The sequence below is a fragment of the Lynx canadensis genome, chromosome D4 (genome assembly GCF_007474595.2).
Source record: "Lynx canadensis isolate LIC74 chromosome D4, mLynCan4.pri.v2, whole genome shotgun sequence".
Classification (NCBI taxonomy): Eukaryota; Metazoa; Chordata; class Mammalia; order Carnivora; family Felidae; genus Lynx; species Lynx canadensis.
The window spans coordinates 61,030,847-61,319,204 of NC_044315.2; the positions used below are offsets into that span (position 1 = coordinate 61,030,847).

A 288,358-nucleotide genomic window follows, 5' to 3' on the forward strand; every position below is an offset into this window, starting at 1 on the left:
GCTCATGGGCTGAAATTGAGGATCTGTCGGGGCTGCTGTCTTTTCTGAGGCCTGGAGTCTTCTTCTAAGCCCACTATTTGTGGGCAGAATTTGGATCTTTGTGCTTATAAGACTGACAGCCTCAGCTCCTAGAGGTCACCTGCTGAGAGAAATTCTCTAGCTGTCTTTGAAGAAGTCCGCTGCCGTGTTGTGATGAGGCCAAGCGGCTAGAACCTGAGGATGGCCGCTGGGAGCTCAGAGTGGCCGAGTTCATGTTGAATTTCTGGAAACATACCCACCAGTGTGGTCATTACTTTAACAACAATGCAGACAGTGCAGGCGCATTTGAAAATCAAGTTCAGGGACGCCATGTTTGTCATCGGATGCCTGCTTATACCATTCAAGAAGGGTCCTTTTTGAAAACTTGTAAACATTCCCAAGAAACGAAATCTTCATCACATGATGAACCCCTTAGACATCATTTGGGAAGGATTTATTTTATGTATGTGAGTCAATTCCAGATTTCTTTAAGGGTTGAGTATGTGTTCAACTTAAATTGCCTGCACTAACTAGCTTCCTTCTTTCTGCCTGTGAAAACAGTGCTTCTCACACTTGCATGTGCACAGGATCACCTGGAAGCTTGGTAAAAGGTAGATTCATGTTGAGTAGGTCCGGGTTGGGCCTGGACATTGTACATTTCTTACGAGCTCCGGGATGATGCCAAGGCTGCTGGTCTGTGGGCCATATTTGGAGTGGCCAGATGTTCAAGCGAGAAAAAGAAAGAGGGCAGAAAGCTCCAGGTTGGCCAGTCACTAGTGTCTTACCCTCACACACACGCCAGATGGTGGTGTCAGTTCAGGAAACATACCACAGCTTTACTTGAGGCCGAGTCTATTGGTCTAAAAATCCTCCAACTCATGGGTCCACAGGATGCAGACCTGGAAGGCGCCCAGAGGTCACTCCGTGCCCAAGGTAGCCAATGGCAGAACTGAGGCCAGGCAGGGAAAGGGTTTTGCCTGAGGTCACACAGCAAGTTAGGGACGGCACTTTCTTTGCCATTCCGTCATTCCATCCGGTCCCCTGTGTTCTAAATTTGGTCTGGGTGTGTTTTTCTTAAAGTGTTAAACTGGTATTCTATTAAAAAAAGTCGTATCTTCAAACATTGGCTTTAATATGTTAAATTATAAAATAAAATTAGTTACCAATCTTGATAAAAAGTTCTAAAGACCTTGCTACGTGGCTGGTTGTACCATAGCTACAATGTTTATTTAACAAGCAGGGTGGGAAATACTGGCGTCTTCAGTCTCCTAATGTTTGTGAGGTTTAATGCACTACACACTAGATTTCTCATACTTATACACAACTTTAGAGTTCTGTTTTCAAGGGCATTATTTTTTTTTAGTGTTTGTTTATTTTTGAGAGAGTGAGAGCACAAGTAGGGGCAGGGCAGAGAGAGAGGGAGACAGAGGATCTGAAGCAGACTCCATAGTGACAGCAGGGAGCCCAATGTGGGCTAGAACTCAGGGACCTCGAGATCATGACCTGAGCCAAAGTCGCTCAACCAACTGAGCCACCCAGGTGCCCCTCAAGGGTATTATTTTGTTTGATCCTACAAAGTCATCTGGGTAAGGATTGCTGTCTCCTGTTTGCTGCTGCTGCTGCTGCTAATAATAATAATACTACTACTACTAATAATAATAATTCTTCTTATTATTATTCCATGAGGTGGGCTGTGCTCTAAACAGTTCTTGTAAATGATCTAATTTAATTCTCAAAACACCCAGTGAGGTAGGTGTTAGTCCTCCCCTCCCTGTGCCCCTTTTAAATGTGAGGACACCGAGACTCACAGAGAGTAGGGAATTCATCTAAGGCTACACAGCTGATAGGTGGCAGTGCTGGGATCTGAGCTCAGCTATCTGAGCTCTGTCCTCTGCCTCCCCCAGAGGAGGGATGACCCACCCAACAGCCCCTGCCCGCAGGGCCCCCTTCACTCCTGGTCCAGTTACGCCACACTGCCAGTTACTTATGGCGTGAGAATTACTGAGTCTGTCCTGCTTGGAAAGTTCAGGAGGTCACGGTGGACTCCTTTCTCTGGGCAAGCTCATTTCTTTTGAAGGTGCCAAGTCCGGGAACAAACCCGGGGACGCAGTCCCAAGCGCAGAGTGGCCGAAGGTTCCGACCGGTTCCTTCACGGCCAGCTGTCCGGGTGCAAGCCCTTTTGTCCATACAGCCTGCCCCCTCTCTCTTTCAAAGGCAGCAAAACTGGGTTTGGGGGTACTTCTGCAGTCTCTGCCATGAGATTCTTGCTGCAGAGCCGGGGAGGCCCACAGCCTATGGGCAGGGCAGCTGCAATCACTCCATCCAGCATGTTTCTGTCTTCAGAGTGCTTGAAACCCATGGGGCGGAGAGTTTTGTCACATCTGCTATGTCATGATTCCTCTGTGAGTCATCTTGAACCTTCTTTTACAAGGCAAGGGTCAGTGGAAGTGATTGCTCATTAGAATTAAGACAGTCATTTCAGTATCCCAAAAAGAAATTGCCAGAAGGGTGTGTCTATTGGGCAGCTCTGGTTATTAACTCAAGAGTGATTACAACTCAGCCCCGGAGTCTAATTGCCAACTGTTACAAAAGGAAGCAAACTACTGGGTTATGGAATTTGAAGGGACTGTAGAAGTCCTATGTTCAACTCACTGCTGATGCAGGACTCGCTCCTCGTCCCCAGTCTGTGGTCAGAGACACTGGCTTGTCCACAGCCCCTGGGAGGGATGCTCCTCCCTTTTCAGGCCATTCTTTTCTCAAATGGCTTATGAAGCTGAAATTGTCTCCCTGACGGTTCCCTTATTGTTCTGGATCTCCCTGGGAGGCCACCCAGTGTGTCTGCCTCTCAGAGATTCAAGGAGAGAGGATATATGTCCAAGTCTTCTCTGTTCCAGGCCAGCCAGCCTCATTTCTTCAAACCATTCTGATGGGATGTGGCTTCCACTGGAGTCCTGGGAGTAGGGAAGATAAACGTTTGCATTACATCTGCTCCATTTAACCAAAGGTCAAGACTCTGTTCACCATTGCTGCAGAGAGGTCTAGGCGAGCTTAGGCTGTCCCAGATGCTCTGAGGGCAATAAAATCACATCAGGGGCTGTGGGGCAGGGTGGAGCTGTGCATGCGTGTCTGTGTGTATGGCAGCAAGACTGGGAGAAATGGTGTAAGGCAACCTTCATTTTCCATAACAGGAAGTCAATAATAATGATCTAAAACAGAAAAATCACGAGAAAGTAGGGCTGCTATGTTATCTGAAATACGGAGGCAAATACTGGAAGAAATAGCTTGAAATGTTGAGCCTGGGAGCCAGATCTGGATGGGGTGGGGGTGGGGAGGGGCAGGGGACTGCTGATTTTATTATAAACCTTGAGTACTATTCAGCTTTTTAAGCAAAGTACTTCTGCTAACTAAGTACATTTGGGAAAGATTATCTTTAAAAATTCTCCCACATGAATTCTCAGTCCAAACTCCTGTTAGCAGGAAAACAAATAGGGACCTAGATTTGGCTTTATTTGGCTGGCTAGATTTAAAAGAGGTTGGAATTTGTAGAAGGACAGACCCGGATATAAATTCTGATTGGTCACTTGCTAGCTCTGTGACTTTGGGCAAGTAACCTAACCCCTCTGAACCACAAGTCCTCCTCTGTAAAATAGAGGCAGTGCCAGTACCTAACTCTCAGGGGGTCGTGGGCATTAAACGAGATGAGGTGGGCAAAGCTGGGAGCATAAAGCATCCAGCTGAACAGGTGCTCGGGGACCATTTGCTGACCAAACATTGAGAGTTGCTTGTACTAAGACATGCTGGGTACCAGGCCAGCCGTCAGAAACAAGGAGTATCTCAGACCTCCGCCCAAGAATAACAGTTGCTCTTCGTAAAAGTCCTGGATTCTGTGCTGTTTGCTGCCTTGTGGCTGAATGAATGAGCAAAAGAAGTCCTCAGAGGCTCCCCAGTCTCCCTCCCCCTCCATCCATAGGGAAGTTAACTTTTCAACTCATCTCTTCTCATTATTCATCTGTGGGAAAACTTTGAACTCAAGAACTGCAGGAGGCTTGGGGGGTCATTTTAGTCCAGTCTTTTCACTGTACGGTGGGGGCACCGCATCCTAAGAGGGGCCAGGAAGCAGGCTCCCAGGCTGGTTCATCCTCTGCACCCACAGGTAGGGGAGGGGAGTGTGAGTCTGGGCTACTCTGCAAAACCCCAGCTGGCCATGGGGTTGGAAAGACCTGGGGAGCCTGTCCTGACATGGAATGGGCTTAGGAAACTCCTTTTGGAACCAGAAGCTGAAGGGAAATAAAACTGCCCTTTCTGGGTAAGATTCTGGACAGTTCTGGGAACTTGTCTGCAGAACAAATTGATTTATGGGGATCCAGCTGTGAAGAACTGTACAAAACAGGGAACAGAGGAGATACACTCCAGATGTGGCTTTATTAAAGGCAGGGGTAGAACAGTGGGGTTGAAAGACTTTCTGAGGTCCATTGGGCCATGGAGACTTTGAGAAAGTATGGCCGAGAGCCTATGGCTTTCAGCTGCCAATTCTGAGCTGGAAAACAGCTTAGAACCCATTGTGTCCGAGCCCTTGAAATTGTAGATGAGAACCCCGAGGTCCAGGGAGGGAAGGGGCTTACCCTGCATCACACAGAGAGGGGAGATGAGGCTGGGACCAGAACCCACATCAGCTGCTGCCCGTTCCAAGGTCTGTCTCATTACCCACCCTTGCTCTTCTTTTAGATTTAACTCAGGCTGTTTCCTTAATTTCAAGTTGAGGGAAGGCTCAACCCTGCCACACTCTGATGGTGAATGGATTTCAGTTTTTTTGAGGCCTGGAAATGAGACTCATATTTGGTAGAATCTCAAGTGGAGTCTAGACTCTCTTTCCTACCATCATATCTTTTTAAAAATTTTTTTAATGTTTATTTATTTTTGAGAGAGAGAAAGAGAGAGATGGAGAGTGAGCAGGGGAGGGGCAGAGAGAGAGAGACAGACAGACAGAATCTGAAGCAGGCTCCAGGCTCTGAGCTGTCAGCACAGAGCCTGATGTGGTGCTCAAACTCACAAACTGCGAGATCATGACCTGAGCCGAAGTCAGATGCTTAACCAACTGAGCCACCCAGGTGCCCCTCCTACTATCACATTCTTGACATAGATTGTCTCCCCCCTCCTCCCTAACACTTTACTTTTTCCAGATTATTAGGAAGATATATGCTTAGCTGAAAATTTAGAAACTATGCAAGAATATAAAGAAATCAGCTAACTTCTGGCTACCCAGAGATGGCACCATTTGGAAGTTTTTCCTTCCAGTCTTTCTTTGTCCCCACCATTCCATTTGTTTGGGTGGAATTGGCTCAAAATTAGCTTTTGCCATGTGAACCTGGTTCTGTCCTCTGGAGAAAAGCACAGCTAGTCTCCTTCCTCTTGCCTGTACCAAGGATTCAGATGTGTGAAGACAAGACGCATCTCCAGATTCTTCCCACTTCTGGGAGAAAACCTAAACTCCATTTTTGAATGCCAACGTTTATAATTACAGTTATGATCATTGCGCTTTATTAAAAAAAAAGTGTGCACTGCTTGCAAGACATTGCACCGGTTGCTTTTCATGCATGACTTTGTTTATTCTTCACAACAACCCTTCGAAGGAGATATTTTCTAGGTCTAATTTATAGGGGAAGAAACTGAGACTCAAGAGATTACAGGTCTCATTGGGACTGATAGGGATGGAATTCATCAAGATATCACCTCCCTTCATCTGGCCTCTTTGTCTTTATTAATATATCCAGAAGACACAGTAGCTTTCCTGACAACTTACTAAAACTGCCTGTTGAATGCCATACCTGCAAAAGAAGCCTTTACAGTTGTTCCTGATAAATTCATCTCCTTCATTCTGTCTCACGAAGACCTTTTTCCCCCTTATAACAATCACTCGGAGGCAACGTAACTCATGTAGAATTCCTGGCAACGATATTAAAAATGACAACAACAACATCAACATCAAAATCAAAACGACCAACCACCTAGCTCAGCTCCTGGCATGTAGCACTCACCCAGTACCTGGTTGCTATGTTTATTGTATGAGGTGAGCGACACTGTTTGGTTCCCTGGGTTTCCCTCTGTTCCTTACAAAACACAGCAGAACAATGTGCTAAAAGTAGCACTGTGCTAAGGAGGGGCCCATCCACTGTGGTTGGTCTCCGAGGTGGTTTCCAGAAGCATCCTTCCTCCCCAGCTATTGGCAGGAACAAGAAGCTGCTTCCTTGAATTTGTGTGCATCTGCCTCATGCCAGCCCCACCTCCCCCTGGGCTCTCATCATCCCACCCCTGTGCTGGTGGGACAGGCCTGTCCATCTCTGGTGAGAAGAACCCCCTCTCCCCAGCGACCTCCAAGCTGGTGACATCACAGCCTGCCGTGCTGTCACTTCTGCTGCTGAGCCCTCACCCACGTTGCTCAGAAGAGATGCTCCTTTTAGCGGGGTGGAGCTGTCAAAATGGATTTTAAATATGGATTGTGTTTTATTTTAATTTTTGGTGTTTTCTAAATTTGGTCACAATCGCATCTTCCCCTTCTAAAACAAGAGAAAGGATGCAGCTGCCCTCTGGAAAGTCTCCAGAGAGGAGAAGGGAAGAAAGCCCTTGCGCTTCTCTGCTGATTGCTCTGCTCCCTTCTGGAGCTCTCAGAAGCCAGCGATGTGGGAGTGGAAGGGACAGATGTGGACCTGAGGATGCTAGCATGTTCCCCTTGCCCTGGGAGCTTCATGGAAGGCGTACCGTCACCGGCCCAGGACAACTCGCCAAGGCCAAGGCTACTGGCCTCTACATGTGCCAGACAACCAGACACTGTCCCTACCCCAGTGAGCAAACCCTGCTTGGACTCGGGCAGTCATGTTTCAAGGTGGACACAGAGGGATGGGAGGAGCCTAAAAAAGGAAATGATCTTATCTTAATCATAGAAGGGTGCAACCTGTGCCATCTTGAAAGGCTGAGCAGGCCATCAATTGGGAGGGGAGGGTGGTCCAAGGAGGGGGCGGTGGGGCCAGGGACAGTGGGGAGCGGTGTTGCTGGAATGTGGGGGAGGGAGGCTGGGAAGGTGAGCCAGGTCCTGACTGGGTCCACATCTTGGTGGGGTTGGACGCCAGGCTGAAGAGTTTAGACTTCATCCTGGATGAAAGAGGGGAAATGGTCTTTGCAGTGAGGACAGGACAGCAGCTGGCCCAGGGGCCACTTCCTCCCATTGCATCATCCTTCCACGAGCGCCCCTCCCCCATGAGTGAGCTGCCCAAAGCCTGGGAGTCTATCACACTGTGTGGTTTGGCTTCTGTCCCCAACCCTGCACTGAACCTCTCCTGACAGGTCAAGGGCCTCTCATATACTAAATCCCTTGCAAAGTTTCTTCCCCGTGTCCCTGCATCTCACCACTACATTTGGCCTGCTCCGTCCCTGCCTCCTGTTGGAATTGTCTCCTCTTGTGGCTCTGGCCACTGCACCACATTTCTTAGCTCCCCATCCACTCCAGACTTCCTCTCCAACATCCTTGAGCCACATTTCCCGGGATCCCATGGGATCCTCTTGTGACCCTGCATGTTCTCCCTGGAAGACCTCAAACACAGGCCTGGCTTTAATGCTGACTGTTACCTGGGTCTATCCAGTTAGGACTTACTTGTATTCAGCTGCAAGTGTCAGAAACCCGAAAAACAGTGGCTTAATAAAATTCAAGGCTTTATTTTTCTTATGTGAGAGGATGCCTAGAATTAGGCATTTTGGGGTTGATAGGGAGGCTTCACGGTACTGTTAGTGGGGAAGGCTCATTCCGTCTTTCCACACGGCCATGCTTAGCACATCCCTGTCACACTGTGGTTGCAAGATGGCTGTCTCCCTACCCCCCCACCTCCCACTAAGTATTCCCTTTGTCTTCATTCAAGGAAGAGGAGAAAGGACAAGAGCAAAAGACCCACCAGCTGGAGAGAGGCAAGAGGGGAGGCGCCTGGGTGGCTCAGTCGGCTAAGCTTCCTACTTTGGCTCAGGTCATGATCTCACTGTTCATGAGTTCGAGCCCTGGATCGGGCTCTCTGGTGACAGCTCAGAGCCTGCTTCAGATCCTCTGTCTCCCTCTCTTTCTGCCCCTCCCCCACTCACCCTCTCTCTCCCAAATAAAAAAACATTTAAGAGAGAGAGAGAGAGAGAGAGAGAGAGAGAGAGAGAGAGAGAGGGGCAAGAGGAGTCACCAACATCGCCCCCCCTTTGGAGTTATTTGTCCCTCTGACTCCTAGTGAGGGGTCAGCCTGTGGTCCCCTGTGCACGCTCATCAGCCCCGAAGGACCCTGGCTGTCTCACATCATGGCCTGGCACCGAGGCCTGGCATGCATCTTGTTCCTTTGCAGCATCAGTGGCTCATGTCACCGTCAAACATATTCACGTCCTGATATCAACCAAGGGAGAGGAGGGTACAAAGCCACCTAGTGTAGTCAGATGGAGCTGGCGCAGGACAGCAGCCGCCGCTCTGCCGCCAAATCCCGAAGCGCGAAGGGACGGAGAGACCTTCGCGACAGGCCGGACTTGCTGTTCCTGAGGCAGGGGGTCCAGAATGGCTCCAAAGTCCACAGCGCTGCCTGCCCTCTGAGGCCTATCTCTCACCGCCTGCACTCTGGGTCTTCCCCCACCCTTCCGCCTGCTGAGCACTTCCCCGTGGTTGTGCCAATGCTGCCGCACAACTCATTCCAGCCCACACTCGGGTCTTTTCTTCCCCCAGCCTGCTCTTTCCGTGCTGTCCACAAAGCTGGAAGATGTGGTTTGTCTCCTTGGCACGTTTTCCTTCACTCTGGCAAGAGCCACCGTGTTTCTTTGGGATCTGCCCCTTCCCCTCTTAGTCTCTGTGGTCCACATAGTTCCAGGAGAGCTCACGCGTGAGGTCCAAGTCAGTGAGCACAACCACCGGCTCAAGGGTCAGCGTGTGATCTAAACCGGTCTGACCAGAGTGAATCTCAGAACTTTCGTGGAGATGCTCAGACACAAGCTCTTGTTTACTTCTATTTGATTTAAACCTAGAAGGATATAGCTCAGAGAGGTGTCGGCAGCCATCTTGTGACCATGAGGCTGCTGGCCATCCTGTGACAATGCAAGAGGAGTCATCAAGGACAGTCAGCACAGAGTACCTGAGCCAAGAGAAGGAGAGAGAATATACTGATGATGTGGTTTGAGGTCCTGGATCTTGCTGTGAATGAAGTGAGTGAGTGAACTCTACTCTCACACTGTTCAGTCTTATTAGCCAGTGTGCTCCCTTTTTCCTTTTGGTAAAGGTCAGTTTGATTGTAACCAAGGTCAGCCAGTTGGAACCAAGTGTCCTGCTACACCTCTCTCACTGAACAGCAGTACCATTTATTCAGCCACGTAAGCCAGAAAGCTGGGGTCACCTCCAGACTCACTCCTCACATCCAAGGGGTACTGAAAGGCTCTCAGTCCTACCCACCGTCTCCCAAGCCAGTCTTCTCCCTCCTTCCCATTTCTATTGTCTCAGTTCAACCCCCATAGCCTCTCTTCCCTGATCCATGGAATAGACCATTAAGTGGCCTCTTTGCAGACCTGCTATCTCAATTTCTCCTTCTCCCCACTTGGCAGCAAAGTCTTTCTAAAAGCAAATATGACCACGACAGTGTTCAACCACTCCCCAAGCTCTGTTGGTTAGTGGAAAGAATGACCTGGCCCTAACTGCTGCCGGTGGTCCCGGACAGAGCAGGTGTGAACTTGTGAGGTTTCCAGAGCTTGTCTTTGGGGCCGCCTTCCCCCTCCTTGGCACTGCCTCCCACCCCTGCACCATCAGCTGAGCGTGGCATGGGACCGCTCAGGTGGGCTGAACCCACAGACCCGGAGGAACTTTCAAGCCCAGGAAAGGTCAGGCCTCTCTTGCCCAACATGATAGAACCAGAGACTTCGGGGTATGAGGAGCCCACGAGGCCCTCACTACTCTTCCCTCCCCTGGTACCACACGGCCTGGCTGTAGCTAGATCTCCAGAGGCAGCCAAGCTAGAGGGTGAGGATGAGGGGGTGGGATGTGATGAAAAGAGGACTAGGGATGGGGTGGGGCTCGGGAGGCCTGAGCTTTAGACTGAGTTGAGCTTCTAACTCATTGTTGGACTGTCTCTGATCTGATCAGGCCAGCTTCTTGGGCATTTGACTTGTTCACTACCCACCCCCCCAACTGAAGGGCTCCACTTGGTTTAATGCTCTACTGTTACCATCATGAAACTCTTAATACCTTTTGAAAGAGGGAGCTGCAATTTTCATTTGGCACTGAGCCCCACAACTGATGTGGCTGGTCCTTGTGTCAGTCTCCCCACCTAGTGTGTGACAAATGTAGGATCACTGGATTCTTTGCAGTGGGGTGCTGGGCCACTCCAGCCTTAGGAGGGGGAGGAACGTCTGCTCCAAGCTTACCAAGTGAGGCTTGTATAGTCAGACTTCGTGGCATCTCCCAGGGGGCATACTCGTAGTGCCATCTTCAGTCCCAGAAACCCCCCCTTTCCTGAGGCCACTGAATTCTTCCTTATCCCTCCTCACTGGGGAGGTTTGTGCTCCTAGCTTGGGGCCAGGGGATCTTAGAGTGGCCAGGGGCCCTGGAGGTGCCCGGTGGTCCAGTCCACGGAATCCTGCTCGGGTCACGGACGCCTCTGAGAATCTCAAGGAAGCGATGGCCCCTGTACACAGGGAAGCACACACGTGCACACACATGCGGTTGCTGGGCACACACACACCGGACTGCACATGCCCTCAGGAGCTTCCAGGTAAACACTTCTGCCTTAGAAGAGTCCTCTCCTCAGCATCTCCATCCCTGCTTGAGAGCCCTCTGACAGCAAGGCCTCCCCACCTGCCACACCGGCCACACCTGCGTCATTACTCCACTCTCTTTACCTCCTTGTCTTTGCACTAGTGGCTCTGCCTTCCAGTGACTCACAACCACTGGCCCTTGTCCTGCTCCTCAGAGCCACCCAGATGAGATCTCTTAGCCCTCACTGTGACAGAGATGGGAAGATAAGGAGTTACATAACCCAGATTTTGCCCTTCTCCATGGTGTTTAGCTGTGATTCTTTCTTCACAGGACAGGGTGTCCAGACCCCAGCCTATCTCGCCTCCAGACGTCTTTCTGTTTATCTTGGTGTTCCTGTTAAGGGCTGGCTTCCAGAACACAGCATTCCGGGTACAGTTTGACCAGCTTGGGGGAGGATGACCACTCATCTATTTGTTCTGGACATTAGCCTCAATTAAGGTAGCTGTGGGGACAGACATATAATATCAGATACAGAGCTGGGGTTCACCTCAGATCCCCAGATCTTCTCCCTATAAAGAGCTGCCCAGTTATAGCTTCTTTCTCCTCTTTTTAGTATTTGAGAGGTTTTAAACTGAAACACCAACTTAGACCACATATTCAGGTTTTTGTTCCATTCCTTCACTCCTCATAGTGCCTTCACCCAAAGGTGTTTCCACCCCTGAGCCTCAATTTCTTCACAGGTTTGTTGAGATGGACAAATATATCATGAAAATACCGTGGCTTTGAAATATGTTTTTAAAAAGGAGGGGGGGGGGCGCTCTGGGATGGCTCAGTCGGTTAAGCATCTGACTTCGGCTCAGGTCATGATCTCGTGGTTTGTGACTTCGAGCCCTGAGTCGGGGTCTGTGCTGACAGCTCAGAGCCTGAAGCCTGCTTTGGATTTTGTGTCTCCCTCTCTCTCTCTCTCTCAAAAATGAATAAACTTAAAAAATAAATAAATAAATAAATAAATAAATAATAAAACCTTTGTCAATTGTTATTTTGGAAAGATTTCTGGTTGTTTCCAAAATCCATTTCCCCTCTCTTACACTAAAATGGAACTTTCACCCTGGCATACAGATGCTCAGCACTAAACCACAAATCCCAGCCTGCCTTGCACTAGGCATGGCCCTAGGCGGTGAGGGGACTGATGCACCCAAAATCCAGTCACGCCTTGCAAGGGAGGAGTGTACTTTCCCTTGCCCTTTGCCCCTCCCGTGACTGGGGATGTGGTGGTGCACCATCTTGGACCACCAGTATGCGTACAACATCCCTGGAATGGCAGAGCAATGGAACTGAGGAGCTTGGGCCTGTGATGACTTCGAAGAGCAGCCTCTCCATACTCAGTATGACTTTCATGTGAGAAATGATCTCCTATCTCCTTTACACCACTATTATTTGTGGTGCTCAGGTCAGTGTTATTCTAGCCTAATGGTGGAATTTTCTGGAGGCATGTTAATTCTGAGAGGCAGGTGTTGGCTCAAGTCAATCAGGAAGCATTAGGGGTTTGCAAATATCCTGAAGAAATCCGTATTTCCGCCTTTCTTCTTCCTACGTCTTTCCTTCCCTCCTTCCATTTCTCTCTCCCCACCCCATCTGTCCCCCAAGATTTACAGGGGTCTTCTGTACAGGCTGATTAGGTAGAGCACCTGCCAAAGGCTTGAAGGCTCGCAGGGGAGACAGATGTAACAACAAACTGCCTTCCAAGCCCACGGTAACAAGATCCCTGTGAAACTGTTTCCAGGGTGAAGGGTGAACCCAGAGGAGCAGCCACCACTGTGGCCTGGAAAGGTGGGAGGCAGGGAGCCCCGGTTGGCCCATGAGGGTTGGGAGGTTCTCTAGAAAGAGAAGGTAAGGAAGGGCATTGCGAACACAGGAACAGCCTGTGCAAGGGCTCAGGAGGGTGCAAGCACCAAGCGTGTGTAGGCCGGGCTCACCGCTGTGGGCACCCTGGCTGGCCGGGGTCCTGCTTTGTTGTCAAGTGCCTCTGCTGGAGGAGACCGTTCTTCTGACCAGCCCCGAGCCATAAAGGGACAACTGCTTTGCAAACAAATGCCTCATGTGTTTATTTCTTCAGTTTTCCTCCCATATCTCATCTCCTCCCCTGAGTGAGATGCCTCCTGGTTTTGCTGAATTTCCACAGGAAACTGGAAAGAGCAACATCTGTCCAAATTCCCCTAACTAGCTCCAGATTTCCAGGGTCAGAGTGTGGACCCTGGGAGACGTGGTCTCTGTGGGGTTAGAGGTACAGGCCCTGGACCTGGTGGACTTGCCGTGAGCCCCTCGTGGCAGCCCGCCCGGCGCCAGCTCTCTGTACGACAGAGTCGTTGGGCCAGAATTTTGCTGGGAGCATAATCAGTGGCTGCGGCGGCCCCTGGAGAGGGGAGCGCAGGACTGTTCCCACGGGCTCCTGCCCAACGCGCGTTCCTGAGTTTTATGTTCCTGGGAGAGGGGGTGGCAGGCAGCCACTCCAGCTCCCACACCAGCTGCTCGGGGCGGCAGCTCTCCTCCTCCCCTGGGGCCCTGCACTGCTCCCTACCACAGGGACACCGTTAGGGACACTGCTTTGTTCACAGCCACGTGATTATGGCCTTTCTTTAGGGACACGTTCTCTTCTGCCACCCCAAAAGGAGGCAGCTTGGAGCAGGGGAAGCAGCAGGGCCAGGCCTCTGGGGATCAGGTCCCAGCCCTTGAGTCTCCATTTCCTCACCTGCAAGACAGAGTGGGCTGGTCCAGGTGGCATCCCAAGGTGCCTCATGGACAAGGTGAGGGGCTTTGGAGCCAGGCAGACAAAGTTTCAGTTCTACCTGTGCCGCTTACTGGTCGCATGAGCCTGCCAGGGAGTCCCTACAGCTCGCCAGCCTCGGGTTCCTCATCTGTGCGTGGAAGAGGGGGACCAGGTCACCTCCGAGGGCTCTGAGGGCTTCGTAATGATACGAGCGCTTGCCCTCCACAAGGAAGCTGAAACAGTTTTATTACCTCGGCTATGGCAAAATATTTCTGATTCTATGCCTGCTGGAAATAAGCAGGGTCAGCATAAGCTACCCTTCTGCCCCCCCGACTCCCGGCCCACCCTGCCAAGTCTCCACGGATCATCAGAGTGTTTTTCCTGCAGCATGAGCTGCAGGCCTCCTCAGGGTGTCCCCCAAGGCCTTGTGGGAGCCGACCCTGCCTGACCCCCTCTGCCCATTGCTCTGCTCTCTCACTCACTCTGGCCCCTTGTAGACCCTGAAATGGTCCAGCTGTGGCCTCCTCTGGACCTGGCCCCAGGGGTGGTGTTCATGGGGGGCAGGGGGAGGCATGGGAAGGGCTTAGTTCCTCCAGAGTCTTCATCGGCTTCCCCAAGCCACTCCAAAACCTCCATCTAAGTAAAAGTAGGAGGCTGTTGGTAATGACAAGGCCTAGTCCCCCAGGTACCCCTTCCAAGATGCCACCCCCACCAGGCCCCAATAGGGGTGTGCTGTCTCCTCTGCCCAGTGAGCTCCCACCCTCTCTATCCTTTCTGCCAGCTCCTTCTCCTGTCATTGTCACTCTCTCCAAGTGGCATTTGCCCACATCCTGTCTGTCCCCCTTGTTCTCATCTCTCACAGCATCTGGTACTTTCATTCCGAGAACTCATCATGTTTGTATTTATACATGTATCTTGTACTTACCTGTTTAATGCCTGACTCTTCTACTGAATTATAAATGCTGGGAGAGCGGGGGTCATGCTGGTCTGGCTATACCCCCATCTCATCATCTGGTGCCTGGTAAAGAGTTGGCTGTTGACAAGTCATTGATGAATGAGTGAAGGACTGAATCACCTGGAGAATCTAGAATGTGGTGGCAAAATGATCCCAGCGGGAAGGCAAATCACCGAAAATGCTGACATGGTACCTGCAGCATTGAGGCCCAGGCTTTGGCACTAACATCATGGGTACAAATCCTGGCGTTGGCACTCAGGGCTCTGCGAGGGCAAAGTCATTTTCCCTCTCAGCCCTAGGGAAGAGAGTATCTCAAGAAAGAGAGATGGTCACCTATGGCGAAATGTTCCTGAGAAGAAGTCAAGGTAGGAAAAGGACTGGGACATGCCTGTTGATTCGACCACAGGAGGTGACGGTGACCTTGACAGGATCAGTTACAAAGGATAGGGGAGTCAGAAACTGCACGGCAGGGAGGGTGGCAGGAGTTGAAAAGGGGAGACCGTGAGTCTGAATGACTATTTCTAGACACTAGAACAGGAACGGGAGGAGAGAAGACATTAGCTATTTCTTACCACACAGGACCACGTCAAAATTAATTTGGAAAAGTTTCTGAATAATAAAAATGACTCATCTCCTGGATGGCTAGCAAAATAAGATGCTTCAACTCCCCGTCTTACTTTTCACAGAAAAGCAGGATGTCAGAGCCGCAGGCATCTCAAAGGCCAGAGGTTCCGGCACAACCTTCTCATTTGGTGGATGAGGTGCCCGAGTGACTTGTCTGAGTCGCACAACAGACGAGGGGCAGAGCCAGGCTTTGAACCCAGGTTTCTGTATGCCCAGACTCGGCTTTTTCACATTCCGTGTCTTTCTTTCCTCTATTCATTCCAAGCAGTCTTTATTGGCTCCAGGAAATGGGGAGGATGGTTATTTTTAGCTTATTCAAAACGAGTAAAATGGGTAATGTTTTTTTTCCCCCACATATCAGATCCAAAGCATATCTTACGTAAGAGCTAAATGAGATGAGCAATGGCTCCATGGCGAGAACAAAGATTCCTTTGGATATTAAAAGCTCCAGAGCGAACCCCAAACGAGCCCAAACGACTAGGACCAGTCCTACTTGCCTAGCTGAGAGCGAAGGGTAGGCAGGGCTGTGCGCACGTGCGTGACGTATGTGTGCGCGTGGGCGTGACGTGCAAGCGTGGGCGTGACGTGCGTGCACGGGCGTGACGTGCGTGCACGCGCATAACAGGAGTGTCGCGTGTGCGACGCGCGTCCGTGCATGGGCGTGACGCGCGTGCGTGGGCGTAACGCGCATGCGTGCGTGGGAAGGTCGTGCATGCGTGCGTGGTCTTGACGTGCGTGTGCGTGCGTGTGGAGTCCCTTTCTGGAATGATTGCTTGAGTACAGGGTAAGCGCTACAAACCATCTAGGTACCACTTTATTATTATTATTATTATTAAAAATACTTTTATTGGGGCGCCTGGGTGGCGCAGTCGGTTGGGCGTCCGACTTCAGCCAGGTCACGATCTCGCGGTCCGTGAGTTCGAGCCCCGCGTCGGGCTCTGGGCTGATGGCTCAGAGCCTGGAGCCTGTTTCCGATTCTGTGTCTCCCTCTCTCTCTGCCCCTCCCCCGTTCATGCTCTGTCTCTCTCTGTCCCAAAAATAAATAAACGTTGAAAAAAAAATTAAAAAAAAATACTTTTATTGTTTAGAGCAGTTTTAGATTCACAGCAAAATTGAGCAGAAGATAGAGAGTTCCCATAAACCTCCTGCCCCTGCACGGCCTCCCCCACCGTCTGGCACCAGAGTGCTACCTTTGTTACAACCGAGACACCTGCATGGGCACCTCATCACCAAAGTCAGTAGTTTACGTGAGGCTTTTCTCTTACTGTTGTACATTCTATGGGTTTGACAAATGTATAAGGATGTGACTTTGAACCTCCTCTACACGTTGTTATTATTATTATTATGGTAAAATAGGACGCAAAATTCACCATCCTAACCGTTTCTAAGTGCACAGCTCCAAGTATTAAGTACATCCACATTATTGGGCAACCATCACCATGATCCATCTCCAGACCGCTTTCCACCTTGCACAGCTGAAATTCTGTACCCATTAAACACTGACTCTCCATTATTCCATTCTCCCCCACTCTCCGTACCCCCCCACCCCCCATCCCTTCTCCAGTCCCCACCTCTCCCCCCACCTCTCCTCCAATCCCCGCCTCACCCCTGACAGTCACTCTTCTAACTTTCTGTCTCTATGAACCTGACTGCTCTAGGTGTGCCGGGTCAGAGGACTCCAGCATTTGTCCTTTGTGACCTGCTTACTGCGCTCTCAGTACCTCTGTGAGTATGCTGCCTGGACCCCAATCCCACCGTTCAGATTCCAGCCTCGGTCAGAGGATTTGCTTCTGTGCTGCGGGCGAGCTGGGTAAGCATCCTTGGGAAGATCCCGTGTCAGGTTTTCCTGGCGCTATCTCTTTAATGCCACTCAGTGGGTGGTACCTTGAGAGCAGGTTTTGGTGGGGTGGGGGTGCCCCTGGTTGAGTGACAGTGAGGAGAGAGAGAGACATTAATAACGGACAAAAAAAAATTCCTTGCCTGAAAACATATTGGGATGATTCCACGTAAATCTGTGTAATTAGCTTTATAATGTAGCCACCTCCTAGATTTATGTCTCTGGGTCTGTTGACATCGTGTCTTGTTCTGACTTGAGTCCTTGGGGTGTTACGGCTGAAGTGACCTCTAAAGACAGTGCTAGCCGTAATCTTAACACCACTCTTGTGTTTAGGTTGCATTCTACTATTTAGGACGTATTTTTATTTCTATTATTTTATTTGATCAAATGGTAGTCGTATGAGGTAGTTAGAATAGGATTTATCATCTCCATTTTTCAGGTGGGGAAACTGAGGCTCAGTGGGGTGAAGGGATCTTCTCAGGGTTATAGACTTGCGTGTTGGTGGAGCTGGATTGAGAACCCAAGTGTTTTCATCAGGGGGTCTGCCCATGCCCCACGTTTTGCTGGCATTTACTAAGTTAAAATATTGAGCGTAACATCTATTTTCAAATGCACGGTCCTCTCCCGCGTTACTCGATCACAGACCCTGTCCTTCTCCAAGAGTGATGTGTCACCATCCAGATGTTCAAATTAGAAACGTACGAGTCGTTCTTGACATTTCCCTCCCTCTTGTTCCATAGCCAATCTTCAATTTAAGTCCTGTGGTCTTTAATTCCTAAATATGCTTTCAACACACCCACTTCTCTGCAGAGAAGTGCTGGACTACGGTAGTCCAGGCCTCTGTCTCTCTATTGGAGTTCACCCTTTGTATTGTCATGCTATATCCCTTCTGTTCATCGATTTCTCTGTGATTTCTTGAGAATTGTGGGTCTGAGCAAAGTTACTCAGGTTTCCGTATTGTAGGATTTATCAGAGGCTTTGACATGCTTATCATGGTCCCAAGGGACCCAAGGTGGGGCATTGTGTGTTTTGCAGTCCCCAAACTCACCAGACCGTGCAGTTCTTCTCTGCCCTCTTCCCCTGTCCATTCTCCACACTGAAACCAAACTGATCTCTGCTAACTGCAAGGCTGATCGTGGTGCCCCCCCACCCTCGCCCCTCATGCCACACTGGACTTTCAGCTTCTCTGACGTGTGGGACACACCACAGGGCCGCACCCACATGCCCTTTGCCAGGCTCCTGCACCCACCCCAACTTGCGGCAGCATTGACTGCTGGCACTCACAGCTGCCTCTTCTGGGGAGCTACCTACCTGGGAGGCCACATTCCCCACCCTCCAGAAGCATCTCATAACCAGTGTCTGACTTGGTGGCAGGGTTCACAAAAGGCCACCCACCCCCACTTCAAGGAAGGAATCTCTGCTGTGAAGGTTATGCTTCCGAGCCAGCACGCCAGCAAGGACCAGGACAGAGAGAGACTTCACAGGAGAGCACATTCTCTTGCCAGTCCTTTCCCTTCCCTTTCTGCCTCCCTCACTCCCTGTAGGTGCCCCCTCACTCCCAGGAAGAGCACTCCCTGGATGCTTCCCTGTCTCAGCTTCTGCTTCTCAGGAGTTGTCCCTGAGACTCATGTCCTCAGTCATAACAGGGACATGCAAGGGCATGTCGTCTCTCAGTCCTTTGTCTTATTCTCTCATGAAGCAGGTTTGTCTCCCCCAAGGGGACCATGTCTGTTTCTGTCCACCTCTCCACCCCCCCATACTGGTAGGTGCTCAGGATTTGCCAAATGAATGAAAGTTAGCACCACAAATATCCAGAGTACAGATGAAAAGTGTACAATATGGCCGCAGCAAGTTGGCATCTAGAATATATGAAAAACTTTTCCCAGTGAGAGGAGACAAACATCATACAAAAATGGACGTGAGCATGCAATTTACATGTACAAATGGAGATGGTTGCTACCTATATGGGAAAGTATGTTAATCAAAAACTAGCAAATTCAACCAGTAATTGAAAGAACTCTTTTAGGCTGTCGGGTTATTCAAGGTTTACTCATAAACAGATCATCACGCTGGTGAGGGAATGAGCCAGGCATGCTCATAAATGGCTGGTGGGAAGCTACGTCGGTACCATCACTAGAATATAGCTCTGGAGGGCAAGAAGTTTGTCTCCCATTCACTGTGGTATCCCCAGTGCCCAGCACCACGCTTGGCATTTAGGCACGCAACAAATATTTGTTGAACACAATGGAAGGCCATTTGGCAGTATCTATCAAGAACCTTAGGTTTTTCATACCCCTTGGTTTAGTCATTCTACTTCCTAAAGAAACTCTTAGAAAGACAAAGACATTTGCATGAGAACATTTTACACATTGATTTATAAAATCAAAAGGCTGGGAACAACCCGGGTGTCCACAGGCTGGTAACTGGCTCAATTAATTATGGCACTTCCACAGTGAGCAATTTCATATATCTGATAAAAATGACATATTTGAAGAATACTCGGTGTATGGGATTATGCTACCTACAAATGAGAAATGAAAAAAACTTCAGATTTTATGACCTCAATTTTTGTTTAAAAAATAACTTAATAGTGGGTTGCAGCGATTGTTACTTTGTTTTTCTTTTTCTTTTCCAAAATTTCAACAATGAGTACCTCTTACTTTCATAGTCAGAAAAAAAAAGCTTTAAAAAAGAAAGCATGGTTAATAACAAAATTGTGGGCAGCCAGGAAAAGTAGGAATCATTTGTAATACTATTTTTTCCATTAATATTTCATAACACATCATTTTATGGTGGGTTAAGGAACACAGCCTCCTGATGGAATTAGCCTGGTTTTATTTAGACAACAATGAGAAGTAAATTTTATGCTGTTGGAGACAGTGAGTGTTGTTTTCATGTTCTTAGTGTATATTTTTCCATGACTTGGAGAATCTTAAAATATTGACTCCACTAAAAAAACAAAAACAAAAAAATTCACAACTCGTTTGACTGGAATTGATTTCTCCTGTGGCTCCTGGGGTCTGTAAAAGGCATCAGGATGCAACGTAGTGTTGACCTTTATTCTTTGCCTTGGCCAGAGAATTTCCCTATGGCTAGCTCAAGGTTTCCAAGAGGAAGGCAATTAAATGACCTAGCACAATTGTCTGGATTCTCGGTCTTGGGCTTATCTTGATTAGGAGGAAGTGAATATGTAGTTGTTCCAAATTTAGAGCATAGGAAGGAGCCAGATGTTTGAGACTATCACATGGAGAAAGCCTTAACCCATGATGGCTTTTGCCCTACTCACCACTTCTTGGATATCTGATTGTGCCACTTTGACACAGAGCAAAGGAGTTTGGGGTTCTATTTTCTTCTTCCCAGGAAATCTGTGCTGACTTCAGAGTCCATGGCAAGGCTCATGATAAGTACTGAAAGAACCAAGCATGTTTGTTGGCTTGTGTTGAACCTTCCACCATCTCTAAAGTCTAGTCCGGGACCCTCTGCCTAGCAGGCAAGGCTCTTTACAACCTGGCTCCTGCCTCCCTCTCCTACCATTCATCCCCACTACAGTGACAGAGCAGCATTTCAGAGAGCAAAGTGCAGGAACTAGACACAGCCTTGTCCCCTAGAGTAGCGGAGAGACAGACCCAAAACAGCAGAAGACATTCATCATCTGGCAGAAGGTGACCTGGGTCTGAAGATCAAATAGGCCTCTTTCCAGCTGTGTGAAGCTTCTGTGTCTTAGTCATCTCTTCTGTTAAAGGGGGATATTAACAATAGGAATAATAATACTACCATATCCATCAGGTTTATTTCATGTATCTAAAGCACTCATTACAACATCTGCCATGTAGTTAGTGCCTAATACATGTTAACTCTTCTCTTATCCATTTACTTGGAAAAAGGTTGCTGAGTGCTGACTAGGTGCTAAGCACCGTGCTAGGTGATGGAGATTCAGAATGGGCTAATGCACAGTCCCTAGCTGACGCCAGGAAACTCATATTTTAGTGATGGACACTCACTGAGGACAGGTCAACATAACACAGCTCAAGGTACCACATTCCAGAAACCCTGGTCTCCTCCCCTTTCCTGAACACACCGTGTTCCTCATGCTTTGTGCCTTTGCTCATCTGTTCTCTGTCATAAGAGTTTTACCCCCTCTGCCATTTGAAGACTTTGAAGACGCAGCTTAAATGCCATCAACATTGTGAAGCCTTCCTGACCCACAAGCCAGAATCAGGACCTCACCTGTGTCTCCATGGTCTTTTGCATAAACTCTCTGACTCTTACCTTTCCCTTCTGCTGGTGCTGGCCATATAGGAGCATCTCCCAATAGATTGGGAGCTCCTTAAAGGCAGGTTTATCTTGATCCATTTCCATGTTTCACTGTCCAGCACAGGGCCAGGCACACTGTAGATGTTCAGAAAGTGTTTGTTGGTTAAATGAATGAATGAATGAATGAATGAATATCTGGATCATAGGAGAAACTGCTGCATTGACAGAGGAGATGAAGAGGAAAAATGCTTCCTTTCTACTGCTGGATTTTATGAGACTGTCAGATTTGCTCTGCAGATACTTGGGTCCCTCCTACGAATTCCATCTGCAGCTATGAACAAGGATACGTTTATGGAGTCATTAGGAAACTTGGAGAAGGTGTATGTTCTCACAGTGTCTGCCTGAGCATGGCTTTCAAATTGCTATGTTGTCTGGAGCATTCTGAAAGAGGTAATACCCTTGTCTTGATGCTGGGACGGTGCCTTTCCTTTTGCTTTTCACTGTGTGGAAGACCATTTAATTGCAACTGGAGTTACTAAGGCTGATGTTGCAACAGAAGTAATTGGATATACAACCACATATGCTTTGGGAACTGGGACACAGAAATTTAACTTAATTCTAGTTTCCTCACTTATTTGTGGGATAATCTATGGATGGCTCCTTCTCCTTTCTGGACCTCATCCATTAAATGTGATTGTAGGAGGCGGGAATTAGGGTAGTCAGAGTGATTAACTTCTGAGTTGCCTTCCGGCTCTGATAAGCCCTGTCTGTAACTCACACGGTATCAGATGGACAAAAGGCCCACTGACAACAGAGTTGCGGGAAAGTGGTGTGGACAGGAGTTCTGGGAGAGGATCCCAATCCTCGTGAGTTCAAGGCCATGGTCTTGGAACCAAAAGCTCAGAAATGCTCTGAAACCACAGATGGCCAAATCCACCCACTGGAAGTCCAGACATACTTACTTAAATTTGTAAACTAAAAGCAGAGTTTTTTTGTGTTGTTTGGAGGATGCATGGCTAAATCTAACCTGGTTGTGGGTTTATGGATTGGCTGTGTGGAACCTGCATCATAAAGTAAGGAGGTATGTCCCCTGCTAGCCCACCCTGGCCATCAAGCCATAGAGATCCTTTCTGTGAGCCTTGCCCAGGCACCAAGTCTTAATGATACCCTAAGGGAATTCTTTTAACTCACTATGTTATAGAGGCAACAGGATCAGTTGAAAAGAACTGAATCCACGCTTGGTAGTGAATTGTAGCATACGCCTTTCTTTTTCTTTTTTTAAATTGAGATATGATTCACATACCATAAAATGTGCCTTTTTAAAGTGTACAATTCATAGTTTTTAGTATATTCACAAAGTTATGCAACTATCACTGTCTAATTCCAGAACATTTTCATCATCCCCAGAAGACATACTACATACATGAGTATCACATCCCATCTGCCTCTCCCCTTAGGTCCCTTTCTGTCTCTATGGATTTGCTTATTCTGGACTTTTCATTAAAAAAGAATCCTATGACATGTGGCGTGTCACGTCTGATTTTCATTTGGAATACTGTTTTCAAGTTTCACCCATGTTGACCATATACTTTTTGAAAGATTAAAAATTATATATGTGTAACACCTTTCCACTAGCATATGGACAAAACTATAGTGTCCATTTGGTGTGACCTACCAGCACTTCTTCATGGACCTGATGAAGAATTAGGCTAGTTAGCTAGGCCTGTTCCAGAGCCTTTTTACTTAATTATTCCAGTTCAATTTTGGCCTTTTACAAGAATCATACAGACCTTTAACATTAAGAATCAGGGCGCCTGGCTGACTCAGTTCGTGGAGGATACGATGCTTGATCTTGGGGTTGTGAGTTCGAGCCCTATGTTGGGTGTGGAGATTACTTAAAAATTAAATCTTAAAAAAAAAAAGAAAATTAAGAATCATGTTGATTGACATTTTCAGTTTTTGTTCCATCTTTGCTGGCAGATTTAAAAGTCATTTTCTGGGGCTCCTGGGTGGCTCAGTCGGTTGAGCTTCCGACTTTGGCTCAGGTCATGATCTTGCAGTTCATGAGTTTGAGCCCCGCGTCAGGCTTTGTGCTGACAGCTCAGAGCCTGGAGCTGCTTCGGATTCTGTGTCTCCCTCTCTCTCTGCCCCTCCCCCGTTCATGCTCTGTCTCTCTCTGTCTCTCTCTGTCTCTCTGTCTCAAAAATAAACATTAAAAAAATTTTTTTAAATAAAAAAAAATAAAAGTCATTTTCCAACCTAAGATTATTTAAAGACATACACAGATTTTCCTGTCATATTTTCATGGTTTCATTTTTACATTTATAGCTTTAATTCCTTTGGAATTTGTAAATGGTGTGAGGTAGGCATCTAATTTTATTTTTTTCCATGTAGTTAGCAAATTGTACCCCAATACATCTCTTTCTCATTGATTTGGAAACAATTGTCTTAGCATCTGCTATTTTCTATATATTGTCAGGACTATTTCTGACCTTTCTTTTCTGCATTGATCTCTCTTTTCAGCTGTTAGCACACTGTTGAATTTCTTGCCCTTTTACGATACAATTTAGTATTTGTTAGGATAAATTTATACTATCACTCATTTAAAAAATGCATAGTCATTATCATACGGTTATTATTTTTGTTTAGCTTTGTTAAGGTAATATAGTTATTTCATGTGATGTGCATTGCTATATTATTTAAAAATTTATGTTCTGCCTTAGAAACAATAGAAACAAGTAGCTGTGTGACACATTATAGATAAAGTAAACAAAGCATATGTGATCTGGAAAAACCAAGGGAGCGCTAAATATTCATGAGGTCTGAGACATCAGACATGCAGCCAGTTATAGCGGAGCTGCAGCAGGAGAGCCCCCTCCGTGCAGACTGAGCAGAGAACCAGAAAGGCCTGGGTCTCTGGACTCATGGGATGGCTGCTATGCCAGGCTGGTCTGCTCCCTGCAATTTAGGCAAGAGAAGAAGACACTTCTATTTTGTTCTAGCCGTGATTATGTGAAACTGAACATCACCCTCACTAACAGCACCCCTAATTTCAGTTTTGTATTTGGTTGTCTGGATTAGGATGTGCAGACCAGCGTTACTCACACTGATGGGCATGGATGTCTTTTTGGTTACTGATGGGAATGGGAATGGCTCTAGTAGTTCACCGTTAAGCATCTTGACTTGATTTACATAGAGTACATCCCACTTGACTTGATTTTACGTAGAGTATACTTGTCACTTTAAGAAAATATTCTTCTCTCTCCTGATGGCAATGAGGAGGAAGAGGAGGAGGCAGAGGAAGAAAATGATGATGGAATGTTGAATAGTCTCAAATGATTTGGTCATCTATCAAAATAATCATGTGGTATTTCTGCCCTGCTATAGTAATATGATGAATTAAGACTAATGAGTTTTTCTGCAGTTGAAGTATATGCGCAGCCTCCATTCTTTTTCTCTGTGTCCTCTCTTCTTATCTATATGTAGAAGCTCCATTGTAGCTCTTGATTCCCTCTTCAACCTTTCTTTCACCATGTGCATCTCTTTAACCACTTCCTTTGAGTTCTAGAATTGCTCAGAATTTGTCTTCTGACTTCTGGCTCTTCTAAGTGTGGTCCAGGGACCAACAGTAAGACCATCACCCAGGAGTTTGTTAGAAATGCAAATTCCTGGGTCCCATCCTAGACCTACTGAATCAGAATCTGCACTTTAACAAGATTCCCAGGTGATTCATGTGCCCATTAAAATTTGAGAAGTGCTGTAAAATTCTAGCCAGAGGGAACCCTTTCCAGGTTTTTGGTGGTGATGCAGGACTTTCCCCATTATTATAGGAGCTTGATTATTTTAGTGTAAATTTGGAAGAAGTTCAAGAAAAAGCTTTGGATCGCCATCTGGGACCAGAATCCACAGGCTCTTTGTGACAGGATATGGGGGAGGGCAGTCGGCTACTTTGTGTGAAGCCATGAAATGAAAATGACATTCCATAGGTCATCAAAGTCACCACCAGGCATCATTAGACCAGCAAGAAAGAATCCTTCTGTTGCATTTCTGAAAGGCAGTGTGTATCCCCCAGAGGGCTTTGCCCACACTCCTTTCTTTGACAAATTTATAAATGCCAACTGGTAACCACATGAAAGCCTCTGGTCCTGAGCTGATAGAGGGAATGAAGGGGATCCGGCAGACTGGTTTGGTGTCCGGGCACGCATTTCCCTCTTTTCTTGGTAAGCAGAAGAAACTTCTGAGGTCATTGAGGAAAGAGATGTTTTGCAGGGCCCCAGCCTGAGGGTTGCCTGGGTGGCAGGGTGGTATTCTGAGACGTGAATTATGTGAGTATTAGCACATGGGAAGACAAATTCTTTTAAAGAAAAAATTAATTGAATAATGCACAGTTCTCATCAGTCCTGGCAGAATAGGCAAGAAAAGCCTGGGGAAGGTACAGAAAGCTATTGAAACGATTCTAAAAAGAACAAGAAACTTTAGGACAAATTGGCTCATTCTTTATTGCTGTCAAACCCTTTATTCCCTGGAGACAGTTGAAACAATACCAGAGCATAACTCTCATTGTGGAATTGACAAACATCCTACCTCTCTTAATGGTTTCATGGAGTTGTTGTCTCAACAGGAAGTTCTGGTCATTGTCACACATTCTTCTTGTTTATTATTAGTAATCATAACTCTTTGCATCACAGTCAGGCTCTAAACCTTACAAGGCTTTTCCACACAAAGTAGGTCATTTGGTCTTTCCTGAGAATCCCCGTGGGACAGCAGAGCCAGTAGGTATTAATGTGTCCATTTCACGGAGGAGGGGACTGAGGGTAAGAGGAATCACAGGACTTCCTCAGGGGCAAACTTGCAGTAAACGGGCGCCACAGGCCTCAGACTCATATTCACTGGCCATGAGAAGTCTCCAAGACACATTTGGCCAAGTGTCTTTTTTTCTCTGATGTTTATTTATTTATTTTGAGAGAGAGAGGGAGGGAATGAGTGCGAGCGTGGGAGGGCAGAGTGAGAGGGAGAGAGAAAATCTCAAGCAGGCTCTGCACTGTTAGTGCAGAGCCCAACTTGGCCCTCAGTCTCATGAGCCGTGAGATCATGACCTGAGCCGAAATCGAGAGTTGGACACTTAACCGACAGAGCCACCCAGGGTCCCCAAGGCCAAGTGTCTTTAATCATTAAGTCTCCCAGTCCACCCAGCAATTATGCCTGTGCCCATACAGTAACAAGAAGGAGGGTCACCACCCTTGTGTAAAGGTCACTCTCCACAGTTCTATGCTAAAATGCACTGTGTAACTTTAGTGAGGTTACATTCTTCAGCTCAGGTTCACGTGGTCAGACATCTTTGATTCCATGTACGGTGTTTGTTTTCATGTCCCTGACTCTGACAGACCGTTGTTAAACTTCTGTCAAAGATCTAGTAAGTGAGGTATGGTTCATTATAAATCAATCAACAAAACTGTTTTTAAGTTATTTTCTGAATTTGATTCATTTCACTCGATGGGGAGGGTGATGGCATCTTCTTTCTACCTTTCCATGCTTCTATTCCTCAAGCTTCTACACTGAACTTCCCCGATTCCCCCCTATGTTCTATTTTTTTCTCCCTTGAGTATGTTCTCTTTGCCTTGAACATCCTTCCCTTCTTCACTTCTCCACCTTCTTCACTCTTCTTATCCTTAACGGAACTTGGCTTAAAAACAGTTCCTTTGTGAAGACTTTCAGACCCAAAGCTGGAAATAACCACACTCTTAAAAGCACTTCAGATGTATCTCTGCCATACCACGGACCTATCACAGTCTGAAATGTATTTCATTTACCTCTCTGTATACTGGGAATCAGACTGGGAACTACTCTGGAGCAGGAATGACCTCTTATAACTCTCTGTATTCTCTGAGCTTAGAACCTGACAGCTAACAGGAAATCACTAAATTCCTCCACCTGATGGCTTTAGTGCCTCAGGCATTCTTTTGGACCAGGTATCACTTTAGTGTCTGCAGTTTAGGTGATAGGAAGGTCCTAACCGGGGCTTCTCAAACAGAGCAAGAGTATCATGGCTTATCATTTTAAAGCAGGAAGTACACTAAACTTCTCTCATTGATTTGTCTTGGATTCGATTTTGTTATGTCTCCCAGATTAGTGCCATTTTAGGGGAGAGCTCCTTTATCAACATCCTTCATGACTTTGTCCCAAACTGGTTTTGCATTTTCTTTGGTACCAGGGCCTTTTTTTCCAGCTCCTTCACTTTAGGGAATTAATGGTCAATGTTCTCAACCTTGGCTGTTTGTTGTAATCACTAAAGGAACTTAAAAAAATGGTGATGTGAGGGGCGCTTGGGTGGCTGTCAGTCAAGTGTCTGACTTCAGCTCAGGTCACGATCTCATGGTTTGTGAGTTTGAAACCCTGTGTCGGGCTCTGTCCCGACAGCTCAGAACCTGGAGCCTGCTGTGGATTCTGTCTCCCTCTCTCTCTCTGCCTCTTGCCTGCTCATGCTTGCTCTCTCTCTCTCTCTCTCTGTCTCTCTATCTCAAAAACAAATAAACATTAAAAAAATACTGGTGTGAAATTTTCATGGATCCCCCTTAAGTCTTTTGCTGAGTAGTAAGCTGTACATGAACAGAGTTAGACTCTGAGAAACCTGGTGGGAAACAGCTACAGAGGGCTGTGAGGTGGACAGAGATTTTGGTAGTCTCGCAGTGCTGACAGATGCTGGATTTTGGACTAGCTGTACTAGAGAGCCCTCACCCAATGCCCTGGACAGTCAGTTGAGACCCCAGGAAGTCTCTGCCTTTCTATCTTTAGAATAAAGCTAACTGTCTGCCAGGAAGAATACAAAACAAAACAGAAAAAGACAAAACAAAAACATGACACTCCTTAAAGGAAGGTAACAATCCCGAGTGTCAACATAGTATCCACAATGTCTGTCAAACAAACAAAAATTACTGGAAACACAAAAAAGCAGGGAAATGTGCACCAAACTCAAAGGAAGAACAGTTAGTAAAAACAGGTCCAGAGATATAAAATGATGGAATTAGTAGATAAAAGCTTTAAATAGCTATTATCAAAATGTTCATCGATTTAATAGAAGACGAAGAGTTGGACATAATGAGTGGACAAATGGGAGAATCCAAACAGAGAAATGGAAATGACAAAAAAGAACCAAACAGAAACTCTAGAACTAAAAAACCTAATGTCTGATATTTTAAAAATTCACTGGATGGGGCGCCTGGGTGGCGCAGTCGGTTAAGCGTCCGACTTCAGCCAGGTCACGATCTCGCAGTCCGGGAGTTCGAGCCCCGCGTCAGGCTCTGGGCTGATGGCTCAGAGCCTGGAGCCTGTTTCCGATTCTGTGTCTCCCTCTCTCTCTGCCCCTCCCCCGTTCATGCTCTGTCTCTCTCTGTCCCAAAAATAAATAAACGTTGAAAAAAAAATTAAAAAAAAAAAAATTCACTGGATTAGGATAAAGCAGATTGGACACTGCAGAGGAATGAAGAGCATTGGGAAGGTAAATAACAATGTGGGCATGTTGAAGACTTTTTCTTGATACTTCATTCAGATGACTGAGGTCATCAACAGTCATAAGTTGTGGTAACTGTACTCTGGATGTGATGTGATGAGAATGGTACTTTACCTCTGTGGTCCTCCTTTCTAAAATCCTTAACTCCAGCATAATATTGAGGAAAACAACATACAAATCCCCACTGAGGACATCTTAGAAAATAACTAATACTTCTCAAAACTGCCAAGATCATCACAGCCAAGGGGAGCCTAAGAAGACATGTTGGCTAGATGTAATATAGTTTTTTGGGTAGGATCCTGGAATAGAAGAAAGACATTAGGTAACAACTAAAGAAATCTCAATAAATAATGGACTTCAGTTAATATAAAGGTGCCAACAATGGTTCATTCATTGTCGCAAATATACCATACTAACCTAAGATGTTAATAATAAGTGAAACTGGGTTCAGGTTACATCAGAACTCTCTTTTACTACCTTTGCAATTTTTCTGTAAATCTAAAACTGTTCTAAAATAAAAAGGTTACTAAAAACACTGACATAAGTGATAGCAAGGATGTGGGGCAATTGGAACTCTCTTCCATTGCTGGTAGGAGTGTAAAATGAAACACCTTGTACACCAGTCCGGAAGTTTCTTATAAAGTTAAACATACACTGCTGATATAACCCAGGAGTCCCACTCCTGAGTACTTAACCAAGAGAAAGAAAAACATATGTCCTCACAAAGACTTGTATGTGAATGTTTATGGAGGCTTTATTCAGAATCATCAACCATCATGCTGAATGGAGGAATGAATTGCATAAATCCACACAACGGAATAAAAGTAAGCAATGACAAAGGAATGCACTACTGATACATATAAAACATGGATGAATCTAAAAAGCATTATGCTAAGTAAAAGAAGCCAGACACAGAGGAGTACATACTGTATCACTCTTTCTTTCTATTTATTTATTTTAATGTTTATTTTTGAGAGAGAGAGCATGAGCAGGGAAGGAGCATAGAGAGAGGGAGACCCTAGAATCTGGAGCAGGTTCCAGGCTCCGAGCTGTCAGCACAGAGCACGACGTGGAGCTCAAACTCATGAATCGTGAGATCATGACCCGAGCTGAAGTCAGACACTTAACCAACTGAGCCACCCAGACACCCCTGTTTCATTCTATTTATATGCAATTCTGGAACAAGCAAAAACAATCTAAGGCAGGAAAATCAGAACAGTGGTAGCATCTTGAAGTCTGAGGATGGGGATTGATTAGGAAGGAACAGGAGGAAACTTTCTGATGTGATAGAAATGGTCCAAATCTTGATAGAGGCATAAGCTACATGGGTGTATGCATTGTTAAAACACATTAAGATATGTAGTTAAGACCTATACGTTTCAGAGGTATGTAAAGTATATCTCATTTTTTTAAAGGTAAAATGCTGATGTCTGTGTCCTACTCCCAGAGATTCTGATTTTAATGGTTTTAGATGTAGGGTATTAGGTTTTTAAAAGCTCCCACAGCCAAGGTTAAAAAAAAAAAAAAAACTACAGTTGTAGGTTATTTGGCTGGTGTGGGGATCCTTCATCGTTGTTTGCCCTGTAGATGCCTCTCTGACTTTGATGTATGGCCCCTGGAAGCTGGATGCATGGAGCAAGGAAATGGCTGTTTGATGGCCAAGTCTACCTGGGGTTGGCTTATCGACAAACACCAAGATGCCAAAAGGCCCAAGAAGAAGACAGGAGCAGGATGAACCCTGCCCTGCAAAGACCCACCCATCAAGCTCTTCACTTTCTGCCTCTCCTGAGAATGGCCCGCTTATTCAAGGAGTGGATTGTTATAGTAACAGGAGCACTGGAAGGGGACTCATTATGGGGCAGGGGGACCTCTTATTCCACATACCACTTTGGAAAACTCTCTTGTCAGTCTGCGGGTATCACACAGACCACAAACTCCCACTGGATTCTGCAAGCTGGCCTGGTGTCATCCTGATTTTGTCCTCTTGGTGACTTCGAAAAGGCTGTTAAAAGAGGAAGAGCAGGGTATGTCCATGTGTTGAGCACATGCCAGGGCCTGTGCTGGAACTTGGCTTCTTCTTTCCACTTCCAGGTTAGCACTCTTAACTACACAATTTTCCTGATAGCAGTTTTTCTTCTTTTGAAGCTGACAGGCAACCCATTAACATTTTTAGGACAAAAAAACTTTTCTTAAAACTCTATCCAACATTAATAAAACTGCATAATAAAAACTGAAATGATAAATCGTAACAGTTATTCCGTGGATGCTCTTGGTCTGATCTTTATTTCAGAACAGATGGCCAAGGTTTCCGAGAGGTCTCATTAATTACTGGAAATTTGGCTAACAATTTCATCTAGGATGCACCAATAAATGACAGCATAAACTTAGACGCCCCCAGCTGCTAGGAACTTTGCAGGTCATCTAGCCCAACCCCACTACAGTGCCCGAATAGTGACTGCATGGCCTGAGGTCTCTGCTTGCACACCTCCCAAACATGGAGCCTTATAAGACAACCCAGTATATCTACGAGCTGGTCTGACATAACTTTTCCTAGTATGATGCCACACTTGTTTCTCTTAGTCACAAAGAACATCAGATCCCTTTTCCTGTTTGCTGTCCACAAGCTTTTTCTGCCACAAGTTAAACATCTCTAATTGCTCAAAACATGCCTCTTAGGATTTGGGTTTGTTTGCACTCAACCAGCCTACTTTCTCTCTCCGTCATGAGTCCTGGTCCAATTCCATTCAAATCCAACACAATTCATTGGGACCCAGTCTACAGCCATACCATCCCCAAAGCTCCCAATCTGGTCTGAACCCATGTTACCAAAGCACCTTCTCAGGGCCAGGCACTAACTAGGCTGAGGGCTGTGGGGAGGAGCAAATCAGGATTGGCTTTGTGAAAGAGAGAAGCCTCGTCCCCAAAGGCCCAACAAGGTGGCGTGTGATACGGGGCAGGAGGGAAGGACAGTGTCCTATTTTCCCCCCTAATTTCCAGGCTCTCATCTTGCATTACAGCACACTGGCTAAAATATATGGCTGTGCAAGCTCAGGAGGGAATAGTTAGAAGAGGCGGCTTATCAAATTTTTGATGAATGTATGCCAGTTGGCTAGGTCTCTATAGTCTAAACTCCAGGGAGGGACAGTCTGATTGGCCCAGCTTAGGTTGGAACTCCATCAGCTGCCTGCAGAAGGGACCAGATCACCTCGTATAAAAGACCACGTTTTCTGGACTAGGAACAAGGAAAGTTCTATGAAACCACATGAGTGTGGTTGGGGAGGAAATGATAGGCATCTTAGAGATGTATTATGGATATAATTACCATGATATACAACGTTCATAGGTATGTATAAGCAAGCAATATATAATATCCATAAGCATCAATCCTGAAAGATGGGTGTTTTCTCCATTTCATAGCTGGGGGAATGGATTCTGAGAAGTGAAGTGAATTTCCCAAAGTTGCTACGTGTTGATGGCGAAGTCATGGTTTGAATTTAGGGCTGCCACGTTGCTTCTTGGCATTTCCTCAACGATTCTTCCTGGAACTCATTTAGTCATTCACTTATCTATTCATTTATTCATTCACTTATCTATTCATTTATTCATTCAGCTAGAATTTCTCCTGCAGTGACCATGGGTCTGGCATTATGTGAGGGCCTGGGAAACAGCAGTTAGCCACATAGACACACCCAGAGGGACAGCCATCAAGAGCAAGAGAGGCGGTTCCTGCCCCCTCACCCATACGGTTTTGCTAGAGAAATGACACATACGGACACCACAAGTTCAGGCATAGTTGTGTGAAATGATTCCTAGAGTGACCAATATGGTAAGGGCTACAGGATGTCAGAACAGACAGATCTCTGAGCACTGGAGTAGCTGAGAAAGCTTTCTGGAGGTGGAGCTCTGATGAGCGCCCAAGGATAGAGAAAGGAGAAAGAAAGAAGACACCACAGAGAGCCGGGAGTTGTGCAGATTCAACTTCTGGGGTATTGTTCATTGACACCTGCTTCTCTCAGTCCCGTCTGGGTGTTCCCCTGGTATGGCTCCGTGGCACCCCACCCACGGACACAGCCTAAGCCTCCCCAGCAGATATGTCCCCGCCGTGTCTTATTTTCCACCAATCCACTGTAAATTTAATTGAAAAAACACTTCAAACATACAAAAAAGTACAGCAAATAATGCAAGAAACACCAAGATACCCACTATTTTGATTCAACAGGTAACATTTCACCATATTTGTTTTACTTCTCTCTTTTACAGAAATAGAATATTAAAATCTCAGCAAAATTCCTACCCTATCCCTTAACACTCCCTCACAGAGTTAGTGTTATCCTAAGTTGATGGGATTTATTCCCATATGTTTTTCTACCTTTTTTACTGAGGATCCACAAACCATATGGTATTGGGTTCATGTTCTTTTGCGAGTTGCCTTATTTCTTCCACTGCACCTTATAGTTTCAGATTTGTCCTTGCTACATGGAGATCTAATTCATTCATTTAACCACGGTGTGGTATTCTGTTGTATGAATGAACTGTAGTTTACTGAGCTGCTCCCCTACAGCCTGGTGAGGTCATTTCTGTTTTTTCACTATTACAAATGGCTCTGTGGTGAATATCCTCACACATGTCTCCCAAGAAACAGCTGCTGGGTCAAGAGTAAACAGATCTTCAACTTGACTAGGTATTGCAAATAGTTCTTTAAATGGTGGGGCAGGTTATAGGTGCACCTCCTAGTGTATCTGAATATGGGAGTTCCAGTGGCTCCACATCCTGACAGACGGCTGCTATTGTTAATATATATATTTTTAAATCGGGTCCCCCTTTGCCCATGGCAAACAGATGGATCTTTTTAAAGTACACTCCTGACCATGTCCCTTTTCTATTTAAAATCTTTCCAATGGGCCCACTGCTCTTGGTATAATACTCAGAGTCTTGCTCTGCCTGAGTCAGTCCATGCCCACCTCTCCAGGCTCACCTCTTTATCCTCTCCTTCTCCAATGTACATGCACATGTACACACATGCACACACAGGCATGCATATACCCCCCATATACACATACATGCCCACATGCATACATATGCTCTATGGTCCAGCCAAATCAAATCACGTTCATGTCCCCTAACCTGCTCATCCTCTCTTGTCTTTGGGCCTTGGTGAAGCTGTTCGCTCTGTCTGGAATACTCGTCCTCTCCTTCAAAAAACTGATTGCTCCCAGGCCTCAGCTCCCAGCTTGATGTCTTCTCCTCTGGGAAGCCTCCACTGGCACCCCAAGCCTGAATTAGATGCCTTTCCTCCCTTTGCCTAAGCACCCTCGACTTCTGACATCATGGTTCTCAGGACATGGTCTTGTAATCACCTGTTTATTGTCTCCCTGCCCCACTAGACTGTGGACACCTTGCTAGAAGGGCCTGTATTCTCTGTGTCCAGGCTGTGTACTGAGTGAATGTGTTAGATAATCCGCAGGCAGGAGACAGGTCAGGATGGAGCAGAGGCCGCAAGATGGAAAGAGTTGGAATCAGACTAGAGAGAATGTGCTATCCCATAGACTCTATAGCGCCAGCTTCCATTAGGGAAACTGAGGTTCAGCTGGGTGGCTCATCCTATCTGGAGTCCTGCATTTGGTAAGTGGCAGGGCCGGATTCGATTCCGTCTCTGGACTCTGCGTCCGGGCTTTCTCTGCTGCACTTCAGCTGCAATGGGTGGAAAGGAGCCAGCAGAGAGGGAGAGAGGGGCTGCCAGGGAGGGGAGGCTGTGCAGGAGAGGGAGGCCCTGGGATCTAGGACACAGGTGGAGGGCTGACCCCAGCAGACATGACCCCAGATCCTCTGAGCCAGCGAGGAAGGAAGAACATTCGGCCAAGTTTCTAGAACAGACACTTGTTCAGGCTGCCCTGGGAGACTGGTAGGCCAGCCCTTCTCTGGGGAGGAGAAGACCTGTGGAAAGAAGTTCAGCATCTCCCTCAGCACCCAGCCCACCTGAGTGGCTTCTTCCTGCTGCACCAGGAGAATGATTTTTCAAGACTCCCCTCTGGTAGGAGGGAGACCAGAGCCAAGGACAGCTGGAAAGAAATATGGACCCAGTGCAAACAGGTGGGAGCGAGAGCCCCAGTGGAGAGCAGCACGCAGGTCAGGCTCATAGGTCCCAGGTCCTTGGGCATCTAGAGGAACCCTGTGGACTAGCTCATGTATGGCAGGGCAAGCGGACATCAGTAAAATGGGGACAGGAATACCTATACCTCATATGAGGGCATGGATTAAGTAAAATGAAATATGTAGAGGGCTTAGAGTAATGCTTGGCACGTAATATGAGTCAGTGAACTATTGTTACTTTCTCACAGGGCTGTTGGGAATGAACAGGACGACATGGCAGACAGACTCTGCAGAACTGTGTAAGTGTTGGTGAGCAGCCTTCTCTTGTTAGGTACTCAGTAAGCAGCGTGGATGGTGATGAGAAATCCAGCAGAGAGGAGGGGTGTGGAATTTGGTGACCAGTCACCCTCCTCTATTCCCTGAGTTTCCTCATAGGACATTTGCATCAGAGACCACAGGGGTCAGTTTGGGAAAGATGCTTAGAGATCTGCACAGTCCAGTTCTCCAGATACACACAAGGGACACCGAGGCCTGCAGGGTGGAAGTGACTTGTCTGGGGCCACACACAAGGCATCAGGGGTGAGCTTCCCAGACTCAGATCCAACGCTTCTCCTTCTGTCCCCTCAGTTCAGCCCAAGCGTAGGACAGGACTCTTGCAGCAGGTTCAGTGGTTGGTGTTTCTTCCTGCAGGTGTCCCCTCCCCCACCAGAGTCAGTGGGGCTCCCACCATCTCTGAGAGGCTCTGCCTCTGAGAGCTCCCTGCTTTGAATGCTCTCTTCCTGTTTTCCCATGGCCAGCCGTTGAAAAGTAATTGAAAGCCACTTCCAGCTCCGGTTTCCCCTCCAGAGCCAGGCCCCCCTGGGCCTCCCTTGGAGAGGTCGGGAGCAGGTCAGCAGCATGTACACACCTGCTACCTTCACCAAGGTTTCTTGAGCATTGGGTAAGCATGAGCGTCTCCTTCCCCTCAAACAAGCTCTCTCCTTCCTCCTTCCTTCTCTCCCTGCTTCCCTTCTGCTTTTTTTCTAAATGACACCCCCAACCTCCCATAATTGCCATTGGACTCACCCACCCATCTGTCAGAAGCTCATTCTGAGGGACCTTGGGTATGTATCCTTGCCATTCAGGTGGGATTTCTCTGCTGCAAAGCAGTTGCAGGAGAATGCAGATGCAAAATGCCAAGCCTGCTAAGAGTTTATTTATAAGGTGCATGTTGACCAGCAAACCCAGCAATTATAGGCATGCCAACAGAGCAAAATTAAGATTCAGGGTTTTTCTTGTAGCTCCTTCCATTTCTTGGAAAGCTGTTGGATCAGCCCATGGGAAGGTCTTGCTGCCATGATAAACTCTCCCATGGGCAGAGGGGTTTCCGATTCATGAAGTTGGCTCACACACATTATTTCATCTGAACTGTGCAACTGCCCTGGATGGAATTATTTTGTCTGCTTTTCTGATGAGGAAACTGAGGTTCAGAGTGGTCAGAGTCACTTCTAAAGATCAAGAGATGGAAGGCTTCAATCAAGGGTTTCTGATTCCACACCCAGGTCTCCCTTACTAACTGTTGTACTAAAGAAAATCCAGAGTTTTAAACTCAGGACAAGCTTCTGCCTTGAATTTGTAGTTGAGAGGTAAAATTAAGTGAATCAGGAGTAGACGGCCACAATGGGACAGATTATGGTAAAGATAGAAGTGACCATTGAATCAATGAGAAATTGGCTGTCCCACTCTGGTCTCCTGCTCTAGGGGAACAGGACTCCTAGCTGGACAGCACTGGCTCCCCAGAGCTTTCCCTGACCCCCTTCCCACACCTGGGGGTGGAGTGGATTCATCTCCTCTAGGACAACCTTCCCATGCTCTGCGTGCCTCTACTGCAGTTCTTACATTACACTGTCATTCGCTTGTTCCGATAACCATCTTGTCCTGTGTGCAGTGGGTTCCTCCTGTGCACAGGACCCCTCGGGCACCATAGCAGTGAGATGCTGCTTCAGGTGAGCTAGTGTGGGTCCGTTCAGCTGCACTGCACGGAGCTCCGTCTGGAGCTGGGCCAGAAGCAATAGTGTCTGGAGGTCCAGGGAAGGGCCTGCAGCTGCCAGAGCTGTAACCAGGGGCTGAGGAGGGGGCACTGTGGGAGTTTCTAGGAAAGTGGGTGGCTTCTGAGGTGGTCTGGGAGCCATAAGCCTGAGGTTTAGGGTCAGGATTCAAGTCTCTGGGTTAGGGACTCCAGTGGTCCTGAGGGAATGGGCTGCAGAGCTGGGACTGACACCAGGAAGGGGTCAAAAGCCCTTCCCTGCTGGATCAGCTGCCCAGGCCCACCGGAGCTGAGTCCTCTGAGCACCCTGGGGAAAGGCGGCACCATGGATCTGGGGCCACCTCAGCTGTGGGGAGCAGAGACGGTTGGGAGTGGGGAGCCAGGCAAGGCATTGTAGGGATACCCTGTTTCTCTCACTTCCTAAAGGCAGAAATGAGAAGCTCTGAGAAGTTAAGATACAAAGAATGAAAAATAATGTTTGATTTAGAAATTGCTGTAACCTTCTTAGGGAACCTTCTTCTTAGGTAAGGGGCTGCCAGACTTTCACACAGGGCTTGTGTGACTCCCGCAGGAGAGGAGACATGACCTTCCTCGTGCAGAACAACTGGTTTCTGCTCCCATCCAGCTGCCCGGGTCTATCTGTCTGACCCCATGGACAGGCTGACATCCAGAAGGCATGTTGAGTAACTGAGCTCACATCTTACCAAACCACTTGGATTTGACTTTCTGGGTAAAGAGTTATCACCCAGTTTCTTTGAAGACGTCAGCTATTCCTATCACCTCTGGGAGGAAAGCCCTCAGTCTCTGCATCCTGTCCCCACAGTGAGGAACCCCAGCTGTTTCACTTATCCTTGGAGCCAGTGGAGTGGAAAGGCCAATGTATCATATCCTTGAAGAAATGAGAGATGGGAACTCATAGTTTTTACTGAGAACCTGCTGTGCACGGACATGGTCTTAGGCCTTTTACATATGTCACTGTGTGTGTATGCATTTGCATACAACAGCCCAGAGACATAAAGCTTTACTGTCCCCAAGCCCCAGAAGAGGAAATGGAGGTTCAGCTGCCCTACAGCATGAATGACGGACCTCTCTGAGCTCTTTATATCCCACCTTTCTGGAGATGCCCAGAAAATGTTGGTGCTGCCTTTTCAGAACTGGGATGACAAAACCAAAGGCCACTGGAGCTGGTCTGGCCACCAGGGGCTTTCTGATCTTTCAGATGCTCCTTTTCCATGCCAGTCTCTACAGGTGACATCAGCTGGAACATCTGGAGGCCTGGCCCTGGTATCCAGAGGTGATGGCCCCATCCTGGCCCAGTGGCCACTCAGGGAAGAGCGAGGCTGCTCATTCCCTGTGAGGGAACCGTGAACCCAGCCGAGAGGACGTGCTGGCTGCACAGGTCTGCCCGTGAAGGGAGCCAACGCAGTTGGTTGTAGGGAATCTGATGAAAATAATCAGCTGCAAACTCCTAAAAAACAAACAGTCCGTGATCCAGAGGTTTGAATAACAGCCCCCTCAGCCAGATGGCCGCAGGAGGCATGCCAGGGAGAGAAAACGATCTCCCGCCCTGAATTTCCTCTTTGTTCTGGACGTCATTGGCCTCCACCCCTCTCGTGCGCCAGCCACCCAGACAGAGTCTTGTGTTCAGGGAGCTTAAGGAGGCTTTCCCCAGATTAGGATTTGGGGACAGGGAATCCAGGAAAAAAGCGGCTTTCTTGTCCCAGCATGAGTCACCAGAGGCGGCAGGAAGCACACAGCTGTCTGCATCTGGTCCTGGAATGCTGCTTCTTCCTCGGAGGACACTCCCAAGAAGCCTGGGACCCTTGTGGGTGCAGAGCAAGAGGTCATAAGCAGGGCTGCCTCTGGACACCTTGGTTCCCTGCAGTAGACCTTCCCATCTGAGCCGTTGGGAAGCTGAGCATAAGCTTGTTGCCTCGTTAAATTTCAACCGTGCCTGGAGTGAATGGTGGCCAGTGAGTCCTGCCAAACTCAGCCTCCCTATGGCTCCAATAAGAGCATCTGTGTAAGAGCACGGCCAACATGGGTTTGAATCCTTGCCCTGCCACTGTATGAACTTGACCACTTATTTGACCTCTCTGAGCCTCAGTTTCTACTTCATTGAGTTTTAGTGGGACCAATACGTAAAGAAATTATATTTTCACTGCACGTAACACAGTATCTGGCACACAGCAGGCATTCAGTAAACATACCTCCCTCCCAGCCCTCTTGTCCAGAACTTTTTGGTACTAATTTCTTCTATTATCCACTCCTAAATGTTTTCACTGATCCATGATACAATATTTCATTCCTGGCTTTTGGCAAATCTTCTAGGTACAATCCTCTCCTGTTTTCTCTGAATGGATTCCCATCTCTCCATTGTTATATTAGCTACTCTGTCTGCCAGTATGTATTTTGACTTGCTGAGCTGCTACAGATTCTGTTTGGAAGGAAACTGGGCAGTGCATAAGTGCCGTGATTTTGCACTAGGCTCATTTAACTTACAAAGTTACTTAGAACTTTCCTCCCAATATATAATGTAATGCCACTTAAAAAATATTTACGACGACAGACAAATCTATTTATATGTAGTAATGTTATGGAGCATAGTAGTCAGGATGAGCTGGGGCTTGCTGCAGTAACACACAACTCCCAAATATGAAAGGCTTAAAAGAGCCAGGGGTCATTTCTCACTCATGCTACATATCCATTGTAGGTTGTGGGGTTTCTGCTCTATACTGGCCTCTCTTGGATACTCAGAGTTCACCATTTGGAATGTTGTTGGTCACAGTAGCATAGGAAGGAGGAGATGAAGAATTGTTTCCAAGTATTTTAAAGCTTTGCCTGGTAGTAACGCACATCACTTCACATTTCATTGTCCCAAGCAGGTAATGTGGTCTCTCCTAAGTTCAAGAAAGCAGGGACATCCAATCCTATTGTGTTTGCAGGTGGAAAATAATCAGAAACATTGGTGGACAATGCTAATGTCTACCATATAGAAACTCAATGTTTTAAAAAGAATAGAGAGTTAGGCAAGAAGGAATTCTTGAATTCTCCACCCCCACCATTTACCACTAGAGATTTGCTAGTCACTTTAAAAGCAGAAAATGCCCAAACATTTGCATATAGAAGTTCCTTTTGTCCCTGCCTTCATTTTATTTCAGTGGTCCTCAATTTCTAGTTTGCATAAGAATTGTTATTTGACCTTGGGCAACATGGTATATGCAATCCTAGAGAGTTTCAAAGTGTTTTGAACATATGCAGTTTCCCTGTTTGTGCTGAATTTTGAACCTAACCTATTTTGGATGTGACTATAGTAATTAATTCATACTAATGCCTGAATTCATTGTTTTTTTTAAATTTTCTTTAATATTTATTTATTTTTGAGAGAGAGAGAGAAAGCGTGCATGCGCAAGTGGGGAAGGTGCAGAGAGAGAAGGAGACACAGAACCTGAAGCAGGCTCCAGGCTCTGAGCTGTCAGCAGATACCCTGAAATGGGGCTCGGACTCACAATCCGTGAGATCATGACTTAAGCCGAAGTCAGACGCTTAACCTACTGAGCCACCCAGGCAGGCACCCCTAAATTTATTATTTTTAAAACCACTTTATTGAGGTATGACTGACATACCATTTTGTATGTATGACATACGAAAAGCTGCCCATGTTTTAGTGTATACAATCTAATGAGTTTCAAGATAAGTATACACCCATGCAACTATCACCACCATCTATGCCATAACCATATCCTTCCCCTCCCAGACTTTCCTCCCACCCTCTTCAACTGCCTGAATTTAATTGTCCCAATGTTTTATCCCCTTTTTGCTCTTCTGTGCTACACTTGCAACCTGAGGGGCCACTCCATCCCTGAATCCAATTGCAGTTAGCATCTGTTTGATTTTGTGTCTGTTTACAGGTACTCATTCTTACCAAAACTCTAAAAAAGTTTTTCACATGCATATGTCATTTAACAGTTCTCACCATAACCCTGAGGTGCTGGTTTATTAAGGGAACACTTCCATTATACTGATGAGCTAATAGAGGCTAAGAGAGGTTAAGTGACTTTCCCAAAGACACACAGTACAGATGTGTTGAAGTCAGGTTCAGAGGCTCAGGTCCCACAGACTCCTCATGCCACTGCTATTCCTATAGCCAGGGCTTTGTGCTCAGTGGAAGCTTGGCTTCCGCAGGGATTACTACTCCGGGCACACAACATTTCTGGAGCTGGACGTCCAGGAATTCCTGTCAATTAGGCATTTGTTCACAGAATAAACATTTCCCTGAAGAGCTCACCACAGCTGGCCAATGTCGTGGCCCTGCCATGGTTCTGTCTCAGGCGGTGAGATGCCCATTAGTCGTGGAGGCACGACAGTGTGAGGTCCACGTTCACACATGAACTGTACTGTAAGCGTGTAATATGTGTTAAGTGTGCAAGCCGTGTTCTGTGGGGGATCGAAGTCTTTGTAGATCTTTTTCGATTTGTAGGGTCCCCCAGTACAATACAGAATATCCAGTTAAATTTGAATTTCAGATAAACAATTATATTTTAGCCTAAGTACGGTCCAGATACACTAACAAATGATTTGTTGTTCAGTTGGGCACCTTATGTTTTTATTGGCTAAATCTGACAACTACATCTGTGTGCATGTATGTCAGTGTAAATAGACTTGCTTGTTTACGGCCCAGGGCACATCTGAGTATGTGTGTGTGTGTCTGTATCTGTGTGTCTCTGTGTGTGTATGGGTTCTGTGTGCATGTGTATCCTGGCTGATAAGAAGTCAGAAGGGTGGTTGGGAATTAATGGCTTCACCACCCACAGCTCATTTCCTACTAGGGCAACCCTGCTGGATCAAGAGAGGCCAGGATGGGACTTGAATGCCAGGCCAGAGAGCGTGGACTTCCTCCTGAGGGCAATGAGGAGCCATGGAAGGCTCTAAGCTAAGGAGAGGGCAGATTTGGATGTGTGCTAGAGGTGTCCTTCTGGCTATTTGCAGAGAACTGGAGAGGGCCCCACAGGAGGGAGGCTGGGAGTCACTTTGATGAGACAGGTGAGGATCTGGGCTCAGGCCTTGGTAGGGGAGATGGAGGGAATGAAGCCGGCTGTGGAATATGCTCCTCATTCCTGCAGGGGTGAGCGATGGGGGAGTCGGAGGTGATGCTCAGGCTTCTAGCTTGGGCACCTGATGGACTGCAGGCTTCTTGAAGGTTTATCTTCGTTCCTCCCTCATCTTCAATGTGAGGCACCATGCCTGGCACATAACAGATGCTCTGTGGGTGTTTCTGCCCTGAATGCATGTGTGTTTGAATGAGAGGAATGGGGAACGCAGCAGGATGTGGGGGGGGGGGAGGAGGAAAGGTCTGGGAAAGAAGCTGACCTCAGTCGTTTGGGGAGACCTTGGGCTTGAGGTGGCAGCGGACCTCCCAGGGAGATGTCCAGGAGGTAGTTGGCCATAGGACCAGCTGAGGAGAGGGGTCCAGGCTGGAGAAACAAATTCAGGGGGTTGTGAGTAGGTAGGAAACCAGACCCCTGGAATCAACTCCCTACAGGACATGGTGAGGAATACGAAGGCAGCGGCTATGGAAGGAAGCTTGGGGGGAAGTGGCATTTAAGGAACTGGAAGGAGTATGAGAGGGTTCATGGTTCCCCCTCACAGGGCTGCTGGGGGCTACATGAAGTACCCACTGGGTGGGAGATCCACGAGAGCCAGGCAAAGGGTGGCAAACAGAACATTTAACAGACACTGGCCAAGCAGATCAGGCTGGGCCACCGATGGACGCCAGGTTTTCTGGGCTCCCGGTTGTGTTTGAGCCCACTCCTGAGTAGTTGGATCATAGGGATGTCGGGGGAAGGATGGGAAGAGGGCCTGGGGCAGCTGGGGCAGGGAATGGGCGCCCAGGGACTCAGGGCAGCTGTTCTGTACCAGCTAGAACAGAAACATGTAAATATTTTGATAAGTGGGACAGTTCTGTAGGGACATCCTGGCTGCATGTCAGCCCTGGGGACTGGCAGAATCTATTTCATTCATTCCTGGCTATGGCCCCACACTAGAATAGCACCCAGCCGTGAGTAAATGACAGTTTCCATCAGGTCCTAGCACACTGCCTGGCATGTAATAGGTGCTCAGTAAATGCACTTCTTAATCTTTTCAGGGAGTAAAGACGCCTCCATAGTTCTAGGGAATTTCCTTCCCTGAGCACAATTTTTCTATTTTAAGGAATCAAATTTCCTTTCACTTGCAAAGATCTGTCTTTTCTGCCACTGAAGTCCAGGGAATTTCAAAGGCACTGGCTGGCAAGCTTGCTGCGGATCGTGGGACAGTTGGAGCCCAAGTGAACAATGGCCCAGTCTCAAGGGACGGTTCCGGTCAGGGTCACCCCTCTCGTGGCCTCCCTTTCCTTCCGACAGCCCTGTCATCTGTCGGGAATTAGGGGCTTCTCCCGGGCCTGGCACACAGTCCATGCTGTGTAAGTGTTTGCTGTGATTATTTTTCTTATTACTGTCCCTGGGCCTGGTGTTTCCTCAAATTGAATCATTTCTGTGACTCTAAAGTTTAGTTTATTTTTTTTTATCCGAGCCTCAGACTAATATCTCAATGGCTTTGGATCCCCAAAGCCAGGCTGTCTTGCGAAGACTAATTCCAACACAATCCCTTTCCGGTGATTTTTAAACACTCACACCGCAGAGGAAGGTAAGCTTCCTTCAAGAGCTCACTTAGTTTAGATAAATACTTGGCCTGTGGATATACGAACGATCCTAAAATGTACCTTTGTCTAGGTGTTGGGTCTCAAAAGGAGTTTTCAGGATTCGGCGCATATTCATCAGTGATTGATTTGCCCACCTAGCCGTTGCTGCTAGAATGTCAATGAGGACAGAGCTTGAGGCCCGTTTTGTTCACTGTTGTAGACCCAGAGGCGGAACAGTGCCTGTCACATCATAGGTGCTCAGTGCATATTTGTTGGATGAATGAGTGAGTGAATGAGTTACTTCTCTGTGCCAGGACGCCTGGCATTGGAAAGCCAAGGTAGGACACAATCCCTGCTGTCCATGGGCCTGTGGTCTTGTGGAAGGACTCCCCATCCCCATGACATCTACCAAAAATACAAAGCAAGTCAGCATGGCTGCCCGTGAGGTACATTCACGCCTTGCAGTCTAGAGCCGGGTAGCGGTGGCATTGCTGTTGGGAATACCCAAAAGGGCGTTTGAGCTGGGTTTGATTTCAGCAGGAGTTGGTGGCAGGGAAGCAGAACGAGCCAAGGTCCAGAGTGGGAGATCTTGGTATAGGAGAGGAAGTTTCAGGAAGGCCACTGGTTGTGTGGGTCACAGGGTATCAGCTCCTGGAGGGCAGGGGCTGTGTCTGTCTGGTCCGTCTTCTATGACACAGAGTCTGGCGCGTAGTAGGCTCTTAGGAAATCATAGCACAAGAGAGGGAATGAATGACAGGAGATGGAAGGAAAAATGGGACCTGGAAATCTCTTTTGGAGGTTTGTTCAGCAACTTCAGTTGATTGTCTTCCAGACTGGAACTGTAGATGCTCGTGTCTGGGAGGAACCTTAGGTCCGACCCCTACCATGTCCTTAACACCCCACCGAGTGATCATGGAGTTTGGGCTGGGATGCCCCTCAGTGATGGAAAGCCCCCTCCTTCCCACACAGCTGGCCCTTTTATTTCTGTATAGATATGATGGTTAGAATAGCCATCCTTATGTTGACCACAGATGAGTGGCAGGGATATAGCCCTGAGCTTGGTTTGGCTCTTGGCCCTGCCACTGACTCCTATAGTTCTTTGGCAGGGCTGGTAGAGCCAGTGATTACAAATGTGGGCTCTGGTGTCTGACAGAACACAAGTTACTTGACATCTCTGTGCCTTCATTTCTTTACCTGTAATTGGCATTTAGTAATAATAATACCTACCTCGTAGGATTCTTGTAAGGATTAAATACATCCTAATGTATTGGCTAATACATGCAAAGTTCTTAGTGCCTATTGGCAAATTAGTAAGTGCTCAATAAAAGTTGGCTATGATTTGTATTGTTATTGCCTCCTTTCTGGCTCTCAGTTTCTTCCTCTTTGTAAAGGGAATAGAAGCCCTTCCCTGGCTGTCTTGTGGATTGTGTAAGTACCCAGAGAGAGAAGAGTGTGAAGGCATCGCAGAGGGGAGGCTTGTGTAGCTGTGGCATTTGCCTTGGAAGATCTCACCAGCATGGCTGGCCCCCTCAAATCACTGCCACCCCACCCAACTCCTGAGTTTTCTCTCCACCTTTAGGGGCTAGGTTTCTGTCCCTTGCCATCCTGTATCTTGACCTCTAAGATATATATTTAGAACAATCCCTCAAGGAGAGGAAGGGGGACATGAAGGGAAGGAAACAGGCAAAGTGCTCTCTTTCAGCAGTGCCTTGGGGGACTCGAGGCTCAGACTTTCTGACCCCTTTGCAAGGGGGGCTCACCCAGCCTTTGAAATAACCACTTCCTCTCTCCTGGCTTTTTCAGATCAGAGAGGTGGGAGGGGGTGTGGAGATTCAGTTCCTGGATGAGCTGAACAGGAGGCTGCAAACTTCCCTCTGATGTGTGACTCTTCTCGAGGGGCCCTGGCCCTGGAGACAGTACTCGGCTGTGGCGGCTCCTCTTGGAGTCTGCCTTGGACTCACCGCTGCCCAGCTGCCACTGACCACATGGATTGCTTTTAAGGGGTTTGGCTGACCTTCAACATAACTGAGATGCTGTCAGAGCTGGAAGAAGCTTTAAGACTCTTTCGGCCAGTAGTTCCCAGGTTAGGGGACCTGGGCACTGGGGGTCCTGAGACTATTTCCGGTTCTTTCACAAACCCCAAAGTCACAGCAGATGGCCCCTGTGTGTGCTCACAGGCTTCTAACAATATCAGGAATCTCTGTGTTTTCCTGAAATCAACTCAGAGTGGTACCTTGGTGTTACTAGATATAACAACAGCTTTTCATTGAGCTTATCCTCTGCCATTAGCTGGGCACAGCCCTTGACACACATCATCTCACTAATCCCCAACCCAGTAAAATGGGGATGTTGTATGATCTCTGTTTTACTTATGGAGAAAGGAAGGGTGCAAGATGCCTGAGGCCACATGCGCAGTAGCCAGGATTCCAACCCAGGCGGACTGATTCCCCAGCCCCAACCCTCAGCCACTAGGAAACAGTTTCCTGGAAGCTCACTCGTGTGCTTTTCAATATTGCAAAAGGGCAAACATACTTGTCCTTACTCAGGAAAGGCTATTGGTAGAGAAACTTTCAGATGTAAGTACGAGATGAAGGAGGCATAATCCGAGGCGTGGTGGGATAGGTGGGAACCAGCCACTTGTGTTGTCGAACGAAGGCCAGAGAAGTGAGGGTCTCACCCAGGGTCTTCTTGGGAACTGGCAGCTGGGACGAGAGTTTGTTTCACTCCAAGCGATAGGAGAACACCTTTGGCTAGTCAGCAACCAGGGCCACAGAGGGGTTCCCGCAGCTGATGGCTCCTGCCTGTGCTGGCATGTGCCTGTGGCTCTGCCTGGCAGGGTCTCTGAGCTCCCCCCTGCCCTGCAGGCCGCTCCCCAGCAAGGGTCAGACCACACACCCTGATAATTCTCCACCAGTCCCCACCTACCTCCCACCAGCTCCACAGTGCTTTGGCCTTGCCAGACCACAGGGCTGTTGCATGCTGGAGGGGCCGGCAGTATTTGTCTTCAGCAAACTCTTCCTTTGCCACTGCTGCAACTCCTAACTTCACACTTGTGCATGCACTTCACAGTTTGCAAAGTCCTTCCACATCTACCATTTTGTTTGAGACACAAGGCTGTTCTGGGAACTGGGCAGGGTAGGATAACACCTCCTTTTACAGAAAAGGAAAAGGAAGTTCTAAGAGGCAAGGTGCCTTGTTCAAGGTCATATGCTCAGCTAGGCGAGAGAGCCAGTAGGAGTCAGAAGGTGGAGCCGACTAAGCCTGGTCCACCTCACCAGACAGCTTCTCCCCTTTGAGGAGTGAGGACTCTTGGAGAGCAGTGAGTATGGTGCTAAGGCGGGTCCTGCAAAGAGCTTTATATATAACGATCTGCATCACTGTTAAGGGATAAATCTTTCTTCCTGTAAGGGATAAATACAGGTACCTTGATTAAAACAGTTAAAGCTGTGTCAACTGAGGTTTCAGGCCTGCACTCTGAGAACTCAGGATGTGACGAAAGACACAGATGTTCCAGTTGGAAGTGATTTATGTCTCAGATCCATGACTTTATCACTGTGACCCTGGAAAGACAGTTCACCATCTGGGCCTCCATTTGTATCCATGTACAATGAAGGTGACCACAATACCTACTTTGCTACTTATAAACAAGTAAGGCCATCATGCAAATTCCTCAGAGAGATTTTAAGAAGTGTTACACGATGATTACATGTGACAATGAATTTTCAGAAACAGGGAAGGCAAAGGAAATTCACATTTATAAGCTAATGATTATTAACTGCTTCCTAAGTAATTTACATAGATTGTTCCATTAGCATGAACAAGAACCTTGAAGAATCTGGTACCAGAATCATCATCACTGAATAGATGAGGGCACTGAGACCCAGAGATTTTAAGTAACTGGTGGCAAATGGCAGATGCAGGATATGAAATTTTGGTAATTTAGTGCCAGCGGATAAGCGCTTTAACTGCCGGGGGCATCAGAATCACCTGAAGGGCTGGATAAAACATGAATTGCTGGGCCTCATTCCAGAGTTTCTGACTCAATGGGTTTGGGGTAGGGCCTGAGAATTTGATTAGATTTGGGGTGGGGACTGAGAATTTGATTTCTTTAAAAAAAATTTTTTTTAATATTTTATTTATTTTTGATAGAGAGAGACAGAGCACAAGTGGGGAAGGGGCAGAGGGAGAAGGAGACACAGAATCCAAAGCAGGCTCCAGGCTCCGAGCCATCGGCACAGAGCCTGACGTGGGGCTCGAACTCACAAACCGCGAGATTATGACCTGAGCCGAAGTCGGACACTCAACTGACTGAGCCACCCAGGCGCCCTGAGAATTTGATTTCTAACAAGGTGCTTCTTTGATTTCTGTCTCAGGTGACACAGATGCTGCTGGACTGGGGGCCACACTGTGAGAACTCTGCGGTGCACAGAATTCTCCTAGTATTTCCCATTTCACCAATGGCCAAATCTGGGCCTTCTGAGCCTGTTTGCACAGCTTAGCTGGCCACCCATGTGCACTAGATTCTTGATTTATGTCACGTAGACGTATGTTATGCTAATGGATAGTGGCTGAGTGGCCTTACTCCCTCAGAAACCAAGTGAGAGATGTTGCTCTGTGCTCTATGGCCTTGCAGGTGCCCGAGTTCTTAGAGCTGTAGCTTCTCAGGCCCTTCCCCAGAGCCAGCCATCAGAGGGAGGGCCATTTGTCTCAGGAAGGCACAGAGAACAGATTCACAGGCTACCTCTTCTCTCCCATCAGTCTTTCCTTTTAAGCTGCTCACACTTGCGGTTTTGTGAAATAATCTATGAATGGGGAGATCAGGCTCAGTCTACAAAAAGAGAAAGCACAGACTGAGGAGACTTAAATTTAATTAAAGTTAATTAAATTTATGTTTTTGAAAAGAAGGAAATGACTTCTAGAAGAATAGATGCATTTAAGAAAATAAGGGTTGAGCCAAAAGCAGGGGTAATAGGAACAAGAAAGTGAAAACCAAGGGCATATGGTTATCTAATTTTTCTGCAACTCTATTTTTGAAAAGACTGTGCTTTTTCCACTGAACTACCTTTATATCGTTGTCAAAAACTACCTTTATGTCTTTGTCCAAATGTAGAACTGCCAAAACAATCTTGAAAAAGAGTAACGTCACAATTTCAAAACTTAGTACAAATCTACAGCAAACAAGATGGTGCAGTACTATTGTAAAGATAGACATCTATGCAGTGGAACAGAATTTGAGAGTCCAGAAAGAAGCCTTCACTTTTATGATCAATCGGTTTTCTGCAGTGGTGCCAAGACCATTCAATGGGGGAAAAACAGGGTCTTCAACAAATGGCATTGGGACAACAGGATATTCACATGAGAAAGAATGAAGTTGGACCCCTGCCTCAATGCCATATACAAAAACTAACTCAAAATGAATCAACGACCCAAATGTAAGAGTTGAGACTAGAAGACTGAGAAGAAAACAACAGGGGAAGTCTTCATGCCCTTGGATGAGGTCATGGGCTATCTCTCCACTGATTTAGGTCTTGCTTAATTTCCTTGGCAGTGCTCTATAGTTTGCAGTACAAGCCTTTCACCTCTTTTGCCAGATTTGTATAGCTATGCATTTTGTACCTTTTAGGCTGTTATAAATGACAGTGTTTTTAAATTTCAAGTACCAACTTTTTATTGCTGGTGTATAGAAATAAAATTGATTTTTGTGTGTTGATCTGATATCCTGCAACCTTGTTGATCACACTTCTTGGTTCTAGTAGCTTTAGAGAAGATTCCATCAGAATTTCTCTATAGACAATCATGATGGCATCTGTGCATAAAGGCAATTTTACTTCTTTCCCAATCTGGATGCCTTTCATTTCTTTTTCTAGCTTAAGGAACTAATGAGAACCTCTGGTATCTCACAGAGGAGCAGTGAGACATGCTCACTTTGTTCCTGATCCTTTGAGGAGAGGGACCAGTTTTGACCATTAAGGAAGATATTGGCAGTGGGTTCTATGGGTGCCCTTTGACAGATAGAAGAGCCCTCCTTCTATTCCCCTTCTATTCTTAATATGCTAAGACTTTCAATGAGGAATCGTTCTTGGATGTTGTCGGTATCTACTGATACAGAAAATACAGCGATCATGCATGGGAGAGTCCAAACTCAGCAGTCGCCTCTGCTTTTTCTCAGAAAGAAGGAGAAGAGAAGAAAGAGCCCCGCCCAGTGAAAGAAGGCTGTCTTGGGCAACTGAGCTTGCCCCTTTTCCGCTCTGCACCTCACTCCTTGACTGATATTCCTAGATATCAGTCTGATATTCAGACCCTTGCCTGTAGACTCCAAAGCTAATGCTCTTTCCTCTACACCAAACTGTTTAAAGACTTTGATTTTGGAACTCTGCCTGGCCAAGGCCCTGAAAATGGATAAAACCTCAGATTCCTCAATAATATAACAGTACCAACCATTTACTGAGCCCTTTTGGAATATCAAGAACCAGGGCTGGGACTAGGGTGAAGTGGGTGAATCCTCCATGGGTGCAGAATTTAAAGAGATACCTACAGGACTACAGATGCCTCACCTGCCTCACCCTCATCCAGGCCCTGCAAAGAACAGTGCTATATAGTCTGCTTGCATCTACTCCCTACATCCTCAAACAACCCTGCAGTGGTAAGTGCTAGTATTCTTAGTTTACAGAGGAGGAAACAGGATCAGAGAGGTGAAGTTACTTAACCAAGTAATAAGCTGGCATGTGAGACAAAAGCTGTTCATGCTCCGTCTGTGTGCTTAATCAGTGGTTCCCAACTCTAGTGGGTCGGAACTTCCTGGAAGGTTGGTTAAAACACTGATGGCTGGGCCCCATCCTACAATAACTGATTCAGTAGGTCTGCTGTGTGGGCAGGAGAGTTTGCATTTCTCACAAGTTCCCAGGTGGTGCTGATGCTGCTGGTCTAAGGACCACACTTCGAGAACCACTGCACTATATGTCATACTTTTTTTTCTCTGTAACCTTTGTTCATCAGATCCCAGGGGGCACAAAGATTCTAAGTAAAAAAAGAGAAATCTGAGAAAACACTGCCAGATCCTTCTGGTTTGTGAAAGGAAAGAAAGCATCAATTTCTCAGGACAGGACCAAGAGTTTCTATGTCATCCATGAGTGTGTTGGAGCCCCAACCCCATTCCAGAAGGCCTCGCACAAAATCAGCGAGCAGTTATGACTTGAATCGTAGGGTGAACTGACTGGTCGTGATGGGGCCTCTGTAGAGACTTATTCATCCTGAAAGAATGCCTGACATTTATTCTGAAAGGCGTCTTTCTATAGACCCTCAATCCTTGTAGCACAAAATGGCACTTTTTTCTAAATATATTTCAAATGTTTTCTAATTTATTCTTAGACATCTATATCAAGGGGACATGGTACATCACTTTTTCAAGTCTTTGAGTAAGAGCCATTGCAAAATAATAAGGGGAAGGGGGAATCAACACAGAGCTATTCACCATGTTATTAAAAAAAAAAAAGTAAACTTAAACCAGTTTTGGCAAAATCTCCAAACTCTGACCATGTGACAACATTCCAGAGTTGACCCTCGTGTCTGAGGAGTTAAATTTTTCTTTAAGCTCCCAAATCTTTGGACCCTAGAACCCTCTTCCAGCTGCATTTGGCCCAAAAGTGCAATAAGGAAAAAGCTGATTTTATTCATTTACTTGAATTTTATGGTGAGTATCACAAGCCCCCATGGCAGGAATTCACAGCCTTGGCAGCACACTGGAGTCACTTGGAGAGTTTCTAAGAATCCCTTCACCTCTGGCCATGCCTGAGACCAAGCACTTCAGGATCTCTGGGAGTGGGATTAGGCATGAGTGTTTTTGAAACCCTCCAGGTGAGGCTAGGGGCAGCCAGGACCAAGAAAGCCCGGCTTCAGGGAGAGCGAATTCTTAGTGCATCTCTACAGCCTTCCTCTGATTTTATACATTCTGTACATATGGACAAGGTCCCTTCCCAAAGCGTGGTACCAATTTGCACCATCACGATGAATATAGGCATAAACTCCACCTTGGTGCCTTTGCCTGCATTGCTTGCTCGCTGCAATCTCCCTCCCGATTTGATTCATGTATAACGTTGCTGTGATTGACTAGAGATGAACACAGATTCTTTTCTGTCTCTCCCATTGAGCGACAGACTCTAATTCCCTGCCCTTGAACCTGGACTGGACTTAGTGACGTTTTGACCAATAGTTTGTGACGGAGGAGATGTTCTGAAACTTCTGAGCTAAGTTGCTAGAAGTCTTGCAGCTTTTGGCTAGTTATCTCTGAAGGCTTGCTCTGGGAGATGCCACCTGCCAACATGAGTCAGCCAACCACTCCAGGGACACTGCCACACTAGCGAAGCCTAATGCAGGAGCAGTGGTCAACACAAGCAGCTGAGCCCATTCTACCAGCCTCCCCAGGCATCAGACATATGAAGGAACCCTTGGATCCTCTAGACTCATTTTCCAGCCAAATACCACTGAGTGCCCTGAGAGGCCATGAAAAGCAAAAGCATTTCTCAGCTGAGCCCTGCCAAAATTCTTGACCCATAAAATTGTGATCGTGAAATACAATAAAATGGTTTTTGTTTGAAGCTGCTAAATTTTAGGATATATTGTTGCACAACAATAGATAACTGGGATAGGTGCCTTTATGTTTCCTTTTTAAAAATTTTTTTAATGTTTATTTTTTATTTTCGAGAGAGAGAGTGTGTGTGTGCACACACATGCACGGGAGGAGCAGAGAGAAAGACAGAGAATCTGAAGCAGGCTCCAGGCTCTAAGCTGTCAGCACAGAACCCAACGCAGGGCTCAAACCCATGAGCTGTGAGATCATGACCTAAGCCAAAGTCAAGTGCTTAACTGACTAAGCTACCCAGGCGCCCCTGGGTTTCCTTTTTCTCTCTTTTTTTTTAATGGTGTTAAGAACTATGTTCTTTTGATTTCCATTTCCAGTTTGTATTTTCCTGGGTATTTGGATTTGGATTTGTGATTTGTCTTCACCTTTGCACACTAGCCTTGTCTTGTCCCCAGGTAGGACTTTGACTCCAGATTCACACTTCCATAGCAGGTCTGGGACCCTGCATGCCCAACTTTGCACTCACATTGCTGTGACATGTGTTCCTGCCAAGGAGATTTATACACGAATAACCTTGAATTCCTTTCAACTTTTCCATTATTCTAAGTGTTCTGGATGGTAGAGGGAGAAAATGAGGTTTGTTTTCTAAACCCAACACTCATATCCAGATGATCAGGTCATACTGAGTGCTACAGATGAAATAAAAATGTAGAGAGATATGAAGCATCATTTCAATGCTCCTTGATAAGAAGCCCCCTGTCAGTGGATCCATAACCACCCAAAAACACAGAAATCGGAGAACTTTTAAACCCTGAATGCTTTCTATAGTAATATAATTTGGGTTTTTTGTGTCTTGAACAAAACTGCCTTTTGCATATGTTATATATTTATTTCATAAAAAATTAAAGCATTCTAAAAACATGTAATAATTTGGGCAATAAGATGAGCAATTTCCCATCTTAATTACCCCTAGCCTCTACTAATGTTTCTTCCTACTTAAAACATGAACAGTGTCTATTATTCCCTTCCCTGCTTTTTTAGGGATTAAACTTTTTTTTTTTTAAGTAGAGATACAATAATAGAGAAATTTGAAAACAAGGTAAAAATTTATATGCCTACCACTTTGACATAGTGACAACTATATTTTTATGTTCCTTTCCTGTTTTTACAAATCATGTGTGTGCAAATTTTGTTCCAGACTTTCCTCACCCAATACTTTATCATAAGTATTTTCTGTGATCCTTCATAAACTCCATACCCATCATTTTTAATGGTTATAGAATATTTCTTCAAGGTTTATACCATAATTTACTTTACCAGCCTCTCTTTCCTTTTTTTGAATATTTGGGCTGCCTCCAGTTTTTCACTAAAGCAACTCTTTGATGAATATTTTTCTGCATATGGCTTTTTCCATATTTCAGGGTATTTTCTTAGGCCAGCTTCCCAGAAGGGGATTACTGAGTCAAAGTGTATGAACATTTTTATGGCTTCAAAGTAGCTTTTGAAGAAGGTAGGTGTTCCATTTCATGAGGTACACAAACATAAAAAAAGGAAATTCAGCTTCAAAAAAATCCCTTGTAACACATGTACATAAAAACTTGGGCTAGGAGCTGCTCTGATAATTTTCTAAGTCGTTAAAGGTTGCCCTTTTAAATTAAAAAAAATTAAAAAGTTACTTTTTGTTTTATTTGCTTTTGATGAGAGTCTTTTCTGAGATGTTTTACACTGCTGAGCTTTTCTAAAAAGAACCCACAAAGCACAGTTTAACCTTTTTCTTGATGACTCATGTGATCAGTATAGCCATCAGCCATTTTCTCTGGGCTTAATCCCCGAGTACTTCCAGGAATTTCTGCAGCGGAGAGGCCACTGGCTCCTTCACAAAACAGCCAAGGATTAGGGGCCCCTGTGGAGGTCTGCCCCTGAGTCTCGTTTCACGGCTCTGCCTCCCAGTGGTGGGCTTCCCTTAAGCATGCTGCTGCCTCCTCGGCACGGTGTCGTTGGCTGAAGATGCCAGCACCAGCTCTGATCCTTCCTCTTTACTCTCAGACCACAGGCAGCTCTTGGAATTGGGAGCCGATGCGCTGAGCAAGCAGCGAGGTCCCCCGCCCCCCCTGCCCCCGACGGCAACAGTCCACCTTGGCAAACACTATTTGTGAAGTGCAAATGTGGAGGTGGTGAAAAATGAGTGCTGGGATTTCCCTGGACTCACCTTGCTACAGGAACTTGCGTCGCTCACACTCACGGAAGTCCCCAACTCTTCTGCAACTTCTCCTCTGAAGGTGAAAATCTCTCAGCTGTCTTTCCGTGTGTCACCTGGATAGCTGGGTGGATGGCCGGAGTTTTGACTAAAGTCCTGGGGCCATACTGAGGCAGTGGAGTGAAGGGGGGATATGAGGCCAGAAGACCCAAGTTCAAATTTCAGCTCTGCCCTTTCTTTACCTGCTGGCCTTGAGAAAGTTAGCTGTTTGACCTCCAGTCTTCTCCTTTGTGGAAATGAGGGTAACAAGATGGCCCGCTCAGGCCAGCACAAGACATTGTTTTATTTTATCCGTAGTTTGGTGGGAAACCCTGCAATCTCACAGGTCATTCTTTTTTTTATTAATATGAAATTTACCGTCAAATTGGTTTCCATACAACACTGAGTGCTCATCCCAACAGGTGCCCTCCTCAACAGGAGCCCCGGAAGGGTTGGGCTCCCCAGGGCCTGGAGCAGCGTGGGGAGGCATGGAGGGGGCGACCAGACCTTGGTGGCACCAGGGTCCTGCAGCAAGAGTGTGTGGTGTTTTCCACAAGGGCTCTACATGTAAGAACACGGAGTCACTAACTCCAGGAAGTGGGAAAAGCATAAGCCAAGATAGGAAGGGACTGTCCACGGAGAGGCAGGCAGAGTCCACTTTTCAGCCATTTAATGGTGAAAATGGTGTCTTTTCAGCCATTTAAAGTAATATGTTGAGAGGCACCTGGGTGGCTCAGTTGGTTAAGCATCGGACTCTTGGTTTCGGCTCAGGTCATGATCTGGCAGTACGTGAGATTGAGCCCCACTTTGGGCTCTGCGCTGACAGCACAGCCTGCTTGGATTCTCTCTCTGCCCCTCCCCACCTGTCTCTCTCTCTCTCTCAAAATAAATAAATAAAAACATTAAAAAAATTTTTAAAGCAATATGTTGATATGATAGTAGTTAAGAATGTGGTAAGAATAGGAGTGCCTGGGGTGGCTCAGTCGGTTGAGCGTCTGACTTTGGCTCAGGTTATGATCTCACGGTCTGTGGGTTCAAGCCCTGCGTCGGGCTCTGTGCTGACAGCTCAGAGCCTGGACCCTGTTTCAGATTCTGTGTTTCCCTCTCTCTGCCCCTTCCCCACTCATGCTTTGTCTCTCTCTGTCTCTCAAAAATGAATAAACGTTAAAATTTTTTTTAAAGAATGTGGTAAGAATAAGTAGGAATAAGAATAAGAGGAAGCAGTCAGAGAAAGGGATCCAATTACTTAGGTTGTAATCCATGTTAGTGGTCAGGAGGGGTCAAAGTGTGGCTGGTGGTCCTACCAACCAGTGTCACAGGTTCTACCCCTTAAGCCTAGCCCTGCCCTTGGCCTTGTGGGTAACATCTATTCTTGTATTTCTTCCCACATATTAGAACCAGTCCTGCTTGCACAGAGTGGGCAGGGAAGGTGTTTTTTTGTTTTTGTTTCTTTAATGTTTATTTTTGAGAGAGAGAGACAGAGTGTGAGCAGGGGAGGGGCAGAGAGAGAGAGAGAGAGAGAGAGAGGGAATCTGAAGCAGGCTCCAGTCTCTGAGCTGTCAGCACAGAGCCCGACACAGGGCTCAAACTCGCGAACCGTGAGATCCTGACCTGAGCCGAAGTCGGGCACTCAAGTGACTGAGCTACCCAGGTGCCCCAGGAAGTTTGGAATCAAAGAACCAGGCTGCCTATCTGATGTAGGTGCCAAGCTGTGGTTCAGGAAGGTGAAAAATACTCCCTTAAGCCCTCTCAGCTTCAGAGTCCTCAGCCCCACTCCGCTCCCACTGTGGCTGGTTTCCATTGTCCACTGTGATATAAAACCTTTGAATGGCTAGTATCCATCTGTTCCCCACTGCCCCCCACCCCCCATGGGGATATGCAGGACACATGGGCTTCCAGCCTCAGAGCAGGGCCCTGTGAAAACCCCAGGCCTCAGCAATGGACAATTGTTTGTCTCTCTTTGGGCATCTGGTTTTGGGAGAAGGAGCAAGACTGGTTTAGCTCATCAGAAGTCACTGGGTCTTTCACTTGAGCCCTGAGATTTTGTAAGTCAAGTAGTGAGGGTGAGAGCAGATGACTAATGCTTGCAGAGCGATTCACTCCATATTTCCACTCACAGGTGATGATTACGAATTTTGAGGGGCACCTGGGTGGCTCAGTCAATTCTGCGTCCAACTCTTGATTTCAGCTCAGGTCATGATCTCACGGTGGAGATCTCTCTCTCTCTCTCTCTCTCTCTCTCTCTCTCTCTCAATAAATAAATAAATAAATAAACATAAAAAAAAAAGGATTTTGAAATGATCACACCCTAATATGGGTGGTGGCTCATTCATGGGTCATAAAATCTATTTAATAGTTTTTGATCAATCTTTTTTTTTTCAATCCAGTGGAACAGAACAGAGTAGAAAGTACCTAAGCTCATGACATGTAGTAAGGGCAAATGAAACTTTTGCTTCAGAAATGTGTGTTTATGGGATTGGGAGACCAAGGGTCCTGTTCCAAAAAATTTGAAAGCTGCAATCTGCTAGCATTTCTTCGTGGGGTGCAGTTGGCATTGTTGCTGGGATATTTCTTTGTTGTATAGACTGCCTCTTGCACTGCAGAATTTAGCAGCCCCGGCCCCTGCCTGTCAGATGCTGGGAACATCCCCATTCGTTGTGACAAAAGAAACTTCCCTGCCTGTACATTTCCAGCCACCTCCTAGGGTTGCCACTGACCAGACCCTGAACTACAGGACTAAGGAAAGAGGAAGCCGCAACCCGTCATTGATCTAACACCATCCCTGCTGCATTTCAGTTAAGCCCAGCAGAGCCAGGGCAGGGGTCTCGTGGCACATCAGGGGGGAGAGGACATGTTTTTCGTGAGCTGTTCTGGCCACTCACAGAAGCAAGGTGTGTTCCTGCCACATGGGGACATCAGTCCTTAATCGGTGATAAAGCTCCTATCACTCTGGAGGCGCCTGGGTGGCTCAGTCAGTTATGCAACCTATTCTTGGTTTGGGCTCAGGTCATGATCTCACTGTGAGTTCAAGCCCTGAGTCAGGCTCGGAGTTGGCAGCGGAGCTTGCTTGGGATCCTCTTTTCCCCTCTCTCTGCCCCTCCCCTGCATGCACTTTCTCTCTCTCCCCCCCCCCCCCCGCCCCGCCAAGATACATACATACATACATATTTAAAAAAAAGAGAAAGCGCCTGTCACTTTGGACAGGTTTCATGTCCTGCCCTCTCTAGCTTATCACAAGGACACATTTATCAATTCTCTTCCTCCTTGAGACAAAAATAGCTGTTAACCTTAATTCTTCTGTACCTGCTATCTTTTTATAGATATTAGGGACATGACAGGTATTATCTGATGTTTTGATGAGGGGTTTGGGGTGAGATGGAAGGCAGGCAGTCCATAGGTGTGGGGTTTGCCTAAATCCTCTTTGATAGACCTCCCCTCTCTAGTCAAACGGTATCCAAGGGATCCTCTTGCTGTCTTATTTCTCTAAATCTCCAAATTGGATTGGCCTTGGAATCAGGTGCAATGTCGCTTCTAGTTTTGAGCTGCTTTGTCTCCAAAATCTTGGATTCTAAAGGCCTTAACTCAACAGAACATATGATCTCTTGCTCTTTCAAAGGCGTGGTGAATGGGAAAGTCTGTCCAAGAGAGAGCTTGGCAGTATGTCAGAGCTAGAAATTGTAAATGATCATGGTGGGGGGTTATATTTCAACTGGAAAGTGTCCTAATACCCAAAATGCCAAGCTAAAGTTGAGGAACCAGGTGCTGTGAGAAATAGAGATGTTGAAACTTCGAAACTTCAGTGTACAGAAGATGCAACAGAGGAGCTTCATAAAATTCCAGTTCCCAGGTTCCACCTGCAGACATTCTGATTTGGTAGGTGTTGGGCAGAGACTCAGAATCTGCATTTTTAACATTCTTCCCCACAAAATAATTCTGATGCACATCACAGGTTAAAAACCACTGGTCTGGACCATGGTTCACTAATGCAGAGAGGCAGAGTGAAATGCTCTAGGACAGCAAAGCAGGCAGAGACTTTGGGGCATATTATGAGAATGAAACCTTCATTTCTTATTATCTTTCTGATCTGTAGTGGTCTTATTTCCAGGTGTATGGGGGAATTTGGCAGAAGCTCCACAAGGCAGAGAAAAGATCTGGACATGTGTTTGAACACTTGGCTCTGGCTTCGCCCTGGATTAGTTACAGCCCCGGGCAAGCCCCTTCCTCCTTCTGGACAGGAGTGGAGGCCGGCCTGACATTCTCTGGGCACTCTTCTAGAGCTGATATTCTATGACTATAAGTATGGTCTTTTTATTTATATTGAACAGACAAAGGCACTAAATAATAATAAAATAGAAAACTGCTTAGTGACTGCTATGTGCCCGAGCCCTTTAATTTGATGCATTCAACCACTCTGTATTACTATAACTACCTTTCAATTCATGACACATGAGCACAGAAACATTAAGTAACTTTCCTAAGGTCACACGGCCAGTAAGAGACAATCCATGAATTTAAACCCATACAGTCTGATTTTGGATACTCTCTGATGCTCATATGTCAGATGTTGGATGGAATCCTTCTGCTCCTTAAAAATGATCTTTGCCTCCCCCATTCTGTGCCTTTTGAAAGCCCAAAGTCATCTTCAGTATCTAAGCAAATTCTCAGAAAGCTAAAGTTCTTATGTTTACCTCTGATGCTGAGTTCCTGTTCCTAAATTCCAGTCATGTCTTGTCAAAGCATCCCGTGTGTGGAGCCTTTGTCCTGTTCTGTTGACCAAGGTATGGAATTCACCTCTCAGCTGGTGTCCACAGAACCCCATTTTCACGAGGCATTTTTGTATTTGGTAAACTTGATTGAAGGCTTCTGTTGTTGCTTCAGGAAGGGGACTTGCAGGAGGAATGAATGTCCATGCCGGAACATAAATGGCTACAAACTGTATGTTAGATTTATAGTTTCTCAAATGGCCTGGGCCACGCCACGCCTGCTAGAAATGTTTCACTGGCTGCTTCATCTACAGACTTTCTGGCCTCTGTCTTGATGGTGCTTATAAGCTCCTACTCTCCGTCTTAGCCTGGGTTGCAAGAAGCAGAGCCTGAGGCAAAGACTTCTATGTTACTTTCTTCCAGAGTACAATCCCAGCAATGAGGGAAGGGGGAATGAGGCAAAGAACAAGGAAGATAGGTAAGAGGCATCAAATGGACAGGATTTCTCCTCCTTTGGGATTTTCTTTTAAGAAACTGATTTTTAGGAAGGTTCATCTAAGAGAGGAAGGGAGAAATATCCATTCACTGATTTCTGTCTCCCGTTGTTCAAAAGTTTGCCACATATTATTTCCTCCGCATTTCCAAGTTGCTTATGTGTGGGCACTAAGTGAATCCTGCAGCACCTCATGTTTCAGGATGAATGGAGAAGTCCAAAAGCAGGAGGGTGGAACCCAGTGTGGGTGTAAGTTAAGGCTGCCAGGTTGTGCCCATGGTTGGCTGGAACCCATACAGAGGTGATCGCTGCAGCAACGGCCGTGGCTGGAACAAATGGTCACCTGGAGGTGATGCTGGGAGGATTTGAAATGGTGCATTAGAGATACCTAATCCAGTCCACCCCTGTGCCACTTAGGTTTGCACATGCCCTCCCAATAGATCCAGCTCCAGTACTAGGATATGGGGCCTCTGATGCTGTGAGAACAGGATGTTCTCACGCACAAGTCCAACCAGTCAGAGAATCCCTTTCAAGATCGAAGTCAACTGAAATCTCTGGTAAGATTTTAGGCAGGAGAATTAGTGAAACACGCTTCATACGGTCTCCCAGCTGTAGCCAGTGCCATTTCCCTCCTCTGTTGCCCATTCTAGATTTCCTTTATTTCCGATCCACACTTTGGATGGTCTGAGTTGCTCACCTAGTGAGGTGACCTGGACGTTTATCCTTTAAGAGTCTGATCTGTTAGTTGCCTTGATAGTTACATTCACCATCAGTGTGAAATATAGAGGTACCAAGAAATCCCCCATGAAATTACCTGAGTTCCTCTCTACCTTCATAAGGTAGTTGCTGTCACACTTCTCATGGAAATCAGGGTCCTTATTTCCACTAATGCAGCAACTCTTTGTCCACTGGCTCTCTGGCATGAGGAACTTAAGATGACCAAGTGGTCTCAGCTTCAAGTTTGGTGACCTTACTGTAGCCTCTGGAAGAACTTTTTCTCTGGAAACCGCACCCCCAGTCTAGAAGAGCCTACAGTTTCAGTGGACCACTGGGAGAGAAGATAAAAGGGCTCAATCTGACTCTCCTTTGGCTTCTAGATCCAAGTACTCTAGTTCCGGAGGACACAGCACCATATACTGACTGTGGGTTTCACACTCTGGAGGAGAGTGCCACAACCTTGCACTGTGTTGTCCCTAAGCTGGTGCCTTAGCTGAGCCTTCAACAGGCCCTTCCACCATTGTATTAAGCTAGCTTCTTCTGAGTGAAGTGGTACATGCTAAAACCAGTGGATCCTTTGGTCATTCACCCATTGTTGCACCTCTTTTGCAATAAAATGTGTCCCGTATCTGAGGTAATGTTGTATGGGCCACCATATTGATAAATGAAGCATCCTTGGTGCTGGCAAAGGTACTTGGTCAGGGAAAGCAAACCTGTATCCAGATAGGTGTTGATGCTCATAAAAGAAAGATCTCAGGAAAGGATCTGAAGAAACTGGCTTGTCACTAAGTGGCTGGCTGCTGTCTTTGAGAAATAGTGCCATATTAAGCGGTCACGGTCAATTTCTGTAGCTGGCAGGTTGGGCATGCCACAGTGTGCGTAGCTAGATCTGCTTTAGAGGGATGGGGCCCATGTTGTTGGGCCTTTGTTTAGCACTTACCCCTGCCATCATTGTCACTCCACCATGTCAACCCTGGGGTAGCCAAGGAGAGAACCTGGCTCATCCACAGAATGAGTCACTCTGTCCACATGGTTGTTGACTGTCTCCTCTGTGGTGGACATTCTCTGGTGAGCACTGTGAAATACAAAGGCCAACACATTTTGTGCCCACTCCCGTAGGTCAATACGTGATACACCTCCCTAGATCTCCTGGTCCCCGATAGTCCAATCTTATCTTTCAGGCCCCTGGCCAACATCCAAGACATTTCCACACTGCTCAGGCATCTCTGTATACGCGTAACTCAGACCACTTCTCCCTTCATCATAGTGGTCGACCAAGTCTACACTCACAGTTCTTTTTTTAATTTTTAAAATTTTTTTTAATGTTTTATTTATTTTTTGGAGAGAGAGAGACAGAGCATGAGCAGAGGAGGGACAGAGAGAGAGGGAGACACAGAATCCAAAGCAGGCTCCAGACCCTGAGCTGTCAGCACAGAGCCCGACATGGGGCTCAAACCCACAAACTGTGAGATCATGACCTGAGCCGAAGTCAAAACCTTAACCACTGAGCCAGCCAGGTGTCCCATCATAGTTCTACCCCCCTGGAAGAAATTCTTTTTGTGATTATCCTTTGGGGCCATCCTTGAAATGGCTGCAATACAGAGAGACTCCATTTTCAACTAGTGCCAACACATCATACTGAGTCATCTGTGAAGCAGCCTAAGTTCTTTCCTTCTCTGTTTATGGGTCGTAGAAAACCACCCATAAAGCCATAGGTGTGCATTGAAGGAGTTTTAGTGCAAAGTGGTAGGTGACATGGGGATCTGGGCTACCTGTTCACATATTTACCTGTGCCTTCTAGATCTGTTTAGGCCTCAAATATGTAATTGCGATAGATATACTTAGCTTCTGACAGAACACTTGTATTAAGCTATTTGACTTACGAAGATGGATGAGAAAGGTCAAGTGGAAGTCCTTAAAACCACCTCCCTTTTCCATCTTCAAGAGTAAGTAAGAAGCAATACCACCTCCCAGGAAGTATTGCAGGGATTAGACCCACTATTAAGGCTTAAATGGTACAGGGGTGGTGAGTCCCATTCTGTTTCTGCTAATTCGCTTTCATGGCCCTTGCAAAAGCCAAACAGATTATGGTGGATAATAGTGGATTGCCATAAACTTGGCCAGATGGTAGCCTCAATCGCAGCTGCTATACCAGATGTGGTATCTTTACTGGAATATATCAACACCACCTTCGGCACTTGGAAACGCACCGTGACCTGGCAAGGGCAGTCACAATCCCTATCAGTGGGGAAAATTGAAAGCAGTTTGTTTCCATATGGCAAGGAAAGTACTACGTGTTTACATTTTTGCCCCAGGACCGTGTTAATTCTCCTTTTCTCGGTTGTAATATAGTCCACAGGGACTCTGTCATCCTGACATGCCAGAGATCACAATGCTGGTTCCCTCCATTGAAAGCATAACACTGATTGGACCTGGTGAGACGGAAATGACAGCTGCTTAGAGACCCTGTGAAGATAACATGAGTGTGAGAGAGTGACAGGTAAACTCTGCCCCCGTCTTCCCCTGGGTTCTGAGGCAGAAGTTTTCGGTGCTTCTCTGGCATTAGGGAGTATAGTCCCAGGGAGAGGAAGTGAAGGAAAGGGGAGTGAGGAGGGGAAGGAGGAGGGGCCAATAAGATGCATTAAATGACAGATGTCTGTGTTGTGAGACCATGTTTTTCTTTTTTTTTTTTTAATGTCTATTTATTTTTGAGAGACAGAGAGAGACAGAGCCTGAGCAGGGGAGGGGCAGGGAGAGGGAGATCAAATCCGAAGCAGGCTCCAGGTTCTGAGCTGTCAGCACAGAACCTGACGTGGGGCTCGAACCCATGAACCGTGAGATCATGACCTGAGCCAAAGTCGGTCTCTCAACCGACTGAGCCACCCAGGTGCCCCTAAGACAATCTTCTGAGATGCCTTATAAATGACTTTCTCGGGACAGTGTATCTGGGAGAGGTAGGGAGAAACGTGTTTGTTGGCTTCCTCTGGCAACATGTTTGCTTCTCAGGGTGGTATTTCCACATCACTTGCAGGCTGCTTATGCTGAGTGGATCACGCCATGTGCCAGCACCAATAGGGAGCCCTGGGGCAGGAAGTGAGAGGTGCTCCACATGGGCATGGGGCACTGGACAGGGACCCTGGGTGCCTAAGGGTTCCCACCAAGTGGGAAAGGGAGCTGACATTTGTATTCACCAGTTCCTGCTGGTCACTGGTTAAGATTTTCTTGGTCGGCGTTAATTCCCCAGCACTTCAGGTCTGTGTGGGTAGGGCGGGCTCCAGTGGCCAGAGAAAGCACTCAGGTAAAGGGAAGCAGGTGCTGCCAGTGGTGGCCCTTGCCTGTAGTGCACCTGGATGACAAAGGCAAGAGGGGACAGGGACCCAGCACTGACAGTGGCCCCAAAGAGGGTCTGACACACTCTCCCTCCTCGTCCTCTTCCCTTTGGGACTGTCAGATTTTCAAATTCATCTCTTTCTCTTATGCAGCCCTTGGCTCTCCTTTGCACATCCAAACACATCAAGGTGTTCATCAGAACAAGGTTCCTCCCTGGAAAGCATTGGTGGGCTTAAACTGTCATTGTTTTCTCTTGATTACCCGAAAGGCAGCCCTCTTTAGTTACTCTAGTAAATTATTTTCTAGCCAGCTAGCTAAGTTTATTCCTCTTTTTCTGCTCATGGAATCAGATGAGGATGCAAGCTTTGGGTGCCTGTGTGCGTTCTGTCACACAGCTCCACAAGGAAGCCGCTCACTGAAGAGACAGGTTCAGGAAGACGTGTGCTATGTGCTTGGTAACTTCTTCCCAAACCAAAATTTGGGATGCTTCTCACTGATTTTTGTACCCCTTCCAGCTGCTGGAGACAGTCTGGAGAATGTTTTCGGAGACTGTGTTTTCTAGGACACTTGGGTGGATTATGGGAAAATGGAACAGCACGGTAATTTAGCTGAGTCCTGGAAGAGCTGGGACATAAGATCCCCACGTCTCCACATGTCCTAATCTCTCAGATTGTACTGAAGCTGTGGTAAACAATTTAAGACCTGCTTGGGTATGACATGAGGCTTCCTCTTGGCTATTTCTACCACCTCATATTGAATGGAAGGAAATTGCTGAAACCCTCAAAACACAGTCTGGCAGGAGGCAAAATGCCTTGTTTGGCATCCTGCCCCCACCCCTCCCACACCTGCAGCTGGGACCATTTGGATGCCCTGCACCCTCCCTGTCTTCCTTCAGCCTGAGCCCACAGTTCCCAGCTCTGGGCCCAACTCCAAAATGAGAGCCCTACTGCCTACGAACATGGGCCGCCTTTCCAGGTGAAGTAGGTACAAAACGAACAATATTTGGGGAGCCTGGGTGGCTCAGACGGGTAAGCATCCGTCTTCAGCTCAGGTCATGATCTCTCAGTTCGTGAGTTTGAGCCCCTCATTGGGCTCTATGCTGGCAGCTTAGAACCTGGAGCCTGCTTTGGGTTCTGTGTCTCCCTCTCTCTCTCTGACCCTCTCTCTCTCTCTCTCAAAAATAAATAAACATTAAAAATTAAAAAAAAAACAATATTAACATGCATCTGTTTCCAGTCATTTGTACAGAAAATGTGCTTTGGAGACCTTCATTTTTAGATTCCAGTGAATTGGAAAAAATAAAGATTCCAGTGAACTGGATATTATCCAATACACAGAACCAACAAAATATGAAATGTGCACACAGGATCTCCCTGCCAGAATAGTAAAGGAACCTGCTGCCTTATGCATACAGATCTTCCTCTACTCACAATGGGTCCTGATAAACCCATCGTAAGTTGAAAATATCCTAAGTCGAAAATGCATTTAATACATCTCACCTACAGAACATCGTAGCTTAGCCTAGCCCACCTTAAATGTGCTCAGAACACTTACGTTAGCCTACAGTCGGGCAAAATCATCTTAACACGGAGTCTGTTTTATAATGAAGCATTGAATATTTCATGTAACTTATTGAATACTGTCCTGAAAGTGAAAAACAGAGTGGTTGCATGGGTACAGCATGGTTGTCGCTGTATTGGCTCTTTTTGTTCGTTTGTTGTTTTTTGTTTTGTTTTGTTTTGTTTTGTTTTTTGCTGTATTGGCTCTTTACCCATGTGGTCGCTGGCTGGCTGGCAGCTGCAGCTTCTTGTTGCCGCCCAGGACCACAAGAGAGGATCAGAACATATATGCCCAGCCCAGGAAAAGATCAAAGTTCAAAATTTGAGGTACAGTTTGTACTGAATGCATATCACTTTCATACCATCACAGAGTCGAAAAATCAAACCATCATCAGTGTGAGACCACCTGTATGGAACCTGGACCATAAATGGGACCACAATTAAAGCTCACCACTCAAAACGGAGCCATGCCTTCATCCTTCCTATAACATACATACCTGAGGGAGACAAGGTTTGTTTCATAATAGCATCTTGGTTTTCATTTTTTTCAAGGTAGATATGCTTTATTTATACAGTAAAATGCAGAAATGTGTTCTTGCACATGTTTTTTGAAACCTGACTCCCTGTTTATCTATACACACCTTTTTTTTTTACCCATTTTTTAACAGAGACGTGAGCACACAATCTATTCCACTCTTCTCTTTTTTATAAGAAAGAAAAAGTGCATGTGATGGCAAATGATTCATATCCTTGGTGCTGAGGAACATAGGGAGTGGTGGGGACCAGGGCAAATGGCAGACCACTTTCTTAACTGAAAGTAGCAGCCCCTTTTCAATGCCAATCAACTGTTGGCACAGGGAATTCAGGCCCTGTGTTGACAGGTTTTCCAAAAATTTAAAAAGAAGCCAGAAATCTAGACTTTAATGTAAAATCACTTAATTATCAGGTGCCTGGGTGGCTCCGTCATTAAGCACTGACTTTGGCTCAGATCAGATCTCACCGTAAGTAAGCTCGAGTCTCACATAGGTGAGCTCAAGTCCCGCTTCCGGCAAGCTTGAGTCCTGCTTGGGTGATCCCTACTTCTCTCTATCTTTCTCTCCCTCTCTCTCTCTCTCTTCCCTTCCTGTGATTCTCTCTCTCTCCCTTGCTTACTTGTGCCCTTTCTCTCTATATATAAAAAAATAAAATAAATAAAATCACTTAATTATCAAACATTTCCAACTAATTTAATTTTGAGCTTGTCACCAGACAGGCCAAACAAAACCTGTGGGCCAAATTGAGCCAATGGCCACCAGTTCACAACTTCTGGTTTTAACAGTCAAATAGAACGAGCCATAGACCTATTACACAATTGTAGTTGATGTGGCTCTTTCTAAGCAATGTAGAAATATATTCTAAGTTTGAGGCCTAAGAAAGTCACTTATATTTCCAGTTGATGTGATACTTTATAAGCAATAGAGAAATATAGAACTAAGAGACCAAATTCCCTATGGTTAGTGATTCATACTAAAATAAGAATGGCTGCACGTGGGAGAGAATTCATATTCACAGAGAATACGAACCGATGAAGAAAGAAGACTGGAGCAGACAATTTTGTTGGCTCGTGAGTTAATTCCACGTGGGGCCATCCTAGCTCTATGGCTGCTTTGGCTGCTGGTGCCTCAGCCTCTTGAAGGCTGGGTTTGGGGTTTCGCCTCTCTTGCAGACATGCCCCTTGCCAGAATCTCGCCACCATCAATTATAGACGCTAACATTCAGTGAGCATTATCGTGCACCAGACACTGATAACTGCTTTGCATCCCAGGAACATCTTCATCCTTCCAAGAGCTGATAGGAAAAACTCATTGTCACCTTCGTCTTACAGATTTGCCCACATTTCATATAGCTCATAAAGAATGGAGCCAGGATTCGCCAGGCAGCATGATCCCAGAGTACCAGTTCATAATTCCTACCTTCTCAGGGACCTCTTGTTTGTTAAGAGGTCTATCTCTCTTGTGACAGGTAATTCACCACCTTTAAGGATCTTCTGCAACATTTCAAGACCTTACCCATTTTCTCCTTCTCTTATGTGTCTCTGCCCTTACCTCTGACTTGGTAAATTGCATGGCCTTTCTGAGCCTCAGTTTCTCCATCAATAAAATGGGGACAGGAGGGAGGTGGCTGGATCAGGTTTCGCAGGGCTCTGTCCATTGTAAATGTTCTGGGATTCCACAACGCTCAGGGAATACCCATGATTTCAAGTCCACATGCACACACCCATCAGCTGGCATGTCATTGAAGGTCTTGGCTCTGTAACACTTCCCTGCCCACCAGTACCCTCTGCAACCCAGGAAATTTTTATCCATTTATTGCTTGAGAGTGCATCTCTCTGAGTACTGCCTTCCCCTTCCTCCAATGTATCCCCCTCAAACTCTCCTCAGACCCAGAGCCAGGGTGAACTTCACTCTCCTCTTGAAGCCTCTCCAGCTTTCTCCAGGACGTGCTGCTCTCTTCCTGTTCTGAAGACTGTTCACATTAATCCCAGATCTGTAGATATGTGCAGCATTTACAAGCGACAGAGCACTGTGGTGTGCAAGTTGCATATCGAGAGACCCACAGCCCAAGTCAGGATCATCGTGTCTACTATACAGATGAAGAAATAAAAAAAAATCAGAAAATGTCAGGATTTGCCCAACTTTACTCTGTAGCCCAGACAAGAACTGGACTGGAAACAAGCTCCTGACCTCGGGCTGGAGCTCTTTCAGAGCCCTCACTGCCCATGCAGGCATTAACCCTGTCATGCCGGAGTGCTGCGCATCTCCAGTGGGTCTAACCCTCTGTTCTCGTGCAGGTAGGTGACTGAGTGGTGGAGAGCATGGGTATCGGCAACTGTCACGCATAGGTTGGGCATGTTTTAAGCCTCGGCTTCCTCATCCATGAAATGAGGATCATTGCAGTACTGCCTTTCCAGGGTTGTAGTGTGGATTAAATGAGGTAACACAGGTATAGGTATTTTCTGCTTTCCAAAAGTTCCCATTTCGCCACTTTGCTTTTACAAAAGACCTGCGGGAATACCTGTTCTCAGTAACTGAAAGAAATCTGAAGAGCAATTTCACTGTTGCAGAAAAAAGGAGCAAAGCGAAAATAGCGTTCAGTGTTTTGGGCAAGCTGTTAAAGATGTGGCAAGCACCCCAAGAGTGTGATGGGCCCCAGGAGACATCTCAGCATCAAGCCGCTGCAGCTTTCAGCTGTAGCTTTTGACTGTGTCTGTGAGCATCTGTGCTTTATCTCGAGTTATTTTGGGCATCATTAGCAAGATGTGTCCTAAGGTTTCAGAAAAACCTAAGAGGGGTAATTTTTGGGGGTCTGAGAATGCTAAAACTTTTTTCCGTATAAATTAATGGTAATTGCTTCTTCACTCTACACTGCTTTGGCTCATGAAAGATTTCATAGGCCCACTGTACTTTCTGATAGTGGGCGGAAACTGTAAAGCATTTAGCGCAGGGTCTGGGAAATAATCAGCACTCAATAAATGTTAGCTAGTATATCCATCCCCTCCTATCTCTGGGGGCCTAACTCGGATTACTAGAAATGAAAACCAGGAGCTGACAACAGAGCCATGGCCCACGGTGGCTCCTTGGTGCGTCAGGAAGAGCCATTGCTGGGGCTTGCTAGGCTTCAGAACTGTGCCTCCGTGGTGCCTCCTCCCACCCCAAAACCTTACTCTGTGGTGCCTGGTAATCATAATAAAGAGCCACCGTGTGGGGGGTTGGCCAGTGCCAGACCCTGTGCTAAGCCCTGTCCCCGTGGGATAGTCACACATACCAGGGATGGCTGAGACTGCTTTCCCTCTCCCACATCATCATCGTGCCTGGAGAGGTGTCTCACTCAGACTCTCACCTTCAGGCACCCAATGTTTATTTGCATTTCTACCACCAGGTATTGTTTTAGCCAGCTAACAAAACAAATGTATCTTCTTGCCCTCCTGAAACTTACATTCCCATGCTGGGAGTAGGGGGGTGGGGCAGGCAAGTTATACAGCGGAAAACCTTGGAAATATCAGATACGTTCAATTTTTTATTAGGGTTATCTTTGCGGCATGGATTTGTATATATCACGGGGCCATTACTGGGCATTCACGTGGGGTTCGTGTGTCAGGCGTGCAGGGTAGGCACAGCAGTTAGGAGCTCAGTCCTTCTGTGTGCCCTTGTATATTCTCCCGGCCTCTCTGAGCCTCAGTTTCTTCATTTGTCATTTAAGGAAATCACAGTGACTCCAGCCTCCCTGGGCTGTTGAGAGAATTCCATTGGTCCATGAAAGGAGAGTGCTTTGGCCGCGGGGCAGCTCAGACCCGGACAGACGTTAGGGCGGGAGGGAACGGAGTCCCGCCGACCCAGACGGGCGCGGGCACGGGGCTTTTCTCGAAGGTTACATAAGGCGGCCCGGGGTGGCGGCCGCGGCCGGGAGCGCGCGTCCGTCGAAGGGGGAAAGGGGCGTGGGGACGGCAGCGGCGGCCGGGACCCCCGGGGCGTGAGTGCGGCGCCGCCGGCCTAGGTGGGCGCGGCGCGGCGCGCGGGCGAGCGCAGGGCGCGGCGGAGTCGGGTTTCAGAGCGCGGGTGACTCAGGGCGCGGGCCGGGAGCCGGGAGCCGGGAGCCTGCCCGCCGCCGCCGCCGCCGCCGCTGCCCAGCGCCGCCTTTGTTCGCTGCAGGAAGGGCGAGCGGCGGCCAGCGCTCAGCCGGGCGCACAGTGCCTTCGGGGGACTCGGCGGGCCTGCGAGATGGCGCCAAGGTAGGACTCGCTTCCCAGCGCCCCGGGCCCTCGCCCCTCCCGCCCGCCTCACCTTCTCGCCCCCCACTTCTCGCAGGAGGAACGGACGGTGGTGGCCCCTGCTGTTGCTGCTTTCGGTCTCCGCGCTTCTCCCCTCTGTCACCCGGACCCGCTCCGCGACAGGTAAGCGACCCGGCCCGGGGGTGGCCCCGGCTGCCTCCGCGCGCCCCGGGGGTGGCCCCAGCTGCCTCCGCGCGCCCCGGGGAAGTTGGTTTTTGGCGGCGGGCGTGCCTGCGGTGCGCGCTCATTCCTGGACATAAAAGGGAGTCCTCGCCGCTCTGTGCGCACTGGCGCTCCCGGCGCCGCTTCCCCGGGCGGTGAAGGGGATGCGAGGGGCGAACCGGGGTCCCTGACCCGTCGGGCGGGTGGCGCGCGGTCTGGACGCTGTGCAGCTAGGGCGCGGCCCCTGCAGTCGTGGGCACAGAGGGACTTTGGAAGTACGGGGGCAGCGCCAGCGGCTCCGAGGGGACAGTTAGCTCTAGCTCACCCGGAGCCCGCGCGCAGGTCCTGCGTGCCGGCTGGCTCATTGTAAGGACAGGTCTGGTGCCCGCTCTGCACACAGGTGCGGCCGCGTGATCGCTAGCAGAGACACCTGGCGCCTTTGCCGCGCAAGAAATAACGGGACTGAATCGCCTCGATGCCTAACGTACCCCTGAGTTAGCTGAAGGAGTCCCATCCATGGTGGGCAGTGGCGCCCAGGGTGATGAGAAGAACTACCGGCGGGGAGCCAGGGGATCTGGTACCCTTCTGTTCCACAAGCCTCACTTTCCTCACTACGACCCAGAGCAGGGTGGATGACTAGTAGCGTCTGAGTTAAAACAGATTTTGGTTAAGTTGTGTTCAGGCTGCCTGGGCTTGAAGCGTGGCTGAGTTAGGTGACCTTGGGCAATGGATTTCACCTCTTCGTGCCTCAGTTTCCTCACCCCAAAAAACGGGAATAATTAGACCACCTTTCCTCATAGGGATGCTGTGAAGATTAAAAGAGGTATTAGAGGTAATACGCTTTCCACACTGTGGCACATACTAGGCACAAAATAAGCGATAGAAACTATGGGTCGATCCTTGCAATAGCTGTTAGAAAGCAATGCAGGCAGTTTTTACAGAGGACCCTGAGGATGAGGGAGGCTTAGCAAGTGGCCTGTCCAAAAGGCAGGACTGGAGCCGGGATCCTAGGCTCCCGTCCTTCCACCCTCAGCCCTTTCTCCATGCCCAGTTTGCAGAACTGTGTTCTCCAAAGGGTCCCACCCCTCCTGGATTTAGGAGATCAGTACACAGCCTGGACAAAATACGTGTCTGAGGAGAAGGGGCAACAACCTCTCTCCCTTTGAAGGACACTGAGGATTGAGGGGGTGGCCTGGGTTAACTCTTTGTATGCCAGAGAAAGCCTGGGACAACCTAGACCATTGTCTCCTTGGCCTCTGGCCACTTTTCCCACCGGAACATCCAGGCTGGCATTTCTTGTAGATCAGAGGGCAGAGGGAGCACAGTTCTGGCTTCTCAGCGCCATGCCCCATGTCGAAACGCTGCAATTTCCCATGTGATATAGGGCACTGCCAGCTCAGCCGTAGAGGACGGCCTGTGTTTCATGGGCTTTCGTGAATTTTGCTGCAACCCCTGCCTCCAAAAGGAAGAAGATTCTGAGCAAAGAGACTTTGGTGTTTCTTTCTCCTCCTGTGTTTGAAGGCTCCCCTTGATGTCAAGTCAGTTGTTAGAAACAACACAGAGGAAACCCTGTTCCCATCGAAAGCGTTAAAAGGGAGTGGCAGGAAACCGCCAGGAGCTGGAAAGGGCCACGAGAGGGCCATCTGCAACTGATGGGTATTCAGTGTCCCTCTGGGCCTCTGCAGAAACTCTTAGACACATAAGATATCCTCCTGCAAGCCCAGTTTTGCATGCCGTTTAATAAGGCCAACAGTTATAAGCAAACCACTTTATATGCTCAGGCAGAGGTGTGGGTATGTCCGGGTTACATTCATCCAATCTTCAAAAGTGCTCCAGGAGGCAGGGACTGGGACTGTTATCTTTGTGCTCCAGATAAGGAAACCGAGGTCCAAAGTCTCAAGGCTTCCCAACTCTAGAGGGTTTTTCCTGGCCTGCCCTGTTTGAAGAGATCCTTGTCAATGGGACCCTATCCCCTACACCTATCCTCGTGCCCCTCATGTGTCATGGCTGAGCTAGTAAAGTTACAGTGTCATTGGAACACCTGCTATTTTAGCAGATAAGAAGGTGGTTTTAGGGGACAAGGGCAGTGGTTTCACAAGTTATTTGTTTCTGTTAATAAAATCCCGATATATGCAAATTATTTACTTTTCTTTATACTGTTTTATTGTGAAATATAATATCCATTCAGAAAAGTGCACACAAAAATTACAGCCCAAGTGTTTATCACAGAGCAAACAGCCACATAACCCAGGTCAAGAATAGGAGAGCCCCAGAAGCTTGTGCCCCTTGGATGTGACTGTTCCCTCCTTGCCCTCAGAGCTAACCATCACCTTGACTTTTATGGTGATTGCTTCCTTATTCTTTAGAAATAACTTTAGTACCTAAGCATGCATCTCCAGATTCTACAGTTCCACTTGAATTTGAACTTTATACATGGCTTATTTCACTGGATATTCAGCTTTCAGATTTGTCTATACTGTTGTGTGTGGCTGTAGTTAATTCATCTTTGTTGCTGCATAATTTTCCACTGTATTAACATACTGTACATCATCTATTCATTTGTCTCCAATATTTGGGTTGTTTCCATTTCGGCAGAGACAATGGTGGGTTTGGGAACATTCTTGTACATGTCTCTTGGTGCACATGTGCACATATCCCTGTTGGTTCTGTGTCTAGGAGTGGGGTGCTGGGTAACAGGGTGTGTTCATCCTTCAACTGCACGGACAGTGCCAGACCATCTTACACTATGGTGGTACTGAGGTGCGTGGTCACCCACTGGGTATAAGAGTCCCCATTTCTTCAAATCCTCACCAGCACTTGATCTTGTCACTGGGCTGAATTTCAGCCCTTCTAATGAGTACATAGGAGAATCTTACTGTAGTGTTTTTTTTTTAAAAAAAGATTTTATTTCAATTACACTTATTTATTTTGAGGTAGAGAGAGAGAGCATGTGGGAGGGGCAGAGAGAGAAGGTGAGAGAGAGAATCCCAAGCAGGCTCCACGCCGTCAGCACAGAGCCCAGTGTGGAGCTTGAACTCATGAACCACAAGATCATGACCTGAGCCGAAAGCAAAAGTCAGATAAAAGTCAACTGAACCACCCAGATACCCCTTACTATAGTCTTAATTTATATTTTCCTGATATTTAAGTTGATTACCTTTTCATATATTTATCGGACATCTGGTTATCCTGGTTGACTTTTTTATTGAGGTAAAATTCACATAACAAAACTAGCCATTTTCACGTGTACAATTCAGTGGCAGTCGGTCCATTCAAACTGTTGTACAGCTGTCACTTCTGTCTGGTTCCAAAGCATGTTCATCTCTCCAAAGAGTGAAAAACATTATTTCCATGAAGTGGTCACTCCCCATGGCCCCCATCCTCATCCTACTAGCCCCTGGGAACCACTAAACTGCTCTCTGTCTCTATGGATTTACCTATTCTGGATCTTTCATATAAATGGCATCATAAAGTATGTGCCTTTTGTGTCTGGCTTCTTTCACTTAGCTTAATGTTTTTGAGATTCGTCCATTTTGTAGCAAGTGTCAGTACTTCATTCCTTTTAATGGCTGAGTAATATTCCACTGAATAGATATACTACAATTCGTTTATCCATTCTTTCATTGATGGGGACGTTGATTTGTTTCCTCCTTTTAGCTCTTGTGAATAGTGCTGTTATGAACATTTGATACACGTATTTGAGTACTTCTTTTCATTAATTTGGGTATATATACTTAGCAGAACTGCTGGGTCACAGGGTAATTACATGCTTAGATTTTTTTTTTTTTTTTTTTTAGAAATTCCCAAACTCCTTTCCACAGTGGCTGTACCACTTCACATGCCCACCAGCAGTGTACAAAGGCTCTGATTTTTTTCACATCCTTGCCAACACTTTTTATAATTACAGTCATCTTAGTGGGTATGAAGTGGTCCCTCATTGTTTTGATTTGCATTTCCCTGATGGCTAATGATATTGAGCATCTTTTCATGTGCTTTTTGACCATTTGTAAATCTTCTTTGGGGCAAATCTGAATGCTAATCAGAGCCAGTTTGGGTTTTTCCTCAGATCATCTCACTCTTGCTCATGGCCGTCTGATATGCTTTCCTGAAGGAGAGCAAAGTGGGTAGGAATCACACCTGAGACCCCCCATCTCTGGCCTCTGCCTTACCTGTGCCCTGGCCTGTAGTGAGCTACTGTTGCTGACGTGCCATTAGAAATTACAATGAATATAAATGATTATAGTGTTTTAATTACTGGGTAAACTTGTTGGTTTTGTATAAAGTGGGGAATTCCTGTGGTAACATCCTGTGCCGTGTGTGTGTTTTACAGCAGAGTGCAGGCTGAAAGCTCCTGGCACACTGAACCAGCCACAGCTTCCCATGCAGTGCTGGGATTTTGTAGTCTCTTCAGCTTTGCACATGATGTGAACTAATCTCCCTGTCTGGAGTACACTTTCTTACCTTCTGTCTCTCTTTAAGGCCTAATTCTACCTCCCAGCTTAAATGGCGCTCTGGAAGAGGCATCTCTCTGGCCAAGCTTTCTCATCACTGAACTCCCCATTCCCTCATCTCTCTCTTCCAGCACCATCATTGTCCCCCTGTACTGTCAGTATGTTTATTTCTCTCTCTTTACCATGGGAGCACCTTGAGGGTGTGGGTCATGCCTCATTTGTCCACGGTTGGCCACTTGGACTTTGGCTCTTTTGTCATTATTATAAACAGAGCTGCTGGGACCATCTTCTGACAAATGATCTTTGTTTTCTTTTTAGATTATTATTATTATTTTTGACTAGATTACTCCAGACTTACTTTCCCATCAAAGAACAGAAGTAGTTGCACGTTTCTTACATATTTAATATTTAGATAGATCTCTCTTAGATACAAATTTAATCATTTTCCTTCCTCCTTTAATTGCTCTCACTGGATTCTCACTCTACATAAGATGGGGGTCATGCTCCTTGCTGCAGAGGGCCCTTTGTGGCTTCCCGGTCTCCAGCCACACAGAGCCCCTCTTGACTTGGGCTCACTCCAAACCACCGGTAGCTTGCAGAACGAGACATGCGATGTCGCCTCTGCATCTCTGCATAGGCTGGTCACTCTTTGAGAGAATGCCTTTCTTCCTGTCCACCTGGCAACCCCCCATTCACCCTTTAAGCATCCTCTCTGGGAAGCCCTCCTCTGCCTGGCATGTTGGGTGTTTTTCCTTTGGGCTGACACTGTTTATCCACTCGTCCCTTGGTCCCAGGGCTTCTCAGACCGGACCGTGACCACTGATGATTCGTTTGCCTCCCATGCTACATGGGAAGCTCCAAGAGGCAGGACTAGGTCTTTCCAACTCTGAATGCCAGAATGCCTGAGCGAGCATTCAGAAAACCCTTTCAGTGAATCAAAGAGGGAGTGAATGGGTAGGTCCAGGTCGTGGTCTGGAGAGAACGCGCCAGTTTACCATATCATCTGTGGATTGTCATTCGTCTCGATTCTTCCACAGCTCTGCCAACTCTGGGGTGACCATGGCTGAGTAATGAGGGTACGTTATGGGGCTTTTAGGTGTTTCTCCTTTAGTGACTTTAATAACTAGTTAGGAATTTATGCTAATGTTACTTTGCTCTTTATTTTCTTTTCATTACATCTAATTGCATAAACAATTTGTTTTCCTGTTTATCCCCACTCATCTTATTCCTAGTGGCCTCCATTTTGTCCAGAGTTGTACACTTATCTTTTCTCTGCTAGCTAAATATATGAGTTTGTTTTCAAGGTTTCCTTTAATGTCTATAGCTTGACCTACTTAAAACGGACCATAAATTAGGTAAATTACATAGATTACATAGGGTATAATCTGAAGTCAGTTGTTTTTTGTTTTTTTTTTTTTCAAAATGGTACTCAGGATTCTCCAAAACACTAATTAAGATGTGAGCTATTAACCAATTATCATGTTGCTTCTGGTTGTCATCATATACGTTTGTTTCTTTAATGGTCAAAATTTTTTTCTCAAACCTCTACTTTGGTCACTTCCCTGTACCTATGCATGTGTGTGTTTTTTAAATCCCACATGGTCTTCATGATCATTGCTTTAAAAAATGTTTATTTATTTTGTGGGCAGGGGTAAAGAGAGAGAGAGAGAGAGAAAATCCCAAGCAGGTTCTGCACTGTCAGTGTGGAGCCCAACAAACTGTGAGATCATGACCTGAGCTGAGTCAAGAGTCGGAGGCTCCACCGACCTAGCCATCCAGGAGCCCTGATCATTGTTGCTTCGTAATATATTTTAAAATCTGGTAAGGGAAGTCACCCCTGTCTCGTTCATTAAGCCATACATTTTTTAGTACAGACTGATTTATCACCCAGGTTTTTCATGATATGATTGGATACTGGGAGTGTTGGCGGGGTGGTGAGCAGGTGAGGGTTATCAAAGAGGAAGAAATCTTACAGTGAGATTCAGTTGAAGACGCTAATGTGCAATAAGGAGAATGGATGGCAAATAAGGCTTCAAAGTCAGAGCAGCAGATCATGGGGCCTGAGCTGCTGCGCTCGACACAGAGCCCAGAGGAGCTGAGATGCATCAGAGGCATTGGGAGGAGCAGGTTTGCTGGCTGACCACCTTCCTCTGTTCCACCCCAGCTCAAGAGAGAAAAAGTCTATGGTTAGAGCAGAACCTGGGAGAAGGTCCAGACCTATTATTGGGCAAGATTTAATGAGGGAGTTATGAGGCTGGGGTCACCTAATGAGTGCATCCCACCCCTTATCCCCATCAGAACTCAATTTAACTCAATGCAACCTAATCTAGTACAACCCACCTCAACCCAACCCAAGCCAAGCCAACGCAAACCGAACCAGTTTCATCCAACCCAGTTCATTTTTGCACTTGTTGCATGGCATGGATGACTTAAGATTGGACAGGGAAGAAATCTGTTCTGAGGGTCTGCATATCTCCCTCAAATGAGCAGGATCCCTGAGTTCAGGTATTAGGGGGCCTCTTCCTGGGTTTGGAGGAGCTTAGCTAGAGTCTGGTGTGCAGGGAGTAGCCCTGCCTTAAGCCTCTCCAGGAGTCATCCTTCCATGACTGAGGCACTCAAATGGGGCCCAGCTTAAAAGCCCCATCTACCACCAGGAGGGCTTTTTCAACTAGTCTTTTCACAAAGCAAACATCTGCTAAAGTCTTTGAAAAACTTCCCTGTTCTGTGTTCTGGCTACTATAGAGATATATACATTTGTAGATATATAGATTTCTGTCTTCTTCCCATATTTCCTGGCCGCCTGCTCTCTCTGAGACCCTCTGGGGTGGGTGGTGGGTGACTAAAAAGATGGATTGGACTGAGCACCCGTCCTAGAGGGACTCAGCAGAACTGACTACTGGTTCAGTAGTAGAGACCAGTGTGCAGCAACAGCTGGCTTAAATGCTGGGGAACTGATCCTGTGTGTCCTAATGGAGGTGCAAGCAAGCCTCAGCACTACCAAAGTAGGGGTGTCTATTTCCGCCAGAAGATGGGGCAGGCAGGGGGAGGGAAGCAGCCTTTGAAAGAGGAGACTTATTTTTTCAATGATGTCAAAAAGAATTGAGAGTAAAAAAAATAGTCATTGTAAAAACCTAGGGGGTGAAAAGAGTTCATAAATGTCACATATTATCTCATGACTCAGAGACAGATGCTGCTGACATTTGGTGGACAGTTTTTCAAAGTTATTTGCTGAAATATGCACATACGTTATAAAAAGAATAGATCATTCTGTCAACATTGTGTTGTGTTGCTCGGCATTTTTTTCCTTAGTAGTCATCTAAACACTTTCTCTGGGACACTAAATGTTATTTCCTAACGTCCTTTGTAATTTAAATAATATTTTATTGTACGTATGCCCCATTATTAAACTAGCCCCCTTATATGCCTTCAGACTATTTCTGGCTGTTCACTGTTATAAACACTATCATGATGACCCTACTCTTGTAGCTCTGGATTTGACCTTTTCTGCAGTTATTTCCGAACATAAATTCCTAAAACAAATTGCTGGCCCGATGCATGCCCATTTTGAAAGCTTCTGTTGCATTCTTTGGGAAGGTGATAGTAATTTGCACTTCCCGCAGCAGCACACAAGACTGGCTCACCCCTCCTTTATCTGCTGCTGATGTTTCTCTAATCCAAAAGGAGAAAAGGACAGCAGGTAAAGAGACAGTGCTGCATTACTGCCTCATATCGTCCTTAGTTGAATGGAGTCGGGAATCCTTCCTCCCTTTTCCCCTCCTGCTTCATTCATTCATTTTGCACATGCCTTGTAAGGGCTGGAAGAGAAGAGGATTCTTCAGGAAATTGGAGTTTCAGAGGTCATGTTCAAGGACCTTGGTGGTTCTCAACCCTGGCTGCACCTTAGAATCACTTGGAGATTCAGAATGATGTGATGCCCAGCCTTCCTCACTTCCAGGATTCTGAATTCCTCTGGGGTGAAGTCTAGTCGTTGGCGGGTTTGAAAAGCTCCTGGTGTGATTCAAGGGTGCAGCCAGGGTTGAGAACACACCATGCAGTCCAAGGGCCCCCTTTCAGAGGTGGCAATCCCGAGTCCCAGAGACGAAAGTACTTGTCTGTGGTTGCAACACATGTGAGTGACAGAGCTCACACTGGATCCCAGAGGGACCTTCAGGGGGTGTAGCTCAGGCATAGGAGCTCTGGGAGCCTGGCTCCTGAGTTCAAATCTCAACTCTGCTACTTCCCATTGAGTGACCTCCCTTTCCCTTATCATCCCTACCTGTAAATTGGGTCAATAATTCCTACTATGAAGACTAACAAGGTAAGCCTTGGGCCTGTAATTGGGGACCCATTCAATACCTCCTTCCTTCCCTGCTCCCACATGTCTGTGGGTTCCCTGAGGGCGGGAACCCTGTTTTATTTATCCATGTTTCCTCAGCATCTGACATGGCACCAAACGGACACAATGAGCATTTGAATACATTAATGAATGAGTCATTCAAAGCCTGGGACTGTGGAGATCTTAGTGAAAACCCAGCATTATGAACCCTTGACCATAGCGAAGTCTGTGTGTGCCGCCAGCCCTGCTGAAAGACCACCCGCAGCCCTCCGCTGCAATGGATGGTGTGGGGACCAGAGTGGGCGTGAGAACAGGGACTGGATATAACAGATATGTCAGGGATAGCATACATGTCACAGAAGAAAAATGAAGGTATTCTTTTGGGTGCTGGAAAGTTATAACCGTTCTAGAATAGAAGTCTAGAGAGCCCAAAAGCTGGTGACAAAGCGAACCTAAGTTCATGCAGTGTCAGTGGCATCATACACACAACTCCATCTGAAGTTCCCCTCCCAGCCGTACATCGTAGCAGTTGGCTTCTTCTGTCTTTATTTTCAGCACACGGGTCTGTTTCCCTCCACCCTACACTGCACTGCCGCCCAACTGCGGCGACAGTAGCCTTCTGGCTTCTTGCTACTCAGATGTACCGGCAGTATCAGCATCGTGGGGGATGTTGGTAAAAACGCAGCATCTCCAGTCTCATCTACAGACCCAGTAAATCAGTATCTGCATTTTAACAAGATCCCCAGTGATTCACATGCACGTTACAGTTTGAGCAGCACTGCAAAACCAACTCTGATTATGTTACCTGTGCTGAAAACCCTCTATCATCTTCCCATGCTGACCACCTGTGGTAGGCAGTCATGGCCCTCCAAAGGTGTCTACGTCCTAGTCTCCAGAGTCTGTGACTAGATGAGGTCACATGGCATAGGAGAACTCGGACTGCAGATGGAATTCTGCTTGGTAATCATTTGATCTTAAAAGAGGGTGAGGATCCTCGACTATCTAGATGGGCCAATGTAATCACAAGTGTCCTTAAGAATGGAAGGGGGTGGGCAGGAGAGGAGGGCAGAGAGATGCAACGTGAGAACTTGACCGGCTTTCTTTGCTGGTGTTAAGATGCAGGAAGGGGCTATGAGCCAAAGAACACAGGTGGCTTCTAGAAGCTGGAGAAGGCAAGAAATGGATTTTCCCTTGAAGCTTCCAGAAAGGAGCACAGTCTGTTGATACCTTGCTTTTTATCCAAATAAGATCTGTGTTGGACTTCTAACTTACAGAACCGTAAGATAATAAGCTTTTGTTAATATAAGTCACTAAATTTGGGGTGATCTCTTATAGCAGCCATAGAAAAGGATTACAGCACTTCTTAGCATGGCATTTGAGACCCTGGATGTCCCACCGATGTGGTGTTCTGGCTTTGTCTCCCAGAACATTCCTCTTCATAGCCTGACCTCAAACCACACAAACTCCAAAGTAGCTAGAATCTGGGGGAGGGCCACCTCAAAAGTCTAAACTGGGGACATTCTATCCCCTGTACCTCCAGTACCTAGCTCCATGCCTGGTCCCTGGCAGGTACTCAGGCAACGCTCACTAAACGAATAACCTGATGGCAGCCTGGTACATTCAGGTTACCATCAGCCATGGAGGGGTTCCCCTAGATTCAGGAGGCAAGTATGGCAACTGTGGGGGGAGGCACGGAAGAAACTTTCCCAAAGGCTCAGCTTTGATGTTCCCCTGTTCTTGTTTTGTCTTAGCTCTCTGCCTCTTTATGGGCCTCGGCTTCCCATCTGAGAAGTGAAGGGGTTAGAGCAGGTGAACCCTTAAAAGCACTGTTAGCATGAATATTATAGGATGCCTGAGTTCAGATGGCCAAATGCTGTGGCACTTGGGGAAAAGAATTGAACTCAGTGGCCCTCATCCCTGTTCGTCTGGTTGCTAGGCAGATGCCTCACTCCATCCCAGTCTGCAAGTCAGGATACAGAACTGTGCCCAACAACTGTGTGTATTTGGCACAAAGCAGAGACCAAAGCTGCCCTCTCCCCCTGTCTAGTTAAAATGCCAAATTACTCACTCTCCCACAGCAAGAAAAAAAAGGGGGGAGGGGGGCAGAAACCATTTCTCACTGCAGAGTTTTTCCATGTGACACATTTTCTAATTTTACTTCAGGTTTAACTGTCTGAAGTAGATGGCTCCATTTCAGGGTCTCCCCCCCCCCCCGCCTCTTCTTTTAGAATGTAAACTTCCAGTCTGAGAAGTGGAATGTTTTTGCTTGTTTAATATTTGCAAGTGTGGGCTGATACCAGATTACAGCTGAATGTGTTCATTTTCTCTGCTGGGGCAAGTTCTCTAAAATGCACAGCAGTAACCTAGTGGTCAGATTCCTCGATTCTGGGCTCGGCTGTGGGAGCTTGACCAAGTCACTTCCATTCTCAGACTCAGATACTTGCTGTACGAGGACAGGAGAAGCCTGGCTCACCAAGGAGACTGTGTGGTTGGACTGGAAGAAGTGGTTGGTGAGCCCCATTTCTAAGAGTTCTGTTGGGACTTCATTGGAATTGTATGCACCTGATTTTATTTTATTTTTATTATTTATATTTTAACTTTTTAATGCTTATTTATTTTTGAAAGAGACAGAGAGACAGAGCATGAGTTGGAGGGGGGGACAGAGAGAGAGGGAGACAGAATCTGAAGCAGGCTTCAAGCTCTGAGCTGTCTGCACAGAACCTGGTGTGGGGCTCGAACTCACAAACCATGAGATCATGACCTGAGCCAAAGTCGGATGCTTAACCGACTGAGCCACCCAGGTGCCCCACACCTGATTTTACATCTGCCACCAGCTCTGTGTGGTTGTCCCAGGGCATGGACTGGCTGAGAAATTGTTAGTGCCTGGAAAGAGTCCTGCAGCTTTGTTTTAAAGAAATTGATCTTGCCCTTTCAATGTCTCTGGTGTCTAATCTCCTGCTTGCATCCATCTGCCCAGAGTCAGTCCTGTGTCTTGTCTTCTAATGGATTGTTGTAGCTTCTCCCTTGCTGGTAGGACCTCTATCTTTCCGTCCTCAAGCACTCACTGCAAGTAGAGTGGCTCATTGAAACACAGGTCCCATCATGTCGTGCCCCCTCTTAAAAACCCTTCCATGCGTTCCATTACAGCACCTGAAATTCCACTCTCCTTGGGCTGAAGCTCCAGGCTGTTTGCCCCTCCTATCCGTCTTCATGCCCTGGCTCCAGCCACATCAAGATACTTGCTGATCTCAACTTCACAAGTATGTTCCCTTCACCCAGCATTTGCTAGTGCCTACCTGCGGGCTGGAATACTCTCCCTGCCCTGCTGAAATCCTCTTTCGTCTTTTCTCCTTTATAGACTTAATACTCAAAACAGTCCCTGCACCAGCACATTGGCATCACCTGGGAGCTTGTTAGAAAGGCAGGGCCCCGGAGTGCCTGGGTGGCTCAGTCAGTTAAGCATCTGACTTTTGATTTCGGCTCAGGTCATGATGCCACAGTTCATGGGATTGAGCACTGAATCGGGCTCTGTGCTGACATCGTGGAGCCTGCTTGGGATGCTCTCTCTCTGCCTCTGTCTCTGCTCCTCCTTCCCACTCTCTCTCTCTCAAAGAAAGAAGGAAGGAAGGAAGGTAGGAAGGATGGAAGGAAGGTAGGAAGGATGGAAGGAAGGGGGAAGGAAAAAAGGAAGGGAGGGAGGGAGGGAGGAAGGAAGGAAGGAAGGAAGGAAGGAAGGAAGGAAGGAAGGAAGGAAGGAAGGAAGGAAGGAAGGAAGGAAGAAAGGGAAAAAAATGCAAAGCCCCAGGTTAGAATCACCCAGGTGCTGGGGGATGTGTGTGTACATGGCCTTTGTAGCATGGTGGTTAAGTGCTGGGGCTGTGGGATCAGACAGAGCTGGCTGCAGCTCTAGGATTTGAACATACCAGCTGGTGACTTTGGATGATTTACGAATCCTCTTCTAGCCTCTGTTTCCTCATCTGTAGAGTGGGAGATAATAATAGTACCCATCTCAGAGTTCTTGTGATGAGGACATGAAATCATGTCCCCAAAGCTCTGAGCACAGTGCTTATACCTGATTCATTCCATTAGGGATCAGAATTCACGTGCACATCCGTCTTGCCAAGGATAGGAGGGCTGGGATGAGGCCATTCATCTTTGGAATCATCGACCTTCCACTGGAGGGACATAAAAAGCCATACTCTGTTGTGGGGAAAAGTGAAATATTGCTAAATAAGAACTTTGCCAGGGTGGGAGGGAGGGTGGGATACAATTAATTGTAAACTTTCAGGCCTCCTTAGACTTCACCATCCTGCCTGCCATATCTGGTAGGATTTTCATTCATTCATTTGTTCACTCACTTTTACTGAATAAATATTCATTGACGGCCTACAAGGCAATGTGGTATGTGCTGGGCATCACATGATGAACAAGACAGGCATGGTTCCCACCCTCTGGGAGCCGGCAGTCTATGGGGGACATAGACACTAAATAAATAATTGTACGAAAACCCCCTAAATATTTGTAAATGGTAAACAAATGTTAAGAAGAAGTACAGGGACCTATGAGAGCACAGACCTGGCCACTCTCATCAGCACCGGGGTGTCAGGAAAGTCTCCACGAGGAGAGACATTGAAGATGAGATGTGAGGGTTGAATCGATTTAGCCAGGAAATGGGGTGGGGCTGGTGGGTTGGAAGAGGATTGGAATGTTCCAGATCAAGGGATCAGAATGAGGAGAGGGGGGAAACAGCAGCCTGTGTGCAGCCTGAGCGTGGTGTGGGAGGGGAGGCTGTGGGGGGTCTGGAGATGAACACAGAACCTCCACCCAGAAACTGTTTCCCCACACCTGGCCTCCAGTGGGGCCAACATCTTGGCTTCCCTCAGTCCCATGGGTCCCATGCAGTGCTCATAGCCCAGGATCCATGGGCTAGGGGCCTCTGGTCCTGCCTCCTGCCCTGCTGGTGCCTGTAATTGCAGAGAGCAAACTGCTCTAGGGAGGGGGGTCTGGGGTCTCCATCTCTTTCTTGCACAGGAGAAGTGCATTTAAGAGATTTGCAGCAAAATGATAGGGGAGCAGGGCTGGAGTGAGAGCCACCCAGAGCCTCGGCCACCCGGAGCCTGTCACAGCTGCCTCACCAACAGGCCATGAATGTCACATGGGGAAAGGATTCTAAGAATTGCCCTCTGCAGTTAGACTCCAGTTAGCCTTGGCTTTGAAAAGCTTCTTCCTGTCTATGAAATGAAGGGATTGGACCAGCTGTAAGCCCATCCAGATATGATATTATCTCTTTTGATTTCTGTCTCTCTCTGGATCTCTGTATTCCGAACGTGCGTCCATAAACACACAATGCAGAATTAATTCTCCCCCCCATGGAACAGAAACAAGATCTTGGAAGTAAATAACTCTGGTGGGAAACTTTTAGAAGTGTTTATGCAAGAGAGTAACTTCTTTAAAAATGGTGGGATATACCGGGGCATCTGAGTGGCTCAGTCAGTTAAGCGACCGACTTCAGCTCAGGTCATGATCTCACAGTTTGTGAGTTTGAGCCCTGTGTCGGGCTTTGTGCTGACAGCTCAGAGCCTGGAGCCTGTTTCAGATTCTGTGTCTTCCTCTCTCTCTGCCCCTTTCCCATTCCTTCTCCGTCTCTCAAAAATAAATAAATGTCAAAAAAATTTTTTTAATGGTGGGATATAGATGATGCGTTACCCCCTCCTGTCTAGGCCATTCCCCTAGAGACCTTCTCAAACTGGCTGTGGTCATGGTCCATGGCTGTGTGACTGTGGCATGCAAAGCCACATTGTTTATTTTCTGCATCCACTTTACTCAGAGGTTGGTAACTTGGGGTGGGGTGGGAAGTCCAGTAATAACTGGGGAATAATTTAGAACATTTTATACTAAAAGGAACAGCACACATATATTATGGAGTGGAGTGCAAAAGTTGAGGGTTTTTAGAGATAAAGCAGGAGGCTTTAATTACATTTCCAAGCTCTGGGGGGCTCTTTGGCTAGACCCAGATAGTCAGGAATAGGGTCCCCTCTCCCTGATGGTAGGATGCTTGAGTGGAGATGATGCTGTGTATAGATTTGAGGTCCCTAACTTGTGGAGGAGGCTCAGAATTATGGCAGTGGGTGTCAGGACCCACTCTTGCATAAACATTTTCTCCATCTGCAAATGCCTAATGCACTTGTGTGTGGAAGGGGTTATTAATATTTTTGTTGTTGTTGACAAGATGAAAATTACTGCTCTCCGAAGCTCTTGTGCTAGGACTGTCAGTTCCATGAGGGAAGGAACTTGTTTGTCTGTCACTGCTGGATCTCCAGCACCTAGAATAGTGCCTGCTGGACAGCAGGCACTCAGTGAATGCTGGATGAATGAATAGCTGTGTGTATGTGTTCATGGCTGCAAGAAGCTTTCCCCTCTCGATCTGCATTTACCTTTCCAGGAATCAGTGTGTGGGGTAGCATTAGCATGGGAAGGTTGGGGGGAATGTGAAAAATGCTCCTCGTGCATATGCATACGAGAGACCGGCCAGTCCCACTCAAGCTCAGGGTTTCTAAGAATCACCCTTTGGAGACAGCCTCCTACCCAGTGTGGTCCATGCCGCATAGTGGCTCTTGTGGGAGAAGACACAGTTCACCATTCATGCATGCTGGAGAGCTTGGCTCCTACAGCTCCCATCTGAAAGGGCCCAGAGATCCCCCAAACACTTTGCCTCCATCAAAACCCACTGGGAGCCTCGAGGACCCAGAACATGTGGGACTTTCAGGATTTCTTCATTACTGATGGAGGGGCACCTGGGTGACTCAGTTAAGTGTCTGACTCTTGATTTTGGCTCAGGTCATGCTGTCACGTCTGGCTCTGCACTGACAGCACAGAGCCTGTTTGGGATTCTCTCCCCCCATCTCTGCCCCTCCCCCGCACATGCACACGCTCGCCCCCATGGGCAGGACACACTCTCTCAAAATAAACATTAAAAAAAACCAAAATAAATTATAGATGCAAAGATGAAAGCCACAGAGCTGCAATACAGAAGGCCTGGATCTGGGTCTTCTGATGTGCAGGTGGGGGGCATGGCACCACCCTGAAATTCCCAAGTCCCAAGAGTGACTGTAGATGCACAGTCAGTCTGTCCCATCCCCAGGGATGTGTGAGGAGAGCCGAGGGCAGGCATTCACATAAGCTCAGGTCCCTCAGCTTATGGGCTGTGGCAGCATGTGGTTAGAGCTGAGCTCTGGAATCATCAGATGGACTTCAAGCCCCAATTCCGCTTTTTCTGAGCTTTGTGACTTGGGCAGATCACTCAGACAGAGTGCCGGATTCCTTACCTCGATGTGGGATGGGGAGAGGTGGGTAGAGGTCCCACCTCCAGGGCTGTGCCAGGCGTTCAGCGAGTGATGCTAGGGGAGAGCTCAGAGAGAGCCGGAGGCAGGCAGTACACCCTTAGTGGATGGGAGCTTCTTCCTAAACCATGAACCTCACGTTGCCGCATGACAGCATCCCTGGCCTCATCCCCAGAGATTCCGACCAGGGCGGTGGCAGCCAGGCATCAGTGTTCTAAGGCCCTCCGGTGGTGGTTTTGCCAGGGATGAGGAAGGAGCTCAGTGCTAGAGCACGCAGGCCATGAAAGCAGGGGGCACGTCTGTCCTATTCACTGCCGACTCTCCAACAGCAGCAGTGCCAGGCTTGTGGTGCTTGGTGCTTGATAATATTTACAAGTGACTGAGTGAATGAGTGAATGAATGCATGAATGATGGACGAACAAGGTGTGCTTGGCACCTGACCTTGCCCTGCGCCACCACCCTGAGAGCCAGACATTGGCATCTCCACGTCCAGGTAAAGAAGCTAATGCTCAGAAATGTGAAAGAACTGGACCAAGGTTACTGGCTAGTAGGCGTTGGAGCAAGGACTCGCACACAGGCCTGTCTGAAGTCCAGTTCCGCGTCCTTTCCCCTGCACCTGTGGTCGGGGAGGCTGGTCCTCCTGGGATCCTCTCCCCCTGCGTCACCCTGAGTTCCGGGTTTCCAGGTGGAGGTATCTCCTGGATACTCACCTTGGAATCTCTGATTCTCCCTCCCGTTGCTCTCCACCACCCTTCCTCCAGCCAACATGTGAGGACCATGGAGCTGTACTTTCATCTAGATTAAACAAGCGTCAGCCTGTTGCAAAATATGACTTCAGGGTCACCATCTGTTCCAGCTGTTCGCTGAAACCCACATCCCATTGCAGAGCCAAATGGGTTCCAGCATCCAGCAGGGAGCAGGTCTTTGCACAATTGAGCAGGACAGTTTGCAGAGAGATGCAGTGTGTTCGATAACAGCTGCACGACAAATTTCTTAGGTCGTTTGTTTCCGCCTGCTCGACAGCACCCAAGTCATTGTACATGTGGACTGCAGGCCCCCACTACAGGCACGCGTGCATTCGTTTGCACATTGTGCCCCTACTGTGTATCAAGCACTGGGTGGGGTGCTGTCCTGTGCCTCGCCTTCTTCAGGGTTTCGGGGAGAAGGGGCCTGGAGAGTAGACAGCTGTGGGAACCTGACATGCCATGGGCACTGGGGTGACTCACACCATCAGTCTGGGCCCCAGTTTTCTCATTTTGGGGACACTGGACCTGTGTTTCCTGAGGTCCTCCCCCAGCTCCGAAGGCCTTCACAGGCCTCCAGCAGCCTTGGTCTGTGTAGGTGAGATTTTGCAGTGCGTGCTGAAAGCCTGAACTCATTCTGCCAGGCTGCTTCTCTGCCTTGGCTGAGTTCACACAGACTCGTCTGCTGGGACACCCCGGACTGCTCCCAGGGAAGCTCGATTCTGCCTGGGGCGTAACGTGCCAAGTGCCCCAGAGGCTGCAGGAAAGTATGTCTCCTGCTGTTGCCAAACGACTGCCTTCGCTCCACATTCCAATTCACCAATTCCACCCTCTCCTTGGCAAGGGAAGGAAGGGGGCCTGGCTGCCAGGGGCAGCAGCTCGGGGTGAGGTAGTGATGCCTCCTAAAATGGTCAGCTGTGGGTTTCCTCAGAAACCTGCTGAGGCTCCCCATGGCCTGTTGGATACATTGTGGTCTCCTTGACTTGACATTCAAGCTTCTCTGCAATCTGGCTCTTGTCCCCTACGTGAAAAAATGATAAGAGTAGAAAGAGCTGGAGAGGACCTCAAGTCACCTACATTTGAGTCCCAGCCACCCACCCACCAGCTCTGTGGCCTTCATCTGTGAAATGAGATAGCAGTAGTCAGTCCCCACTTTATCAAATTGTCCTGAGATTACGTGATGCATGTTACTTTAACACTTCTAAATCTGTATTTACCTGAGTTTGTAACTCTCTCCTTTCTGGTCAAATGCTGGAGATTATCTTAGGGTCTGTTGCTCCCTCCCCCGGAACTGCTCACATACCCCTCATTTTCCTTATGGTGGGTTAGCTTGCACTCTGCTGTCTCCGCCACGTCCACCTGTGCAGAGCCTTCCAGTTCAGGCCACCTGTATCAGGACTCTGCGTTGGTGTCTTGTTCCCTCTACTAGGCTCAGAGCTACTTGTAGACCAGATACTGCATCCTCTTGGTCTCCCAGAGTCCAGCCCCAAGCCAAGTCTGGACAAGGTCAGCCACTGGACACTGGTTGTAGGCAAGGGCAGAACCCTCGACTGGGACCAGGGGAGAGTGAAAGGAAAGACCCCTCCAGAACCCATTCTCCCCTTGTGGCCACATCGTGGCTGGGATAATATAAATCATGACTGAATTGACCCACGTGGATAGCAGCTCTTTAAGAGATTTTGCTGACCAGGTGGTGTCACCCATGCCAAAAAATTCAAGAAACACCTGAGAATAGACCTCACTTAAGAGAAAGGCTTAGAGGGGCGCCTGTGTGGCGCAGTCGGTTAAGCGTCCGACTTCAGCCAGGTCACGATCTCGCGGTCCGGGAGTTCGAGCCCCGCGTCAGGCTCTGGGCTGATGGCTCAGAGCCTGGAGCCTGTTTCCGATTCTGTGTCTCCCTCTCTCTCTGCCCCTCCCCCGTTCATGCTCTGTCTCTCTCTGTCCCAAAATAAATAAACGTTGAAAAAAAAAATTTTTTTTTAAAAAAAAAGAGAAAGGCTTAGAAAGCCCCAGAACTGTCAGTCTTTTAAGCTCCTCCCACCATTTGAAGCTCCTCCCATCCAGTGTCTTGCTTCCTGGGTGGGGATGGGGCTAGGGGATGCAACCAGGAGCAGGAATCTTTCTGTTCTCCCCCGAGGACCTGGAGGGCTGGTCTGTCCCATCCCATCCCATCCCAGTTGTCCAGTGGCCCCAGCTCATGTCTGATACCCATATGGGCAGCTTCCCTGAGGCCTCCAGCCAAACTTCAAGACCCTAACGATATGTAAGGGAGAAGGGGAAGCACATGTTGCTCACATCCTCCACTCAGACCCTCACTTCAGGGAGGGGGAAGGTGGAGGCGGCTGGAATTTAGTCTGAAGTCTAAGAGGCCAGTGTATTTAAGGGAGGCACTCCCAACTTAGTGGGTGAGAGCCAAGAGCAGGCGTTTTGCAAAAGACTGGTCATTCAGAGCCCTCCTGCTTAAGGGTCAGCCAAAAGGATGGGAGACTCCAGCCCTCAGGAAAGTTAGCATCAAGCTTTTGTAATATAATAATACTATTTTATTATATCTTAATAGTGGGTATCAGGTGAGAGCTAGTCTATTAGGTGCATATTGAGCTAACGGTGCTGGTGGCATTACTATGGCAACACCTGGAGTTCATTAGACTTTTTCGATTGATGACAATAAATATGGGATGTTAGGTCAAGCCTGCAATCACTCTTGTCCAGAATCCATTAAGCTCATCCATTCACTCACATGTGCATTATTTGTTCATCCATCTATCCGTCCAATCATCCGTCCATCCATCAGTGCTCAGTTTTTGCTTACCCCGGGCAAGGCCCCATGTTAGAGAGGTGGGTGAAGGTGGGAGATACAGAAATGAAAGCAGAACATGAGGCCTGCACCCTCAAGGGCTCATAGGCTGGTGGGAGACACAGGCAAGTGAACAGATAATAACAGAGTAGTGAGAAATTGGAGCTTCCTGGGAAATTCACCCAGGGAGGCTTTCTTGGCCAGATGGCGTGACTCATCTGTAGGCATCCAGGAGTAGGCCCTGAGCCCCAGCTTCCCAGTGTGGCTGCAGTGGCTTCCCTGGGTGACTGTAGGCCCTTAGGCCCAGCACGGGGCACGGGGAAGCTGGAGAGGCAAGGGAAGTAGCTGTCCCGTTTCCCCTGGAAGGCCTGGGCTCTTTCTGCTCAGGACATCTTTCCCTTGGGGATTGGGTCCCTTGGAGGCCGTCAGCTTACTCTCGGCTGCAGAACCCTGACCTGACACACCCAGGCCCTTGGGCTAGGACTCGCAAGCCTCTTTGTATTCACTCACCGCCAGCCTGGGGCCACTTGGACATCTCAGTCCAGGCCCTAGGGCCCTCCTGTTGCCAATCAGTGAGATCTAGTCCCTCAGGGACCCAGCATTCCATTAGCCTGAATAGGAAGCTGCTCATTTGTAGCTCATCACGGTTGGGGCCCTGCCTGAGTCTGTCCCCTGGTGAATGCAGCTGGAGTCCTGCCCAACTCTGTGCCTGTGTCCTGACCCTGAAGCAGACTTTTCCGCTGCTGACTGCTCCAATCTCCTGCTCCATGGTTCTCCACCACCTGCCTCTGTTCCAGCCTTAGGCCACAACCTCAGCCTCCACCAGCACTGCGAACAACAGGTGTCACCAACCTGAGGGTGATCATCACCTGGAGGCCTAGTCCAAACACAGATGCTGGCCCTCGCTGCAGTTTCTGATTCAGGAGGCCTGGAGTAGAGCCTGAGAATTTGTAGCTCTGGGTTCCCGGGTGATGCTGCTGCTGCTGGTCCAGGAGCCACACTTTGAGAACCACCAGTGTTGTGGTTAAGCACATGGGCTGTGGGGCTTGAACCCAGACTATTTGGGTCCAGATCTTACCTCTGTCACTTCCCAGCTGTGTGAACCAATGCCTCTGCACCTCAGTCTCCTCATCTGTAAAATAGAGATAAGGTGACCCCTGCCTTACTAGGTTGCTGTAAGCATGACATGCCCCAATCCAGGTCCCACTTGGCATACAGTGAGCGTGCGGTGGATATATCTGTGTCCTTGGATGCTGTCACAAATTACCACAAGTTGGGTGGCTGAAAACCACAACAGTTTATTCTTGTAAAGTTCTGGAGGCAAGAAGTCCAAAGTCAAGGTGTGGGCAGGGCCGTACCCACTCTGGAGGCTCTAGGGAAGGATCCTTCTTTGCCTCTTCCAGCTTCTGGTGGCTGCTGGTGTTCCTTGACTCCTGGTTGCCTCACTCCATTGTCTGCCTCTGTGGTCACACTGTCTCCTACGTTTTGTCTGTCAAATCTCCCCTATGTGTCTCTCATAAAGACACTTGTCATTGGATTTAAGGCACACGTGGGTAATCTAGGCAGATCTCTTCATTTCAAGATCCTTAATTTAAATATATCTGGGAGCGCCTGGGTGGCTCAGTCGGTTAAGCATCCACCTTCGGCTCAAGTCATGATCTCACGGTCTGTGAGTTGGAGCCCCGCGTTGGACTCTGTGCTGACAGCTCAGAACCTGGAGCCTGCTTTGGATTCTGTGTCTCCCCTTCTCTCTGCCCCTCCCATGCTCATGCTCTGTCTTTCTCTGTTTCTCAATAATAAATAAATGTTAAAAAAAATTAAATATATCTGCAAAAGACCCTTCATCCCAATAAGGTTACATTTACAGATTCTGGGGACTAGGATGTGGACATATCCTTTTTGAGAGCCATTATTCCACCTACTACTGTGAACATGGCTATTATGATTATGATTATTATATTATTATTATTGCTTAGTTGTTGTTTCTTCCAGCAGCTGCAGTTAGGCCTGACTCCAGCTTCCTGCCCTGGGGTGGGAGGAATTGGGTGGGGTGCTAAGCCGATTTCCAGGTTCTAGCTCCTCTCTGTTGGCCCCATGTTACGCAAACCATTCCCAGGCTGGAGCAGGAGTTCTGCTTATGGAGTGACATTGGTCATATTACAGGGTCTCCGTGTGTTCAGATTTCATTAATCTGAGAAAAATAGCAATCTCAGCTCCCAGACACCTGTTCTGAGGCCTCTGTCCATATTAACTGCTCCTTACACCTGAGATGGCTGCACTGGACAAAGCGTTTTCCCATTCAGAGCCACATGGGGCCCTCACTGTAACCTAGTGAAGGAAGCTGTATCACCCTATCTCACCTCTGAGAAAACAGAGACCCAGAGGGAAAGTTGCTCCAAGCTACTTTTCATGGCAATTACAATAGTTCAGGGGAGAGAAAAGAAAGCTTATGTCATTGATAATGAGGGCAATGGCCATAACCCAATGTGCTTTATTAAATGTCTGCTTTTGCTAGGCCTTCAGCTCAGGATTTTATATCTATTATCCCAGTTCATTCTCAAAACTCTTTCCTACAGCAGGTGGCATTATTCCTGTGCTACACATTTAGAATCTGAGGCTCAGAGAGGGGAAGCATTTTGTCCAGAGTTGCACAGCTTTTAAATGCAGAGCTGGTATTTGAAGCCAAAGGTGTCTTTCTCCCCAGCACCATTCTGCTTGGAGATCCTTCTAGCACTGAAAATATGTCCGGTCAGCCAAGATGAGAGCTGTGGCTTCCCAGGGGCCAGCAGGCCTGGAGTCTCTGGCCCTCCCAGATCTGCTCAGAAGAGGAAGCCCAAGAGAGACTGTCTCTGGCTGGCACAGAGCCCTGTTTCTGGTAGCTGGTAGGAGATGCTGTGTTGATGCTAAGAGCCATGGGGAGGGGCTATCAGGGCGTTGGGGATAGAGAAGCAGATGGGCTCGAGGCCACTGAAGGCTAAGAGGTCAGGGTGTGCTCCTGGAGTGGATCAGACTCAGATTGAAGTGACATTCCTGGAAAGGAGCAGATGAACCCTCAACTCCTCACACCAGACAGATGAAGGTTTAAAGCCACCAGTTCTGGGACCTGATAGCTGTGTGCCCTTGGGCAAGTTATTTAACTTCTCTCTGCCTCTGTCCCCACACCTGTAGATTGGGCACAAGAAGAATGAGGTTGTTGTGAAGAACTCAGGGGCTGTGGATGAGTACCAGCTGGGGAGCTTGTGCAGCTTCACCAGCCCCAGCCATGGCCCAACTGAATTGAAATATCTGGGAGTGAGGCATGGGGAGTAGTATTTTTGGCAGTCTTCCAGTGATTCTTCTGTGCAGCCAGAGCTGAGAACCACCATGCTGGTAAAGCCCTTGTGCCCAGGACCCAGTCAGGGCTCAATACACATGAGCCCCTGCTATGCGTGCACTCGTATGTTCGTGAAACTGACATTTATTGGGCACCTGCCTGTGCCAGGCTGTGTGCCGTGTATCTGGCCATGTATGCAAGCCAGCTGTTCATGGAGCAACCGTTTCTAGCATTGCTTCTAAGAAAATGAGTCAGTTGGTTTCAGTGCTTTGTGAAGACGTGACCCAAATCGGATATTCTGAGAAGGCTTTTTACTGATGAGGGGGAAAATATGGAAAATGTACCCACATTAGAGAAACCTAAACGCTGTGTGTAGGAAGTGTAGTCAAACATCTCCAAACCTTTAAAGAGGTAGCCGGGGAAGGAAGAGTGGGCTTCAGACTCTCCGTGGGGCCCTAGGCCCATGTCTTCCCTTGCAATGCTTCAACGTGAATGTCAGTGACATGAAAGGGTTTTGATGGTGGTTTTTTGTTGGTTGGTTGGTTGGTTGGTTTTTAGCTACAGAACCTTCTTCAAATGAGGCTGTGACTGGAACTGGATATGTTCAACAAAGGAAGTCTGAGTTGCTTTGGTGCAAGTGTGCGTATAAGGGTAGGTGAGTTTGTGCGATTGTGTGTCAGTGTGTGGGAGAGTGTCATGAACGAATGTGTGTGTGTGTGAGTACATGAGTGTGTATGTGACTGCATGAGTGTGTCTGAGGGATGAGTGTGGGTGGAGGTGTCAGAGGGTGTGTATGTGTGCATGTGAACGTGTGTGTATGAATAGATGCATTAGTGTGTGTGAGTATGCTTGTGGGTGTGTTGTAAACAGGTGAGTGTGTGCTGTGTGTGTATGTGTGTCCGTGTGGCTGTATACTTGTGTCTGTTAGGAGCCCAACAGTCAGGCCTTCTCCATCTCCCCTCTCCTGCGGTGCACCCCCCCTCCCCTGAGTCCCACCCCTGGTCCTGGGGAATGAAGTTTGAAACCTTCTGGTCCAGATGTCCACACTGACCCTGCTTGGCCTCCAGCTGTTGGCTCTTTGTCCCCTTCTAGTGCTGAGCCTGGCAGTTTTCAGGAGCTGTGGGTTGCTGGGCGCCCACTTCCAGCAGGCCAATGCATGTTCCCATCCGGCATCCCTCCTGTGCCCCCGACAGGCCCCTTCCCCTCCATGCCCGTTTTCCATGAGTTTTCCTCGCGGTGCCCTGAGTGGAGTCCTCCAGAGCTGCCTGCTGGGAGTGATGACTCATTTCAGTTGATGTCATCCTCAGGATTCAAGGCCCTCATCACACTCAAAGAGTCTTTGTTCCCCAAATGGGAAAGGAAGGTCCATAAATCGAGAAGAGTTGACTAGAAAACTCTTCCCAGATGCTCACGCCTGCCCACACCTGCTGGCCTTCATGTGCCACCTGGTGCACGTGGGCCCTGGAATGGCTCTGTACCCAGTTTTCTGGAACAAGTGTGAAAAAGGGGTGAAGGAGGGGTCTGAAGACAAGACCCTCACTGCAATAAGACAGCAGGGCTCACTGCATGCTTCCTGAGGCTCGCATATTACTCTTGCACTGGAGCCAATTTCTGCCTAGTCTGAGGGGGTAGCATACACGTGTGTGTGTGTGTGTGTGTGTGTGTGTGTGTGTCTAGGAGGTGGTAGTGAGCAGACCTGGGTCTCAGAATGAGTGAGTCATACTATACTCTCTCCAGGCTAAACTCTTCAGTTCCTTAGTTGCTGGGCCTACTTATCCAATTATATTATTAATTCTATAATGGTTAACAGTTGGAGGCTGGCTGGCGAGGGCATGGAAGCACGGGGCCCAGAGTCAGCCAGTGGGTGCTGAGTTCTAGACACACCAGCCCCCTGCTAGGCGCAGCCCTCACTGTGTTGTCCATCCTCACGATGACTCTGAGCCAGCCTCTGTTCCTGCCCCACATACAGCCCAGAGGAGTGAAGTGGCTTCCACAGGGTCACACACAGGGTAGTGGCAAACTCATGACTCCAGCCCAGGTCTGTCTGCTAGCAAAGCCTGGGGGTGGCGGTGGGGGGGTTACCCTTACCTGTGACTGCCAACTGGGAGAGGGCATCAGACTTACCCAGGCCAGACCCTAGAAGACACTGAGCCCACAGAGCCAGGCTGGAGGGGCAGACCTATGTCTTTTTTAAAGCTCCCTGGGTGACTGTGATGTGTGGCCAGGGCTGGAACCTTCCCACCACGGTATACCACCCATTCTGATTGGAATCCTGACCTTAATCATTTATTATCCTCATGGCCTTAGAATGGTAATTAATTCTCCAAGACTTAGTCTGTAAACCTGTAAAATGGGGATAATGATATTATCTATCTCATAATCAGGAGGAGAATGAAATGATTCATGGAAAGGTCATTAAACGGTGCCTGCCGCGCAGCAAGCCCACAGTAAATCTTAGCTGTTGCTGTGCTTCCTTCCTGTCTGCATTCCTAGGTCATCCTTTCTAGGCTCTTCTGGCACTGGGGGCTGAGACGGGTCCGCATGGTCTATGCCCATATGTAGTCATATCAGAGAGAGAAGGGAACTCACCACCAGAGTGCAGAGCGATGGGCGTGTTTGGGTGGAGGGATGGGTGGGGACTATGAGGACACAGAGGTGTGCAGGTGCACCTGGAGGGGTCCCAAGGGCAACCCGGGAGGCCATGGGTTGTAACGGGCAGAGCCTAGTACTGAGTCTTCCGTGCTGAGTCCTGCCCTGGGCTTCAAGTAAGTTACTTCCCCTCTCTGGGGCTTAATTTCCTCCTCTTTGAAATGAGAGAATGACCACTGCCTTGCCTCCCTTCTGGTGGGGGCTCAGGTGAGAGGATGCTTTGGAAGCTGAAGCAGGTGCTGAGTGGGGAAATGGCCTCTCCTTCCTGCCGGGTGGGTGGGGTGGCCAAGCCACAGTGCCCACACCTTGCCTGTCTCCGCCCACATCCAGGCACCTTCAAAACCATCCCTCTCTCAGTTTAGGCCAAAGGCCTGAGAGAACAAGAAAGCAAGAGAGACAGAGACAGACAGAGACAGAGAGAGAGAGAGAGAGAGAGAAAGAGAGAGAGAGAGAGAGAGAGGAGAGCTCACACAGTAACTTCATTGAGCATGAAAATTCCTATGCTATATATGAAAACCGGAAAAGGGAAGGAGGCGTTCTAAGTTTACATGTAGAAAAATGCTCCTCTGTAATTCAGAAAAATGAGGTCTTTGATTGTTGCCAAACCCAGGTCTCCTTTCTAAGTTGATCCAGGACTTTTTTCCCTGGCAGGAAAATGGTTCTTTTTCTAAGAAATGCATTGGGTGGTAGGTTTTTCTAAGAGGCTTTTGCATCTTTGCTGGGTGCAGAAGGATCCCATGCAGCATGAATTCTGTTGTGTCCCTTTTCCTTCGAGAAGGGAGTCAGGTAGAGCCGGGAGCCTCCGTGGGCTCCCGCCTGGGTGGGGCGATGCTTCCTCACAGGCAGAGTTGTAACATTTTCCTGGGCACAGTGCTCCACGCCTCTGGCCAGGCTCTGCTGCCCAAAGACCAGGAAGTTTGTGGGGAGGACTGGCTTTGTCCTGCTCCCTGTTGTAGTCATTCCTTCCAGGCCTGAAGGCTGTGGGCTGGAGGAATGGACGGTTAAGAGTGGTTAGAGGAACTGGGAAACAGGCAGGAGAAAAGAAGGATGCCGAATCGGAGACTCGCAGACCTGGCAGGGGCCTCTGGAAACCATCAGCCTGAGGCTCAGAGAGGAGAAGGGATTGCTCAAGATTATACATTGAGCTAGTGGCAGTCTGCCTCCCAGGCCGGCCGTTTCCCTCGCCGCATGCTTCTGAGGCCATGATGCAAAAGTCAAGGCCGACTTGTGTGTGGTCCCAGAGTGCCGAGCAGGGCCCAGCCAGGCGGGTGCAAGCTAAGGGAGATATGCCTGGGTCCATCAGGAGAAAGTTCTGAGGACTAAAGATTGTCCAGCAGTGGTCAGGGTTGTCAGGAGAGAGATGAACTCCCCATTAGTGGAGATGTGCACACGGAGACCTTGCACATGGCACATAGCCTTTTGGTGGCCGTGTAGTGGAGGAAACTGCTTCTCCAGATGGTGAGCTGTGCTCTTCCTGCATAGAGTCTGTGGCTTGCTGAACTCCCAGCTCCCTGTCTCTCTGGGGAAGTCAGAGGAAGGGAAGCCACAAGCCAGGAGGTCTGATCTGATAACCCAGAGTCCTCAGGGGCCATGTCCCTGTAGGAATGTCTGAAGGGAAGGGTAAGAGCGGTCCTGAGAAGATGCAAGAATGTCTGCCTCCCTGGCAGGATGGCCTGAGAAGGAGCAAGGGGAGGGACGCTTGGTTTTCTGAGGCTCCCCAGTTTATGCTGCTGGAGCAAAGGAGGTATTGGAGAACTCCTCTCTCCCCGGGGCCTGGGTGCAGGGAAACCCAGGCCAGAGAGGCTCTGCTGGGGTTCCCAGGGTGGTCACCCCCACTTTACCTGCATATCGTTGCCTACAGGCTCCAGCCCCAGTAGGGGGCAGGGAGTAGGATCGTCTGCACCCCTGCACCCAGTGGAATATGCCAACCAGCCTGAAGGAGTCTTTAGTCCCCATTTAAGCTGAATAAAGTGTTCTGTGGGTCTTCACAGCCATAGGTGGAAATGAGAGATGTGTGGGCGGGACACCTTTGGCTTTCCCACCAGTAGTGTAGGAGGTAGGCATCTAATTTCTAGGTGTGGCTTGACCACAGCAACCTGCGTGACCTCAGACCTGCTCTCTTGGGACCCTCCCGGACCTCTGACTCTGATTCTGGTTGTTGGGATCCCCGTTCTCCCAGTTTCCCCAGGCCCAGGCAGTGTCCCTCACAGCTGTAGCCTGGGAAGCCTTCCTTGTGTTTCATGGAGGCGTCGTTCTCCATGTGGCCACCAGGGGCCGCTGCCATGCAGGATCCCGGGGTGTCCTCAGCCTCCCTCCCGGTCTGGCTTCTCTGCAGCCCTTGTTGACCTGGAGCCAGAGGAACGCTCCTTAGCTCCTTCCGGCCTTAAATGCTAACAAGCGCGAGCGCTGGGCTCAGGTCCCAGATGATCATCTGTGAGATGGAGCTTTGCGAAGCCAAATACAGTTCCCCAGGGAGGCAAGGCTCCAAAGCCCAGGCTTGTCCTAGGCACTGCTTCAGCACCCCACAGATGGAAGGGCTGAACCAGCCCATTGCACAGAAAGAGAAACTGAGGCTTGACTGTGGAAGAGAAATACCAGATGCCCTAGAGTCTGTGGCTGCGAGGAGGAGAGGGAAGGGTTCCTGTTCATCACCTCCTCTGGCCAGGTTGCTGTCATCTGTGTGGAAGGAAAACCTGAACCCTGCCTTGTTTGTTTCTTCATTGCTAGGAATCTGCCCTGGTTTCCATGGAAACCAGCTTTGGACCCCTGGGAGGAAAGTTGCACCCTGCAGTGACTGTTCAGATTTTCCTCTGCCTGGTCCATCTCTAAAGCTTTCTGATCCCTCCTCCTTGTGCCCTTGGGAGGGGCTGCCCAGAGCTGTTCTCAGGAGCCTGAGCCAAAGACTGGAGGAGAGAGAGGCTCCTGTGCATCTGTCTTTGCCCTTTCATCAGGCCACGGCACTGCCTGCCTGCTGTATGCCCTGATTTGAGTATTTAGAGGAGGGATTGATGCGTGTGGCTCTGTGTATAGGGTGAGAGTAGGGCTTGGTGTCTTGGAGTGCAGCTGAGCAAGCTTGGATGACTCAGCTGTGAGAAGATGGGAACTAGAAGAAACAGCATAAGCAGAGACAGAGAGAGGGGAAGAGACAATGAAGAAATGCAGCCAAGGTTCTCTTCAGTGTAATTTTGACTTGATCTTGAAGGCACTGGGGAGCCATTGAAGGCTTTGGGCTTATAAGTAGCATGAATAGGTGACTGCTAACCAAGACACCTAGATCATGAGCTTCTTGGGCACCTGCACTCTAGATTCAGTGTCATATCCCCCCATGGCACACAGGCAGAAATTGGGGGCTTTATAAGTGTTATCAATTCATGAATTGGAAAAGTGTGTTGAAAAACCACCATTGGAGATGAAGCTCTCCCTATGCATTGATGAAGGGAGAGATCAAGACTGAAGCCGGAATCAGCCCCAGGAGGTATTTTGAAGGGAGTGAAGATACCTAGAATACATCAGAACGGCTCCGGCTCTGAGATCCCATCTCGTCTAACTCCTCGAAGTGCACATGGGAAAACGGCGGTCAGGAGGGAGAACAGCTTGCCCAGGAGAGCACAGGTGGAGTCAGTGGCAGAGCTGGCACTCAACTTATGAGTCCTGCCTCCCCCACCTGGGCCGTGTCTGTGCCCAGAGGGCTTCCTGGCCCCATAGACCTAACCCCATGGAAATGAGGCAGCGTGTGGGTCTCCAGGAGATGAAGGAGCAGTGAGGTCCTTGTTAGATGTGGAGCCTCAGCCTCATGTCACTGACCTTAACCAGGGCCTCGGACTCTGAACCTGGCACTTCCTGGGTGCTAAACATTTTAGGTGTATTAGTTCACTCAAGTGACACGGCTGTTTTATGAGATAGGTGTTATTATCTGTGGAGAAGTGCGGCCCCCTCCCACCAAGGGCCCGAAGCTCCTGAGGCCAGAGAGTTCCAGGATCGGCTCCCCCCTCCCCCACACCGCCACCTCCCTTCGCACTGCCCCCTCTGAACTTGAGCCCCCAGGATGGCGGGATGTCTTCCCACCAGCTGTGATCCCCACGCCCTCCCCACTTCCCGCCCAGCACAGAGCCATCCCAGGACAAGCCTGTGGACCAAGTTGCTGGGCCTGTTTGTCTTGGCTCCCTGGCTTCTCTCTCCCCTCCCTGGTGGCCACCAGAGCAGGTGGCCCTCCCGCCGAAGCCAAGGAAAAATGAGCCAGCAGGCCCAGCGCAGCCCTGAGCATGGGTCATTCTAGGCCAGGGGTCGCTCCCCACCACGCCATGCTGTGGGACGCTGTGTTTGGAGGGAGGTTGGGGTTGCTGAGAGCAGAGCTGGACTGACTCGGGCTTCCTGTAGATTGTAGCTTGGCTCTCTCTGTGGCCAACCCAGTGGAAACAAGGCCTGTCGCCAGGCCCCTGCACACTTGTCTTCCCTCACGCAGCTGGGACCTGGGCAGCAGGAGGGCAGGGGCGATTAGGAAGGGTTCCCATTGCACACTTTGCTTTTGGCTAAGCTTATACCTTTCAAATCAAATAGAATCCCTGGTTGCTACTGAGCATTTGCAACTCCCACCCTTCGTTTTGTTGGATCCCCACGTGTGAGAATGGCTGAATGTCCCCACATCTCCGCTAAGTCATCCACCCAGAGGCTGCCCACTTGGTAAATGGCAAAGGCTGGGTCTGAACCCAGCTCTGTCCAATGCCAGGAACTCTCCTCTGCAGGTGGCTTCCTCTGCCCACTCTCCAGCTGGCCAACCAACCGCCTGGGCCCGGAAGGGGCTGGGGCAGTGGGGCAGAATCACACCTCCCCTCTGTCCATCCTTGCTCGCTGCTCATCTGCTACTTCCTGGCTGTGGCTCATAGTCACGGAGCTCCCTACCTGACCATCCATTTTCCTGTTTATAAAGCAAGGAGGTTGGATGGATTTGTGATATTTTTTTTTTAAAGCAGGATTCTTTTGGGACTAAAGAATTTCCAGAGTGGCCACGTGGAAGCCTGGGCTGTACCAGCCATGGCAGCGCTGGGCTGGTTGAAACAGGCTTCCTGGCCTCTCTGCCTCTGCCTCCAGGTCCCCTGAACCCCCACCTGTCCCTGAAACCCTCAGGACACCATTTGGAAACAAGCCAGTGACTGGATGAGCGGCTCTGGCCCATTTACTCCCTGTGGAAGGACACATTGTCCAAACCTGGACCATCCCACCAGAAAGGGGTTTCTCTTCTTCTCAGTAGGGGGGAGATTAGAACAGGAGGAAGAGCTTTACACTGGGTCAGGGAAGAAGAAAGCACGGCTGTCAGCAGGGTGCATTTGGTTTTGTTTTGTTTTTATCTTTAAACCGTGGAGGGGAGAAAAGAAATCTCAGTGGGGTGTTTGCTTTCATTTCTATGTCTTTTCTTTTCACTCTTTCCCTTCCCCCTTTCTTTCGGTACAAAGACAGGCTGTATCTGAGGGAGGAAAAGCAAGAAGAAAAGGTTTTATAGTTTCTAAAAGGGGATGGAAGGAGTTAATGCCTTTACAATATGCAAATGTCTTTTTCACACCATGTATATGGTATAAAATTTCAAAAAGTACAAAAGAGTATCGAGAGAAAAGAAAGTGTGTTCTTATTCCCCACCCACCACCTCCCCTCCCTAGAGACAGTCTCTGGTCCTAGTTTCTTCTGTATCTTTCTAGAGATATTCTAATACATATATATTTTAAAATATATATATTTGTATGGGAAATATGTATTAATGTATGCATTTCCAACTGATAGTGATTCTGTTCTGCACCCCTTTTTGGGGGTCTGTTTTTACTTAATACATCTTGTTGATTATTTTGTATTGGTACCTAAGGAATCACCCTTTTCAAAGGCTGCATGGTGTATCAAAACTGGTGATGCCACCAAAGATGGACAGTTAGATACATTTTAAACAATGCTGCCATGAACGTTCTTGTACATGCTTTCTATTTCACATACAGAACTTCATCCATTAAAAAAAAAATCCATAGAAGTATAACTTCTGGATCAAGGAGTACATGTTTACTTTTCATTTTGATGAATATTGCCAGAGCGCCTCCCACAGACATCATACGCATTGATGGTCCCAACGGCCCATCGAGGGTAGAGAGGTGGGGATGGCCCGTTCCCTTGCACCCTTGCCGACTCAGTGTTCTGACATTCTGATGTTTGCCAGTCTGAGAGGGAAAATGGTGTCTCTGCGTAGCCTTAACTTGTATTTCTCTCATTCTGAATGAGCGTGAGTGTCTTCTCAGAGGTTGAAGAGCCATTTTCTTTTTTCTTTTCTTTTCTTTTTCTTTCTTTTTTTTTTTACAGTGGCAAGAATTTCCTATTCTTTTCCCATCTTTCCACTTGGTTGTGGCTCTCCTGTGGATTCATCTGTTTTGTGTATTAGGTAACTAGTTTGTTGTCTGTGGCATATGTGGCAAATATTTTTGTCCGGTTTGAGATTTTATTTGACATTGTGGGATTTTTTTTTTCCCTGTGCAGAACTTTAAGAATTTCTGTGCAGTTAAATTTAACCAGATTTATCAGCCTTTTCATTTATGCCTTCTGGGGTTTCTCCTACTTAAAATTAATTCCTGTTTTAGTGCAAGTTGCAAACTGGAGAGGAAAAGCCTTGGATTGAGGATCAGATCTGAGTTCGTAGCCAACAATCTGTTCCCTCTTTTAACCCCAGTTTCACCTTTTTTAAATGAGGGGTTTGATTTTAGTCATGCAGTCATTTATTTGTTCATTCATTCATTCATTCATTCACTCATCAGAATTAGGCTGGATACTGGGAACACAGAGATGGATGGCGTGGTCCTTGTCCTCACTGTCTGATGGGGAGAGACAAGTGACCCCACAGTGACATGCAGTGTGTTGAGAACTATGATGGGGGACCCCAGCGTGTGTTGAGAGGGCTTCTAATGCAACTTCCAGAGGGGAGGGGGAGGGTGTGGGTGCAGGAGGTGAGACAAGGGATTTCCGGGGAGGTGAGGCCAGGGCTGGGTCTTGCAGGATGAGAAAGAGTTCTCCTGGCAGAAGAGCTGAGGGGGTGAGGTGGTGTGGGTGGCGAGGGAGAGGCACTTGCTGTGGAGGGGAGGACCCGCAGCAGTGCGGGGCCCTCCAGGGCCTGTGTCAGGGCATGCTGGGCAGTAGGGAGCGTGGCTGCATCCAGACCACAGAGCCTTCTGGAGCCGGGAGGCAGCAGCCTGATCCTCACGCTGAGGGCCCTGGGTGGCCATAGTAGACTCTCGGCAGGGCACCAACATGATCACATTTGCTCTTTTGTTGAGGACGGGTCATTGTTTTCGCTAAAATGTTGTGAAATATTTTCCAAGACGCGGTCTACAAAGATTACTACAATGAATACTTCTTTTGAATATTGCTTAGTTTAGGAAGTAAACGTTATTGCTATAGCTGAAAAGCCCCACAGACTGCTCGCATCTCCCTGCCTCCCCTAAATGTTGGTAAGAATACGCTGCTGGTGGGCATGTCAGACGGCACAGTGGCATCTTAAATGTTCTTGCCACACACACAACGATAGTTATGTGATGTTAATGGAGGTTTTAGCTAAAGCTAATAGATATACCTATATATACACATACGTATATATTGCAACGTTTAAATGTATGAAATCAACACATTATATATCTTAAGCTTACACAGTGTTATATGTGTCACTTATGTCCTAATTTTATTTTTTTTTTCAACGTTTATTTATTTTTGGGACAGAGAGAGACAGAGCATGAACGGGAGAGGGGCAGAGAGAGAGGGAGACACAGAATCGGAAACAGGCTCCAGGCTCTGAGCCATCAGCCCAGAGCCTGACGCGGGGCTCGAACTCCCGGACCGCGAGATCGTGACCTGGTTGAAGTCGGACACTTAACCGACTGCGCCACCCAGGCGCCCCTGTCCTAATTTTAAAAAGTAGCACTTCAGAGAACTTCAGAGGACATTTTAGCAGCATTCAGTGAAGTTGCAGGTGTACATCCTCATGTCACCCGATAATTCGGGTGGAATTGCCTGCACAGGTGAGCATGAGGAGATGTGTGGAAGGAAGTACATAGCAGTAAGTGTTTTGAAGAGTGATGAAAATCTCCCTTTCCCTCAGCAGAAAAGTGAGCCACTCTGTATGGCTTGTTTATACCATAGAGTGCTGTTGTGAAAATATGAGATCCAGAGCCTCCTGCATCAACACAGATCAGTCTTAAAAATACAATGCTGAGGGGCACCTGGATGGTTCAGTTGGTTAAGCATCCAACTCTTGATGCTGGCTCAGGTCATGATCTAACGGTTTGTGAGATTGAGCTCCTCATTGGGCTCTCTGTTGACGGCGTGGAGCCTGCTTGGGATTCTCCCTCCCCCCCCCCGTCTCTCTGCCCCTCCCCTCCTCAAAATAAATAAATGAAACATTTAAAAAAATAACAATTTTTCATGGGGAAAAAAGTGTCAGAAGGCATACGTGCAGCATACCAACACTGACATGAGGTTTAGAGATGCTCACAGTGGTTCTGCATTCTGTCACAGACACATGCATGCTCACATCGTAAACAAACAAAGACATGCATGGGAGTATACACACCACATCCCTCAGAGAGGCTGTCTTTGGGGCATGGCCAGCGGAATAGGATTGGAGAGTGGTGAGAGCTTCTGCTGAACCAATACTTTATCCCCCCCCCCTCTTTTTTAACGTTTATTCATTTTTGAGAGAGAGAGACAGAATGTGAGCGGGCAAGAGGCAGAGAGAGAGGGAGACACAGAACCCAAAGCAGGCTCTGGGCTCTGAGGTGTCAGCACAGCGCCTGATGTGGGGCTCGAACCCACGAGCCGTGAGATCATGACCTGAGCCGAAAGTCGGCCCCCTAACTGATTGAACCACCCTGGTGCCCCTGAATCAGTACTTTCTTAAGCAGAGTGGTGGACACATGCCTGTTCCTCATAATATTCCTCAGAAATTGTTTTAATAATGTATTCTGTTCAACCCAGTCCTTCCCCTAATTATCATTTCAACATGTAATCAATATACACGTTATTCATGAGATATTTTTCCTAAGACTTTTTTCCAAACTAAGTCTTTGAAATCTAGTTTGTATATTACACTGACGGCACAGGTCAGTTGCGATGACCTGTATTTCAGGTGCCGAACAGCCACACTTGTAATGGCTGCCATCTTGGACAGCGTGGGGTTCACACATCTCAGGTAGGGATCATATTGGGGGACCTCTGAGATTCCTTTCTGAACCTGAAAGTCAATGATGATGACGATGATGGTGATGAGGGTGATAATTCCCACCATTGATTGAGCATGTGCCAGCACCTCATGCTATTTCCTTCAGTCCTCGCATACAGTTACTCCCTTTCGAAATGATGGCAAGACATTTGCAACCATGTGGGTGGAACTGGAGGGGATTATGCTAAGCGAAGTAAGTCAGTCAGAGAAATACAAATATATGACTTCACTCATATGAGGACTTCGAGACACAGAACAGGTGAACACAAGGGAAGGGAAGCAAAAATCATATAAAAACAGGGAGGGGGACAAAACCTAAGAGAACAAACAGAGGGTTACTGGAGGGACTGTGTGGGGGGGTGGGATAAATGGGAAAGGGGCATTAAGGAAGACACTTGTGGGGATGAGCAGTGGGTGTTATACAGACGGGATGAATCACTGGAATCTACTCCTGAAATCATTATTGCACTCTATGCTAACTAACTTCGATGTAAATTAAAAATCAACAAATCAATAAATAATAAATAAAATGATGGCAAGACATAAAGGCACAAAATTGACCATTTTAACATTTAATATGTGTCTCATATTATTATTTACACTTTTTTGGTATGTCCTAACTATTCCATAATAATTTTGCGACCCACGCGCACACACACGCAGGCTAGCTGCTGACTTTGTGTGGCCTTCTCTGGGGGTGCTGGGGGGTGGGGCACTGGAGTCAGGGCATCTCTTTCTCTCCCATCCTCCAGGGAAGTTTGGGTTTTCCTCGATCACCCAGAGCTTCAGTTGCACCGTCATGCTGCTAAAGGGTCATTGGCATGGCAGGCCAATTAGGTTGGGCTACCCACAGGCCCCTGGGACGGAGCACCGCCCTCCCCCACCCCCCGCCCAGCTTATGAGACTGGGCAGTGAACCAACCTGAGGTCAGACCAGTCACAGCTTGAAAACACCTGCCACTTTTACTGTGTAACTCAGGGAGTCATTCCGTCTTCCCAAGCCTGGGTTCTTCATCTGTAGGGTGGGAGACTGGCAGTCCCTGGGGCTGCAGTGAGGACTAAGTAAAATCCCATATGAAAAACCCAGTTGTTTTTATAATCTGTATGGGGAGTTCAGGGGCACAGAGACAGGGTGTCCAGGCCACCCCCCCCACCCCATCTTGGCCTTCTTTTCTCCCTGTCAGCACAGTGGGGGCAATAACTCGGGCTTGCTGAGTGGATGTAATAAAAGGAAAGAATAGTGAATGTTCAATGCATTGCCACCCTATTTACCAGGGTTACGTGGATGGTGTCATTTCATCATTTTCGTGGGGCCCCTATCGTTGAAGGAGACCCAGTCTTCAGCAGTGAAATGACTCACCCAAGGTCACACAGCTGGTTAGTTGTCCAGTCAGACAGGGGCAAGGTGTAAACTGAGAGGCAGGCTTGATTCGTCAGACAGGGCTTTACTCATGGCGCCCTTGAGTGGCTTGGGTCTTCTCTGGACACAAACCCAAGTCCCCCGTGGTCACTCAGGCTCTCAGGATCCTCTGGCTTTTGGCCGTAGCCCAGGCAGTCACCAGGTGTCTGCTCTGCCCCTTGGTCTCTGGGGAAGGACCCTGCTCCACTCTGACCCTCCCTCACTCCAGACCTCCTCATGGGGCTGAATCCTCAGGCTCTGGCTTCACTTCTGAGGCCATAGGGTCCTGCATGTCCATTGTCCTGCCTGCAGGGGTCCTGTCCACCAGTCCCTGAGACCTGCCTTCCAATCACACTGCTGGCATGGTGGGTATCCCCTCGGGACCGGGTGCACATCCCTGCAAGCCAACCCAGAGTCTGCTCCCAGCGCACCAAGGCTCCTGAGCCTGGGGGCCTTTCCAGGCCGCCACAGTGCAGCCCTGCGGTATCAGTAAGAGCTCAGACTCTGGGGTCAGTTGCCCTGGCTTTGAACTCTGAGGGAACTTACCTTGGGCAAATTTCTTAACTTCTCTTGGAAGTAAAATGAGGTTAACAGCACCTACCCTCCCAGAGTTGTCGTGAGGATTAAATGAACTGATGTGTGTGAAGAGTTCAGAGCAGGGTCGGGCACAGAATGAGAGTTCAGGGAATGTCCACGATGATGATGGTGATGATGATGATGGTGATGATGATGATGATGATGATGATGTGAATTTCATTGCCCTGAGGTCTGGGAACACTTCGCTTTGTCCCTACTTGTCCCCCACACCCTGGGACACTTCAACAGTAGACCTCATTCTAAACAAACAAAACAAACTTACCCAGTTTTATAGAAAGAAATGAGGAACAGTCTTTGAGTCGATGGGAGAACATCATATATTCTAGGAATATTCTAGGAGATATTTTTCAAAGTTTTCCAAACTGTAGGTCAGGACCTTTTAGTGGTTAATGAAATCAATGTAGTGAGTCGTTGCCAGCATGCTTTTAAGAAAATAAAAGAGAAGAATTCTGAAACAGAGGAAAATATCAGAGTGCCCGGTGGGTATTAAAAATAAATAATGTTGGGGCGCCTGAGTGGCTCAGTCAGTTGAGCTTCTGACTTCGGCTCAGGTCATGATCTCGCGGTCCGTGAGTTCGAGCCCTGTGTTGGGCTCTGTGCTGACAGCTCAGAGCCCAGAGCCTGCTTCAGATTCTGTGTCTCCCTCTCTCTCTGACCCTCCCCCGTTCATGCTCTGTCTCTCTCTGTCTCAAAAATAAACATTTAAAAAATTAAAAAAATAATATTTTCTGAAACATTGGTTTCAGTGTTACAGGTATATGTCTATTGAAGGGGGAATATTGTGTTGCAATGTAAATGCATTTCTTATTGTGGGTCATTGTCAAAAAAAGTTTGAAAGCCAGTAATTAAGGCACTACCGTGGGGTTCCGAGGAATCCCATTTCGCTTGTGAGTTTTTATTTCTTCATTTCCAAGCATGGTAGAATATATGTGTAAGGCATGGCCTCTGTCTCCTTCCCTGCAGAATCGCTTTCTCCGGGCCACCTGGACCTCACGGAGCTCATCGGTGTCCCCCTGCCCTCATCCGTGTCCTTTGTCACGGGCTATGGTGGCTTCCCAGCCTACAGCTTCGGGCCTGGTGCCAACGTCGGCCGCCCGGCCAGGACCCTCATCCCTCCCACCTTCTTCAGGGACTTTGCCATCACCGTCACGGTGAAGCCCAGCAGCGCCACAGGCGGTGTGCTCTTTGCTATCACGGATGCCTTCCAGAAGGTCATCTACCTGGGCCTGCGGCTCTCGGGTGTGGAGGATGGCCGCCAGCGGATCATCCTCTACTACACAGAGCCAGGCTCCCACGTGTCCCACGAGGCTGCTGCCTTCCTAGTGCCCGTGATGACCCACAGGTGGAACCGCTTTGCAGTGATTGTCCAGGGCGAGGAAGTGACCCTCTTCATGGACTGTGAGGAGCACAGCCATGTCCCCTTCCAGCGGTCCTCCCGGGCCTTGGCTTTCGAGCCCAGCGCGGGAATCTTCGTGGGCAATGCAGGAGCCACGGGGCTGGAGAGATTCACCGTGAGTCCAAGCCTCGCAGATCAGGGAGGCCAGTGGACACCACGCGATAAACATAAGCAACTATTCCTGTTAATTATTTTTAAAAATATTTGTTAATGTTTATTTATTTCGAGAGAGAGAAAGAGAGATCGCAAATGGAGGGGCAGAGAGAGTGGAGAGAGAGAATCGCAAGCAGACCCTGCACTGTCAAGCACAGAGCCTGATGTGGGGCTGGAACTCACGAAACTGTGAGATCATGACCCCTATGGAGATAGAGTCTGACGCTTAGCCAGCTGAGCCACCCAGGCGCCCCCTCGTTATTGTCTTATCCTTACAGCCTCAAGGAGGCGTGTGTGGGTGGTGTGGAGAGCCCTAGTCCTGGAACCCCAAACCTAGATTCCGGTGCTAAGTTTCCAATTTAGCCTGATGACTTCAGAGTGTGGATTCTCTTGGTTTTCTTATCTGTACACTAGGATAAGAAGACCTACACCGTGGAGTTGTAGGTTTAAGTGGGATAGCCTGAGTGGAAGCTCTTTGTGCATTTTTAAAAAATGTGTATTTATTTTATTTTTGAGAGAGAGAGAGAGAGAGACAGCATGAGCAGGGGAGGGGCAGAGAGAGAGGGAGACACAGAAGCTGAAGCAGGCTCCAGGCTCTGAGCCGTCAGCACAGAGCCCGATGTGGGGCTCAAACCCGCTAACAATGAGATCGTAATCCGAGCTGAAGTGGGATGCTTAACTGACTGAGCCACCCAAGTGCCCTCTTTGTGCATTTTTAAGGCATTAGAAAAAGAGGAAGGCTTATTATTCCTTCAGTGACTTTTCCTTTGGAGAGGGGCAGCGGTTACATTGAAGTAATTTCTGCAAAGGTGGAGTAAGCTAGAATGCCAGAGTGACAGGTCATTTCTCTCTCACCTTTTAGACAATGTGCCCTGAAAAAATAGCAGAAAATTGACTTTCCTGTCAAAATGGGCTTTTATGAATAAGCCATTCTAAAGAAAATCCCTATGTTATTGTAGTCACGCATTTAGTCAGCACCCATGCTTCTGATACCTCACCTAACTGGTACAGGACGGTACCATGTGGCAGAGCTCAGGTATATTTGCAGTACGTGGGGACACAGTGAGTGAATCTTAAGAAGCTAAAACCTAATTACAATTTTTCAACACTGACTTTGGAAGCCTCATGGAGAATGAACTGTCAGGTGTGGAGAGAGGAGGCAGGAGTGGAGGCAGGAGGCTGGCCGGCCACTCTTCTTCCCAGGAGGCCTTCCAGCCAAGAAGCTTCAAGCTCCGGGGGAGAGACACTCTGGGAGTGGGGAGACGTGCATCTTAGGGCCTGCCACGGACAGGTTGGGGACCTGGGGCCAGTTAGGAGGCTGCTGTGGCAGTCCGTGCTTGGAACCCAGTACTCCCCAGGGGCCTCCCCAGGTAGTGGAGCTCATATTACGTTGGCCCAGGGAGAGTCCCCCTAAATGAGAGTGGGCCAAGGGTGGCTCCACTGTCACGGCCACAGGCAGCACATTCTCGCACCCGTCCTTCCCCTTGATCTTCTCTGTTACAGAACAATCGTGTTTCCCACTAGCGGTCACGCTGTAGATGTGCAAGTGGTGGCTTCTGACCCTCTGCTTTTCCCCAGGGCTCCATACAGCAGCTCACTGTCCACCCGGACCCCAGGACCCCTGAGGAGCTGTGTGAAGCCGATGAGTCCTCGGTGAGCCCCCACCCCCAGCAGCCAGTTGGCCAGGGAGGGTTGGGTGCCCAGGCAATTCCTCTTCCCCAACGTCATGGAGTCTCTAAAATCTCTCAACTTGTCAAGCGCTGCCTCAAGTCCTATTTTGGGCTTTTTAGCTTTTTTTTTTTTTTAAAGTGCTTCAGCTATCTTATTTGTTGGGGGAGGGGAGATTGTGTTTCTTGTAAGGTGTTAGGCTCTTCTATGGCTGTGGCAGTCAGTGGCCTGGTTTCCAGACTTCCTGCCAGGAAAGGGTGTCAGGATTCTAAAATCAAAGTTAAAACTCTAAGACATGAGTGTAAATTCCTATAAAAACGAACCTAAATTTAGCTTTTGTGCCTGGCAAATGAATCAGTTCCTAAGTTGGGCGTGGAATATGGTAAGCAGGGAAAAAAGATGGGCCCTTCCGCTCCTCCCCCCTTCCCTTCTGTCCCTCCCCCTTTTCCCTCCCCCTTTGCCCTCCCCCCCCCCCACCTGTCCCTGCTAGGTGACAGTCCTGGGGGTGCTGGACATAAAGGGATACACTGGCACCTGTCTCTGTCCTCCAGCTGCTCACACACACTTACACGCTCCAATGCAGTGACAAAGCTGAGGGTGACTGGAACACCGGGGAGGTCCTCAAACCCAGGTTCTCTGGCTTGGGTGGGGGTGGGGGCACAAAGGTGAAAGAAGAGGAACCAGACTAGGTGAGGGGGGGAGCTGATGCCTGGCCAATGACAAGGGAGTGTTAGCCAGATGAAGAAGAAAAGGCATTTCAGGCAGAAGCCATAGCCTGCTGCAAAAAGTCAGAGGCAAACAAAGCATTCTTAGAACTTTGGGTGCTGTCAACCCCAAAGCAAAGCATAAGTTGATTTCATTCATTTAGAAACAAAGCAGAAAAGCCCTTTGGAGGTAGAATTTGGCTCTGTAAGAATGTCTGCACTCCCTGAGGCCACGATCCTGGCCTGACATTCAGATAAAGCCGGGAGCAGGGAAACCTTATGTATATTCATTCCTTTCTCTGCAGTGCTGTGAGTACTGGAAAAGTAGAAGCAACCCCAGAGTCCAAGAATAAGGCATTATTTACAAAATGATGGCCCCCAGGCCCTTTGGCTGACATTAGAAGGCTAATTAGGAAGAAGAGGTAGCAACAGGAAGACATTCTCTAACTGTTACTGTTCTCCACTGTGTAATTCCGTGATTCTGGTGACAGCCACGCAAGTGGGAGGGCCTTTGGCAGGGACTGAAGGGACCTGGACAAAACCAAAGTAGGTATGTTAGAGACTGTCCATTGATTGTAGCTTTTTGTTTGCGTGAGCAATAAAATGTGGAAGGAACAGCAAAAAGAGCCAAGCCTGTGCACTGTACACATTCTCTCTCAGTTCCGCTCTTTCTGTCTCTTTTACCCTCTTATGCGCGCGCGCGCGCACACACACGCGCACATACACACACACACACACACACACACACACACACAGAGTTTCTCCAAAGGAGTCATCTTATGTGACTTTCCCACTTGTCAACTGCTCCCCCTGTGCCTGGCATGTTTTATCTCCATACAGGGGTCGGGAGAGACCAGCGGGCTTCAGGAGACAGAGGGAGTGGCCGAGATCTTAGAAGCTGTCACCTACACTCAAGCCCCGGTGAGTACTGGCTGGTAAGCCATACCTTCTCTGTCAGCTTTTAGAGGCTGAGTGCCCAGAGCCTTAGGTCTGACATCTCTGTTCTTAGATCTGTGACTTCCATTGTTGGCTCATCTGGGCAGGTTGGGAAAGTCCTGGCCGAGGGCATTTTGCCCGATCTCCAGTGCACTGGAATGCCAGTTGTCTCCCAGCCACCTTGTGCTGTGGCCACAAGAGGACTGTCCAAAGGCAGATATTGTGTCCTACTGCCTCCAAGCTCTGTGAACTTAGCAAACACATTCAACCTCTCTGAGCCTCAGCTCCTCTTCCATAGAGTAATAATCAGAGTCCTAGCTCCTGGGGTTGATGTGAAGGCCAGATGATGCAGTGCAGGGCCGGGTCTCAACCCAGTGTCTGGCATGAGGGAAGTGGCCCTGAATGGGAGATGATGTAGCATTTGCTCCAGGCACTGGGCTGTGAGAAAGAAGTCAGGGCTGCCACTCCTGTGAGATGTAGAGTCTTTTCAGGAGCTCCTGTCTGGCCCCATGGGAAAGGCAGCCATCCTCCCAGTGGTTGGGGCCTCCTCCCTCCTGGGAATCCACCCTGTGGCCTAGACAAGGAAGTGGTTTTGAAAGCACTGAGTCAGACTGTGGAGACAGCGGGAGCCCATTTTTAATGAAAACAGCCAACAGCGTCTGAGTCATTGAACACAGAGGCCCGGTAATCTGGCACATTCTATAGAGTCATCTCTGATAAAGGAAAAGAAGGAGGTAGAAACAAGGCAGAGGCTATAAATTATAGATTATAGACCTGTGGGAACAGAGGTTTGGGTAGGGCAGAATAGAATTGTAATCTGTTAGTGCTCTTTCTGTGGAGAGGTATATGGAAAACTACCCTTTGCAGGGCAAACTGAGACCCAGGCAGGGGAAGAGACTGGCCCTTGGGTACCTGGGGAGAGCTGAAGCTAGAGCACGGGTCCCCTGATGCCCCATCCAGGGTTCAGGCCACAACCCTGTGCTTCTGGCCTGGGCAGTAGTGCAGAGGTTTATCCCCAGGACCACAGCCGGTGCGAGGGCAGCTGAGATGGAAGAGGCAAAGGTCCAAGGTGGGCTAGGTGGCAGTGGGGAAGGTGGCTGGTCTGGGCAGTGTTGGAACCCTGTGTGCCACGGCTCTTGGGTGCCCTGTTGGCATGTCCAGGGCACATGCAGCAGGGCACAGAGTGGTGGTCCTTTGGGCCTTCTGGCCTGATGTGGTGGTACCCCCAGTGCACCAGTTCACAGGTAGGAGTGAGGCCAACTCAGGCAGAGATGCCAGTAACCCACGGTGGCCCTGCGAGAGGGACAGGAAAGGGGAGTGAGGTTTGAGAGCATGAGATGATCGTGGTGACGGGGACTGGTCAGGGAGGGCTTTCTGGTAGAGGAGGCATTGTAGCCAGGCAGCTCTCAACAGGGGTAGAGACAGAGAGGGAACGGAAGAGAACCAGGGTTTCCCCATACCTACCATGGCTCTGCTGCTTTTGTATACATGACTTAATGTAATCCTTACAACAACTGTGTAAGGGAGCTGACAGCAGACACTTGGGGAACAGGGTGGCTTTGCTAGGGTCATGCAGTGGTGAAGTCAGAACGTGGGACCACAGTACTGCACGTGGGGGCACACCGCAGCTGGGAGGAAGTGTCCGGAGAAAAGTGATTTGATGGACTCTTGTTCCTAGATTTCCCAACCCCACTCTCCCCAGTGGTTTTAAGAGAACTGGTGCATACCAGAGTTTCACCAGGTGTGGTTTAGCTCTGCTGCTTGCTGTTTATTGACCTTGAATCAGGAACTTTTTCCCACTCAGTTGAGATGGAGCATGCCTACTTCATAGGCTAGCGCGAGTTACATGACCCTCGTGAAACCTGGGTGGGACTCAGCACATGACAGCCCTCAGTTTATGGCGGTGGCTGTCATTAGTCCTGACTGATAGGCTTATTGTGCCAGAGTGCCCTGTTCCCCTGGGGGTCCCCTTCCCACCACCTGCTTCCTGCCTGGCTGGTGACTGGGGCTGCCGGAGCATGCCAAAGCCCTGTGGCTGTCCTCAGTCCTTAACAGAATTCTCTGTGGGCTGTGGGCCCTGATGCTAACTTGCCTGTTCCTGGTATCAGAATCCCTTTCGCAGGTACCTGCACAGCATTCACTTCCTTTGCCATTTGCAGGGCGGTGTTTTTCCATTAATTCTTCAGAGGAGGCACTGAGGCACAGAGGGGTGAAGAGCTTTGTCCCCAGGGCTGCCTGGCTTGGAGGGGGACAGAGCCAGGTCTCCAGCTTGGGTCCAGATCCTAGAGCTCCGTCAGTAATGTCACCATCTCCTGGAAAAGGCTCTGTGGCTCCCTCTGCCCCCCCCCCCCCCCGCCACCCCAGGACAGGGAGTTTCCCTCTTCTCTCAGACGTTCCCCTCCCGTCTCTGGCTTCTCTCTTGGAATGAATCTCACTTTCCTGTCCTCACCCTTTCCAATCTGCCACCCTGCAAGACACAAGCCATGACCAGCGAACTGAATCATGGACTGCCTAAGCAGTTAGGGACTTAAAAAGCCAGCCCTCCTCACCTCTTTCCCCATTTAGGGCAGGAGTCCCTGCTACCCCATTTTTCCCCCCTGCTAAGTCAGCTTCTGTTGACACACCTTTCCATTTCTGGAAAGTTCTATCATGCCTGGTTAGAATTAATGTCCCCACGGTTCTCAGCTCTGGTTGTGCATCAGAATCACGTGTGTGTCTTGGCAGGTGGTGGGAGGGATGTGGTGGGGGGACAGTTGCTGCCTACCTGGACATTCGGATTCTAGGGGAGTGAGGCCCACCAAAGTATAAAAGCGCTGCAGGTGATTCTGATCCACAGCCAGGACCTCTTTTCCAGCCACACCCAAATGCTCACAGTTTCCCAGACTCTATACATTGCATCCCTTCATCCAGGCCCCAGTGGTCTGCTTGCCTAGAGGGCCCTTCCCCCGCCCTCCCCTCCCCCGCCCCACCTGGCCAATTCCTACTTTTCCTTCAGGATCCAGTCCACAGCCCCTCATCGGAGCTTCCCTCCTGCACTTGGCTCTCACTTCTGCTGTCCCACGTGTCACAGTCAACCACATTGTGTCTGGGTCTGGGTCTCCCCATAGTCCAATAATTGAAGGGCAGACGCTCTGCCTTATTTCTTCATTTCTCTATCCCCTGGGATCACCTAAGGATCTGGTGCACAGTAGAGCCTCAGGAAATATGTGTGGAATGAGTAACTCTGTTGTTGAGAGAGAGGCCCAACAAATCTCTACACTTTTAATACAAAGTCTATACACCCGACAGCCCCGTTGTGTCATAGACCACGCTGGTTCCACATCCACGCTAGCCCTGAAAACCACAGCCACCTGCTGGAGGCAGGACAGCTGCCCTAACCACCGAGGGTCGGCTTACCAGAGTCACGCTCTGCTTTGAACAGGACATTGTAGCTGACTTCTTGGGAGTGTGACAAAAGAGGGTTTGGGCTTGACAGGCTGGAGTCAGGGATTTCATACAACAGAACCTTTGCCATCCTGAGTAACAGAACTCAGCCCGTTGTTCCCTTGCTGTCCTGTTTCTCATACCCCCACCTGCCTGCCTTGTCCCAAAGCTCAGGTCCCCTACAGGACACCATCAGAGAAGCACTGCAGGGTGCCGCATGCTCCTGGAAGGGAGAGGAGAGGAAGTGCTGGGGGCAGGGCCCTTACCACCCTGCTGGGTCACCACCGCAGCTGGGGAAGTGTGGGGAAGACCACTTGGGAGTTCTCCACAGCCTTCCTGCGGTGGCACCTACTCTCTGCTGCCACCCCCCACCCTGGTCCTGCCTCACTGGGCCTCTGTAGTGCAGCCTCCCGGTCTCTTGGCCTAAACCTCAACTCTTTCAACCCTCAGATCCACGCTCCAGTTGGTGTCAGGGTGAACTCCCCACAGCACAACACTTCTCTTGAGCCTGATATCCCATGAAGGCCCCGGGTCCAAGGCCAAACTTCTCACCAAAGGGCCGGCCTCCCCGCTCTCTGCCTCTCCTGGCTCCGGCCCCCTGCTTCCCTCCTCCAATCCTTGAACCCTCACCAGGCGCAGGTTGCCAGGCCCTGACGATGCTGTATCCTTTCTTACCCAGCACCTCCCTCCTTCCCTGGCTGCTGAAATTCTCCTCATTCTTCAATGCCCAACTTCTTGGAGGTTTCCATTCCTGCTTCTACCCTGGAGAGTTTATACTACAGTAACCTAGATTTTGTTTTTCAATACATATATAGTCCATAGTCGTTACTGAAAAAACTGCCAATTGCAGATGAGCAAAGCAGATAAAAAATCACCTCTAATACCAACACCCGGAGAAAGCACTATTGAGGTGCTGTCCTTTCTCAAAATTTAAAATTCCGGTGATGTTGATAATAGCTGCCATAGATGGGTTCATACTATGGGCCTGGCTCAGTGCTGAGCATCTCCATGCATTTTCTACCCTGAGAGTATTACTATTGTCCCGTTTTACAGAAGAGTGAAGTTACATGACTTGCCTGACAAAATGTGGCCAGTAAGTGGAGAGCAGAGATTTGACCTAGATTTGACTGTAAGAACCGAACCATTAAATCCCAAGTTACGGTGCCCATAAGAATCCCCTTTGTTCTGATGGACCAGAGATCCACTGTTTGTACACTGGATTTTGGCACTAAGGAAGTAACCTTCTATTACTAGTCAGGATAGGCAAGTCATGTGACCATTAACAAATCAGCCCTAATACCTCAGTGGCTGAATTTTCTTATTCATACCACGGGTCCAACACCAGTCAGCAGGATCCTTCCATTCACCGCCCTCAACCACTTGAACTGAGAAAGGGATGAGGCTGGGTCTAGGGATCCTGGATCTTGGGATGATATCATGACATTCATGGCCCCCCATCACCATTTCCATCTAGATCTTGAAGATGCTCTGTGTTTCCAACTGTTGGGGGCTTTTGTCTGTTTGTTTTTCTCTACTTGGTAAGGTTAGTCTAGACACTGTCTGACTTTGGAAAAGCAACACAGACCCTAAAGTTTCCTTGAAAGGAAATCACACTCATCTTCTAGTTCATAGGTGTTCAGGACACATCTGGGAGTGGATTTATATGGTGCTCACTGAGTGCAGCCTGGTTCATTCATTTGTTTACTCATTCATTCCCTCATCTAACAGAGCTTTATTGGGCACCTCCTCGGAGCTGGCCTAGGGCGCAGGGTCCTCGTGCTGGAGCTTCAGCCAAGATGAGCAGAACTCTCTGTAAATGGAACAGAACTCAATTCCCCCAGCACATACATTTTTCAGGCCCTGGGAGGTTCAGTAGTTGCCTATGTACATGGCAGGCGGGTCCAGCCATTTTTCTGGATTAGTTCAGCACCCTGTGGGTATGTTATTTTCTTCAATGATAATCACTGCTGTTTTTTTTCTGCTTTCCTCCCAAGTAAATCCTTTTGGGTCTCATTTTTTCTCCCTTCAGTCTAAAGAAGCAAAAGTGGAACCCATAAACACACCTCCGACTCCATCCACTCCTTCTGATGATGGGGAGCTTTCCGGAGAGCCTGTACCTGAGGGGACTCCGGAAACCACCAACTTGAGTGTCATCCTGCACAGCAGCCCTGAGCAAGGCAAGTCCCTGATATGCCTTCATATAGAGTGGTCTTTTAGTAAGTGGTTACTGTGTACCCAACCTGGGTGATGTATGCAACGTAGAGCATCTCATTTAACTTTCCCCTCTGTCCTTTGAGGAGGGAATGCTAACCATCCTCATTTTATAGACAAGATGGGGAGATCAAGTCAGGTTGGGTTACCTAGCTGAGGCTCTTTGGCTTGTAAATGGCATGGCTGTGTTTGAACTTGGATACTTTTTTTTTTTTTTAACATTTATTTATTTTTGAGACAGAGAGAGACAGAGCATGAATGGGGGAGGGTCAGAGAGAGGGAGACACAGAATCTGAAACAGCCTCCAGACTCTGAGCTGTCAGCACAGAGCCCGACGCGGGGCTCGAACTCAAGGACCACGAAATCATGACCTGAGCCGAAGTGGGCCGCTTACCCGACTGGGCCACCTGGGCGCCCCTGAACTTGGATACTTGAACTTTTAACTCCCAGACTCCAGTAGGGACTGAGTTCCAACAGAAAAGCTTACAATAATTATTGCTGCATAATAAATACCTACTGTGTGCCAAGTATTTACATACTTTACCTCCAATCCTGATAATACATCTCCCAGATGGTATTATTGGCCGGGATTTTATGGGTGGAAAAACCAATGCTTGGAAAGGTAAGTGACATGCTCACAGTCACACAACTAGGGAGGGTTGGGACCGACCCAGTGCTCAGGCCTGACTCCAGAATCCCCACCCTTTCCAGCTTCGGCCACCAACTCCTGACTCTCAGAGGATAGGATCGAGTCATCTAAACTCCTACGTGGCTCACGTGGGAAACTGGTGGCCAGAGAGGGGCAGGTGCCCAGCAGGTCAGCGGCAGGCCCTGGGGGAGGTGCTGGCCTCCTGGCTCCCCATCCAGGGCTCTCACTCCTAACTGTTATTCCATGAGCTGTGCAGAGGACACTGGCCAAAACCCAAGATCTGATGTGATCCCCTGGGCAGCAGCTTGACACGTCCCGAGGTCTGAGATTGGTCTGTGCTTTCAGCCTTTTATCAGAGGGGTGTTCATTCCATTGAAGGTACTGCCCGTGCCAGAGCACCAAAATGCAGGGCAGGAAAAAAGGGCCAAAAACCACTCAGACTACCTGGAGGAGGGATTGGTTGGGCATATTGTATTCCATTCATATGTACAGCCCTGAAATTGGTGATGCAGAAGATTCAGTCCCAGGGACGTGCTCATGGTATACTCCATGAAAAAAAAGCAGATTTCAAAACTATATGTGTGCTGTAACCCTAATTTTGGATATGTTATTTATATCTACATGGATATAGCCATGTGGAGCAGTGTATATGTGTGTGTGTTAGAATAACATACAACAAAATGTTATAGGTCATTATCTGGGTGGAAGGATTGTGGGTGGCTGTTCTTTCCTCTTTTTACTTCTGTGTTTGACAGGTCTTCTTCAGTCATATGTGTCATTATTCCTTTTACCTCTGCCATCAGTAAATGAGCGTTACTTTAAAAATGAAATTGGGAGGTGCCTGGGTGGCGCAGTGAGTTAAGTGTCTGACTTTGGCTCAGGTCATGATCTTGATGCTCGTGGGTTCGAGCCCCGCTTCGGGCTCTGTGCTGACAGCTCAGAGCCTGGAGCCTGCTTTGGGTTCTGTGTCTCCCTCTGTCTCTGCCCCTCCCCCTATCATGCTCTGTCTCTCTGTGTCTCAAAAATAAATAAAAACATTAAAAAACAATTTAAAAAATAAGAACTAAATTGGGAAGTCTATGGATGAGAGACGGTATACAGTACCGATTAGGAAAAAATTTGTATAATTATTTAACAAAGTCATAATACAATCACTGAGTCAGGGTGTAGCCGTGGAAAGAGTCGGGACAGAGCAGACACTTTGGACGGAAGCCCTGCTCAGCCACCTATTTGCTGTTGGGCCTGGGGCATGTTGCTTAACACTTCCAAGCTTTGGATTCTTTAACTGCCCCCTGGGAGTGTTCCTAATCCCTGCCTCCCCAGGTAGATTAGAGGATTGAACCCAGCCAAGGATATGGAAGTGGTTTATGAATTCCAAGTGCTGTCCTCCTGGGCCGAATTAGGATCTCTGAGGAGGGGCAAGGAAGTGTGGGGGGCTTCAGGGCCGGGACCAGGGCCTCTCCTAGACTGAGGGGTGAGTGCAAAGGCGGTGGGAGCCAATTGCAGACTGGGACGCAAGTCCAAGCACAGCTCATCTGTTCCCTGTGATCAGCCAGTCTCCTTAACTGGCAGAGAAAAGGCCAAACGGAAACCACGGAGCTTGCTGAAGTGTTTGTGTTCTGCTGGTTGGGTGGACAGCCCAGATGGTGAGGAGAAAGAGGCCTGAACCCTGAGCCCTCTCCCTGGCTGCAAAAAGCCACCTAGTAGTTTTATTCTAAGCTTTTCTGACACCATCTTGACCCATGGCACCCCCATTCCCCACCCTCCAAAGAGTGGGGACTCAAAGGCATGGGATCTGGCCTGCTGCTTGCACAGCACCCCCTGGTGGCCAGAGCTGGGAGGACGAGAGAGAGTGGTGATGTGTGCTGACAATACATAGGTCAGTTCTTACCGTGGGACATGCGTGAGCACACCGTGTGTGCAGATGGCCTGGCATGGGGACAGGCCGACCTGGTTTCAGGGCCCCTCCCAGTCACTTACTTTCTGTGGGACCCTTTTCCTCTTCAGCAAAGTGGGGTTAATAATAATAAGGTGCTAACGTGCGGATCAGAGCAGCACACCTATGCCATGAGGAGATGGTGGGGAGACTGAAAACGTGAGATTCCTGTCCTGGCTCTGTCCCCGAAGCTGCCAAGTGGTGGGAAGGTCCTTGTAGGTAGGACGGATAGGCTAGTGGCAGAATGAAATGAGACACTGCGTGGGACATGCTTAGACTGGGGCCCCGCCCGCTAGCCTGGGGCCCAGCCCATAACAGGCGTGTATTCATATTAGTGTAATTTGTTTTTCTTTGCTTTGGGACTCCATTTGTTTTTTATTTTTATTTTTATTTTTTAACGTTTATTTATTTTTGAGACAGAGAGAGACAGAGCATGAACAGGGGAGGGTCAGAGAGAGAGGGAGACACAGAATCTGAAACAGGCTCCGGGCTCCGAGCTGTCAGCACAGAGCCTGATGCAGGGCTCGAACCCACGGACCACGAGATCATGACCTGGGCTGAAGTCGGATGCTCAACCGACTGAGCCACCCAGGCGCCCCTCCATTTGTTTTTTAAATTGCAAAAGAGATATGTGCTTGTGCTAACAGTTCAATCAGTGCAGAGTTGTATGAATCCCCCAAAATAGTAGTTTCCTTTCCTATCCTCTGGTGGAAACCAATATTAAGCATTGTGGGTTAGCCAACTATGTGTGGCATGTCTGCACACACACACACACACACACACACACACACACACACACACGTATCTGTATATTACACACATTATTTAATAATTGCATTAAATATATAATGATGATTATATGTATAATGATAATAACACAAGTAAACTCATATAGTTTTTTTTTCCCTTTACCCATATAGAACCACTGACAGTGAACATTTATCAATTGCTAACTATATTGAGGGGCTGTCCTCAATGCTCTTTCTGCATTAATGTATTTAATCCTTATAAGCACATAGTCTTCAGAACAACCTTGTGAAATAGGAATTGTTATTTCCGATTTGTGGATGAGGATCCTGAGACACAGGTTAAACGACTCGCCACGGGTCACGTTTCTAGTAAGTGGCAAAACGGGGTTCCCACTCCGCAGCTGGTGCCAGAACCCGTGATCAAAGCACGGTGTAAAATTGCCCCTCAACATCTGTTTTTCTGCAACTTGTTTTTATTTCCTCTTAATCCTTAATCCTGTATTATGGACATTTTTTCAAGTCAGTAGATAAAGAGATACTTCATTTTTTTCCAAGATTGCAAAGTGCAGTTGTTAATTGCAGAATGCCTGCTTCCTTAGGGTCTGGTGAGATCCTGAACGACACACTGGAGGGAGTTCATACTGTGGACGGTGCCCCTGTTACAGACGTTGGCTCGGGGGATGGGACCCTCATCCATGTCACTGAAGAGGTGAGTGAATAGTTCATTTCATTTGCTAAGTCAGTAGTAAGTTTGCTTGTTTCAGACCTGCTGGTGGCTTGCCTTGGGCACCATAAAGAAGGAGGAGGGTTTTAGTTGGATGTCATGGGGACTGCCTCCCTCCTGCTGCTACAGAGGAGGGCAGACTCGGGGCCCCAGAGGCTCACCAGGAATGCACCAAGACGGGAGAGGTGCAGCAGAAGCCTGTCCTCACATCTGCATGGCGCTGAGCACCGGGTCCTCTCTACGGTACCCACCTCCCTCCTGCTCATTTCTGAAGATAAACAGCCTTATCCACCCTTTGAGCCCCTTTAAGACAGAATCCGATCGACTGCACATGTGTCCACCCCATTGTTGTGTACTTGGCTTTTATACTCGCAAAGCCGGTTTTCTAAAAGCTAGATACAGTAAGGTGCGAAAGTAAAGCACGTGTTTTTCTCACAGCCGGCTCTGCTGAAAACCCACGGGGTCAGCTCATTCTTTCTGCTCTCCTGGGATGAAACTCAGACACTTCTCATGCTCTCTCAGTCACTATCTGATAATAATCTATTTTCACAGCTATTTCCAAAGTTCAGTCCAGCAAAATACCAAAATTCAGTTCCTTTGTCTCCCAAATTCCAAAGAACATGTATCCAGCTCACCAAATGATTTGTAGTGGGGAAAAGGGAGGGGAAAGTCCCAGCACACTGACAATTCTCTCCAAAGGAATTTTTTACCTTTTCCTATATAGCCCAGAGGCAGGTAGTAGGCCTACCCTGATGAATTGATTTCCTTTCCTTGTCTCTTAGCCCGTCCCACACAAGTGGTCTGCTTGCTTCTTCCAGCGCATGGAAGTGTACTTAATTGTACAATGAATTAGTTGTTTTTTTTTAAATTTTACTTATTTATTTTGAGAGACAGAATACTTGTAAGTGAGGGAGGGGCAGAGAGAGAGAGAGAGAGAGAGAGAGGGAGAGAGAGAATCCCAAGTAGTCTCCATGCTGTCAGTGCAGAGCCTGATGCAGGGCTCAAACTCATGAACGGTGAGATCATGACCTGAGTCAAAATCAAAAGTCAGACGCTCACCCAACTGAGTCACCCAAGCACCCCAGTGAATTAATTGTTCCTAATTGTACTTTATTGTAAAGGCCTTTGGGACTCCAGCTAAATTTGAAGCAGAAAGAGTCTCATTTTGAAAATCTGTGGCATCATTTTTTCTCTCTTTTTTGGGGAGGACAGTAATTCTGCAAGGAATTCATGCTGTAGGAAAAAAGCGTTCTGTGGTCAAATATGCTTGCAAAATACTCTGTTATGTAGTATATAGCATGTCTTACAGATTCCTTATAAGTCTTGCAGCAAGGAAATCTAACTTTGATTGGCTTAGTGTTTTTAGTGTCTAAAAGAACTACTTTTTGCAAAACAAAACAAAATTACACAGAATAACCTGTGCCCCGCCCCCAAGTTTAAAAGAAAAAAAAAAAAAAACCTTTTGAAACTGAGATAAAACCTAGTTTTAAAACCTAGCCAAAACTGCTGTTGCTATTTTGTGCATCTGCTGTGTAACCTCCGGAGAAGGGTATGCATTTCCCAGGGAAACTGAGTCACAGGGAGGGGGAAGCATGGAGTTCAGTCTGGAGAAGGCTGGGGAGGTCAGAGCTGCTGCCCACACATCTCTGAAGCACTATCAGGGGCAAAGACATTCACTTGTTCTTACAGCTTCTGGATGGGCACATAGGGGAGGTCACAGGGAGGCAGATGCTTCTAGATAGAAGTGTTTAGAGCTGGAGCAGGGCTGGCTCAGGAGACAGGGATCACTGGTCACTGGCATGTGCAAACAGATGCTTGGAATCAACCAGCAGATACAGCCATCTTGTAGTCTCTCCTGTCCCTGGGATTCTGGGATTCTGGGACTGTCATGGGGCTGCAGTGAAGTCGAAGATAAGAAAAGTGCTTTGAGAAAAAGAAGCTGGAGAAAGGCAAGCTGATAGAGAGAGGGGTATGGGCAGTCTGTTCTCTCCAGCCACAGGCTCGTTGATCAGGGCCACGGACTCAGTGATGTGGTCCCTTGCGATGCTTTTGTTCCAGAGTGTGCACACTGAAGAAGGTTTGGCAGCCACAGCAGCGGCCGGGGAGGCGGAGGTGCCCATCAGCACCGCTGGGGAAGCGGAGGCCAGCAGTGCACCCACCGGGGGGCCAGCCCTGTCCTTGTCCACTGAGGACATGGGGGAAGGGGTCACTCCAGTGAGTAGCTCAGAGTCCATTCTCCATCTCACCTGTTTCTGAGGGGTCGTGGGCATCTCTGTGGGAGGAGTCACTGGGTTTCCTTACCAGTCTGCAGAATTCAGAGTGACAGCCTTGTGGGATCAGATCTGAATAGACATGGATTCGGAGGCTGAGGCGTCTGTACACTCATCCAAATGTTTGTGGAGTGATGTGTTGTGCTGTGCACAGGTGCATAAGATAGACCAGTTCTTGGGAACAGAGTGGTAAGAGGTGCAATAGGAGAAGCACCAAAAGGGGCCGAGAGCCCAGATTTGGGGTCCTGCAAGCCTTCCTGGAGAAAGGATGCTGAAGGTAAGACCATGAGGACACCTAGAAGGAGCCTGGCAGATGGGATTGAGACAGGTGTTCCAGGAGGGACGCCAGCAGGAACAGAGCCCTGGGGGCGTTAACACGAACGTGCAAAGAGGTCCTGTGTGAGCAAGGGGAGGTAGGGAATGTGGCTGGACAGGCCTCTGAGACCTAAGAGCCACGAGTCGGAGCTGGAGCATGTTCAGAAGTGGGGAATCACTGAACGGCTAATGGCCAAGTCGGAGTAGGATTTAGAAAGTGGAGAAAGGGTGGGAGAAGCAAGCCTGGGGTCTGTGTTGTGGTCCAGGTAAGGGGCTGGGATCAGAGATCAAAGGAAGTGGTCAGTGAGGCCAGCTCACTCCTCTAACGAGAAGGAAAGCTGGGTTTTGCTCCAGCACCATGACTTGGGCATCAGCGAAGGCCCCCCTCCTAGGAGGAGCGAAGACGGTAGGGACCGTGGTGGATGGCCCTGAGGGTGATGGGGAGGAGCGGGGTGAGCCACACGGGGGGCATGCTGTCCAGGGACTCCTGCCTTGAGTGGTGTGTGAGGTGTGGGTTTCTGCGTGGGTGCCACATTCGAGGCAGCGGTGTGGGATGAGGTCTCGGATATACAAGCGCTTTGAAGGCGAGGAAGCAACAGGGTGCAGGTGCCCGACGGGCCTCGGCTGCCTACCGCCTGCAGCCAAGCCGACCACAGTAGATTGCTGCTAGGTCCCTCATGATGCCTTTCCATTCAGGGTGCAGATGCTGAAGAAGGCTCGGCAGCCACAGCAGCTGAAGAGGCCGAGGTGCCCATCAGCACGGCTGGGGAAGTGGAGGCTGGCAGCGTGCCCACGGCGGAGGTGACCCTCTCCGTGTCCACCCAGGGCCCAGGGGAACGGGTGACACTGGTAAGGAGTGCAAAGTGCTGCAAGGTTGAAGTTGCCACTGGGAGCAGGTCCCGGCCTTCATGCTGTTCCGCACACCCCAAGGAGCCTGGATGGGGCACTTCTCTGAAGGGGAGTCGGCCGAGGCCTGGGTACACGTGTGGTGGAGCCCTGTTGGCCTGGGGACCGCGCACGCTGGCAGTCCCAGCAGGCCGGTGGGGAGTGAGGCTGGGGACAGGTGGAGAGCCAGCGGCGGGGGGCAGTCCCAGGGGCCCATTACCCACCACCCCCACCCGCAGTGGGGCAGGAGCTGGGGCGTGAGTGGAAGAGGTGATGACGGCACAGCCACGGCCTGTTTCTGGGCACAAATGCGGGCTATCAGAGGGTAGAGGAAGGTCAGGGTCCAAAGGCAGGGGCAAGCATTCTCAGCCCTCTTTTTAGGCAGCATGGAGACAGTGTTTCCAGCTCATGAAGGTGGGATACAGATACAGGACACTTGGCAGGTCTGTCCCTGTAATGTCATCATAGTGGCTGTCCTTCAGGTTCTCCAGACTCAACAGACTCCAACCTGGACTCCTCATGTCCGCTCCTCTTGTGGTCCCACCTCAAATGATTGGGACCCTCATCCCCTAGTTACCCAATCCAGAATTCTCTTCCCTCTACCTTATTCCCCACATCCTGTCAAGCATCAAGTCTTGTTGAGTTTTTCTCCCTGTTGTGGACCCGCCTCCTTCCCCTGCCCCTTTCCCCATGCCAGCCCGTAGACTGAGACTGCATGTCCCCCATCCAGGCAAGGGCTGAGGTCCCTGCCTCACCTGTCCATGCTCTCCCCCAACTCCTCCTGCAGGGGCAGCCCTGTGCATGGAGCCTTCCATCGCCCTCACTCCAGACCCTGCTCCCCCACCCAGCCACATTCCATCGCCCTCACTCCAGACCCTGCTCCCCCACCCAGCCACAAGGCCTTGCAGGGTCTGGCCTGACTGGCCTTGGTGACTGCATCTTAGGCCACCGTCTCCCTGGTTCTTGGGGCTCCCACCTCACTGACTTTCTTTCAGTTTCTTGAACGTGCCTCTTTCCTTAGAATCTTCCCGTACCCTGCCCTCTCTCCCTAGAACCTTTTTGCCCCTTGGCCCTGCCTTTAATGTCAGTTTATCCTTCAGAGTTCAGCTCAAACACCACTTTATCATGGAAGGACCATCCTAGAGTGTGAAGTCTCCTCCTCAGACACGTTCATGGGGCCCAAACTTCTCTTTGGAAGGCCTCATAGTAATTGTAATTAATAATAATCTTGGTAAATGGTTCATTCCTGGCTCCCTACAACCATAAGCTCTGCGAGGACAGGGAGTATATATACATCTAGTTCATTGATCTGTCTTTATCCCTGAACATAGATGGTGGGTACTCAGTGGATATTTGCTGCATGAATGGAGGGGTTGTCTGGCCATCAAATATCAACAACATTAGCCTTTGAGATCACTCCATCCATTTGCTCCCAGCCTTTTCACCTTTGGTCCACGAGAGAAACTTTGCAGTGGGGATGCTTACCTGACCAGCTGATAGCGCTTTTGGGCCCCTTGCAAGTTATGTGGATTATTTTCATTAACAAAGTGGCTGCCACCACCTTCTCTATCTCCTCTTCCCCCTCCTCCTTCTTCTTCTCTTTCATCTCTCGTCTTTGACCCCTCATTCCTTATCCTTCCCCTTCATTTCCTTCCTCCCCCCACTTCTTGAAAAGCAAAGCACTTGTCACGGGGTGAGAGAACTAGGGAGCGAGTGTTGACTCAGTAGAAAGCAGCTACCCCGGAGCTAAAGATGTGCAGGCTGAGGCCAGGCCCTCGGCACAGGTGTGCTGTAGGGGAGCCGGGAGGTGGGTGGACTGGCCTGAGAGGCGCCCTCCAGCCTGGGGCTCCAGGAGTCCGTGGGCCAAGGCAGGTCTTGCCTGAGCAGAGCTATGGCCGTGTTATCCATCTGGCTGTCTATCTGGCCATGCTATCTATGTGGCCGTGGCTTCCTCCCTGCGCTCACACACCCACTGACCCAGGGGTATAGAAACGGCGGCCGATTCTCATGCCAATTTTGTTTCAGGGTCCAGTCGGTGAAGAAACGTTAACAACAGCAGCAGCTGCAGCAGAAGCGTCCCTCAGCACTTCTGAAGAAGAGGAAGCTCGTGGTGTCCCTACAGACGGCCTGGCTCCCCTCGCACCCACAGCGGCCCCTGAGCAAGAGGTCACTTCTGTAAGTGGTTCTGGTATCCCGTCTGCCTCACAGCGGGGAGAGGGGTCAGTGTCACAAGACAGGAACAGTGACTGGCCCTCCCCAGGGGCAAATGCAGCCCTCAGTTTTGTGAGAGCACGTATCTGGGTATGTGCCGTTCGAGGAAGGCAGGGTGCGGGGGAAGCAGCATGACAGAGCGGGTCAGAGAATCCGAGTCCCGACGCTGCTACCTCCTAGCTTTGTCCAGGAATTTTCTCAAGTCAGAATGGGTTGCTGGGGGCAGGGGGGAAGGAGCGCCCCATCACCAGAGGGGATGCATTTGTTGGAGGGGGATCCTGAGTCTGTGAGTCTGTGCTTCTGCGAATGTGTGGTGGGTAATGACGGTCGAAGGTAAGAAAGTGTTGTGAAACGACAGTCACCCAGACTCTCCAGCAGCTGTGTGCACGTTGCGTCACAGGTAAGGTGAGGTGACTCCTCTTGTTGGTTTTGCTTTCCAGGGTCCTGGCGATGAGGAAGACCTAGCAGCCGCCTCCACGGAGGAGCCCATCCCCGTGGCTGTGGCAGAAGAGCTGGACAGCACCCTCCCTGAGGGGCCCCCACTTCCCGTACCCACAGTGGCTTCTGAAAGAACGGTCACTCCTGTAAGTGGCGTTAGAGGCACGGAGATTTGCGCGGCCATTCTTACAGAGGAAAGAAGGAAAGTCCTGGGAGGGACTGCCCCTGGCTGGCTCAGAGCGGGTTTCAGTTTGGTTCATAAAGTTCCAAATTTGGACATTTGAGGGGCGTCTATCCTGGGAACACACAAGGAAGCTGCAGTTTGCAGAGGAAAAAGCAAGAGATAAAAATCTAGGGCACCTGGCTTCATGTCCCAAATCATCCTCAATTTCAAATGAGAACTTCCTAATAGGCAGAGCTGGCAAAGATGCAAAGACCCCATTTCAAATATCATGAGAGTCCCATCCTGAATGTGGGGAAGCCTGTAAGACTTGGTGGGGACTCGGAGGTGTGTGTGGGTGACCCTCACGTCCCTTCCAACGAGGGTTTCTATATTTCTGGGCTATACCTGTGTGGCCTCTTGCAAACACTTTCTTTACTTTGGGCCTCATTTCCTCAGCTCTCTGGGAGGATGGCTCTGAGATCATGTCAGAGAATGCAGGTCAGGGAATGTTTGGACAGCTCTGTACACATGCATGGGGCTGTCACCACTTAGGGCTATAACTTTGTGTTTTAGAATGAGGAAACCTAGTGCTGGTTGTCTGCATGGCGGGTGTGAATCAGAATGAAATGGCTTTCAGATGTCACAGTGTTTTTTTAATGTGTATTTATTTTTGAGAGAGAGACAGAGTGTGAGCAGGGGAGGGACAGAGAGAGAGGGAGACACAGATTCTGAAGCAGGCTCCAGGCTCTGAACTGTCAGCACAGAGCCTGACATGGGGCTCGAACCTGTGAACCTCAAGATCATGACCTGAGCCGAAGTCGGACACTTAACCAACTGAGCCACCCAGGTGCCCCCAGATGTCACTATTTTTTTTTAATATTTATTTATTTTTGAGAGAGCATAAGCGGGGGAAGGGCACAGAGAGGAGGACAGAGGATCCGAAGTGGGCTCTGTGTGGACCGTCTGACAGCCGTGAGCCCAATGTGGGGCTCAAACTCACAAACCGGGACATCATGACCTGAGCTGAAGTCAGATGCTCAACCAACTAAGCCACCCAAGTGCCCCTAGATGTCACTATTTTTAAGAGACAATCTGGTGACCAGATAGGGTATATCAGCTTCTCAACAGCACTTGGTTACCCACGCTTTCAAAGCCTTGACTCGAGCTGCAGGCGTGTGACCCTTCACAGCGCTCCAGGGCTGGCCCGTGAGGGGAGGGCTGTGGGATCAGACTCAAGAGCACACTGGCGTCCAGAGGCCAGTGTGGACCTCGTCCAGTGGCCCAGTGGTCGTCAGCACTGCTTAACTGTCTCTTTATTTAGAGTCTGTCCATTCATTTATTGACTTACTCATGGACTCAGCAACAGCAACTCAGGGCCTCAGTCCAGACACTTGGAGATAGAAATGGGCATGACCTCGTTCCTATTCCCAAGGAGTTCACGGTTGAGGGGCAGGAAATAAGCTGTTTGCACTGATGTTTGTGAAACACTCTGTGTTCTGAGTTTATCTGACCCTATTCAGACACCAGAGGTGTCTGTCTGGTACAAGGTGAATGGGCCCCAGTCTGTCGGTGAGGGTTGTGAGACCTCCAGAAACCTGTCTGCTGTTACATGCCTCGAGGAAGCAGAGCTGACTTTCGAACTGAGGCATGTGGGCCAGCAGAGCTCATGCTCTTGAACTTCCCTGAGAGTGTGGTGAGGTGGAAAGGTGTCAGACTGGGGGCCAGGAGGCCAGGGTTCTTTCCGGGGATGTCACTGACCCGTGATGTGTCCTGAGTGTCAATGTTACCATCTGTAAACAGAGGGAGGTAGACAAGAGCTCTGGTTTTTAACCCTCTTGGTACGTTAGAGACACCAGGACATTTAAAACGCTTCAGGTGTCTGAATCCACTGCCAGACCAATTGAGGAGCCCCTCCACCTGGGGTTCAAGCTCCCAGGAGATTCTACCATACAACTCACTGGGACCCACCCCGTGTATGGGTGTGATGTCATACATTGTGACTGCCAAAACACCAAGACCATATCCCCCCACAGTGACGCCACATCAGTGCAGCACATGTACATAGAACCAGCTCTCCTTTTTCCTTTTCAGAAACCTTTTATCATGGAAATTGTAAAAATTCACAAAAGGATTTAGAGTACTATAATAAGCCCCCACATACCCGTGACCCTATGTGAATAAATATCAACTTGCCCGTGTGCTTTATCTCCTCCACCTTCTTTGGCCATCTTTTTGGAGCAGAGATGGAGGCTGGAAATATGTTTAAGTAAATCCCAAATATGGCATCATCTAACTGGTAAATACTTCAATGCACATTGCTAATAGGTTGATCTGGGACTCCCCCCTCCAGCGTTAGCCACAATGCTGTCCATCAGTGGTCATTCTGATTGGATGTCATTATCCTTCTAACAACATTAACAATGGTTCCTTCATATTGTCTGATACCCTAGTTGTTAAAAAATGCCTTTTTGCAATTAGTTTGTCTCTGGATCCCAACACTTACTACACACTGTGTTTGGCTGATGTGTTTCTTAAGCCTCTTTGGGTCTATGATTGTCTCTCACCTTCCTTTTTCTTTGTACCATCAATTTGTTGGAGAAACTGGGTCATTTATCCTTCGATCCCTTGTTTTTTCCACTTGGACAAGTTGGCACTCGAGGGCCTCCCCAGACCAGCTGTGTTGGTGGGAAGGTAGATTACTATTTCTGAGAAAGTTCTTTGTCAACACATGTTAACAACCGTAAAACGACATATTATTGATCCAGAAACTTCTGTTCTAGGAATTAATCCTAAAGGAGGTAGTCTTATATGTAAAAAAAACTGTATACAAATTTGCTAATCTCAGTATTGCCCATAATAGAAAAGAATTGAACACGGTTTAACTAGACAACAGTAGGGGGTTGATTGAATAAAGTATATTCAAGTAATGGAACATCATGCAGCTATTAAAGTTATACTTCTTAGGAGTATTTAATGATGGGGGAAATACAACATAATGTCAGGTGATAAAAGCTGGTTATAAACTTCAGTTACGTTGTGTGGTCTTAACTATTTAAAAGTTGGGGCCCCTGGGTGGCTTAGTCGGATAAGTGTCCAATTCTTGATCTCAGCTCAGGTCTTGATCTCAGGGTCATGACTTCAAGCCCCACATTGGGCTTTGCACTGGGCATGAAGCCTACTTAAAAAAAAAAATAAGAAGAAGAATAGACACATGCACAAACCCTGGAAGGAAATGCCCTCCCTGATTGTTAGTAGTTGTGGCCTCAAAGTGGCAGAACTGTGGAAGGATGGTAGGTTCCTAATACGTTTTGGTGTTTTCGCCATGAGCGTATGGCTTTTACAATGGGAATTTTTAAAAACTCTAAGAAGAGTTGGGCCGAGGGGGGGGTGGGGGGCGGGGAAGTGGGGAGGGAAAGACAAACACACAGTATTTCATCCTGTCACGTGACTAATAACAGATCACCCCTAAGTGCCTGTGTCAGGAACTGGCAATGAGGTGAAATGGAAGCCTCCATTTGAGCAAATGGTTTAAAAGCACAATCGGGACCAGTCAAGAGAGCACTCACTCTGGAACCTTATTAGGATCATTATGAATCTCAGAGTCAGCCAAAGCAGTGAGTGAAAGGGACATCCACATCTGGCCCTGCCGTAGACCTGTGACAAATTTCTTACCTGTATCTTTGGTTACTCATACATAAAATGGGGTCATAGTACTCGCGTCTCGGGTTGTGCTGGGGATTAAATGAATTAACACATGAAAAAGTTTACCTAGTGCATGGTACACACTCAACAAATTAGTATATCTAATTATTTTGCAGATGAGGCCCAGAGAGGTTAGGGGTCACACAGGGCCACATTGCTCCCGGGAGATGAGTAGGGGTGAAAACCTTGGTGTCTGCACTTTCTACCTTTGGTTTTTGCAGTGTCCACAACCACCCGTCTTCAGACATGGGTCAGAAGTTGGTCAGCAAGGTCCATGCAGTTCAAATGAGGTCACTCCATTTCTAAGGTCTTCCCACCAGTCGTTTGGCAAATACTATTAAGAGCCTAGTGTCTTCTGGGTGTTAGGGACACAGCAGAGACTAGAGGGCCACACCTCTGTCTTCATGGGGCTCGCTGCAAGGCCCCTGGCCATCCTCAGCTTGGTAAACAGCTCACTCATCAGAGCTGAGCCGCTCCACGTCCCAAATGCATGGACCAGGTTTTAACCACATCTTCTTGTTTTAGGATCAGAGAGGGCATGTGGGAATGGAAGGGCAGGTTGGGCCCAAAGGAGAAAAGGCTGGTGCTGTGACCATTCTAGAGACCACACTGGATCTGGTCATGTGCCCTGAGCATGTTATTTGGGGTTAGTCAATTCTGATCAAGGAAATAGCAGGAGTACTGAGAGGACTGAGCCCCAAAGAAACCAAATTGAGAGTCGGGGAGACCCACAAAAACATTGTGGGGCTCAATTCTTGCCACATCTTACCAACCAGTGACCCTGACCTCTGCAGCCAGTTTCTCCATCTGTAATCAGAGGGTCCTTCCAATTCTGGTGTTCTGTGGCTAGACTCCAGGCTCTGTCCCTGAATTTTTTCCTGGGAAAGCTTCAGGCAAACGGGAGCTTCAGAGACCTGGGTGTGCTTTTAGTAGTTGTAGAATTTTTGGAGAGATCTTTACCCCTTCTGTGCTCCGGTTTCTCCATCTGTAAAACAGGGGTGGTGATGACTACCCCACACAGAAGTAGTCAGAATGAAATGAGGTGATGTTGGTGGAACTGCTTTGTCTGGTGTCTGTCACCACAGAAAAACAACAAACTCCTCCTTCTGAAGCAACAGTGAAGTTTAACTATTGCCGAGGGGATATGCCCGCAGCAACCAGGGCCATGGCCCCCCGGGAGCCCCACATCCTGGGGAGGTCCTGCTCAGGGAGCCTACTCTGGCAATAGGCAGCAACCTGGCTGCCTCTGGAGACTCTTTGTCAGCCCGCTGGTCCTGGTCCTCTGCCCTCCTCACCTTCCCCAGGGCTGAGGCCGTCTCCCAGGGAGGAGGGTGCTCTGGCCCTGATGCCTCATGAGGCTGCCTGTGAGGACATTGGGGAGGGTGGTGTCCTCACTTTGATCTGACCTCCTCAGTGGACTTTAGATGCCGCCAGTCTTCTGGGGAGCAGTAAGGGAGTCAGAGGAGGACATCATACCACACAGGTTTTGTGCAGATTTACCGTTCATGTTTCCATTCCTCCCTGGGGCTCAGGCCATTCTGACACCTTTTTTGTCAGAGGAGGCAGGCCTATAGGCAATAAAGGCCTCGCACAGGCTACAGGGCTGGTGGGAGGGGCAGGGCGACCAGGACCTGCTTCAGAGGGAGGCATGCTGGGCCTGGCTACCAGGCTCTGGCAGGACCTAGATGGGGGGGGGGGGGGGCGGCGGGGCCTAGGTGACAGTGTGGGGAGGGTCCCTACTGCCTGGTTATTTCTACCATATCCACCTACCCTACACATGTGGTGCAGAAACAAAGGGCTCCTGAGCCCAGGGTGGGACAAGGTGCCCTTGGGCTGGCACATGAAAACAAAGCCTTCTTCACCCCTGCAGAAGCTTCACCTTAAAGATGAGTGGTTTCTACAGAGAAGAGGAGGGACAGTGGCGGGGGGGGGGTAGGGGGGACAGTGCCTAGCACTCCACTGACCATCTCATTCTCTTTAGGGTGAAGCTGGGGAGGGGCTTCCTGGCCACCCTGAACCTGTCAGGCCTACTGCAGCCACGGTGAGACCCCCTGTCCAGGTTCCTCACACACACAGTGTTAAGGGACTGGGGTTGCTGACAAGTAGCCACAGGCTAAGGATTCTACCTTTCTTTTATTTTAAAATTTTTTTTTCAACGTTTCTGAGAGAGAGAGACAGCACAAGCGGTGGGGGGTCAGAGAGAGAGGGAGACACAGAAACCAAAGCAGACTCCAGGCTCTGAGCCTTCAGCACAGAGCCTGATGGAGGGCTTGAACCTGCAAACCATCGGATCATGACCTGAGCTGAAGTCTGGCGCTTAACCGACTGAGTCACCCAGGCGCCCCTAATGATTCTACCTTTCAATCCAAGATGCCTCCAGTGAGACCTCGGGGCTTTCACCTCTATCAGAACCCTCAGTGAGCTCAGGAGCAGAGTCTGTTTATGTCCCATTCATATCCTGCACCCTGAAGGCCCACACGTCTGTCAACCACGTCCCAAACAGCTCGTCACCATCCCCCCAGACCCGCTCCTCCCTCGACACTCCCGTCTCTGGGAGTGGCACCCCATCTTCCTGGTCACCAAGACAGAAATCAGGAAACAACCTGCAGTGGCCCTCTGCCTCCCACACCCCATCCGGTCAGTCTACAGGCCCCGAGTCTAGCTGTGCAGTGCCTCCTGGTCCCTCAGACGGTGGCAGCAGCCACCCTGTCACTACCTCCCTTCTGCATGTGCACACCACTGCCGCCCCTCTAAACCCAGCCCAACTCCTCCTTGGAGCCTCTTAGCAGGTGCCCCACGGACGTTCCATGATTGAATTAAGCCTCTCCTGGTTCCTGTCTTCGGGAACTAAATACCAGAAAAGAGTTTCAGAAATTACCTTTGTTCTTTGGAGGAATTTGATGGCATTCAACAAGTATGCACTGAGTGTCTTCTTGGTACCAGATCTTATGCTAGATACTGGACATCCAGAGGTATCTCAGGATCAGGCAGACCCTGGGTCTAGAGTCTAGAGGGGCTGACAGACACATGCAACTGAGCTTCAAGTCAGGTGGCCCTACTACCAAATCGAGACCTCAGTAGAGGTTAGTGGGGAACACAGAGCAGGGAGAGATGAATTCCACCTGGAAATGGGGTAGGTAAGAGGGCTTCATGGAGGAGGTGAGAGTGGAACTAGGCCTTGAAGGATGAGTAGGAGTTTGAAAGGCAGGAAGGGAGGCTGAGAAGATGTGAAAGAGCATAGTATGTTTGAGGACCTATTGGCTGTGCAGCGGGAGGTGGTGAGGTGAGGAGGGGAGCAGTGGAGGGGGAAGTGGGAGAAAAGGCTGGAAGGAAAGTTGGCAGCAGCAGTTACTGGGCTACAGAATAAGGGAAGAGTTTTGGTGACGTGGCTGTCCTTGGAGTGGCAGGTGAAACCAAGTGGTGGGACTTTCTTCTCTCTCCAGGTGAGCGCTGAGGCCGAGGGCTCTGGCCTGGGCTGGGGATCGGACATCGGCTCTGGCTCTGGGGACCTCGTGCGCACTGAGGAGCTGTTAAGAGTAAGTGTGAGAATGACACTACCTGGTGCCTGGGATTGCCCTCTCGATAATCAGGAGGATTATACTTTCCCTCCACATTTGTATATGTTTGGCATTTTCCACTTCAGTCAGTTTTGTTTTAAGTGAATATGAGCCTTAGTTTATATTTAGGACCTTCACTTTCCCACTTGCCCCCTTTCCCTGGCATTCGGGGCTATTTCACAGCAAGTATGCCCATGACCTTCACCACTGCCTTGGCTCTGCCCCCATCCCCTTTACCGATGATACAGAACCGACTGCTGGCCTCCTCTCTGGGTAGCATTTAGCACTTGGCTTCCAGGCCTTTCTTGAAATCCTCCCTACCCTGATGCAACCCCTACTACCAGTTCAGACCACTCCTTCTCCCTCTTTGCTCCTGCTCCCCCAGCCTTCAGTCCAAGGCGGGGCTCCCATCGTCCCTGGTTCCTGGGAAGCACCTCTCTTCTCCAGCTGCAGCTGATGGCTTTGTTCCGGGGCCCCAACCTCCCCGCCAGCCCTTCGTCTGAGTCCCGGTGCTGAATCCCTACCTAGAACATTCCACTCAGTTACCCATCTGCCTCCTCCTCAGGATAGGGAAGTAAGGGTTCTGGACTCGCTGGATAAGTGGAGTGGGAGTCACATGGGTCTTCCAGGCTGGTGAGATCAGCCAACCCGGCCAGAAGCGAAAGAGACTAGTACACTGCAGAGTAGTATATAACCCTTTTAATAAGGGTTAACAACAGGCAGTTTTTGACCACTCTGCCAGGTAATCAGAAAACTAAGTTAGCCAGAGCACCTCTGAAAATTCCAACTGATTGGATTTTTATTATATATATATATATATATATATATATACACACACACACACACATATATATATGTATATATATGGAGAAAACATGATATAAGGGGCTCAGAAAGACTTGGGTTAAAATCCCACCTTTTCTAATAATTAACTGTGAGTGGGTGAGCTCAAACCAAGCTACAATATCCTACTGAGCCTTAGTTCCCCATCAGCTAAGTGGGAACACCAGTCTCTACTTACAGTGTTACTGTGAGGAAAAGAGAGAATGGGTGGAACATATATGTTCTGATGTTCTGTATATGTTTATCCCCTCCCCCGCTGTTTCTTTTCTTTTCTTTTTTCTAATAATTTATTGTCAAGTTAGCTAACATACAGTGTATACAGTGTGCTCTTGGTTTTGAGGGTAGATTCCCCCGACTCATCACTTACATACAACACCCAGTGCTCATCCCAACAAGTGCCCTCCTCAGTGCCCATCACCAGCTTTCCCTCTGTTCCCCCCCACCCCAAATCAACCTTCAGTTCGTTCTCCACACTCAAGAGTCTCTTATGGTTTGCCTCCCTCTCTGTTTGAAACTATTTTTTCTCCTTCCCTCCCCACCATGGTCTTCTGTTAAGTTTCTCGAGTTCCACATGTGAGTGAAAACATATGATATGTCTTTCTCCCCTGCTGTTTCTTAACAGAGTATCTGCCTTTTAGGGTCCCCCAGGTCCCCCGGGCCCACCCGGCTCACCTGGGATTCCAGGAAAACCAGGAACTGATGTTTTCATGGGACCCCCTGGATCGCCTGGAAAGGATGGAGCTGCTGGTGAACCTGGGCCCCCGGTGAGCCCCTGGGGTCATGTCCCCCCTCTCCGTGGCCATGAGACTTCCTCTATCCAAGGAGGGGTGTACAGACCCCATACCCCAGCATGAAGACTCATGATAGAGAGCGAGCAGCTAGCTAACATTTGTAAACAAAAGTCCTCCTCAGCTGAGTCATTACTAAGGCTCATAAGAAGCAGAAGCCAAGAAACACACCATCCTATGCACTGTTTTGCAGCTTTATCTTTAGTATAGGAAATGCAGACTCGTGGAATCTTGGAATTATAGGACATATCAAAGTGCGGGGCCTGGGGCAGGGGGTCCTTAGAGACCCTCTAGTCTGACTCAACCTCCTGTTCCCCCTCAGAGGGGAAAATGCAACCCAGAGAATGAAGGACACTCATCCAGGGGTACACAGCCAGCAGTGGCCATGCTGGGGCCAGGGACCAGCATTCCACCCTGGACCAACACAATGCTCCTGGACCCACTGGCCTCACCCGCTCCGTCCTCCCAGCCCTGGCCTCCTTTTCCAAGAAAGGTTCATGCTTGATTCTTATCAGAGATGTTATGAGCTGATTGTCGCTGATGTTCTCCAGGGCCCTGAGGGACAGCCTGGACCCGATGGAGCCTCCGGCCTTCCTGGGATGAAGGGGGAGAAGGTACGGGCAGGGGGGGTTCCAACACATGGGGGCCACCAGGCCCACACTGTCTCTGACCTCTGGGCCTGTCCTTGCCTCTTAGGTGAAGGACCCTTTCTGATCCCCTCCTAATCCTCTCTCTGCTGGATGTCCCCATCCCAGGGCTCTTGATGCCCAAACCTGAGCTCAGCATCTCCAGCTTTAGTGAATGGTGCTGCCATCTACCCAGTCACGAGGATGCAAAGGCAGAATCTCTAACCCCTTCTTCCTCTCTTTTCCTGCCGTGCCCCACCTGTTGCTAGGACTGGCCCGCCTGACAGTCACCTCTCTTGCCTGTCTCCACCCTGACCTGATGTTCACCTCTCCTGGCCCACATGATGGCATCAGGCTTCTCACCAGCGTCCCATCTCCCCACCTGTAACCCAGCTTCTGCCCGCCTGCCGCACCTGTCCATCTTCCTGCTTCAGGCTCTCTCCAGTCACAGCCCTCTCCACTGAGAAGGCACCGAACCCTGACTGTGTGCGGACCTGCCTTCCCAGCTCCATCTCCTGCTGCTCCCTCACGTGGCTTCTGGGTCAACGAGCAGCACTACTGATGTGCTGTGGGCATGCTCTTCCTGGACAGCCCCCTGGCCTTTGCACAGGCTTTCTCCCCATCTCAGGTGATCTTTCCCTTTTCTCATCCTCCAAGGGCCAGTTCGGATATATCCTCTGAGAAGCCCTTTCAGACTCCCTATTAGCAGAAGGGAGCCCTCCTTCCTGTGCTTTCCGTTAGCACGGTATTTGTTCTGCTGGGACTCCTCTTAGCCAATGTTAGCTTACCTGTGCCCCCACCCCTCCCCTGACAAACAGCACTAGCACTGTCTGTGTGTCCTTAGTTTCTGGCTCAGGCCCCTGTTAGCGTTTGGTTAGCGAATCTGCTGCTCCCTTCACTCTCTTCATTCTCTGTAAGCCTGTCTCTCTTCGGTCTGCAAACCCCACGTGGTGCCTTGGGGGCGGGGTTCCTGCCCCTACAGTGTTCCCATCCGGGGTTGATGAGATAAGCCAAGTCCCCTGCAAAGGAGGGCAATAAAGATAAGGTAAGCCTCCGTGTGGTGATACAGGCAGGCATGAGTGTAACTGGGGTTCAGAGGAGGAAGGGTCCCTCCCAGCTGGGATAAGGACCAAGGTCTTCTGTGTGCTCCACGGCATGAAGTTGTGGAAAATGTCAACTCCCTAGACACCACCATCTTCATGGAACTGATTTTCCAGTTTCCGACAGCTCTCAAGTGTGTTTATTTTAATTGAAACAGTAACTCGATTTTCGCGGAAACCTCCTTTCTCAGAAGAAGAAGAAAGAAACGGTTGTCAAGCTGTATAGAACTCTCTCTATAAGTACTGACTATTTCATAAGAAATTAGATTCTTCGGGAAACATCACAGACCCACACTGTTCCTCCCTGTCCTTCTTGCCAGCTCTCCTGCACCCGCCCCCACATGCCCCTCCCTTGCTCGTCTGGCATTTAAAAATACCCGTGCCCACATCCGCACGCTGACACCAGAGTAAGCACGCTCTGCACTGTTCAGGGGAGCAGCCGTGCACAGGGTGGCAGGCTTGTATAGGATGATTGTTGGAGATCAATTACATTCCCCACCTCCACTCCCCAAAATTTGCTGTGAGTCCTAATTCATTGTACTATGTGCATAAGATGCTTTCTGGTCAAGTAAAAGCAGATTCTAGAAGGACTTGGAAACTTACATCTGGAGAGCTCAAAGGAATCGTTGCAGATGACATTTACCTAAAAATAACTTTTAAAAGCCAAAAGTAAACCAAGGAGCATAGTATGGATGTAAAATAATAGAAATGTACTACAGAAAATCAGCAGTCTCTGGGAGGGAACCCAGCATAAGATCCAATGATACAGCTGATCCTTGACTCCCCTCCACAATATCTGTACTTCAGGCTTGCACAACTCCAAGGGACTCATTTCTTGCCAGGAAGTGCCTTCCGCAGTTGCATGGATTCTTGTAAGGAGATCTTTTCTCATGCTGCTCAGAAAGCAGCCTCCTTCTCACTTACAGGGCGCATAGACCAGTCTGGGCAGTTGTCTAAAGGGGAGTTTTTTCCCAGAGAATGAGGTCCAAGCTTATCTGACTGGAAAAAAAATATTGTCATATATAATCATTATTTTCAAATGTAGGATTGTCATCAAAATGTGAATGGTCATTAAGAATTCTTGAAGTAAATAGTTTATTTTATGTTGAGTTCCATGGTAGGAGTACTCCTTAATTTATTTTCCCAAAATTAAGATGAGCAGCTACTCTGAGATCTTTAGCCCATGAAGGAACAGGCGAAGAGTATCCTGCTTTCTCAGCTACTGAATGTTCCTGGAAAGGATGCTGAAGAACGTGCCGGAGACGCGTCTCTATGACATTCCTTTCTGCTTTTTGCATTGCACACTGTGACAGCCGGATCTGCGGCACACATGTAGCATTTACTATTGTCACTCTTTTCCTTCGTTCACACTCTGAATGATTCATTGTATTCTTCAGTGTCAAAAGGTGCTGGGACACCGAGGCAGAAAAGAGCTTGTGTTTTGACATTTTCTTCAGTGTCCAGAATTGCTGAGGGACGTGGAGTTCCCTATAACGGGCTTTGAGTGATCTCACTGAGCCACCGAAATGTCAGTGTTGGGCCTTATAAAGCAGATTCTGTCTTCCCCATGGGATGAGAAGAAATGCAAGTAATTCATCATCGCCTTCCCTTTCTCTACGTAACTCCAGTTTGGCTTTGAGCAATTGTCTAAGTCTTACACACTAAAAACAGCGTGCCCCTTAAGAACCTAAGCGGTGGGTACATCATAATCGGGTGTCAGGATATTTTCCTGACTCCTTCTTTTGTGAATCCTCAGAGATTCTCCCATTGGAGGCCCCCAACCACAGTCCCCTGATGTAGGGCCATATCTCCTGTGGTTGACCACTCCTGGCCACCAGTTCCCTTTGGTCCTCCCCTCTGCTCAGAACTCACAGCTGGCTCCAATCTATGGGACCCACATGCATTTAACAAGGATCCAGTAATGGGTTTGGAGCTCGTAACAGCTTATTTCAGTTAAAAATTCCAATATTGGCCCGATTTCCTATTTCATATCTCCTTTAACCATCAGATGTGTTTGGTACAAAATCAGGATTATGGGCCTCCATAAAACCAAATAGACCAAGGTCAATTGTAATTGTAACTAATTGAAGTTATCGATGTAACAAACCCCATGAGCAAAAGTGACAGACAGCCACAAGGCAGTAAGTTGTGCCATCTGAGATACCACAACAGAAAACGACAGTGCATGTATTTATTAGGTTTTTTGATGTTCCTGTATGTTGAAGTCTAATAATGTCCTTGGCAAATCTGATAACTATAATGAGCAGAAATTTCTAATGCATTCTGAAGCATGATTTTGTAGCACTCCTGCACCTCATTCTTTTACAGTATTTCCCTTGTAGAACTGACCTCTCCACACTTCATCTCCACAACCAGACCTGCAGCTTGGCTGGCTGAAATTGTAAGACACACAAGCCTCACACTGAGGAATTGGATATAGGTCTGCCATTATCATTTTGGGAGCAGAGAGTCTTTGCTGACTCTTGTAATTGGAGTTTCCCAGTTTTCACTCTATCTGTTCGTGTAAATTCCAGTTAAGACGAGCACTCCCATCCCCAGGCTGATCTGCTCAGATTCCAAAATGGTGGCCACCAAATCTGTGAGCCAATGGAATGGGCCTAAATACTACCTTTTTGCATGTACAAGCTGGATAAAATCATCTGCTTCTGAGACCGGTAACTCAAGGTCCAAAATATCTTCTAGACTTCCTCTGAAACTGCTACAAGACATACTCTTAATTTGAAGAGCTGGGAAGGCAATTTAAAAAAGACAGTTTTTCACTTTCCGAACATAATTTTCTTTGACAGGCTCAGCTGGCAACACAACAATAAGGTTTTCAGAGAATAGAGTCCAGAAGTCAAGAGATGAAGCTAATTTAACTTCTCTCTCACAGTTTCCCTGACTGTGATTTGACTTGTTACTGGAAAGGTGCATACAGTTGGCACTTCCTTCAAGGACAGATTGCAACAGGCAGCAGATGATGGCGCGGCTGGTCACGCCCAAGAAATGCAGGCGCAGAAACCGCAGCCTCCAGATTAGGCAGCAAAACTGGAACCCGATTGTTTTTGTTTATGCCCATGGTGAATGGTCACAGGTAGTTTCTCCTGGGCCAAGCGGCAGGCAGAGAAGCCTCTGAGCCCAGCCACCACTGCTTCCTTCGCCGAAGCACCCCTTCCCCTCCCTGCACCTGCTAATGCCCTGGGCGACTGCAGCCTGATTGTGACAAGGCGCATCTCTTGTTATTCAGCCCTTACGGATGGCTTCCTTTCAACAGTTAATGTATTTTTTTTTTCAACGTTTATTTATTTTTGGGACAGAGAGAGACAGAGCATGAACGGGGGAGGGGCAGAGAGAGAGGGAGACACAGAATCGGAAACAGGCTCCAGGCTCTGAGCCATCAGCCCAGAGCCCGACGCAGGGCTCGAACTCACGGACCGCGAGATCGTGACCTGGCTGAAGTCGGACGCTTAACTGACTGCGCCACCCAGGCGCCCCAGCAGTTAATGTATTTTTATTTCTAAGGTCTCTAATTCTTTCATATAAGCATTGTGCTTATTTCATAATAATTTGTCCATGTTTCATGGCTGTAATAGCCTCCCTTTTCTCCCTGAGAATATGTATTGTACGCTTAAAGTCCTGATAAGGTTGTGTTCTTCACGCTCCTTCCTTGGGCATACATTCTATTGCCGGCACTGCTGCCTGTCTTTCTTAAATGTTTATTTTTATTTTATTTTATTTATTTTAGTTTTTATTTTTGTATGCCTCTCTTTGATAGTGTTGCCCTCCCTCTGATATGTGTTGTTTCTTGCTCCTGTGTTTGCTTTCAAAGTTGGAATCTCTCTTTGGTCTGTTTTCTGCCTCTGTTCATACAGATTGTTGGGGAGTTGGGCAGCGGCTACTTCTGAGGCTTGCAGGTTTCAGTGGGTTTCAGGATGGGGGCAGTGGGGTGTGCCATCAGTCAGGGCACCTCAGCAGCTGGTCTTAGGAGTTTGGGGTATCCCTGGATCTCCCAGGATTCCCTAGCCACTCGGGGCTCTGCCCGATGCCCTGGCTCCAGTAAACAGCTCTTATTGTTCTAGGAGTGGGGGCTGGGAGGTGAGGGGGAATGGGCAGGGCTGGCTGGCTTTCCTGCTCCGGAATTTCGACCTATCTGCCCATCAGCACCACACCCTGCCCCTCGCTTCCACCGCCACTTCTGCAGGATACTTTTTCCCCTGTGCTTTCTCTCCACTACTGAAGTCTGTGGCTTCAGCTTTCTGTATTTTCCCTTTGGTATTCCTCACTATTTTCAGATTCAGTGTCATTCACCATCTTATTTTTGAGCATGTTATTTTGGAACTAGCCACTTTGTCCTTCCTATGGATTTGATATTGGAAGGGCAATCCAACCTAGAATAAGAGGGGACTGGGGAAGGGCACAGCCTTAGATGGTGGGTACATCATCATCGGGTGTCAGGATGTTTTCCTGACTCCTTTTGTGAGTCCTCAGAGTTTCTCCCATTGGAGGCCCCCAACCACAGTCCCCTGATGTAGGGCCGTATCTCCTGTGGTTGACCACTACTGGCCACCAGTTCCCATTGGTTCTGCCCTCTGCTCAGAGCTCACAGCCGGCTCCATTCTGTGGGACCCACATGTTACCCCCCAGAAAACCTATTTTGTGGCCCCCATTAGGGGTATACATGTAACCTGCTTTAGAGAAACACCCCCAACCCCATTCTGGGGCCACTCCAGCTAGCCTTTTGTCTTTAGATATTTCCGGAAGAAAGCCAGTCACCAGTTCACAATTCTCCAAAAGTCTAGGGAATACATATCAAGTTTTTGAAGTCCCTTTCTTGGCCTCAAGTACCAGACCTATCTCTTTATTTCCAACATGGGAGGGGTGGGGTAAGGGACCCGCCAGTACACAGATAATTCTCCAAGGGAATTCTTCTTCTGCAGTCTCTCCTTGGTTAATCTCCAACTTCTCCTTTTTACTCTTAAGGTAGGTAATGAGCTAAGAGTTGAAAAATGGATTTTTCAAGTCAGCTCATCTAATAACCTGTTACTCGAGAGCCTCTAATTCTGCATTTTCTTTGGAATATACCTACTGAAATATATATTAATTGGGCCTTTTTCTTGCTTTTTTTCCCCCTCCCTCAGGGAGCAAGAGGGCCTAATGGGTCAGCCGGTGAAAAGGTAAAAGAAAAAAAAAAAAAAGAAAGAAAAAGAGAAAGCTTTCTTATTCTTCCCCTTTCTCTGGGTTTACTGTAATTGGACTGCTGGGCTGGACTGCTGAGTATATAAGCATCGGGGAGAGAAACACATCTCTCAGATGTGTTCTCAGAGAGAAACACATCTCAGGAACTGTTCTGGGACCGCAGACCCACTAGAGAGGGAGGGGGAAACCACCCGCTCCTTTCCCACGCCCTCCCTCCGCACAAACACGTGCACAGGAGCGCATCCGCTTGTCTCCAAGTGTCAGCAAGACCGTGGTTTCTGTACCTGGAAGCAGTGCCCATCAGAAAATCCATCAACCTCATTTAGTTCAAAGAACGATTTCCCAACTCAGGTGTGTATGTTACTCCTTTTACCAGCGACCCCAGGGCTGCACAATCAGCCTGTCCTCTTCCTTACAGGGTGACCCTGGCAGCAGAGGCTTACCAGGACCTCCGGGGAAAAACGGACAAGTTGGCGCTCCTGGGGTCATGGGACCTCCAGGGCCTCCTGGACCCCCAGGGCCCCCAGGCCCTGGATGTGCAATGGGACTTGGATTTGAGGTACTCCCCCACCCTTTTGGTGGTTAAAGAACAATGGGCACTAGGGGCTGTTGGAAAAACCAGCTAAGAGAATGCGGGTCCGAGGGCAGAGGCTGTGTGTGACTCCCCACTGGGCCCAGCCAGCTCCAGGTCCCAGCTCCACACCTGGCACACGCATGTGCTCTGGAATTGGATGTGAAATTCTCATTCTTCCTCCTTCTCCAGGATACCGAAGGATCTGGAAGCATCAGGCTGTTGCATGAACCCAGGATCTCTGGACCAGCGGTTTCAAGTGTAGGTTGAGTTTTGAAACGTTCATTTTGAGGATTGTCATATTGTCCTGCTGGAGTGGGGAAGCTGTGGGGTGCCGCCGTGGCCCTGTTCCTTTTGGTAACTCACCCTCTCTGCACCTCCAGCTTCCAGCCATGCAGCGGGGAGACTGGGTGCTCTTTACAACCTGTTTCTTTAAGGAGCAGCACAGGAGTTTTGCACAAAACATCATAGGGGAAAACTTGAAAGTCATCTTTATCTCTCTCTCTATCTTTCTCTCTCTTTCCCTCTCTCTCTCTCTAGTCCCTTACCATCAAGCATGTCTGCTTCATTGCCTCCTACCTGCTGCCTCATTTCAGAACCCTGTGCTCCCAACAAGTGCCCCTTCCCACTGCGTCCAACCGTGGGGAGATGTTGTCCCTCTTCTGCAATGATTTCCTGCTCTCAAGAGGACCAACGCCCAGATCTCATTATGTTTGTCAAATGGGACCCAGAGCTAAGCACGGCAGCCCAGCAGAAACAGGGCCTCGAAGGGACAAGCAGCATAGCCCTCTCTGCAGTTAAATTAGACCTTCCCTATCCTCCAGATGCAGAGGGCTCTGAGAGTCAGGGTTAAGAGGACACTCACCCCATGCTAGGAGAGAGCCTCCGTGGGTGTTCTTCCTTCTGATTCTGGAAAGGGGATTTGCCCCACATCTTTTGCTCTCCTTATCTGGGGCAAAATCCATGTGGGAGCTGAGGGAGAGATGGCAAGATGTGAGGATAGATGAGGAGTAAACAAAGTGAAGAGAAGAAAACCAAAGAATGTCTGTTTCTTTGTTTGTTTGCTTGTTTTGTTTGTTTTACCAGGGTCCCAAAGGAGAAAAAGGAGACCAGGGGCCCAAGGTGAGGTCACAGATCTGAGGCGGGGGTGGGAGAAATTTCCAGCCAGCTTCTAGGAGCATTATCCATGTACAATGAATTTTTTTCCACTATCACTGTTGTATCCAGGGTGACAGAGGGATGGATGGAGCCAGCATTGTGGGACCCCCTGGGCCCAGGGGGCCGCCAGGGCGCATCGAGGTCTTGTCCAGTGTGAGTACCAGCCAGGTTGGAGCATGACTGTGTATTTTCTGCCTTCGCTAAAGGGGAGAGAAAGTTGTCCACAACTTCAGGGATGGTGGTTACACAGAGGGCATGTAGCTGGCATCTGGCATTGGCATTTCCACCTACCAGCACACCCCTTGTGTCTGCTCCTGCCCCAGCACCACGGTTCTCTCACACAGCACTTCCAGAATACTCCTCTTATTGGCAGCATCTGCAGTCAAGAGAATGGCTGTGACAGAGAGGCAGAGGAACATAAGTGGGGGAAGAGTGAGGAAAGATGTTTTGGGGTATGTGAAATTAAGGAAGCCTTTCTGGAGGAGGTGTCTTTGAGCAGGGACTTAGGAGCTGAGAAGGATCTTACCAGGTAGGCACAAAGGGCAGGACTTCCAGAATTCAGCTGGCAGGCACACTCTGAGCCACAGCACAGAATAGGAAAACGTGAGTGAATCCAAGGCACAGGAGGCTGATGGGTGTGGAGGGTGTAGAGAGTGGTGGAAAACTGTAGAGAAGGCTGGGGTGTGGGCAGGGAGCAGAGCAAGGTCCCCTTCATGTTAGAGCATCACACTGGTGAAAAACTGTGGCTCTTCTGAGACAAGTGATGCCATACTGGTAGATGACAGAGAGACAGAAAAATCCCAAATAACTGGGGAAAAAAGGATGCCTACAGTTAAAAAAAAAAAAAGTGATTACAAATATCCAGGGTGGGTAAGGGTGTGGTGAAATAGTGAGTCTCATATGCTTTGGTAGCAGTGTAAGTTACAAGGCCCCTTTAGACCACTCTTCAGCAATCCATTAAAACAAAAGTGTCCATACCCCCCAGTTCCATGTGGAAAGACATCCATGCTCCATTGTTGGAAGAAGCAAGTTGAAGAATTCTGCGTTCAGCCTGATGCCGTTGACGTAAAATAGGCACACGGACACACACACTGTCAACGCTGCGTGCTTTCTATGGAGATGTATATGGAAATATATGCTTTAAAAGTATGTGTGTGTGTGTTTAAAATTTTAAAAGAGAAGACATTCATAGATGGTGCAATTTTTTTATTTTTATTAAAAAAAATTTTTAATGTTTATTTTTGAGAGAGAGAGAGAGAGAGAGACAGAGTGCAAGCAGGGGAGGGGCAGAGAGGGAGAGGGAGACACAGAATCCGAAGCAGGCTCCAGACTCTGAGCTGTCCACACAGAGCCCAACGCAGGGCTCGACCTCACGAACCGTGAGATCATGACCCGAGCCAAAGTCAGACGCTTGACCGACTGAGCCACCCAGACACCCCATGGATGGTGCAGTTTTAAGGTTAATTGAAAGAAGAAAGTCTACAGCAGCTCAGCGCTGTTTCATAAGGGGTGGGGAGGGGATGCCAGTGAGTTTAGGGTGTTGCGTTTGCCTCTACTCTGCGGTGCTGGGGTGACTTCAGTTAAAGACTCCTTGCCAGGAACAAGGTGGAATGTGCTACCCTCTGTCTCATTGTCTGTTTTCTCTCTTTTCAGTCTTTGGTTAACATCACCCACGGGTTCCTGAATCTCTCGGATATCCCTGAGCTCATTGGGCCTCCGGTGTGTATCCACAGCTGCCCTAGAGTGAAGTTCTTCCCAGATACCCTGCTGAAACTAAGCTGGGTTGGTTTGGCATCTTTTTAGCTCCTGAAGCATGGAGCTAGAATATGTCAGAATAGAATGGAAAAAAGAACTTTGCATTTTCTGAGAAGTTGGTATCACATTAATTTGATCACTCGGGAAGTTTTGTGTCCAATGCAGTGGAAGCTTCCAGTCTCATGTATCGGAAGTATGTGTCATGGAAAGCAAAGAATCCTAAGTAACAAACCGATTGACGTCTGTGGGATGCCTTTGGCCTGCTTTTATTTGCATGATCTCATCTCCTAGAACGGGAAGAGCCTAGGGAGACCTAGCCTTGTGCTAATGGGAAAACCAGCGCACAAGGAGAGAACATGACCTGCTTTGGTCTTTCCAGCCCCCTGTTAGAGATCGGGACCACTTAGCAAAGCTGCAGTATCTCTGCAAGTCTGCAGAGTCGGCCTATGGCATAAGGAGACCTAAAAGGAAGGAAGCTCCTTCCTGCAGCCTGTGCAATAAATCCCCGTTGCACCTCCTAGCATCTGCTGGTGACAGCCGGAAAGAGAGGAAAGAGCTGTGGTCTTAGGAGCCCTGGGGTTCCAGCCCATGTCCACACACCACTCTGAGCCTCTGAGCCTGTCCTCTGACACTGCCTCAGCAGCCTTTAGGGCAGCTCATAAGAGGTTGGTGGATGTGAATCTGCTTTGCAAATGGCAGCACTTAGCGCAAGCCCACATGCAGATTGAGGCTTATACTTCCACAGCTGGGCAGCCCACCCACCCCTGTGGTCCCAAATGAGGTTGGCCTCCACCCCCAGCATCCATGTCCTGGGGAGAACTTGGCGCTCCCCCCAAGGCTTCTGCAGATATCTGGGACGTTCTTCTAGAGCCAGCCTGTCCTTCTGAGGGACCTCTGTTGGTGGGTACTTCTGTCGTCTCTTTACTACAGCCAATGGGGCTTCTTTTCCTTGGTTTCTGTAAAATCACTCAAAATACCCCAATAGTTAACCCCTAAAGCAAACCAGCTCTCAAGAAAAAGTCATCTCACAAAGGGTCTTGGTATTTCCCAAACAATTAGAGGTTTGGGGTTATTAGGCGGGTTATTACTAAAGGAAAATACCCTCTAAAATCAAAGATTCGGCATCTCTGTCCTAAGAGTCCCTGGGGCTTGTCTGCCCCATCCCTTCTCCCTCCCCGCACCCCTAGAATCTGCCTTCCCTGCCAATCCCCGTCCTTCCTTTAGCAAATCCAAGGATCCTTTTCGTTCCTAATGAAGGGCCAGAATTTTCCTACTCAGAGGCCCATCCCTCCCTGAGGGGACTCAAGTCCCAGCTGGCACCCTTCTGCTTCCCCACCCCACTGTATATACAGTGGGTTGAGAAACGTGTTGCTCTCCAGTTGTCTGTCTCTCTATGTATTCTGCCAAAGTCAGACATTTAATGAGCATGTGGGTACCTGGGCCGGCAGGAAGAAGAGTCCCGGCCAATGTGGAGTGAACCGCACACTGTCTGTTTGTTCTTCTCTGAGGGAGAAGCACTGAGTCTTCCACCCCCAAATACCTCGGCACACCCTTTGGGCCCACGCCTCAGAAATTAGGGGCTGCTTCTCCAAGAACATGTATCAAGTGATTTCACAGAGGAGAAGGCAGACCCTTCAAATGTAGAGTCCTGCATGGGGTGGGGTGGCAGTGGGGGCTCTGGGCTCCTGGGCACAGTTTCTGACTCCGTCACTAACCAGCCGCGTGACTCTGCACGGTCCCTTCCCCTCTTGGGCCTCAACATCCTTGTCTGCAACATGGATCGTGAGACACCCTCCACCGTGGGAACATGCTTGGGTCTTTGGGAGCTGCTGGGAGGGGGTGGGCCCCTGAAGCACAGCATTCCTGCTGGCTCTGGAAATGCTGCTGCTAACCAGCCTATTTTATCTTTGGTATGTCACAGGGTCCGGAGGGCATACCTGGGCTGCCGGGATTTCCAGTAAGTACCACAGTAGCCATCTTCCCTCTGTGCCCTGGGGCTGTGTTCATTCTGTGCCTTCCACCTGGAATGCCATTCTCTTCCTTCTCTATGACACCATCTTGTTCATGTAACCTGCCCTGGTTGACCCTCACCTGGAGCGATCCTTTCCTCCTTTTTTTTTTTTTTTTTTTAATTTTTTTTTTATTTTTTAAAGTTTATTTAAAAGAGACAGAGCGTGAGTGGGAAAGGGGCAGAGAGAAAGGGAGACAGAGAATCCCAAGCAGGCTCCGCACTGTCAGCGTGGAGCCCGATGCAGGGCTTGAACTCATGAAACCTTGAGATCAGAACCTGAGTCGAAACTAAGAGTCAGGACGCTTAACTGACTGAACCACCCAGGTGCCCCATCCTTTCCTCCTTTGAGTCCCATAGGCTTTATTTTCACCTCTGCTGTGATTCTTTTCTGCCCTTAATAAGTTATTCACACCCTTGTCTTTTTTTCTCGATTGTACTGTGAACAGCTTGTGGAGGTTGGGTCTTAATCTCTCTCCTGGTACCAGCAGAAACCAGAGCCAGTGGTTGGCTGCCTATGAATGTGAGGGGATGAGTCAAGTATACAGTCCCCGCAGATCAGTGTCCTAAAGAGAGAGGATGGGAGCAGTGGGGGATGAGGGGGAGCAATCACAGACTAGAAGCCCAACAATTAATAGTCTGTGTGCACACTATTGTGGCTTCCACCGTGGAAGGTGAATATGCATTTCTGTATAGAAAGTGATCAGTTTTGTCTAAAAGTGTGAGCTTGTGCTTACGCTCAAGGCTCCAGCGTGAAATCTGCACAATTTCTCCAAGACGCTCCAGATCTGAAATGTCCTAATGCCAACAGCGTATGCGTTGCCTCCAGGCAAATGAAGGAGATTTAACAAAACTGTGACAGAAATTTATTCTTGATGATGGAATATAAGTGATTTCTCTTTCTGTTTCTTTCTGTTTTTCTGAGCTTTTTACATTTTGGTTTTTTAATTTTTTTTAATGTTTATTTTTGAGAGAGAGAGAGAGAGAGAGAGAGAGAGAGAGAGCAAGCAGGGGAGGGGCAGAGAGAGAGGGAGACACAGAACCCAGGCTCCAGGCTCTGAGCTGTCAGCACGAGGCCGACTTGGGGCTCCAGCCCATGAACTGCGAGATCATGACCTGAGCTGAAGTCGAACACTTAACGGACTGAGCCACACAGGTGCCCCTGAACTTTTTACATTTTGCAAAAGGAGCATATCCTGTCATGACACTGGCAATATGTGTGAACTAGATCTCAGGAACAGGAGAGAGAGTGGCAGTCATGGAGAACACCTCTTTTGTTAAGAGGAGGAGAGGCCAGACCTCTGAGCTCCGGCCCTGGCTTGGCTGCTCCGAACCAGGGGCATGTTCCAGAACACGTTTTCTTCTATATAAGTAGGGCTGTGTTCCCGCGGGAGCCCCCAGGGCCACTTTAGGGAGTAAAGAGGGGGCCACAAAGTGGGATTCCAGGCCACCAACCTGCAATAAAGAAGCTCCATTTGACATATTTTATATATTGAGCTTTCATTCAAGTCTTTACTTGAAAAAAAAAAAGGAATGAAAAGAGTTTCATTGCTAAAAAGTAACAATAACAAATATTTGAAAGCCACTGCTCTAGTGGGTAACTCCCCCTTTAACCCACAAGACTGCACAGGGACTTGTGAAAAGCTACATGGCAGTAAAGTGTGAAACACCTTTTTGGGGCAGACATCTGGCTGTGAGTCACTGTCACAGGTATATAGTGTTGGAGTTGAGAAGAGGTCACCTCTGGCCGGGTGTGCAGAACTTGGCTCCACAGAGGGGTGGCTGGGCATTCCCGCAGCGGGAAGGGCGTGGGCAGAAGCGCGGAGGCAGTGGGCAGGGCAGAGAGGATAAGGGGAAAGGCTCACCTGGGTGTGTGATGGGGAGCAGGGGATGAGGTGCTGAGGCTGGCTGGGATGGGTTTGAGTGTCAGGCTGGGACATTTGGATCCCATCCCATATGTGGTGGGGAGCCAGACGGGAAGCGGGAGTCCCAGGCGATGAATGGTGGGTGGAGGCAGGCCACGGGGTGGCCAGGAGGACCCATGGGGTAAGCAGGGGCAGCAGGACGAGGCTTCTCAGTAGGGCCCCTCAGAGGAAGCCAAAGTTCAGAGGCAGGGGCCTCTAGGCCTCCTAGCGCTCAGTGCTGTCGTCTTTCCACCATACCACAATTCTTGCATCACTTAAAATTAAGAAAACATCATGGCTAGTTGTGACTTCTTCCTAGCAGCAGAAGAAGCTCTTTTTTTCTTTTTAAGTTTATTTATTAATTTTGAGAAAGAGAGAGAGCTGGGGAGGGGCAGTGAGAGAGGGAGGGAGAGAATCCAAAGCAGGCTCCATGCTGTCAGTGCAGAGCCTGATGCAAGGCTTGAACTCATGAACCGTGAGATGACCTGAGCCGAAACCAAGAGTCGGACACTTAACCGACTGAGCCACCCAGGCACCCCTAAAGCATTTTAATCTTAACAAACAACAAAATACCTTCCGATGATTCCTTTCAGGGCCCTCGTGGACCAAAAGGTGACACCGGTGTGCCTGGATTTCCAGGACTAAAAGGAGAACAGGTAAGAGGGACCCAGGTATTTAGTGGGATCATGCTCCAGAATTTGCTAAATATTTCAAATTGGCTGAAAGTAGCTTTTAACTTTAAAAAAGTTTTCCGAGATATAATTCACATGCCGCAAAATCCATTCCTTTAAATTGTAGAGTTCAGTGATTTTTAGTATATTCACAAGGTTGTACAGCCATCACCACTTCCCAATTCTTGCACATTTTCGTGCCAAAAAGAAACTCCATATTTAGTAGCAGCCACTCCACAGCTGTTAACTTTTATGATCTAAGTGGCCCTCCAAGGTGAAGGTGGGTCATGGTGGAGACATTGATTCTCATCATAGTCCCATGTGCCATGCTTTATCTAGCGACCTGTTGGGCACCCCCATTAGAGTGTGTGCTCCCTGAGGGCAGGGCCACATGCCAGTTTCTTCTCTATGGTCCCAGTACTTAGCATAGGATCCAGTGCACAAATGGCACCCAAGACATTTATTGGATAAAGGAACACAAAATTAATCAGTACAATAGATGCTAGTATTTAGAAGTTATAAGTTGAGCATTCTGCATTTGGATGGCAGTCTTGGTCCAGAATCTTTGGAATAAGTATTTAGCATGCAAAGAATATCCTGGGAACTCCCAAGACACGGAACGGACCTTTCTATCCTTCCGTATTTGCCTCTTAGAATTAACTTCCTGGTTGGTTTTTATAGATAAGAGGGAGAGTAACATCCATACACAGATTGCAAAGACTCTGGATTGGGTCACGAATTCATCTATCCATTTGTGTACTCATCCATCTTATATCCATTCCTAAGCATGTGCCAGCCGGGTTCCTATAGTAGGCACTAGGGATATAGAAGTAAGACATGGGGAACAGACATACAGTTAGCCAACAGAAAGCATGGCCGTTGCTGTAACGGTGGTCTATGCGAGGCCAATAGCAGAAACCCCTGATCCTTCCTTGAGAGGCACAGAGGGTGGGTATGTCTCCAAAAGAAGGGAGCATTAAGCTTCTGTCTTTTTGTTCTCCCCCCACCATTCCACACTGGCCCCCCAGCAGAGGCTCCAGTGTCTGTTGGACCATAATTTTAGGGCGTAGGGAGTTCAAAGGCTGGGCAAAGGGGTCTGCATTTGGCACCATGTGGGGTGATGTCTTGGGATGCTTTTTGCTGCCTTGGGCCTTTGACAAGCCGCTGCTGTGGCTTGGGAGGAGGCCTGGTCGAACCAGAGTGGCTCTTGCTTTAAACACTATTTTTAGAGGGACCTACGTGCCGTCGCCACCGCTAATTTCCTACCACCTTGAAAACTGGGATGGGCGCCCAGCCAGCTCTGCTCCAGCCCTCACAGCAAACGCACTTTCTCTCGCTCTGCCTCTAATGCTTCTGTGCTTGTCCTTCTTACTGCTGCCGTGCTCAGGACTGCCTTTCCTCGCCAGTGCAGTGGTAAGATCCAAATATGAGGTGTGGGCTCAGGGGGACGGAGGGAAGAGGCCGCTCTGCTTGCTTTGGCACCGCTGTCCCGGCTGCTTCTGGCCCCGTTGAAGGGGGACTTTAGTGTGGTCCAGCCTAGCACCTCAGGGGCCAGCGCTTAAGTTTGGAGCCAGAGTGTTAGAGTGATATGGAAGGTCCCTCCACCTGGCCTTCTCTGTGCACACATATCTTCTAGGAAGCCTCCTGGGATAAGTAGATGGCTCTGCTGAGGACAGGATCTAGGGCAAGATTGGCCACCTGGCTACCCATCTCCCCAGTTCCCCAGCATCTGAGATAGCTTTGTCTGCTCAGGTTTGCACAGGATCCCGGAGTCTGGGGACAGAGTTCCACATGGAGACACGAGGCCTCTGTGTTGAGAGAGGCCTCTAGTGTTCATATTTTTGTCTCTTTCCCAATTGTAGGCATTTTAACGAGAATAAGGATTGTTAGGGAGGCAAGCCACCAAGTAAATTAGGAGCCAGAGGTTCTCAGAGGGGTGCTGTGTAGTAAGAGGTGGGGAGGACCTTGTCAGGCTGGTTCCTGGAGGGTCGGGGGGTGAGGATGTAGATCCATCGGCGTGGGAGCCCTTGAGGCTTGCAGGACGCCCACCTGGACTTGTTTGTTGAGGGAGTAACCCAGAGAGCGAGTGCTCAGGTAGGAGGCCCCTGCAGTTTGTTCTCCAGGGACAGGTCATGTCCGATCAGCGGGGCTGCAGGTACGGGATCGGGGCTGCAGGACCACAGGCCCAAGGGAGCCTCTGGATGAGGCCGTGAGGAAGAGACCCGATTTCATTGAAAGGTTCTCTGAATTGCAGGGAGAGAAGGGAGAGCCAGGTGCCATCCTCACCGGGGACATTCCTCTGGAACGGCTGCAGGGGAGAAAGGTAATCATGTCACCAGACCCTGAAGGCACACATCCACTTCAACGCCCCATGTTTGTTCCTGGCACCGACTGTGTTCCTCTGAATGACGAGTTCGTATCTCCCTGCTTTAGGGTGAACCTGGTGTGCATGGAGCCCCCGGACCAATGGTAAGCCAGACCATCTCTCAGCTGGGGCTGGACTGGGGGGCTTGAAGCATTTCTCATACTTTGGCTCCGTTAGATTGAGTTGTCAAGTTGTGAAACTAGCAAGGGTGTGGCAAATGTATGTGGATTAGGGTATGCTAATTGTAGTCCAGTGAAAATCTCAGTGGGTTAGCACAGAAGCAGCTTCTCACTCTTGCCAAGCCCATGGTCGTTGTTCCTAGATGGGCATCTACCCCCAAGCAGTGATTCAGGGACCCAGGATACTTTTATCCTGGGACTCTGCTGTCCAGTGGTTTCCCAAGCCACACTGGCATCTTCCAGCTCCGCAGGCTGAGGCTGGGGAGGGGAAAGAGGTCATGAAGGATGATGAACATCACTTTTAGCACATTCCACTGGCCAGAACTCAGAAGCGTAGGTTAGCTGGGTGTCAAGGAAGGAGAGGAGAATCGACTGGTGCCTACCACTCGCGGGTATACCACATGCTTGCTAGCTGAAGATTGCCATTGCCCAAGGAACCCCTCAGAGGAACCCCAGAAAGTCTCTCTTGTTTCTTGGACCTAGTGTCTATGAGGCCTTGGGCAAGTCCATTTCTGTCTGGGCTTCTGTTTTCCCATCTTACAGAAGGCAGAGGTACAGTTAAAGGTATCAAGTTAGTACTAGATAATATGATAGGGCCCTTCTTGGCTTACTTGCTCTAGGAATCTGTAACCCATTTGGGCTGCTGAATGGTTTTTAAGCTCCCAGTTCTCTCAAGAATGAACTGTAAACCTCTCTGTCATAGAGTCCTCCCCAAGAACAAAAACAACAAAATTCAGGTGTAAAATGTCCACTGTGGGTCAGACGCTGTGCTGATACTTCACACAGACCATCTCATGTCAGACTCACTGCTCTAAGAGGTATCAGAATTCCCAGTTTATAGACCAGGAAACGGAGGTCAAAGAGAGTGAGTAACTTACCCGCTGTCACACAGCTTGTAAGTGGTACACTGGGGATTTGAGCCAAGCCTGTTGGAGTCTGTATCCAGGTTTTCCCCGTTGCCCCCAGTAAACATTTCTTCTAAAGCATTTTGGCCTGGAGATTTGTACATGGGGTTTGTTTGGTTGAAGCTGGACCTCAGGCCTGAGGAGAAGGGACCTCACAGACACATGTCCTTGACGAATGGCCCATAACCTCCAAGTTGCATCCCTCAAAGGACCTTTTGAGGCCTTTGGCCCCTTCAGTCGGGCAGAATGGGTGCCCTGCAGAGGAGAAACCGTGGGCTAAGACAGACTGGGGGAGTATGGTGTTAACCACTGGTGAATCACTTACCAACATCCAGTACCATGGAAATATTCCAGGAGTTAGCAATGGTGGCCAGCACGCCGCTTCAGATGGCCATGTCACTTGTTCCTACCAAAGCCCAGTGTGTGCACAGCTTGCCAGGCTCAGACAGCATGGGAGACCTTCTTCTCCTTCGCACGATGATGTCATATGGGCTACTTGTGGCCCTCATGACTGGTATAGCTTACAGCGCCTTTACAAGCTCCCTAGAGCCTTGTTACCCGTGGCTCCTGGATCAACATCATCAGCATCACCTGGGAGCTTGCTAGAAATGCAGAGCCTTAGGCCGCACCCTGGACCTGCTGGGTCTGCATTGTGACAAGATCCCAGGTGGCGCCTGGGCACACTGACGTTTGAGAAGAGCTCTGCACTAGAACATACCACCAAGTGGCCTGTGCCCTGTTACTCCTTCTGTTCTTGCTTTTCTATCTTTAGGACTATTGTGGGCTGGGTACTTTACATACAGAGCCCGTTTTAACTCAGCTTTATTTGCCATTTTCCAGGGCATGGCTATATCTGTTAATGTCAGCAGGAAGAAGGGACTTGGAGACCCCAGGCTTAAACGAGTCATTCCCCTGGGAGGACGGGGCAGACCCAGCTACAGAAGTAGGAAAGTGTAGACTGGAGGCAGAGGGTGTTCTGGGAAGAGGTAGTGTGCATTGTACATATCCTGGATGCCAGAAGGCATAAGGGTTCCTGCAGGAGAGTGGAACAGGGCAGTGGCTCTAGAAGCATGAAGACATAGAAAGCCAGCACTGGAATGAATAAGGGTCCACAGGTCAAAGACTCATCTGAAGAATTGAGGTGCCAGGCCAAGACTCTGGTCCTGAGACACAGGTGGGAGCAAGGCAGGAGCCAAATCCTGGAGCAGGTTCTTAGTCTGGGCTAGCATGAGAGGCGAGGCAGGGCTGCGTTATTCCGACTGGGACATAAGACCTAGGGCAGAGGTCCGTCTTCTAAGCTACCCCAGTACCCAGCTACCAGGGGGCTGTGGCCCTGAGCTACTGCCTCTTGCTCCTTCCTTAGCCCTGACTGAGAGGGTGGGGTCCAGAGTCTTGGGTGGGGTACAGCCTGCAGGAGGCCATGGGGTACAAAGGGGTTGAATCGGTGGTCCCAGCTGAGAGCAGAGAGGTTGGGAGTCAAGGTTCCAGGCAGGTGCATACTTCATAATTGCCTGTTGTCCTCCCTCCTCCCTGCCCAGTGATTCATCCTCACCACTGCCCATGAAGGCAGGCCAGTGCCCCTCATCGCCCTGGCCCTTGACTTTCTCTTCTTTTCTAATCTGATACTTGTTTTGCCTCTAGGGGCCCAAAGGACCACCAGGACACAAAGGAGAGTTTGGCCTCCCCGGACGACCCGTAGGTGTCGCTGTTCCTCAGACTGGATGTGAGGGGAGGACGCGTGGGCTGGGCCAGCTGGCGGTCAGTGGGTTTACTAAGGCATCTCCTGTGGGTTGCAGGGTCGTCCGGGACTGAATGGCCTCAAGGGTGCCAAGGGAGACCGAGGGGTCATGATGCTGGTGAGTGAGATGACCAGTGCCCCAGCCCCCCACTACCTGAGTCCAGTGTCCATGGGGGTGGGGGGGGAGGGAGGCTAAGAGAGTACCGGGTCCAGTGAGTGGGGCTTGCAGACAGAATCTTCAGGAATGTTTGTCTCCTTCCTCCATTGCCACTTCCAAAGATCCTCCAGCCCATCCCTGTCCTCCAGCCCACTCTCAGGAGGGTCTCTGCCATTGAAAGCTCCTTAGTGGAACATAAGCTTCCTTGTCCCGACCCAAGAGGAAGGGTGGGAGAGAGATCTGGGTATGCTCAGGAAATCTGGTCTCACATCCCAGGCTCCTGACCCTGGGGTAATACCCCATCTTCCCGCTGCACACAGTCCCAGGGATATCACACCTCTAGGGGCTCAGCACATGTTTGTGAGTGCATATCAAAGGTAGGTCAGCTACTTAGGCAGAGCCTCACAAGGTGGCAGACACTGGGGGCATCAGCAGGGTCCAGGGTCTACAATAAGGACGCCAGTGTTTCTTGAGCACCTACTATGTACCAGACTCTCTACAAAGTCTACTTTTGTTTGCACCATCCTGTCTCTGCTCTGCATGCCAGAAATCAGACAGGCAAGTGAGGACTGGCTCACACTCCTCAAGCACGCTGCAGCTACTAGGTAAAGCAGGCACTCGTGCCTTCACTTAGGAGGATCCGTGCAGCTTCCAAGCGGGCCGGACTCCTCATACCTGTGGTCAGAGCCTCACCCGTCCTGCTGCAAGGTCCTGCTTGAGATCCGGGCTTGGAGGAAAAGACATTGCACAGCATTAAGGCCGCTGACCTGGCTTTGACAATAATGCCACTCTGTGGAGCAAGCTTGGGATTCTCTCTCTCTGCTCCTCTCCCACTCACACACTCCCTGTCTTAAAATAAATAAACATTAAAAAAAAAAGAAAAGAAAAGAAAAGAATGCTGCTAGTGAACAAGAGTTTTGCATTTATTTTTGCATTTATGAGGCACTCTCTGAGGTACCGTATCAGGTGAGGGACCCTCCGGTCCCCACGCCACCTGCCCCTCCATAGCAGGGATGTGCTGGTAGAGAGGTGGTGGGCTCCGTGTTGGCTGAGCCCTTCTCTGGGAGGCAGAACCTGGGTTCCAGCTGTGTGGCTTTGAGCAGGTCACTTCCCCTCTCTTGGCCTCTGTCTCCATTCGTAAACCAGGGATAGTGCTTGCTCCTCTGCCTCTTCCATGGGTGGCCGTAAAGATGCAATGGGGTCATGGATGTTGACGTGCTGTTTCCAAGTGTCACGCCTCCCTGTGGGAGAAGTAGGCGACTTTAGAGGGTCTTCTTTCCCCGTTCCTGGAGGAAGTATCCCGAAGCTGCCCTGCACTCACAATAACCTCAACTCAGGAATGGCCTTTTTCTCCCTTCAGGGCCCACCTGGCTTACCTGGGCCTCCAGGGCCCCCTGGACCCCCTGGAGCTGTGATCAACATCAAAGGAGTAAGCTGGGTAGGACAGGGGAGGGAGACCTTCAGGGGCTACTGGGGAGTAGGCCCCAGACTGGCCTAAGCTGGAGTCAGGCGTCCTGATGGCCTCACTTCTCTTGTTCTCACTTCCTGTAGGCTGTCTTCCCAATACCAGTCCGGCCACACTGCAAAACGCCGGTAAGTAGTATACAGTCACTGCCCTGAGGAGCAGATGTTGGCATAGAAAGCGACTCAGAGAAGATGATCCGTCTTTGTGTTGAAGCCCTTCAGTCCATCAGTGTTCTCTTTGATGTCTGCTATCACTTACATATAGACCCTTAAGTAAGTTGCTAGAAGCTCCCAGATAACAGACCATGGCAGTGACACATACTGGATCTTCTAAAAGGTGCACACACTGGCAGAGTGTTTCTTTTAATGCAATCAAAAATCAATGTCTTTTGTTATTATAACCACATTAAGCTTCACATTTGGAGCAAATAGTAAGAAGTAAAATAACCCCCTTAAAAATACAGATGGGAAAATAAAGCAATTCCAATCAGTGTTCTTTGCGTTAGGAACTTTTGGCTAAAACCTGTAAGTGAATGTGTGCTGTCCCTTCCCATCTGGTATGTTGAACAGTATACAACGCTGAGAGGAAGGACTCTCCCTCCCACTTTATAGTGAGGAAGCAAACTGGGACTGGGACAAGCTCACAGAGTTGTCCAAGGTTTCAGTACTGACAGAGCTGGGGTCATCCCTCGGGTCCCCTGACCACTAGGCACTGTGACTCCAAGGGGTCAGGCACGTGCCCGGTCACCCCAGCTCGGCAGTGGCACTGTCCCTGAGGTCTTGCCCATTTCTTTGGGGAAGCCCAGGGAGAGTGGGCCTGTCCCTGTGCACGGGCATTGGTCACAGAGCTGTGCGTGACCATTTCCTCATTTGTTCAACAAGTATTTATTGAGGACTTACTGAGAGCCAAGTACTCTGCTAGGCCCTGGAGATGCAGGGGTGAACTAGATGGGCGTGGCCTCTGTTCTCAGAAGTTTGCAAATTACAATTTAGAAAGGTTCCTTGAAGTGGGTTCATAATTGATGCCTGTTGGGTGTGGTGTTGAGGCTCGGGTCAGAGGCTTTAAAATGACGCAGTTTGGCTGAGTTCTGTCCATGTTGAAACTTCGAGGCTCCCAAGTCTGCAGCCCAGGGCCTGGGAACTCTGGCATAGAATGCAGATGATATGACCCACTAAGACGTCCAGGGGGCCTGCTGGTCTATGTGAGGACGACATCAAGCCAGGTCATGTTTACACCGATCGCCTGAAGGGAAACATAAAATGTCAGTGCTGGAGGGACGCTCCTGAGAGATGACTGCATTCCTCCTCCTTATCATACAGAAGGAGAAACCGGCAGCCCAGAGAGGCAAAGGGTCTGCTCGAGATTCCTGGAGAGTTTGTGCCCAAAGCCCCTCTCCGCTAACATGATTGCAGGTGTCATGGGACAGCACTTAGCAAATGTGAGAGTGTTCTAAAAATGTACTGCAATTACCACGACCTGTGCTAGGACCCTTTCCAGTGGCCACAACCTTTGGGGTCATGAGATTACAGAAAAGAAACCAAAGATGAGCTCAGAGCATTTTTGGTGAGCTTTTGATTTCACATTGCCTGGCTGGACACCATGGGGCTTGGGCATGGACATTTCCTGATCAGCTCTTGAAACGGACACTTGAAAAACAAATGCTTTCTGTCACGTCCATCATTCTATAAGCCCCCTTCTAATTTCGGCCCCTTCCTGACACCACCATGATTTCTAGCCACATGGGGACCGGAGGAACCCTATCAGCATAGCCACAGGATACCAGCTGGCCACTCCAGCCTACATCCTTAACTTTGAAATGTCTTTTCTGGGGGATTCTCTTCTGTTCCCCCCATCCTCTCTGGGTGACCCCTGAGCAACTTGTGACCCTCCACCCAAAAGTAGGAGGATCCTGGTGCCAGAGGGATCATTTTGATTCCACATATCAACTGGGAAAAGGGGAAGTTGGGTATTAAAAGCAGGGTCTCCAGTGGCTCTGTTCTATAGAAAAGGCAATGCAGGAATCTGGAAATGAACTGGGAAGGAATATTATCTAGAACAACTTAGATGCCAGACCCCTGGCACTTAATGGGGAGTCTAGAATAGCCCTTCCAACCAAATGATAACCCCCCCCCCTTATTCATTACCACTACCGTTACCAGCTCCTGTTCATTATGCACATCCTTGGTTATACACCGTAGCAAAGCTAATGGCTGTGTAGCCTCACACCTGGGTCGTCACTCACTGGGATGCTTGACCTCTCACATGAATCAATCCTAAATGATAAGAAAGCAGGCCAAGAACGCTCTGGGTTGGCTAAATCAACACCGTCGGGATTTGTTGTCTTGCAGCTTTGGGCTTTCCCTTCGCACAGTTGTTCAACCAGTAGGTCTCACCTCCCCCCGCTGGCTGCATAATGGGCCCCCCCGGTTGAAGGCCTGGGATGCCTGTGCAATGAGGGCTCCTGGGATTCTGGGGGTTCCAGAGCCAAAGAAAGGCCTGACTCCGTGACATTGTGCCTCCTACCACACACCCCCGGGACAGGGGACAGTGGCAGCTGCCTGTGGATGCAAACACCAGGACACGGTTGGCACCTTATGACCTTGCCTTTCTCTCTCTCCAGGTTGATACCACTCATCCTGGGAATTCAGAACTCATCACCTTTCATGGTACAGCTTCTCTTCTTCACCTTCTGTTTCTGTGGGACTTTTTCAGACCCTTGTAGCTCTGCAGAAGGTGGTCTCCACTCCCAGTGCTGGACCTAAGACTCATGGTGGGGAAGATCTGGCTGCATGTGGTGGGATCAGGGGTAGCTGAGCCAGCGCTGTGGGACTGGGCACCTCTCTTCGGTTTTGTCACACATCTGTATATTCTATACATCGTGGCTGGGACTTCCAGCCAGCAGGAAGTACTCAGGTTGGCTGTTTATTTGTTAATTTGTTCATAAAGCATCCACCGAGACCATAGTGCGTGAATCTATCCCGTGCATTGGGCAGATGAATCCTACGCCATTCTTGCCACCCGGGCCCTTAGACTCCCTTAGATAGAACTATTTTAAAAATCATTCTAATGTAATATACCAAGAACTAATACAGGGAAGGGCTATGGGAGCTCAGAAGACCTTTGCTTCAAAGTGTTTTTGGACCAGCAGCATTAGCATCTCCTGGAGGCGTGTTAGAAATGCAGCGTCTCAATCGCTTCTCGGGCCTTTGGGCTAAGATCAAGTGTAAGATCCACTGCAGACCTGCTGAATCAGAGGCTGCACTTTAAGCCCCCTACTGTGTCTGCACAGGAAAGTGTGAGAGGTGCTGGCTTTAGGTGTCCGATTAGTAAATGTCAGCAAGGGGCATAGTCCAGGAGACAGGAGTCTGCAGGGGAGCAGTCGCTCTGGTCCCCTGTCCCCACACTCTCTCTCCCTCTGTGTGTCCCTCAGACTGAGAGGTCTGAGCACTTGCAGTTTAAACAGGGAAAAGTCATTTTTTCCCCAATGCTGACCTCTGGCTCTGCTCTGTTGTCCATGGCCCGCCAGGCTGTGGTCTTCCTGATGATATCTGGCCCTGTGGGTTTTCTGTTGGTTTTGGTTATAAGGTCCAGACTGTTTCCACCCTCCATGCTCAGATCCAGTTCAAGGCTCCCCCTGCCCCTGGTGCAAGGGGGACCTTGGGGAGGCGGGGTAGAGCTGGATTTGCTGTCTCAGATCCCTGGTGGTTCCCCCATCCCCACGGGGCCTCTCTGGGAGACAGGGGAGGGAAGAGACCTTTCTGGACAGGACAGCCCCTGGTGAGCCTGTGTCCTGCTACTTACTGGTGGTTGTTACTCCCGCTTCGTGAGATAAGCAGCCACATCGGTGGTGGTGATCGAGCCCACCATCCCCTTCTCTGGGCTTCACCACTCCTGTGATCTCACCAGGGAGGGTGGAGACGCTGCCGCCCTGGCCCTGTGATTGCATCTCCCAGGGGACCCCCAGCTGGTGGCGTTGGGCCTCTGGTACTCACACTCCTCCCGTGCCGGGAAGCCTGAGCACCCAAACCCCATCTCTCGGCCCGAGAGCACTGCTGGGTCGATCTGTCACATCTCTTGGGAACTGGGAATTCGGAGATCTAGTGTCTACCCCACCCATCAAAGTGGGGAAAGGGGATTGCTTCCCTTTCCCAATGTTGAACTTCTGGAAGGCTCCCTCCGTGCCTCTCCCCCGCTATAAAAGAGTTGGAGAGAGAGAGAGAGAGAGAGAGTGCTTCTCACAAATCCTGAGGGGTGGTGGTGGGGTACACAGTTGGCATCCTTCCAACTTTGTGCATGGAATACTTCGCACCCTTATGGTCCTCTGAGGGAACCTGGAAGGTTCCCCTCCTCCCCTATCCCACCATGCCACACACACACACACATCACAGATGAGATGGGACTGGAGGCCTGACTGGGTGTTGAGCCCTCAGGCTGTGTGCACGAAGCTGTCTGAGACAGAGTTAACTGTAGCTTCTGCTGGGCCTCCACTGTGCATTGCTGGCACCTTAGAGACAGCACTTACTGCCTCCTGCTTCACATTACCCTTCACCGTGTCCATCTTCCCACAGAGACCGAGCTTTTGAAGGTCAGGAATTGCATCTGATGTATCTACCTCTGCCCTCCCCATAATTTAGCAAACGATTTCATACCCTCAATAGGCCTTTGTTTATTGAGTGGACTTTGCTAAAAGGGCTCAATTTGAAAACTTGTTACAGAAACGTTTTATATAGAATGAAGGTGATTTTCCGCAGTATTTTTTTTATATATATAAAATATATGTGTATTTGATGGCAGGTGTTAAAGGAGAAAAAGGATCCTGGGGTCTTCCCGGCTCAAAAGGAGAAAAAGGCGACCAGGGGGCCCAGGGACCACCAGGTATTTTATCCCTTGTTCTGGATCTTGCCTTTGATTTCTGTTCCTGAGAAATCCAGCTGAGCTAGAAAGTAAGACGGATTATATTACCACCCTGACCACAAGCTCCATGGAGTTCTAGAGAGACCCAGTCGTGGGTCCAAGATGGAACACTGTCCAAAGAGACCAGAAGTTCCTGTGCAAAGCAAGGCCCAAAGAGGGCCAGTGACATGCTCAGGATCCCACAGTGTCTGGGTTGTGGGGCCCAGCCAAGGACTCGTTTCTGCCTCCAAGGCCAGTGCCCACTCTGTTAGCTAAACCAATGTGGGGGCACTTCCACTGGGGAATAATGATGGATGCCAAGTTGGAGAGTTTATTTTTGAATTTCTGAGATTACGGTGGTGAATTTTACGCAGCACTTCTTTTTCAGGCCCTCCAGTGGACCCGACTTACCTGAGATACCTTCTAAACAGTTTGAAGGTGAGTATCTCTACCAGACATTTGGCCTGTGTTTCCAAGTTCTCGAGCTCACGGTATGCACTGGTTCGCCTTACTCTTATTGAATGTTCTCTGCTTGCAGGGGGAGAATGGAGACAGGGGGATCAAAGGAGAAAAAGGAGACTCTCATGGTGACTTCTTTGTGTCAGGGCCTCCAGGACTACCAGGAAGTCCCGGCCTGGTTGTAAGTAGTGATTTTTCCTCGCCATTTTCCTCAGTGAATCACAGCCTTCCCTGACGCACCCCAGTGGGACTAGGCAGTTGGAGAGTCAAGGGTCTGTCACAGCACCACAAGCTGGAGGTAGGAGTTGGGCATCGGCCTCTCTCCCTCGTATTTACTTACCAATAGGGATGTTGGCTGAGGACCATGGAGGAAAGGGAGCTGGCCATGGCCATATGCGTTCAGGTAACTTCCAGGTCATTAACCACACAGCCTTATTCATGTCAACGGTGGAAAAGTTGCTCAACCCAAGGAGTTACTAACTAATGGTGAACATATCAGATAATAAAGGCAGAATGGAAGGTGAGGGAGATATTTTTAGAGGGGCTATTTGATTCTTCTGAAATCTCACGAAAGAAGGAGCCCCTAGATAGGCTTGGTCTTCTTAGGACGCCAGGTTTCTCCAGCTCACAAGAGAAATTCAAGTTATGTCTCCAGTGAGATTATGACCAGATCATGACCCTCAGGAACCAGAAGCAAACCCTGGTCCTGGGCAGAGCTCACCATGAGGGCAGACTCCAGCAAAGCCAGGAGACCAGGATTCTACTTCTACCTCTGCTGCTAATTTGCTTTGACACTTTGGACAAGCCCTATCCCCTCTCTGTGCCTGGGTTTCTTAATCTGTGAAATGCAAAGTCTGGGCCCTCCCGACTCCAGGGCTCTCTGGGGTTGTATGCAGTGACATTGAACATAATGACTGGGTTGCTGTTCTTTAGGTCTTACACCTGAGTTGTGCCCAGATTGGAGGATAATGATAGCAATAGCTCGTATTTATTGACTTTTTACAAACATCCTCACACAAAGAAGAGCTGGGACTTACAGTGATTACTGGGACTTACAGTTGCTTTCTCTCTTCTGTTACTGTGCTCTTGCCTTGACAGGGGCAGAAAGGGGAGACTGTCGTCGGGCCCCAGGGACCCCCTGGTGCTCCTGGCCTGCCTGGGCCTCCTGGCTTTGGAAGACCTGGTTCACCTGGGCCACCGGGCCCCCCAGGGCCACCAGGACCACCAGCTATCCTTGGAGCAGGTTAGTACTGTGAATGCCGTCCCTGCTGTTGAGCTCAGGGTCACCACATTGGACAGGCATGTCAGAGCCACACTGTATGACAGAGAGCTATTTCCAGGTTGGAGCTTTCTTTCTTTCCTTTTTTTAAAAAATTGATGTGTAATTCACATGCCATAAAATTCACACATTTAAAGTGTACAGTTCAGTGGTTTTTAATGTATTCACAAGGTTACGCAGCCATCACCTGTCTCTAATTCCAGAACATTTTCATCACCCCAGAAAGACACCCTGCACCAACTAGCATTCAGTCCTCTTTCTCTCCTCCCCCCAGACGTGGGCACCTGAAGATTTACTTTTTATCTCTCAGGATTTGCCTACTCTAGACATGTCCTATCAATGGGATAATAACAATGTGTGGCCTTTTGTGTCTGGCTTCTTCCACTCAGCATCCTCCATGATGTATTATGTGTCAGTACTTCATTCCTTGTTATGGCTTAATAATCTTCCACTGTGTGGACATAGTACATTTTGTTTATCCATTCATCAGTTGGTGGACATTTGGGTCATTTCCACTTGTTGGCTATTAATAATAACACTGTAGGGATGCCTGGGTGGCTCAGTTGGTTAAGTGTCTGACTATTGGTTTCGGCTCAGGTCATAATCTCATGGTTTGTGAGTCCGAGCCCCGCATCAGTCTCCTCTCTCCCTCTCTCTCTACCCCTCCCCCATTCTCTCTCTCTCAAAAATAAATAAATAAACTTAAAAATTAAAAAAAAAAGAATAACGCTGCTGTAAACATTCATGCACAAGTCTTTGTGTGGACATATGTTTGCAGCTCTCCTGGGTGTTTACCCAGGAGTGGAATTGCTGGGTGGAAGAATGTATGTTCACTCTGTTTCACTGTTTGAGGAACTGCTAACCTGCTTTCCAAAGTGGCTGTGCCATTTTTGCGTTCCCACTGGCAGTGCACAAAGCTTCGAGGCTTTCCTCATTTTCACCAACACTTATTATTGTCCTATATTGTTTATTCCAGACATCACTCATTCACGTGCAGTGATATCCTGCGGTGCCTTTCCCTGAGGTCTAATGGTGTGGAACGTCTTTTCATGTGTGGGTGGAAACTCCTTGACTGCTTTGTCAATGCCTGGCCCTTAAGGGACTTGAGGACCAGCACTGATTCTAACTCTATAAAAACTCTCCTTACCCATAGCTACCTCACTTCCTCAAATAAAAAATGGGTGGGGGCCATTTGGGTGGCTCAGTCAGTTAAGCATCCAACTTCGGCTCAGGTCATGATCTCAGGGTTCATGAGTTCGAGCCCTGCATCAGGCCCTGTGCTGACAGCTGGGAGCCTGGAGCCTGCTTTGGATTCTGTGTCTCCCTCTCGCTCTCTCTGCCCCTCCCCTGCTTGCTCTCTGTCTCTGTCTCTCTCTCAAAAACAAATAAAACATTAAAATAAAAAAAAAAAAAAGGAAATGTAACTCCAACTAGCTTAAGCAAAAGGGAGATTTATTGGACGTGAAGGAGGTGAATCATTAACTTATCCGAGGGGCCGGCATGCAGCGGGACCTCAGGCACAGCCGGAACCGGGGACTCAACCCCTGTGAGGATTCTCTGGCCATCTCTTGTCATGGCTTCTCTCTGTATGCTAGCTTCATGCTTCTTCACCACAGACCACATCCTCTGCATGAAGGGAAATATGGTTACTGACAACTCAGAGCTTCCACAATCAGCTAGAAATCTTGGCCTTCCTTCTTGGTGTTAGTTTGTGAGGTCTTGGGGTGGAGGACGTAGGATCGAATTCTGTCTAACCCATCATGGCCCAGATACCCAACCTTGGGCCAGTCACCTGTGGCCAGAAGGTGCGGTCACATAACAACGAGGCAGTGCCTCCTGAATCCAAATGGTGGTAGAGGGGATGGGGAAGATCTCAAGAGAGGGTGAGGATACTAGTCCCACAAAAAAGGAAGGTGCTAGGCAGATAAAACCACAGGTGCCAACATAACCTTGAAGGATGAGCAGGAGTTGCAGGAGGGGGAAGGATATTACAGGACATGGAGAATCGGTTGTTCATAGCAGCTCTGTATGGGATGCTGCCCATGGCTCCTCGCTTCGCTGAAGGATTGCCCCTCACGTAATGCCCACAACCCACAGTTTACAAAATGCTCTCATACCAATTATCCCATTTAATCTTCACAGCAACCCCGGGAGGGAGAGGAAATGGATATTACTATAAAACTCATTTCATGGATGAAGACACTGAGGCTCAGAGAGGTTAGAGACTTGCTCGAGGTCACAAATCCTAGTGGGAGACGAGGCTGGGGTCCAAATCCAAGTCCTCTGACCCTCCCCTCACTAGACGTTCACCACCTATGTCGTGATTTTCAGGTCCTGTGCCAGAACTGCAGACCTATTTACGTGACTTGGAAAATCTCGTACAGTAATTTTACTGGGACTTGTGAAAACATCCTTCACTGCCAAGAGCTTTGCAGATTTTGGGAGGTTACAGAGGTAGAAGGAGAGCACAGCTATGTGCATTGTTCTAGGGGAAGAGGGCACTGACTCTTCAAACGCTGAGAGCCCCTGGTTGGGTGCTATGTAGTGTGTATCTTTTCTCGGTTCTCACCTCAGCCCAGTGAAGGAGAAACGCTTGTTTACATTTCACAGGTGACGAAACTGTCGCTGCACTACCCCGTCCTCCTGCAGCCCCAGCACCTTTCTTCCTCTTTCTGAGCCTGCTGGCCTCTGTGTAGCAGTTACTGGCTTGTCTCTAGGGTGAAGTAACTTGCGTGAGTCAGGACGTATTTGGAAACTCAGCACAGACTGACCTATATAAACAACAGAAGCACCAATAATTTATTCACTTACAAAACCCAGAAGTCCTAGCGTGGCTTCCTGCAAGGCTACAGTCAAGAACCCCAGATCTTTCCCAAACCTGCCAATGTGGCAGAGTCCCAGGCTGGGCCTACAGCCCCCTACAAGATGCAGTTGCAAAGTGCAGAGCTCCGAATGGGGTGATGAACACTCCCCTCAGTGACCAGCAGACATCTGAGGCACTTTTCAGAGAGCGTGCTTTTTTTGTAACTTGTCTTTTCTGCTTTGTCTTAGCTGTGGCCCTTCCAGGCCCACCCGGCCCTCCAGGACAGCCAGGGCTTCCCGGATCCAGAAACCTGGTCAGTGTTATTATCAGTGTGTATTCTCTCTTCTGCTCTGGGTGGATTTACTTAGAACTTCAGCTGTAGCGTTTAGGGGCCGGCACGCTTCTTATGTAAGAATTAGGCCTCCATGGCAATAGAATCGGTACAACTCCACGTTCGGAGGGCATGTATTACCTCTGTAGGTGACTTATTAAGTAAAAAGATACAGACTACAAAACCATTGATGATTTTGGTTCCACGCTCCTGATCCTTAATTCACTAGACTGTAACAGGAACCGATTGTATTACATCAAAAAACATAAGCACGAGAGTAGAAACAATATGGCAGCAGGTCCTGTGCTGGTCAGATTGGCCCTGGGCAGTTCAGCCTTCTCTCTCCTGCCAGAGGATGGCTCTTGCACATTCATCACCCTACACACCACTGGCGCAGGAAGGAGGTAGCACTCAGACCCTATTATGATGCACAGGAAGAGGGACAAATACCTCACAAGGATGTCAGGAGTCCTGGGAATGCTCTTGGATCTTGGCTGGATTTAACTGGAAAATTTGGCTGCCAGATGAAAAAACCGTCCAGCAGACGACGGAATTTTGATATCTGGCGCCTTTGGGGGATTTCCGAGCCATCTTGCTGCACAAAGTCATTATTTTCAAGGCTAGGTGAAAATTAATTTTTTATAATCTTTCTCAGTTGAAACGAAAAGTAAAAGCTCTCTTGGACTGATAATTTCTTTAAGACTTGATGCTTTTCGATAGATTTCTGCAGCTTCTATGTCTGCTCCTGGATTTGCCAAGATGGATGTCGAATCTTCGGCCATTTCCTAGACAAATTGCGGACCGCGATTTTCTATCATGTATTTAATGTTACAACTACCCAGCTGGGCAAAACGGATTCAAAACTTAACTGGCATCGCTCATTGGCTTGCCTTTCTTATTCCAAATGAAAACAAACTTGAAACTCTTTAAGGAGTAGCATGAGGTAAACGCAATTAACGTCAGTGCTGCTAAGCGGCTCACACAAAGGAAGTGTGCTTTTCGCAGAGCTCACCCGCGACTTCGCTAATGCCAAGACTCCACAAAGATAACTCTGTTTACAGCTTTTTAATGTCTTTGCGCTCACGGAATATTATCTTTCTGTTCTCATTTATTTATTACAGTTTCGATTTATGTTCTAAGCCAACTCATGTTTTCGTTTCCTCGAAAAGAATATCATTTGGTTATTAACCAAGGTACATGTCTCTCTAAGGCACAGTGAGCCTTTTCATTGGCTCTCAGGGGATGGCGCCTGTTTGCATTTGCAAAGGCCGATTTTTCAGATGGTACCACCGCTCTAATGGTGACTGCACTGTCTGGAATTTAAAATTTCCTGACAGGTTACGGCATTTAGCAGCATGGATGATATGCTGCAGAAAGCACATTTGGTTATCGAAGGGACGTTCATCTACCTGAGGGACAGCACGGACTTCTTTATTCGTGTCCGAGATGGGTGGAAGAAATTGCAGGTAATTTTTAAGCTTCTCTTAACAAAATGCCTCCAAATCCACTCTTAAAAAGAACAATCAACCCCTGGAAGCACCATTTTTCTGTTTTGAAAATAGCCCAACAGTTTCTAGCTGATGTCTCATTTTCAATGTCCTGTTTTCCTTAAGCTAGGAGAACTGATCCCCATTCCCGAGGACAGCCCACCGCCTCCTGCGCTCTCCAGCAATGTGAGTGGTTGCCCTGCCTGACTTCTCGCTCCCTCCCTCAGCAGCAGCAGCTTCTGAGTCCCCCTTGCTGTCCAGAACCAAGCTCTCCAAGCTCTGGCCAGCCAGCTCTGCATGGTTTAGTATCTGGTGGAAGCCCAGAGATTGCCAAGTGCCAACAGAATGTTCTCGTTAGTAGAGCAGAGGAAGAACTGGACCCAGAGGCAGGAGAGCTGCTGTTTCCACATCATAGCTGAATCCTCTTGGGCAAGAGGCTTGCCCACTCTCAGCCTCAGTTTATTTACCCGTGAAATGATGGCCGGCATAAGCAATCTAGAAGAGCCCTTTGGTTTTTGCACTCTGAGATTTCTTTGCCTGGGAACGTTGGCAGCTTCCATTGTCCCTTTTTCAGCCCCACAGCAACCCTTTGAGGCAGGCCTTGTCATCCCCATTCTGCAGCTGAGGAAACCGAGGCTCTGAAGAGTTGACTGTTCTATTAAGTGAATGTGTTGACTATGAAACATGGGTCTTCCTCTTCCTTGGTTCAGTGTTCTCTGTAAAAGATTTGAGAATATCCCCTCCCTTTCTGAGGATCATTTCTGCATGGGGACATGAAACTCTTGGCAATTAAGAGCGGCCCCCAAAACAATGGCAAGCTATTTAAAGTATCTATTCAAGAGACATCACTCTTGAACCTCCGTGTACTCTGAAGAACAGTTTGCATGCATATTCAGGACTGTTTGTTTTCGTCTTTCCCATAACAGCCCCATCAGCCACAGCCTCCACTGATGTCTCTGTCAAGTGTCAATTACCAGAGGCCTGCAGTAAGTATAATTCATGCATTTATCCTGCAGATGCTGAGCTATGTGTCTACTGTGTGCTAGACCCCGTGCGTGGTACGCAGTTCCCACCCTCAAGGTGCATCTAGACTAGAGAGAGGGGCAAACAAAAAAACAGGTAGTTACAGTAGTGTGGTAAGTCATTGGGGCAAGGCCAACAAAGGGGGCTGGGGGCGTGAGGAACATCAAAGAATTCTGGCATCTTTAGAGGGGGTGACCTCTACACTAAGGCCTGAAGGAGAGCTGAGAGAAGGAGGGACCCAGGTGGGGGGTAGAGAGCGGGCATTTGAGGCAGAGGGGATTTGGAACAGAGGGAGGCAAGAGAGAGAAGTGTGCTTTTGTGTAGTTTTAAGTATGTCAGTCTGGTCGAAGAGGCAGAGCTCAAGGTAGAGAAGGGAGAAGGTGAGTCTGCAGAAGGCAGAGACTTGTCATCAAGAGCTGGTAAGCCAAGCTAAGGACTTTGACTTTTTCCAGTGGGCACTGGGCAGCCACTGAAGGGTCTTAAACAAGAAAAGGGTCTGTAAGATTGGCATTTGAGAAATTATCTTGGTTACAGTGTACAAATGAGTTGGAGGGAACAGGACCAGGGGCCCAAAGACAGTTAGGTGGCTGTTGTTTTATCTGAACCAGGATCACAGCAGTGAACATGTAGAAAAGTAGGAAGATTGGAGAGAAATTAAGGAGATAGGAGAGTGACAGATTAGGTCACTGGTATGGAAACGGGGCGGCAAGGATGAGGGAAATCAGGAATGATGCCCAGGTTTCTGCTTGGGTAATTGAGTGGTGCTGGTTTCCTTCCCAAGGATCATTTTGTTACCGGAATTAAAATTCTGACTCTTTTCCTTCACTAGCTTACGTGAAGATTTTGTTCAGATAATTGCAGGAACCTCCTGGCACTCAATTGCAGGAAGTACAACTGGGTCTGTGGACTCTTGTCCCTGCTATTAGTCTGCTCCTCTCCCTCTACAGACCAGCTCCTGCAAGGGTCTTTCTTCCCGCCTCCCTTCCGCCCCCACCCCAACGCGCAGATGTAGGTTACATCCACAAAGCTTGCACACACCACTTTGGGTTGCCATGGCGCTGATCCTGGCCTCCGCTCCATGTGATCTTGCAGCTGCAGAGCCCAGTGCTACCTCACCCCATTCAGAGTCTGGGGAGAGGTAGTCTACATGGGTCCTCTTGGGCTAATTGCCCACTCCCAGCCAGATCAACAGCAGCCAAGAGAAGGAGATTGAATGACCTAAGGCCACTCTTTTTAGCGAGCGTTGTGGGGACATTTTCGAAAAACAAGCCACGGGCTCGGCAGCCACCAGAAATGGGTTTCCTGCAGTGCTGCTACTTGTCAGGCAGGACCTCATCCGGGGCCCACTGAGTGCGGGCACCTGTAGGAGACCTGAGTGGAGGCCACCCGGAGGGAGGCAGATAAGGGGCCTTATCCGGAGATACAGATCTGGGAGTCTTCAACCGAGCCCTGGCAATGGTGACGGAGGGCGCTAGGATTCCCAAAAGAGAATCTGCACCCTGAGAAGAGTTTGGACTGTGAGGAGCAGAAGCAAAAGGAACTGATGGAAGAAACGTGAGAACAAATAGAAGCCATAGCCAGAGAGGAAGAAAGAATGCCAAACAAGGTAGAAGCCAGCCGCGTCACATGCTTCCAGGAGGTCCATCAAAAGAACTAAATGGTGTTCTCCAAATTTAGAAGCCAGAGAAAAGCATTTCTGGAGCGTGAGGGGATGCCAACGAGATTCCCTCTGCTTGAGGAATAAATGGGAGGTGAGGTGAGGAAAGAGAGGCGTGTATAGGTAACCCTACCAAAAGCTCAGCCGTGAAGGGGAGAAGTTAGGGCAGCGGCTGAAGGATTTTTAAAATAACATTTTATAAATTCTAAAGTAATCTGTTTTTTTAGAACATTTGGACGATAAATAAAAAGAATGGAGAAGGAAACGGGACATGGCTGTAACTTTACCAAAACTACAACCATCCACAGACTCACCCTTTTAACATTTGATTGTTGAAACATTCTTGTCTTCATAAAAATGATAGCGTGTTCGTCATAAAAAAATGTTCTGGCACTTAGAGAAATATAGACGTGAGGGCACCAAAGCCCCCAGTCCCACCATTCAGAAACAGCCATCATTCCAGACAGTTCTCTATGTATTTTTTTAAGGAAAGAGAAGTGGAGACAGGTGGGATTGGAGGCATGGCAGGGAAGCCCTGTGCTCACCTCTGCACCTTTCCTAGGTGTCCCCCGGTATGGGGACACCATCCTCCTGTGACTGCCCTTGGGTGTGGCCACCAGAAACCCACTGGTTGGAAGATGATGAGACCAGAGGGCCTCTTGCCTCAGGTGCTACAGTCTGCAGATACATGGGAGGGAGGAAGAGAGAGTTTGTATGTGAGACTACAAGTCCGGTGGCCTGGAGGTGGTCGTGGTGAGTGAGCAGCATGCTGTAGCCCCCTCCCCATGCTAAGGGCTGCTGCTAGGAGGGCTGCAGGGGAAGTCTTGTCTCAGTTGGAAGGGGTGGTGTGCTTGACCTGGACCTCTATCCAGCCTGGTGATACAGGCAAAACAAGGATGAATAAAAAGGAGGAAATTGGGGGATGTTGCGAGCTTGGAGTCTGTTCTCTTCAAAATGGGGCAGGAAGGGGATGGTGAAATGGAGAAGGAGGTCCAGAGACGGGCAGGGACTGCGTGGAGCAGTCTGGATGTTGTACTTCACGGCAAGCTGTGCCCAACCGGGTGGACGCTGGAGGAGCAGGAGAGTGCCAATATGGTGGCACTTGGGGCTGGGCCACAGAGACGCTTGGTGCCGGGTCTCATTCAGACCTGAGAGACACTGCAGATGTGCGGAGAGAAACACCGACCACCTCCCACCTCGCCACACAGGGCTCATTTGCATGCCCTTTGGTTTGAGATCGTTTGAAATATTTTTCTTTTCTGGAGACTTGGGCACAGGGTCTGCACCAGCCCTCCCAGCTCTATGCTGGTGAGAGGACAGCCACTCCTGAGGTGACATCGAGGAGGGAAAAGACCGCTCCTGGACACATGCCACAGAATGTATTATTCCAGAAGGCACAGCACAAAGGCCGGGAACGAGGGATGGGTTTTGAGGGAGGAAGTGTGGGAGAAAACAAGACTATGGAAGGACTTTTATTTTGGCTGCTGACCAAAGTGGCAGGAATGCAAGGCTAGAATTACTGTGCGACCCCTAGTTTCTAAAAGGGTCTGCCCAGCAGTCTTAGCTATAAATGTCATGACCTTCTCCTTTCAGTGCCTTTCCCTCTGGGCCTCTCACAATCAGCCCCAGGCCTACTGGGGAAGTAGAAGAAAGGGCAAGGTCAGAAAGCTTGGTGTAGCTCTGGGATCCAGGACCAGAGCCACTCAAAACCCTCCTGGAAGCTGAACTAGGACATACCCAGAAGCTTCCAGCAAATGGCCTGCACACTAGATTCAGATCTCTGAAGTGCTCTGTTTTGTTTTTTGTTTCACATATGGAAGAAATTTCCACCATTTAGAGCTGTTCAGAGAGCTGAAGCAGCCTGCCTGGGATCTGAGCTCTCCTGCCTTGGAGATGGTCAGGCTGGGGCTGGAATGCCACTGTCAGGTGGAGGCTGAATATGATGACCTCTAGCGCCTTCCATCCCAGCAAGTCTGGGATCTTACTAGGAACATGAGATGGGTGTGGGGTTGGGGTTTGCTTTTTAACTAACTGCACTGTCTTTTCTCTCACTTCCCTTTTTCAGCTGCACTTGGTCGCTCTGAACACGCCATTTTCTGGAGACATTCGAGCTGACTTTCAGTGCTTCCAGCAGGCCAGGGCTGCAGGACTGTTGTCCACCTATCGAGCATTCTTATCGTCCCATTTGCAAGACCTCTCCACGGTTGTGAGGAAAGCAGAGAGATATAGCCTTCCAATAGTGAACCTCAAGGTAAAAATAAATATTCTTCCCATTGTCTTCCGGGCACACTGGTCTCCACAGAATCTGTAGGCAACTGCCACTTCCTGACATCTTCAGAAGTGTGCTGGTCTGAGACCTCACCTGCCTCTGATTGGCTATGTGACTTTGGGTGGGTCAGTTTAACCTCTCTGTGCCTCAGTTTCCTTGTATTTACAGTGGCCCTTGGACAGTACGACTCTTGGGGCAGACAAAAGGAAGGAATAATAATCCCCTCTTTCGCTTACATACCTCTTAAAATGTTTACTGTATATCCATTATCGTCACAGATACTTCCAATAAAAGAGGGAGTTGTTCTTTCCTCAGGTTGTCAGATGAAGAAACTGAGGCTCAGAGGGAGAAAAGAGTTTGCCCGGAAGTCACTACCAACCAGAATTCCTTTCCTTGACTCGCAGTCCAGGGCCGTCAGTTCTGCCCGAGGCTGCTTTCTGTAGGGCATTGACTGGATGGCACCAGAGAAGAGCTACTTAGCACTGGTCCCAGAGCGGAGCCACGTCATCCTGCACCCTGCTTTGGTCCTCTCCGCATATCTAAGCTGCCCAAACCTGCCAGACATTTCTCTTCCCCCTTTCGCTGGCCAGGCAGGGCCTTGTAGGCCTCCCGTTATTCCATGGAAATAGCCGGCTCCTTTAAGGCTACAGAGGGACAGCTCAGTTACTGCTCAGACCCATCCTGGATCCTGACCTCTCCCCATATCTCAAAAGTGCTTTGAGACCCTTAAGTCCCTGTGACCCCAGTGCTCCAGTTTGGTACCTTGAGGCTAGCAAGTTCCATCCTGACCCCATAGCTCCCATAACCCCTTCTCCTGAGGTTCTCTTCTGCCACATTCACCCAAATTGTTGGTATTCTTGGAATACAAATAACTGAAGGCAACTGGGCTCCTTCAGGAAAAGAAGTAAGAGAGTCATCTCTGTATCACCCACAGTGTAGATTGACATAGGCCTGGCACAGATTTGGAGTTTGGTGTATATGTATAAAATTTTTAAGATAAAAATTAGTGAAGACGTGAAACACACTTTGGTTGGGGAGCAGCCTTCATACACATATGATAAGAGAAATTACCACAAGAAATAGGACCATAAAACCAAAAGGGTTCAGGGATGGATGATGAACTCAAACCACAAACAGCTCCTGAACTCCCACTCTGTCCAGGCTCTGGGATTGGGGCTGGTGGCTTTGGTGTGAGGTGGTGTGCGGGCCTTGAAGAATGAATAAATAGCCAATCCATTTGCAGGCTGATGGCAGAAGAATTCCAATGTAGCATTTCTATCTCCATAGGGCCAAGTACTTTTCAATAATTGGGACTCAATTTTTTCTGGCCACGGAGGTCAGTTCAATACACATGTTCCAATATACTCGTTTGATGGCCGAGACGTGATGACAGATCCTTCCTGGTAAGTAAGGGTAGAAGCCCTCAAAGTATATGGGGCTATAGACTGCTTTAAGAGACATTCTAACAATGCGATGCTTTTACCAGCTGCCCCTCTGGGCTGTTGCTAGACTGAGCCTCAGTGAGCCAGCTGAGGGCCATGGAGGGAGTCCTGGCCTCGCAGCCAGGGGACCTGAGTCCAGTACCTTAATAAAGGACCTTTCCAGGTTCTCCCACTCTCTGAGCCTCAGCTGCCTCGTCTGTAAAATGGTCAAAATAATCACATCTATCCCCTAGGATTGCTGTGAGCATCAAATGGTAAGTATGAGACTGTCCAACATGCAGTAGGCACTCGATACCTGGTAAGGAACGCTGTTCTTAGTGACCCTTTAACCCTGTGCTGTGGGAGCTGTGCTCTAATTCTTTCAATACGTGTGCTCATTAAGATCAGAACGAACTGGCAAAGCTTTCCTCAGTGTCTACCCTATGCCAGGCCTGATGCCCCCCCTGAAAGGCACAGTAATAAACTACATGACCCCATGCCCTTACAATGCTCATGGTCTACAGGGGAAGACAGACACGAACCAGCTACAATTCTGGACAGAACACTGTGATTGTAAAATGGAGAAACAGATAAGATGACACAAGCACAGAGGAAAGATTCGTTCTTGTTTGGGGCTGACAGTTAAGAGGGCTTCCTGTAAAAGGAAGCATTTAATGGACTTTGAAAGATGAGAAGGGGTCACTGATCTGAAAATGAGAGAGAAGCTACTCCAGGCTAAGAGACCTTATGAGCAAAGGTTCAGATTCACAAAAGTGGAGAGTCTGATCTGAGAAAGTCCAAGCTGGGTCTGGTTGGAATACAGGATGTTCAGCTAGCCGAAAAGAGCAACTTTCCAAGTGGTGGGGTGTGACCATGATGTGGGGCCAGACCATGAAGGACTCAGGAGTCTGACTTGGTTCATTACTTAGGCCAGTTTGTTCACCGATGGGATAGGCCACAAAGAAGTGACATGTCAAAAGTAACGTGGCACAATTCTTTTGCAGGCCCCAGAAGGTCATCTGGCACGGCTCCAGCACCCATGGAGTACGTCTTGTGGATAAGTACTGTGAAGCGTGGCGAACCGCCGACATGGCTGTCATGGGACTGGCCTCCCCACTGAGCACAGGGAAGATTCTGGACCAGAAAGCATATAGCTGTGCTAATAGGCTAATTGTTCTGTGTATCGAAAACAGTTTCATGACAGATGCTAGGAAGTAATGACCCTTCAATGATTCTTAAGAGTTTTCCAATTTTTCTTATGTGAAGAGCCAACACTGAAATCGAAAATGTTTAAATGTTGTAAATATTAATTGTTTATTACACATCCGTCACAACAGCAGCCAAAGAAAACATACCTCAATACACTCAAAACTGAAGACATAAAGGACTCAGATCAAAAGTAAAATCTGATCCATCTATCGGTGCTATAGATTCTGCAGGAGACCCCATGCAGTGTGAACACATCCCAGCACGGTTAAGAGCGAGTTGAAAACAAAGGCCTTGGCTTTCTGCCCACTGCATCCTTCAGAAAGTAATTTCTTCCTTTAACCATTGTTGTTGAGTGTAAGATGTCCTTCATGTTTTCTCACAAAGTCAGTGTTTAGAAATGTTACCCTAAGTTATGTGCAGACCGAATGCTTTATTCTTCATACATCCATAATATACATCCGTCCTTTGCTGTTCATACAGAGACACAGAACTGCTCAAATGATTCTATTTGTATTTTCTGATATTACCAGACCCTAATGTTTATTTTCTAAAATATTTTTGCCATCATGCTTTAGGAGTTTTAGATTTTTACACAATATTTTAGTATGGCATCTGTTTATATAACTCCGACTTGCTGGAAAAGGTTAAACTCCAAATTATCTGAAACTAGAAAAGAAATAATGTGTAAGACTACCTTTCCCTTGGCAGGCCCTCCCCACCCTCTGCCCCAGATTTTATGACTTTCGTGGGGCAACTCTCGAATTATAACGGCGTTGAACAAACAGGTTCATGAGGATGAATTTTCTGAGACACATATATCTTTGTGCTATATGCTTTGATTTTTTTCCATGTAAGTGAACATAAAAACGTCTTTTCCAGGTGCTTTCTTCTGTTTGACTCTTTTCCCCTAGTTCCTTTATTCTCCACCACTGATGTGGAAGTGGCCCTGGGGTGGGTTTGCTAACCCTGCCACTGCTCCACAGCCCTCGGGAGATGATCAGAGAACAGGAGCATTTCCCGTCACGCTCCTCCACCCCTGCCTGTTGTCTCCCACTTGGAGGGCGCAGCGTGGGGTAGGGCATAAGGACCCCAGTGAGGAAAACAGGGTGAATTATGACTGTTGCAGTGCGTGACCTTGGGCAAGCCCGCCTTGTTTTTTCAAGGAGGTTGGGATAAAATAACCATATCAGCTCCCAGTTATTAAACATCAGACTTATTATAAGGCCCATTTACCTTTCTTAATAACCCTGCAAGGTAGGTATTTTTAGCTCCACTTTATAAATGGGAAAAAAAAGTTAGGGCTCAGGAAGTCCCTTGTTTCGGGTCACCCAGCTGGTGAGTGGTAGGTCTGTGTCAGATCTTTGCAAGGAGCCACTGCACGAGGCCGCCTGTCTGCTCCCTCCAGCTCTGAGTCTGTGGCACTCTGGCTCTTGGCTTGACCCTGCAGAGAAGCAGAATCACCAGGCACGGGGCATTCTGGGATACTTCCTCCCATTCAGCTGGGCTGGCCCAGAAGCTCTGCAACGTGAATCCACCCGAATAGTCCTTGAGGTAGGAAGGAAATTGAGGACAAAACAATAAAAGGAGACAGCCCATAACCTCACTTAGGGGCTTCCTAAGTGGAAGAGTGATGAGAATCTCTAATGAGTCATGGAATAAAAGACAGCTATAGGTTGGAAAGCCCCAGAATTGGATTGTTGAGGACCAGCCCATCTACCAAGTGAGTGGGGGCTGGGAGGTGCCTGGTACAGACAGGAACAGAGACAGGAGAGGGACAGGAGGCTCCTGAGGTCATGAAGTGAAGATGTCATCCATTTTAGTCAGAGCCTACCATGGGCCTGGGTCACAGAGCAGGCAGGACAATATTTACAGGTCACAGAGCAGCCAGGGAGAGTGAAAAGGAGCAGACACTCCTTCTGCTAACTCCCGGAAGGGAGGTTGAGTTGTATGCCCTGGCTTCCCAGTGCTCTTTCTCCATGGGAGTAGGTATAACCAACCGGCCCTCCTGGAAGAGGCCCTGAATCAACCCCAGCCCTTTCAGTCTCGGAGAATGATGGTTAAAATCCTGGGCATTCAAGACCCTTCAGTGAACATCAGCTTTCCTGTCACTTGCCAAAGGCTACCAGCCCGGTCTCCTCATGGTTACTTAAGTGAGTCACATAGGCCTCTGCAAGACCGTTGCTCACGGCCCACCCCATCCTGGGATAGCCATCACCAGTCTACGTCTAGCCTCGCCCACTCTCTGATAGCCAGTGCAGACTCTGCTTCATCCTCGACATCCCCCAGTCCCCTGAACCTGTCTGCCGTTTGTATTCTTCCTCCTCTGAACACCTCAGGTGCTTGGCACATACTTGAAACAGAGGCTGAAAGGTCCCTAAGCCTTTGCTTACTCCTGAATGTACCTCAAGACCAGGAAACGGGCTAATTCTCTCAGGAATAATAGGGAAGGAACTATGCCCCCAGTAGTTCATCTTTACAGCACTGGAGGCCTTTGGGTACTTGCCCTGAGTCCACAGAGCATCAAGGTCTGAAGCCCACAGTGTCTAAGTTCCCCTGTCCAGAAGCAAAACCAGAAGGACAGAAGCAGATGTCAACATATATGAGGGGCCAGGCCCCGTGAGGAGACAGACTTTGAAGGGCAAAGAGGAGCCAAGAGACTGAGAGGGTATGGGAGGTGGTGAAGACAAAGCATGGAGAAGGTCCAGGGTGATACTCTCTGCCAAGCTGAACGTGGCCATGTGGTGGTGTCTGAAGGGGAACTGAGGAAAGGAGGAGGATGGATCCCAAGAGCCACTCTCCAATTTCCTGCACCCACTGGACTTCGTATGGCTTGCACTACATTGTCTGAACCCGTAGAGAGTGCAAGAAGGAGACAGCACGGAATTCAGGGAACTGTCAACAATACAGTAGAGCTGAATACTCATCGGTAAGGGAGACACAAATTGAATTCAGAAGCCAAAAAACATAAAACAACAAACAAAAAGGAACGGCTCTGGAAACCAGGAAGAAGGGCGGGGGATGCAACAGACTCGTGATGTGGTCACTTAGTCTGTTCTGTGTGTGTGTGTGTGTGTGTGTGTGTGTGTGTGCCTGCGTGTCTGCTCTCTTGCTTCTGCTTCTCTCTGTACTTGGCTTCCTTCCCTCCAGAGAGGAACAAGAGTTCTCCGTGTGGCACAGGTTGTTCCCAGACAGCTCCAGGCGTATATTACTCCACCACCCCAGAGACTGGCCTCAGAGAAGAGACTTCCTCTCCCCTCTGGGATTATAGTACTTCCTGGAAAGGACGCGATCAGTCCCACCTGTGTTGTGTGCCTGTAAGTGGGATTGGCAGCTCCACCCAAGATGAGTTGTGCAGAAAGAACATATCCTCCACCCAAAACGTGAGGCTTACAATGACTGGAAAACTGGGACTCAGAAAGTTGAGAAAACAACAAACAAGCAAACCAATAAAAATTCCAACACACACAGCACCAGGGAAGGGCTGAGTGTGGGGTGTGTGGTGGTGGATGATAGAGGTGAGATCACACTGGCCTTGAATTCTGGAAGAAGACATTTGAACTTGATTCTGCAATTGGCACACCTTGGGAAGATTTTAAGAAGATTAGATACGAGATCAGGTCTTGGAGAAAAATCAAGTAGGTCTTTTGTGTATTCATTCATCTGTTCAGAAATACTTTTAAAAAGTTTTTTTTTTAAAGTTTATTTGTTTTTGAGAGAGAGAGAGAGAGACCAGGGGAGGAGCAGAGAGAAAGGGAGACACAGAATCCGAAGGAGGCTCCAGGCTCTGAGCTGTCAGCACAGAGCCCGATGTGCAGCTCGAACTCACAAACCGTGAGATCATGACCTGAGCCAAAGTCAGACGCTTAGCTGACTGAGTCACCCAGGAGCCCCCAGAAGTACTTTTTGAATAATGATTTTGAACCCAGGACTATGTTTGGATTTGGAAGTAGGAAGACAGATGATGCTCCCACTTTTCAAACCCACTGAACTCATTCTCATGCCACAGACTATTTCAGATCTCATGTATATCTCCTTTCCCCCAGCCAACTCCACAGAGACCTCACCAGTTGAGGCAAGTGTATATGTGCAATCTCTGCCTAAGCTAGCAGCTGGAGAAGCACTTCTCTGGTTACTCCTTGAGCTCCTGGGTCACTGAGGCACCACTGAGTCCCTCACAGCTCTCAGATCCCCACTGGCCGACTTTTTCCTTTGCTTTCCAGTTGATACTCCAACTTGCAGGGCAGTGGAGTGTAGACAGGCCCTGGTCTGGGTTTGAATTTGGGCTCTGCCCTCTAAGAGCCTTGTAATCATAGGCAGGTTACTGAAGATTGTCCCCTACATTCAACTTTTCCCTGCAGCTCAGTTGCTTTAGCTACAAAATAAAGATAGTAATAGGACCTGCCCTCTATTGAGTTAAGCTGTTGGAAACTCTAGAAAGGGGGTTCTCACACTAAGCATCCATAAGTGCTCACTATCCTTGGCCTGCCCTCAGGTTTCTCAGGAGGAGCCGAGGTCTTGCCTTGCTGGATGGTGTCTTCTAATCTGGTTTCTCTGCCTGACCTCAAGCCCAGGGCTTGGGCTCAACCTGTACACACTGGTGCAACTATACCTGTTGGTGTATATCCACTGTCCCACGCCCCTAAGTGGGGAGGAGTCCCAAGCCTCTGGCTACCCTCGCCCTCTGCTCCTCCTCCCCATAATCCAACAACTCAGATGTTATCATCTGGCTCTGTAGGGGCTCCAGGATTCAGCTCTGGCACTGGGGCTGGATCCCTCCTGATTGGCAGGAGCACGTGCTACGATGACCATAAAATAGTTGATTATTCCCCTGCCTAGGCCTGCCCAGCACCCTGAGTTCCAGAAAGTACCCAGTTTGCCCTGTTATCTGCGATGTTTGTATGGGAGATTGCCTGCCCCACCTCTCCCCCCACACATGCTCTTTTTCCTCTGGTCCTTCACTCAGTGAATGGCACCGCCACCCAGCCAGTAGCCTGGGAGTCATTTATTTCTTCATTCACTCATTCATTCAACAAATATTGACTGAATGCTTCAGTAGTAGTGACGACAACAACAACAACATCAGTAATTTGAAAAAGCCATAAAAGTTAGTGCTAGGAAGTTCAGCAAAGTCTGGGTATTTCCATGATGGCTATTTCTATTCTTCTCGATGTCACAATATTTAACCAATATCTTGGGGCACTGTGCTGTGCTGCGTGTGTTGGTCTTTGAGACACGATGGGATGTTGGCTCCTCTCTTACCTTCCCTGGGACTGCTGCTCACACCTCCAGGCTGATCTGGCCTCCAGCTCCCCCCCTCCACACCAGGGGAGAGAACTTTCTTTTTTTTTTTTTAATGTTTATTTATTTTCAAGAGAGAGAGAGAGCAGGGGAGGGGCAGAGAGAGAGGAAGATAGAGGACCTAAAGAAGGCTCTGCATTGAGAGCAGAGAGCCTGATGCGGGGCTCAAACTCATGAGCAGGACCTGAGCCGAAGTCAGACGCTTAACCAACTGAGCCACCCAGGCGCCCCAAGAGAGAACTTCCTGAAGAGCCTGCCGCACACCGTCCGTCCGTGTTTTGATTTGGGTTCCCCCTTAGATAAGCATTCATTTGCAAGTTGTTTATGTGGGAAGTGGCCCCAGGACACATCAACAGGGGTGTGGGGAAGTGAGACAGAGAAGGGATGGCAGGCTGCAAAGGGGCATCTAGTCACCACTGTGGATGACCAGGTCATGCTCTCCAATTAGGAACTCTAGGAGCCAGTACGGAGTGAATAGGCACCTCCGAATTTCCCACCTAAGGGGCAAGTGAGCTGTGGTAGTTCTGCACCATCAGTCACTGAAAAGCAGGGGTGTGTGAAATGCCAGGACTTCTGACTGGCCAGGCCCAGGCAGAGGGGCGCAGGCTGCCAGAGGAAGCTCTTACGTAGACTCTTGCGGTCAGAGGTTGGAGGTCTACGGGCCCGGCACTGCTAAACCTACTGACCCAGGCTCAGTCTAAGGGGAAGCCACACGGGTTTGGTTTCAAGAACACCTACCAGGCAGAAACCTTGAGAATTTGTGGAGGATGCGAACCCTGTGTGAGCGCCTATCTGACAAACTCAGGCAAGGCAGCACCTGCCCGTGAGCCCGTCCAGGGGCTGATCTCCCCAGGACCGTGCCAGCAGGGGCTGGGGACAAACCTGTGCCCGGAGCAGCGAGGAAAGCTCACGATGGCCTGTGCACTTGCTCACGGCACTCAGAAGAGCTCCCGGTCCTCTTCGGGATAGACTTTCATACTTTCTCAACATCAACGAATAACAAGCATTTGTTAGTCATCTGAGGAGATGGTGCGGCCTCAAAATGGCACCAGACCGCCAATCAGAGCCAGTTAAGAAGAATTATGACAGAAAGCAGGAGTTAACTTTTAAACCAGTTGAAATTTGCATTTCAGTGAAAAGTCAGAGGGTAGAGAAGGCATGAAGTGGGAGGCTGGGAGAACAAGAAACAATCCTTGAAAGCAAAATGATTGTGCGCGCCCCCAAATAAAATAGAACTGCAGTACGTATACTATTGAAAACTGACTTAGTGAGTTATCAGATAAACTCATAAGAATTCATACAATCCCCTCAGAACACAGACGAAAAGATAAATTTATAAGATAAAAAATAGGACGAGGGAAAATAGATATAATGTTCCAACATTTATGTAACAGGAGTCATAGAATCAAAAAGACGAATGGATGGAAGTATTTTTTTAAGTAATCTCTACACCCAGTGTGGGTGTTGAACTCATGACCCCGAGATCAAGAGTTGCATGCTCTTCTGACTGAGTCAACCAGGTGCCCCAGAAGTGAAGTATTAGTTAGAGAGAGAGAGAGAGAGAGAGAGAGAGAATTTCCTGAGCTGAAAAGAGTTTATCTATGGATTGAAGTGGTTCACTGAATCACGGATTATAATGAAAAAGTCTATAAACCGCTGACACAGAAGCCGTTAAAAAAATTTTTTTTTAATATTTATTTTTGAGAGAGAAAGAGACAGAGTGTGAGCGGGGGTGGGACAGAGAGAGAGGGAGACACAATATCCGAAGCAGGCTCCAGGATCTAGGCTCCGAGCTGTTAGCACAGAGCCCGATGCAGGGCTCAAACCCACGAACCATGAGATCATGACCTGGACTAAGCCACCCAGGTGCCCCAACAGAAGCCATTTTAAAAATTAAAAGATTCTATATAAAATTTACTGGTATGAATTTTTAAAACATAGATAAAACGCGCTATGAAAATGTAATGATCAAAACTGATGCAAAAAAATAAATAGCCTGAATATTCTAACCACAAGTGCAATTTAAAAGATTATTAAAAAATCTGGCTGTCTTTCCCCATTCTGCATTCTTAGATAGTTATGGCTGGGATAAAGAGAGATTCCTCAAAGAAAGGGTGGTGCTACAGAAGAAAGAAAATGTATACTGGCAAATAAAATAAAAGACCCTTTATATCCTACCTCTTGGGTGGGAGACTTTCTCTGTATATATAACTCCCATACACACGATTCTAAGAATGCCTTACTTCACATACACTAAAGGTGTCTTCACCTCCAAAGTGACATCACAGCTACCACATCCAGCTGCTGCAAGTTGAGGGTCTCTGGGTGACATCCCAGTCCACCAGGCCCTGATGGTGGTCAATTGTTAATCATTTATTGAGCACATAAGGGTATGGAGAAAGAGTAACTGCCCTCAAGGATCTTCTATTCCAGCAGAAGGGAAAATAAGTTACACAAATACAAAGAAATATATAAATAAGATGGACTCAGGTAGTGAAAATTGCTAAAAGAAGACAAAATAAGGTGATGGAATATGGTTGGGGGAGGGGATGCCGAGATACCCTTCCGAGAAGATGGCATTTGAGTCGGGATGTTTGTAACGGGTGTATTCAGATGTCTTCCTTAAGGTATAATTTGATTTCTTACAAATACTGTCCCCAAACTATGCTATATCTATAGCACAGTCCTTTACAGGATAGGCCCTTATAAACCTCTCAGGAAGTATATGAGTAAAGGTCCATGCAGAAGACAAAAACACTTTATAAGCATTTGAAACAGGAAATTTGCTGTAATGAGTCACACAAGTGATAGAAAAACCTAAGAACTAAGCAAGTCAGAGTAAGGCTATCCAGATATTAACAAAAGTGAGGCAAATGGAGGAGGATATGTGACCAAAGCCCAGAGGCCAGGAGCAAACAGCAAAAGTTGGGCCATGCTAGGCCTGGACTCATAAAGGAAGGAGACCTCATACCCGGAAATCACACTGGAAGCAGAGAGAGTGGAGGAAGATGCCTTAACGCGTCCCTTCCTCCTGCTTTTCAACCCCCCATCCACCAGTTGACCCAGTGGCTTGGGCAGCATGGCCTGCCAGGATCAAGTTCCCACCCCCGAGTTTGAGAAAGGGTGAGAAATGTACCTGGAGGGCAAAGGGGCCCAGGACAGATGCAGGTGCATTTCATGACCTCCTGGGGATTAAAAGTCTACTTTAATCAGTCTCAAATGGTTTGAATCTCTTCTGCCTCTCCTGAGCTGGGTCCTGGCTGCTGGGAGTGCAGATGGGGAAGGAGGACGATAGGTTCTGAGATACCACTCCCCCTTCCTTCTTCAAGGCCCCGCTCTCCCAGTGTGTTTGGGGAGGGCAGAGGGACAGGAAACCGGACAAGAGTGTCTTTACTCACACGGCCACAGCTGTTGTTATTTCTAAATTGGCTGTGCCCGCTCCTCCGGCTAACAGTGGCCACTGACACCCTCTCTGTGGCGGGCATTCAAATACTAGTGTGTCGTCTGGAGGACTCGAGCCCAACTACCTCCCTTAGTGTCCACTTGGCCCAACCACAGATCCTTCCCTCCTAGCCAGTATACTCCCCTTCTCCTCCTACTCCCAGCTGGAAACAGTGCCACCCTTCCTCTCCCAGACTCACGCAAGTCCAGCGGGAAGTCCGAAAATGATGATCAGCTTGGGAACAGCAGGTCTATCAGGGACCCCATCTCTATGGCTGATTCGTTGACGCCTCCCCAGTATTTGGCTTGGGGGAAGGTCGCCGCTCGCCACAAACACTGCTGTCCCCACAAAGCAGAGGATTCTGGCTCTAACCCCCACTTTTCCTCCACCCCAGTCATCTCATGAAGATTAAAAAGGAGGGATGGAGGGCGGCTGGTAGGGACACTCTGACACCTTTCAGTAAGCCCCAGCAGAGTCTGGTGCTAGGGTGGGCAGTTCGCTTGAGAAGGAGAATGCTTAGAGCCTCTTTGTCCTCATCTCTGGGGTTTAGCTGGAATTCCTGGACAAGAAAAAGCCCACTGAGTATCCTGTTACCTTTGAATGATGGAAAGGGTGTGGGCTTGCAAAGATCTGGGGGAAGAGTGTCCCAAGAAGAAGAAACAGCAAATGTAAAGGCCTCGAGATGCAAACTCAGATGGGGTATGTTAGGGGCAGAAAGAAGCTGGTAAGACCTTAATTAAGAGGCAGTGAGGGAGAAGACAGAGCCAGACAAGGGCGGATGGGGCGGAGGCAGCTGCAGATCACCTAGATCCTCCTGAGGACGGAGGTAAGGTGTTTGGATTTTACGTCTGGTTGCTCTGAGAAGCTACTGGGTTTTAAACAGGAGGGCGACATGAACTGGTTTTATTTATTATTATTTTTGAGGCCACAAATGATACGACTGAATGTATTATTATGATTATTTTCCACTGTCCGAAAACACAAAACCAGCACCGACTCTTCCTATACAACAGTCTCACCGACATATGCGTGCCTCCTGCTGTTAGCATTCATTTTATTATTGACATAGACACTGTGCTCTAGATGTTTGCTCGCAACAGATCTGTTAGGTTTGACAGCACATGAACTGATTTTTGTTTTGGAAAGACCACTGTGACCTCTGTGTGCTGAATGGACTGTGGGGGAACACTGGAGGCAAATGCCCAGTTCATAATTTGTTGTGGTGATTTAGCGAAGTGATGATGCCCTGGGCCATGGCTAAGCCAAGGACGTGGTGAGAAGTGGGGACATTTGGGTTGGATTTAGGAGGGGGCTACTGAAAGGGCTCCGTAGTCAGAGAATGATTCCTGGGGTCTGGGCCTGGAAGGTTGCCTGGATGGTGTCCCTACTTCCCGGTACGGAAATGACTCCACGAGTCGTAAGTCACTGCTGGTTGGTTGTTTTCTTCATTATTGTATTCCCAGGAGTATCTGCCACTTAGTAGGTGCTCAATAAATATGTGTTGACTAGTCGACTAGCTTAATCAGGTCATAACCGAGAAGCCTAGTGGACATACTCATACTCCTGCCACTTACGACTAAATGATATGTTAACTCCATATATGTTCGCAAAATTGCATTTAAAAAAATTGGATTGGGGAAGCAATTCCGGTTGTCATCTGCCAACAACCTATATCTCGTCCTTCTGGACAGCGACAGCAAAAACTCACTTCTCTGGCAGAGGGGCAAATTCCTCCATGCTCCTATTGGTCCTGCCTCTTGGGAGACATGGGAGAATTCCACCGAGCAGCGGCAAACTGGACCCCATAGTGGAGGAGGCTCTGCCCTTCACCCAGGCCCAGAGAAGCGTCCATTTCCTGGGGGCTCAGCTTCCTGGCCTGAGCTGGCTTGAAGCTCCATGTGATGAGGAAGGTCTACACAGGCCCTGGGCCGTGTTCCAGTCAAGATGAGATGCTTCCTCTTTACTCCAGCACCTTCCTTCCCAGCCACAGATTTCTGCTTTTGCAGTTATTCAGGGAAAATGGTCAGCCAACTCTTTGCACCCATGGAATCTTGCCGTGAGGAGAAAGAGCTGCTCTTTTATCTGTCTGCTGATCCTTCCATTTTCAAACAACCCAGCTTTGATGGAAGCATCTTTTTCGGTAGTGCCCAGACAACCCATTCCAACATCCTGGCATCTTTTGGGATAGACCTCTTGTAACAGCCAGTGACCATCTAACCGGCTGTTCACAGCACATGGCCTGGAATACCAGCTTCTCCTCCCAGGAAAGGGGAGTCCTTGTGGCTCCGCACCCCCTTGCCCCAGCCAGCTCCACATTTTAGGGTCCATTAGCTTATTACTCACAAGTCTCCATTTATAGGGACGAATTGCTGTATTATTCAGGCTTCTTTAGTTGTGGGACAGAAATCCAGTTAACCCCAGCATACCTAGAAAAGGGGGGTTACTGGTGTTTGGACAAAGGGTGGGCCGTTGTCATGCTTTTTGCTTTCTACTCTCATCCCTCTTCCTGCGTCACTCAGCGCATATATACATACATATATACATATATATACATATGTATATATATGTATATATATATATATATATATATGTATGTATATATGTGTATATATAAATGTTTATTTATTTTGGGAGAGAGCGTGAGCAGAGGAGGAGCAGAGAGAGACACAGAATCGGAAGCAGGCTCCAGGCTCTGAGCTGTCAGCAGAGAGCCCGAAGCGGGGCTTGAACCCACGAACCGGTAGATCATGACCTGAGCCAAAGTCGGACACTTAACCGACCGAGCCACTCGGGTGTCCCCCTGCTTCCCTCATCTTGACGTTTCTCTGTGCCCCGGCCTCATTTTCTCTTACTTGGGATGCCTTCACCCTGGCGAGGACAGAGTACAGGAAGCCTGGCCACCAGAAACTCCTGACGAGTTATTTAGCTCAGCTGTGCCAAGGCAGTGAGAAGACTGCTCTCCCCTCCCCGTGCTGAACCTGAGGTTAAGTCCCAGCTTCCACCAGCCTCCTCCTTCAGTCTCGAGGCTGCGGGATGGGGTTCTGTGATTGGTCAGGCTTAGGTTGCGTCATCGCCTGGGGAGGGGGTCAGGACTCAGGACTCGGCGACTGGCAGCCCCACCAGAATCAACCAGATCTCTACCCGAACGAGGTGAGAGTGCTGTTTCTCTTAAACAAGTCGGATAAAGGAGCTAGGCAGGCAAACCCAACAGATCCGTCTTACAGGAAGTCAGATTGAATGCAGTCCGGGAACCGGAGAAAGCGTGCGCACTCGGAGGCTGGGTCTGTTTTCTTTTTTAACCCAACAAGAAATGCACGTTGTGGGCAGGAATTGTAACGAGGCAGCGAGCGCCACGTGTTCCTCCGTGGAGAAAAGTAGGATGGAGGGGAGGGTGGCAAACGGAGGCCCTGCCTTCTCGCCAGCCAGCAGGAGGCTCTGGGAGGTGGAAGCCACTTCAGGTGATGATGACTCAATACCGTGTATCACGCCTGCCTCAGTTCTGCTCTGTCCAGTTCTCCAAAGCCAAATAAATAGGAAGTGTGGCAGACTGGATTCTTTTTAGCAGCAGTACGCTTGGGTTTGTTTTCATGGGCATGAGTCCACTGGAAAGCAATTATTTTCCCTTGCCTTCTTGCTGCATCAGAGAAATGGAGCAATGTTAAAGAGAGACTTCAAAGAAACAATTTTGTAACTTACAAAATGGAATCACACAGTGGCTGCCAAGTTGGCTGTGCTGATATGTCAGGACTGGTTCTTTTTTAAAAAAATAAAACTGTGTATATTTAAAGTGTACAACATTTTGACATACATATACATAGTGAAAAGATTACTACAGTTAAGCTAATTAACATATCCGTCTCTCCACATAGTAACCACTTGTGTGTGTGTGTGTGTGTGTGTGTGTGTGTGTGTGAGTGTATGTGGTGAGAGCACCTGAGATCTACTCTGAGCAAATTTTCAGTATACGATACAATATTATTAACTATAGTCACCATGCTGTACATTAGATCTATAGAACATATTCATTCCTCGTCATTGCAGTTTTGTACCCCTTGCTCAACATCTCCCCATTTCCTCTGCCTCCCCACCCCTGGGAACCACCATTCTACCTTCTACTTCTATGAATTCGACTTTTTTCAGACTCCACATGTGAGTGAGATCATGCAGTATTTTTCTTTCTGTGTCTGGCCTATTCCACTTAATATAATGTCTTCCGGGTTCATCCATGTTGTTGTAAATGGCAGGATCTCCTTTTTAAAGGCTGGACAATATTCCAGTGTGTGTGTGTGTGTGTGTGTGTGTATGTGTACATACATAAATTACACAGAGTAATTTCTTTAAAAAAATTTTTTTTAAATATTTATTTTTGAGAGAGAGAGAGAGAGAGAGAGAGAGAGAAGCAAAGCAGGGGAGGGACAGAGAGTGAGGGAGACACAGAATCCGAAGCAGGCTTCAGGGTCTGAGCTGTCAGCACAGAGCCTGACGTGGGCTCAAACTCATGAACCATGAGACCATGACCTGAGCCGAAGTCAGATGCTTAACTGACTGAGCCACCCAGGCGACTCCAGTAATTTCTTCATCCATTCAACCATCGACAGACATTTAATCTGTTTCCATGTCCTGGCTGTTGTGAATAATGCTGCAATGAACATGGGAGCACAAATAGATCTTCAAGGTACTGATTTCATTTACTATGGATATATACTCAGAAGAGGGATTGCTGGATCATATGGTAGTTCTATTTTTAATTCTCCAAGGAACCTCCATACTATTTTACATAAAGACTATACCAATTTACATTCCTACCAATACTGTACAAGAGTTCCCTTTTCTTCACATCCTCTCTAATACTAGTTATCTTTCGTCTTCTTGATAATAGCCATCCTAACAGGTGTAAGGTGATATATCATTGTAGTGTTGACATGCATTTCCCCAATGATTGGGGATATCACGCACCTTTTCATATACTTCTTGGCCATTTATATGTCTTCTTTGGTAAAATGTATATTCTGGTCCTTTGCCCATTTTTAAAATTAGGGTTTTATTTTGTTTGTTTTTGCTGTAGAATTGTATGAGTTCCTTATATATTTTGGATATTAAACCCTTATCAGATATAGGATTTGCAAATATCTTCTATTCCGTAGGTTGCCGTTTCACTGTGTTGATTGTTTCCTTTGCCCAGCAGAAGTTTTTAGCATTTAGTGTAGTGCCACGTGTTCATTTTTGCTTTTGTTGCCGGAATTTCTGGTTTTCTATCTCCAAAAAGTCACTGCCAAGACCGATGTGTCATACAGTTTATACGAAAATCAGCATGCTAGGGGTGCCTGGGTGGCTCAGTCGGTTAAGCGGCCGACTTCGGCTCAGGTCATGATCTTGCGGTCCGTGAGTTCGAGCCCCGCGTCGGGCTCTGTGCTGACAGCTCAGAGCCTGGAGCCTGTTTCAGATTCTGTGTCTCCCTCTCTCTGACCCTCCCCCATTCATGCTCTGTCTCTCTCTGTCTCAAAAATAAATAAACGTTAAAAAAAATTTAAAAAAAAGAAAATCAGCATGCTAGAATCAGAAGAGATCTTACAGATCGCAGCCAACCCTGTCACACTGCAGCAAAGGAAACTGAGGCCCAGAGAGGGGGAGAGAGTGATTTAAACGACCTTAGTGAGTTTGAGGCAAAGTGAAGTCTAACACAGAGGTCTTCTGCATTGTTACACCAGGATCTTTCCATTAAGTCATTCAAGACTGCTTCATAAAGTAAATCACGGAGTGTCCGCTGCACATTTGCTTCTAAATGTCCTTGAAAACAGTTGATGAGAAATTTCAACCTGCTGCTGCAAGTGAAATTGCTAAATGAATTCGATTCTTGCATGCCAAAAATATCTCTGCAAAGATGTGCCTCTGTCCTCGTTCAGACACAGGACACTTGAATTCAGCCATCAAGGACGTGCCCCGGCCTCCCAATGGCCTTCTCAACCTCTGAATTCCCATGGTCTGAGGGTGGTCTCCCTGAATCGACTGCTTGTGTGTGTTTTTGTCATCTCTGGTGTTTCCCCATCTTGACTGTTGGGCTGTGCTGCTCAAGACCAGCGCCCCCATCACCCTGCCCCTCACTTTTCACAGTGAGGCTTTGGGGGTCAGTTGACCCTCCAGACCCACTAGGCTCTGTGCCCTGCAGAGCATCCGCAGTACAGCGGCGGGTTCCCTTGTATGTTGGCTTCCAGCTGGGCTAGCCCAGTAGCTCCAGATGGAAGGGAGGGAGGGCTGTGAGGTCAGGGTACTTATTTGCAGGGTTTCCTGTCTTGGGCTCTGCTGCATCCCTCCCTTGAAAAGCACCACTCCAGTCAAGTGGCTCCCTACATGGGCCCCCCTCTCCACACTCCCGCAGCTCTTCCTCCCTGCACCCATTCAGGCTGGGCTGCTGTTATTGGTGCCTCCGTGAGCCTTGGGCTTCTACATTCTCCCTTGTGGTTTCTCCATACCCTGCCGTCCCTTTGAAAATAGTCTTTTCATCAAACGCTCCTCAAATTACCCCATTTGTACGTGTCACCTGTTCAGCTGGGATTCTGACTGACAAACTACCTGACTCCAATCTGGGATTTCAGTCTCCACTAATCTCTGGGACATACTCTATGCTGAGAGAGACAATGTTCGGAGCCTAAGTTCAGGAGTCAGTTTGCCTGGAGTGTCCTTGAACCTAGACTCCTAAGGCTTAATAGTGAATTTTCACATTCTTCCTGAGAACACCCCTCCAAACCTTGGGGTGGAACTGCTCACGTGGCGATGGCAAGTGGCCGGAAATCAGGACTTTGAGCAAGGAGCCTGCAGAGCCATACTGCTGTCTGGCTGGCATCAGAGGTCTCATATGGCAGAGGGGCAAGGACAGGGCCTGGGAATCCTGAAAGGGAGCCTCCCCTGGCAGCATCAGAAGCCACAGTCTTCTTGTGCTTTCTTAGGCTGATAAGAGCCGGGGGAAGGATTTGTGTCCATGTTTAGGCCTGAGCACGAAGGAGGTGCACACCTGCCAGGGCCCCGTGTGGTAATGGCAGTGGGGGGCCTACTAGCTGGACTGAAAGAGCCCCTAGGAAAGGGGAGGCATAGTATTCTCCTCTCAGCACTAACCCCTCATAGCCCACAAGTTCAAAGTCCTAGTCCCCTTAGACTTGTCATCCCAGGGGTCTCTGAAGCTCCAAGGCCCTGTTCTGGTGATCACAAGCAATTCAGTAGTAGCCGGTGCCGTCTTTATTTCTGTCCCTCATTGTGCTAGACACAAAATATGTTCGATTGAGAATAATTTACAGTCACTTACAACCTGCTTCCTTCAGACTGCCACTCGAGCACAAAACTGTGTGGGATAGCAGTTTCACAGAAGAAATAAGCAGTTGCAAAGACGCCCAGAGTGATAATATTATCTCACAGGTTTTACAGTGTTTCACGGCGCGTCAGACATTTTCTCATGCGTTACATATCAATGGAGTCTCACCATAAACTTATTATGTGTGTGTGTGTGTGTGTGTGTGTGTGTGTGTGTGTGGGTGTGTGCGCGTGCATTTATCTATCTGTGTAGCAAATGTATCTGAAGAGAGCCAGGCTTCAGGAAATAAAATGACTTACCCAAGGTCATATAGATAGCCAGAATGAATTTCTTCTTTCTATTTCTTATTATCTCAGTGTATAATATATTTGTTGTGATTATGTCTGTCTTCCGCTTGAGTCTGTGGGCTCATGGAGCATGGACTCCATGGCTTATTTTGTTTTTTGTCACAAATGCCAATAGGTGTGTGTGTGTGTGCGTTCATTGCATCTTTAAAGTTTAACGAATAATAAAATAACCAGCCATGTATCTGCCACTTAGATTGAAAAATAAGATGTTACCATCCCTGTTGAAGACCCTCCTGTGTCCTTTCCCTATCTCTCTCTCTCTCAACCTACTAAACCACTCTTCTGAATTGTGTTATCATATTAACGTATCCTTAAAAATATATACTTGTGGATGTCATTTAACGTTGTGTACCTGGGTACATTGCCTATTTATCCTCACTCCCCTGACATACCCCCCCAGGTGCACAGACACATCCTGAGCACAACAGGTGCTGAGCCTGGCCCTCGCATGACCAAAAAGCATCGTCTTCTCACTATAATCCAGTCACCAAGGGGTTGAAGAAGTCTGGTCAGAGGTTGGAATTGGTTCTGGGTAACAAAAATCACGGAACAAAACATCTCAGGGCACCCAGCTGGATTGCATGCCCATACAGCCTCTTCAGAGAAGTCCTTCATAGCCATAAATCTGATCTATTTGGGAGGAAAGTCCCATAGACTGATTACTACTTGAAGCTAGAGTCCTACATTGGAATTCAAAAATCCCTACTCCCAGGGCCTTCTTTCTGAGTCATAAGTGACAAGCACCACCCCCGTATGCTTAATGACTTTGTACTCTCCATTAACTCAACTTCCTCAACTTCCACGTCCATACACATTTCCCTGTTAAATTCCTGGAGAATTTATGACGCATTTAACAACCATTTAAACTATGCAAGTAGTGTATGTAAACCTTCAGAGTAGCATTTGTCAAACCATGGGCTTTGACCCACTAGCGAGTTGTGAAATCAGTCTTGGGCGTTTAGACCAGGATTTTTAAAAAACCACGATAGAATTAGGTGTTACCTGGCCAAGAAGCCAGGACCACAAAATTTCACCATGTGTTGCCTGTAGCAAGCAAAGGGTAAATAGTATTTTGTGGAAGTTTTGTGAAAGCCGTGTGTGGGGGGTGGGGGCAGATACTGGGTCACAACATAAAGTGTATTTCTTACTATGGATCATGTACAGAAAATGTTTGCAAGCCATTGCTCAAGAGGAACTTTGCAGGGGACATTGGCTGCTTGCTAACTTGCCACCTATTCCCTCTTTCACCACGGTGGGATAGCCTTGTGGTTAGGGTGGGCTCTGGGAGTATCCATGGACTGACCTAAACCAGTTGCCAGAATCCCAATCAGTTGCCACCGTGATTGGTTCATGGACGGGCAGTAGTCCTAGACCTAAACTAAGATATGTTACCCCACGGCCACAGTGAATGGACACATGACCGACGCAATTAATCCAGGGATCTGCCTCTTAGGGAATCCAACCAGATCCTCTGATGGACCCGAAAACCTTACAAATAAATGCTTTGGAGATGCCCAATCTGGTCGGAAACACAAAAAGGCTATTCACTGTCAGCACCAGCCCCATCCGGGCCAGAACTTGCTGGGGAGGGAGGAGAGACCAAAAAACAAACAAGACACAGGGTGACTTCCAAACTACATCATCAATAACCTACTTAGAAAAGTTATGGTTTTGCTGCCCTAAAGAGAGCTTTGTAGTTGACCAGAGGTCTCTCTCAAGGTCTGGGTTCCCCCAAGGAGTGGCTTACAGGTTGGAAGAACCTGGGCACTTAGGAGCTGAAATTCCTGGGGAAACAGGGATTTGAGAGTCATCAGCATGTCCGCGCCAGGGGAAGCCAGGGGAGCATTTGAGGTTGTCCAGGAAGTGGTGTGAATTGAGTCAAAATGAGAAGACCTGGGACAGATCCTGGGGAGCAATAGCGCTTGGGGACAGACAGAGGAAAGAGTGGTGAGAGGGAAGACGGCCACCAGGGCCGCACCTGTCCTGTTGCACCACGGTGGACACTAACAGCAGCCACTGCCCTGCCTGCCCTCTCTGGCAGCCTGCCAAGACCTCGTCTACATTTGCCCACCAGACACACAGGGCTTTTGTGGCAGAGATCTGGGTAGTGGGAGAAGTGGAGGGGGAAGGCTAACTGCATAGACGTTCGAATGGCAGTGGGCCTGTCGGAAGGGAGGAAGAGGATAGGGCGGCAGAGGCCACATTTTGTCTTTTAAATGTAATCTTCTGGCACCACTAAAAATTTTATTTTCAACGGCAATGTAAACGACTTCTTGTGTGTGCTTTGGGAAGTCAGACCGTTTTCTCTTGGGATGAAACATGATGCAGGAGTTGGGAGGTGGTCCAGTGATGCTGCAGTTAAGATCCCACAATAAGTGAAAACTGTATGCAGCCATCTCCCTCACTTAACTGTGAGCACCTAGAAGGAAAAAAAGGGCTGGGCTGGAAGGAGGTGACCTACTCATGTCTGAGAGAGGAAAGAAGAACGGTTGCGTGGAAAGACCTCATGCTTTAGTCCTGTCCTTCCGGGGGCTCCTATCTTTCCCCACACCACCCTGCTCATGAGGGCTGGGAGAGAGAAAGCAGTGCACTCAGGGAGCCTGACCCCTGCCCCCGCCGACACACACACTGGCTTTTTGTTGGGATTAGGGCGAAGGAGCCCGTCTCATATAATATGGAGTCATCTATAAATGGAACTCTCAAATAGGGTGTGACGCAGAACCTTCCAGAAGCTGAGGCACACAGGTTCTATAAGCTTGGGGGTCTACAGCATTTTCTTCTTTCATTTCCTTAAGCCTCACAGTTAAATTCCTTTGGAAAGTACCTAGTTGTCTCAACTGTCTTACTAGAAATGAGGAAGGAGTTTGGGTTACATTTTGGGGCCTGAAGGAGCCGAGACCTGTACTCTGGAGGTCAGAGTTGGTGATGCGGGCATGGGGTGCCCTTACCTGAGCAGTGCTCATCCATTGCTCAGGCTCATTGAAATCTCTCCTAAATCTCCCGGGCCGTTGCTTTGGACTCAAATGAGATGCTTCTCGGAGCCTGGCTCCTGCAGCGGCACGCCTCATCCACTCAGCTCAGCCTAGACATGGGAACAAGGCAGAAACCTAGTTGTCATCCCACTGGAAGCTGAGGCCCCGAGAGGGAGGTTGGGACTGCTTACTTTCCAACTGAGGGCAAGACTGGTACAAACACAGCCACGGTCCGCAGCCGTGGGACTGCTTCTCAAGGTCAGAGAGAAGATGGTTCAGGCCTGCTAGCCCTCAGCCCCAACTCACAGGGGCCAGGAAGTTGGCGTTACCTTTTAGTTCTACGCTGAGTTAAGGAGGGTGGTGAAAGCCAGAGGATGTGTCTCTGGGGAGGCAGGGAAAGCAGCGGGGAGAGCTTAATGCACATCTGTGTCTTTACAGATCAAGCAACCAAAATTAAGCAAAGGTTAACTACCAGGATTAAATATGCACACATACACAACACAAAAATTCACGTGTACAAAAGGGTCCACTTCTGTTTTCCGGGATCAATGGGGGATTTATAAAATTAATCAAACATTCACAAATAAATAAAGTCCCCAAAGCAGAGGAAGTATCCATAGGACAAGTTCTTTATCCATAGTGTGTTTAAAAGTAGACATCCACAACAAAAGCCTGAATGAAAACAAAACAATACAAAACACAAAACAAAACATTTTCTTAAAGCAACCCAAGCATTTGGGGAAACCAGCTTGACAGAGGCGAGTAGGATAGACAGCCTGTGAGCATATTTTTAATGCTTGAGAAGCAGCAGAGACAATGCCAGAAGCTGAATTTCTTTTACACTGTATTGGCAAAATAGCTTTTGTTTGAATTCCCTTTGGTGCTTATAACAGTAACAACTGTGTTATGCTGCAGCAGAAAATTTGATAGTAATTTTGAAGATGCCTGTGCAATAGGAGGTTAGATAGCACAAGTTTCATTCCTGATAATTGATGGGTTGACCCTCCCATGGAATAAACCTAAAAATGCTGGGGAAATATATCTTCCTAACTGCATGTATCAGGGGGAAAGAAACTAAGAGATTCTTCGGCCAAAGTACTAAGTGAAAGAAGGAGCTCATCATGGAAATTGGAGCACTGTGGCTGGCTGTTGCTCTGAGGGCACTTATTGAACCAGATTAACTTGAGCTTCTGATGTCTGGTCTCATAGAATACAGGGAATCACAGAGTACAAAGATCAGGGGCCATCCAAAGCCTCTGGGCACCCCTTCCATGAAGATGAGACCCCAAAGGTCTACACTCCCAGTGAGAAGGTGAACCAGAAATAACCACTAATCCCATCAACCAGCAGGGAATTGCAAGAACTTGAATGCGGAGCAAAAAAAGAAAAATAATGTTATCACAGAGACTCTGGAAGCATAAACTGTCCCTCATGCAGTCTAAAGCCCAAATTCGTATCACCTGTGTGCTCTAAACAATAAACAAATAAAAAAAAATTCAACCCAATAATTTGTTAGAGTAACCTGAGACTGGTAGGGGTACAGGTTACAAGAACAAATGCAAATCCTCGATAGAAGAACGTACCTTTACCTCAGACCTTAAAGAATTATCACAAATAAAATTCTGGGGTGCCTGGGTGGCTCAGTTGGTTGGGTGTCCGACTTCAGCCCAGGTCATGATCTCACGGTTCGTGGGTTCAAGCCCCGCATCGGGCTCTGTGCTGACAGCTCATGGTCTGGAAACTGCTTTGAATTCCGTGTCTCCCTCTTTCTCTGCCCCTTTCCTACTCACACTCTGTCTCTCTCTGTCTCTCAAAATAAATAAACATTGAAAAAAATTTTTTTTTTTTTAATTTTTTTTTCAACGTTTATTTATTTTTGGGACAGAGAGAGACAGAGCATGAATGGGGGAGGGGCAGAGAGAGAGGGAGACACAGAATCAGAAGCAGGCTCCAGGCTCTGAGCCATCAGACCAGAGCCTGACGCGGGGCTCGAACTCACGGATCCGCGGGAGATCGTGACCTGGCTGAAGTCGGACGCTTAACCGACTGCGCCACCCAGGCGCCCTGAAAAAAAATTTTTAAACAAAATTCCGAAGAAAATGCACAGCTTTCAATAAAAAGAACAATGTGTATGCAGAGGCACTATAAATGAGAAACAACAGACACAGAAATAGACTCACAAGATTTCATATGCTTGAATCATCATATACAAACACAATTATGAAGTAACTATGATTGTTGTGTTTTTTTTAACATACCAATGCTTTAAATGCTGTAAAAACAAAACCAAAACAAAAAAACAAGCCAAATTGAAAAACACATGTTGGAAACAAGGAACAATAAAGGAAGACCAAATAGAATTGGGAAAGATTCAAATACAACTTCTATTAAAAAAAATTAAAACTTAATGGAAACAAATACATGGAGGTTAAATAACCTGCTACTAAACAATGAATGGGTCAACCAAGAAATCAACGAGGAAATCTAAAAATACATGGAGATAAATGAAAATGAAAACACAATGGTAAAAAATTTAAGATGCAACAAAAGCTGTTCTAAGAGGGAAGTTCATACTAAAACAGGCCTACCTCAAGAAGCAAGAAAAATGTCAAATAAACAACCTAACCTTACACCTAAAGGATCTAGAAAAAGCAGAACAAATAAAACCCAAAACCAGTAGAAGGAAGGAAATAATAAAGATTAGAGCAGAAATGAATGAAATAAAAAACAATAGAACAGATCAATGAAACCAGGTTGTTTCTTTGAAAAGATCAACAAGATTGATAAATCTTTAGATTCACCTAGAGAGAGGGAGAGGACTCAAATAAACAAAATCAGGAGTGAAAGAGAAGAAATAACAGCTAACACTACAGAAATACAAAGGATTATAAGAGAATGTTATGAAAAATTATATCCCAACAAATTAGGCAACCTAGAAGAAATAAATTCCTAGAAACATATAACCTCCCAAAACTGAATCAGGAAGAAACAGAACATTTGAACAGACTGATTGCTAGCAATGAAATTGATCAGTTAACAACAACAAAAAACCTCCCACCAAACAAAATCCCAGGACCAGACAGCTTCACAGGTGAATTCTACCAAACATTTAAAGAAAAGCTAATACTTACTCTTCCCAAACTACTCCAAAAACTAGAAGAGGAAAGAAAGCTTCTGAATTCATTCTATGAGGCCAGCATTACCCTTATATGAAAACCAGATAAAGACACAACAAAAAAGAGAACCACAGGCCAATATCTCTGATGAGCGTAGATGCAAAAATCATCAACAAAATATCAGCAAACTGAATTCAGCAATACATTAAAAAAAATCATCCACCACAGTCAAGCGGGATTTATTCCTGGCATGCAAGTGTAGTTCATTATTCATAAATCATTCAACTTGATACATCACATCAACAAGAGAAAGTATAAAAGAAAGGATACGATCGTTTCAAAAGATGCAGCAAAGGATTTGACAAAGTACAACATCCATTCATGATAAAACCCCTCAACAAAGCAGATCTAGAGGAAACATACGTCAACACAATAGAGACGATATGTGAAGAACCCACAGGTAATATCATCCTCAATGGTGAAAAACTGAGAGCTTTCCCCCTAAGGTCAGGAACATGACATGATGTCCATCCACTCTCACCACTTTTATTCAACATAGTATTGGAAGTCCTAGCTACAGCAATCAGACAAGAAAAAGAAATAAATGTATTCAATTTGCTAAGGAAGGTGTAAAACTTTCACTATTACCCATGGCATGATACTGTATATAAAAAACTCTAAAGACTCCACCAAAAAACTACTAGAACTGATAAATTAATTTAGTAAGGTTTCAGGATACAAAATCAATATACAGAAGTCCATTGCATTTCTAGACACTAATAATAAAGTAGCAAAAATAGAAATTAAGAAAAACAATCCCCTTTACAATTGTACCAAAAATAATAAGACACCTAGGAATAAACTTAACCAAGGAGGTAAAAAACCTATACTCCGAAAACTATAAAATACTGATGAAAGAGATTGAAGATGACACAAATAAAATGGAAAGAAACTCCGTGCTCATGGATTGGAAGAACAAATATTGTTAAAATGTCCATATGCTCAAAGCAATCTGCACATTTAATGCAATCTCTATCAAAATACCAACAGCGTTTTGCAAAGAACTAGAACAAACAATTCTAAAATTTGTATGGAACCATAAAAGACCCCAAACAGCTGAAGCAATCTTTAAAAAGAACAAAACTGGAGGTATCACATTCCCAGATATCAAGATATACTACAAAGCCGTAATAATCAAAAGAGTGTGGTACTGGCACAGACATAGACACATAGATCAATAGAACAGAAGGGAGAACCTAGAAATAACCCATGATCATATGGAAAATTACTCTCCAACAAGAAGGCAAGAATATGCAATGGTAAAAGACAGTCTCTTCAACAAATGGTGTTGATAAAACTAGACAGTCACTTGCAAAAGAATGAAATTGGATTACCTTCTCACCTATAACAAAAATAAACTCAAAATGGATTAAGAGCCTAAATGTGAGACCTGAACCATAAAAATAGAATAGACCACAGGCAGTGATTTCTCTGACATTGGCTGTAGCAACATTTTTCTAGACATGTCTCTCAAGGCAAGGGAAGTAAAAACAAAAGTAAACCACTGGGACTACGTCAAAATACAAAGCTTCTGTACAGCAAAAACAAAACAAAACACCAAAAAAAAAAAAAAAAGCCCAAAACAAAACAAAAACAAAAAACAAAAAAACCAAACAATCAACTAAACTAGAAAACAACCTATGAAATGGGGAAAGATATTTGCAAATCACATATCTGATAAAGGGTTAGTATCCAAAATATTTCAAAAAACATCCCCAAAAACAATCCAATTAAAAAAATGGCAGAAGACATGAACAGACATTTCTCCAAAGAAGACATCCAGATGGCCAACAGACACATGTAAAGATGCTCAACATCACTGATCATCAGGGAAATGCAAATCAAAAACTACAATGAGGTATCACTTGACACCTGTCAGAATGGCTGAAATCAACAACACAAGAAACACCAGGTGTTGGCAAGGACGTGGAGAAAAAGGAACTCTCGTGCACTGTTGGTGGGAATGCAAATTGGTGCAGCCACTGTGGAAAACAGTATGGAGGTCCCTCAAAAAGTTAAAAATAGAACTCCCCTATGACTCAGTAATTGCGCTACTGGGTATCTACTGCCAAAATACAAAAACACTAATTCAAAGGGATACATGCACCCCTATGTTTATTGCAGCATTATTTACCATAGCCATATTATGCAAGCAGCCCAAATGCCCATTGATACATGAATGGATAAAGAAGTTGCGGGGTGCATGTGTGTGTGTGTGTGTGTGTGTGTGTGTGTGTGTGTAGATAGATATATAGGTAGATAGATAGATAGAGATTGAGATATATTGCAATATTACTCAGCCATAAAAAAGAGTGAAATCTTGCCATTTGCAACAACATGGATGGACCTAGAGAGTACACTGCTAAGTGACATAGTCAGAGAAAGATAAATACCATATGATTTTACTTATATGTGGAATTTAAGAAAGAAAACAAAGCAGCAAAGAAAAAAAGAAACAACCCAAAAACCAGATTCTTGATTACAGAGAACAAACTGATGGTTACCAGAGGGGAGGTGGGTGGAGGGATGGGTGAAATAGGTGATGAAGATTAAGGAGCATGCTTGTGATGAGCACCGGGTCATGTATAGAATTGTTGAACCACTGCATTACACACCTAAAACTAATATAATACAGTATGTTAGCTAACTAGAATTAAAATTAAAAATTTTAGAAAACTTAATGGAAGCAATTAGAAAATGAAATTCATTTATAATAACATAAAAATGTAGGGGCGCCTGGGTGGCGCAGTCGGTTGAGCGTCCGACTTCAGCCAGGTCGCGATCTCGCGGTCCGTGAGTTCGAGCCCCACGTCGGGCTCTGGGCTGATGGCTCAGAGCCTGGAGCCTGTTTCCGATTCTGTGTCTCCCTCTCTCTCTGCCCCTCCCCCGTTCATGCTCTGTCTCTCTCTGTCCCAAAAATAAATAAACGTTGAAAAAAAAATTTAAAAAAAATGTAGCTAGAAATAAATTGAACAAGTGTTATGATGACTTCTACCAACAAAAACTATAAAACATTGGTTGAGAGAAATTAAAGACCTGAGGAGATGGAGACATATACCATGCATACAGATTAGAATGATCAATATTATAAAGACGTCAGTTCTCCCAGAATCTGAATTTACAGTTTCAATGCAATTTCAGTAAGATTTCTAGCAGGCTTTTTTGTAGATATTGACAAGCTATCATTACAATTTACTTCTTACAGTGGGCAAAACAATGGTGAAGAAGAGCAAAGTTGGGAGGCAAACTCTACATTTTAAAACTTCCCATAAAGTACAGTAATCAGGAGAGTGAAACTGGCATTAAGATAGACAATTAGACCAATGTAAAAGAAAAGAGTCCAGAAATAAACTGACAAATATACAGTCACATAATTTTTGACAAAGGTACCAATGTAGTTTAAAAGGGGAAGAAAACTTTTTTCAGCAAATCATACTGAATGTCAGTATGATCAACGGAATGTCAGTATGGAAAAAATTAAACCTTGACTCACACCTCACATCTTATACAAGAGTTAATTCAAGGTAGCTTAAAGACTTAAGTGTAAAAGCTAAAACTTTAAAGCAACTTGAAGAAAATGAAGAGGAATATCTTTGTGGTTGAGGGTAGACAATTTTTTTCTAGACAGAACACAGAAAGAACTATCTATAAAAGAGGAATAATTAAAACTGCTGCACTTTTAAAACAACATCAGTAAAATAACAGAGCAAAACATATTTACTATATACACATTTGGCAATGGCCTCATATCCAGATTATACAGGTAACCCCTATAAATATAAGACTTGAGCAAGAGAGTTGGACAGGCACTTCACAGAAGATGATATGTAAATGAATAACAAACACAGTTGCCCAGAATTTCCTCTGATTTGAGGAGCTCGAGATCAGAGCTCAGGGAACCCGCAGCTGCTAGAATCTGCAAGGCAGAGCTCTGGTGAGGAAGGAGTTCTACAGACAGTTTGAGAAATCCACATTGGGGTCCTTTTGACTTTTTGGCTGAATACTAACCTATGCACGCAGAGAGCGAGACCCCCACAAGGCTGGCAAGAACAACTTTGGAAGACAGAAAAATTACTGAGAAGCTATAAAACAGATTCTCAGAGTTCAGATGAGCTCAGGAATTGAGTCCTCTCCAGCCAGAGTAGAGAGAGTAGAGAGACCTTGTAATATATAGAGCATTTAGCAGAGATCCCAGAAAGAACACACCTTCTAAAAAAAAAAAAAAAAAAAAAAAAAGAACACACCTTCTAAATGATGCACAATTAGTCTTAAAATAATAGTTATTTTGGACTTGTCCTAAAGGAGTTTTAAAATAAGCCTCTGAAGGGTGAAACTAATCTGCAAGTAACTTAACTCACTGTCAGGAAAAGATCATGACTCCTCAGGAAAATAAAGCATTCCATACCCTAAAATTTACAATGTCTGGCATCCAATAAAAAGTCGCTAGACATAAAAAGCGGCAGGAAAATGTGAGCCCAAAATATCAGTAAACAGAAACAGACACAGAAGATGGAATTAACCAACAAGTACATTAAAACAGCTATTGTAAATATGCTTCAGATATTTAGGGATGTAAAGAAAAATGTGGACATAATGAGAGGAGAAATAAAGATTTTTAAAAGACCCAAATGAAACTTCTAGGGATGAAAAATTCAATTAAATAAAAGCAGCCAGATACGGAGCAATAGGACTCGCATTCATTGCTAGTGGGAATGCAAAATGGTACAGCCACTTTGGAAGACAGTTTGGCGGTTCCTTACAAAGCTAAACATACTCTTATCATATGATCCAGCAATCATGCTCTTTGGTATTTACCCAAATGAGTTTAAAACTTATGTCCACACAAAAACTTGCACACGGATGTTTATAGCATTTCATCCGTAATTGCCCAAACTTGGAAGCAACCAAGACATCCTTCAGGGGTTGAATGGATAAATAAACTCTAGTAAATCTATAGAACAGAATATTATTCAGCGCTAAATGGAAATGAAGCATCAAGCCATGAAAAGATATGGAGAAAACTTAAATGCATATTACTAAGTGAAAGAAGCCAATCTTAAAAGGCTACAGTTTGATTCTGACTATATGACATTCTGGAAAAGGCAAAATTATGGAGATAGTAAAAAATTGGTGATTGCCAAGGGTTAGGGGGAGGGAGAGACAAGTAGGCTGAGCACAGAATATGCTGTGAAACTATTTTGTATGATACCAGGGTGGTAGACATATGCCATTAAACATTTGTTAAAACCCCTAGAATGTACAACACAAGGAATGAACTCTAATGGAAGTTATGGACTTTGGGTGATAATGACGTGGTCAGTGCAGGTTTATTGATTATAAAAAAGGTAGCACTCTGATGGGGGATATGAATAGTGGGGGAGACTGTGCCTAGGAAGAGACAGGGAATATATGGGAACTCTATGTAATTTATCCTCCATTTTGTTGTGAACCTAAAAAATAAATGTTTTATTTATTATTTATAATATTTATTTATAAATATTTTTATTTAGAAAAAATAAAGTCTATTCAAAAAAAGTAGAAAGAAAAGACCAAGTACCTACAAAGGAGAAACAGACTAACATCTGATTTCACATGCACAACAATGGAAGCCAGAAACAGTGGAAGGATAGCTTTGATTGTTGAAAGAAAACAATTACGAATCTAGAATTCTATGTCCAGTGAACACACTGCCCAAAAATAAGGATTAAATGTTGTCATCTCGGTCAAATGAAAACTAAAATTGTTTGCTACAGGGTCGACTCTCACCAAAGGGAATTTGAAAGGATATACTTCAGGCAGAATTAAAGTGATTTGAGATGGAAACGCTAGGGATTAAAAAAAAAAAAAGTAAAGATCAGAAAAAGTGGTAAAAAGTGTTTGCAAAAATGGCCACATTATTTCTCTCTTGGTATCCACACACCTTTGCAATGTGACTTTGCAGCTCTTTTTATGAAGAGGTGGATTCTATTTCCCCACCCTTTGAATTTGGGTCTGGCCTAATTCATGCCCAAACCAATGGGATGTGGCAGAAATGATGTGCCAGTTGTAAACCGCCATTCATTATCTTGGATCCCTGAACTGTCATGTTAACAAAAGTAGGCTATCCTGCTACAGAATGAAAAACCACATAAAGGAGCTGATCTAAACCGTTAGATCTGTTCAACTCCCAGCTGACCTGCCCCCTGACAGCAGACTCATATGTGAGCTCAGCTGCAATCTGCTTAAATTGGCCTAGGCTGAGAAAAACAGCACAGCCTACCCACAGTCTCCTGAGAAATAATATATGGTTATTATTCTAAGCCACTAAATTTTAAGGTGATTTGATATTCAGTTAGGAACCCAGGAGTTAGTAATAGATAATGGCACAAATCAATAATAGCTTGTAAGTTAAAAAATAAGATAGAAACAAAATATACAATAGTTAGCATACGACTAGAATTGAAGTGTTTTAAGGTGAAAAAAAGATGTTTATTTTTTTCATGTAATATGAACTTCATTTGTAAGCATTTAGAGCTGGCACAGTTGCTCAAGGAATTTATCAAGGACCCAGACTCTCTACATTTTTCGCTCTACTATTCCTAGTAGTGACCATCATCCTTATGCTCACAAAATGGCTGCTGTACCTCCAGGCATTGCAACTGTGTTCTGGGCAGAAAGAAGATAAGAATGTGAAGAGTCTGTCTCTGCTTTATGGGGAAAACAGTATCATTCCAACAACTCTACCTGGTAGACTTCTTATGTTTCACTGGGCAGAACTCTGTCACATGGTCATATCTAAGTGCCAGGAGCCTGGGAAATTAAGATTTTGAGCCAGGTGAACTGTTTCCCCCTCCCCCCAAAATGAGGATTCTGTTATAAGGTGAATGTAGGAATGGATGTAGTTTAGGCAACCGGCTGTCACTGCTCTCTACTTGGGAGAGAACATCTTGAGGGAATAATCCAAAAGGAAAAGCAAACAATGGATTTGTCATAAAGACTGAGCGGTAGCATTGTGCAGAGGACAAGGCATTGGAGTAAGAGTCTCTTAGTCCTGGCTCTGAAGCTGACGTGCTGGGGGCTGGTTGTCAGTTTCTTCCCCATGAAATCAAGGTGGAGTAACAAGCCTTTTTCAGAGCCTACAGACTCTGTTACTATAGAGTCTGCGACGGGAATTAACAGTTATGGGAGATTCTCCATGTGCAAGAGCTCATTTAGACCTTACAACAAATATATGAATCAGTATCATTATTCCATTTTACACCGGGGAATGTGAAGTCTCAGAGAAATCATGGCGTATACACGCATCCTACATCTGATAAATGGCGGAGTCAGAATTCCAGCTAGGGTCTGCAGGCCTCCAAAGCCAGAGGCTTCTTCCATTGCTCTCCCTTTCTCAAAGGGTGAAATAAGCATATGCATTTTTATTTCTTGAATTTCAGGGAAACATTTTCCAAACCAGTGTCTTTTGAAGTGTGGCCTGGTGACACCAGCAGCAGAGTCACCGGGGTCTTTGTTCTAAATGCAGTCTCCTGGACCTCCTTCAGATGAACTGATACAGACTCTCTGGGGCTGATACCCAGGAATCTGCATTTTTTAAAGTTCTCCAGCTAATTTGAAGACATTTTAAAGTTTGAGAACCATGATTTTAAACTTTATTTTTGTTCCATTCCCATGTAGTTTATTTATGGATCCACGCTCATGGAAATTTCCTCCTAATATCAGGAAAATAAAATTTAAAAATAGTATGTTTCTCCTTCCTGTTCCTCAGTTTTCTAATGAAGACTCTCAGTTCCATGGAAAATATTAAGGAACTGGAAGTGTGTCATAGAAAATAATCTGACACTGATTAACTGAGGCTCTGTAAGGCGAAGGTACAGGTTAACAGAAATGAATGCTGATTAGAATCAAACAGAGCCGGAAGGGGCTGAGCAAAGGAAATGGCATTAACTAAATATTTACTATGTCCTAAAAAAATGTATTTACTGTGTTCTAGACACTGTTCCAGACACATTACATCATTTAAGGGGCTCAAGACATGTGATTCAATCCCTTTTGTTTATAAATGGGGTAGGTATAATATTTCCATTTTAGAGATGAAGAATCTAATGAGAGAACCCCATGAGGGGACACTTCACTTGTCTGGGTTGAAGCATTCATTCATTCATTTACTCATTCTTAGAATAAATGTCTCCTGAGCTTTCATGGAAGACACTGAGAATAGAGTCCTGAAAAATCAGTCTAACAGGGGCGCCTGGGTGGCGCAGTCGGTTAAGCGTCCGACTTCAGCCAGGTCACGATCTCGCGGTCCGTGAGTTCGAGCCCCGCGTCAGGCTCTGAGCTGATGGCTCGGAGCCTGGAGCCTGTTTCCAATTCTGTGTCTCCCTCTCTCTCTGCCCCTCCCCCGTTCATGCTCTGTCTCTCTCTGTCCCAAAAAATAAATTAAAAAAAAAAAATCAGTCTAACAGACCCCATGGTATCACAAGACCCTTACCCACCACATCTCCATGGAAGAAACTGGAACTGAGAGAGCAGATGGGGACCAGAGCCAGCCAGTGGCAGTCTTTCCCTGCTTGGTCTGCTCGCTGCAGGGAGCCAGAGGAGAACTTGTTACTGGCTTTCTCCAGCTGCCCAAGAGGGCAGCCTCTGCTTTGTTGTTCGGATTTGTTTTGGTATAGCAGTACCTTCTGCTTGTCAGTGTAGAACCCTAGCTTACTTGTCAGAGAGCAGTGGCTGGAGGGAGGGCCTAGAAGTAAAGCTTGAAGGAGGGGGAGAAGAACCCCAAATCTTACATCCTCTCACTAAAGAGGAGGTATTGTTTCCATTTTACAGATGAAGACATGGAGACTCGGAAAGGTTAACTGACTTGCTCAAATAAGTATCCTGTTCAGGAGGGGAATGGAGCAGGTCTCAGATCTCCACTCCAACACCCTACCTACCCTTTTACAGCTCGGGAGGGAAGTCTTTGCTGGCAGGTAAAGTGCTCAGCGAGGAGTAGCGCTAATTTACAAATTGATGCTGGAGGGTGATTCTGATTCCTGCCACCAAGGTTTATTTAATTCCAAGCTCAAATCACACAGAAAATAAAATTTTCTCCTTAAAAGGTTCTGTGGAAAAATGTTCTCTGTTCTATGTAACAGCCTCCTCGGCTGTGTTTGTGTCTGAAGAGAGGACTAGTCTGACAGGAAGAATTACAAATCTGGAGCTCATTTTGGTGTCCCAGAGGGAAGGTGGGTGGAGCGTCTCACAGTAAATTAGGAATTCAGAATGAAAACGTAGCCGAGTTTATTTGGGTTTCTAGTGACACCTCAGAATTATTGTGCAGGCGTGTCAGAGGCAAGTCAAAGTATTAACTACGCCCCCTCCGCCACGGGAGGAGTGCTGCGTGCTAAGAAGGGAAGTCCTCCTTCTTGGGGGGTGGGGGTGGGAACCTTCCCTTTCCCACCTGGATCAGGAGGAGGTCAGAAAGGAGTGTGGTTTGGAACCTGTTCTGGGTCTGCTCTGAGTTCCGAAGGGAGAGAGGCTCTTCGGGGGTGTGTCGGAGCTCAGGATCTGAAGTCTAAGTCTGAGATCTGAGACCAGGATTTGAGGACTTTCAGGGCCTGGAATTTGAGAGGTGGGCTAGGTTGGGGTTAGACACTGACAGCGGGAGGAGAAGACTGAGTCATATATCAAAGGCACGGAGGAAGGACTTGGGGGGCGGGCTGTTGAAAGTTGAAGCTTGGATTTGGGAAATGGAAGTTGAAGCCTGCCTGACGACCGCGGATCTGGGCGACTGTGTTGAGGATTGGTGGTGCAGGGCCATGAAGGGGGGATCGGGGTGGGGTTGGGGTCAGTGCTAGATCTTAGGTGCTGAGAGAAGGCTACAAGAGAAGAGCGTTAGAGCTGCCACAGCCTTTTTCCGAAAGCGACTCACACCCAGACACACCCCTCGTGCAACCCTCGCCCTCCGGGGCTGGAGGCTAAGCCAGGGCAGGGCTCGCTAGACCCTGCCGCTACCCGGCCTCCTCCAAGCAGGGAGCGGCTGGAGCTGGGGCAGGGGTCTGGCAGCACGGCCCCCGGGGAGTCTGGGGGCGTGGTCAGAGGCCGGCGCCCGCGGCTGCGGATTGGCTGTCCAGCGAGCCCGTGGGCGGGGCTCCGGGATTGGTCCCGCTTGGCCGCTCGCAGACAGCCGGGAGGCGGAGCCGGCGGGAGCCCGCCAGCCAATGGACGCGCAGCCCCGGAGCAGTTACAAAGGGCCGGAGCGAGGCCGCCGCGGCGGCGGGAGGTGGGGCGAGGCAGGGCTTGTTCAGGCGAGGTGGCGGCCGGGCCGGACCGGGCCACAGGCGGTGGCGGCGGGACCATGGAGGCGGCGGCCGCTGCTCCGCGTCCCCGGCTGCTCCTCCTCGTGCTGGCGGCGGCGGCGACGCTGGCCCCGGGGGCGACGGGTGAGCGGCGGCGCGGCAGGGCTGGCGGGCGGCTGCGGGGCGCGCGGGCCGGGCCCGGCCTCTGGCTCGCTACCTCTCTTTCTCAAACATGGCGCGGGGCCGGGGGCGCAGGTGGCGGCGCCGGGCCGGGGCCCGGCTGGCCTGGCCTGGCGGCCGCCACGCGAATCACGGGCGGGGAGTGCGGGCGGGGCGGGGCGGGGCGGGGGCGTGTGTCTGGGCGCGGGTGGACGTGCCGGGCAGCGGGCGGCCGCCCCTGCCTCCAGCTCCCCGGGGGAGGTGGCGTCGGGCGGAGCGGTCCGAGGGCCGGACTGCCTTGCGGGGAGCCAGGGGGCGCGGGCCGAGGGCCGGAGGTGGTGTGCGGCCGGCCGGGCCTGGAAGAGCCCGGGCGCCTTGTGGCGTTGTCTGGGCGCCCCACCCCGAGCGGGAGGGTCGCACGAGGTTCTCGGGGCCCGGGGCGGGGTTGGGGTCGCCGGAGGTTTCCCGGGCGGGGTATGAACTCTGAGCCTGCCGAGCTCAGGAGGGGGCGACGTGTGGGGGAGACCCCCGGGTCATGGGGGTGCCCTGGTTTTGGGCACCGGCCGACCCGCCGAGAGAGGCTGTTTCCCCAGCCGGGGGTGGCTCTTGGAAGGGGGAGCCGCGAAGCTTTGTGTGAGAAGAAGGAGGCACGAAGATGTGCGGAATGTTCTTCTTTGGTGGCGTCTGGGAAGTGTTGAAGTGAATCCAGTAACCAGAAGGCTACAGATTGTTTTCGTAGTAGAAACTTGAACGTTTGCTCACTCTGCGGGGTTTGGAATGTTTGAATGGGAATGACTCCGAATTGATCAAACGCTTTTATTTCCTCGAAGGAACATCGCTAGTGATGTTCCTTTTCTTGAGTGACAGTAGTTTGAATCAGTAGTCTCTGTGTACTTTGGTTTTTCAAGGGAGAATGTTTGTTTGCTCCTTTTTCCCAAAATATGAAGTCAGGATGGGACTATGGGTAATAACCTACTTCCGTGGAAGGAACAGTGAAAAACTTTGTTAACATCCAGACTAAAATACTAGAAACTAAAATATAGAATCCTTAGTGTTAGAAACTAAATTACATTGAAAGTACATTTCTGTTTCTAAAATTGAATACCAAATGTTTTAAAAAACAAACAACTCAAGAATGAGAGTGCCAATTATGAGTAATAGCTACTGTCTGTTAAAAGCTTACCATGATGTAGATGCATAAAGTACATTATCCAGTTCTCACAATGAAACCCTCAGGCCTTGTGGCATTTGCCCCATGTTATAGATGAGAACACTGAGTTTCAAACAGGTTAAGTACTTAGTTACTAAGAGCTGGAGTTAGGATTTCCACCCAGAGTTCAGTCTTTTCCAGAACCTAATATGCCTTAATATATCACCGTCTGACGTACCCATATTTCTTTTCAGTCCTCATAATGAGCACTTGGTCTTTATGATTACCTTTTTTGGTTTTGTCTTCACACTATGAAAATCCGGTTGGCTTTTTTCTGATGCCTACCTAGTCCATTCCTGGAATCCCTTCATACTGGGCCTACATTAGAGGAAATGCTGGTTTTCTGACAATGGCCTAAGGAGTGGGGGCAAGGTAAATATGTGGACAGGTAGGAGAATCCATAGTCAGGTATCAAGCAAAAGTAACATTTCTACAGCACTAATAATTTGAATAGCATACTTCACTCTTTCCACCTAGCCTACCCAGCACACTAAGTGTTCATGTATTCACTTGACAATATTGGACTTAATTAGCATCCAGAACAGTGCTCAGTCCATGCTGGGGAGAATCTTCCAGACTACACTGGTGTGCATACAGCACAAAGTTGATCCTGGTGCTGTTACTCTGTAGTCTAGACTCCCTCAACTGGTCTGCCCACGCTTGTTTATGTTGATCTTCATCGATTCTGAAGCAGCTCAAATGCACTTTTAAATTTATAATTTAGCTTCCTTTTTAAGACCTTGCAGTTATTCCTTATTGTCTGGGTATCTATCAGTTTTGTATTTCTCTGCCCAGCTTCTCCTTTCTTTAACAGATTTCTCTAGGGAAATTGGTTCCCTGTCCCTAGTACACAGATTAGTACCATACCAGTATGTCCACATATATATCCTGTGTGAGAGTCCTGGTTTCCTTTCTGCCATCGTGTAAGTTTTTTCTTTGAAAACATGCCTAAAACCCCCACTCTTTTTTGTTGTTGTGTGTTAGTTTATTGATTTATTTTGAGTGAGAGAGAGAGAGAGAGAGAGAGAGCGAGCGTGTGAGAGCATGAGCCAGCCGGGGAGAGGCAGAGAGGGAGGGAGAGAATCCCAAGCAGGCTCTGTGCTGTCAGTGCATAGCATGATGAGGGGCTTGATCCCGAGAACTCTGAGATCTGTGAGATTATGATCTGAACGTAAATCAAGAGTCAGATGCTTAACCAACTGAGCCACCCAAGCACTCCTCCATAAATGCTTCTCGAATGTCTCTTCTTTTCTTTGTGTGCAGCCATCAGTTTAGCCTGCCTGTTATCCACTTGACTCTAAGTTGCTTTCTAGTTTCTCTCCTCTAGGCTTTTCTATAGGCTATTGCCAAGCTAATCTTCCTCAGCCATCCTCACAAAGGGTTTACAAGATTTTCTATTTGTATTCACAGTTAGAGCAATACTTGAGGCTTATGATTGAAGCCATCTCTGAGTATTCAACCAAAGATTCTCAACTCGTTACTACTGTAAACCCTCAATTCCGGTGATTTCTGTTTTCCCACTGACTCTTGACTTTTTAGCCTTTTAACTACATATTTAACTTTACCCCTTTTGGGAATGTGAGGAGAGAAGTTCTCAGTCCTGTCTTCATGTACTGATTTAGTTCCTGAACTCTTTATTTCCTTGAACTGTATAGTACTTACAGTTTGTGTTGTTTATTTCTACCATTCCTGTGCCGTTCTTTAACTATACTTTTGAATGTGTTATAGGTACCCAGAGGGCAAGGGTTATGCCTTTTCCTTTATGCTTTTGGAACCTAGCACTGTGTTTTATATTCTGTTCCACTTAAATGCTTGTTGATTAAGTGAATTCCACTTGACTGAGCCTTCCTTTAGTATTTATACTGTTTTATGTAAGTACAACTTATGCGATATTAATTGGCATTTCTGTGTATATAATATGGAAATTGCATAATGTGATGAAAGAAGCAGTTGGTTATTAGATTTGCTTGTTAGTCCTCAGCCTCACCCCTAGTTATACAGAAAACTCTGGATCATACCTACTTTCCTAATTCATGAGATTTTGAATACCAGATGAGAAAGTTGTATTGGAGGTTTGAGGTTGCTATTTTGTGTTGATAAATTACGGATTGATGTTCAGCCACCAATTTCTACTGGGCCACGTGTGGTTTTGACTGATCAGACATCCTTTCTGATTGGTTGGCACCATTGTGGAGCCAGTTGTTAAATATTTTTAATATTATCCCCTGCAGAGAGGCATCAAGTAGTCAAGGAGGGAAATGATTAATGTAGGCTGAAGTAATGGGGGGAGGCTTTCTGGACACTTTAGGACTTGAACTGACTTTGAAAGGTAGCTTAAATTCAAATGGGCAGAGAGGGAGATTTGATGAGTAGTACTGTGGTCCCCCACTGTCCTGGGGCCTACACCAGGGCAGGAATCAAAGCTTTATTGACTGGCAAGTTCCTTTTTAGAGTTCAGTTCTTATACTGCAGGGTTTGGATGTATTACCACGGTTTCTTTCCCCAATTCTGAAAACTCTGTAATATGTGAATGGAAACAAAATAGAAAGCTAATCTAAGTGGGATAATCAGGGAAAATAATATTATGGACTGCCCACCAGGGTAAGCATTCTAATGCTGAAAGTTGTAAGTCCCTTTGGGTTTATAAGGGAAAAAAATGACATCAGAGATTAGGTGAATTTCTTAGGGTCAGGCAGAACTAAGACAGGAATTTAGATTATCTCATTCCAAATCTTCTGCTCTTTTTTTTTTTTTTTTTATTTTTAACGTTTATTTATTTTTGAGACAGAGAGAGACAGAGCATGAACAGGGGAGGGGCAGAGAGAGAGGGAGACACAGAATCTGAAATGGGCTCCAGGCTCTGAGCTGTCAGCACAGAGCCCGACGCGGGGCTCGAACCCACGGACCGTGAGATCATGACCTGAGCCGAAGTTGGACGCCCAACCGACTGAGCCACCCAGGCGCCCCACAAATCTTCTGCTCTTTAAAATATGAAGGGCTTTGAGGAGGGGAGGGCAGGGTTAATGGAGTGACTTACCTAAGTGAAGTTAGTTATCTTGAATTTTACAGAATTTATGAAAAGTGACTTCTGATGGAGTGGGGGAGGGGCTAAAAAGTCCTCAAGAGAAGGTCAATATCCTTTTTATATTGCTGATAAAAAGACCTGGTGTAGAGCTTATTGATTGAGAAGAGTAGACTTTAGTAGTTTAAAAGATGGTAAAGCTGTTTGGGGTTTAATTGAAGTGGATGTAATTGAGAGGCCTTGCAGTGCATGGTCTAGGTTTAGAGTTTAGATGATCTACTTGTTGAAATTAATAAGGGAACTGACATGATCAAAATAATTGAGAGGGAGGTAATCTTGTTCCTCTGAGGAGGGCTGCTTATGTGGAGAAGATCTTTGCTGAGAAGGTTCTTCTAGGCCTAGTTTGAAACAGTTATCTGAACTCAACACCATTCTGGTAGTACCTTTTAGTTCATCAGATATTTTCATGTCTAATGACATGGGTTTAAAAATGCCATTTTTTTATGGATGGCCCTTTTGATGTGAGAACATGTTTCGTCAAACCACAGAGCCTCCTGTGCATGTTGACAAACTGTCCTGCCTTTTGCTGTTCTTTCTTGGTTGTGGCTTACATAATGCAAGTTCTCTGAACAGATGACTGTGGTTTATTATCATGTGATTGGGTCACTCTTTGCTTCCTGCTTCTGGAATTGAGGGCAGATGCTGGCATGTATCTCAGGGATTTCATGCATTGTCCCTAGAACTGGCTTGAGAAAAACTGTTAGAATCTTAAAAATTATGGTCTGTCTTGACCCGGCCTAACTCTAATACTTAGGGTAATTAATGACTTTCTTAACTGAATTTCTTCATTATCAAATCCAACTGTTAGCATAAACAGTAGATTTGTTGCTACTTTGAATGAGATCCAGTTTTAGCTCTACAGTTTTGGCCCAGGTGATGCAGGTAGGTTTCTTATGGTTACCCTTTTTTCATATGAACTTAATGATTGGTTGACTTATAGGCTATTTGCTTTAGACAGACACTTTCTCCAACACTAGTGAGAGAGAGGAGTAAGTCTGGGTCCAGTTTCTGTGGGTCCAGTTTCATAGATCACATCTGGCTTTTTGGAAAGCTACTCCCTGTTTGGCAATCTCAGAGAATACAACATTATAAAGAATGATTTCTAACTTAAAAAAAAATTATGACTTGCAAGAGATGGTGCACACAGGTTACTTTGACATTTCTTGAAGATTCAGTGGTCCATGTACCATTTATCAATCTGAAAAGAATATATGATAAGAATGTGCCAGGCATTCTGTCTGCCTTGTCTCATTTAATTCTCAGAACCAACGCTGATGGTAGTTGTATAATAGTACAAAAGTTTCTTACTTATGTACCAGTTAATTTCCAGAAGATTTTTTTTTAAGTCCATTTGTTACTAGGTCCGGGTGACCAATGCTCAAGAGTTAACTGTAGATTTTGATGACATTGGTTTTTGTTTTTTTTTTTTTAATGTTTATTTTGAGAGAGAGAACATGTATACAAGTGGGGCAGAGAGAGAGGGAGAGAGAATCCCAAGCACGCTCCGTGCTGTCAGCACAGAACCCAACACGGGGCTCGATCTCATAAACCATGAGATCATGACCTGAGCCAAAATCAAGCATCAGACACTTAACTGACTGGGCCATCCAGGTGCCCTGATGACATTGGTTCAAACCCAGGATTCTTTTCAGCTATCTTACATGTTATTCAAAGATGTCAATATTCTTTCATCTTTTAGTCATAGATATATTTATAAAAAAAGATACTGCTTCAGATAGAATAGAGATCTGTAGGCTAGTAACAGTCCAACCACTGAGGTTCGAATGATTGTGCATTACCACTAACTCCAGTAGGCAGAGTTAACAGGATTTTGCTCAGACTGGAACTTAGTTTGTATCTGTGAAAGTTTGTAAAAGGAAGAGCTTCTGTGTTTCCATTTTACAGACCAGGAAACTGAGGTCATGATGTTAATAAGTGGTGGGACCTGCACTTGAACATTTTCAGAGGGTGTACTCTTTCCTGCACATCATGTTGCTTTTGTATACAGTAAATATCTTGTTTCGGTCACTTCATCAGGAAGGGGTTTTTTTTTTCTTCTTTTTTTTCAACCATGAGAATTTGCTTCAGCTTGTCTTAATTATAGTGTGCCTCTTTGCAACTGCAAGTTACTCAGATGCTTGCAGTCTTTGACTTATATTTTTAGGTAATTTTAATCTCTCTGATGAGTCTAATGATAGTTGATCACACACTATTTGTATTGATTTATATATTTTCATAGCACACTCTTTGCTTCTTAAAGTAACATAACCACAGCCTTGAAAATAGCTGAAAATTTGAATTAGAGAAAAGAAAAAAGCTATCACTGTCCATCATTAACTCTTTGACTCATCCATTCCCCATGGGTTTTTTTTAGTATAATAAAGTCATTAAAAAAATCATTCTATCTCTTTCAGTAGTTTATCAAAGCTAATAAAAGTGTTTTTAAGTTGCAAAGAGCTTCAGCTTGTAGTGACCAACACAGTGGGAAGTAGAGAAAGAGGCTGACTTCCTTTAAGAAATATGATACCTGGGGGGTGTCTGGGTGGCTCAGTCAGTTGAGCATCAGACTTTGGCTCAGGTCATGATCTCACGGTTCGTGGGTTCGAGCCCTGCATCGGGCTCTGTGCTGATAGCTCAGAGCCTGGAGCCTGCTTCAAATTCTGTGTCTCCCTCTCTCTGTCCCTCCCTCGCTTGCACTCTGTGTCTGTCCGTCTCTCCCTCTCAAAAATAAATAAACATTAAAAAAAAATAAAATAGAGAAATATGATACTTGGGAAATATGATAAATACAGATTCAGTAATAGCAGCCATAGGCACTGCTTTATAGAAGTGGTAGGACTTGATCCCCTGCCTTGTGGGATGGACAGAGTTTAGATTGGGGCAGAGAGAAAGCTCTCCTAGGTAGGGGAGGATGATGCATATGAAGAAGGAGCATGTTAAGTTCCAAGAATTTTAAAGGGAGGAGTGGAGGTTCATGATTTAGAGGATGGGTTCAAGGAATTATGGGCCTTAAAAATCAGGTGAGTGGTTTTAATCTGACGTGTTTTTATGACATTTCAAAGAAATCGGAGGAGCTGGTAGTAGGGCCTTTGCAGGGCTGTCCCTTTGCCTCTGCTCTTCCCCACATATCCGCACAGCCTCCTCCCTTACTTCTTCCACATCTTTCCTCAAATGTCACCTTTTTCTCAATGAGACTTACCCTGACCACCCTTTTTTTAAATTGCCATTATCTTACTCTGCTTTTTCTTTTTTTGTAACATTTACTACCTTCTGAGATCCTGTACTTACTTAACCGTATTTACTTATTTACTCTGTCTGTTGTTTCCCTCTTCCTACTAGAATATAAGTTTATGAAAATGGATATCTCTGTTTTGTTCCCACCGTATCACAAGGGCATAGAAAGTGTCTGGTGCATCATAGGCACGCAGTAAATATTTGTTGAACGGCAGTAGATCTTAGTTGTAGGAAGTTGGAGTACAAAAATTAAGGATTCCATGAAATAAAAAAAGAATGACTCCAGGACTTTTACATCTGGATAATGCTTTTAACTAGTAAGGAATTAGGTGAGAGAAAGATTGACAGGGAAATGAAACCTGATTTGAACATGTTGAGTTTGAGGTGAGGATCGCATAACCAAGTGGAGTTTTTCAGTAGGCAGCAAAGATGTAAGATTGGAATGTGGTTGGAAATGGGAGAGAATCTTAGGCAAAGAAACAATTATCAGCATTTGCCTTCTACCTCATTCTCTCTCTCTCTCTCTCTCGCCCCCCCCCCCTTTTTTTTTTTTTTATTCTGGTGCCCTAAAAAGCCACCTTACGTGAAGTATTTGTTTTGACTCTGAACTCCTAGCTTAGATGTGGAGCCTTGCTCAATTCACTGAGATATTCTTCCTTCCTGGATTGCAGGTCCATGCTTTGTTCTCTCCACCCCCTCCAACACCAAAGAAATATGTATTCAGAATTATTTGTGATCTTCTGATTGTACTGACATTAGCGTTCAAGCTCTCTTTCACCTCTTGAGAATCTGCTCTGGTTCTTGGATGAGGTAGAAGAGAGGCCAACATATAGCATTCATACTCTTTAGCATTCATACCTTTGAGAGGAGCACTATTTTGTAACTTTCTTATTGTATGGGAAAAATCTATTCAGTGATTAGCTTGTGTCCTCTGACTGTTTTCCAGGAAAGGATTTAGGAAACTTGAAATAAAAACATATGCAGTAAGATCAGAACTAATGACCAGAAAGATAAGAACCAATAAATAAAAGGGGAAAAGAAAGAACAATTCTCCATAACTTTTAGCTGGGGAAAGCTTTTGTAGTTGAACACAATACGTAGCTCTGAGTTTTCTAGCAGTGAGAGCAATCAGGGAACCTAATAGTTTGCATCTCATTGCCTGTTATTGAGCATTTATGGGAGGCTGCCTCCTTCCTTAATAATAAGGAGCCCCAGACACAAAGATGCAATGCAGGGAGAATCTCTAAGTAGTAAAGGCTTCCTGGACCTCAGCCCTGATTCTCGTTCGCAGGCTTCTTCTTCAACATGTATTGAGGGTTGTGCTACCATTTTTCTTCTCCATGCAAAGGCTGTGATCCAAGTATGGACACACTAGTCTTACGCTAATGCCAGTGGAACAGCTGATGTAAGGCTGCAGCATTTAAATCAAGCTTAGCTAAAAGCTAGAGGATAATGAATAGAGAAAGCAACATGAAACTGTTCAAGCTGGCTTACAAAGACATTTTCCTCATGTCCTTATCTTTTGGCCTGTCTCCATTTGGCAGACATCATCTGAGTACTGCCACCAGAAGTGAATAGAGCCAGGCATTTATCTTTCTTCAAACAGGGCCAAAACAGCAGGGTCCAGAGAGTGTCTTTGCTTGGGTTTCCCATCTGAAGAGCTGCCTCCTTTCTGGGTGATGGATGTTGGGATCGATGACTTCCTTTAGGAGAGACCACACATACTCAGAGAATGTGTCCTTACACAGGTAGGATGCATAGTAACCCTAATATTCATATAAAAGATACTCACATATGTTACCATGAAGGATATTCTTTGTTAGAAACATGCCAATTTCATTGGGAAAAACAAGTTTCTCCCTGCTCTCGAGCAGAATCTATTATAGAAGGCTTTGTATAAGGGGCATGAGAGAGAAATCAAGTGAAGAGTTTGGGTTTATCACTGTCCATGACTTGAGTAGATTCACTTTCCTTTCTTACTTCTCAGTCCTAGTGTTTCCTTGTTCTAATCAACAGGGCTGAACCTCCTTATTTTTGTTCATTTGCTTCAGGATAACCATTCCATCTAGATTTCCTAGGTGTGAACCTCACGTATTACATAATAGTGTGTATTTATAGTTCTAGGACACCTTGTGCGGGCATCCTGTTACATTTCTACAATATAAGATCTTTAAATATGCATTGAAATACAAATAGCTCCCATGGAAAAAAGCAAAAACAAACAGCTTTTTTTAACTAGAAGTGAGGGCTAATATTTGGGAGCAATGAACATGGAGGAGATAGGTAAGCCTGAAGAGGAATGTAGAGATAGAAAATTAGTAACTGACTTTTAATTTATATGAACACGCACAATATATGTATGATCTTTGTTGGTTTTTTTCTGGATGTATTTATTCCCAAATGGAACCATAATGTGCTCTAATTGAGTCTCTTTGTTTAGCACATGGCTGTTGATTTGAGTACTTTCTCCAATTGAAAAACTGACATTTTAATTTTGTTATTCAATGTGCAACAGATTTAAATAAAAACACCAAGATTGTGTATTGTAGATTTCCTTCAACAATAATTATATGTAATTATTTTACCAAAATAAACAAGTTAAAGTAGTTTTGGCTGTTTTATCGCATTTTACATTTGGAAAAAAATTACACACCAGGGACCAGAGTTTGCTCATGTTTCTCAGTGAGGAATGAAAATTTGTTTGCTAGTTCTAGCTAGTTCCACCAAAGCAGTACAAAATTGATGTTAGTAAAAGGTACTGAAAATGTGAAGGGGAAGTGCAACTGGAATTAGGTCAGAGTGGCTACATGCTACTAAAAACAGTGGGTAGTTTTCATGAATGTGGTATCTCAAAATTTTAAGGAACCTATGAAGATTAAATGAGATTATAGCATACTTTCTGCCACATAGAAAACACAAAGTAAATGGCAGTTATTTTTAAGAAAATTTCATAGAAATATAGGATTTTTAGGCTATAAACAACCATAAGTATGGGGATCATGATTATATTTTGTCTCACTTTATTTTACAGGTGAGGAAACTGGGACTCCGAACATATATGGTATTTCAGGATAATTTTAGGAAAATAATTCAGCTAATAACTAAACAGGAATTTCACTTAAAACTTCACTTAGCATCCCCCACCCCTTTTTTTTAAATGTTTATTTTTGAGAGAAAAGAGTGAGCATGTGGGGGAGGGTCAGAGAGAGAGAATTCCAAGCAGGCTCTGCACTGTCAGCACAGAACCCGATGCGGGGCTTGATCTAACAAACTGGGATTGTGACCTGAGCCAGAATCAAGAGTTGGACACTTACCCAGCCAAGTCACCTAGGCACCCCTAGCACCCTTTTTCTCACTCAAGTCTCCATTAGGGAGAATGGTTTTTTTTAATTGCCTAAATTTATGGAAGATCTCCTTAAATGCTCTGAAATTAGACCCTCAACAGATGGTAAATAATGATAAAATCAATATAGCAAAATAGTGACAATTACAGAATTTAGGTGTTCACAGTTTTTCTGAATGTTCTGAATGTTTCTGAATGTTTGAAAATCTTCATACTAAAAAGTTGGGATAATTGAAAAAAATCTATAGTATCTCCTCATCCCAGATATGTTTCTAATACTGATCTCTCTAAACATAGACAAACCAACAGTACTTGCTATAGCCAAACGAAGTAAAAAAGCCAGGGCCCAGTGCCCTCTGGGATACACACAGTCGGCCCTTTTCTTGACATTCTTTAAGGATTGAGAACCACAGATCTGTCTTTTGTCCTTTGCTTTTCTTTCTTTTCTCTCTCTCCTTTTTTTTTTTGTAAATTATTTGAAATTCTCTAATCACCAACAAAGCAAGCCAATTAACACAATTATCACTGTAGATCACTTTCTTATGAACACATACTCTATTTTTTCCTCTTTCCATTGTTTTGATTTTATTTTTCCCATGGTAAATTTTAACTTTTGTTCTCTTCCTTATTTATAATGCATTTAAAAAAAACTTTTTTTTAACGTTTTTATTTATTTTTGAGACAGAGAGAGACAGAGCATGAACGGGTGAGCGTCAGAGAGAGGGAGACACAGAATCTGAAACAGGCTCCAGGTTCTGAGCTGTCAGCACAGCCTGACGCGGGGCTCGAACTCACGGACCGCGAGATCATGACCTGAGCCGAAGTCGGCCGCTTAACCAACTGAGCCACCCAGGCGCCCCTATAATGCATTTTTTAAAAATGTTTATTTTTGAGAGAGAGACAGCATGAGTGGGGGAGGGGCAGAGAGAGGGGGAGACACAGAATCCAAAGCAGGCTTCAGGTTCTGAACTCTCAACAGAGAGTTCAATGTGGGGCTCGAACCCACGAACTGTGAGTTCATGACCTGAGCCAAAGTCGGATGCTTAACCAACCAAGCCACCCCGGGCACCCCTATTTATAATGCATTTATGAGCTTGAGTCTTTCTGCTCTCATGCAGTCTTTTTCCCCAAGATCACAATTGTTTCTTCCACTTTATTCTTTAAAAAACAAACAAACGGGGCGCCTGGGTGGCGCAGTCGGTTAAGCGTCCGACTTCAGCCAGGTCACGATCTCGCGGTCCGGGAGTTCGAGCCCCGCGTCGGGCTCTGGGCTGATGGCTCAGAGCCTGGAGCCTGTTTCCGATTCTGTGTCTCCCTCTCTCTCTGCCCCTCCCCCGTTCATGCTCTGTCTCTCTCTGTCCCAAAAATAAAATAAACGTTGAAAAAAAAAATTTAAAAAAAAAATTAAAAAAAATAAAAAACAAACAAACAAACAAAAGGCAAGGTCACATAAATATTCTTCTAGCTAGAGACTTTCCACCATTTCTCATTGATCATATACGTTATGTCAGATCTAGCCTTCCCTTGCCTTATGATGGAAGAAGGGGAAGGAGGGAGGAGTTTCAATAAATTTGAATTTAGGAGTCAGGCAGAAACCTTAGGGGATACTTTTCAAGGAGCAACAGACTCAGAATTAGCTGTGCATTGCAAACAGATGGCATGCCCTAAGGAAATAGCTGGGGTGCTTGCATCTAATTTAGCATAGAGATCCTGGAACTGGGGGGAAAGTCTCATGGAACAAATGGGTGTAATCACCTGTGAACCATTCTAAACCATAGCTAGGGCATAGTAATTATTGACGTCTGTATAGATGTCATAAATTCTGTACATGTGCTGCATAATTCTATACATCAAGTCCTGATAGACCCTTACCTTTTAATAACCAGCCTTCTACTAGAGGCCTTCTTCAGTAACCAAAATGCTAGCATTAATGCTAACAGCAATTTGAAACCCATATTCCTAGTGCTAAGCTTCTGGACATTTATATCGTGATGTCTGAAAACTGTATTTGGTTGGTTCTTCTGAAAGGAGCTCAGACAACATTAGATACTCTCACATCCTCATGCCCCAAGAAAGGCCATGGATTTAGTGGTTAGAAATATTACAACATATTATAAAAGTCACCTCATTTTGGCTGGTCTTTTCTGTCCTTATTTGGTTTAATTTAGCTATATTCCTCTAGGAGACTGCAACCAGAATTGAACTGTTTGCTTTGATGTTTTGTTTGACAAAGATGAACATTTCAGACTAGGGAAGTCAAGAAATTAAAACTTGTGTACCTATATATGTGGTTCACCAAGTCTTTGAGATTTCCAGCAGTGTTTATCTCTGCCATCCCTCTTTTAGCTAAATTCAGTAAGTGTTTCTTTGTTCTGAAAAGGGATGGGAATGACATAAAGCTAAATACCAAGAGACTCAATTAAGTGTGGAAAGTGTGATTGCTTCCGTGGAGCAGGAAATAAAGGGCTGGATGTTGGAGAGCTGCTATCTTTTTTGTGGGAGGAGGGGTAACAGTTTTGTAGAATTATTTGACACTGTAGACTCTGTACATACATAACTTTGATAAAAATAAAATCTAACTAAAAAAATAATCAATGGTCAGGACACCTGGGTGGCTCAGTGGGTTAAGCGTCCGACTTCAGCTCAGGTCGTGATCTCATGGTTCGTGGGTTCAAGCCTCATGTTGGACTCTCTGCTGACAGCTCAGAGGTTGGAGCCTGCTTTAGATTTTGTCTCCCTCTCTCTTTGCCCCTCCCCCACTTGCATTCTGTCTCTTTCAAAAATAAATAAACATTAAAAAAATTAGAAAAGAATATTTGAATAACACAATAATGAAGATTTAATGTATTCCAATTTTATAATCATGAACACTATTCTTTTAAAATACTTCTTCACTTTTCCAGGAAATTGGTGATAGGAAGGTCTACAAAGAATACCCAAATTAGAAATTCACAACAACTAAAAGAAAAAGTCAAAATAAATAATATATCCTCTTGGAAATATAAGATTTTTCTTCTAAATAATCCCTGTAGTAAAGAAGAAATTATAGTTGTAATTACAAACCATTTAGAAATGACCGGCAACACAAGCCCTACATAACAAAACTAGTGGGGATTTTGCTAAAGCAGTACCCAAGAGAAAATTCGAAAGCAAGAAGATTTCAAGCTAGAGAAGGAATTAAGTACAAATCAACCTAACTGCATGCAAAGGAAATAAAGATTTAGAAAAAATTACAGTAGATTTGATCTATAAAACACCAAATTGATTCTTTTTAAACACAGTACTAAAATGGACAAATATTTGAAAATCTAAAAAGAAAAAGACATGAATAAGAAAAATGATATAGGAGAACAGTATCTTTTTGACAGACTTTAATGTATTTTAATGTAGTTTAACTTCTGTTGTTTTCTCTTAAAGGTTAGGGCTTTTTGAATCCTATTTGATTAATCTTTCTGGACTCAATGTCTTGAAAATATTTATGTTTTATTCTAGAAGTCATCTTGCTTTACTTTAATGTTGATAATGTATAGTCCATCTGGAGTTGATTTTTCATTATGGAATGAAATATATATATATATTATTTTTTAATTTAATTTTTAATTAAAATTTTTTTTAACATTTATTTATTTTTTGAGAGATAGAGACAGAGCACGAGCAGGTGAGGGGCAGAGAGAGAGGGAGACACAGAATCTGAAGCAGGCTCCAGGCTCTGAGCTGTCAGCACAGAGCCCGACGCGGGGCTCAAACTCACATACCGCGAGATCGTGACCTGATCCAAAGTTGGTCGCTTAACCGACTGAGCCACCCAGGCGCCCCTAATATTTAATTTTAATTCCAGCTAGTTACCATACAGCATAATGTTACTTTTTTCCTCTCTCAAGTTTTACTTAAATTCTAGTTAGTTAACATACAATGTAATATTTATTTCAGGTTTAGAATTTAGTGATTCAACACTTCATACGATACCTGGTTCTCATATCAACAAGTGCACTCCTAATCCCCATCACCTATTTAATCCCCCTACCCACCTCCCCCCTGGTAACCATCAGTTTGTACTCTATACTTCAGAGTCTTTTTCTTGGTTTGCCTCTCTCTCTCTCCCTCTCCCTCTCTCTCTCTCTGTCTCTCTCTCTCTCTCTCTCTCTCTCCTTTGCTTATTTGTTCCGTTTGTTAAATTCCACATGTGAGTGAAATCATGTGGTATTTGTCTTTTTCTGACTTATTTTGCTTAGCATAATACTCTCTAGCTCCATTCATGTCATTGCAAATGGCAAGATTTCATTCTTTTTTATGGCTGAGTAATATTTCACTGTGTATATGTATGTGTGTGTATGTGTTTTATTTTTTATTTTTAAAATTTGTACGCCTAGTTGATCCAGCACTACTGTTGGTAATATCTTCCTTTTCCCAGGGCCCTGCAGTGTCACTGCTGTCATAAATCAAATAGTTGTAGATGTGAGAATCTGTTTCTGGAATCTATTTGTTCTGTTTGTTCTCATGCCAATACTTAATTAATAGTCCTAATTATTATCATGTTATGATGGGTCTTGATATTCTGTAGTGTAGGTCTTCCAAAAGCATTGTTTTCCAAAATTGCTTTGGCCGTTCTTGGGATATTTTTCTGTATAGGTTTTAGAATTAGCTTGTGAATTCCTACACACACACACGCGCGTGCACACACACAACTGTAGGATTTTGATTTGATTTTGTTGAACCTGCAGGTCACTTTGCAGAATATTAACATCTTATAGTATTGAATGTCCCTCCATTTATAAATAAATAAATTTTCTTTTGTATTCTTCATAATTTCTGTCAAGTAATGCTTTGAAGCTTTCCCTGTAGAGGTCAGGTCTTATATATTGTAAGATTTATTCCTATGTATTTGATTTTGGATGCTTTTGTAAATGATACATATTTGAATTTTTGTTTTCTATTCATTGCTGGTTTGAGAAACACCTATCATGAATAGGTGTTGAATTTTGTTATTCTTTTTTTCATGTTGTTTATATCGAGATGATTTATATGATCTATTTACATTTTCCTAAACTGCTTGAAGTCTCTTATTCCTGAATCTGTACAGAATCCTGGTACAGCATCTCCCTGGAATGACTTCCCTTTCTTCTTTAGCCTTCTATAAGTCTCAGGGGAGGCACCATCTTTGAGGGAAGTGTCCCTATTCTCTGTTCTCACCACACTTTGTGCATTACCCTCTACCCATGGCGTGCTGGCTTTCTACCTTACATTGTGAGCTCCTCAACAGCAGGAATCTCCCAGGCTTCTCGGTCCTCCTGAAGGTGTTCCTCCTTTGTTCCCACACAGGTTACATACACTGTTCTGGTGAAAGGTGTTTAGGCCTTACTCTGCACTTCTAAAATATGAACTACACAGTGACACCAGCTCGTTTCTTTATGGCTCCAGTAGGTCTTTTGCTATTTGCAGGCCCAGGTGTGACTCTCTTCTTCCTTTAATTCAAAGGTAGCTGGTGGGTGGTCACCACTTCCTTCTCTTACCACAGTTCTATTTTAGCTTTATTGTAGCCCAGAATGATTTGCCACTTTTCATTTAGGTTCATCCCTGTACCTCAGTACCTGTGCAACTGAGTCACATCACCTAGAGCCACTGTTGCTTTCCAGAGGGAAAGGCTTGAGTCCTTTATCATGTCCTACTTGGGAGAGATCACCATAGATTTTCCAATATGCTTTTTTCCCCTGTGCTTTTAGAATATATCTAGATTGTGTTGATGTAACACTTTGGGCATTTCTGTTTCCTCAGCTGAAAAATAAGAGAAAAGGATCAGGTAATTACCAGGTTCCTCCAAGCATGAACATTTTATGAGTTATGATTCTCTATTTGTTAGGGGTATGTGCACACTGGATGTATTCCAACACTTTGTTAATTTGGGTTGGAACTGAAAATCTACTTTCTTGTAGGTACATCTCACGCTGCCTAAGAATTACTGAAGTTCTAATAACCCTGTTCAACCAGTCATACTGCTGAAAAACTCTGTATGGGTACCCGTGAATGGAGAAAGAGACAGAAATAGCTGACGGGAATGTTCACTGCTTTATGTGCACACTGTTTACATTATGTATTCTGTGTCAGTGTTGTCTTCTGGACTTGTGTAAAGGTTTGCTCTGATTCTCTGTACAGCAGGTATAACAGGGACTGGCACATAGTAGGTGCTAATAAATACTTGTTGAATGAATGCATAAATGAATTTTTTAGCATTTTATTTGCTGAGTACTATGCTAAATGTTCTTTCTTTCTTTCTTTCTTTCTTTCTTTCTTTCTTTCTTTCTTTCTTTCTTTTAATTTTAGAGAGCTAGAGAGAGAGGGAGAACGTGAATGGGGGAGAGGGGCAGAGGGAGACAGAATCTTAAGCCGGCTTCCACATTTAGCACAGAACCTGCTGCCACGCTCAGTCCCACGACTTTGGGATCCTGACATGAGCCAAAATCAAGAGTTGGACGCTCAACCAACTGAGCCACCCAGGGTCCCCTGAGTATTCTTATTTCTGTACATATTATCTCAATCCCAAACCTTCTGAGATTGCTGTTGTTATAAATTTAGAAAACAGTCTCAAAAAAGTTAAGCAACTTCCCCAAGATTACTTACAGGCTGTCTGGCAGAGATAGGATTCGAACTTCTTTTTGTCTCTGAATTACCTTATATTAATTATCATACTCTTGTAATAACCACTAGTCCACATAAACTATAATGAGAAACTATAAAGGTATGTTTAGATTGGGAAAAACCAAGAAATTCAGTTAATGTTGTAGCACTAACCATCAGAGATAAAAGTTTCTCTATTCTTTTTAGGGGCTAGGGTACACATCTGCTCTGTATATCAACATACCCCTTCAACTCTTTGAAGTGGTTAAAAAAAAAAAAAAAACAAGACACATGATAGCAATAGAATTATAATCACATTGTATATAGCTTTAGTAATATAACCATTTCCCTGTCCTTAAAAATGCTTCTAAAATATCAGCTTTAATGCCTATATAGCATCCCACTTATGACTGTGTCATAATTTATTTTGTCATTGTCATATTGTCATTCATATAGGTTGTTTTCAACCATAAAATGCTGTAACAAACATCTGCGTGCGTATCTTTGCTCTTATCTCTTGTTACTCCTTTAGACAACATTCTAAGAAGTAGTATTAATAGAGTTAAAGAAGTTTTATTTTTTTAAGTAATATTTACTTTTTTTAAAGTTTTTTTTTAAAGTTTTATTTATTTAAGTAATCTGTACACCCAGTGTGGGGCTCAAAGTCATGACCCTGAGATCACAGGTTGCATGTTCTACTGATTGAGCCAACCAGGTGCCCCCCCCCCAAAAGTATATTTTAAAGGCTATTACTGTATCTTGGCAAATCGTTTCACAGAAAGAACATTAAAGTTTTGAAATTGGCATGAGGTGGCAATACTCCATATAGTAAATGTACTAAGTTAGGAGTTTTGAAGATAGTATAGGAGAAAGGGATGGAGCATAGAAAGGCATTTTTTATTTTTTTATGACACTGAATAGATATAATACACTCACATTTTTCTAAATTCAAAAAGTACAAATGTGTGTGTAGTGAAAAGTCTCCTCCCATCCCTATCATCTGGGTACCCAGTTCCCTTCCGTGGAAGTCAGTGTTACCTATTGCTTTTGTATTTCCAGGGAGATGCTTTGTAATATGTACAAGCCAATGTGTATATGCATTTTCCTTTCTTCTTTCCTTCCTACCTTTGCTTTTTAGCCAAAATGTTACTGTATTCAATATACTGTTCTGCACTATGCAGTTGTTTTTTAGAGAGAGAGCCTGATCAGAGAAGAGGGGTAGAGGGAGAGAAAGAATCTCAAGCAGGCTCCATACTCAACACAGAGCCCGATGTTGGGCTTGATCCCACGACCCTGGGATCATGACTTGAACTGAAATCAAGAGTCAGATGGTCAACTGACTAAGCCACCCAGGCGCCCCCAGATTTTTACTTAATACATCTTAGGGGTTAGTCTATGTTAATCATCATCAATTTTTTTGAAAACTATTTTTTATGAAAAGATCATTTTTTTTTTTTTTGTAGCTGTATGGTCTTCCATTTTAGTGATACCATCATGTTATTTCACCAGTTCTATTGATAGATGCATAGGCAGGATTAGAAACAACCTCGCATAAAATTCTTAGGAAATTAATAACCATGTATGTTAGGCACTTTTCACATGTAAAGTATATCTGTAGGCTACATTCCTTCTAGGTCAGAGGGTATGTTCATTTGTAATCTTGGAAGTGTCAGGTTGCCTTCCATTTATATGGAGGAAGAGGTTATTCTGGATGATGGGGTATTGTCCATCAAATGGACTTAAGGGAGGTACTTAAGTGGGAATTTCAGACAGTTGAAAGGAGAGCATTGAGAGATGGGAAAAAGACTTCAAAAATGAAGGTAGTTAAAAGTAAAAAAATTTGGTTGCTTGGCCATTTAATTGAGGACCCTGGTGCTAGTGACCACCCACATACAAAAGAGATACTCCTGGGATGTTTATTCAAGAATCATACTGGATCCTTTCTGGATTCTGGACCTAGGAATGCAGAGATGCATAAAATACTCATAAAATACTAACCTACAGTGTAATGGAGGAAATAGATGAACAAACAATTATACAATGAGTTTCGCTACCCTAAATGCTGTACCTTGAAGATGTCAACTTAAGTTGAATTAGTCAAAAAATGAAAACATGGAGGGGCGCCTGGGTGGCTCAATTGGTTAAGCATCAAGCATCAATTGGTTAAGCATCTTGCAGTTTGTGAGTTTGAGCCCTGCATTGGGCTCTGTGCTGTCAGTGTGGAGCCTGCTTCAGATCCTCTGTCTCCCTCTTTCTCTGCCCCTCCTTGCTCACTCAAAAATAAACAAATATTTAAAAAAAAAAAAAAAGGAAAGTATGGATGTTTAATATTTGATGCAACTTGTAACAATAGAATCTTACTATTTGAAGAATTGTAGAGTTTTAGTTTTACATCAACCCTTTACTTAGTGCAGGAGATCCCTACTTCACAAATTCTGACTATTGGTCATTAAGCCTCTGCTTAAATATCTCTAATGATAGAGAAGTCATAATCTTCTGTGAGGCAGTCAGTTCATTGTAGGGAGGAGCTGTAGTAAGGAAATGCTTTTTATGAAACAAAATTTACCACATCCTGACCTCATGATTTGATTTAGTATTGGAGTGAGACAAATAGACACTAGGTCTATAAAATGAGGTAGTTGTCTCCACGGCTAGGATACCTTTCCAGTCAAACTTTGTCGAATTCGTTCTTTGATTTTCTGACCCATATTTACATAGCAGATGGATGTTCAAGTAACACTGATTATTTATTATTTGGACATTTGTGGAATTTTGTGCCCAGTTCTCTCTCTGTCTCCCCTATCACCATGGCTACAGTTAACAGTAAATGCTGTTGACTTTTAAAAATCTGTTGTTAAACAGATTCCCCAAATTTGCTAAGCAAATCTTTATCCTGTATTTATGCAGATTATTTTATTTGAGCCTAAACGAAGGCCTTTATATTAATTGTCCCTGTTAAATCTCATCTTGCCATTGAGGCAGCCTGTTCTTAGTGTGTTTTTCTTGGATATCAGTTAACTTTATATCAACTAATTCCATGGAGCTCAGGAGACTAGAAAATGGAAGTATTGTAAAAAACAAAAAAACAAAAAACAAGTGATTGAGAATTTAGGCGTGCCCCTAGTCCTCCAGGTTGGAGTTGTATGTTGAATTAGAAATGTTTCTTAAGTCCTTGGACTTTCTGGAAACATTTCTGGGTAAATCATATTTTTGTTTTAAAGCCCTAAATTTGGGAGTGGAATGTTATCCGGACTAGACTAGAGAATTTGCTTTCACGCTGTATGGTGCTTGGTGTGTTGACAAGCTCACTTTGACATTACAGCTGCCAGGTAACCCTAAGGGGGTGGAGTTGAGAAGAACCACTGAGTACTTGGAAGAATAAAACCCTGTTGGTGGTCAGGGTTTTAGCCTTGTTTACAGAGATTGGCAGCATATTTACAAAAGAAGAGAACCTAGTATGCTTTCCCCAGAGCTGGAGCAGGGAGAAGAGAAGAGAGGACCAGACTCCTTGAGAGAGGGTGCGGCACTGGGCCTAGAGGGAAGACCGGAGGCAGAACTGGAGTGGGACGCGGACAAGATTGTAGCGGGGTTGCCAGCAGTACCTAAAAGGGTTTGTATGTATTCTAACTTTTGCCTTCATCCTTGCCAACAGTGGTATGATCTTCAGTTTTTAACAGTAGCTAAGCAGACTGAATAAAAGGCATCGTTCATGTCCTTTACCTGTCTTTTGGTGCATATTTGTAATATTTGGGAATACTCTCACTAGGTAGCAACACATAATTGTGCTATAATGGGAAGGGGAAGGGAAAGTAAGGGTCATCACCCGCAAAGTCAGAGTGGTGAAAAGATTGGAATTCAGTCTCTGAGAGGGAAATCTTCATCCTCCTGTTGCTTTTTTACTGCTGAGCTGTCTCAGCAATGAAGGAACCTGAGTCCTTGTGGGGCCCTTTGATTACATCTCCCACTATTAGAGGAATAATGTTGTATTTTGGTTTTGAATGTGTTGACTTTGCAGTAAAAGGCAAGCCAAGCAGAGTGTTTCTTGGAAGGCAGTTAAAATATGAGTTTGGAGCACAAGGCCAAGAAGTGTAGAGATGTAGATCTGAGAGGTAGCAGAGGGCTGACTGTGGACATGGAAGTGTGGTGTCATGTAAACTAATAAAGAACAATGTGTCAGTGTGTCTCATATCCTGAAGAATTTTAGAAAAGAACATTGAATTTCACCAGAAAGGCATCACTAGTGAATTTCAACAGATGTTTCAGTCAAGTACTTGATAGAGGGAAAGAAGGATCGTGAGACCAAACAACAAGGGTTGAAAAAGGAGGGAGTATTGAAGTATATGCATAAAGCGGGGAGTAAGTTATTGGCCTGGGAAGACAAGGTTTCTGGTGCCAGTTTTTATTTAATCAACAAAGGTCATAGACCTGTCTGTTCTGTGTACTGTTCGCAGGCTGTCTGCTTTTCCACTTGTTTAGCAGGGTACCTGGGTTTGTGAATCAGCCCTGGGTGGCCCTAGCTGACTATCTAGCAGTGAAGGGAGGTAGAAAGAATAGGGTTTTGATGTGTGACCTCCAGACACAGTCAAATGAAGCAATGATGGAAATTTCCTTTATAGTTGGGACCAAGTGCTAGAATCTCAATTTGGGATTTATCACTATCAGTGAAATTGATAACCCCAGGAGTCCCGCTGTCTCTCTTTACTGTTGTCACTTTCTTTGACAGCTAGATGTTTGGTTTCTGACAGTCCTTCACATCACACCAACATCTTCTAATTTTGAAAATTCTGTGATTTATTTTGCAGTCTTTGGAAATTTCTATTGCTAGTAATTGTATTTCCTGGCATGGGATTGACAGTTTTCTGTGAACGCAGTGGCTTTTCATTGCAGTGCTGAATCGTAGTGAAATCTGCCTGAAGACCTTAATGGGGAATAAGGTTAAGCTAAATTTTATTTGCAGGAGAGATACCAATGCAAATAATTAAAGTGATAATTAAATCAGTAATTCCTTCTATACATAGCCAAGTTTGTACATGGTTCGGTTGCAGTAGCAATATCGTGTCTTACCTTTCTGTCCAGAGGCTGAAGTTTTCTTTTTACTTTGATTGTAATGCAGATGCAGATTTCAGAAGTGAGAGTGTGGGAAAATGTGCATCATAGAATGGAGGAAGCTGTAGCTGCTGGTAGATATTGGGGCCTGGAAGCAAAAGGTGACCAAGGTAGGAGAAAGGTACTGAACAGGGAGTTTGATTCGTATCTTTGCTGTCAGGCAGAAAAGCCCAACTCTAGGGGTCCAAACAAGAAGCTGTCCTATTGAACCACTGGGGAGTCTTGAAAGATTTGAGTTATTTAACATCTGGATACTAACTCAGAAACATACAGATACCAATACCATCACATGTTTGTGATGAAAATGTAGTGGGAATTCACATCCACCTGTAACATGGGTAGGATGTTGTTATAAATTATTTTGGTACTCCTCAGTTTTAGTTTCTGCATTAATAAAATGACGGAACTGAATTAGAATGAGACAGTCTTCAAGGTTTCCTGCGGCCCTGTCTAGGACTGTACAGTGGAACTTTACGTACTACTTTGGGGAAGACTAGTTTCTTTGGTGGCCTACAAATAAAAACTGTGTGTGGAACAACGCCATTTATTATATGTGATAATTCTGTGTGGTCACGTATGATTTATATTAGTAGTTTCAAGATGTGCTATTGTACAGTATCTCATTTGACGATCTCGTTGAGATGATGAAATAGGTCAGGAAGGGATTATGTTCATTTTGCTGATGAAATGAAACCATTATGGTTAATATCTTGAATAGTTATTGAAATCTGATGGTCTCATTAACATTTGGGATGCTAGCCACCAAGGATGAAATCCTGCCACTGAGGAGAAAAAAACCTCAGGACAAAAAGCTGTCAGGACAACTTTCTCACCTTCAGCTATCTAGCAGATTTACATATGCTCCAAGTTCTGACTCAGATGGCCTGTGAAGCTTTTCTTGATATCCCTTCTACCTTGGCAGAGTTGAAGCGCTTTGATCATTGTCCTCCGGACCCTGGATTTTAGTGCTCCATTTAATCCACCCTGCTGAGCTCCTGCAGTCCAGATACTTGTCTTATTCATCCCTACACCCCGCAGCCTGCGCAGTACCTGGCAGATAGATAGATATGCTCAGTGAGAAGTTGCAGAATGAAAGAGTCGAGTTGGTGGGCTGGTGTTAAAGGATGCTGCAGAGGAGGGTGTGAAACCTGGGCTCTGGAGTGGGAAGAAGACATCATTGTACACCTTTTTTAGATAGAAATTTTGCCCTGTATGTGTGTTTAAAAATTAACAACAGCCTAATTAATAAAGAGAGGTAGCTAGGGGTCAGATCTATCTATTCATAAAATAAATTTGAATTTAAAAAATGAGAATTAAAGCTCATGAATTGATGGAAATTTTTAAATTCTTGTTTTATTTTTTCTCTGAACTGTCATCATATATGTCAACTCTAAACATCATATATGTTTAACAGCAATCTTGTATTCAGTCTCAACTCTGATTTAGAGTAGTAAAATAGAATTTTAAAATTCTCTCAAGAAATAAACCCTAATCTGGTTAAGCTTTATGTTAAGTGAAGTTTATATTTGTCCAGTGACCTATTCTTGTTGAAAGACACTTGTTCAGAGAAGCCCTTTAGCCCTAATTTTCTCAAACTTGCCATAAGTAGTAACCCCTTTAAAAGGAAACATGCAGAATGTATTTTTCATGTTACTTAAATTGTATAGCTGTGAAACTAGATAAAAATTTTTTTATTGTTTTTGGCTCATTTATAACTATAAACCAAGACTGCAAATTAAATACAAAGACAACTATGAAACTAACAAATTTCAAGTTAATAGTTATTCGGTGAGACAGGTGATGTTTAGGTTTCACAATAGAAAAAAATAGCCTCAGGTCTCATGCCATTTTAAATCTGTTTCTCTATTTTCACTTGAGTGATACTAAAAGCTGCAAGTATCCATTCTCTGTAAGTAATGTTGTGCAAGGTACTATTAATGACTTTAAGGCTTTGTTTTTAAGTTCGGGATAATCAGACCTCATGTCTGACCAAAACACTTGCCAGCAAACATTCCTTAAATACCGGTTTTAATGAGATGTCAGCTGTGGTGTTCACTCGGAGATGAGGTTAACATGATGACATTACTGAAGTCTTTTTTAAATGGTTCTCTATACCAGCTCATGCTGGAAGTGAGAATGGAAAAATGTCATTGGGTACTTCCATCCACACTTATTTCTAATGAACTTTTGCAATTGTACTACAAAGATAGGACCCGTGTATTTCTTGCAGCATATATATATGGTATTAGCTGTTAGACTGTTTGTTGGCTTTTGACGATGCCTGTATTGTCATATGCTTTGATGATTCTAGTTTCCTGTACAGTATTTTTCACTGTTGGTTACAGTTACAATGAGACCTTTCCTTGCACAGTGTGCCATGAGAAACGTTTGGCCTGAGGGAGATCTTAATACAACCAAAGAAGTATCAGTGAAAGACAGCCTACTGACAGTACTTGTTTAGATTGTGGTTACTTATGATCCAGAATTTTTATCATTCATTTTAGATTATCTTTTATTTTATTTTTATTTTTTTTAATTTTTTTTTAACGTTTATTTATTTTTGAGATGGAGAGAAACAGAGCATGAACAGGGGAGGGTCAGAGAGAGGGAGACACAGAATCGGAAGCAGGCTCCAGGCTCTGAGCTGTCAGCACAGAGCCCGACGCGGGGCTCGAACTCACGGACCGCGAGATCATGACCTGAGCCGAAGTCGGACGCTCAACCAACTGAGCCACCCAGGCGCCCCTAGATTATCTTTTAAATGAAAGCATTAAAAATTTTTTTGTACACAATTTGTAGACTCCCCTTTTTCTCCCAACATACTTGGGACCTCTGGTTTGGGAAATACTGCGTCAGCATGTATTTTTGTGATCACCATCTAAGAGTCCAGGATTAAACGGTGGGAAAACAAATTTTAAAAAACTTGGCCCTTCTTAATGTAATGAGAGACCCTTTAACAGCAAACTATAAATAGAGTGATTTGTTCGATCTGAGAAGTCTTAAAGGTCCACAAAGAAGACTAGGAAACGTATCATAAGGACCCACCCAGTTATCTTAAGGGTGGGGAAGAGTTTAGAGCATATCATGGAAAAGATCTTGTTTGAATAGGGTCTTAAAGGATGAGAGGTGGGTTTAAATGAAGCAGAAAGATAGTATGTGTGAAGACCATGGCCATGAAAGACATGATGGTGGGAAATGTGTGGCCTTAGATGGCATTTGCAAAGGGAGCTGTAAGTTGGAATCCAAAAGTAAAAGTCTTGTTAGGCCAAGCGTGTAGGTCTCATTTCATGTATGCTAAGAGAGAAGATGAAGATCTTAGAATTGAGAGAGTATTCATGGCAGTATTTTTTATACATAGCAATTACACACTGTATTGTAGCGTTCGCCTTCTGTAGGCCTTGGAGCTCTTCAGGTGCTGGAACCATAAGTTAGTCTTGGTACACTAAGCTTTTGGTAGAGTAACTGATAAAACTAATGGTTAGACAGTATTGGTCGATTGACTAACCATGAGTACAGAGGATTCAGGAGAGAATGATGACAGTCTTCTCTGGTGGTGGTTGTGATCTTTTGTGGGTGACAGACTCCTTTGTGATTCTGCTGAAAGCAACAAACCTTGAAAGCCATATATTTGACCTGCAGTTTCATGGCATTCATGTATCCCTGAAACCAGTCCATGGATTTTTTAGTCAGAATCCCTCCTTAGGAAATTATACCCGGGGAACCTATAATCACTGTGAATAACTGTCTCTTTTAATAATCTTTAAGTATTAGACTATGGACTATGACTGTGTCTTTTTTAATACTCTTTTTGAGTTCTTCTTGTGTTTGGGAGGAGTTAATTCAAATAGCTGAACTATTTAAGAAGAAGAAAGAACAATTTTTTTTTTTTTTTTATGACGACTAAGGTAAAACATTGCTGGTCTGTAAAGGTAGTAAGTATATTAGTTAAGCCAGCAACCAAGAAGCACTTGCTTGAGGCAATCCTGACATTCCTGAGTTTGGTTTTAGCAAGTGAGTTGAGGTCCCCAAGACCACCCTTAGGCCCAGTGATTTGCTAGGACTAACAGGACTCAGAAAAGCTGTTGTACTCATGGTTATGGCTTATTACAGTGGAAAAGATACATATTAAAATCCTCAAAAGGAAAAGGCACATGGGGCAAATCCCAGGAGCAACCAGGTGCCAGCTTCCAGGTGTGCTGGCCCAGTGCAGTGGCACAGGTGCACTCACTCCATAGCTCAGCATCACTGTGACAGCACGTGCAGAGTGTTGCAGCTTGGCAAGCTCAGTGGAGCCTTGGTGTCCAGAGTTTTTATTGGGTCTCAGTCACACAGGTTTGCAGTGTTTGTATCAGGGAGAATGTGCCAAGGGCTCAGAGCTTATTGCCCAGGGACTAGCCAAGGGCCAGTCCTAAACAGGCCTTTCTTGGGAATATGCAACATTTGAGCATCACAAGCCTGTTGAGTTCTCCTTTCCTGCACAGTAAGCTGTTCAGAGAGTTAGCTTTCTTCTGGCCTGCCTGTCTAGCTATTCTTTTTTTAGATATGCTGTTTCTGTGGACCTCCTTGGTCTCATCATAGGTAGCCATTCTGTGTACTACATATCTGGACTGTAACGTTTTCCTCTCCAACGAGTAATTGGGAAGTTTGTTTGGACCTAAGGACATAACTGTGTTTTGCAGTTTCATGAGTTTGTAGTGAAATCTAAGTGCCCATTCTATCATTCATTTAACAGAAGTGTTTTTTTTTTAAATTTTTTTAATGTTTATTTTTGAGAGAGAGAGAGAGAGAGAGAGAGGGACATAGTGCCCACAGGGGAGGGGCAGAGAGAGAAGGAAACACAGAATCTGAAGCAGGCTCCAGGCTCCAAGCTGTCAGCACAGAGCCCAATGCAGGGCTCGAACTCACAAACTGCGAGATCATGACCTGAGCCAAAGTCGGACGCTTAACCGACTGAGCCACCCACACGCCCCTAACAAAAGTTTTTTGAATGGTGGTATGTAACAGGCCTGCTAGACATGGATTTACAGAAATGATTAATATGGATCTCTGCCTGAAATATGCTTATAGTTTCATAGGGGAGAGAAAAAAATATAGCAATCCTGTTAATGTGTGCTTTGGGAAGCACTTAACCTCATTGGAGACCATGGTGGAAGGTCTGTGTCTGTTTGTAGGGGAAGGTGTTGGTAATTACGGGAAGACTTCCCTGAAGGAGTCACTTCTCCAGTTAAGCCATAAAGATGAAAAGATACAACTGGGCATGTTGCTAGTGTTTCTCCAGTCTATGATTGCCTTAACTGGTGCAGTCTCCTTGGCTTACTGAGCAAGCACCCTAATCCTAGCTAGAAGATACATGCCTTTCTCAGGGTTTGCACAAGAGGAAAGAGAAATACAAATCTATTTCCATTACTCCATTACCATAAATCCACCCAAATGACATTTCCAACCTCTAGTGAAGTAGGTAGTTGTATTTTCACATATTGCTTCCAGGTGGGGGAATATGTGAATACATAGCTTTGGGCTGATAAGAATAACCATTAAAAATTTACATGTACTGTGTTTCAAATGGGAGAGCCTTACCTTGATGAAATTACTTGTAAGAATTTTTCTGTACTTGTAAACCAAAAAGTTTTAGAAAAAAACCTCGGTCCCGATTTTATCACATTTGACTCCTATGTATGTGTGCTTCTCAACAGAATTTGGAACTTCTGAGAGAAATAAGCATTTTATTTTTTGAACAGTGCAAAGAAATTGTATTATAATAGGATCAGGAATGTATTATTTTAGTGAATATGGGATAACTTCATATTGTGAACCTTGAGAATTTTTTCTAATAGAATCTTCTCTTTTCCCAGCATTACAGTGTTTCTGCCACCTTTGTACAAAAGACAATTTTACTTGTGTGACAGATGGGCTCTGCTTTGTCTCTGTCACAGAGACCACAGACAAAGTTATACACAATAGCATGTGTATAGCTGAAATTGACCTAATTCCCCGAGACAGGCCGTTTGTGTGTGCACCGTCTTCAAAAACCGGCTCTGTCACTACAACGTATTGCTGCAATCAGGACCACTGCAATAAAATAGAACTCCCGACTGTTGGTAAGTGGTTGTGTAAGACTTTTCTCTAATACTGCAAGAAAAGCTGATTCTGACCCAGGTTTTAGAACTAAAACCTTGCTCTGTGGAGAGGCAAGAAGGAACTTGTCCATAGTTGTAGAGTTATAGGAGTAGCCAAGATCCTCCTGCCTGCTGGGTGTGTGTTGTTGGAGAACATGGTTCCAATAATAGACTTTCTCTGAGGTCTGTTATGCCTAAAAGGCCATCCTCTTCAAGGCGGATTCTGACAGGGCTGCTGCAGCAGTACATCCTCAGAGTGTCCCTGCTTTGTCCTCAGAGTGGCCTTCTCTTCCTTGTATGATGCCCCAGCCTTTTAAAGCAGTCAGTAATGGGCAGGAATTGAGTGCAGCACTAAACAGTCCAGATGCCTTCATTTTGTAATTTAACTTTGCTTTATGATCTTTATATACAAATCATTAAATATGATTTCGGGGCTTTTGGTCCTTCACCATAGTTTACATTTAACAGTGTTCTGGCCGAGCCAGGAATTTGAAGGCTTCATAAATTCTTAGAATTAGATTAATGTTCAGGTTCTGGTTTAAGATGTTAGCCTGAGCACATGTATTTAACTCCTTCCATCACTTTCCTCAAATCCTGAATTTCTACAGTGGCAATATAGAATATTCAGTATAAAAGTGGGGGAAACCTGTATTCATGCTAGCAGAATTAATGGAAGAATACCAGCCTCATGCCTATATTTGTGAGAAACTTCTATAATTTATAGTGCAGATAGCATCAGACTAGTGAAGAATTGACTATCCAGATGAAGAGAAGTACATGAAAGCACCTCTTACAGAATCCCACCTAACCTTACACTGAGGCACTCGGGTGAGGAGGTTACATACAGGAGGAAATGCCCCATCCTTCTTTAGGAAGCACCCGCTTTCATTGGTCACGGAGGCAACCACAGTGCTCCCTCTCCACTCCGAGTTGGTCCAGGCATCGTGCTAATTAGAGTAGGAAGCACTGCTGTGGCCCAGCAGAAAAGGGCCAGCCCCACAGGTTACAGAGCGAGGCAGTCCTGCACTTCATTCAAGTGATAACAGCAAAGTAAAACCAGACCTTTCAGCATGGTGGGGAAGCTCCCCATGGCAAGTTTCTATCAGACTGATTTTTCTGACTTCTGTTTAGGCATCTGCAATTCTAAAATGACAAAGAAAAATTATAATTCCACAATTTCCCATTTCCATTTGGCTTGAAATATCTAAATGAAGACTCATAAAGCCTTGTGAAGAACTCACTTCATTTCTAATGCTCAACATACATAAATCCCTCATTCCCAGGTCTCTGATAAGCAAACAGCAAAAAAATAAAAATAACAATAAAAAAAAAATTTTACCAAATGAAAAGATTCAGTGGTTCAGAAGTGAACTGAACTGGATGAATCAATCCTATGAAAAAGACTTACCTCATGATAGGGAAGAACTCCCAGACAGTCTAAAGTCCATTTTCAGTTAAAGATCACTTTTATTTTATTTATTTATTTATTTATTTATTTATTTATTTATTTATTTATTTATTTATTTATTAATGTTTGTTTATTTTTGACAAAGAGAGAGCAGGGGAGGGGCAGAAAGAGAGGGAGACATAGAATCCAAAGCAGGCTCCAGGCTCTGAGCTGTTAGCACAGAGCCTGATGCGGGGCTGGAACTCACAAACCGTAAGATCATGGCCTGAGCCGAAGTCGGACGTTTAACTGACTGAGCCACCCAGGCGCCCCTAAAGATCACTTTTAGATGAAAAGCTCAACTGATGAATTATTTTTAAAAATGCAGTATTGAGAGTGAATAGCAGACTGGATACTAATATTTTATAGTTAAGTGTGATACAAGCTTAAGGCAAGATAAGCTTGAGAAATTGTGTTATAATTCAGGGAGAAAAGAAGGTGAGCAAATTAAGAGCTATAGAGGATAAATCTAGGTGATCCAATATACTTACTACAAAAATTCCAGAAAATGACAAATGAGCAGACAGAGGAGAAGAATGTTAAACAAAATTAATGAAAAAATACGTAATGAAATACATATAATAAAATGTCAGTTTCAAGAATGAAGAAAAAAATTGCTTATGCATTCGGCACAAGTGAACACTGATTACCTCTAAAAAGAAGAAAAAGTTCAGATTTTCTGCTTTTTTAAATATCAGAAGTTAATGGAACATCATATATTAATTGTTACCTAAAATTCCTTAGGTCTGCCAAGATTTTCTATGTATAAAAACAACAGCCATTTTTAGATAATAAGTATTCAGTGTATGAGAACCCATGTACTCTTCTTAAAAGAAATTATAAGAATTAGGATTCTATCATAAGAAATCAATCCAAGTAAAGATCTCAAGAATGGGAAAGTTGTGATATGAAAGAAATGGTTCTGAGCAGTGAACCAGCAAGGCTCAGGATTAATGCCAATGTAATTAATGTGTTTCTGAAATAATGCAAAATGTTAGTTATTAAGAGATTATAAGAATATAAATGATCTTGAAATAAAAGTCCAAGTGGTAAATGTCTGACTCTTGATTTTGGCTCAAGTCATGATCTCTTGGTTAGTGAGATCAAGCCCCATGTTGGGCTCTGAGCAGACAGTGCCCAGCCTGCTTGGGATTCTCTCTCTCTCTCTCTCTCTCTCTCTCTCTCTCTCTCTCTCTCTTTCTCTCTTTCTCTCTTTTTCTCTTTTTCTCTTTGCCCCTCTCCCACTTATGAGAGCATGGGCACACTCCAATAAACTTTAAAAAATAAAAATTAAAAAAAGTACAAGTGGTTAACATAGACTAGGAAGTATATACATGTAAACTCTATTAACAAAGCAAAAGATATATTTTACATTTAAAAAAATGGATGGAAGGGTGTCTGGCTGGCTCAGTTGGAAGAGCATATGACTCTTGGTCTCAGGGTCCTGAGTTCGAGCCCCATGTGGGGTGTAGAGATTAAGTAAATAAAAACTTACAAAAATGGATAGAGATAGATATATATACACAGACATATACTAAAATGTGAATTGTTTGGGGCTAGTAAGGCTAAAGAAAATTTTTTTTCATTTTACTTTTGCTCATCTATATTTATACTTTTTTTTTTAAACAAATTTTTTTTTTTAATTTTTTTTTAAATTTTTTTTTCAACGTTTATTTTGGAGACAGAGAGAGACAGAGCATGAACGGGGGAGGCACGGAGAGAGAGGGAGACACAGAATCGGAAGCAGGCTCCAGGCTCTGAGCCATCAGCCCAGAGCCCGGCGCGGGGCTCGAACTCACGGACCGCGAGATCGTGACCTGGCTGAAGTCGGACGCTTAACCGACTGCGCCACCCAGGCGCCCCTATACTTTTTTTTTTTTTTGCATGCCATTTGTATATATTATTGGCCTTGGAATAAGAAGGCAAGCCAAACTTCTTTAAAAAAAAAAAGACTTAACACTTATGATGAGCACCGACTAATGTGTAAAATTGTTTAATCACTGTACTATGTACCCGAAATTAATATAACACTGTATGTTAACTATACTGGAATTAAAATTTTAAAACTTGATTTAAAAAAAGGACTTTTAAGACATTAATGGGAGTTTTTCCAGATTATTTTTTTTTAATTTGTTTATTTACTTATTTTTGAGAGAGAGAGAGGAGGAGGAGGAGGAGAGGCAGAGAGAAAGGGAGGAAGAAAATCCCAATCAGGCCGTCAGCACAGAGTGTGGTGTGGGGCTCAATCCCACGAACTATGAGATCGTGACCTGAGCCGAAATCAAGAGTCAGATGCTTAAGTCACTGAGCCACCCAGGTGCCCCAGATCATTGGTTCTTTTATTAGTGACCTGAGAGTGATAGTGTGGATGTCCTGGAATGTTGGTGGTCACTGGCTTTATTTAGATGAGGCTGAAGAGCAGAAGAGTAAGTGGATGTTGTCTGACCTGATGATCATGAAAGGGGGGCCGGCCAATGGGAGAAGACTAAATGATTTATTTGTTCTGGGTTTGAGCCCTATGAGCTGCTGGAATGAGGCTCTCTGACTAATGGGAGTAGTGGCCAAGTGCATGAAATGGGGAGGATTAGGAAATTGTGGATGCCACCTTCAGTGTTTTTGCTATTGTTGATGTTTATTTCATTTGAGGCCCTTTTTCAGGAAAGCCATCATCTGGCCTTGGTCCTGTCGAATTGGCAGCTGTCATTGCTGGACCAGTCTGCTTCGTCTGCATCTCACTCATGTTAATGGTTTATATCTGCCATAATCGTACTGTCATTCACCATCGAGTGCCAAACGAAGAGGATCCTTCCTTAGATCGTCCTTTTATTTCAGAGGGCACTACGTTGAAAGATTTAATTTATGATATGACAACATCGGGTTCTGGATCAGGTAATGTACTTGATTTTCCTTTTTCCTAAGAAGTCTTTTAAAGATTAACTGTATTATTTATTAGTTGGCTAAGCCAATTGGCGTATTGTGTTTAAAACTTAAGATAGTGTAAATACTAATTCCAGCTTTAAGGCCAGTTAAGGTCTGCGGCTAATTCATCGTAGATGAATTAGAATGTACTTTTAATGTTGAAGTAAGTTTGTAAGTCATCTTCATGTTTGTATAAATTTCAGAGCTTTCTCACCTTCTTATGACTCCCATGAGATAGAAAGAATAAGGACAATTAATTTCTTAGGAGTGAGGCTGAAGTTCATAGATGTTCAAATGATCTGTAGCTACCTACTCTATTCAGGATTGTTTACCAGCTTTATTTTGATGTTTGAAAGCAAACATGGCAGAAAATGTTTTTGGAATTTTTAAGGTTATTTGCTTTTTTAACATATGAAATTGCTGTCCTTAGCTCAGACCTAGTTTTTTTTGTTAAACGAATGGTTTTCTCACTTTAGAAAAATGTCTAACCACCTTGTTATTTAATATAGCTTTATGGATCCATGACCTCTGTGATGTTTGCTTTTCTCAGTTCCATTTGCTGATTCTTGTGGTTTCAGAAGTAGACTGGCTAATTGCCAGAATCATCTCTTGAAGTAGATTTTGGTATGGCAGTACTTCATGTTTAAACTGAAAGGGATTTATTTTTTCAGTTGCATGAGCTTGAAAAGACACTGAGAGAGGAAGACCCCTGTCCTCTATAATAGTATAATTTGACACTGGGCTAGGAATCAAGAGATCAAGATTCTGGTGCAAGTTTTGTCGTTGGTTGGCTCTTTGACCTTGGTTAAACCGTATTTCTTCTTTTGGGCTTCTATGTCCCATCCCAAATTTGGAGCAGATACTGAGAAACACTGTCTTTTGAAAAGTATAAATCAACTTCAGATAAAGCCTGGATTCATGGATAAAATGAAGATTTGAAAATATATATGATGAAAATTCACTAATTTTATAATCAAGTAACTAAAGGAACATTAAAGCAGAAGTTGTGATTGGAGTAGGAATAGGACTGAAGCATGAAATCTCATCTGATACCAACGAAATTTCACACTGTGACAAATGTCTGTTTATTTTAAGGAAATGAATATAGATTTATACGCGTATCTGTTTATTCATTTAAGCGTGAGGAAACCGGCTTCTTGGCCTGAAGTCTTCCATGGACTTTGGCCATATATATTCAGTAAGTGACTTGTGTCCATGACACTAGTACACACACAGGCTTGTGCTGCGACTCAGGTCTCTCAAGGCAGCCTGTAGGGACCTCTGAGATCGTTGTGAGCAGGGGGGCAGTGAGAGGTTGGACTGAGATAGAGCAGCCTTGGTACTGAAGTGTGATAGTCTTTGGGCTGGAGTGCTAAGAGGAATGGAGAGAGCTTGTTTTAAGGCTTCTCTGGGGTTTTCCACTGATTCTGAGTATAGTCCAGAGGGTTCCCAAGGAACATCTGGCTCATTCTAGAAGTCACCCTAGGCCAAAAAACTATGATAAGCAAAGACCAAAGTCACAGAAAATCAGAGTGGCTACAAATCATTTGGAATTCATTCCTTATTGCCATACTTCCTGCATAGCCATAATGTATCAGGCCTCAAGGGGAATAAGCCCACCTAAAGCATTAGAAGAAGTTGCTGTCTGCATGGCAGCTGATTTCTGAATAAGAATACATTTATTAACCTTTTAAGATACAGACATGAAGTAAAGAATGAAATTCTTCTTTTTCCATTTTATCTGTATTTCTAGATACATCGGGAACTACAACTCTGCTGTCTGAAACTTTCTTTCTCTCCTTTTATGCTCCACCCTGCAAAAACTGGTCTACACTGTTTGCTAGCCCTGTGGCTTTGGGCAGTTAGCTGATGTCTCATGCCCAAGTTATTTTATCTTTAAAATGAAAGTAATGAACCCTGCCCTCTGCACGTCATTGGATTGTTGTGAGGTTCAAATGAGACAAGATGTTCTGATAAATTGTAGTTAGGTCCAAATGACAGGTGTTACTCTTATTGGAAAGGTATTTGGAAGAAGAATCTGACATGCAGTATAATTTGCTGCATTACAAAAAAAAACTTAGTTGAAGGCCTCCTTTCCCTGTCATAGTTCATTATGTGCTGAATAGCCTCCAAATTTATTGAGACAGAAGCTATCTTATGTAGAATGATAGCAGAAAATGCCACTCGTTTACCTTCTATTCATTATAAAGCCTTAGTCTCATGCATGGGACTCGTGACTGTGAGTAAAATGCCTTTACATAAAAGCCTTTTTAGCCCTTTCACTCACTGAGAAAAGATGAAACTAATCATTTCATGTTATGAATTCATATGTTCATTATTCAGTACCATGACCATAATGGAGGAAAGGCCTGATCTCTGTTTCTCAAAAACTGTGTCTTTAACTTGGAAACCGTGGGCAGCTCTACCCCTGAAGCTAGCCTGATCCCTGTTGCGTTCATCTGAATCACAGGCTGTATGTGGGCCCTTATTTAAGCTGTCATTAGATTGTAAACTATGTGTGAGCATGTGCATGTGTGCCAGTTTGGGGAAGAGAGTAAGTCTCTTAGGCCACTGTTCATTATGTCTTGTTCATGCTTATGGTCTCTTAGAATGTACGTGGTTGTTCCGGTCTCGTTTTTCTCGTTTGCTGCATGTGAAGCTGCTTGGACCCTGTCTGCATATTGACGTTTCTCACAAGCATTTCTAAGGATACAGAAGAGGAAAGCAGATAACATAGAGATTTGAGTTAGGCCTGTTTCTTTTTCTCTTTAGAAGAAAATTATTACTTTTTAAAAATGCTCACTTATTCATACGGGTTGTGGTAACTAAATATAGATAATATGACAGATCTAGATTTGGTTTTGAATTTTAGTTTGGGATCTAGAATGCAGTGATGATGGGGAGACAAAAACTTTCCCCTTTCTTGACTGTATCATTTACATGAGGCCTGAATGTGTTAGACGTTTTCATCCTTCCCATTTGCAGTTCCCCTTTCTCTTGTACTCCTTGCCTTTTTTTTTTTTTTTAAAGTTTATTTGTCTGTTTTGAGAGAGAGAGAGAGAGAGAGTAGGTGAGGGGCAGAGAGGAAAAGAGAGCATTGCAAGCAGGCTCCAAGCTCAGTGCAGAGCCTGATGCGGGACTCAGTCCCACAACTGTGAGATCACAACCTGAGATGAAATCACAAGCCTGCCATTTAACCAACTAAGCCACCCAGGTGCCTATCCTTGCCTTTCTAACTCCCAGAGTGGCTTCATGAAGTTAACTCTTAAGTATACTTTATATCTTTAGACGTGTGACCCCATTCAAAGGCTTTAAGAAAATCTTGTGAATTAGTATCTATACTAAATAACATAACTAAGAATTGATTATTCATAATATTTAAAGAGCTCCTTGATTTAAATAAGAAATTTTCACAGATCTATTTTTAGCTAGCAGCCTCCTTATCAACAAAAACAATTGCTTATAATTAGACTGTTAACTACTTTGCAATAGGTGGGGAGGATAAAGAGCAAGGAGAGAAAAGGACCCATTTGAGAAACTTCTAGATGAAAAGAGGAAAAACTTTCTGATCACTTTAAAGCAAAAACTTAATGTTCTGATTAATAAGCATTTTATACTAGGAAACCAAGAGAGCACATATTTTCATTAACTATCATTGGATTAATTTGGTCTACCAAGCAATTCTGAATATAGATTATAAATTACATAAATTTACGTGTATAGGTCATATAAATAAAATACAGTGTAGAACATAGTTTATACTGGTATTTTTACTGTTAGGGTCAGTATAATTTAAGATGACATTTCCTTAGTCCATAGGGGATGTGATATTAAGTGAATTGGAATAGTTTCAAATACAGTGTTACTTAAATGTTGTAGATAGTGATAAATCCTTTTCTGTAAATGAGTGAGTGTGGCAATATTTTAAAAATACATATTTTAGAGTAGGGCGTGTTCAGATGGTGAAATAATGCCAATGTCCCATCACCAAGTTATAAGTTACTTGGCATCGTTCTTTAAGATACTAATGTTGCCTAGGCAGCCAGTTCCTAGCAAGTAAGTTGCTTGTCTTGAAATGATTCCTGTGATAATTTTTACTGATTTATTAAAACCAGTATGGATTGGGGCGCCTGGGTAGCTCAGTCGGTTAGGCGTCTGACTTCGGCTCAGGTCATGATCTCGCGGTCCGTGAGTTCGAGCCCCGCGTCGGGCTCTGTGCTGACTGCTCAGAGCCTGGAGCCTATTTCAGATTCTGTGTCTCCCTCTCTCTCTGACGCTCCCCCGTTCATGCTCTGTCTCTCTCTGTCTCAAAAATAAATAAACGTTAAAAAAAAAAAACCAGTATGGATTGTACATACTGATTTTATGTTTCTTGTGTTCACATACTTTTCTTCTCCCGTCAATAAAACCATTACTACATTTATCCTTCTAAGATAAGATCTTTAAATTACTTCTCCTCATTCCCCTCATGGGCCCTTTTCAGAAATTTTTAATAGTTCCTGTTTTATCCACAGCTCTCATTGGTCGTCTTGGGCTCAACATTCAGTACTCATCATACTCTTGTGGACAGTTTCCCTTCTCTTCCATTGCTTTACCATGTCCATCCCCGTCTGTGTGTCCAAGCTGGTTCTGTAAACATCCATTCATTTTCCTCTTCTACCTCTGCTTGAATATTCCTCCTACCTAAATTCTTAGCTCCTCTTATCCTTTGGTCCTATCCCTTCTGTAAAGGACAGTCAAAATTCAATTTAGTGTACAAAGTCTACCTGGACCCTCTAGGCAGGAGTTTCTAGATTCTTATATTTATTATTTTCATTTTAAATATGAATTGTTTTTGTAAATAAAGTCTGTGTCTCCCAGTGAGATTGTAAGCTCCTTAAAGATAGAGCTGTAAGAGTTATTCTGTTCCTGAGTCACTCTTTAATGCCTATGCTTATCTTTAGGTTTACCATTGCTCGTTCAGAGAACAATTGCAAGAACTATTGTGTTACAAGAAAGTATTGGCAAAGGTCGATTTGGAGAAGTTTGGCGGGGAAAATGGCGAGGAGAAGAAGTTGCTGTCAAAATATTCTCCTCTAGAGAAGAACGCTCGTGGTTCCGTGAGGCTGAGATTTATCAGACCGTAATGTTACGCCATGAAAACATCTTGGGATTTATAGCGGCAGACAATAAAGGTCAGTAACAGTTACTTCTCCTTTGAGTAGAATGAAATCTACTTGAGCCTTTCCACAAATATGGCTACTAAACATTGTCAGATTTGGTGAGAAATCAATGTTTGCCATACAGATTAGACCCGTTAAGTCAAATAGAATATATTAGAAGCCTTTAGAAACTGGAACTTCTTAAAGATTTTCTTGACTCTTGACTACATGTTTCTAAATCTCTAATTGTTTTTATAAAATATAAAGAGCAATGTATATTTTTTAAAAGCGATGTTCTTTTTTTCTAGGCAGTTAGTTATTGAGTATAGTCATAACATAGAAAAAATTTTATAAACTCTGGTTGCTCAAAATTGAGATAGGATAGAGCCCAGAGATCTGTTTCCTTTAAATTTCCTCATGACTGTTAGGGCATTCTGATCTATACTAATGACCGTATTTATAGGAAGAGTGAAAATAACTGCTCAGTGTATTTTGTGTTTTAAATTGCCAGGGGCTAAGTAGCCTTTTAAATAAATAAAATAAACTTTTAAATAAACTCAGTTAAATAGAGAAATAGTTTGTCCAAGACCACCTTGCCTATTGGTGATCATTCGGACGCTTTCTTGCCTGTGGCACAGATCCGATGCCGCAGGAAGCAAAGAAGCCACGTCAGTGGAGAGTCAGAATGAGTGTGACTGCAAGCAGTGGCTTCAGAATGTCCTTCGCCTACTGTCTTGGCTTCAGTTACTACTGTCGTGTCCACTGTTCCTGCTTCCGTAGCTTCATCAGAGACTTGTGTTAGAGCTCCTGTCATCCCAACCCAGAATCAGATGTATTTCCCAGCTTTCCTACTTTTAAAAAAATGTTATCATTTTCTTGTTTAGATTGACCAGAACCATAGTCCTCTTTTTCATCCTCTCCCTTCCCGTTTTCCTCAACAGTATTTCTTCAGAATATTAAGTGTTGATGATTTTTCCTTTTGCTTCTCTGTATTTTCAAACTTATTTGCAGTAAGCATTTATTACTTGGGTTGTTTTGATTTGTTTTTAGTTTTCAGTTATAGAAATTTTCCAGTATATAGAAAAGTGAAGTGAGTAGAGTATAATGAATGCCTGTCACTTAGCTTCAACAGTGATTGTTAGCTCATTTCCTCACATTTGATCTCTGATTCCACCTCCTGCCTCTGTCTGAATTATTTGAAGCCAAAGACATGATAATGGATCTTTTCTCTATAAAAATTTTTAATTTTCATCTTTAGATTAAGGAATCTTTAATGAAACATGACCACACGACCATTGTCACTTTTTAAAATGTCATCAGGTATCTAGTCACTTTCAAATTTCTGCGGTTGTCTTTTTTTTTTTTTTTAAATAATTGGTCATTCACTTTACGAATAACTTGAGTTCACACATTGCACTTGTCACTTTGTGTCACTTTAGTCCACACAATCAATGCGTTTGGTTGATAATGATCTTAGATTTAAAATTGCTTAAAACTTAAACTTAAAATTGCTATGTTCCCTCTTAATCTTTTTTTTCTTCATGCAGTTTATTTGTTGAAGAAACTGGACTGTTTGTCCTGTCTGGCTCATTCTGGACTCTGTTGATTGAGTTTCCATAGTATCTCAGAACTTGCTCCTTGTAGTTAGAATTAGAGACTGAATCTAATTACATTTTATTGGTTTCTTGGTGATATTGTATACCTTCCTGTATATTGTATACTTCCTATGTATCACATCAGGAGGCATATAATGTTTGATAATCTCTTGTTTGTGACTTAGGGGTAGTGATGGGTGTGATGGATGTGGGCAGTGATTTATCGGTGGTTACTACCAGTTCCATATTACTTAACTTTAAAACAGATAAACAAAAGCAGTGATCATTGTTTGACCAAGGCCTTCATTTTCATTTTCTTCTGCCTTTTACGTCATTTAGCTTCCTCTCCAACCCTTAAAAGGACCTTAAAAATAATGTTCTGTGACTAGATTTTCTGTCATTTCTTATTTCTTAGTAGTTGTCTTTGTTTTCTAAAACCCTTCTTACTGATTCCTATGAGAGCTCTATGTCTATGAACAATAATTGCTCCTTTGAAGAACTTACCCACATGCATAGTTTCTAACTTGGCTGTGGTGGTTGCTTTCAAATCTGTATTTTGGGGCTCTAAACGCACCCAGGCCCAACCTGTTTTAGGCGTATTTCAAGCTGCAAACACACTGGCACACGGTGCCCTTGCTCTGTGCCCTGGCCTTTCTCGTCCCATTTGCTCAGGCCGCAGCCAAGCTTGTGCTGTCCTCTGGTGGTCAACATGGGAACTGGCTGCCCCTGCTGCATCTTCCCTGCCCTCTCCTCTTTTCTTTGTCAGGGGTTAATGGACTTTGCCCAGAACCTAGTCCATCCACCCCAATTCCCTTCTCATTTATCCTTATCCCCCTGAGTTAGTTAATTCCACCCAAGACAATCCTTTATATTGCTCAGCCTCTTCCTTCTCCCTCTTCTGCCTTTCTTGCTAATTACCTCAGAAAACCTCCCTTTCTTCCATCTGCCTGTGTTCCTATTTGTCAGCCTTTCAGAATTCAGTCTTGATTAGTAAGTATGCAGATCAAGGTAGTGATGCATCTGTGTCAAAGGAAAGAAAAACGTGTAAGTTTGAATAGAATTCATTTGTACAGTTTATGAAGAACAGTTTATAAAGAACTAGTGTCATGAATATCTAAATTCTTTTGGAAAGTACCCAGAAATCCCCTCTAGAATCTTCTGAAAATACCTTTCTTATTCTCTTCTAATCAGAGTTGCTTTCCTTCAAGTAAAAACCTTCAAAATATAGATGCTGTTTTATGTCAGTTGTGTGGGTTTTTTTTTTTTTTACAACCAGTAGGGTAGGAAACATCACATTTACAAAAATTCTTTTAATTTTTCATTTTTTAGGGGGAGAGAGCGAGCACAAGTGGGGGAGAGGGGCAGAGGGAGACAGAGAATCTTAGGCAGGCTCCATGCTCAGCATGGAGCCTGACGCCGGGTATGATCCCATGACCCCAGGATCATGACCTGAGCTGAAATCAAGAGTCGGACCCTCGACTGATTGAGCCACCCAGGTGTCTCAGGAAACAGGAAACTGCCTATTTTAAGTTCTTCTGTGCCATGAGTTACACTAACTGCTTAACTAATTATCTTATATTTTAAATTTTAACACTTTTGCAAAAGTAAGGTATTCTTAACTGTGTAAAAGAAGAAACAGAGGCTCATTGGTTACAAAACTTATCTGAGGTCACATAATCCATAACAACGAGGCCCTGGCTTTCACTCCAGGTCAGAATGACTCCAAGCCTGCATGTTTTACTGAATTGTGCTACCTCCTAGTATTGTCGTAATGCGTGATTTCACGAAATATGTGATTTTCTTGCTACTTTTAGGTTAAATAGGCTTTTGTGGACCAGCCTAGCCCGGAAGCCTAGCCAGAATCTTTACCATGATTCCCATGGGAAAACACATTTCAAATCCATGTATCAGTTTACAAGCAACCTTTTTGGAATACATATTACTAGTTGTCAAGGTTCAGAATCACCTTATGTAAAACTGGGTTCAGCCCTAGCTTTTTTCCTCTGGACGTTTTAGTTCCTGTCTCTGCTTTCCCATGTGTCAGTGGGAAATACCACAATTTTTATATTTTTTTGTAATCTGTAAACCTTGGGTTCATAATCCTCTTATCTGGCTTCTTTGTGAACTGAAGTTACAGTCTGTGATAAAGCTTGCATTTCTTCATTTAAGCTCACAGTCAGTTTTGTCCTGTACTATTCCATTCCTACTGTGGCCACACTAGGCTCCAGATACTTCCCATCTTCCTTCCTCTCATTTCCCTGCTCCTTCCAGAAACAACCATCGAGCACCTAACCTGAACCAGACATTTTTCTAGCCACTAAGGAGTCCCCGCTCTGTTACTGTCTGTGTAGGTTCAAGGTCACCATTTTGGAACTATGACTCCTTATCTCTTAAATGGGATTAGTTATCCTTGCCTTATCTCAAGACTAGGGGGCTTACTCAGAGTATCTGAAAGATATGTATATAAAAGTATAAGACAGACAAAACATGAAGGAAATAATATGCACACTTACGGTACCATCATCATATGTTACAGTTGTGGATTTCAAGAGTAAAAAGAGTAAAAAGTGGTAACTTTTGAATTGATAAATCTTAAATGTTCTACAACCCATCTGAAGCATTGTTATTCTACTCTATAGACAACGGTACATGGACTCAGCTCTGGTTGGTGTCAGATTATCATGAGCATGGATCCCTTTTTGATTATTTGAACAGATACACAGTGACCGTGGAAGGAATGATAAAACTCGCTTTGTCCACAGCAAGTGGACTTGCCCATCTTCACATGGAGATTGTTGGTACCCAAGGTAACTCCAAGTAATTCTGTTATTTAAGCTTTAAATTCCCCTGAATCTAATGTCTGTTAGAAAATTTTTGTGACAGGTCAGCCTAAGTGGAGATGTTTAAAATGAGGTTTTAAATGAAATTATTTTATCTTTCTGTTGAAAATCTCAGGTGGAATTAGCAATGTAGGAATTTGTTTAGAGATTCTCTAGTCATTGTGGCACCACTGACGTGTTCGTGAGTTCTTAAAAGTGGCATGTAGTCTTGTGATTTTGAGGATCTTCATTTTAGAATTAAAGTCTAAAAGAATGTATTTTTATGTATAGTATCAAATGTAATGTGAAAGATGCTTTATAAAAATTAACATGCTATCTAATATTATCTGGCCATCTAATAATTATATATAACCCTGAGATAAGGAGACTGCATGAGACAGTTTATAGTTGAAAAATTTTAGTTACGAAATTGTTGTGGTATGATTTTTATGCCACGTAGGATATCAGATGCCAGTATCTCTCTGTCCTGTAGAGATTCTACACTTGCCATCACTCCGCACTTTACTGCACACATGCTATTTCACATCTTAGCCTCATCTTTGTAATTATTATTGTTGTTGATTGTACCAGCTCCACTGAGTTATAATTCACGTATCATACAATTCACCCATTTTAAGTGTATGGCTCAGTTTTTAGTGTATTCACAGAGTTGTGAATCACTGCAGTCAATTTTAGAACATTTTTCATCACTCCGGAAAGAAATACTGTGCCCATAGCAGTCGCTCCCCATTTCCTCCCAAACTCCTTAGTGACTGGCTTCTTTCTCTTAACGTATTTTCAAGGTTCATCCATGTTGTAGCACATATCAGTGCTTCATTCCTTTTTATGGCCAAATAGTATTCTGTTGTTTGGACGTACCACATCTACCCATCAGTTGATGGACACTTGGGTTGTTTCCACTTTTGGCTGTTGTGAGTAATGCTGCCATGAACATTGGTGTACACTTTTTTTATTTTATTTTTTTGTGTGTGGGCATATATTTTCAGTTCTCTTACACAGTGGAATTATTGGATTATATAGTAATTGATGGTGTTGGGGCACTGCCAGACTGTGACGATTTTTTCTGAAGTGGCTGTACCGTTTTACATTCCTGCCAGCAATGGAGGAGGGTTCTAGGGTTTCCACACTGTAATTATGATTTTTTAATAGCATGTCTTCCAGTGGTTAGTATTAAAGGTTGTGAATCTAATACTGAGTACATTACAGTTGGGAGGTAGATGAAGTGATGTAGATATTTGGTTCTTAGACTGAAATATCAGTCTGTGACTAGAGTTCTGTAAATAATTCATGAGATGTCAACAAACTAACGTCTTTAACCCCTAGGCTTCGAGTTGTTAGACTTACAGTTTTTGAGCACCATCTTTTAGAGAATCTTATTTTCTCTATGTTTTTTGAAGAAATGTGATTTCAGCAACTTTTGGTATAATGACTTGCTTGGGGTTGTTGAGTAACTGTCCAGGTATTGTGGGTGATGTGGGCTGAGATGCTTTGACACTGCGCTGGGACAGGAGTAGAGGCTTTGAACCTAAAGGTGAGAATTGTGACTGGTATCACCTTTTAAATAATCACGTTTAATTTTTGTTTCTTTAGGGAAACCAGCCATTGCTCATAGAGATTTGAAGTCCAAGAATATCTTAGTAAAGAAGAATGGAACTTGCTGCATTGCAGACTTAGGACTGGCAGTAAGACACGATTCAGCCACAGATACGATTGATATTGCTCCAAACCACAGAGTGGGAACAAAAAGGTATACTTGTGAATAGTATTTAATACCTTCTGAAATCAACTTCTTTTTCATTGCCTTCTCATTTGTATATACGTATCTTCTGAAACTCAAACCTGTACTTTATTAGATTGCCCACAGGTAGAAGATCTCATGGTCTTGCCTGCTCTGAAGCCAAGGTTACCTGACTTTAAAAGATGCCTGCTGATGAAAGGTGGCCCTTCCAGAATATTATCATTAGTTATATTAATTATAATAACAATATTAGCTGACGTTAATAGGCTGCCCAGTATGTGCCAATCATTTTAATGGGTCTTGTATATATATCATCTCAGTTAATGCTCTCCTTATATGCTGTACTGTAGCTAGCCCAACCATTTCCTTATTTTATTATTTTTAAAAAATGTTTATTTTGAGAGAAAGAGAGAGCAGGGGAGGGGCAGAGAGAGAGGCAGAGATAGAATCCCAAGCAGTCTCTGTGCTGTTCGCACAGAGCCCAGCATGGGGTCCAATCCCACAGACTTCAAGATTGTGACCTAAGCCAGAATCGGGAGTCAGATACTTAACCAGCTGAGCCACTCAGGTGCCCCCATTTTCTTATTTTTAGTTCCTGAGAATACACCTTTCTTTCTTCCTCAGAATTTTTGCATGTGCTGTTTCCGTGATTTGTCCTCACCCTTCCTTTCTCATAGGAAGCCTTTTCTCGACAGTGAAGTGCCCTTACCAAGGGCTCTCAGCAGGCTGAACCTGGACGGTTAAGGCACTTAGCACATTGTAATTCTCCATTTATCTGTCTGTATATTCCACTGGATGGCAAGCTGCTTGAGAGCAGCCTTGGATTCCCAGTATCCGTTACAGTGCTTAATACAGAGCAGGTCTTCAGTAAACATTTGTTGAATCCATGAATTTCAAAAGAACATAACTAGGTAGGTGTCCTTGTCCTCATTTCATAGATGAGGAAACAGCCCGATGGAAGTTAAATAATGAGGCCAGCCTCATAAGGATGGTAACCTGAAGAGCTGAGATTTGAACCTCGGCCTTTCTGACCCAAAAGGCCTTACTCTGTATCACAGCATGTTGCCACAACATATGTTCACACTACTGCCTCGGCTTTGGATAGAGCCAAGCTTCATTCTGTCTCAGTTGTATCTGTGATTTCTGGATTCAACAGGGACTCTCAGAACTTTTGACTTAGGGTCCAGGACAGTGGTTGCTGCAGATCAGGTCTTCGTGGATCCTGATCTCTAACTTTAGTAGGCTTTTTAAAACTTGAAAACCCTACAATGTGGCATCAATAGGAGGACTGGCGGGAGCCTGGGTGGCTCAGTTGGTTAAGTGTCTGACTTGATTTTGGCTCAGTTCATGAGTTTGAGCCCCACATCGGGCTCTGCACTGACAGTGTGGAGCCTGCCTGGGATTCTGTCTCCCTTTCTCTCTGCCCCTCCCCCACTTGCTCTCTAAAAAATAGGAGGACTGGCATTCATTTTTTCCTATTATTTTGTTCCCTGGATTATGTCTTCGTCCTTCCTTTCATCCTCTTCTAGTGAGAAGATTTCTAGATTAAAATGTATGGTCCCTACATAGTACTTGACAAAGTAGGTGGTATATGTTAGGACATTTATAATAGTCATGGTTATTATATGTGTGTCTTTCATTGGAAACTAAGATCATTAAGGCAGATAGCATGAAATTGCTGTTTCAACTTTTCATGGGATTTAGTTGACATCAGTAATTTTCAAATCAGTATGGATATTTAATATTTTTGAGGGTAATATGATCTTAGTTATGTAATATTGTATGTATATGTCCATATATAGAGAGAGATATCTGCAAGGATGTTGATCAAAGTGTTAACACTGGGTGGTAGTAATGGAATGATTTTTTACTTTGTACTTTATGAACTTTGGGAAAATTTCTATAAGAAGTGTGAATCATTTTAAAAAGTAGCAGAACCATGCTAAAAGGGAAGAAAAATCTCAGAGGTAATACTGGTAATACTGATTTATTTTATTTTATTTTTTTAATTCTCAGGAGAAAAAAATCTATGAAAGAGTTCAAAAGTATTGTGGCCACCATTACATAAAGTAAAATGCTGACTTCTTTTTTAGGTACATGGCCCCCGAAGTTCTAGATGATTCCATAAACATGAAACACTTTGAATCCTTCAAACGTGCTGACATCTATGCAATGGGCTTAGTATTCTGGGAAATAGCTCGACGATGTTCCATTGGTGGTAAATTTCTCCCCCTCCCCCATTAGTTTGTCATGAACAGAGAAGCTGTTCAGGGATAGCCTTGTTGTTTTTTTTTTTTAATTAAAAAAATTTTTGTTTAATGTTTATTAATTTTTGAGAGAAAGAGTGTGAGAGGGGGAGGGACAGAGAGAGAGAGAGAGAGAGAGAGAGAGAGAGACAGAATCCAAAGCAGGCTCCAGGCTCTGAGCTATCAGCACAGAGCCTGACACAGGGCTTGAACCCATGAACTGTGAGATCACGACCTGCGCTGAGGTCAGACACCTAACCGACTGAGCCATCCAGGTGCCCCTAGCCTTTTTTTATTGAGTGTGATTACACATATCAGCAGTGATCACTGAGAGTGCCAAAGAAAATAAAGGAGATAAAATCTGTGGTGAGAGGAAATGACATGACATACTTATTCTGTATTCTTTTTCTATTTTCCATTTAAATCTTGGGAAGCATCAGAAACCAAGCCCTTGTTATCTTGACATATAGTTATTTAGAGTGGATGACTACTTGAGAGGCCACCCAGGAAGCTGTTTCTAAATTATAACTGGGTCAAACTCATTTTCCCCCCTGAGATTGTGGGTATTTTGTCCAACTTCATAGCTGGAAGTTACAAATACAGAATACAGTTATATCACCCTTACACTATGTTTTAAACTAAGTTTTAACTTAGGTTTAGTTTTAGATTGAGAAACTCCCATATTTACTTGAGGAATAGTTTCTTATCCTTGGGGGCCCAGGCTTGGTTGAGACTAAGGTCTCAAGTTTATGTAACAGTAAGAAGGGGAGCATGTCTCTTGTAGCAAAGAGGACAGATCCAAGTAGAGGTAAAGGACTTGCACCTCCAATTTGCTTGTAGGATTTACATCTCCGTGGTAGAGTGTAGATCCCTGTGCCAAGTGAGAGGGTAAGCGCTCACAGAATAAAAACTCTCATTTTTTGTACCATAGAGTTCTATAGGAAACTGTCAATCTGGTCAACATAGCTCATGGTTAACCATCGTCAAAATAGCCTTTGATGGGGCGCCTGGGTGGCTCAGTCAGTTAAGCGTCTGACTTCGGCTCAGGTCATGATCTCGCGGTCCGTGAGTTTGAGCCTCGTGTCAGGCTCTGTGCTGACAGCTCAGAACCTGTTTCAGATTCTGCGTCTCCCTCTCTCTCTGACCCTCCCCCATTCATGCTCTGTCTCTGTCTGTCTCAAAAATAAATAAATGTTAAAAAAAAATAGCGTTTGCTGATCCCATGGTGATATTTAGTTGCAAGCTTACTGGACCCAGTACCAACTCAGAAAGATGGGTTGTTGATGCAGATGTGGATGAGACAGACCAAGCCATAAGCACTTAGCTAATTCGTGAATGGAACCCTGAATAGGACTCTCAGGTGTTCCTTTTCTGTCTGGACAAAGAATGGTCTGGCATTATCAATAAATTCTTCAAAATTGTTGTTGTTGTTTTTAACCAATATAGGAATTCATGAAGATTACCAGCTGCCTTATTATGATCTTGTACCTTCTGATCCATCAGTTGAAGAAATGAGAAAAGTTGTTTGTGAACAGAAGTTAAGGCCAAATATTCCAAACAGATGGCAGAGTTGTGAAGTGAGTATTTCTTTTGGATACTATACAATTTTCTAAACTGTTTCTGCTTGTTAAGTGGAAATTTGCCTCTTTTTTTTTAAGGAAAATAGACACAAGAATTTTCTTTCTTTCTTTCTTTCTTCCTTCCTTCCTTCCTTCCTTCCTTCCTTCCTTCCTTCCTTCCTTCCTTCCTTTTTTTTTTCATGGCAATTAAACCAATGAGTGAAAAACAGTTTTCATGTTCAATCTCAAGTCCATCAAAAGGGCCATGGAACATTTGCAGAGGCTGTCAGTGTATCAGAATAGTGTTTAAATTGGGGCGCCTGGGTGGCGCAGTCGGTTAAGCGTCCAACTTCAGCCAGGTCACGATCTCGCGGTCCGTGAGTTCGAGCCCCGTGTCGGGCTCTGGGCTGATGGCTCAGAGCCTGGAGCCTGTTTCCGATTCTGTGTCTCCCTCTCTCTCTGCCCCTCCCCCGTTTATGCTCTGTCTCTCTCTGTCCCCAAAATAAATAAACGTTGAAAAAAAAAAATTAAAAAAAAAAAAAAAAAAGAATAGTGTTTAAATCTACCAATGAACCAAGGCATCTGCATTTTATTTTATCTACCTATTTTTCTATCTGTCTTTTACATGGAGTGTTTAATCCTAATGCACTTACCGGTCTGGTTGAATTTAAGTTCACCATCTCTCTCTCTCTCTTTTTTTTTTTTTTGATAAGTACATTCCTTAATCTCTATCACCTATTTAACCCATACCCCCATCCACTGGCCCTTTGGTAAACATCAGTTTGTTTTCTGTAGTTAAGAGTCTATTTCTTGGTTGTCTCTCATTTTTTTTCTTGTTTTGTTTCTTAAATCCACATACGCGTGACAGCATATGGTATTTGTCCTTCTCTGGTTGACTTATCTCACTTAGCATTATATCCTCTAGATCCACCCATGTTGTTACAAATGGCAAGATTTCATTCTTTTTTGTGACTGAATAATATTTATCCATTGGTTGCTTCCATAGTTTAGCTATTGTAAATAATGGTGCAATAAATGTAGGGGTGCATGTATCCCTTTCAATTAGTGTTTTTTGTAGTTTTGAGGTAAATACCCAGTAGTGCAATTCCTGGATCGTAGGGTGGTTCACTTTTTAATTTTGGGGGGAATTTCCATACTATTTTCCAAAGTGGCTACACCAATGTGCATTCCCACCAGTAGTGCAAGAGGGTTCTTTTTTCTTCACATCCTCACCAATGCTTGTTTCTGGTTTTTTGATTTTAACCATTCTGACAGGTGTGAGGTGATAGCTCATTGTGGTTTTGATTTGCGTTTCCCTGATGATGAGTGATGTTGAGCATCTTGTGTTTGTAGTCATCTGTATATCTTCTTTGAGAAATGTCTATTCATTTCTTCTGTCCATTTTTTAATTGGATTATTTTGGGGGGTATATAGTTGTATCAGTTCTTTATATATTTTGGATACTAACCCTTTATCAGATATGTCATTTAAAAATATCCTCTCCCATTAGTTTTGTTGATTATTTCCTTTGGTGTGCAGGTTTTTATTTTGATGTAGTCCCAATAGTTTATTTTTGCTTTTATTTCCCTTGCCTCAGGCGACATATCTAGAAAAATGTTGCTACAGCCAATATCAGAGATAATTACTGCCCATGCTCTCTTCAAGAATTTTTATGGTTTCAAGTCTTACATTTAGGTCTTTAATCCATTTTGAGTTTATTTTTGTGCATGATGAAAGAAAGTGGTCCAGTTTCATTCTTTTGCATGTGACTGTCCAGTGTTCCCAACACCATTTGTCTTTTTCTGATTGTGTATTCATTCCTGCTTTGTTGATTAATTGGCCAAATAATTATAGGTATACTTCTTGATTTTCTGTCCTATTCTTTTGATCTCTATGTGTCTATTTTTAGGCCAGTACCATACTATTTGAATTACTACCACTTTGTTATATAAGTTAAAATCTGGAACTGTGATACTTCCAGTTTGGTTTTTTTGTTTTTGTTTTTGGTTTTCCTTCAAGATAGCTTTGACTGTTCAGAGTCTTTTGTGGTTCCGTACAAATTTTAGGATTGTTTGTTCTAGTTCTATGAAAATGCTATTGGTATTTCGAGAGGATTACATGAAATGTATAGATTGCTTTGCGTAGTATAGACATTTTAACAATATTTGTTCTTCCATCCCATGAACATGGAATGTCTTTCCATTTCTTTATATCATCTTGAACTTCCTTCATCAGTGTTTTATAGTTTTTAGAGTATAGGTCTTTTACCTCTTGGGTTGAGTTTATTCCGAAATATTTTATTGTTTTCAGTGCAATTGTAAATGGGATTGTTTTCTTAATTTCACTTTCTGCTGCTTCATTATTAGTGTATGGAACTGCAACAGATTTAAAAAAATTTTTTCAAGTTGATTTATTTATTTATTTTAAGAGAGAGAGTGTGAGTGGGGGAGGGCCAGAGAGAGAGAATCCCAAGCAGTTTCTGTATTGTCAGTGCAGAGCCTGGTGAAGGGCCTGATCCCACGAACTGTGAGATCATAACCTGAGCTGAAATCAAAAGTACTTGGAAGTATTCATGCACTCATTAAGTAGAGCACATTATTGAACAGATGGCTTTTTTTTTTTTTTTTTTTTTTTTTTTTTTTTTTTTTTTTTTTTTTTAGAGAAAGAGCGAGAGCATGAGCGTGAGCTGCGGAGAGGGGCAGAGGGAGAGAGAGAATCTCAAGCAGGCTCCATGCTCAGCGTGGAGCCTGACGTGGGACTTGATCCCACGAACCTGGGATCATGACCTGAGCTGAAAACAAGAGTCAGAAGCCTTAGTTTTACTTACTGAGTCACCCAGGTGCCTCTAAACAGATGGCTTTTTAAGCATGAGGAAAAGTTAGCAGTTAACATTAAGAGCACACATGCAATTTGCTGAATTAATGCCATCGCTGTCATTTTTGTTTTTTCTCAATTTGATTAGTTTTATATGTACTTTATTCAGTCTTTCACTTTTCTAGGGTTTTATGAATCTCCTCTCAAAAGTTGAAACACAGTAAGAACATGAAACTGATAGAATAACTGAAGAAATGTCTTGCAAAATCTTCTGATACTTTCCAGTCTGGACTTATAGTTCTCTAGGCCCACTGTGCAGCTTTCCCCTTGGGATATCCCTCACCTTTGGTCCTGGGATTACCTTTCCCTTTGTTATGGTGAATATTCTTTCCTGGCTGCATGACTTCCTGTTTCTGGTTTATTCAGGTTCCTCCCTCTTTTAAGTCTCTGCTCAGACGTTACCTTGTTATACCCATTTCAAATATCATCTTCTTTCCCTGGCATATTTTATCTGCTTCCCTAAATGATGTTTCTTCGTAGCACTTACCACTGCCCGTCCATGTATTTTACTTACTTATTAATTATATGCTTTGGCTCTCTAGAATGTGAGCTTTATGAGGGTAGGGATTTTGTCTGTTTGCTCGCTATTGTATCCCCAGTACCTAGGATGGTATCTGGTAGATGGTAGGCTGTCAGTAAATTTATTATTTTGTTGAATGAGTATATGTATGTGATAGGAACTTGATCCTTTTTATCTGGAAACAAATGTTCATTTCTAGAAAATGTCCCTGAAGTATTTCTTTGATTTGTTCTCTTCCATTTTCCTCCATTCTTTTTTTTTTTTAAGTTTATTTATTTTGACTGTGAGAAAGCACGAGTGGGAGAGTAGCAGAGACAGAGAGGGAGAGAGAGAATTCCAAGCAGGTACTGCCCTGTCAGTGCAGGGCCTGATGTGGGGCTTGAACTCACAAACCATGAGATCATGACCTGAGCTGAAGCCAGGCACTTAACCGACTGAGCCATTCAGGCACCTCCTCCTCTGTTCTCTTTCTTACAGTCTACTTATGAATGGTAGACCTCTTGAAGAGGCCTTCTAATTTTCTTGTCTTTTCCTCCATCTCTGGTTTTTTTCTACACTTTCCGGGAGGTTTATCAACTTTTATCTTTTTTTATCAGGTTTATTTTCCAATTCTTCTGTCAAGTTTTTCCAAAGTCAAACAAGAAGCAAAAAAACGATCAATGGTAAATCTAACATGAACATTTTCTTTTATCTCCTTAAGGATATTAATGATAAGTTGTTGATGTTTTCTTCTCTGTACAACTGTTTTTTCCAAGTTGCTTTGTTCTGTATCAGCTTCTGCATTCATATTGCTTTCTCTGGTGTCTAATCAAACTCCTGCTCTCTTCATGTTTAAAAATAGGATGCTAAAAGCCGATGGGAAGCTTTGTGCACATGAAGGGAGCTTATCACCTGTGATCTTTAGGGTGATCTAACTGGGTTACTCGCTTGGAGAGCCACTGATGGCAGTATCTTCAGGTCTTTCCACTTGGGCTCGCATTCCCCAGAGAGGACTCTTACAGTCTCTTGCCTGGAGGAGTGTCTACAGGTTGTGGCCTGTGTTTTGGGGAGAAAGCTTATGGTCTTCTCATTTAGTGAGTTGTCAGTATGGAACTTTGCCCCCATGTTCCCCAAGTCAGAAATCTCTGCTTTACCCTCTCAGATACAAATCTCTAGTCTTTTGCTGGTGGGGGGCTGCAGTCACCCAACTATGTGATGCTCAGGGAGGGGCAAGGATCTGGGGTTCCAGCTCTTTTGGCTGATCCTATTTTTAGCTTGCACTTTACCTCAGAGGAACTCAGTGCAGTCAATTCCTCGGTTTTTGGGGGCGTTTCAGTGTGAGTCAAGTTCCTTATTTGCCATGTACAACTCTGGTTTAGGATTCAGATTTTTTAGGTCTGCTAATAAGTAAGTCATCCCTTGTCCATCTGCTTTCCAGCTGCTGACAGCAGTACCCTACTGAAGGGAATTGAGGAGGTTTCTATTCATTTGTTATTACAGATAATGCTGAAACAAACAAAAACTTGAACGTATGTCACTTGGAAAGAAACTGTACAGAGTCAAGATCTAATCCAGATGAATGGAAAGTGGTGCATGCGTTAACTATAATTTTTCTTCTATTTTCTTGCAGGCCTTGAGAGTAATGGCTAAAATTATGAGAGAATGTTGGTATGCCAACGGAGCTGCTAGACTTACAGCTTTGAGGATTAAGAAAACATTGTCACAACTCAGTCAACAGGAAGGCATCAAAATGTAGTTCTGCGGCTTCACCTGAACTCTGCTTTTCTTCAGATCTGCTCCTGGGTTTTAATTTGGGAGGTCAGCTGTTCTACCTCACTGAGAGGGAATAGAAGGATATTACTTCCTTTTGCGACAGTGTAATAAGGTCAATGAGAAACTCCCCAGGATTTCTTTGGACCCAGGAAACAGCCATGTGGGTCCTTTCTCTGCACTATGAACACTTCTTTCCCAGGACAGTTACAAAGTGTTGTGTAGTCTACCTTTATTTTTTATTAACACAAAACTTGGTTGTTGTTTTGTTTTTTTAAAGATGATTGCTGATCTTAACTTTAGGTTAACTCTGCTGTGCTGAAGATCATCTTTAAGGGTAAAGGAGCTGGATTGTTGAGTTACACGAAACATTTCTTATTTTTCAAGAAAGTGATTTTATTCCTGGTTAGTACATTCTCAGAGGATTCTGAACCACTAAAGAGTTTCCTTGATTCAGACTTTGAATGTACTGGTCTATAATTTTCAGGATCTTAAAACTAACACTTATAAAACTCTTATCTTGAGTCTAAAAATGACCTCATATAGTAGTGAGGAACATAATTTATGCAATTGTATTTTGTATACTATTACTGTTCTTTCACATATTCAGAACATTACATGCCTTCAAAATGGGATTGTACTATACCAGTAAGTGCCGCTTCTGTGTCTTTCTAATGGAGATGAATAGAATTGCTTAAAGTCTGTGTGTCTTAAAACCTGTAGTATTTTAATTCAAGAAGTTTATTTATCTGGGTAGCCCAGACTTTCTCTGTCTAGTTTTTTGGAGGAATTTTTGTAGTATGTCATTTGGTAGTCCATTTTGAAAATGCCTTTCTCCTACCAAAATGTGCTTAAACCACTAAAGAAATGAAGTGGCATTAATTGGTAAATGTTATCATGGTCATATTTGAATATTCTCACTTCAAGCTTTTGCATTTAAATTGTGTTGTCTAAGTATACCTTAAGTCAAGTGGCACTCTAGATGCTTATAGTACTTTAATAATTTAAAACTTGTAGCCTACAGACTAATTTTTCTAAAAGGGAAAATTTGTCTAGCTGCTTGTGAAAAGTTGTGTGGCATTCTGTAAGCCATTTTTTCCTTTATCTGATCAAAGACAGTGTTATTTTTTTAAGAAATGAATTACATTTAAAATTAGGATATGGTTGATGTTAAATAATAGGTTTTTTTCTAGGAAGGTAAAGGTAATTAATAATTTGAATAGCTAACAGGTGTGCAAGAGAGTCACATTCGTCATGTCGGAGTCAGTGTTCAGTGGGCTTTCTGTCTTTGTAACTAAGGTCAGAGTTCGTGTGGTTCTGGAGTCTCACTACCCTTTGAAGAAGGCAGCTTCTAATTCAGTCTTTCCCTCCGTGTGCGCATACTGTGCACAAGTGCTTAATCTCCATGGTTATGTAACGAGTTCAGTACACCCTTGATTTTTGGGAGTGGTAGCTAAAGAACATTCTGAGTATAGGTTCTCCATTTACAGATGTTTTTAGTCAAATTAAATGTCTCAAGCAAACTCGTCATGGTCTTCACATTAACTTGAAACTAACTTACAATAACTGGTTTTTACTTCCAGTGCTAAAAGTCCTTTAGGGCTTTTATAATTTTCAGAGTTCTCTTTATCACTGTGATCTTATTCTGACGGGAGAGAAAAAACTATCATAGCAATGAGGCAAGACATTGACTTTATACTGCTATCAGTTTCTAAATGAAAGGGTCAGAATAACCTTTACAGTATTTTGGTCAGTAAGAGATAGTGGCCATTTACACTGACTGGCCTGCATTCTGATAATGTCTTATCTCTTATACATAGAATAAATTTGAAAGACTATTTGGTCTTAAAGCCAAAGTAATTTTAGAATGAATGACATATACATAGGAATTTAGTGTCAATTTCATGTGTTTAAAAACATCATGGGGAAAATGTGCTTAGAGGTTAATATTTTGACTCCAAATCTGAGTTTTTTCTGTAGTTGCCATGATTTTAATTTTTTCAAAGCAAATGAATGAGTTTGAGGGGTTTGTTTTTATAAATATGTTAGATTTCCTGTTTAATAAACTCTAGCTCTGTGATTATAAGTACCTTTTTTTTTATAAGTACCTTTTTTTTTTTTTTTTTTTTTTTTTTTTTTTTTTTTTTTTTTTTTTTTTTTTTGGCCATTTCTAAGCCTACCAGATCTGCTTTATGAAATCCAGGGGACCAATGCTAAAACTATTTTTATATAATTTTAAGAACATACCAAAAGTTCTTGTCTGATTTGAAATTGTGATACATAATTTCTCACTTTCCTATAAGGTAAAGTAATCAACTTTTACTGAAGATAATCTTTATTGAATCAAAGATTGAGTTGCAGTTATACTGTTCTTGCCTAAGTGAATAAAATGTACTTTTGGGGAGTCAGGGAATTTTTTTTTAAAGTTGGAGTTTAGTTCTAAATTGGGTTTATTATTGCAGCAAATTCCTTTTTTGGCTAATGAGTTTGATAAACCCCATTTGGCTAATATTGGAAACGGAAGTCACTTAAAAGATGAAATAGATCCTGATTGCTACGGCCATAACTGCAGATAAGTTTGACTAGAGTGTTAATTTTGTCACTCAGAAACACAAGCCTTTGTTTATGCTGCCTGTCTTCAGACGTTCACCTTCCAAGATTAAACTTGGCTTAAAATGTACCTTCAGACCAGTTACCTGTCCACGTCCATTTTGTCAGTACCCCGGAGGACTGGGGATGAGGGAGGTACGACCCAGTGGGGCACAGGTGTCCCCGGTCCTTCCTTTATAACTTCAGCTTAGTTTTTTCAACCGGCCTTCCTGCTCAGAGACCATTGCCTTGCCGCCACCATGCCCTGCCCATATCCCCTCAGCAGCCTTTTGACTGAATAGCTGCTTTTGGTATCTAAATGGTTGATGGAAACGTAGGACGTGCTTCCATTTCTTCGAGTCATGGGGTGTTGCTGGGAGGGCTCTCCCAAGTTTGGAGATTGGGTGGGTGATGGCCCTGCTGGCTGCCTTGTTGTGACTTCAGTTATGGCCAGGGAGTGGGAAGGCAGCAAGGTGGCAGTATGGCAATAGGAGTTGTGCCAGAAGCAGTGGCCGATCCTACCCGCTGTAGGACAGGGTAAGGTCTGAAGAAGGGAGCCTGTGATTCTGCTGTAATGATAATGCTCAAGAAGTGCCTCGAGTCAGTGCACAGTGCCATGGCCGTCAAGATTTCCAAATTTCAGTTCTCCTTACGACATTTAGTGATCAGCTCATGCGTGAGCTACCTTCTGTTCCCCCTCTACATCGCGAACTGTCCCACTTAGACTGTTTTGTGAAACAAGATGGCCTATTGCCAATTAAAATGCAGAACAAAATCAGTATTCCAGTAGACCTGTCATATCAATAGTTTATTTTTATCCTTGCACTGAAAGAGTGATTATAAGTCAACTGTTTCTTTTTGTTTCTTGACTGTGGCAGTGTTCTGGCTCCAAATGATGGAATTTCCAAACAGTGGTTCTGTTACAGCTTGGCAGGAAATGCCAATTCAGATATTTTTGAGATCCTAAAGAATAGGTCTGGACATGTAATCTGTAGCTTCTTGAGTGTGATTAAGAACGCTGAAATACCCACGGGCCCCTTCCGGCAGTGCTGGGATTCTAAGTCATTCTGAGGATTGTCAGTACATTCAAGCTTTTCCACACCATTATGCAATCTTACTTGTAATTGTAAACTTCTAAGAATGTGGTTAATAATATTCAACCTGTTTCTTAAAACTTAAAAAGAACTTAAGTGAATTTGTTTTTATTTTTTAACAAGATTTATGAATTGAATATCGTGAACCGTGTTTTGATATCCCTTTTTCACCTTGTGCCAATGGAATGGGGTGTTTGATATTTCTTTCTATGTCAAGGAGATGCTTCAAAATGTCAATTGCTTTAAACTTAAATTACCTCTCAAGAGACCAAGGTACATTTACCTCATTGTATATATAATGTTTAATATTTGTCAGAGCATTCTCCAGGTTTGCAGTTTTATTTCTATAAAGTATGAGTGTTATGTTGCTAAATTACTCAAATGGTACTGTATTGTTTATATTTGTACCCCAAATAACATCTTCTATACTCTCTGTTTTCTGTATTTTATTGTATTCGTGCAAAATTCTTTTGGCTTTTACCAGTGTAACCTCTGCCCTTTCGGATGTGTACAGAAAATGTCCGTGTAAATTTTCATTTAAGTTGAATGATTTTGAGAAACCTATAAAGAGGAAAGAAAAACAAAGACGACAGTTCCCCAGAAGTTTTTAAAAATTGTATATTGTATTTGTAGTAATATTCTGAATGAGCTGTAAATAGGAAGTAGAAGAGCGATGCTTATGTCGGGTCCTAACACTACAGTAGAGAAGTGGAAGCAATGCAAATAAATGACTTTTTTTTCCCAAGTGCTAGTGGCATCATTTAAAATAAAGTACGTGTATTGGACTGAGCCATGCTGATAGGAAATGCAGTTGCTATAGACAGATACTAGAATCTTTGGATTATTCCTCAGTACAAGTTGCAACATGGTAACGGGGCTGAGAAGTGCCCACCTGCCTTGAAGGTGCATCCGTGGCGTCCTCCCACATGCGTGGGGGTGCCTGATCTGTCAGGGGATGGGATGGACCTGCCTCCACGTGAACTGCTTATTGTCACGTGAACTGCTTATTGTCTCTCACTCCGCAGGTTTGCTAACGTTTTGTTAAAGATGTTACTATTTTGATTCTCAAAGTTTTTTCAGTGATTTTCAAAGGAAATTGAGTGCATCCTCTTTCCTAATTTAAGGCTTTGTGAGAATTGGCATTTTTTTTTTTTAAGTCAGTTTGAACAGTTAGTATGCTAACTCGGCCGATAAGGAAACTGAGAAAATAGCAGTGGAGAGAGGTGATGTGGCCCCAAACTCTTGACTAACATTGAGAAAGGTTTTATGGATTGGATTGTTCTTGTGTTAAACACTGTCACTTCAGTTCAAAGACTGGATTTAGGGATTTTTTTTTTTCATTCTCTATACTAAAGAAGACACATTACCAGGATGTAGCGCTTTTATTGAAAGATGGAAAAAAGTAAAGTTATTTTTAAAATACAGATTCAGAGAAACAGCAGAACTAGCTTTATACTGGTCTCTTCTATTTTGGAAAAAGTGTTTTTACATATGTGGCCTCCCGGACATATCTTGTAGCTCTTCACCGTCTGTTTGGCTTTACCGTTGAGGATTTACAAAAGAGTGGGGCTACTCTGAAAGACAAGAAAATCTTGATGTTATAAAAGGTAAGGCTGTGTCATGCAGGGCTCAGCCCTGCACATTTTTTCAGAATTGGGAAAGAAACTATATTAAATCATTATGGAAAAAAAAAAAAAGGATTCTTTATGAGAGCTAAAGAGAAATAGAAAAAGTAAGAAACTTAAGAGAACTATTTTCTTTCCTGTTAGAAGGAATAGAATTATAAAGGGGGGTTGGCAACTTAAGTATTTCAAAAGGGAAAGGGGAAAGAAACCATTGACGGAGGGTACAGAAAAATAGGAAGTAAAGGGGAGTATTGGCATGGACCAGTAATGAAATGTGCACATGTCATAGGCAGCACTAAAACACTGGGATCTTGATGTTGTGGTACATGGTGTGCAGGGAAGTCTAGTTCTTTGTTAGAGGTGTGGTTGATAGACTATTTGGTAACGTTAGACATTTTATTTTTTCAAAGGAATCTTTATTTTATTTATTTAGAGAGTGCAGAGGAGAGGGGCAAGGGGAGAGAGAATCCCAAGCAGGCTCTGCACTGTCAGCATGGAGCCCAAGGTGGAGCTCAATCCCACGAACTGTGAGATCATGACCTGAGCTGAAATCAAGAGTCATACGCTTAACTGACTGAGCCACCCAGGCACCCCTGCCCTAGTGTTAGACCTTTTAAAAGGAAAAACTGTGGGAAGGGTTATGGATGTCAACCATAAAGTAAAATTAGAGCTGCTGCTTGGCACCCCGGATACCTAGAAGAGGAGTCAGGTGGTCACTGGATTCATAAACTGAAATACATGTGGGCATTCAGCGAGTGATGGGTTAAATGCACTTTTGAGATTTAATTCCAGATGTGCAGAGATCATTGTACTGATCATCACCTAATGTGGAGTTTTCCCAAGTGCTTTTATATGTATGGTCTCACCTGACTTTTGCAACTAGGACAGATGGTGGCCAACTGAGAGTGTCCTGAGGAGGGTAGAGAGGACTTGGAGGAGCCTGGCAGTCCTTCCTTTAGGGAATGACTGAAGGTGAGCTGGCTGCAGATTGGATAGAGGGGTGAGGCCAGAGAGGGCAGATGCTGTGTAAGAGTCTCAGGAGCAGCTTTCTCTCCCTCACTGGCTTTGCACTTGGTGAGCTTCTTTAACCCAGAAGCTTCTTTCACTCCTGGCTTGTTCCCTGAGAGTTCAAAGCCTTGTAGCTTGGGAGGCTGGTGGCAGCCAGCCAAGTCCCAGAGTCAGCCCCAAGGAGAGTGAGGCTTCAAAATATCTCTCCTCATAGCAAAACAAACAAAAAAACCAAAACACTCAGAACCAAAACCTAGAAAGCTGAACATTCTAGATGTTCTCAATACGTAGCAGACCTACCTAGACCTGAACAGGCTAGAGCAGTTATAAGCAGTACAGGTAGAATAGGCCACAGATGACCTACAGGTGCACGTCTCTCTGGTTCCTGGGTAGGGGAGGCTCAGGGAGGGCACCTAGGTACAATGGAGCAGGTTTATATACACCAAGCTCAGACCTTTCCTTCTTTTTCCAACTACTGGATTCCCGAGAGTGTAGGGAGGGTGATTCCTGCTGCCCTGAGCTCTAGTCAGCTTAGAAGGGCTGGGCATCCTGTGATTGTGACCCAGATTTAGGGCCTGTAGATTTGGGATTAGGTTGCCACTCTCCCCAGTAGGCTCCAGAGTATCTGATATTTCTACATCTAATCTTAAAGCCCGCTGGCGTAACAGTCCCCTTGGGATCTCTGACTCGAGACCAGCAAAGGGGCTGTGGGCTCATGGGTGATCCTTGGACTTTCAGGAAGCTCCAGGGACTTCTGGAGGATTTGGACACAAGTTAGCTTTCAGAAATGAAGCCGTAAAATAAGGTGGCAAAATAAAAAGATAAAAAAAACTAAGCCAATTTTTTTCGCCTATGGATCTGTTTTTAAATTCTTAAGAACGAAAATTATGATGGCTACTCGAATCCACAGGATAGAATGAAGAGTCCTGTAAATGGTAAATATGTGAGTAAATATAAAGGATTGTATAAATGTATGGCTGACATAACAATTACCACAAACGTGCTTCCGATGATACCCGCTTAAGATCGCACACTTCTACGTGTAGTTCGGAAGTTCAGGGATAATGTGGCTCAGTTGGCTCTCTGATCCATGGTTTCGAAGGTCAAAATCAAGGTGTTGGCTGTACAGTATTCTTTTCTGGAGGCTCAGTATAGATTGACTTCCAAGCTCATTCAGGTTGTTGGTAACATTTGGCTCCATATGGTTGTAAGACTGAGCCCCCGTTTCCTTGCTGACAGGAGTTGTTCTCAGCCTCTAGGAGCCACTCACATTTCTTGGCTGTTGGCTCCTTTCCTCCAACTTCAAAGCCAGCAACAGCAGTTTGGTTCCTTCTCATACTTCATCTCTCTGGTCTCTTCTGCCTCATCTCTGTATCTCTCTTCCACTACATTTCTCTCTGATGGACTCTTCTGCCTCCCTCTTCTATTGTTCAGGGCTCATGTGATTACACTGGGCCCATCTGGATAATCTAGGATAATTGCCCTATGTAGTAACCTTAATTTCATTTGCAAAGTCCTTTCAAGACAGCACCTTGATTGAATAACCAGAGGATGGGAATCTTGGGGAGACATTCGCTTACACAATAAATGTATGTTTTCCTTTTTTTAAATGTCATGCTATTGTATAATGCAATAATAACACTGTTGTTGGGGTTATAACATAGGTGCAATGTATATTATAATAATAGCACAAAGGAGGGAGTAGGAATTGGAGCTATATTGAAACAAAGCTTCTGTATTCATTGGAATTATGTTAATATTAATCTGAAGAATATTGTGCTAAATTGAAATGCATATTATTGTAGTCCCTAGAGGAACCACTGAAATAATACTCAAAAAATATAGTTAAAAAATCAACAGAGGGGTGCCCGGGTGGCTCAGCTGGTTAAGCGACTGACTCTTGATTTCATCTTAGGTCATGATCTCATGGTTCATGGAGTCGAGCCCCACGTCGGGCTGAACATGGAGTCTGTTTAAGATCCTCTCTCTTCCTCCTTCTCTGAGTGTGTGTGCTCACTCTCTCTCTGTCTCTCAAAAAAAAAAAAAAGTTAAAAAGTTACAGAAAAATATATACTGCAAGTGGTAACCATAAGAAAGCTGTAATGGCTATATTAATATCAGGTAATGTGGGTTTTTAGACAAGAAATACTACTAGAAGTAGAGGACATTTCAAATGATAAAAGGGCCAATATATCAGGGATATACAATAACTATTAATGTATATGGGCCTAACAACAGAGCCCCAAAATACATGAAGAAAAAGTGACAGATTTGGAAGGAGAAATAGACAATTCAACAATAATATTTGGAGATTTCAATATCCCACTCTTAATAACTGATAGAACAACTTGACAAAAAGCACATAAAAGAATGCTGCTGGGGTGACTGGGTGACTCAGTTCAGCTTTTGACTCTTGATCTCAGCACAGGTCATGATTTTGCAGTTCCTGGGATCAAACCCCATGTTGGCCTCCATGCTGACAGCACAGAGCCTATTTGAGGTTCTCTTTCTCCCTCTCTCTCTGCCCCTCCCCTGCTCTCTAAATAAAGAAATAAATACTTAAAAAAAAGAATGCTGCTGGTCAACTTGTCCTGACATTTGTAGAACACCACCCACCAGCAGCAGACCACACTTTTTTCAAGTCCACATGGAACATTCTCCAGGGAAGACCATATGCTGTGCCGTAAAACAAGTCTCAACAACAAGAAATTCTAAATCATAGAAAGTATCTTCTCCCACTATGTTGAAATTAAATTAGAAGTCACCAACAAAAAGAAATCCCCAAATATATGGAAATTAACACACTTTCTAAATAACTCATGTAATTGAGGAAATCACAAGGGAAATTAGAAAATAATTTTAACTGAATGAAAATGAGATGTCAATTTAGTGTATGAAGCTAAAACAGTGCTGAGAGGGAATTTTATAGTTTTAAATACCTATATTTAAAAAGGTATTTAAATCCCATGAAGATTGATGCAAAATCCTTAACACAATATTGGCAAACTGAATCCAATAATAAATAAAAAGATTTATACAGCAGGACCAAATAGGGTGTATTCAAGGGCCTCAATCTTGATTTACCATCCAAAAATCAATCTTTTACACCATATTTATAAAAAGGGATAAAACCCTTCTTTTTATAAATAGACACAGGAAAAACATTAGACAGAATTCAACACCCATTCATGATAAATACTTAATAAAGTAAGAATAGAAGGCAACTTCCTCAACCTAATTAAGTACTTTTCAATTTATGAAAAACCACAGCTAACATACTTAATGGGAGGGGGGAGTGCTTTTCTCCTGAAATCAGGAACAAGTCAACAATATCCACTCTCATTATTTCTATTAAACACTGTAATGGAGGTTCTATCCAGTTCCCTCTCTTCCTCTCCCAAAAAAGATAAAGTCATTCAAAGTGGAAAAAGAAAAAAAGAAAACTATCTTTATTCACAAATGACATGATCCTGTAAGGTTTGAAGGAATCCACACACACACACACACACACACACACCACACACAAAACTACTAGAAAGTAAATTTAATATGGCTGTAGAATACAAGTTCAATATACCAAAAAAATAAGATCTATTGAAATCCTCTCTATTAACAAACAATACCCCCCAACAAAAAAAATCCACCCACAATAGCACAAAAAGAATACAGAAATAGATTTATTTCACTGAAATTTACAAAAGTTTCTGAGAAATTAAGGATGTAAATAAATGGAGAAACATTCCATGTTTGTGGGTTAGAGGATTCAGTACTATTATAATGTCAATTCTACCCAAATTATTCCATAGGTTCAACTCAATCCCTGTCAATATTCCAGCAGGATTGTTTGTTTAGAAATTGACAAACTAAGGGATGCCTGGGTGGCTCAGTCGGTTAAATGTCCGACTTCAGCTCAGGTCATGATCTCACAGTTTGTGAGTTTGAGCTCCACATCAGGCTCTGTGCTGATAGCACAGAGCCTGGACCCTGCTTTGGATATTGTGTCTTCCCCTCTCTCTGCTCCTACCCCGCTCATGCTCTATCTCTCTCAAAAATAAATATGTGGTCTATTCTGGAGAATGTTCCATGTGCACTGGGGAAGAATGTATATTCCACTGCTTTAGAATGAAATGTTCTGAATGTTAAGTCCATCTGGTCCAGCGTGTCATTCAAAGCCATTGTTTCCTTGTTGATTTTTTTATTATCTGTCCATTGCTGTGAGTGGGCTGTCGAAGTCCCCTACTATTATGGTATTACTATCAATGAGTTTCTTTATGTTTGTGATTGATTTATATATTTGGGTGTTCTCACATTTGGAGCATAAATGTTTATAATTGTTAGGTCTTTTTGGTGGATAGACCCCTTAGTTATGATATAATGCCCTCTTCATCTCTTGATACAGTCTTTATTTTAAAGTCTAGATTGTCTGATATAAGTATGGCTACTCCAGCTTTCTTTTGTTGACCATTAGTATGATAGATGGTTCTCCATCCCCTTACTTTTAATCGGAAGGTGTCTTTAGGTCTAAAGTGGGTCTCTTGTAAACGGTATATAGATGGATCTTGTTTTCTTATCCATTCTGTTACCCTATGTCTTTTGATTGGAGCATTTAGTCCATTGACATTTTAGAGTGAGTACTGAAAGATATGAATTTATTGTCATTATGTTGCTTGTAGAGTTGGAGTTTCTGGTAGGGTCCTCTGGTCCTTTCTAGTCTTTGTTGCTTTTGGTCTTTATTTATTTGTTTTTTTCTTTTTCATTTTTTCTCCCCTCATAGAGTCCCCCTTAAAATTTCTTGTAGGGCTGATTTAGTGGTCACAAACTCCTTTAATTTTTGTTTGTCTGGGAAACTTTTTATCTTTCCTTCTATTTTGAATGACAGCCTTGCTGGATAAAGAATTCTTGGCTGCATATTTTTCTGATTCAGCACATTGAATATATCCTGCCACTACTTTCTGGCCTGCCAAGTTTCTGTGGATAGGTCTGCTGCAAACCTGATCTGTCTTCCCTTATAGGTTAAGGACTTTTTTTTCTCTTGCTACTTTCATGATCCTCTCCTTGCCTGAGTATTTTGTGAATTTGACTACTATATGCCTTGATGATGGTCGGTTTTTGTTGAATCTAATGGGAGTCCTCTGTGCTTCCTGAACTTTGATGTCTGTGTCTTTCCCCAGGTTAGGAAAGTTTTCTGCTATGATTTGCTCACATAATCCTTTTACCTCTATTTCTCTCTCTTCCTCTTCTGGGACCCTTATGATTCTGATGTTGTTCCTTTTCAATGAGTCACTGATTTCTCTAATTCTTAAATCATGCTCTTTTGCCTTAATCTCCCTCTTTTATTCTGCGTCATTATTCTCCATAAGTTTGTCCTCTATATCGCCGATTCTCTGTTCTGCCTCATCCATCCTTGCCGCCGTGGCATCCATTCGAGATTGCAGCTCAGTTATAGCATTTTTTATTTCATCCTGACTAGCTTTTACTTCTTTTATCTCTGCAGAAAGGGATTCTAATCTATTTTTGACTCCAGCTAGTATTTTTATTATCATGATTCTAAATTCTGGTTCAGACATCTTGCTTGTATCTGTGTTGGTTAAGTCCCGGCTGTCATTTCTTCCTGCTCTTTCATTTGGGGTGAATTCCTTCATTTCATTATTTTGAAGGGAGAAAAGGAATTAATGGGGTAAAAAAATAAAATTAAAAAAAATTAGAATTAAAAAATTAAAACCAAACACACACACACACAAAATCGAATAAATGATGCTAGGTCCTAAGTGTGTTTTGGTCTGAGTGTTGAAAGGGGCTTGATAGATTAGAGAAAAAAGGGGGGAAAAAAGGAAAAAAAAAAAGGAAATCATTTGAAAATTTGAAAAGATGAATACACTGAAGTAGACTAAAATTAAATGATGGAAGTAAACTAGAATTTGAAAAAATTTACACAAAAGTAAAAAATATAGTAGAAAAAAATTAAATAAAAATATTTTTAATAAAAATTGAAAATAACAATGAATTTTTTCTCTTTCTGTATTCAAGAAAGAGAAACAAAAAAGAGAAAAAAGGAAAAAGGAAAAAAAAAAAGAAAGAAAGAAAATTGAATAGATGGACCGGCAAACAGACTGAAATACGACTGAAATTACTTCACTTTCCCCTAGAAATCAAACTACGAAGTGCTTTATAGTCCATAAACTAAGCAGGCGCTGAGACTTCTGTTCTTGAAGAGCGAGGTTGGCCCAGTTGGGCGGGGCTTAGTGTAACGACTCCGTTCTCCACTAGATGGTGCTACTAGCCTACTGGGGTGGCTTGTGGTGGTGCTTGTAGGTGCGAATGCGCATGCGCGGGAGCGGTGAAAATGGCGTCACCCAGCTACCCAGTCTCTAGTATCGGAACTCTGTTCTCCCAGATCAGCAATCGCACACCTGTCCTTTGTCTTCAGCTTCCATCCACTCCCCGCTTTTACACAGTCTGTGACCAAAGCTCCAGGCAGCACCTCCCTCCTGAGTTTTGTCTCAGGTGCAGCTGTTTTTCCCGACCCCTTACTTCTGAAGGTCTGTGGCTTTGACCCATTCTGCCCCTCTGCAGGAGGGTCTCACCAAGTAATGGCCAGGTGCCAGCCACACCCAGGAACGTTCACAGGACTGTGCTGCTGCTGATGCCCAGAGACTGCAGCCAGGTGCCAGCCCACCCCAGCAAAAGTTCGTGAGATAGTGTAGCAGCAGCATTTCAGGAATTATGGCAAATCACAACGCACATCTAGCACCAGGTTTCACCCTTAACGACCTTGTTCCAGCACCAGTGAATGTGGTTGTTCTCCTGGGTCCACTGGGGCCTGGCCTTTGGGGAACCCACACAGCCTCTACCAGGTGTCCTCCCAGCAGAGGAACTGCCTCTCCCAGTGTGGCCTGAAGAACCCCAGACTCCACTCTGCTCCTGGGGATTCGCCCTTCCCACCAGAGCATCACCAGGTATTGAGTTGCAGAGTTTCAGACTCTGCACTCCCCCTGTTTACAGTCTTAATGGAATTTAAACCCCCTCCATTCTCCTTTCTCCCTTTTTAGTTCAGTCCCTGCGGCTGTTTCCACTTTTCCACTTTCTTTCCAGCTGCTTTTGGGGGGAGTGCTTTTCCCGAATTCCATCCCCCACCCCATCTCTGTCCTCTCTCCACACGCAAAAGCCGTTCCCTAGCCTCCGCAGCTTCTATCTCCCCCAGTTCACCTCTCCGGGTTGCGTACCTGCTGAATTCTGTGGTTCAGGTTGTGCAGACTGTTGTGTCAATCCTCAGATCAGTTTTCTAGGTGTGCAGGGTGGTTTACTATTGGTCTGACTGTATTTCATGGACCCGAGATGCACAAAAAACTTCTATGCTGTTCCACCATCTTGGCTCCTCCCCCTCTCTCAAAACTAAACAAATGTTGAAAAAAAAAAAAAGGAATGGACTACTGGTACATACTGCAGCATGGATGAATGTCAAAACCATTGGCCAAGTTTAATAAGTACGATGACAAACCTGTAACGGGCATGAGGGAACTTTTTGGATGATAGAAATGTTCTAAAACTGGATTTTGGTGATGGATATACAACCCTAAAAGTTGCTATGCATCATTCATTGTACCCATGCACACAATGTGGCAGGTGTAAATCATACCTCGTTAATCTGTTAAAGAACTTCTGCCAGTCTTGCCATCCCGTGCTTTATCGCTAGTCCTACTGAATCGCCCTCTCAGTGCCCCACACACCCTGCTCCTCAAAGCCTCTTGGTGTGGCTTTGCTTCTCTGGCCTGCCAGGTCTTCCCCTAGCCTCTGCTCAAATGTCACTTCCTCCACCTTTGCTCATCCTGCCTGGTGGTACATCACTGATCCCCTGCAGCATTTCCAAATCACTTGGTACAGCCTCTAATTGCCCCTCATTCCCATTTTAGCCCCAGTAGGATTTTCAGGACTTCGTCTCCCTCCTTGCCTTGAAGGAAGAAGATGGCTTTCCTACCTTTCCCTTGTCTAGCGCCTGAGGACTAACAAAATTGGATCCGGATTATTCGGATGCTAACTCTGCAGGGCCCTTGACCTCTCAGGGAGCGTGGCGTGATGGGGGTGCCCTGTCAGAAGCACACCTCCACTTCTTCGGGCTGTCTTCTCTGCAGTGCTCCCCGCCACGCTGTTTCTGAAGCCCACGTCCCTCTAAGCCCTTGTCCTTGACTGGCTCCAAGGCTGGCCTCTGCAGTTAGAAATGAGCATCCCCACAACAGGGGCCAGGGGCGTTCACTGTGACCCTGTTGCCTAGCCGGGGGTTTGGCTCGGAGCAGACCCCACGAAGAGCTTGTGGATGAATGAGCATCCCGTTTAAGGAATCCTGAATGGATTTGAAGTGATGTGACAGAATGCAACTATGGAGCTGGATACTTACTTTATAGAAGCAAAGTCTTTCACCCACGGGCTCCCCAAATGGAGGGCCTGCAAGCTTTTTATACAGGCATTCCAGCCTCCAGCTTCCCTTCAGGCTTTCTTAGAGAAGACTTTTTTCTTTGTCCTTCCTCATGGCCCCACCCATCCCTGGCTTCCCTCTTGCTGTGCTGTTTACTTCTTCCATCAGCTACTTCCATTGTCCTCTCTGTAGTTTTCTCACACTTGATTTTTTTTTTCTCTAAACCAGTGGGCTCTCCTTAGAACCCAGCACCTCTTTTTTTAAATGTTTGTTTATTTTTGAGAGAGAGAGAGACACACAGAGCATGAGTGGGGGGGGGGGGCAGAGAGAGAGGGAGACACAGAATCGGAAGCAGGCTTAAGTCTCCAAACTGTCAGCACAGAGCCCCACACGGGCTTGAACCCACGAACTGTGAGATCACGACCTGAGCTGAAGTCAGACACTCAACTGAGCCAGCCAGGTGCCCCCCAGCACCTTTTTGGTAAGAGTAAGTTTGGGGCTTTTTGATTTAAATTATTTAAAATGAAAGAATATTTTTACATTCTCAATAACTGTTTATTGAGCATTGACGATATAACAAATTCTATACATTATCATTCACGTCTATTTTCTTGTACTGTTCTTTCAGATTAAATCACTATCAGAATTCTTACAGGATTCCAGACCTCAGCCCAGCTTGTAAGCTTGGTGAACCAGATGATTTTGGAAGTCTTTCCAGTTCTAATATTTTCTGATCCTAATATAGTTTTTCCCTTATGTTTCTTTTTTAAAGTAAGAAGTGAATGAAATCTGCTTTGATCTTATTGGGAGCTCGATATTTTTGAACTTAGGAACAAGAGTTTGGTTCATTAGATTGTACGGCCTGAGCTTTTAAGGAATGTATCCTGAGCGTGGATGAGTGTGATCTGGAAATCCCGTGCTTGCTAAACACAGGTTGGGTCTGGCAGCATGGCTGACCAGATACAATTTGATTCCTCCTGGACTCTTTGGTGCCTTGGCTATGTTGGAGTTATTCCAAAAGCCAGTCTGTGGATCTGTGTCTCTGGGTGTAAGGGGACTTGCACAGTGCTTGACATATAGTAGGTACCCAATAGGTATTTGTTGAATGCCTGCACGCCAGGCCAGGTAATGTAATGTCTCAGAAATGCAGGCAGACCTTCTTTCTGTGACTGTAGGATAGAGGGTTACCCCTGCCTCTCTGTTTACTCGTTTTTAGTGACCAGAGAGGCATTCACTGTTTCACAGGACAGTATAAGTTATTTTTGGAAGGAATACCTATTAAAAGGTCCCTTCTGGTATGCTCTCATTCCTCTTCATTGGTCCCACACACCAAGCCTTTGCCCCAGGGCAGCCGTGTCAGAAATTCGAGACCATGTTCTCCCTTGGGCCAGCTCTTTGCTGGGTTGAACAAACCCTATTTCTTAAACTGTTGCCCAGGCCTTCCCACACATCTCTCTGTATGATTCTGACTTCTTACTTATATTGCTAGGAATCCATGCCCCTGGTAGAAGATAAACCAGATTTCAGGTCTCTGCTAGTCTCAGAAGGTAGTTATTTATAAAAACAAAACAGAAAGCCTTTCCCACTCAAAGCCTTCCCCACTCCTCCAAAGAGTCCTCAGCAGATGGCAGTGTTGATCTTTCATTTTTTTTGTTTTGTTTGTTTTGTTTGTTTTTTGTGGGTTTTTTGGGGGGTTAGTTTTTGGTCTGTGGAGGGTGTTTTTTTGTTTGGTTTTCACAAATTTAGAACAGTCAACATTTCTGCCTTGCTTTATTTAGATTGCAGGTTCCACAAAATGTAGTTCTTTTTACTCAGTGTCTTTTTTGTTTGGGCCTTACCAAAAACCATAAGTCCCCTAGGCAGGTTAATAATTAAGTAAGTCCTCAAACTAGTATCCTATTTAAAAAAAAATTTAATTGCAAAAGTTATGCATGCTTGTAAAAATTCAAAAGATATAGAAGTGTAGGAAGTAAAAGTGAGTGAAGGTTTTCCAGGTGTTTTACTGGGTATGCAAAGTATGTATACGACAATATATGTATATATAAATGGGGCCATACTATTTATATTACTCTGCACCTTACATTAGCTTCCTCACAGCGTATGCATTCCTCCACGTCAGTGCATACAATCTACGTTCTTCCCACTTTCGTGGCTTATAACATTTACATTCTGTTCCGGAACTGTAGTCAAGTCTTCCAGGCCTGAACTTCTGAATACTTAAACCCAATAAAAATAGCATTTACCATACTGTGGTTATGTAAATATTAATCACAGCAGAACAAAATGAAATCAGATCTACAGCAAAATAAAGAAAACCCATGAGCTTATCCCCTACCATGAAATTGTTAAGGTTCAAAGCTGTCACTTCTTTTTTAATGGAATTTCCCCCTTTATTTTTTTTATTTTAAAAATTAATGTAATCAAATTGTAATTGACATACAATACCCTGTTCATTTCAGTTATACCCCACAGTGATTCAATATCTGTATACATGATGAAGTGATTAGTGCAATTTACCATCACCATACAGAGTTGTTTACAATGTCATTGATTATATTCCCTGTGTCAAAGCTGCCTTTTAATTTCATTTTTCCTTTCCTCACTTTTACTCAGCTACCACTCTTCTTTGTTAGTTTGTTTTAATCTCATGTTTCTTAAATCTCATTCTTGCATTCCTTTTGCTCTGCTCCAGTATCTCCTTGAGTAGTGTGTGCATTTGAGTGCTGCCATCATAAGGTTTCCCAGCACAGCTGATTGCTGGTTCGGCCGGAAATATAATTTAGCCTTAAATTCATAGTCCACGAATTTGAAAGGCGTAGTTTAAATTTTGTTTTATGTTTACTTATTTTTGAGACAGAGAGAGCGTGAGCACGAGCTAGCACGAGTGGGGGAGGGGCAGAGAGCGAGGGAGACACAGAATCTGAAGCAGGTTCCAGGCTCTGAGCTGTCAGCATAGAGAGCCTGATGTGGGGCTTGAACCCACAAACCATGAAATCGTGACCTGAGCTGAAGTCGGGTGCTTAATCGACTGAGCCACCAGGCGCCCCTAGAAGGGTAGTTTAAAAGTATTTCTGATGGGAAGTCTGATGTTAGTCAGAGTCACACTCCTCTGTGACTGACCTATTTTTTTTATTTTCCTTCTGGAAGCCTTTGAGACTTTATCGTTGTTCTTGGGGTTCTGAAATTTCTTTAAGTATCTATTTTTATTTATTCTGTTTGGTACCTGGTGGGCCCTTTCAATCTGAAGATTTGTGTTTTCCCCTAGCTAAGAAAACTTTTCTGTTACGTCTTTGATTTCCCCCCTTCCTTTTTCTCTTTTCTCCCTTCCTCCCTTCCTTTCTCTTCTTCTGTTCAAACTCCTATTGAATGAATGAATGTGGACTTCCTGGATCTTTCCTCTGTATGCACTAATCTTTCATTTTTCAATGCTTTGTGCTTTCTCCTGCTTTGTAGATTTCATTGACTTCCAGATAACCAGCCTCGTTTTCAGTCTTGGCCACATTATTCCTTCGGTTTTCTGTATTTAAACATTTTGACAATCCTTTCATTTATTTTTATTTTTTGTAATGTTTATTTTTATTTTTAAGGGCAGTGGATAAGGGGCAGGAGCAGAGACAGGGGGAGACAGAGGATCCGAAGCAGGTTCCAGGCTCTGAGCGGTCAGTGCAGAGCCTGACGCAGGGCTCCAACTACCTGAACCGTGAGATCGTGACCTGAGCCAAAGTCCGACGCTTAACTTACTGAGCCACACAGGCACCCCTTGACGATCTTTTTAAATGTACAGAAATGATTTCTTGTTCTTCTGATGGCTCCCTTCTTAATGGCAGCTAGCTCTTATTTCAGAGATTTAACATTCTCTCAAATCTCTCCAAAGATACTTCGAGTTTCCTTTTGAACATTCCCTACTGCATCTTGTTTTGTCTGTGGTGGTTCCTTTTGTTTATTCATCTTTGTTTAGCTTTCCTGCTATTGGTTTTCCTCAAGTTGGTGACCCCTGGCTGTTCATTCACTTTTGTAAATGAGGGACTAGACTAATCTGCCTAAGTGGCTGGTAAGGCCCATTTCCCAGGCTTGAGAGGCCTGGCTGCAGGCGCCTAAGAGTGATTGGGCTATGTTGTCCATGTGCTTACCTCTAGATTGCAAGCTGGGGATGCCCACACTTGCCACCATAAGAAGAGTTTTCAGTAATGAGCACTTCACTATGTTTTCCTCTTGAGTAGAGCAAAACCCTCCTCCCCTGACGTAAATGTCCCTTGTGAATGTCTAGGGAGACTTTAAGCTCTATTCTACTTTTCTGCTGAGTTTTAACACCCATATTAGGATCCCTTCCCAGATTGATCACCCACAGTTTTTGGAGAGTAATTTTTGAGTCCTAGGGACCCAAGAGACACAATTTCTCCTTATGGGTTGGGAGTAGGGGAGGGGGAAAGGTGGGGGGGGGTCCCTACCAGCCCACGTACTGAATGTAGTCCCATGCTCAGTTATTCTGGTGATGTCCTGTGTTTCTGTTTTGGAGTTCTTGGGTCTGAGTTGAGAGTTTCTCTGGAACTCACTTGAGAAGGAAAGTTCTTGGTCCTGGAATTTGGTGCTATGGATTATCTTTGCTCTTTCTCAGTGACTCCGTTCCCATTTACTTCCAGCTTCTTGCATTTTCTCAGACTTTCCGATCTGCCGCCACCCTCTCTTGTTTTCTAGCAACAATATGACTTAATTCTTTAAAAACTACCCTATACTTATTCTAATGAGCCCATGGCTTAGTGGAGAGGTGGACACATGTGCTCAGTTTGTGACTTCCAATGCAATGTATTGTTCAAACTTCAAATTTTGTCTTGATGCACATGGTCCCAAAGGTATAAGATGGATATATAAAGTGAAAATGCCCTTTTCATCCTGTTGCAGATAAAGACCACTAGTTGCCCCCTTCTGCCTGTTCTTTCCTTCTTCCACTAGAAATAAAGCCCCAGATTTTAGCGGGGCTCATCTCATGACTACTCAACTAAGGAGGGTACCTCCTAGGTATGGCCAAGTGATCGGGGTCTGGACAATGGTAGGGGAGCAGAAGCTGTGTGCTGAACATTCCTGGGCTCCTCTGAAGGACATGGATGTGCCTGCCAATTCCTTGCTTCCCCCTTTCCTATTGGCCGGAATGCAGATTTGGTGGGGAGCCATCCTTGTCCATGCAGAGGAGGGCAACGCCGTAGGAATGGAAGAACAAGAGAATGGAAGGGGCCTGGGAGTTCCTGACACTTCATTGCCATTATGCCAGCCTGGTATGTGGGAGAGAAATGAGATGCTCTCTTGTTTCAGCCTTGTATCCTGGGGTCACTTCTTACAGCAGCCTCTCCTATCTCCTAGCTGGAAGAATTTCTGGGCTACTCCATCCTCCCTGGAGGCAACCAGTGTGAACATACCGCTGGATCCTTCCAGGAACCTTTCATGCATGGACTAACATATATATCCACACATGCATGCGTATATGCATACACATACACACAGACATATATATAGCCCCCTGTCCCTTTTCACATAAATGATATTAAACCAAGCAGCTATTTTTTGAAGAGACTGAGCTCTGAAAAGGAGGATTGTTCCAGCTTCTCTTCTGTGCTGACAGACTGATCTCTGCCTCCAAAGGTGCACACTGCCCCCCCTAGTGAAACCAAACCCCCTCTACTCTGAGACAGCTTCTTACCCAAATACGTCCCCCAGATGACTCATTACTCCTCCCCCTTCTAAAAAAGGACATTTATTGAAATGTTGTAACCACACAGAATAATCATTGTGAGAAGTTCCAGTAAATTCATTTCCCCCTCCATCCTGCATCTCCAGGGGTCTGCACGATAGAAGCTGTGCTCTGGGGGATGCCCAGCGGGCACGCTGTTATCTCAGCCCTGGTGCTGCTGAGCACCAAACCAAGCTCCAAACGCAGACGTTTCAGCTCAACAATGAGCTGACTCTTCAAGGCCTCCTTGTGAGGTCTGTTCTCTCTGCCCATCTTCCCCCTGCCCACTGCCACTCCCGTGCTGGGTTCCAGCGCCCTGAATTGATCTTGTGAGAAAGCACTGGAAACGGGATGGCATCTATCCTGAACTTTCTATTTCTACCCTTTCTGAAAAGAAGGGAGAAGCCAGGAATCTACCAAGCTTGGTGGGAAACGGAAAAGGTCTGTGTGTTGGAGGGAGAGGTGGGTGGGATCAGTCTCAGAACAGAGAGACAATCTATTAGGGCTGCTTCCTGTGCAGCCTGGGCCAGCATGGTGTTGTCACACCTGTGTCTTCCTGACTTTTCTCACTCCTCCTGCCTATCTGAACCCTGCCCAGCTCAAAACTACACCCTCCACTCACAAGGGTGCTGAGGAGCTGCTTGTGGAACCTATATCCTTTGAAAAATCTTATTTTTTGGATAGGTAATGCACTGAAAGAATCCACAAATGGTACAGCCATTATGGAAAATGGCATGGAGTTTCCTCAGAAAATTAAAACTAGAATTGCCATATGATCCAGCAATCCAGCTTCTGGATCTATATCAGAAGGAAATGAAAACAGCATCTAAAAAGAGATACCTGCTCTCCCATATTCACTTCAGCGTTATTCACAGTGGCCAAGATGTGGACACAACCGAATGTTGTGACAACCAATGTCCTTCAACAGAGGAATGGATAAAGAAGATGTGATACACACACACACACATACACACACACACACACATACACAAGGCAAATGATATATCTCATTTATTTATTTTACTATATATATTATTTACTATATCATTTTTTATTTTCTATAGTACATGTATATAAGATAAATAAGATATATCATTTAGCTACAAGACGTGAGGAAATCCTGCCATCCACAACAACTTGGATGAAACTCGAGGGCATTATGCTAAGTGAAATAAGCCAGACAGAGAAAGACTGATTCCGCATGATATGTGTTTCATGTGTAAATCATGTATATGTGGAATTTTAAAAAGCCAAATTCATAGAAACAAAGAATGGTAGTGCGGAGGGGGGGGATGGGAAGATATTGGTCAAAGGAAGATATTGGTCTTGTAACTTCTGGTTATGAGGTTAACAATTTTGGAGGCTCTAATGTAGAGCAAAGTGCTTATAGCTAGTAATACTGTACTACATACTTGAAAGTTACTATGAGATTAAATCTTAACTGTTCTTACAGCACAAAAGAAACGGTAATTGTGAGGGACTAGAGGTGCTAGCGGACGCTATGGTGTCAGGAAGCATTTTTGCCAACATTCTCTTGATGGATACCTGACTCTCCAACCAATGGAAGGGGTCCAAATGGTTCGTCTCACCCACGAGGGACACACCTCCAGACTTACAAACCCAGGACGACCCACTAGGATTTTTCTCCGCCCTTATCTAGGTCACCAAGGGGTTAAGCTTCTGCTGACCCTCCAGGTTTTCAGCCATTAATCATTGGGAACCAGAGCTGCCGTTGTAACGTTGTAACGCTTACCAGCAATTAACCTGTGTTAGAGGAGCATTGTTACCCTGGCCTGGCTTCCTTCACCCTCCAAATTAACATTTCCCAAGCAAAGTGCCAGTTAATTGGAAGGGCAATAGAAAGAAAGGCCACACACCCACCTAGTCTAACTTAATAACCTTGAAAGGAGCCATTAATGAATGGGACACATGGCACATTCAGATCTGGTCGAGTCCTACGCTTGGGTTTCCCCGGCTCTGCTCTGCGCCCGCCCAGCCCCGCCAGCGCCCCAGGCTGTAAAACACACACTGGAATAAAACATCCCCTCTGCAGAATGTCCCCACTGACCGGGGTGGGGGAAGGGGGTCCGAAGAGGTTCCTGGAAGCGCTCTTCTTATTGTCTAGACGGGGAAACTGAGGCTGAGGAAAAGGAAGAGCACTGCCTGGAGTCCCCCCCCCCCCCCCGCCCCCCGTCAGCGGCGGGCTACTCCCCCGCCTGCTCCTCCCTCCGCTCCGCCTTGAAATGCTGAGCAGAGTCCCCTCTGCGTCTGGGTGCCAGGGCGTGTCACCTTTCATGTCGCTGCAGACCAAGAGGCTGCTGTGGACAGTGGCAGCGGTGTCCCCAGGCAGCCTGCTCTCACTGCCTGTCCCCGTGTGCACCTTTGGGTGCACTGGAACCCTCCTCCTCCAGCCGGGCAATCTGGGGGTCCTCGCAGACCCTCCTCCCCTCAATTCCCGCTGTCTGGTCTCAGGTCCCGCCAGGAATCATTGCTCTGAATCTTTGCTCAGCCTAGCTCTTCTTTTCCTGCTCTCCTCTGAAGCCTCCATCCCAGGGGGCCTCCACTGGCCCCTCCTCCCTTTCCTGAGCCCCAGTCCGCACTCCCTCTTCCAGCCCCATAGAGGCTGTTTACAAGTTCCTTCCTTGCGTTAAGTCCCTACCTCATCCCTCCATGTCCTTTTGAGACAGACTCACCTCCTGCTCCAAGAAGATAGGGTGTTTGAGGGGGTAGGAGGATGAGGAGGGGAAGAGAGGTGAGGGTGGGGTTCTGCTTAGGGTCCTTTCCTCCATGGTGGGGCTCAGCTGTCCTGGGGCTGCTTTTTAGTTGTAGAGGCTCCCTGAGGCCCCCTTGGGGGCCCTGAGTCTGTGCCCCTCTGGGATCTTGTTCCTTTCCCCTGTCTCAACCCTCTCTCTGTCCTGGATTCTTCCCTCACTTTGCAATAGTCCCCGGTGACCTGGTCCTAGTCCTGGAGTAGCCTGCTCTCCTGAGCGCCCTGCAGCCAGCAGCCCCCCTCTCTCCTCTCCTTGGCTGTCGAGCCATCTACCCCTCATTGCATAGTCTCACCTCCCATCCACTCTCACTTGCCCCACAGAAACGCTCTTTCCTAAGTTGAAAACGACCTCCTTGTTCCTAAATTCAGAAGACATATTTTAGAGTTTAAAAAAAAATATGACCTTTCTGTAGAATTTTCTAGTTGATCACTGCCTACCCCCACCACGCCCCCTTCCTGAAACTCACTCTTTCCTGGCTTCCATGAAATCTCTCTTGCCGTTCCAAGCATCTCTTCCCGCCTGTCCCCTCAGGCCCCTTCTCTCCCCATCAGGCATCCTCCTGGGAGCACCGTCCTTGATGGTGGCTTCCATTACCACCTAAACGATGGTGATGATGACCATGAGGAGGAGGAGGAGGAGGAGGAGGACTCCTGAATTGTATGGAATCCAGATCTGACTCCTGAGCCTCAGGCTCATAGCCAACCACCCTGGAGACATCTTACTTGGGAGTTTTACAGGCATCTCACGCTCCCTGTGTTCAAAACAAGCTCATTATCTTCCCCTTGCCTGCTTCTCCCCGGGGCCTCCCCACTAGTTGACAGGGTGACAGGGTCACCATGCCCTTGAGGGTCGTCCATGCCTCCATGTCTCATGTCCAGTCAGCCAGTCAGTTAATCGTCAAGGCCTATACATTCAGTCTCCAAGGGGCCTGTGTTCCTACTGCCGTTTCTTTAGCTGTGACAAATTCCAGTCTTGTCCCCCTACAGTCACAGCGATCTTCCTAAACCCAGAGTGTATCAAGCCACTCCCCTCAGTGGCTCAGCACCTCCCTTGGGTCACTGGGCAAGCTCTTTAGAACATCCTACAAGCCAGACTCCTCAAGACCACCAGATGGCGTTCCACATTGGAGAAATTCACTGTGGGCTCCTTTTTCTCATTTCTAAAAATCAAACATCCTTTCAACAATGTCAGTTCTTAGGACTTTGATAACTACCTCCTGATTTAGGTCTTGAAACACCTCCATGAGGTAGGTGCTATTTTTCCCGTTTTATGGATGAGAATAATCGAGTCTCACAGAGTCCGAGGTCACAAAATAATCAATTTGAACACCCGTCTGTTATTTCTTATGCCCTTTCCGTGAGCCAAGAGGAGGGGGCTTCCAGGGACTCAGAGACCCCTCTGACCATGCCATAGATCTAAGAGACCTTCTCACATTGCAAACACCTTTTCCCGTGTGCCACTGTACCTGGGACCTGAGCCCCCACCCTGAGTTCTGGGTCACAGAGAACCTGCTCCCACACCTAGTCTCAGATGGGATAGGGATGACAGACGAGCAGA

General features: G+C 45.9%; 2 protein-coding genes across 8 annotated transcripts; both read left to right on the forward strand.

The window, feature by feature from the left end:
* Positions 1-69,781: 69,781 nt before the first annotated feature.
* On the forward strand, positions 69,782-178,177 carry COL15A1 (collagen type XV alpha 1 chain). 2 transcript variants are annotated; one of them, XM_030293220.2, is made up of 41 exons: positions 69,782-69,888; positions 69,965-70,050; positions 107,909-108,456; positions 110,073-110,147; positions 111,707-111,787; positions 117,255-117,402; positions 121,370-121,479; positions 123,553-123,708; positions 124,776-124,928; positions 126,990-127,139; positions 127,616-127,759; positions 133,460-133,519; positions 134,922-135,014; positions 136,517-136,642; positions 137,218-137,280; positions 143,531-143,566; positions 144,007-144,147; positions 144,352-144,420; positions 145,246-145,281; positions 145,387-145,470; positions 146,971-147,036; positions 148,994-149,029; positions 151,578-151,640; positions 153,910-153,978; positions 154,089-154,124; positions 156,746-156,799; positions 156,901-156,960; positions 158,360-158,428; positions 158,551-158,592; positions 161,085-161,130; positions 163,259-163,339; positions 163,746-163,795; positions 163,896-163,997; positions 164,915-165,059; positions 168,147-168,211; positions 169,567-169,695; positions 169,843-169,902; positions 170,643-170,702; positions 174,462-174,647; positions 175,953-176,068; positions 177,091-178,177. In XM_030293220.2, the coding sequence occupies exons 1-41, from the start codon at positions 69,878-69,880 to the stop codon at positions 177,302-177,304; spliced, it is 4,119 nt and encodes a 1,372-aa protein (XP_030149080.1). In that variant the 5' UTR covers positions 69,782-69,877; the 3' UTR covers positions 177,305-178,177. The 2 variants fall into 2 exon arrangements, with proteins under 2 accessions (XP_030149080.1, XP_032451426.1); XM_032595535.1 differs by lacking the exon at positions 133,460-133,519 and having other exon boundaries at positions 69,832-69,888.
* A 31,916-nt stretch (positions 178,178-210,093) lies between these two features.
* On the forward strand, positions 210,094-268,010 carry TGFBR1 (transforming growth factor beta receptor 1). 6 transcript variants are annotated; one of them, XM_030292670.1, is made up of 9 exons: positions 210,094-210,236; positions 238,691-238,936; positions 243,048-243,290; positions 248,264-248,494; positions 252,696-252,863; positions 254,487-254,643; positions 256,728-256,852; positions 258,327-258,457; positions 263,443-268,010. In XM_030292670.1, exons 1-9 carry the CDS (start codon positions 210,152-210,154, stop codon positions 263,566-263,568), a joined length of 1,512 nt encoding a protein of 503 aa, XP_030148530.1. In that variant the 5' UTR covers positions 210,094-210,151; the 3' UTR covers positions 263,569-268,010. The 6 variants fall into 6 exon arrangements, with proteins under 6 accessions (XP_030148530.1, XP_030148531.1, XP_030148532.1 ...); XM_030292671.1 differs by having other exon boundaries at positions 210,095-210,236; positions 243,060-243,290; XM_030292672.1 differs by lacking the exon at positions 210,094-210,236 and adding an exon at positions 229,972-231,342.
* The last annotated feature ends 20,348 nt before the right edge of the window (positions 268,011-288,358 follow it).

What these genes read in the sequence shown, in the direction of transcription:
- COL15A1 (XM_030293220.2), top strand. An exon ending in GCACAGCAGCCCTGAGCAAG is followed by an intron (nt 117,403 to 121,369) that starts GCAAGTCCCTGA and finishes CTGCTTCCTTAG; the next exon opens with GGTCTGGTGAGATCCTGAAC. An exon ending in GGGGGCCCAGGGACCACCAG is followed by an intron (nt 163,340 to 163,745) that starts GTATTTTATCCC and finishes CTTCTTTTTCAG; the next exon opens with GCCCTCCAGTGGACCCGACT.
- TGFBR1 (XM_030292668.1), top strand. Translation starts at nt 232,840, where the DNA reads ATGCAGATGCAGATTTCAGAAGTGAGAGTGTGGGAAAATGTGCATCAT. An exon ending in AATAGAACTCCCGACTGTTG is followed by an intron (nt 238,937 to 243,047) that starts GTAAGTGGTTGT and finishes ATTTCATTTGAG; the next exon opens with GCCCTTTTTCAGGAAAGCCA. An exon ending in TCGACGATGTTCCATTGGTG is followed by an intron (nt 256,853 to 258,326) that starts GTAAATTTCTCC and finishes TAACCAATATAG; the next exon opens with GAATTCATGAAGATTACCAG.